The sequence below is a fragment of the Mesoplodon mirus genome (assembly GCF_964341445.2).
Source record: "Mesoplodon mirus genome assembly, chromosome: 12".
Classification (NCBI taxonomy): domain Eukaryota; kingdom Metazoa; phylum Chordata; class Mammalia; order Artiodactyla; family Ziphiidae; genus Mesoplodon; species Mesoplodon mirus.
The window spans coordinates 49,274,700-49,563,057 of record NC_138988.1 but is presented as its reverse complement, the minus strand read 5'-3'; the positions used below and the strand labels follow the sequence as shown (position 1 = coordinate 49,563,057).

The window sequence follows — 288,358 nt, the reverse complement described above, 5'->3', positions numbered from 1 at the left end:
GATTTTAAAAAATAAAATAAAATTTCTGTGAAAGAACGATAATCACAATGACAGGAAAAGGATGAACACGAAACATGATGTAAAAGAGGACATCAGAATCATAAAATGTGGGGGAGGAGGATAAGAAGATGTAGATTTTTTTCCCCTAGAATGTGTTTGAGCCTATATGACTACCAGTCTAAGAGAAGTAAATGTAGAAAGGGGTTAATATACTTGAAAAACAGGGTAAGCACAAATCAAAAACATACAATAGATTCACAAAAAACAAAAAGAAGAGAACATAAATAATACAAAAGAAAATCATCAAACCACAAAAGGAAAAACAAACAAACAAAAGGGACAGAAGAAATACAAAATCAGTGGGAAAACAAGGTTTTAAATGGCAGTAAATACATATAATCAATAATTACCTTAAAAGTCAGTGGACTAAATGCTCCAATCAAAAGACACAGAGTGGCAGATTGGATTAAAAAAAAACAAGAGCCTACAATATGTGGCCTACAAGAGACCTGCTTTAGGGCAAAGGGCACACATAGACTGAAAGTGAGGGGATGGAAAAAGATTTCATGAAACGGAAATGAAAAGAAAGCAGGGGTTGCAATACTCAGACAAAATAGACTTTAAAACTATGGCTATAAAGAAAGATAAAAAAGGATACTATATTTTATCCTCATAACATCCCCAAGAGGTAGATGTTATTAAAAGTCCCATTTTACAGATGAGAAAACTGATGCATGAGGCAGTTAAATTAACTTCTCTAAGATTAAGGGAGATTTGTTAAGGGAGATTTAAATTAAGGGAGACTTGTTAAGGGAGTATGTAAAGATTTAGACACAGGAATGTTCTTACAGCACTATTTTTAATAAGGGAAATGTTTGCATAGTAACACTGTAGACAGATTTAAATGTCGATCATTAAGGAATGGATTGGGACTTCCCTGATTATCCAGTGGTTGAGACTCCATGCTCCCAGTGCAGGAGGCCCGGGTTTGATCCCTGGTCAGAAAACTAGATCCCGCATGCCGCAGCTAAGAACCCACACGCTGTAACTAAAAATGCCGTAATGAAGATCTCACACGTGGCAATGAAGATCCCATGTGCCACAACTAAGACTCAGTGCAGCTACCTAGCTAGCTAAATAAATAAATAGATAAATAAATAAGGAATGGATTAAATAAATTGCAATATACCTATACTACATTAAAAATGATCCTCTAAGTGTGTGGTTTGGAAATGAAAATCTGTTTATTGTGTATTATTCATTGAAAAATCAGGGCACAAAATAAATTAAGGCACAATCCCATATTTTAGTAACTATAAATATATATGCATTTTTTTAAGTTTTGAAAGAATATGCATCCAGGTCTTATCAATGATCTGCAGATTGTAAGGTTGTGGATGCTTTTGGTCACTCCTTCATTTATGTAAATCTTCTAATAACAATACATTGCTTTTTTCATAAGAGAAGAGTTATATTAATTTTTTAAATAGTAAAGAAGAATGGAGGATTATCTGAACATCAAGGTCAGGTCTATGGAGGACACTTAATTCCATGTACATCGACTGCAAGGCCCCTGGCGCTAGTGGAATTAGTGTAATCCAGCATTTCCCAAAAGTGTGTTGCTTAAAAAAAAAAAAAAAAGAGCTTCATGGTAAAATGAATTAGAAAACTCCGTCTGCTTCTCTCAAAGATTCACAATGGGGCTTCCCTGGTGGCGCAGTGGTTGAGAGTCCGCCTGCCGATGCAGGGGACACGGGTTTGTGCCCTGGTCCGGGAAGATCCCACATGCCACGGAGCGGCTGGGCCCGTGAGCCATGGCCGCTGAGCCCGCGCATCCGGAGCCTGTGCTCCACAATGGGAGAGGGCACAACAGTGAGAGGCCCGCGTACCGCAAAAAAAAAAAAAAAGATTCACAATGCATAAATTCTGTTAACAAAGAAAAGAAAGAAAGGAAAACCTATTTTACTTCGTGTAACCCAGCATTTTCGTCTTACTTCATCACAGAGCTCTTTTACACATGATTCTTATTTTTGGCTCAGGAAATCCAAAAGAGAGGGGATATATGTATACATATAGCTGATTCACTTTGCTGCACAGCAGAAACTAACACAACATTGTAAAGCAACTATACTCCAATGAAAATTAATTAAAAAAAAAAAAGAAATGCTCTCACATCTTGGAGGTGGTGCTATTATTTCTCCCTCTGCCCAGTGCTAAATACTCTCCCATCTTTACAGATGTTGTACCCAAGAAAATCCCCCGGAAAACCTCCTACATTGAAATCACCACTTCAGAGTCTGTTCCAGACAATGACATTTGAAAGGATTAAATAAAAAGAAGAAAAGACAGGTATAGGTATAGGCAAGTTAGAAAAAATAAGAATCATGCTCATTTATTATTTTCATGTGCTTTAAAAGTCAAAATTTTTAGCGAGATAACTAACTTTTAAAATGCTATGAGGGGCTTCCCTGGTGGCGCAGTGGTTGAGAGTCCGCCTGCCAATGCAGGGGACACGGGTTCGTGCCCCGGTCTGGGAAGATCCCACATGCCGCGGAGCGGCTGGGCCCGTGAGCCATGGCGGCTGAGCCTGCGCGTTCGGAGTCTGTGCTCCGCAACGGGAGAGGCCACAACAGTGAGAGGCCCGCGTACTGCAAAAAAAAAAAAAAAAATGCTATGAGAATAAACAACATAGACTGATGACAAAAATAGATCAGGACTATTTTCTCAGTTTTCCCATAACTGAGGCTTTAGGTGATCTTACTGTGATTCATTGTATTTCCTATATTTATCTTATTTGTGGCTTTCCAGCATCTTTTGAACACCCTTCCTATACTTTGTTGATTTTCCACATTGTAAGACCCACTAATGCAAGATGGAAACCAGGGAACTTGCTTTCCTGGCCTTCCTTGCAGTTAGGACACAGGAAGTAAAACAGACAGCCCCGCAGATTTCCATGAAGAAAACAAGACATGGAAGGATGCAGCACAGAGTCCATTTTATTGGAAAGGGAGAGGGAGCTTGGGAGAGAAATATCAATCTTTCAGAATCTGTAACATCAGAGGATTTCTCAGCAGTGTCTCAGGTCACTGTCCTTTTTGTTTTTTTAAGGCTAATTTCAATTTTTAAAAAAAATTTTATTGAAGTATAGTTGATTTACAATGTTGGGTTAATTTCTGCTGTACAGCAAAGTGACTAAGTTATACATATATACATTCTTTTCCATTCTGGTTTATCACAGGATATTGAATATAGTTCCCTGTGCTATGCCATAGGACCTTCTTGTTTATCCTATATATAGTAGTTTGCATCTGCTAATCCCAAACTCCCGATTCTTAGGGAGTCTTCCTCACCCTCATCACCCTTGGCAACCACAAGTGTGTTCTCTTTGTCTTTGAGTCACTTTCTGTTTCATAGAGATGTTCATTTGCATCATATTTTAGATTTCACGTATAGGTGATATCATATGGTATTTGTCTTTCTCTTTCTGACTTACTTCACTTAGTATGATAATCTCTAGTTGCATCCATGTTGCTGCGAATGTCATCATTTTGTTCCTTTTTATGGCTGAGTAGTATTCCATTGTATATATGTTCCACATCTTCTTCATCCATTCATCTGTCGATGGACATTTAGGTTGCTTCCATGTCTTGGCTATTGTGAATAGTGCTGCTATGAACATAGGGGTGCATGTATCTTTTCGAATTATAGTTTTGTATGGGTATATGCCCAGGAGTGGGATTGCTGGATCATATGACAACTCTATCTTCAGTTTTTTAAGGAACCTCCATAGTATTTTCCATAGTGGCTGCACTAATTTACATTCCCACCAACAGGCAGGTCACTGTCCTTGATGAGAAGTGTGGGGTGAGTGTCTAGTCATCATGGGACTGTATGTGAGGAGTCCTAGAGAATATAAGTTTGGTTTTCTTCCTGACTTCAGAGCCTCCACGCCTGATTCCCTGAGTATTCAATAACTTCTTTTTCTATTTAAGCTAGCTAGAATGGGTGAGCAATGCATGGTTCCAGAACCAGATGTTCAGACACACTTTAAGTCTCTAAAACCGTTATGCTACCCATCCTCACAGGAGGAATGAAGGATGCTAGAGAGTAGGCAGGTTATTTTTTTCTGATATTCCAAATGTTAACTAGATGGTTGTTCACTTTATTCCATCCACTTCATGTTCAACTTTATATTTGGCTGACTGAAGTTTATTTTGACTAGCGAGTCTAGATTGTCTAAGTGGCTAATTTCATGCTACACCAAAACCAATGAATGGCCTTAAGCACTTTCCTTTCTTGGATTCTGTAACATATCATGTCCTAGTTTTCCTCCTACATAATCAGTTCCTTCTTTGCTTCTTTGTGACTCTTCCTCCTCTATCCAAAATCTAAATGTTGGCATTCCTCAGGACTGGGTCTTTTCTTCTCTCCTTTTAGCCTCATTTGATAAACTCGAGAGTCCTATAGTTTTAAATAAGACCCATACATAGGTGGCAACTACCTTTACCTCCACTGAGTTTTAAACCTAATATACCACCAGAGGATGATCTAGGAGATATCTCAGACTTCACCTGTCCAAAATGGAATATCCAAATGGCATGTCGTCTGCCTGGTTGCTCACACCAAACACCTGGGAGCCACCTTTTATTCACCTCCCCTGCCCGCTGCTTCGTACATGATTCAGCAAACATTGAAAGAAACTGCTATAAGATGCAAAAGAAATTTTTATAACGAATCTAATTTATGCTCTCACTAAAGTACAAGAACATATCAACTCTATTTTTTAAATGTACAGTAAACAAGAAAAACAACAGGCTAAATGTGGACTCAAGATAACAACTCACTGGAAAAAATGAAGAAGTCATTGAGAAATCACGGCAAGGAATTAAAAACACAGGAATCAGAATTGAATTCTGTTTTGATGCTCATAAAAAAAAAACAGAATCAAAGCTACAGATATGTAACATAAAGAAAAGTATTCAACAGTAATAATAGTCCAGATTTATAACCCCAAATTAGAGTATCAAAGATCAGGAAATGGTATGGTGAGGGGGGAAATATAATCAAAGCTTAATCCCAAGAATGACATAAGGACCTTTAGTCATTGAATTTAAAAATTGGAGAAAGAGATTAATGTTTCAGAAAAGTTGAACAATAAGAGCAAAACAAAGCTTGACATACACTTAGCAAGTGACTAAGAAAATAAAAAGGAAAGGAAATAGACAAGCAAGCAGAAAAGTTGTCAAAGGCTAAATATTTCTATTAGAAAACAAATGACCTGAGGTAAATTCCCCTATCAAAAGGGGAGAATTCTCAGATTTGGTCAAAATGTAAACCCAACTGCATCCTGCATAGACAGACTCCTAACTTAAAATGGTACAGAGATTTTAAAGGTGAAACTATGGACCAGAAACAAATATTTAATGAAGAAACAAAACCCATGACGGTAATATAAATATCAAATTAAACAGAATTAAAGGCATGAAAAGACTCCTTTTATAGAGTACAGTCTGTAATGAAATTTTTTAAAATTGCGAAACGTTATTTGTTAATAGCCTCAAGATTTACAAAACAAAAACTTGTTTTGTAAATTGCCATACCACTATTTTGGTGGTTTGGCAATCGGGGTGCTGTACCAGCCACCCACATAACTCTCACCTTCCTCAGGATCCTTCTTTGTACATCTGATTGCATCCTGCAACCCCAAGAAAACAATCCTGGAAGAATAGAGGGGCACCAATAATCTGTTAGTCCCCAAAAAGGAAATCCCTGCATGCTCTAACAGCAGTAGATAATGGGCACTAGAGATTGTCACGAACTCCATTTATTTAAGAAAGAAAAAGACAGTGGAGGGAATTCCGTTGTGGTCCAGTGGTTAGGTCTCTGCACTTCCACTGCCAAAACCATGGGTTCAGCCCCTGGTTGGGGAACTAAGATCCCACAAGCTGCGCTGCGTGGCCAAAAAAAAAAAAAAAAGGACAGTGGAGATTAAAAAAAAAAAAAAAATTCCATTTCCCCTGCCAAGAGACCGAGAATGAACTGGACTAGGAATTATTCACCTCCACCTCCAAAGGGAATTCAGGCAGAAACTGCATGGATTTAGAGCAGGACCCAGGGCATCAAGTCCCACCCCTGACTAGTGGTAAAGACCAAATCAGAGACCCCTCCGCCTTATTCCAACAGCAAAAGGAAAAGGGACAGTTTTTAAAAACTGGCATAAGTGAATGCTTACCAAAAACAAAAACAAAATCCCATGATGTCCCCTGAAAAGGAAAAAGAAAGAAAAGCGTGTGTCTCTGTGTGTGTTTGTTTATTTATCCTGAAAAAAATTAGGTCCCAACCTCATTCTGCTGACACTGAAGCTTATCATCTTGGTATTCTTAAGATTCTGTGGATGGAACTAAATTAAAAAGACAGCCCTGGGAACTGAAACTCAGCTGTCTTTACTCTGATGAGCAAAAGGCAGTGGGTCAGATGATTTAAACACCATGATACGATCCCTCCAATTTTCCCCTGGAGCGGGTGTCTCTTGGGAGCAGGACACAGGATAGGAAATGAGAGATGAAAGAGACAATAAATGAATTAATAAAAGAGAGACTGTGCAGGGAATCAAGATAATCACGTGCTATAAACTGAGGAGTAGGTTTGTTCAGTCCAAGTCTCTATACCGAGGAGGAAAAAAATGCTTCATGGAAAGCCAGGATAACATCTCTTGTCATCCTTACGACACCCGGAGATACACAGACATTATCCTTATTTTACAAGGGAGCAAGACAGGTAATCTTAAGCCAGGCACCCAGTAGAGCTCACGTTCACTCTGTGGACAAGAGGGATTGAAACCCACCCGTGTTTAACTCCACAGCCATATCTCAACCATGACACACTTTCTATCTCTGACGTTTATGCTGGGATGTGTTCTGTTGATATTTCCTTGCTTTAGTTGTGCTAGGCCATGGTTATGCTATAGTAAAGGGCTTTCTCACAGGCTGAATACATTCCTGTATCTTAGTTAAATTCCCTTCATTCTAGAAGCAGACTGCGTATATGTGTCTTTGGGAGCTAGAAGGTGCCTTCCTGGTTGAGACGTTTTTGGTGGAGTCTGTGTAAACCTGCAGAAAAAAATATAACTAAGACTCACATCTCTCAAAAAAAAAATCTAGATAATTTAAGGGACTGTGTTAAAACTTTTACATTCTGGGCTTCCCTGGTGGCGCAGTGGTTGAGAGGCCGCCTGCCGATGCAGGGGACACGGGTTTGTGCCCCAGTCCGGGAAGATCCCACATGCGGCGGAGCGGCCGGGCCCGTGAGCCATGGCCGCTGAGCCTGCGCGTCCGGAGCCTGTGCTCCGCAACAGGCGAGGCCACAATAGTGAGAGGCCCGCGTACCGCAAAACAAAACAAAACAAAACAAAAGGAAAAAAAAAGTTTTACATTCTACTTCATCTTGGTGTATAGAAAGAGCTGCAAAAACCCTACATACAAAGGCTTTGCCAAAAATCTTTACTATGTCTTCTTTCAACTCACCGTGATTCTTCCAAGACATTTGAAAAGTCTTTGGGAGAGCCACAATGAGCAAACCCCACCTCTCTCATAAATCACGCTGTTGTTTAGTGATGCACCATGAAGACGGGCCCCATTTATCTCTCCAAAGCAAGCCTGGCAAGAATATGTTCAGAAAATATTGGTCATGTTATCTTTCCAAAAGATTAAGAGAAGGATTTGCTTACCTATAATGATTTATGGAACTGACAAGCAGGTGCACAAGTGTGGCCAGGAAATGCAAAAGAATAGACAGAACGGCTTAGAACAAAATTATGGTGTCAGGGCAGGAAGCTGATAGCTCCATTCTCTAATGGGACAAAAGAACTGGGATTCATAAATCACATTTGTCAAGAATAAATAAGAAGAGAACCAGACGAGGCCAGTGCCCCCTTGCTGTTTCTATCTTCACCATAATTTGTTGGCCTGCCCCGCCCTACCTCTGTCAGAGATAAGGGCTTCTATTGCTTTCTTGCTATCTCCAGATTAGGTCTAAACACCAATAAATAAGACACACTGGCTTCTGTTAGTGTGTCCTGCCCCTATCTGACTTGCCTGGTGACTGTTAAATGATTTTCCATGGCTTGATGCTTTAAGCAGTAAACAAGAGTATCTGAGCAAGACCCCATGTCAACCCCATCCAGTGAACAAGCCTGAATTCCAGCTCCAACTCTGCCAGTACCTACCTGGGTGACTTTGGACAAGTTTTCTGTTTTCACTTCATTCATTTGCAACATAATTAAAAAATACATTACCCATTGGACTTCCCTGGTGGCGCAGTGGTTAAAAATCCACCTGCCAATGCAGGGGACATGGGTTCGAGCCCTGGTCCAGGAAGATCCCACATGCCGCAGAGCAAATAAGCCCGTGTGCCACAACTACTGAACCCGCATGCCACAACTACTGAAGCCCGCGCGCCTAGAGCCCATGCTCCGCAACAAGAGAAGCCACCGCAGTAAGAAGCCCACGCACCACAACGAAGAGTAGCCCCACTCGCCGTAACTAGAGCAAGCCCGTGCGCAGCAATGAAGACCCAACGCAGCCAAAAAAAAAAAAAAAAGGATCACCCATCGGTTTGAAAAGCTGAGATAATAATCCAGTCGAACCAAAAGAAACCATATGATGTCGTCCCAGTGCCCCAGATCCCACGATTATTTCATTGCCAAGCACGTAGGGAGCTTGGGGGGCAGAAGGCAAATGTTTATAAAATTGATTGAAAGATGTCTCATATCTCTAAATGAAGAAATGCAGTAGAAGTCTACAGGATTTGTCAGTCTTCTTAATTCTCAAGTCATATCTTTGAACTTGTAAAAAAGAATAGCTAACCATCTGCTGATTTAATTGACATTTTAGCACCAACTGAACCGTTCTGGAATAAAAATACTTCTTAACTTGCTAGTTTTTGCAGAACATTCCCTCCTTGTGTTTTATTGTGGCCCTAACTATAATTCAAAGACAAACAAACTTCAATACAATACCCCTCCTACCCCCAGCAGTTCCTTGTGCTATTTCAAGCTCTAACTGCACCATGGGTAGCAGTTAGCATAAGCACCTCACCAGAAAACCTTTATTTTCATTCCCTAGAGAAGACAACTAACCTCCAGGTGTTCTGTTCAATGGATAATGGGCATGCTGGGATTCGTATGCACTTGTTTTTATCCATTTTGAAGCCTGAGCTTGGAACAACTACATTCTTAGACTGTTTGCAAGATTAAAATATGGAAGGTATAACTAGACCAGGTTCTTATCCCCGGCTTCCTCTCCCCAGCTCTCCTCCATTCATCGCCCACACCTCAACAAGGAGGCAGTACTGGGTGCCCCACTCCTCACCCTCAAACTTCACTTGGGTCCCTGCCCCCAGCTCCACCCCTGCTCTGACCTGTCCTGGCTCCTGAATCACTGGCTTCCTCTCTCGTGTCCAGATCTGTGCTCACCTCCTAGGCATTTGCCATCTGAAATTAGATTGACAGCACTATTCACAGGAAATAAGGTATATCTAAGTGATTTCTGTATTTTGTCTTAATAAGACTCACAGACTCATAGTAGAAAAACCAATCCCCCAGAAGTATGTTGACAGAAATGGAAGAAGAGAGTTTAAAGCAGTTTCCGCAAGCTCAGGATACTCATCTCCAATATTTCATGTGGCCCTACCGGGCATGACAACTTTGTGGCTCACACCACATGCAACTCATCATGAAGTTCACCACCAGACTGGTCTACATTCCATTCAAAGACAAAGCCACTGGTCAGCACTTAGACGCAGCAGCAATGCCAAACTGCTGTCAAAACTCTAAACGTGTGCTAACCATTTCCATACTCAGTGTCCTCATGGGCCAGGCACAAATAGTTGTCTGACTGGCACAGTCCTCAGACCATGTGTTGAGCAGCATTGGCCTGCAGGACTGGAAACCCTGCCTGTTGGTACTCCATTCTGCAAAAACTCAAAGTAAACCTTTTTTAAACATCAGAGTTTCACTCCAAGGCCTGCGGAACGTTGATATGTTGGGGGCAATTCGTTTAACCGCCTAATGCCTCCAAAACCATGCAGATGGCAAAAACACTGACAGATGTCTGTGTCTTCAGTTTTAAAATTATGCCATTTCCATACAACATTAACTTTACATTCATTTATAAGGAGTATGTTTTTGTTTGAAATTCTTGTAAATAATAATTGTCATTTTACATTCATAATGACAGCAGAAAGCAGCTTCAGTCAGACGAATCCAATTAACATGAACACACTGTGCTTTCACCAACAAAGAAAAGAGAGAGAAACCACAAGGACAAACTCCTGTGGCTCAGAGGAGGAACATGCCCCAGAGGAGGAACAGAGTGAATTCTAAAGACTTGTCTCAATTCACGCCCGAACTCCTGAAGCCAGATCCACGGCTGGAAAGCTCCAGCATTGTTGTGAGGACCCAGCTGATCCGTGGGTGTGTGGACTCAGTCCACACATGCAACACTAAGGCATCAGAGAAGCAAGAAGTGGAGGCCTTAACTTGGCCTGGGAATTGTTTGCAACCACTGACTCCTGTGAAAAAGGCTTTCATGGAAATATTTCACTCTTGCACCTCACTGAATGGTGCCCCACGTGTCTCTGTCTAGTTCGACTCCCACGTTAGGTCTCTGCACATCTCTCTCCCCCCACATCTGTCTATGTGTCTATGCCCAAGGCTCTCAACCCCAGCGCCCCAGAAAATAGTTGCTGCACAAATAGACCCCCAACTGTTGGTCGTGCTTAAGATCTACTCTTCCTTCAACAGGGGTACATTCCAAGCCAGTGTCAGCTGACGCTCTGCACTGCAGAGCAAGGCAGAGGGGAGCGCAACTTGCTGGGAATAAGGTGAGGGCTCAGCAAGAAGTCAAACAGGACCCCAAGGAAGAATGCGACAATTCTGCCCCCCAGGTACGTTGAGGAGTGCGGTCAGAGCAGTAACTGTTCTGCTCAAACAGAAGCATCATTCTGAGGGGCAGACCAGATGCCACTGAGGTGATGGACACTTTTTTTTTTTTTTTTTTTTGCAGTATGTGGGCCTCTCACTGTCGTGGCCTCTCCCGTTGCGGAGCACAGGCTCCGGACGCGCAGGCTCAACAGCCATGGCTCACGGGCCCAGCCGCTCCGCGGCATGTGGGATCTTCCCGGACTGAGGCACGAACCCGTGTCCCCTGCATTGGCAGGTGGACTCTCAACCACTGCGCCAGCAGGGAAGCCCAGGTGATGGACACTTTTGAAGGCAGCATGAGACATTGTTATACAGTCATGGGATCATGCTGGAGAGGCTGCTGGCTTGCTAACGGCAGGTCAATTCCTATGATCCCTCACACAGTGCTGCTCCAGGTTCAAAGGGGTGCTTCACACACAAAAAGCTGAGACCCCTGCTCGCTACATTTCTCTTCCCACCTCCCAGACAGTGTTTCTGAGGGTGGGAACCAGAGGTGATGGGAGGTCATGGAGAGGCTTTAAAATGCAAATTCTCAACTCTCACCCCAATCCAAAAGGTCAGAGTCTCCAAGAGTGACTCCCCCTCAAAAATGGATGGTCTGGCTGGAATATGGAGGAAATCTCAGGCCCGAGTGAGGCAGGCCACCCCTGCTGGCCTGGATCCTGAAGCCTAGCCTTGTAGAGCTGCTCCGCTGAGCCCCACCCCCAGCAACACAGGGAATGCATTACAATAAAACACAGAGCTGTTATAAGGGATCAGGACCACAGCTCATCCTCCCAGCAGCTCTGTAATGGTGGTTTATTATCACCTGCCTTGTCAGTTGGAAGACACAGAGAGTCTGAAAGGTTAAGTGACTTGTCCAAGGTCATGCAGCTAGACCAAGGGCAGTGCAGATACAAACCCACGTCTATCCAATCGCAGTCCCTGAGCTAGTCCCCCTACACCACTCTAGCCTTCCCCTAATTGTCACCCATGGCATGATCTGCACATCGCTGGCTGTTCTGGCTCATTTTAACACTTAGTTACTTTGTTGTTTTGCCATAATATAGAAATTACTGAGTGCATTCGTAACTGCTCCCACCAGCTTCCCCTCCCATGCCCCCGAGGAGCTCAGGCCAAGTTATAGACAGGGGAGCCTCACCCACATTAGAGGGAAAGCATGCAAATTAGCATCACTCAGAAGAAAAAAAAGAAAAAGAAATTATTTATACCTTTTGCACAAGAAATTGTCAATCATTACTTGGCAAATGAATGAACTCTGTGTAGACTTTTAAACCCAAAACAAAATCACATATTTCAAACTGCCATGCAAGAAATCTGCACACACAAAAAATTATTTAAACTCTGAAATTTGACCCTTTTTATTGTTACAAATCAGGGAGTTGGCAAACTGTGGAATGTGAGTCAAATCTAGCCCACAGCCTGTTTTTGTACAGCCGGCAAGCTAGGAATCATTTTTATATTTTTAAAGAGTCGTTCAGAAAGAAAGAATATGTGAGAGACCAGAGACTGTATATGGCCTGCAAAGCCTGAAATATGTACTATCTAGCTCTTCATAGGAAAAAATTGCTGAGCCCCACTCTAGATGATATAAATCATTATGCTAAGACCATGCATTCTCAACACAAGTGATATCACAATAAATTTGATTTTTAGGGGGGTGAAAAAACATTTACTCATTTATGTGTAAACAAAGATACACAAATAGTACATAAACAGAGACACAGTGTATCTGTGGTTCAAAATTTCATGGAGTAGAAGCAGTTAGGAAGAGATGCCTAAACAGGTTCCTTAAGGGACAATGATGAAGAGGAGTCTGGGAAACATTGGGCTAAATAATAGCTAAGAGTATAGAGGGCATGGCTTCATGTGTGAGATGCACAGTGTTCTCAGCCTTCATCCTCATGGCCCAGTGGAGAGGCTTTCCTCCAAGATCAGACACAACTATTAGCACATGTACCTATTCAGAACTCCAACATCACTGCCCCAACCCTGCCAGGGAAGCCCATGTGTCTCACACATGGGCCATTTCTATTATTAAAAATAAAGTCAAGGGGACTTCCCTGGTGGCGCAGTAGTTAAGAATCGACCTGCCAATGCAGGGGACACGGGTTCGAGCCCTGCTCCGGGAAGATCCCACATGCCATGGAGCAACTAAGCCCGTGTGCCACAACTACTGAGCCTGCAAGCCACAACTACTGAGCCCTCATGCCTCAGCTACTGAAGCCCACATGCCTAGAGCCTGTGCTCCGCAACAAGAGAAGCCACTGCACTGAGAAGCCCCTGCGTGCACCGCAACGAAGAGCAGCCCCCACTCGCTGCAACTAGAGAAAGCCCACGTGCAGCAATGAAGACCCAACACAGCCAAAAATAAATAGATTTTTAAAAAATAAAGTCAAGAAATTCATTTTTTGAACTGAGAAGCTCACATGCATCATCCCCCCCTCTGCCGCCACCACTTATAGGGTTAGAAGCATCTCACACCAAAGGCAAGCATCCTCAGGTCCTGTTATAACAAGTCCAAGGAGATCTAATGCCAAGCCAGAGAAGTAACTAGCAGCCAGGGAAGTAAAGCCTCTGAGTCCCTGTGTAGGAGACATTCACAAAAGGTGTTTTTGTTTTCTTTCACCTCACTCCAATCCACGCCCCTCCCAGAAAGCCGCTCTTGCTGTGGCCTTGGGAGAGCTCTATGCTGACAAATCTGGTGGATTTTTTCTTCTCGTATTAATCACTCTGTATCTTGTAATCCTTTGAAATAGCCTCGCATTCTCATTTAACTCCTCTCTTCTTTCAGCAACTCCAAATTTGTTGATTTTCCTCTTACCTCTCTGGACGAGTCTTTCATATTTTCTTCCTTTTATTTATGTATTTTATTTTATTGTTTATTTTTTTACTTTTTCGCCACATAGCATGTGGGATCTTAGTTCCACAATCAGGGATCGAACCCGTGTCCCCTGCATTGGAAGCATGGAGTCTAACCACTGGACTGCCAGGGAAGTCCCAAGTCTTTCATATTTTCTTTCACAGATTCCTCCTCTTCCATTTGAATTTTGAGTGTCAAAATTCCCCAGGGCAGTCCTAGACCCTTCCTCTTCTTTCTTGTGTTTTCTCCCTCAGTTACATAATCCAGCCCTAGTTTTAACTGTCATCTATATGCTGAAGAGCCTCAAATTGGCATCTCTTCACCTCTCCCCTGAATTCTGGGTTCATGTCCAATCTCCTTCTTAACATACCCACTTTTATGGGTGTGTGGAAGTTAGCTGCATTACATTTCTATAGTGTCAAGCTATAAACTTGAACATATGGTTTGGCGTTTTTTTTTTTTGCTATAGTATATTTCTAACTGATCTAGTCAGTAAGTGGTAAAACAGGAAATGAATCTGTTTGTCTGGTTGCAAGACTCATGTTGGCCCTTGTATGTCCTGATTTTCCTGGACAATTCTGAGTAGAACTGCTCAATATTATAATATGGCATATAATATGCTCAATATTATAATTCTTCCATCAAGCAGTCACTCCTTGACATCTCCACTTTGATATCTAAAAGACTCCTCAAATTTCAGGAAACTTTATTTTCCCCTCTCCTTCCAACCAGTGCTGTTCTAACCCAGGTGTATTAGTTAGAGTTCAATCAGGAAAACAGAGTCTCTCTAGTTCTTTCCAACAAAGAGGATTTAATACCAGGAGTTGACAACACAAGTGATGGAGACAGGAGATGGTGGAGCAGCCATAGATTAGCCACAGCAGGAAATCACCATCATCTGATGAAGGGCTGGAAGGAAGGAGAGGTGGAGGTGTCATCAGAATCCGGAAGCCAGTGCTGTCCAGGGAGAGATGGGACCATGAAGACTGAGAGAAGCTGGAGCCACAGAAGAGACAAAACCTCGGCTAGAGATACCTGATGCAGACAGAGAGGGAATACACCTGGCTTCTCCCTTCCTCTTGCTAATCAGTCTTCTGCCATTGCCTCCATTGGCCAAACCAAAATCCATCTGACAATGAAGCCTGGGCAATAAGGAGTCTTACGGCATAGAGCATAGCATGGGTATGATGGGGAAAGGATGTGAGGACAAACAGGAAGTGACCAATCTCTCCCTTCTCGGTTAATGGCACAATCTCCACTGAGTTACTAAAGTCAAATTATAGAAGCAAACTACCCGATAAAGAGTTCAAGGTAATGATCATAAAGATGCTCAATGTACTTGGAAGAAGAATGGATGAACACAGTGAGAATTTGAAGAATTGGGTTAGAAAATAGAGCTGAAGGCACTTCCCTGCTGGTCCAGTGGTTAAAAATTCGCCTTCCAATGCAGGTGACGTGGGTTTGATCCCTGATCAGGGAACTAAGATCCCACATGCTGCAGGGCAACTAAACCCACGTGCCACAACTACTGAGCCCACGTGCCCTAGAGCCCACGTGCCCTAGAGCCCACGCACTACAACTAAAGAGAAGTCCGCATGCCTCAGCAAAGATCCCACATGCCACAACTAAGACCCAACACAGCCAAATTAATTAATTAATTAATTTAAAAACGAAGCAAATAGAGCTGAAGAATACAATAACTGAAATAAAAAACACACTAAAACAAATCAACAAGAGATCAACATATGTTATCAAATTAAAACACCTATTGTGATCAAGATGTCAGTCCTCCCCAAATTATATATAAACTTAATACAATCAAATTAAAATTGCAACAAAATATTTTGGAAAAATTAACCAAATAATTCCCAGTTAGTCTGGAGAATATTCAAGAACTTTTAAAAAAGTAGAATAATGAGGGATGTTAAAATATCTATAAAACTACAAGAGTAGATAGACATAAATCACAACTCACATTTAAATACAGTTTGACAGTTTTCCAAATGCATTTACATTTATTATCTCATTTGATCCATGTAATATACTTTATAAACAAACAGGGATTATATAAAGGAAGAAACTGAAGCTCAAAAAGATTAACTTGTGCAAAGTTAATCAGCTCAAACTCACTCCTGGTGTAGTGCTCTAGTCCATCTCATCTTTAGAGATGGCTATAATCATTAATCAGCTATACTTTTGGAATCAGGTCACAATTTTATATATAACAGAGCAGGTAAAATGGAGGTTGAAATGTGAGAAATGTCCTTGTTTATTAAAAGATTGCTTTTCTTTGAATATAGAAATAGCCAGATGTTGACGTAATGACAGTACAAGCAACAGTCTCACATAGAGTTCTTCCTTGGGTTTCTAAAATCGAATATTAATCAACTACTTAGCACAAGCTTTAAGAGTTGGTTTTTTCCCTATAATGCTGTATCTTTCCTACTTGTCTTAGAATCCCTGATTTTTGGTACATCTGTTGCTACTATGATTTTTGTTTGTTTGTTTATAGTGTCAGCATATGTTTAGAAGGCATTTGAGCCAGCTCAAGGCTTGTACATTTTACCAGTCATGTTCTGCTTGGTGTACTTGCAGACTTGCCTGACTTTCATCTTCCCTGCAGTGATGGCAGCTACTTAAAGCTGACTCGGCGGCTGTCCAATACCTAACACAGTACTACATCCATATATAAACATATAAGAATGAATATATTTATATTCATGAATCTGTCAAGTCTTTAAAATTATGATGATTGATGATGATGATGATGCTGATGAAGCCTCTATCCACAGCATCAGAGTATAGCAAATTATTTTACCAGCTTCCTATAGAAAGCAAACATGGGAAACTCTACAATATGGACTTTCCTGGACAGTTCAGGAAGTATGCTTCCTATTCTCCAAGCTTAAGCCATCCCTGAAGAGCTGAGATGAGATGTCTGTATAGCCAGTAGACATCTCTTGCAGAGGCTAGAGGGCTAGCTCTGCTTCAGGACCATCAAATGTTTCCACTCAGTAGGTCCTATAAAGGTTCCAGTGTTCATCCTGGAATTAGTTGTTAGATTTCCAATGACTGGAAAATGAGAATTAAGAAGAGAATTATTCATTTAGACATTCTCAGTGAGCATTAAGAAACCTAGTTACATACAAATATATTTCTCATGCTTGTCTCAAAAATATCCCATTTTTAACTAAATGAATCCTTTAAAAGATGTCTAGGTGAGGAATATAGTCCTTTTATATAGTATTATACATAATTCTTGAATATGTATTTTATACCCCCTAAAAGTTACTCGTATGGTCAGTTTTATTATGTAAAATGGACAGATGCAGTTATGTGACTTCAGAGGAGTTTCATAAAGTCATAAATTCCTCAGCCTATGCCCACCTATCTCATGCAACCCATTTTAGTTGTCTAACTATGTTTCATTTTTATTTTATTTTATTTTTTTTAAAGAACATTTATTTATTTTCTGGCTGTGTTGGGTCTTCGCTCTGGTGTGCGGGCTTTCTCTAGTTGCAGTGAGTGGGAGCTACTCTTCGTTGCGGTGCGTGGGATTCTCATTGTGGTGGCTTCTCTTGTTGCAGATCACGGGCTCTAGGCATGCGGGCTTCAGTAGTTGTGGCACATGGGCTCAGTAGTTGTGGCTCACGGGCTCTAGAGCACAGGCTCAGTAGTTGTGGCGCACAGGCTTTGTTGCTCCGCGGCATGTGGGATCTTCCCGGGCCAGGGATCGAACCCTTGTCCCCTGCATTGGCAGGCGGGTTCTTAACCACTGCACCACCAGGGAAGTCCCTATGTTTCATTTTTAAAAATAATGACAATGAGTGAAGGGAACCAGGCCTCCTGTACAAAAACAAATCCATATTTCTCTTCTTATAAAAAAAAAATGAGGAATTGTCTATCTCCTTGGGAGACCAAGACATTGTAGTGAATTATGAAGCTCTAAAAAAAAATCCTGGACCTCCTTTCAACCTCAAGCTGATCATCTGTGTGTGACTCATTCACAGTAAATCTATGCCTGAACATTTTTAGCCTTAACCAAATGTTGTCTCATTATCCCCAAGCTGAAACTACACTGAAAGCTCAGCCAACCTCTCGCTTTCCTTTGACAATTCACACTGCCAGGAATATAGTCAATTCTGAGTAATCCTTTTTTTACTCCTTGGCTAGTGATTACGCTCAGACCCCTCTGCCTTTGAGATTGTGTTCTTTTTAAAATATCTGTTCTCCTGTGCTCTTCTCCCCTTCTGCTGGCCCTCACTGGCCCTTGCACCCAGCAGCAGTCCATGGTCTTAGTCCTAGTGTCATCCTTCATGCCTCCTCCTAAAACCAGACAGGTCCAGGGGCTGCCAATGGAGGTGGGAGACCATCTTTTCCAGTCTTCATTGTAAAGCAGGAAGCCCCTGATTTTAGGCAGAGCTGAATGGAATCCCGTCTCCCCTCAAAAGCCAGCCTACTCATCTGTCCCCCTCCCTCCCCCACAAGGGTCTCTAAGTGCCTGTGTTTTTTTTATCTTATGTAAGTGTCAGAAACCAAGAGAGAAATTCTGCCCTGGCCCCAAGTGCCTGACAGACTGAGCCCTGCTTTCCCACCTCCTCTAAGACAGCCCAGTATCTAGACTGGGTCCTACTCCTCCTCATTCCAGCTGTGACTACAGCCAGAACAGTGAACTGATCCTCACATTTTATCTGTGGTACACCTGCCTCGTTGCCCGGAATCAGAGCCTCTTCCTATGTGCATGCCTGGCTATAAGGAGAGTGACCGTGTTCCTGCTGAGACAAAGCTGCATAGGCTGATCCTCTCCAGGACCAAGGTCATCTTCATGTCCAGGTTGTCGCCGTGCTTCTCCTGAGGGCTCCCCACCCCCTGCCCTCTTCATCTGCTCTTGGGTTCTCCCCTTTGCCCCTGATATGCTCCATAGCCAGAGTTACTACCTCACTAAGAGTTACAACTGGCCCAGGGGCCATCAGAGCAGATATTTCTGAGATAGAGTGTCAGGGACTATTTCTAATAAAGGCAACATTATACTCAGCTTCAGGCTTGAAACTGGGGTAACTGACCCTTGGCTTCTCAGAGCCCAGGATAAACATGGCACAGCTTCTTGGGGCATCAATTTTATTTAATAGCAATAGTGTCCAACTTCCTAACTATTAATATAAAGTATGGGTTATTGTAGAATAAAAAACAGAATGCATGTTAACTTTTAAAGATGAAACCCAAGACTTCTAGGGCAATTTGAAATTCAGGTGGAAATATCAGCATGATTCCCAACCCCTCACACCACCCCATCGCCCCCCAGGTGTGGCTGTTCCCTCTTGTCACTGGTTACCGAGAACATTGGAGAGACAGGGCTGTGTGATCGTTTCCCATTGTCTAAAGTGTTTCTGACAGGAGTAAATTTTTTTAATTTATTTTTTATTGAAGTGTAGTTGAAAAGCTCTTTTTCTTTTTTTTTTTTGGCCTCACCACGCAGCTTGCGGGATCTTAATTCCCTGACCAGGGATCGAACCCAGGTCCTCAGCAGTGAAAGTACAGAGTCCTAAGCACTGGACCACCAGGGAATTCCCAGGAGTAAATTTTATGTTTTATAAATATGGCCCTTTCCCCTCTGGCCCTGCCACTGACCATTTTCCTGAGGCATTTCTAGATGTGCTTGAGAAGAGTTTAAAGGACTGAAGTGGCTTTAGAGGGCTTTCTTCTCGACTGACATTTGAAGTGGAATTATTTTTTGTGAAGGTTACAAAACTAATGTCTCAATAATTATGGATAATTAAAAATTTCTTTTTTTTCTGCTGTTATAAACAGCTGCAATGAACATTCTTATCGACATATTTCTGCACATATCATAAATTATTTTTCTGAAGATAGTCAGAGAGGTGGCTCTTTCTAAAAATACCCAGGACTAGGTCGTGAATATGAAACAATTCTCTTGTTCGAAAAGGAGGTGTATCTGTGAATACTGAGGTCATACTAAGGTTTGTAAAGTGTTATCTTCAGGTCACCTGGCCACATCTGACCACAGCCTAAATCACTCAAGCATCCCAAATATATGAGAAAAAAAATGTGGATACGAGACAGACGTAGTGGAAATCTAGAACTGCGTTCCAGTGCCGAGCCACTCCCCCTGTGGATTCTGGCTACTCACAGAAAGCATTTTTAGCACATATATCTTAGTTCTAATACTAAAGTCAAGCAGAATTGTATAGATAAAATGTGACTGCAGAGAGCAATGCACTTGAGAGCCTTAAGAGTAGCTGAAATTTAACAGGCAAAATTGTACCTTCCTTCTTCAAAATGTGGGGTTTTTTTAAACATCTTTATTGGAGTATAATTGATTTACAATGTTGTGTGCAAAATGTGGGTTTTAAAGCATATGGAATAGCAAGGAAAAAAATGTGTATATAACCCCTGCAACAATGACGTGCAGCCAATACTTAGGTTCTCTTGATGTTCACCTACAAGCTGACACTCATGGTTTGATCAGCTCTGGGCATCACGCCACCCCCATTAAAGCTAAGAGAGCATGTATTTACACCCCAGCACTCTTCCCCTGCCCTGGGAGAACCCTGCTGAATATTTAATACTACTGGGAGCAAGGCACTCACACTGACGTTGAGCATCATTGTGCTGGTGCTTCATACCTGGGACCATTTCATCCTCGTGACCTGCGTAAACGTTGCTAGTGCTATCATCACCTTCCAGATGAAGACACCAAAGGTCATGGTAGGCCTGGACTTGCTGAATGTATATTACATTTGACCTGCAGTCCCAAACCCAACACAGATACACGATTGAGGAGGTTGACCTATGGGGCCTTTCTAAGGTGGTCATAAAGGAATAAATAGCTGTGAGCACAGTTAATGACCCGTTGAAATATTGATCAGTGCAGCCAGAGTTCAGAGAGGGGTTGCATTGCTATGGAAAATGATGAGAAACCCAAAGTCCACAGAAATCTCACAGATGCTCTGTCTGCAGCCTTATTTAGGGCCAAATTATGGCTCTCGATTTATCTGATGAACTCAAGTAATTGTTCAAGGTCAATAACCAGCAGCACACTCAATGTCACAGCTCTGTTGTCCCTTGAATTGCAACAGAAGAGAATTGCACCACATCCATAGCATCTTTGGAAAATAAAAAAATTATGATCAGCAAAACTGAGAAGAATGTTACCCCCTCTGCTCCCCAAATCCCTCAGAAAATGCTAAGGATCAGAGGAACACAGCACTGCACAGAACAGTAAAATAACTCAAAAGCATGATTTTTATATTCAGGTTGATTAAAGACGTCACCTTTCTTCAACAAGCTTCAAGAAGTTCCCAGATGGATCCTTTTTTTTTCTCATGACTCATAAATTACACAGTTTGCTGAATCCATAATTCACAGAAACATATCGTGGTGTCGGCCTTGTAAATGCCAATGCCAAGCCACCAGCCCCTTTCATTATATGCCATGATTATGGATTAAATGATTTCATAAGCATATTGGTTGTTTCATATTTGGCATGAGGCTATCTTAGAGCTCCTACAATCTGTCATCACTGTTAATGAGATATTGACCTCCTTGTAACCCAAACAAAGAAAAGTTCCCCTTTGAATGTCAGCCAAGAAGAAAATCCACTAGAACTTCTGCAAACTCTACAAACCCCTCTCAAACACCATATCTGGGATGGCCTCAGGGGCAGGGCCAGCAGCGTGACCAGATGACAAGGGCCACATCTGTACAATGTGAAGCATAGGCATTAATGATGTCTGGGGTCCTTTCTCTCCCATGGCAGCAAGGACTGCCAGAAACAGGGGAAGCCCTAGAGCAGGTTTCTCAGACATTCACTGAACACTCCCTAATAGCAGAAAATGCTGAAGTCAACACCCAGTGGGTCTGGAGGCACAACTGCTGGCTCCTACCACAATTTCAAACCTTCCTGGAAGTCTTGTGTGATAGCTTTAAACTTTTATTGTATATCTTGCATCCTATTTCACAGTAGGTTCAGGCTTCGTTTATTTATTTTTTTTTGAATTTTATTTGATTTATTTTTTTATACAGCAGGTTCTTATTAGTTATCCATTTTATACATATTAGTATATACATGTCAATCCATTTTTTAAGTGAAACTGATATTTCAGGAAATGGAGCCATGTCTCTCCTGGGCATTGAGTAGGCTGTGACCTTCACCCACACAAAAGCCCCAAGGATTCACATGCCCCACTTAATCCTCAGTCTTAGGGAGCTGTCTTTTTTTTTTAAATTAATTAATTAATTATTATTTATTTTTTTTAATTTTTTTTTTGTGTGTGGTATGCAGGCCTTTCACTGTTGTGGCCTCTCCCATTGCGGAGCACAGGCTCCGGACGCTCAGTGGCCATGGCTCACGGTCCCAGCCGCTCTGCGGCATGTGGGATCTTCCCGGACTGGGGCACGAACCCATGTCCCCTGCATCGGCAAGCGGACTCCCAACCACTGCGCCACCAGGGAAGCCCTAATTAATTAATTTTTAATTTTTGGCTGCCTTGGGTCTTCGTTGCTGCGTGTGGGCTTTCTCTAGTTGCAGCGAGCAGGGGCTACTCTTCGTTACAGTGCACGGGCTTCTCATTGCGGTGGCTTTTCTTTTTGTGGAGCATGGGCTCTAGGTGTGCGGGCTTCAGTAGTTGTGGCACGTGGGCTCAGTAGTTGTGGCGCACGGGAGCAGTAGTTGTTGCTCCACAGCATGTGGGATCTTTCCACACCAGGGCTCAAACCCGTGTCCCCTGCATTGGCAGGCAGATTCTTAACCACTGCGCCACCAGGGAAGTCTCGGTCTTAGGGATTTTTCTAAATGAGCTAGTCTCAGTTGAATATGGGGAAATTGATAAGATGGAACATAGTTTGCAGTTACAGAATATTCTAAGTGTTTCCTTTCTTAGGTGAATCAAGCCCATTCCCTTCTATTCGTGCCAGATTTCATAAGAAATGTTGCCTTTGTGTTACTGTTAGTAGATCATGAGGCAAAGATATAGATAATTGGAATATACATATACAAGTTGAGTGGGACATCATGAAACAAGCCCAGAAAGCAGATCAGATGCACTGACCCTCACATGTAGAACAATGCTTGGACTTCCGACTTCAGGGTCTTTAAGGGTCTTTGTACTAAAGGGTCTTTAAGATATACTCCTGTTCTATGTATCCACGGTACAGTCTTCAACCTTCTTATTCACATATACCCTAAGAGAAATTTGGAAAACAATGTACATAATCACACACTTTTCTTCATAAATTTAAAGAATTGCAAAGGATATAGTATTCAGCATGTAATAAGTATTGATATTTTTGAAATCAGACCATTATATCACTCACTTAAATAGTTCTAGACCTAGAGGCAGGATGGGAATAAAGACGCAGACCTACTAGAGAATGGACTTGAGGACACGGGGAGGGGGAAGGGTAAGCTGGGACGAAGTGAGAGAGTGGCATGGACATATATACACTACCAAACGTAAAATAGATAGCTAGTGGGAAGCAGCTGCATAGCAAAGGGAGATCAGCTCGATGCTTTGTGACCACCTTAGAGGGGTGGGATAGGGAGGGTGGGAGGGAGGGAGATGCAAGAGGGAGGGGATATGGGGATATATGTATACGTACAGCTGATTCACTTCGTTATAAAGCAGAAACTAACACACCATTGTAAAGCAATTATATTCCAATAAAGATGTTAAAAATTTTTTTATTTTTTATTTATTTATTTTTTTTTGCGGTACGCGGGCCTCTCACTGCTGTGGCCTCTCCCGTTGCGGAGCATAGGCTCCGGACGTGCAGGCTCAGCAGCCATGGCTCACAGGCCTAGCTGCTCCGCGGCATGTGGGATCTTCCCGGACCGGGGCACGAACCCGTGTATTGGCAGGCAGACTCAACCACTGCGCCACCAGGAAAGCCCTAAAAAATTTTTTTTAATAAAAAAAATTAAATAAATAATAAATAGTTCTAGAGGAAATTATGTATCACGTGATTTGATAGCAACTATCATCTCATTTTTTAAAAAAATACATGAACAAGCTCTTCTTGTATTTTGATGCCTTCTTTTTTTTTTTTTTTTTTGCGGTATGCGGGCCTCTCACTGCTGTGGCCTCTCCCGTTGAGGAGCACAGGCTCCGGACGCGCAGGCCCAGCGGCCATGGCTCACGGGCCTAGCTGCTCCGCGGCATATGGGATCCTCTCGGACCGGGGCACGAACCCGTATCCCCTGCATCGGCAGGCGGACTCTCAACCACTGCGCCACCAGGGAGGCCCGATGCCTTCTTTTTTATATAAATTTTTTAATCGAAGTATAGTTGATTTACAGTGTTGTGTTAGTTTCAGGTGTACAGCAAAGTGATTCAATTATACATACACATATATATCTATTCTTTTTCAGATTCTTTTCCCTTATAGGTTATTATAAAATGTTGAGTATAGTTTGCTGTGCTATAAAGTTGGCCTGTGTTGGTTATCTAATTTATATATAGTATTGTGTATAGGTTAATCCCATACTCCTAATTTATCCCTCCCCCTTTGCCCTTTGGTAACCATAGGTTTGTTTTCTATGTCTGTGGATTGATTTCTGTTTTGTAAATATGTTCATTTGTATCATTTTTTTAGATTCCACATCTGAGAAATATCATATATTTGTCTTTCTCTGTCTGGCTTACTTCATTTAGTATGATAATCTCTAGGTCCATCCATGTTGCTGCAAATAGCATTATTTCATTCTTTTTTATGGCTGAGTAATATTTCATTGTATATATATATATATGTATATATATACACACACACACATATATATGCCACTTCTGCTTTATCCATTCCTCTGTGGATGGACACTTAGGTTGCTTCCATGTCTTGGCTACTGTAAATAGTACTGCTATGAACATTGAGGTTCATGTATCTTTTTGAATTAGAGCTTTCTCTGGATATATGCCCAGGAGTAGGATTGCAGGATCATATGGCAACTCTATTTTTAATTTTTTGAGGAACTTCCATACTGTTCTCCATAGTAGCTGCACCAATTTACATTCCACCAACAATGTAGGAGGGTTCCCTTTTCTCCACACCCTCTCCAGCATTTGTTATTTGTAGACTTTTTAGCAATGAGCATTCTGACTGGTGTGAGGTAGTACCTCATTATAGTTTTGATTTGCAGTTCTCTAATAACTAGCGATGTTGAGCATCTTTTCCTGTGCCTGTTGGCCATCTGTATGTCTTCTTTGGAGAAATGACTATTTAGGTCTTCTGCCCATTTTTCGATTGGGCTGTTTGTTTTTTGTTATTGAGTTGCATGAGCTGTTTGTATATTTTAGAAATTAAGGCACAAGGGGACATGAATCAGAAATACTTAGAAAAGTTTAGCTCTATTCATTCAACGTGTCTTGGTATGTTTTTGCTCTTTATATGAACCAAATTCAAACATGAAACATTGTGGTACACAGACACAGATCTCTGCTGGTAGTTTATAACTGGGTAGTTCTAGTAGAAGAAAGTTAAGACCAATGAAGATTAGAATGAAGATTTTGGAAGATTCTTCAATTTCACTGATAAATATCCTCTCCTCCACCTCTTAGGCACAGCTGTGTTTGCCTACATTGCGAGCCAGCAAACTCCATATTGTTCTGTCATTTCTGGATCTGGGAAGCTGGCACAGGGCTCCTTCTTTTTTTTTAAATTTATTTTATTGAAGTATGGTTGATTTACAGTGTTGTGTTCATTTCTGGTGTACAGCAAAGTGATTCCGTTATACATATATATACATTCTTTTTCATATACTTGTCCATTACGGTTTATCACAGGATATTGAATACAGTTTCCTATACTATACAGTAGAACCATGTTGTTTATCCATCCTATATGTAGTAGTTTGCATCTACTAACCCCATTACAAGTAAGTACAGTAGTAAATGTAAGACAGAGAAATTTAATTGGATTAGACATTTAACACAGATTTTAATAATGTGACATTGCTAACCTTATCTTCAAGGGAACAGAGACGCTTACTACATCTTAACAGACACTCATTTAAACTGCCTTTTGAGAACTGCTTACTGGCAGAGTTTTGGCATGACGTCTGATTTCGTAAAGTAGCAAAAAAAACACATACCTCTTAAACTATCCCATTTGTCCTAGACACGTCCTTAGGAGAATAGTCATTCTTTGCATTAGAATTGTGGCAAGATGACATACACATATGTTAACTTGTGTTTGCTTTAGCTACTGTTGGACACCTGACACATCCAGAATGGGGGGGATCAGGAAGCTGGAATACCACAAAGGAAGTGGCTACAAATGCATCACTGACTAAACTGTGCTGGAAAGTGTGAGGTCATCCCTCCCCCTCCCCCTCACTCCAGACAAGAAAGAGTCCCATGTCCATTGGCTTCAGCTACTAATTTTAGCTTTTAGAATCGATCAATAATGTGCCTTTGCTCTCATCATTCAAAATCAGTAAGAAACTTACTGATGACATCACTTCAAATTATGACTGCTTTTAAGGAAATGTGTCCTGTTTAAATGAGTCACGTTAATGCAAACACCATGTAGAAGGGGTCAACATACAATAATAACTCTTACTAACCAAGTTCATTTGAATGTTAACCCATTTGAGTTTTAGCCTCTCTCTTTTCACCTCCCAGTCCCCTGAAGGAGGTGATAATTAAAAGTAAAATGGTATCAAACTGCATGGATAATCAAAAAACTAAATCATCACTTTCCAGTAAAAATATTTTTTGTGAATATATTTTGTATCTATTTCCAATAAATACAAAGATTTGGATATAAGAAATATGGTCGTCTGCTACAATCTTGGGTTCTGACACAGTGAGAGGTGAGATGGGCAGCCCTATATTTCCTTGTAAATAAAAGGAAGTATTGGACTGGTGGTCTCTCTCCTGAGGAACCATGCAGATATAAAGTAAATGTGTCTATCTTATAACAAGTATGGGGAGGAGAGGGACATAACCGCAGATCAGGAGAGAGAGAAAAAAATGGGAAGGACTGTCACGATGGTGAGCCCTGCTCTAGCTGCCTCCAGTACCGTGCACTCAATACATGAGACTCCAAGGGGACATTTGCTGTCAGTGCTCCACCCATATGCCCTGGTTGGTTACGCAGGCCCTGCTCCAGCCTCTGCACCCTCACTCCTAGTGGTTTACACGTGCAGATCTCTTCAGAGAGCTTCTCTTAGGCTACTGGAGCTGCACTGCCACACATAAGTAGACAACCAGAGGCTCCCAGGAGTTTACATCCCCCATGTGGCCCATGGCCATCACTGACAGGTGTAGGCGTGTAAGAGCCTAGTTCCCTGCCCTGGAGGCTGGACAAGCTCTGCCATGGGGTTAACACTCCAGAGCCCCCCTCACAATTAAGCTTAGGCAACGACTTGCCCTGAACTCACACCTTTGCTTGGCTTCCCACACTCCCTCTCCAGCTTCTCCTCGGAGAGGTTCCCTCATAAATCACTTGCACATGAACTCTTGTCTTGAAGTGTCTGTTTCTGGACATCCAAGACTCCATTCTAAACTTTTTTGGAGAAGGAAATCTAAAGTTAAATGTTGTAAACCTCAGTGGCATTTCTGATGAAAAGCTGAACTGATTGAATTTTGTGTGCAAAATTTGGGGCCTGAGAACACAGACATAGCCAATAAGCCAGTGTAAATTGTTGAGGGTACATTTACACTATGTTTTTTTAAAACCACGGTAAAAAAATTATTATTTCAGTGGAAATAGGCATCCAGTGGTGAAGAGGCAGAGCTTCAAGAATTTTAGATTCATGAATTATTTTTCTGTAGATATTTTACATGAGTTTTTCTTTATAGTTGCCATTGACTTTTTTTAAATTGAAGTATAGTTGATTTACAGTGTTGTGTTAATTTCTGCTGTACAGCAAAGTGACTCAGTTATACACATATATACATTCTCTTTTTATATTCTTTTCCATTATGGTTTATCCCAGGACATTGAATATAGTTCCCTGGGCTATACAGTAGGACCTTGTTGTTTATCCCTTCTATATATAATTGCATCTGCTAATCCCAAACTCCCCGTCTATCCCCCCTACATCTCCTCCCCCTTAGTAACCACAGGTCTGTTCTCTATGTGTGTGTCTGTTTCTGTTTTGTAAATAGGTTTGTGTCGTATTTTAGATTCCACATAGAAGTGATATTGTATGGTATTTGTCTTTCTCTTTCTGAGTATGATAATCTCTAGTTGCATCCATGTTGCTGCAAATGGCATTATTTCGTTCTTTTTTATGGCTAACTAGAATTCCACTGTATATATGTACCACATCTTCTTTATCCATTCATCTGTCAATGGACATTTAGGTGATTTCCGTGTCTTAGCTATTGTAAATAGTGTTGCTGTGAACACAGGGGTGCGTGTATCTTTTTGAATTAGAGTTTTGTCCGGATATATGCCCAGGAGTGGGATTGCTGGATCATATGGCAATTCTATTTTCAGTTTTCTGAGGAACCTCCATACTGTTTTAGTGGCCTTTCACTCTTGAACAACACTGGTTTGAACTGCATGGGTCCACTTGTACGCGGATTCTTTTCAATGAAAATGTACTACAGTACTACACTATCCATGGCCGATTGAGGTGGCAGGTGCAGGAACTGCAGAAACGGGGGGCTGACTGGAAAATTACCCTTGGATTTCTGACTGCATGTGTGTTGCAGTCTACCTCCCACTTTGCTCTCTACCCAGTAGTTGCAAAATCAGACATCATTGAGCGCATGTAGGATTTTATTTCATGTGCAACTAATGCCAGTGTTTCCCTTTCACCAGCAGCACCTTCGTTAGCCCTGATATCCTCACACATTCTTATCACCTTTATCCTGCTTATAACCCGAGTGTGCTGGGTACTCCCCACCTTCTGCTCCCCTGCTCATATCCATACTCCCCCACCCTGCCCAGGACCCCAGAAGGCTGACCTTGGTGGAATGCATCATCTGGGCTCTTTTGCCTTCTAGCTTCTGGTTGGATTTGGCAAGTGGAGGTACCATCGTGCAAGGGGAGGGGAGAGAAGTTAGGTGTCCCGGGTTCCCTCCCTGCTAGATGGCACGTTGACAGGGTCTGCATTATTCCACCTAAGGTCACAGCTCCTTTCAGACAGTCCCTCTCTGACACCTGTAGCTGCTACCAAGTCCCCACCTCTTGCCCATCGAGGGAGGCGATGGCTTCTCACTGCTTCTGATCCTGCGGTGCCTTCCCATTCCTTCTTGGCGCTCTTCACCCTATCCACGCCTTTGCAAACACCTCACTAAACTCTCCTAAGCTGCCTTTGCATGTGCCACCGGTTTCCTGCACGACCCTGATCAATTCACTACCGATAAGCTCAACCAAGCACAGAGTCATTCCAGCAACGTTTTGAGTCATGAGCGACAAATTTTTCCTATGTGCGTGGAGCAAGCACCACGTCAGAATCAATATCTGTCTCCTCACTGTAAGTCAAGCTTCCTAATTAAACTATGTCATTTCCAACCCGCATTATGAAAGTCTGTGCTAAACAGAAATGTCTGTGTTGTGAAATCCTGCCACAGAGGGCTGAATCTTCATCAAGGAAGAAGTATCCCCACGTCAGAGGAGAACTGGGGGGCAGGGGTCGGGGGCCTTGCTGGAGGGAGCCAGCCTTCAGCACCTGGTGTCAGGGTGGATCAGAACCAATCGCGAAGGGTCAGTTCGGGTTGTTCTGAACGGCCGTCCCAAGAAGACAGTTCAGGACAGGTGATGCCACAAGCAGTGGAGCCACAGAGGATCCTCATGGTGATTAATGAAAGTCTTGGCCTCTGACTTCCTTAAACTCACAGAGAAAAGGAAATTTCCCACTAGATCTCTTCCCCACCTGGGGCCAGAGAAGCCTGATGTTCATCCCCTCAGGATGCAGGAAGGGAAAAGAGTTATCTCAAGGAAATACAATTACCTGGATTTCCAGGGCGGCCTCACGCTTCTCTCCAACTGCCAAGGCTCAGCTAACCCACACCAGGGGCAAAGGGGGAGGGGGCCAACCTATGTGCGGCCCCAGCGATGTTCTGGGCACCCTGCACCCTCTGCCTCACATACAGTGACTCTCCATATAACCCTGCAGGATGACTGTAGAAGAGGAGCCCTCTGGCCTTCCTGATGACACAGAACTCAAGAGGCAAAGCCACTCTAATATTCCAGGGTCATGGAATAGTATCTTGCCTTTCCTAATCCATTTATCCAAACAGAACAAGGGGGTTTGGGGGAGAGAGTGGGAGGCATAAACAGGTGAAGCAAAGGAGATGTTTAGGCTGGTGAAATCTTTCTGTATGAAACTGTGATGGTAAATGTCTTTATGCATTTGTCACACCCCATAGAACTGTATAGCACAAAGAGGGAACCTTATTGTAAACTACAGTTGTAGAGTAAAGGCATTCCAGGGGAGGGAGCAACAGGGAAAAAGTCCTCCTGAGATGAGACCCACAGGATGGAACGACACTATGAGAAGACGGTTTTTCAGCTCATAACGTACATTTCACTACCCATCACCTAATCAGCCCTGAGTGAACCAACAGAGGGAGCTCAGTGAGGCTGAGACTCAGGCATTGAATCAGAAGATGGATGGATCTGAGGCACCCAGGGTGGTGCGAGGACTTGAAATGAGCCAGTGACTTGCCCTGTCTCAGCCTCATCCTAACTGCAGTGTGAGAACCGAGGGGACAGGGAGCCCTGATGGCTGCCTGAGGTGGAAGCCCTGGCCTGCCCCCACCCCCTAGCGTTTGGAAGACTGACTGACTTTTCTTTGCTTTTCCATTCCCAGCTCCTGGCCAAAAACAATATAATATATTTACTGAGCACACCTACTGCATGCTGGGCACCATGCAGGCTGGATGATGGAGCTTCAGAGGTGCAGTAGATCTGTGCAACCCTCCAAGATCTCCAAACCCAGATCAGCAGCCAAGAAAGGTGAGTGATAATATAAGTTCGGAGAGGCAGTGTGCCAGGGGTGGAGCTGCTTGGAAGAGGCAGACCCTGAATTCCACTGTGAAACTGGGTAGGGCTTAGAGGCAAACAAAAACTAGAGAGGGTTCCCCAGGCAAAACAGTGGACATGTTTTTTTGTTTGTTTGTTTGTTTTAAATTTTATTTATTTATTTATTTTTGGCTGCGTTGGGTCTTCGTTGCTGCGTGCGGGCTTTCTCCAGTTGTGGCGAGCAGGGGCTACTCTTCATTGCAGTGCGCGGGCTTCTCATTGCAGTGGCTTCTCATTGTGGAGCACGGACTCTGGGCACGCGGGCTTCAGTAGTTGTGGCACACGGGCTTAGTTGGTCCGCGGCATGTGGGATCTTCCCGGAGCAGGGCTTGAACCCTGCATTGGCAGCTGGAATCTTAACCACTCTGCCACCAGGGAAGTCCCTGTGGACATGTTTAAGATGTGTTATCTGGAGGCAGTAGGGGAGGGCTGTAAGAAGTTAGAGAGGATGGTTGAAGGAAAGCATCCCTTTAGACTTGAGTGCCAGGCTAAAGGTAACACAGAGCATCCATGTTTTCTGAGCATTTCAGAGAAGTGTTTCATACATTGTGGTAGATTACATCAGGGCGCCAACTTTTTACCCCTCACTATATCCATTTCCCTTCCCAAGTGACTTTGCAGGTCAACCATGTAAGCATGAATGAGAGTACTTCCCCTGTCCCTTGACTTCAGGATCATCTATAAAACTTGCTTTGGCCAACAGGATCTTAGCAGATGTGACACAAAGTTGGCGTTTGCAGTGGGACCTTCCCTCTTGTACTTCTGCCACTGCCATAATAAAGAGACACCCTGGGTGGGTCGCTGGATGAGACACACTGCCCAAGAGATGCTCAGCCTTGCAGGGAGAAGTGGAGCTTCCCCAAACACTGCAGTCAAAGCAGAAGGGCTCAGCCACACCCCACTTCGATCAGTCAACCCCCAGCCAACTCGGGATGCATGAACTAGTCCAGCTGAGATCGAGAGGCATATAGCTGACCTGCACATGCAGGAACTAAATAACTGCTTTTTGTTGTATGCCATGGAGATTTTTTTGTGTGCTTGCTTGTTACACAGTAACAGCTGACTGATACACTCAGCACATTTCTCTTCCCCCAAAAAAATTCAGGGAATTTCGTCAAGGAGACTGGTCAATTCGTGGACAGTCGTGGACACTGATGAAACTAAAGTTGGGGAATATTTCTCTCTTCTCATGGAAGGAAAGGCAGGACAGTGCTGGGAACAACTGTGGAAAAGGCAGAGCTCTGGGTAAGATAATATGCACACATTCCTCCTATGTATTTGACCTGGCCTAACTCTCCCTAACCTTCTAGAAGAAACAATACATTTTCCTGGAAGTTAGCAGCATTCTAGAGGTTCTAAGAGGCTTTCAGCTAATCCTGGCAAGCAAACTCCTCTAGAAAAGTACACACTGAATGAAGTCCCAAAAATTTAGACTCTCTTATACAAACACACACACACACACACACACACACACACACACACACACACACACACACACACACACACACACACACACACACACACACACACCTTCCAAACCTAAAGACTTCTCAGGCTTTGCAATATGCAGGGATTAAAAACACATTTTCATTATATAAAGAGAATTTCTTTTATAACAAATTGACCTTCTTCAACATATGAAAACTCAAATTTATGAAACTATAACCAACAGTGTGTCTTGGGCACATTTAACACAATTTAACTCTTTGATTTTAAAATGTTGGCTGACCTTAACTATTTTAGTAGGGTAAAATGGTGTAGGCCTCACAACTGTCAGCAACTCTTATTAGAAAAAAAAGTACGATTTGAACATTTCAGTCTGAGACCTTATCTCCTCTTCATGACAGCTGGTTCAGGGCAAGCTTGGGCAAAGCAGCTAGAAGCATTTATTGCTTCTCTAAGTCAGGAATTTGGTCTGTTAGCTGTTGAGAAAGAGAGTCAGTTGTCCCCAGGACTGACATTCAAACCCTAACAAACTTTCTTTTTCTCACAGACTGAGATTTGGGCAGAAATGAACCCAGACTGCTTTGTACCCTCAAGTGTGCCCACAGGCCCCCAGCTGGCTCCAGGCCCCACTCACCATCCGTCAGAGATTCAATTCCTGCAGATGCCACTCAGCTCGCATCCTGGTTCATCCTGGGGGAGATGTTCCCATAGGCAGAAGCCGCCCATCGGAGGAATCAGGACGTCTCAAAGCAGCAATCTGACAAGGTTCTTCTAATCTTTAGGACATTTGTATCCAGTCTTTTATGGCATCTATAGCACCATGCACCTGTCAAAGTGTCAAAGCACCTTTTCTCAATTTGCAAAGTGTGCGCATAAGCCCCTCCCACAGCCTCGCCCCATCCTTCAACCCTGTCCTCTGACCGCCCAACAGCCTCAGCTCATCCCTCTCCTCAGCCCCTGTCTAAGCTCCAGCCCATCCCTGGGCCTGGTCCATCCACACTCCCTCCACCCTGACCTCTGGGATGGGACGAAGCTGAGTCAAGGAAACTAGATGAGGATCAGGGGCAGGGCTGCACACTTTAGAGCTTATCCGTGAAGCGCTTCATTGCCATGAGCAAGAACATCTTGTTACAGTGACATAATTTTTATCTTGTCTGACAGAAATATCCCATTTTGAGAGACTAAACCTAGCAGGGCAGAAAATGAGAAAGATACCAAACCCAGATTGTGGAGGAAAGCATTTATCGGAAGTCAGTACAACTCTAATCCCTCGGGTACGGGGTCAGGAAGCAGGCGCCAGGCCCAGGCATTGCTGCATCTTGTGAAACTCAGGTCACTCCCTGATCAGAGCCAAGCTGGCTCCCCGGACCGCAGTGCCCTGGAGACAAGAACCGATTTCCCAGTAATCCTGCCTCACCGGGAGAGTCTCAAACGTGAGGTTGCTGGCAGCGCCACCTGGTGGCTCCTTGGTGATGTGCCAGCCTGTGGAGCCTGAAGACACAAGCAAAATCTCACCCGGAAAGGTTCAAAAGAGTCAAAGCTTCGCTCGGCCTTTAATTCTTTCTCCCATCTGCTCACTCTTGTTTAGCTGTTAAGACTCTTCTCTTCCTGGTAATGAGCATGATGAGGAAAAACTCCACCAAACCTCAGTTCAATTTGAAGCAGAGCAATTTACTCCTTTCCTTGCCGGCATGCATAGGACATCAAACCAGCCAGAACCAGTGCCGGAATGGGCCAGCTCATCATGGAAGGCAGCACTGTATGTGATCGCCCCCATCTTTCCTCCCTCCGATGACTTTGCAAGGCCAGGAAATGAGGACGGGGAATGAGAGCCTTACCTGGATGCCCCTGGGACTACAACATTGCCTCACCCTTCGAATGTGAACTCTCAGGGCTGTCCTCAGCCCAGAACAAATATCTATAACTGCCAGATTATTCCAGAGGCTGCTTCTTGCCTTTTCCAATCCTCTTTCCAGTACATCAGAGCAAACCTCTCCGTATAATTAATGCTCATCTCAGTGTTTAAACACCATAGGGAGGCCTTCCCTAGTGGCGCAGTGGTTAAGAATCCACCTGCCAATGCAGGGGACACAGGTTCGAGCCCTGGTCCGGGAAGATCCCACATGCCGCGGAGCAAGTAAGCGCATGCGCCACAACTACTGAGCCTGTGCTCTAGAGCCCACGAGCCACAACTACTGAGCCCGCGTGCCACAACTACTGAAGCCTGCACACCTAGAGCCCCTGCTTCGCAACAAGAGAAGCCACCGCAATGAGAAGCCCACGCACTGTAACGAAGAGTAGCCCCCACTCGCCGCAACTAGAGAAAGCCCGTGCGCAGCAACAAAGACCCACCACAGCCAAAAATAAATTAATTAAATAAATTCATTTTAAAAAAAAAGAAAAAACGTAGGGAGACAATATTCCAGCTCTCCCCAAAAATCTTACTGCAAGCATGAGAATAAGGGTGGGTAACTAAGCAACAATGCCTAGGACAGCTGCCCCAGATACGATAGATGGTGTTGTGAGGATGTGGTCTTCTGCTCAAACTAGTCCAGGAAGTGACTATTTCCAGGTAAAAATACTAACGAAGTCCCCGCTATGATCATCTTGATCATGCCAGAGAAATCACAGCATACAAGAGGGACACAGAATGTTCTGGAAAGTGAGTGACAGAGAACTCTGAAATACCATAAGCCAAACAGGCCATTAGGGTATTGTAAACATTGGGCAGAATACTTTTTTTTTTTTTTTGGAGATATTAACCCACGTTTTACTAGGTGCTCTTTGTATTCATCTTGGATTTCATGCAAGTAGCCTTTGTAATTCTTTGCCTCAGGTTATTTTTTTTGCAGAGTGGGATGCAGAAGCGACTTGAGGTCTGAAGCTTGGCCTTCTCTTGTTCCATGCGATGGCTCCCTGTTGAGGAAATAGTAGGTGTCCCAGAGGCGGAGTCGAGAGAGGAGCGGCTGTGCTGGCAAGGACAGAGTGCAGGACAGAGTTGGGAAGATCGGTGAGTCCATGAGTCTTGGGGACAGCTCTCCAGGGGGTCACAAGACCTCAAGGGGACACTATGGTTGGGGGGCTAGACAAATGACCCAAAGCCCCCGGCCTCACCAAAGATTTTGGTGCTCCAAGCTGAACTTTAATAGGCCTGATGGGCTGGGACAGTGGGTGGTCTCAGCATCAACCAATGTACAATAGACCCATGGCTCATGACTGGAGAGGCCTCCCCTTTGCTTTATCTCTATAAATGACCCCAGGACCTTTGCACGACCCCAGGGTAGAAAGATGCCCACAGTAACACCCAAGGTAAAATTTCCTGTCAACCCAGCAGAGTGGGACTCCAGCATCAGATAGTAAAGAAAGGTGATCCTCCCTGCTCACCCTCAGTGACAGATTCAGATTCACACCACCCTAAACATATTGGCAGAAACAGACTTTGCAGAAACCTGCCACTAGAATAAGCGGGACCCAGGAGGAAACATAAAATGGAGACTGAAGACAAAGACTCAGAAATAAGGAACTAAAATTCAAGCATTTAAAGCCCGGAGCCACACAGAGTCCCCACAGTGGACCTAGACAGGCCTGGTGTTTGCTATGTTAGTGAAAGGTGACTCCCAGATCCTTAGTGAGGGCCCTGGGAGTATAAATCAGAGCCTGTGATTCACACACAGCAACAGCTCTTGAGTGTGGTCACCTTGTCTTTTGAGATCTCAGTAAAATTGGCTTACGCATCTCCCACAAGCTGTGGGAGGTCCAGGAGAATTCCCAGGGAGGTACAGTCAGGGGTCCTGCCTCTCAAGAAGCCCAGGAGAACTGACAGGGGCTCTGGGATGTCAGTGTTTCTCCCTTCCCAGACAGGCCTGAAGAGAACAATTTTCTCTCCTTCAGATACAAATTGTGCTACTCAACCCCCCTTTAGACTTCATTTGTGTTCTCAGAAAGCAATTACTCGATTGTCAAAACTCATCACACTAAACAGTTAAGATCAGTGCGTTTTATTGTATGTTAAATAGCCCTTGACATTAAAAAAAAAAAAAAAAGCAATACTTGCTATGAGTGTCCCTAAAATCTGGAAGCATAGATAAATATATATGTCATCAAAGACATCTGCAAATTATAAAATGTAATATCCTATTGGCTATACTTCCACACTTTAGGACACCCCAGATTTGGGTTAGGTTAATGAAGACTGAATATATATAATTTTCTCTTTCTAGAGTGTGGTCTCAGTTGTTCTCAACACTAGAAATTACCTGAGCAGGACAGACCCAGGTGAGAAGCCCCGACACAGTGCTGGCCCAGCAGCGTGCATAGAGTTGGAGCGGCAATGGGGGAAAATATCCATTACGGATTTTTTTTTTCTCTGTTCCACTCCCTTTATTTTTGTTATCAATTTTGTGTGTGTGTGTGAACATAACGTTTATTTATTTATTTATTTACATCTTTATTGGAGTATAATTGCTTTACAATGGTGTGTTAGTTTCTGCTTTATAACAAAGTGAATCAGTTATACACATACATATGTTCCCATATCTCTTCCCTCTTGCATCTCCCTCCCTCCCACCCTCCCTATCCCACCCCTCTAGGTGGTCACAAAGCACCGAGCTGATCATTACGGATTTTTTTAAACACTGCATTGGGAGAGAAAAGACCTGAGCTCTCTCCCTACCCATTGTGCTCCCTTGAGCAATTTTCTTTCTCCTCCCTGGGCATTAAACGTTCAGCTGAACAAGGTGGTGGCTTAAATTTTACGACTGATTCTGTATTTTATCTATCCTGAAGAACTCAGGGTGATTTTCCTTATATAAGTGAGGCATCCTGTAAGTGGCCATTCTTTACGAATATGCTGCTATTCCAAGTTTCCGAACAGAAAACCAAGGCTTAGAGTGGTTGAGGCCACAAACAAGTTGAAGATAAAATATCTTATGATCTCCACACGATTGAAGGTAATGCATGTTGCTAAGGGTAAAATTGCCACAGATGCCCTTTTAGAGGCCCCTTAGACTGATGGAAGAGCAGAGCAGAAAGGACTCACACCCCTGCAGATGCAGGGCTCTGGAGGAGACCAGCTTGGAGAAGCCGCCTGCCTGTGTCTAAGGAGGGTAGGAACTTTCCCAGCAAGCCCACATTGCTAGGAAAAAAAAGAGAACGTAGCCCAAGGACCAAACAGCAGCCCAGTCACCAGCCTGTGCTGCATTGGGCTAAATTTGGCTGACTCATCCCAGATAAGGTCGTGCAGAGGGGGTGTTTTAAAAAGATTTTAAAACAACAAGCTCACTGCAATGCAACACCAGCAAATTGTATCCGAAACAGACCACAGACCGATGCACGCAGTACTGAGGCCCACCGTGTGGTTCTAAATGTCATGAGCGCCACCTGCTGCCCAGACTGTGAAAAGTCTGGTTTGTCTCTTTCTTTCTCTTGAGCAACATCAACAGAAAGCTTTAATGCAGTGGGTCCCAAACTGGATGAGTAGGCTGAGGATCTGACATTCTCGTCAGGATTTCTGAACTCTTTGCACGTGTTTTTGTTTCTATGATAGCCTTAAAAAGTTAATACATACATATGCCGGATCATCAGCCTGATAAAGGAAGGGAAAATCATCAAACCAAATTCCAGGCCTTTGTTTTACATTTGTTAGGATATTGCTTGGTTGTGTCCAGGACTACGGTTTTAATTGTTGCCTGTTAGTGAAACAGAACAGAGGTGGACTGACTTCTTAAGGAAGCACTTATACTAAGAAGTAAAAGCCAAAGGACTCAGCTGCGAGCTCTGTAGCGATTGTAGAGAGGGCTGTGGGAATTCCAGCATGGCAAGGCTCTGACACACCTGACCCAGAAGAATCTGAGACAGAACAGCAAGGAGCATAGGTGCAGTGCAAAGACAATTGAGTGGAAACATCGTCCCTCCCACTGAGTTGATGAAGGTTATTGATGTAGCTTTATTTGAAGTTAACTTGTCATTTTGTTTTGCTTTTATGGTTGTGTATGAATTATAAGAATAAGAAATGTATGCCTAGTATTGTTTGAAATATTTAAGTTTCGTTATATAAAATGATTTACTTCTTCTAACTGGTCTTCCTGTTTCTATCCCTCCCCCCAGTACACACATATATACAATATTATTTGTTGAAGGACTTATGTAAAGCATACAGAGGGTATGCTAGAAATTTCTTTCTCTAAAACAGATCCATATATGACTCAGTATTAGTCGGGTTTTGGCTGCAATAGTACTGTGCTGTGTACCAAACAATCCCCAGTTTCCCATGGCTTACAATAATCATTTGTTTTTCTCATCCACTGGTCTGCAGGTCAGTTGGAGCCACTCTGCTGTGGACTGCAGGCCAGGTTCCAGTCTGCTCCTGGTGTCTCTCATCTTTGAGCCAGCTCATGCTCTTTTTGTGGCAGATGGCAGAAGCACAAGAGGCCAAGCTAAACAGGTAAGCACATTTAAAGCCTCTGCTCACATCATATTTGCTCACATCCTATTGGCCAAAGCAAGTCACATGGCCAATGTCAACAGGGCAGGGATATATATACCTCCCATGGAGGGTGAGGGAAGCCAGGACAAGGGAGGGAAAGTAGAGTTGTGGACAAATCATACAACCCCTCACAGACCCACATTTTAGAAATACTGCCTTTAAGGAAAGGGATTATTTATATTCCCATTTCCCTTTTAAAAAGTATAGAATCTCCCATCCACGGGGTAATTAAGTCTATGCATTTAATTCTCTTCTCCCATTTCTGAAGTCTCCATCAAAGTAACTAAATGAACTTAGGGTCAAAAATTCTAAATTGCAACAGGAAACCAGAAGGGGAGCAAACACATGCCTAAAACTTAAAAACTGGAAAATTACAGACAAAGGGGACCCTAGAAGTAGTGTCAGCCTTTTCACTGTCTGCTAAACAGGCTTCTAAGAAGGGTCCAACTGGAAGTTAAGTAACGTGATCCCAGGAACCTGGCTTTCACCCAGCTTTTCACCCAGCTTTTCACCAGTCTTTCAACTCTGAGCCAGCGTGGCTAGAGATGGGAAAGGGGTACAGTCCTAGCAGAAGCAAGTCCTAGAAGAATGGCCCCTTACCCTGCTGCCAGGGCGTGATGGAATGTGGTCCTTGGCAGGGTGACCTCACTCTCCCACAGCTCACCCGTGCACTGAACCTGTGGGGAGCCAAGCTCAGGTGCTCGGGCCCTGCTGAGAATGGCTCCCGCATGGGCAGCTGGGCTGGTTGATGAGGGGACCCTGAGCCTGGCAGCTCTGGTCAGCTGAAGTGCATGGAGGGGAAACGCCCAACACAAAGCAGGCACTCCCGTGGCAAAGGGCCTCCCTCCATGGAGAGGGGAACCTGCCCCAGGGTCCAGTCTCCTGTATGAGGATGAGCAGTCAGAATAACTGTGGGATGTACAAAACAACTCCACGGTGTAGAAGAAACAGCCTATAGTCATTAAAACATGGTGGGGCTTCCCTGGTGGTGCAGTGGTTGGGAGTCCGCCTGCCGATGCAGGGGACACGGGTTCGTGCCCCGGTCTGGGAGGATCCCACATGCCGCGGAGCGGCTGGGCCCGTGAGCCATGGCCGCTGAGCCTGCGCGTCCGGAGCCTGTGCTCCACAACGGGAGAGGCCACAACAGTGAGAGGCCCGCATACTGCAAAACAAACAAACAAACAAACAAAAAACATGGTGACTCTAGCACATGGGTTAACAGGTTAATGAAACACAATACAGGTGGTCCCTGGCTTACAATGCTTCATCATGATTTTTCGACTTTATGGTGGGGCATAGAGATATGCATTCAGTAGAAACTTATTTTTTTACTTCACATTTTGAATTGTGACCTTTTTCCAGGCTAGTGATGTGTGTGATGTGTGATAGATCCTCTCTCGTGATGCTGAGCAGAGGTAGCTCCCAGTCACCCACCTGATCATGAAGGTAGATACACTTATAGCCATTCTGTACCCAGACAAGCATCCCACGTTTCACTTTCAGTACAGGACACTTTCCATAAATTCCATGAGATATTTGACGCCTTATCATAAAATGGGCTTTGTGTTAGGTGAGTTTGCCCAACTGTAGGCTAATATAAGTGTTCTGAGCACAAGTAAGCTAGGCTTGGTTAAGCTATGATGTTCAGTAGGGTAGGGATATTAAATGCATTTTCGACTTAAGATATTTTCAACTTATATTGGGTTTATTGGGACACAACCCCATCATAAGTTGAAGAAGATCTGTGTACTCTAGTTACAGACTTAAAGCATAAGGAAATTTAGTATGTAACTAATGAGATACTCTTTAAAAGGAAAAAAATGGGTAAGTCAAAAAAGCGTGTCAGGACAGCTGGCTAGCCACCTGGGTGGGGGGAATAAATCTGAATTTTCTACCTAAATCCTTGCATGAAAATTAATTCTGGATTGATGAAATATTTACTGATTAAGTGTTTAATAAAGGTACACATAGGAAAAATTTTTAATATTTAGCCGTGGTGTGGGAAAGGTCTCTTTAAGCAATACATCAGCCTCAGAACCCAAAACAGAGAAGACCAGGGAGGTAGACCATCAGAAGAGGATCATTTTTCCTTGAAAGGGGAGCTTACCTGAGCCATGGACAGAAAGCAGGAAGCGGCATTTAGGGGTGGCGGCAGAGAGACCCAGTATTTCCTGCCCAGCCCATACCCTCCTCTTCTTAGGAAATCCCACTGTCCTCCCAAAGGGGCAGCCCTGTACCCTGTGACCTTCCACCACCGTCAGACACAGTGGCGGGGGCTGGATGTGAACCCCTGACCCATGCTGGGCCGATCCAAGGCCTTTCCCAGGAGTTTGGAAATGGACCCCTGAGAGACTGGCCCTGCTGGCTCTGAGGAGACAAGCTATAGGGTAACGGAGACCCGGGAGCCAGAGTGGGTGCCTTGACACCCACAGATGCCATGCAGGGAGCCCCAGGAAGCTGGGGTGAAGCTAGCTGTATGCAGGAGCCTGGGGGGTGACACCCGGTTCAAGGCTGCTGGGCCTCAGAGAGACAGCGAAGCTGGAGACTCCATGCCATGACCCCGGGTTTTCTCAGGAAAACCTCTTCTGTGAGCGCCCCCCATGACCTGGCAACACACCCCCTCTACCTGCTCACCTTGCTTGCAACTTCGTGACATTGGTCACAGATGCACCTTCTACAGATACTTGGATACTTGAGTTAAGAAAAGTACCTTGGGCTTTCCTGGTGGTGCAGTAGTTAAGAATACACCTGCCAATGCAGGGGACACGGGTTCGAGCCCCGGTCCAGGAAGATCCCACATGCCGCGGAGCAACTAAGCCTGTGTACCACAACTACTGAGCCTGCGCTCTAGAGCCCGCGAGCCACAACTACTGAAGCCTGTGCACCTAGAGCCCGTGCTCCACAACAAGAGAAGCCACCGCAATGAGAAGCCCACGCACCGCAATGAGGAGTAGCTAGCCCCCGCTCGCCGCAACTAGAGAAAGTCCGCGTGCAGCAACGAAGACCCAACGCAGCCAAAATACAAAAGAAATAAATTAATTAAAAAAAATAGAATCGAACTTCGCTGATGACATCTTGGGGAACGGAGACTCTTCAGGAAAAAGCAGTTTTGTTTTTGTTTGTTTGTTTGTTTGTTTTGCCGTACGCGGGCCTCTCACTGTTGTGGTCTCTCCCGTTGCGGAGCACAGCCTCCGGACGCGCAGGCTCAGCGGCCATGGCTCACGGGCCCAGTCGCTCCGCGGCATGTGGGATCCTCCCGGACCGGGGCACGAACCCATGTCCCCTGCATCGGCAGGCGGACTCTCAACCACTGCGCCACCAGGGAAGCCCTGTTTTTGTTTTTTAATGAGTGCAAAAGTGCAGAGCAGCCCAGGGCCACAACCGGATAGTCAACAGATGAGCCTCAGAGAAAAGAGGAAAAGGAAACTAAGAGGCATCCAGCAGATCAGAGACCACGGACATCTCTGCTGGGATGTTTCTAGCCAGCGAGCCTTTGTTGATTGGTGAAGAATCTGAGCTGAAAAGCAGTTTTAATTGCTGCTGATGACTGAGGTGGGTGAGGGAACAGGTATCTCCCTTTCTGTACATCTGTCTATGAATCACCAACTGCCATCTCATCCTCTCCTCAGTATTAGAGGCACCAGGCATGAGAGCTGGAAGGAGCCTCTGAGACAGAGCCCAGCCCTCTGCTTCTGTGTGGCCAGGTAGTCTCCTGAGATGCTAATTTATGATTCATCCTCCCTGCAGGTCCCCTCCCTCTTTCCCTCCATTCAAACTGGTTTCAGGGTACACAGCAAGACAAAAAGAAATGCAAGCCATAGGATCTTCTTCTGCTTTTGTTTCCAAAATCCGTGGCCAGGATTAGGGTGAGGCAGTCTCTTCAGCCGCAAAATTTAAGGAGCCACCACAAAACTTAATAATCAAGATAATATTTTAATGCAATAGTTTTAAAAAATCAAAATAGATACCCCCTAAAATCACAATTTGTAAGGTTGTACTCTTAAATTTAATGGCTGAGGAGAATACCTCATTCCCCTCACCTTAATCCCAGCCCTGCCTGAGGGAGAATTTGGAGGACCTACGGAGGTTATAGGGAGGGAGAAAGGAGTTTTCAGAGAAGGAAGGAGGAAGGAAGGGCTCCTTCAAGCCATACAAAGAGATTCTTCCTGGCTTGTAGAAACAGAATTCTATAGGCCCTGGGAGCCCCAGGCTTCCAAGTAGAGACATGGTAAAAGGTCAGGACTCCAAAGAAGAATAATCAGTTGACCATGGAGATAAGAATATGGACAGCTGTACAAAGGACTCCAAGGCCCTAGAGTGGCAAGGGGGCAGCAGCGAAGTGGGCTGGGATGGTGGATGTGTCAGCAGTGACCCCATGGGACCTGGTCACTAAAGGACACTCCCCGGGACTTCACAAGACCCTAGAACGGTGGTCCAGTGTGGAGCAGATGGCTGAGGTCACTGCCCACCAACCAGTAGGATGGGGGTACACACTCAAAACATAATTCAACTGACAGAAAATAAAAGTATGCAATAATTGTTGCACAACTGTGGTTTCAGACAAACGTTATTAATACCTGCCAGATCCAGACTGGGAATCCAAAGTCCAAAGGTTAATTAAGCAACTTGCATCAAGATTGGATTTTTTTTTTAAAAGACCAGATGAATCTACATTTGTTGGAGAAACATCAATTTCAACATGTCAATTTAAAATGACATCCTTAGTTTTAGGAAGGATGTTTATTAAAATCATATTTTCTGTTTTCAGTTACCTCTGTGATGCTCCTGCATAAATCTTCTCTCTCTGTCAAATGCCTGACAGCCTTTGGTGACAGGTGATGAGAAATCAGAGCAATCTGAGAACCATCTGTCTTCCCCTCCCCCCACCTCCCACCAAAAGTTCTTTTGGGAAGTTGGAACTGAGAGTTTATACAGCATGCTTCCTTCTATCAGATCAGGAGAGAGCCCAAGATCTCGCAACTGAAATTTACTTTCAGATCATGATGAAGTTATTGGCTTCCTGTTGACATAAATTACATGGGTACCACAATACACGAAGCATCATTTTCTCTGTGCTGCACGGTTTTTATAATAGCAGCTGGATTTCTCAATGTAATATTTCTTAAGGTCAAATTTTCTCCTCCAAGTATATTCAGTGATATGAAACTTGTCAGAACAAATCTAGATATATTTTTATGTTCTTGTGTTATTCAATTCCCAGATCCTATCAGGAAGATAGACAAGGAGAAAAACAATATACCATTAACAACAAAATAAATATCTGATGCTGCTCTGTACAGTATCTGTGTAAAACAGAAAGAATACAGCCCAAGGGAAAGAGAGAAATTTCCACTATTTATTCCAAGTACCACTGCTTTCTGGAAACCAATACAGAGTTTACACTGCAATTTACTTCCAAATTCTAGGACACCATTACTGCAGGATACACCCTAGGTTTAATAAGAGCTTTCAAGAGGGAAAGGAAACTATGTTAAGTACTCATTAATTGTAAAATGCATTACAAGAAGCAAGAAGAACTACAGTCCTGCAGCCTGTGGAACAAAAACCACATTCACAGAAAGATAGACAAGATGAAAAGGCAGAGGGCTATGTACCAGATGAAGGAACAAGATAAAACCCCAGAAAAACAGCCAAACAAAGTGGAGATAGGCAACCTTCCAGAAAAAGAATTCAGAATAATGATAGTGAAGATGATCCAGGACCTCGGAAAAAGAATGGAGGCAAAGATCAAGAAGATGCAAGAAATGTTTAACAAAGACCTAGAAGAATTAAAGAACAAACAGAGATGAACAATACAGTAACTAAAATGAAAAATACACTAGAAGGAATCAATAGCAGAATAACTGAGGCAGAAGAACGGATAAGTGACTTGGAAGACAGAATGGTGGAATTCACTGCTGTGGAACAGAATAAAGAAAAAAGAATGAAAAGAAACGAAGACAACCTAAGAGACCTCTGGGACAACATTAAATACAACAACATTCTCATTATAGGGGTCCCAGAAGGAGAAGAGAGAGAGAAAGGACCCGAGAAAATATTTGAAGAGATTATAGTCGAAAACTTCCCCAACATGGGAAAGGAAATAGCCACCCAAGTCCAGGAAGTGCAGAGTCCCATACAGGATAAACCCAAGGAGAAACACGCTGAGACACATAGTAATCAAATTGGCAAAAATTAAAGACAAAGAAAAATTATTGAAAGCAGCAAGGGAAAAATGACAGATAACATACAAGGGAACTCCCATATGATTAACAGCTGATTTCTCAGCAGAAACTCTACAAGCCAGAAGGGGATGGCATGATGTACTTAAAGTGATGAAAGGGAAGAACCTACAACCAAGATTACTCTACCCAGCAAGGATCTCATTCAGATTTGCTGGAGAAATCAAAAGCTTTACAGATAAGCAAAAGCTAAGAGAATTCAGCACCACCAAACCAGCTCTACAACAAATGCTAAAGGAACTTCTCTAAGTGGGAAACACAAGAGAAGAAAAAGACCTACAAATACAAACCCAAAACAATTAAGAAAATGGTCATAGGAACATACATATCAATAATTACCTTAAACGTGAATGGATTAAGTGCTCCAATCAAAAGACACAGGCTTGCTGAATGGATACAAAAACAAGACCCATATATATGCTGTCTACAAGAGACCCACTTCAGACCTAGGGACACATACAGACTGGAAGTGAGGGGATGGAAAAAGATATTCCATGCAAATGGAAATCAAAAGAAAGCAGGAGTAGCAATACTCATATCAGTTAAAATAGACTTTAAAATAAAGAATGTTACAAGAGACAAGGAAGGACACTACATAATGATCAAGGGATCAATCCAAGAAGAAGATATAGCAATTATAAATATATATGCACCCAACATAGGGGTACCTCAGTACATAAGGCAACTGCTAACAGCTGTAAAAGAGGAAATCGACAGTAACACAATAATAGTGGGGGAGTTTAACACCTCACTTACACCAATGGACAGATCATCCAAACAGAAAACTAATAAGGAAACACAAGCTTTAAATGACACAATAGAGCAGATAGATTTAATTGATATTTATAGGACATTCCACCCAAAAACAGCAGATTACACTTTCTTCTCAAGTGCGCACAGAACATTCTCCAGGATAGATCACATCTTGGGTCACGAATCGAGCCTCAATAAATTTAAGAAAAATTTTTTTAAAAGCATTACAAGTGGAGAAATGCTAAAATGTGAAAAAGTAGCCATCTTAGAATGAAGAAAAACAGCTAAGGAGATTCTATCTCATTGCAACTCAACCATTAGTACTTGCCCTAGAGGGTTGGCTGTGGTGATCCCACATGGGAACCAAAGGCAAGGTCATAAAACTTGGGATCAAGATACAGAAAAGGGGAGGGATGTGCTTTTCCAGGTTCCCTAGGCAAAGTGACATGGAGGGAGGAGCCATGCCTTTGGTAATTATGGGGTCAGATCCCAGCTCTGGCATTCACTACCGGTGTAATATGGGTCCTTGGTCTCCTGGTCAGGGGAAATCAGGGACTTCTTCATTCATGCAACAAAAATTTATTATGAGCTTAAAATGTTCCAGGCACTGTTCTAGACACTGATGATACCTAAAGGAACAAGACAGAGAAGGTCCCTGCCCTCTTGGAGCTTAGATTCTAGCAGTGGAAGTGGAGGGGGCAGGGCACACAGAGAAGTAGACAAATGAAATAAGATCACTCCACACAGTGAGACATGCACAGAAAGAGATTAAACGGGGATGGGACAGCATCTCTGAGAGGCAGCTTCTCTGAGGAGGGATGCTGGAGGGAAGTCATTCCAGAGAAAGGAAACAGCCAGTAAAGGCCCCAGAGATGCTTGGCATCACTAATTATTAGAGACATGCAAATCAAAACCACACCTCTCAGAATGGCTATCATGAAAAAGACCACAAGTTAAAAATGTTGGTGAAAATGTGGAGAAAAGGGAACCCTCTTACACTGCTGGTGGGAATGTTAACTTGGTATAGCCACTATGGAAAACAGTATGGAGGTTCCTCAAAAAACTAAAAATAGAACTACCATAGGATCCAGCAATCCCACTCCTAGGCGTACATTCGGAAAAGACAAAAACTCTAATTTGGGGCTTCCCTGGTGGCGCAGTGGTTGAGAGTCCGCCTGCCGATGCAGGGGACACGGGTTCGTGCCCCGGTCTGGGAGGATCCCACATGCCGTGGAGCGGCTGGGCCCATGAGCCATGGCCGCTGAGCCTGCGCGTCCGGAGCCTGTGCTCCGCAACGGGAGAGGCCACAACAGTGAGAGGCCCGCGTACCGCAAAAAAACAAAACAAAACAAAAAAAACCTCTAATTTGAGAAGATACATGCACCCCAATGATCATAGCAGCACTATTCACAGTAGCCAAGACACAGAGGCAACCTAGTGTCCATTGACAGATGAATAGATAACGATGTGATACACATAGACAATGGAATATTCGTCATAAAAAAGAAGAATATTGCCATTTGCAGCAACATGGATGGACCTAGAGAGAGAGTATCATACTAAGTGAAGTAAATCAGACAGAGAAAGACAAATATGTGATATCATTTATATGTGGAATCTAAAAAATAATACAAATGAACTTATTTACAAAACAGAAACAGACTCACAGACAGAAAACAAAGTTATGGTTACCAAAAGGGAAAGGGGTGGGGGGATAAATTAGAAGTTGGGGATTAACAGATACATATCACTATATATATAAAATAAACAATAAGGTCGTACTGTATAGCACAGGGAACTATATTCAATATCTTGTAATAATCTATAGTGGAAAAGAATCTGATATATATATATATCTGAATCACTTTGCTGTATGCCTGAAACTAACACTATATTTAAATCAACCATAGTTCAATTAAAAAAAATTGTCTGTCTTGTTGTGGCTTCTAGGAAAACAGACTCTGGTTTATCTCCTAACTCTCCATCCATTCTTCTGCTGGTTTCTTGTCCTCTCCCTGACCCACTGATATTAATGGGCCCAGATCCTTCTGCCCTTTCTCCTTGCAATCTACTCCTAATACAGCAGCCAGAGTTAGTCTTAAAGTATGAGTCAGATCATGTTACGCCTTTGCTTGGGACCCTCCCATGGCTTACTGTTTCACTCAGAGTAAGAGTTCTTACAGTCACCCTTGAGGCCCTTTGTGACCTGCCTCCCCTAATCTCTCTGACCCCAGCTGACTCTGCTGCAGCCACTGTCCTCTTTGCTATTCCTCCCACACATTCAGAACGCTTCTGCCTCAGGGCCTTTGCACTGCCTCTTCTGTCTGCCTGGAATCCTCTTTGTCCAGACATCTCGGGGGTCAGTCTCTGAACTTCAAGTCTTTGCTCAAATGTCACCTTTCAGAGAGACCTTCCCTGACCACTCTTTTTTTTTTACTTTTTTTTCCACTTTTTTTCCCCAAAAGTTTTATTGGGGGAAAACTACAAAACATTTACAGTACAATGTTTACAGTCACAATTTATACTGAACTGATTTCCCAAATATATTAGAACTCAAGTTCACTTAGCCTTGTTACATTTAAATACTTACTCCTCTCAAAGTAGTCCAGAATACATACATACATAGTGCTCCAACTGTACCCACATACAAACAAACTAAAGCTACTGCTCATTCATCTGCTGTCCAGGAAAGCATTCCTGCCTTTCCACACGGAAAAAAAAAATAGTACAAGTTTTAGAATTTTCTGTAATTAAACAAGGCATATTCATGTACTACATACCATTTTAGTACCATTCATGTACTACATAGCTCTTCACTTTATTTCTATATAAAAAACGTCGTAAAACTCTTTTCCTTTTGTGCAGTTGAACCCATCCTACATTCAAATTCTCACAAGCACTAATAGACAAAATATTTATTTGGTTGAGAAAGATTTAAGGCAAGTTCTGGCCCTTCCAAAGACGCTGCGAGATTACCCTCTGCCCCCCATTATTGCTACATGTCTTTATATGCAGAGTATGTCACAGTAGAACTGGTGGAATAAGCAAACAAAAAAACATTTTTTGCTAATTTATAAAGATGGAATGAGAAAAGCATGCCACATGTAAGCCTGATTGCAAAGTATGGCTGACCACTCCATTTTAAATTGCAGCACTTCCTCCCATCCTGTTACCTTTTTTTGTTCTTTCTTTTTAGTAGCCCTTACTACCTCTTAATAATACTATATCATCTACTTATTTGTTACATTTATGCTTTACTGTCTCTTTCTCCCACCAGAACATAAATTCCACAGAGATGGGGTTCTTTCTGCTTTGTTCACTGATATAATCACTGATATAATCTTTGGATGATTCTAGATACATTCTGGGGTTTTCCCTAAGGGCTCCCCTCTACCTGAAGGGGACTGTTCCCCAGACCCTGGGTGCAGAAGGTCCCTCAGAGTCTACATACCCTGGAGATGATAAGGCTATCTAGGATATAACCTTGGATTTGAAGCAGACAAGGTAGATGTGGGGCTGAGTGGCCACTTCCCAGCTCTGTGATCTGGAGCAAGTCACTTCACCTCACTAAGATTCAGTTTCTTCATCTGTACAATGAGGTTAATACTTATCCCTCCTGCCATGCAGGAGTGTGGTGGGAAGTGTGGCTTTATACCTTAAATGCTTATGCCTCAGTGACCCAGGGAAATGGCCCACACGTTATCAGGTGATGACCAAAGGTCTATGTCCATGTGTGCCAATTGATCTTTGGGGGAAAATATCGGTTCTGGGGGAGGACACATTGTGTTTAAAACGCAGAGATCCTGGGCTTCCCTGGTGGCACAATGGTTAAGAATCTGCCTGCCAATGCAGGGGACACGGGTTTGAGCCCTGGTCTGGGAAGATCCCACATGCTGCAGAGCAACTAAGCCCGTGTGCCACAAGTGCTGAGCCTGTGCTCTAGAGCCCGTGAGCCACAACTACTGAAGCCTATGCGCCTAGAGCCCATGCTCCGCAACAAGAGAAGCCACTGCAACGAAGAGTAGCCCTCGCTCACCACAACTAGAGAAAGCCCGCGTGCAGCAACAAAGACCCAACACATCCAAAAATAAATAAATTAAAAAAAAAAAGACAACTCAGAGATCCTGAGAGCATCTGGATGAGGTGGAGGAGGAGTGAGATTAGGGTGTTCCAGACAGAGCAGGCCATATTCACAAGGGTGGAGGAAGGCCATGCCTGCCACAGTCATGGGACACTAACATGGGAAAGCCAGGCTTTGAGAGAGTGAATCCCTTCCCAGAAGTCCTCATAGACCTTCTGGTGACTCCAGGACTTCTAACTCCCAGACCAGCACTTTCTCCATCACTCCATCTTCTTAAAGAGTGATATATGCAATTATTTTAGTAATACAGTTTACCTTTTCAGGTCCAGTTCCTTGGGCTCACAGGATACATCACAGATCGTTGTGCTCTTGTTCAGCAGCATGGGCTGTGTCCGTATCTAGTTTCCAAGAATCTTACCAGAACAGGAAGTAATCCCAGGTTATTGTCCTAACTTTGCCACTCACCTGGGTCCCTGTCCATCCCATAGATCTGTGTCTCAGACCACATTTCCCTTTTAACATAGTGGTACAAGTTTATGCCCATTGGATCTTTTATTTTATGATATCGTATTGGCTTTGTCTCAGGTTTATTAGTCTGTAATTTCAGGCTGGGCCCCAGGGGTATTTCTGAAATATAATTGTGTGTTTTGTATGTGGGTGGGTGTGCAGGCATGGTCTGTGGCTTTGAATCTGAAGTTTAATTGGTAATAATTGATAATTAACAATTTGGATTAATAGAATAACATTTTAGTGATAAAAATAATAACACTAGTCATCCTTTATTAAGTGCTTGGTTTTTGCCAGCCACTAAATTAAATTGAGGTAGGGAGTATTTAGGGGTGAAAAAATTGATCACACAATGTCAGTGATGGAGCCAGGATTCAAATGCAGGCAGACTGACTCAGGAGTCCATTCTATTCTTTACAAGCAATCACTGCATTCTCATATTGTCCCCTCCTCCATTGCTCTTAATCTCTTCAATAATGGTTCCCAGAACTTCCCTGGTGGCACAGTGGTTAAGACTCCACGCTCCCAATGCAGGGGGCCCAGGTTTGATCCCTGGTGCAGGAACTAGGTCCCACATGCATGCAGCAACTAAGAGTTCACATGCCACAACTAAGGAGCTGGCGAGTGGCAACTAAAGAGCTGGCGAGCCACAACTAAGGAGCCCTCGAGCCACAACTAAGGAACCCTTGAGCCGCAACTAAGGAGCCCGCCTGCCACAACTAAGGAGCCCACCTGCTGCAACTAAGAAGCTGGTGAGCTGCAACTAAGGAGCCCATGAGCCACAACTAAGGAACCCTCCTTCCACAGCTAAGACCCGACGCAACCAAATATATACATAAATATTTTTTAAAAAGATAAAAATAATGGTCCCCAACTCTTTGCTGCCCCAACTCACCTGGTGGATGAGGCTTCCTACAGAACTCACTTCCTTGGTGAATCTCCAATTCCTATTGCATCCTGCCCAGTTCTCTGCTGCTCACTGATTACGCCTCAGGAGTGACTGCAACAACATCATGGGGACCTCTGCTCTGGGAGAAAGGCCATACTCTGCAGACAAGCAAGAAAGGATTCTCCCACTCTAGCCCCTTCCCCATATCTCCCCACACCCCGATTTCTCACACTTCCTCCCTTGAAGTTTCCCCTTGAGTGAGGCCGAGAAGAGTTCATGAGAGGCTCTGCTGAGAATGTGCTCCTCACCTGGAAGAAGCTATTCTTGCTGGCTCACATCCCACATCCTCCAGGAACCCTCTTGTACAAGGCAGGGTTCTCAGGCTGCCAGCAACAGAAACTGACCCTTAAACGACCTTATTGGAATCATATGGGGAAGCTCAGAGAATTTACAGAATCTGACATGATAGGCCCCAGAAAGAAGACGAATTAGGGTACCTAAGGAGTCCAGGTAGCAGGAGTTAGTGGGCAGTTCTTTAAGGATCCTCCATCAGGGTAGGTTTTCTACCCTTATCTTCCTGTGCTCAAGGTCCAAATTCCTTGAAGAAAGAGTATGAATGGCCTGGTTTGGGTCATTTGGTCACACATACCCCTTGGCCATGGCACTTTAAACTCCAAGATTCTATGCAATGCATTGGGGCAGTTTCCCAAGGATAATCAAGGTGCTCCAACCAGAAGGAGAAGGAAGGGATGCTGAGCAGATGATAGACCCTAGACCACAGCCTCCCCTCCTTTCTCTCTAACTTAGATCCACATTTCTGTCTTCCCTCACGATGGCCACTCACCCATCAGTCTTGCTTAGGGTTGTTATTTAAACTGCGTGCAATGAAATCATGGTCATAGCCATCACTGGGCCTTACGTTGTGGCTTTCTCTCTTCTGAGAGGGAAATTTCTTCTCTTAATCTTCCTGTTTCTTTCTCAGAGAGCAGAATGTTTGCTTCTAGGGTACCAAACCTAATCTTCCTTAATGGTTTTGGGGGGTCACAGATTCAAGTGTACACAGAAAGAAGCCAAGCAGGAAATGTCAATTGTGGCAGACAATAGGGAGTGTTGGGGACAGTGATAAACTGGAGAGCCGAGCCCTGTGTGGCCCAAATCAGACTTTTAAAAAGTACCATGTGGGCCAAACACACCTCATCTGTGAGAGCTCTAAGACCAGTGGACCATCAGTTTATGGCCTCTACCAATATTTAGGAACAAGCCAGAAAGACGTGTCAAATTTTCACCCTTCACCCTGCAGCATGGCTCCCCTGAGACCACATGATGGTCTGCTTAAGTGGAGGAAGGGGAGAGGAGGAGATGCCCACTGGAAAACAGAATGTAGGTTAATATATCTTCAAATACTATCCACCAAAAAAATTATCCAGCTATATCCCCATTTGGCTCAGGTAGAAACTTGTCTTGGGCTAGACTACATAAAATTGCTATAGAGGCACAATTACTGGCTCAAACAAAAGCTGCCTTTGACCATTGAGAGAGGAGAGTCTGGGTCAGAAGGATCAATTTTCTGATGAATCAGTGAACAATTCTGAGTGGAACTAATCAGGTTGGTGTTGTGTCGCCCTTTCTTTATAACCCCTGGTTGAGTGATTTGAAATCTAACCACCCTCCTGCGATTTCCCCACCTCCTCTTTTTGCTTTCCTAACATGTATGCAAACACACTGCATATGTATGCACACAGAGAGAGAATAAGAGGATGTAGAAAAGTACATTTTAGGGATAAGAAGGCTCAGAGAAATGCTAGAGGCTTCCTGCACAGGACTGGAAACAGAGAGAGATGCAAGAGAATGACGACCAGTGGAAAGAATTTAGCTCTCTGCCTCCAGGGAATCAAGAAGGTCTAGGGGAAACATAGCCCTGGGTAACAAATTAACTCCTCAGCAAGGCAAATTCCTGGAGGATTAAAAGATGGGGAGCATTCCTAGCAAAACTTACAGTTACTGAAGCCAAGGGAATAGGAAGGGTAATCAATTAATTTTTCCCTCAGGATTCCAACTGATGTTCTTCCACAGAGGACTGAGTCCTATCTCCAAAGCCATGTTAGGTCAGGCCTGGATTACCCATCATACTAGTTAAGGTTATATTGGTTTCAGGGAAGAGAAATGGACTTTGGCTGACTTGAACAGAAAGGGGGATTATCGGAAAGCTCCCGGGGTCTTTTAGAAACCAAAGGGAAGCTGAACAACCACAGCTCAGTGAGGGGAGGACAGTGAGCTCCAGGAGTGCATGGCTGTGTTGACATTGATGGGGCCGTCTCAGTGTGCCTAGGCTCTCAGCTCTTTGGGGAAAGAGGATCTTATGGGCCCTATGACTTACCTCGGTTTCCCTAGAAGCGGAGGGATGCTGGTGCAAGCGATTTATTGGGGGAGCGCTCTCAGGAGAAACCTGATAGGCAGTGAGGGAAGCAGGATGGAGCAGGAGACAGAGCTGCACGTCTGGCCTCAGGCTGATCCCACCCTGGAATCTGGAGAGTGTATAGCACTGCAGTTACCCCATCTCGGAGCATGGAGCCTGCTTTTGTACCCCCAGACCCATCAGTTATTGGCTGTGGGCTGCCTCTGGTGGGGGAGGGCATAGTTTCTCAAGCATTTCTGGGCAAGGCGATTCAAGAGAAAGGGCAGCTGTGAGCTGCTAGCAGCCAACATTCACAGCAGCCGGGGGATGGTGCACTGCCCAGGCAAGGGGATCAGGGCAGAGCCTCGAGTGCATCCACGGCGCCTGGTATGGGTAAGGTGCCCACCCACAAGCAGTCAGCCGTTGAGAGAGAGGGAGAGGTGGAACCTTGAGGCCTAGACGTGGTCAGGGGCTGTTTGAATTTGTGACCCCAGGTCTTAACCCCTTAGGAAAATTTATATTAGGTGTCTAGGTATGTACCTAGGTATGTACCCAGAAGTGGAATCTGTAGGTTATTGGGTATGAATGTGTTCAGCTTTAGTAGACATTGCCAAAGAGCTTCCCAGAATGATTGTACATTTGATACTGCTTTTAACAACGTGTGAAATGTCTATGTGCCCCACATCCTTACCAGAACTTGGTATTGTCTGTCTCTTTCTGCTTTTTTTAATTTTTTTTTAAAATTTTTTGGCTGCACCATGTGGCTTGCGGGATCTTAGTTCCCCGACCAGGGATTGAACAGGGGCCCTCAACAGTGAGAGCGTGGAGTCTAACCACTGCACTGCCAGGGAATTCCGTCTTTCATTTTAGCTCTTCTGGTGGACATGTAGTATTCTCTCATAGTGGTTTTAATTTGCATCTCTCTGATGACTAAGGAAGTCAGGCACCATTTCATATGACTTTTTCTTATTGACTTATGGGAACTCTTTATATATTCTGTATATGTGTCCTTTGTCAGATATATACCTAACAAATGGTATATGTGTATATATATATATATAAATATATAAACAGATAAGATAGGTATAGATATAAATATAGATTTATAGATATACACACATATACACACACATACAAACACATACACATATATAGAGTTGGAGGAGATACATGTGATTTATATACAAAAATATATATTATTATAATTTTATATTTAATATACACATCAACATATTTATATTAAATATATTTATTTAAATAAATATTAAATAAAATACTTAATATGAATATATTTTTGTATTTATATAATTATATATTACGTAAGTTTGATGTATTATATATATAAATCACATATATCTTCTCCCACTCTGTGGCTTGCTTGCATTTTATTTTCATAAAGATATTTTTTAATGAATATGAACACTTAAATTTAATCTAGTTCAATTTATCAATTTTTTTCCTTTGTATTTAGCATTTTCTGTGTCTTACTTAGGAAATCTTTATCCATATCATGGTCGAATAGATATTCTCCTATTTTTTTCCTAAAAGCTTTATTATTTTATCTTTTAAATTTAGAAACATAATTCATCTGGAATTTATTTTTTATGTTATGAGTTAGAAATTGAGGTGTCTTTTCCCCCTATGGATAGCCAATTATTCATCACCATTTACGGAAAAGGCCATCCTTTCCCAAATGGACTACTGTTGGGCCATCTGTCAAAAGCTGATGATAAAATATGTATGAATCTATTTCTGGTCTCTCTGTTCTTTTCATTGGTTTATATGTTTATACTTGAGCCAATATCACACCATGTTAATAACTATAGCTCTATACTAAGTCCTAGGGTGACTGACGTGTCTTGGTTTTCCCAGTACATTTTGGTCCCCACCCAACATTTTTATTGAGATATAACTGACATATAACATTGCATTAGTTTAAGATGTACCACATAGTGATTTTTTTTTTTTTTTTTTTTTTGGCGGTACGCGGGCCTCTCACTGTTGTGGCCTCTCCCGTTGCAGAGCACAGGCTCCGGACGCGCAGGCTCAGCGGCCACGGCTCACGGGCCCAGCCGCTCCGCGGCATGTGGGATCCTCCCGGACCGGGGCACGAACCCGTGTCCCCTGCATCGGCAGGCAGACTCTCAACCACTGCGCCACCAGGGAAGCCCCACATAGTGATTTGATATATTTAACTTTCTAGGTTTTAAAACTGAGAGTATTGCATCTCAGAAAACTCCTCAGTCCCTGGCAAAGTAGGACAGTTGGCCATCCTAGTAGATGTGATATCTGGTGACCTAGATCCTCCAGTTTTGTTTTTCTTCTTCAAAATTGCCTCAACTATTCCTCACCTTTTGCATTTCTTAATAAATTTTAGAGTCAGCTTATCAATTTCCACCAAAATAAAAAGTCTTCTGGGATTTTCGTTGGGATTGCGTTAACCTATAGACAATTTGAGGAAATTGGCTCACATCTTTTGTTATATTTAGTCCTACATATTTAATGTTTTTTGATGCTATTGTAAATAGTACCATTTTTTTAATTTCATTTTATTTTTGTTGTTATTGTGTTGCTGATACAGAAATAAGATGAAATTTATATTGACCCTCATCCAGTGACATTGCGGAATTCACTATTAATTGTAATATTTAATAGATTTTTTGAATAGTATATGTATATAATCACACCTGTAAAAAAAATGGTAACTTTTTTCTTTACAACCTTTATGCCTATTATTTCACTTTCTTATCTTACTGTGCTGGCTGAAGAGTTTAGTGCAATGTTGAATAGAAGTGGTGATAGTGGTTACACAATTATATTTTAATTTGATCCTCTAAAAGTTATTGTTCTTTAACTTAAAAAAATTTGTCCTGAGGGTGAGAATTTTATGTACTGTGGCCGAGGAATAGTTTCATGGCAGGTGGGTCTAATTATGCCCCTCCTTTTATACTAACATGAAATGGAAATACCCCTAACTGACCCCCAATGAGATGACTTATTCACATTTACCCATTTGGTGCTGAAGTTGGGATTAAAGCCTGTGTTTCCTGAGAAGCTCCCTGTGAGCACATCTGCTGGTTTTTGTTTGCCTCACATCCCTTCTTTCTTTTTTTTTTTCCTTATTTATTTATTTATTTATTTATATTAGTTTCTGCTTTATAACAAAGTGAATCAGTCATACATATACATCTGTTCCCACATCCCTTCCCTCCTGCGTCTCCCTCCCTCCCACCCTCCCCATCCCACCCCTCCAGGCAGTCACAAAGCACCCAGCTGATCTCCCTGTGCTACGTGGCTGCTTCCCACTAGCTATCTACCTTACGTTTGGTACTGTATATGTGTCTATGCCTCTCTTTCGCTTTGTCACAGCTTACCCTTCCCCCTCCCCATATCCTCAAGTCCATTCTCAAGTAGGTCTGTGTCTTTATTCCTGTTTTACCCCTAGGTTCTCCATGACATTTTTTTTTCTTAAATTCCATATATATGTGTTAGCATACGGTATTTGTCCTTCTCTTTCTGACTTACTTCACTCTGTATGACAGACTGTAGGTCTGTCCACCTCATTACAAATAAATGAAGAAAGAAGAAAGAAGGGATGTTACTCAGCCATAAAAAGAAACATCCCTTCTTTCTTACCTCCTCTTTCTTCTTTCTTCATTCCAACCATGGAATTCCAGTGAGTTCCCACGCACATCGCTCCATTCCCTGGGCTCCAGGGCCATAAACTGGGCCCATCAATTTATTTCTCCCAAAAATTCAAATAGAAGCCTCCTGAAGTCTTGTGGAAATGCCCCGAGATCAGATCCAGGGTGTCTTGCTGCTGGTGACCTGGAGCTTACCAGTCTGCTGTCCTTCCAAAGGTCATGATCTCTAGCTCTTCCCTCAATTCTGGAACTGCTCAAGAATCCTCTTTCCAATGAACTTCCTCTTTCCCTTACTAAAGTCGGTTTCTATTGTATGTTAGAGAATAAATATCCTACTTCCAATTCTCTTTACTTTGCTACCAACATTGAGCAAAATGAGAACATATTTTAAGGATTTAATTGCATTCCATTTATTTATATTTTACTTATTATATAACTTTTTCTTAATTGACTCAAAACCAGTCATTGTATATTAAAACCATAACTGTGGATTTCTTTTGTTGCATATACATAATTTGAGTCCATATATCCCAGGTTTATTTATCCTGAGATAAAAAAATAACAAAATTTTAAAATTTCTGTCCCTTTGAACCCTCTATTCTGGCAATAGGCAAACTTTTCTGTAAAGAGCCAGATAGTAAATATTTTAGGCTTTGTGGACCATGTATGTGGTCCCTCTCACAGCTCCTCAACTGCCATTGTAGCCCCAGACAGTACGTAAATGAATGGGTGTAGCTGTGTTCCAATAAATAAACGGACACTGAAATTTGAATTCCATGTAATTTTCATGTGTCATAAAATATTCTCGTTTTGAATTTTTTTTTTTAATTTCAAAATGTCAAAACAGTTCATAGTTTGCAGGCCGTACAAAAATAGGTGGTGGCCAGATTTATGCCATGGGCCATAGTTTGCCAACCCTGTTCTTGTTCCCCAGTTGATTATATATTATTGAATAGAAGAAATATTGATTTATGAAATTGGGATTATAAAACAATAAGCATGATTTATGGAATATGTAGCAACTTATTTGTCTCCTAAATTGATGGGCATGTATTCAAGGATATAACTATAAAATATTAACTGGGCAAGATTTTCTTATTTCCAGGAATTCCTACATAACATAGGAGAATGCAGAAAGATCATACTATACACTAAATTTCTCTGTAGTTGTTTCTTGACTATCTAGTTTTATAATGTACTAATTAAATATTTATTACTAGCATAGAATCAAAGAAATAAGAGGCTTTAAGATATAAATCAGCTAGGGGCGTCCCTGGTGGCGCGGTGGTTGAGAGTCCGCCTGCCGATGCAGGGGACATGGGTTCATGCCCCGGTTCGGGAGGATCCCACATGCCGTGGAGCGGCTGGGCCCGTGAGCCATGGCCACTGAGCCTGCGCGTCCAGGGCCTGTGCTCCACAACGGAAGAGGCCACAACAGTGAGAGGCCCGCGTACCGCAAAAAAAAAAAAAAAAAAAAAAAAGATATAAATCAGCTAGTCATTTTAGGTCAGAATGATATTTGACCTTTATATCAAATTACATATTTGAATAGCATTTTATAGTTCACAAAAATTATAGTTCCATATATTATCTCTTAAGATCCTCATAACAGCCCTGAAGTAGAAAGGCAAGGTATTATTATCCTAATTTAAAGAAGGGCGACCTGCCCAAGATTATGCAAGAGACAAGGAAGTGGGAGGAGCACTCTGGTCACGCCACCAAATCATGGTCAGAGTCATTTCCATGTAATACAATGATAGAATCATGCAATTCGAGAACTGGGTAATGAGTAAATCCTGCCTCACCAGCTGACAAATGCACAGTGTCTCACCATAGGGATGTCTCTGGTTTGTCAATGCAAGCCCCACACGTCTAGATCAGTTGGGAAACCCAGACCCCCCCTTCTCTCCTTCTCGCTCCACTCCTTCCCCTGTGTCTAGGAATCACAGCCATCACAACCAAGGCTGATTGCTCTGGAAGTTGTTACCCTAGTGCTGTAGCAGCTGGGAGCCTGGCGTCACTGCTGACTCTGGAACATTCCATAGCTATGCCCTTGGAAAGCAATGATCTTGTCAACATCCACTGCTGCCCACAGGATTTGAGCACACTGTCCTTATACCTCTTATGTATGCCCCAGTCTAAGATAATTACACCACAACTCAGACCCCAGCCCCAGGTGTCAAGGAGGGCTTCAGCTACCACTCCTTTGATCACCTGTGGATACACAGGCCGTCCAAAAGAAATGATTTGGATTGAGCTTCTTGTCCTCACTGTGGCCGTTACTGGTGCATTTCCCCTCAGGGGTTCCACAAAAAGGAAGATGCTCCTTTCCTCAGGATTACACATTTAGACAAGTGCACCCATACTAACTGGCTCAGGTATCCCAATATTATAGTTTTTGGATTCATTCACTCAGTCTCTTCCCCAGATAACAAGTCAGGTGCAGAAGTAAGCTGCCCTAAAGCCTTCATATATGTATGTATGTATGTACTGATTTAAATTTTGACTTCCTATTATGGCAAATTTAAAACACACACATAAAATAGAGAATATAGTATTATATCCCATCTCCAGCATGTACCCATCACTCAGCTTTAACACCTATCAACCCTTGCCTAATCTTGTTTCATCTGTCCTGCCATTTCCCCCCTTCCCTCTAGAGTATCTTTTTTTTTTTTCGAAGAAGATGTTGGGGGTAGGAGTTTATTCATTAATTTATTTATTTTGCTATGTTGGGTCTTCGTTTCTGTGCGAGGGCTTTCTCTAGTTGTGGCAAGCAGGGGCCACTCTTCATCGCGGTGCGCGGGCCTCTCACTATCGCGGCCTCTCTTGTTGCGAGCACAGGCTCCAGATGCGCAGGCTCAGTAGTCGTGGCTCATGGGCCCAGTCATTACGTGGCATGTGGGATCCTCCCAGACCGGGACTCGTACCCGTGTCCCCTGCATCAGCAGGCAGACTCTCAACCACTGCACCACCAGGGAAGCCCCCTCTAGAGTATCTTAATGGCAGTCCTGGAGATCATAGAATTTCACCCTTAAATTATTCATTATATGTCTATAATAGACAAAAGACTGTTTTCAAAAACATAACCACTGTATGCTGTGACACAATATCATTATAACACTGACAAAATTTTTAACCTTTAAATTAATAATAATTCCTTAATATCATCTAATATCCGGTCTTTGGTCAAATTTCCCCATTGTCTCAAAAACGTCTGTTTATAATTGATTGGTCAAATCAGGGTCCACATACTGTATTTGGTTGTTAGGTGTCTTAAATCTCTTTTAATTTATTAAGGTAATTTCTTTGTTGAAGAAATCCTCTCATTTGTCCGGTAGAACTTTACACATTCTGGGGTTAACTGATTGCATCTTCTTGGTGTTGTTTGACACTTTCCTATATTGTTCATTCTCCCTTCTCTCCATAAATTGATAGTTACATTTACAGGCTTGATTGGATTCAAACTCAAAATATTTTGGGGAGTGGCAAAAATACCTCATAGGTGATGCAGTATATTTTCGATTGCACCACCTTAGGACATGTAGATGTATGGTTATTCAACTCTTAGTGATGTTACAATTGATCAGTGGGTCCAGGTGTCATAAGCCCAATCCATCCATATAACTCTATCCATCAATCTTTCACTTAATGGTTTTAGCAGCTATCGATGATTGTCATTTAAATCTGATATTTTTTTTGAGTCTCCGAAATGATGATTTTTAAAATCATTCCTTTTACATTTATTGGTTGGAAATATTTCATACAAAAGGACTTTTCCTTAACAACTCTTCGGCTATCCTAAAATACAATTTGTACAAGAAAGGCAGAATAAATGTTTTATTTACCGATTACCATTAATGTATAATTTAGCAACTTACTGTAACAACTTATAGGTAACTTGTAAGTTCTTTCTTTTCTTAATATCACTATAAACTTGTGGATGTTAACATCACTGATGTGATAAATGATTTAGAAAAGTTCTGTAGGCAGTGGTGAACCACCAAAGGCAGTTCCCAACTTTCAAATGTAAAGCACACCTGCAAATGTATCTAACAATCAAACAATAAACTTCCTTGGTTTAGGAGGAATCCTTTCCTACAGAGCTAAAAAGTAAGATTGAAATCTCTAAACATAGCTAAACTTTTAGCTATGACATTGAACAATGAATATTTCCAAGATTCTGCTTGGTCTCTGATTTTCTTCTTTCCTTCACTCTGTCTACTGGCCTTCATTTCATGAATGTCTCATCGTCTGGTTGAGGCTAGACGTCACTGCCTCTGTCACACTTAAGGATTTCATCTTTACATCATTCACACTACACTTATAAGATCTACATTTCCTATAACTAGTATTTGTACTTTCATTTTTATAAAATAAGAGCAAGTAAATACTCGAATAATTTTTTCTTCTTTTTTAAATTGAAGTATAGTTGATTTACTATGTTGTATTAGTTTCAGCACAGTGATTCAGTTATATATGTATATTCTTTTTCAGATTCTTTTCCCTTATAGGTTAATACAAAATTTTTTTTTTTTTTTTTTTTTTTGCGGTACGCGGGCCTCTCATTATCGTGGCCTCTCCCATTGTGGGGCACAGGCTCTGGACGCACAGGCTCAGCAGCCATGGCTCACAGGCCCAGCTGCTCCGCGGCATGTGGGATCTTCCCGGACTGGGACACGAACCCGTATCCCCTACATCAGCAGGCAGACTCTCAACCACTGCGCCACCAAGGAAGCCCTAGGTTAATACAAAATATTGAGTATAGTTCCCTGTGCTGTACACTAGGTCCTTGTTGGTTATCTGTTTTATACATAGTAATGTGTATATGTTAATCCCAGCCTCCTAATTTATCCCTCCTTTCCCTTTGGTAACCACAAGTTTGTTATCTATGTGTGTGAATACTCAAATAATTGAACGCTGCTCTAATAATTGAAAACTAGCGTGTGGACAGCATTGGGGATGAGGCTCAGACTGAAGCATGGACCAGCAGTGAGTGGCACCATGGGAGAGTTCAACATGCTTGTCAGCTGATGTGCCAAGGCCAGAATTTATTCTGTAAAAGGAGGGTTGGGTATTTTGGTGGGGAGTGCATGAAACTGCTATTGAATGTGACACACTGGGTTTGCTGTCAGCTTACTCATTATATCTCCACTAGACAGTTAGTTAGTTAGTTAGTTAGTTAGTTAGTTAGTTAGTTCTAGGAGGGCATGAGCCGCACTTGTATTGTTCATTTACTCCCAAGCATCCAGGACATGCTTTTTTGTTTTAAATGAAAGAATAAATGATGTATGCCAAGCAAGAGAAAAATCTACAATGGTTTTGAGCAGTGAGAATCATAATTAGATCTATTTTTCAGTTGTATCTGTTGCATCTTTTTGACTCTGGGGTATTGGTATTATAAACTATCTTTTCTTTAAAAATTAATTTATCTGGGACTTCCCTGGCAGTCCAGTAGTTAAGACTTTACCTTCCAATGCAGGGGTTGGGGGTTTGATCCCTGGTCAGGGAGCTAAGATCCCACGTGCCTCTGGGCCAAAAAAACAAAAAAAACATAAAACAGAAGCAATATTGTAACAAACTCAATAAAGACTTTAAAAATGGTCCACATCAAGAAAAAAATCTTTAAAAATTAATTTATCTGAGACAGATGTAGTACATTTCATCTAGGAATATTTTGAAAAGTAAACAATAAAGTCAAATCACTGATAATTCCATTTCTTAAGGTTAACATTTGGGTATCTCATCCTGTAATTCTCTATGTATAATATTAAGACTACTGGAATCATCCAGAACATATTGTTCAGTAACCTACTTTTAACATTTAAATACATGGTTAACACTATCCCATGTTACCTTTTCCTGCAATAGAAAATTTAAAAGTAACCAGACCTGGGCTTCCCTGGTGGCACAGTGGCTAAGAATCGCCTGCCAATGCAGGGGATTGGCAGGGACATGGGTTCGAGCCCTGGTCTGGGAAGATCCTACATGCTGCGGAGCAACTAAGCCCGTGCGCCACAACTACTGAGCCTGCACTCTAGAGCCCGCAAGCCACAACTACTGAGCCCATGTGCTACAACTACTGAAGCCCGTGCGCCTAGAGCCCGTGCTCCGCAACAAGAGAAGTCACTGCAATGAGAAGCCCGCGCACCGCAACGAAGAGTAGTCCCCGCTCACCACAACCAGAGAAAGCCCACGCACAGAACAAAGACCCAGCTCAGTCAAAAGTAAATAGTGCTTCCCTGGTGGCGCAGTGGTTTGAGAGTCCGCCTGCCGATGCGGGGGACGCGGGTTCGTGCCCCGGTCTGGGAGGATCCCACGTGCCGCGGAGCGGCTGGGCCCGTGAGCCATGGCCGCTAAGCCTGCGCATCCAGAGCCTGTGCTCCGCAACGGGAGAGGCCACAACAGTGAGAGGCCCGCATACCGCAAAAAATAATAATAATAAATAAATAAATAAAATTTAAATTAACCAGACCCAAATCCAGTTTCTAAACATGAAATTCTGATGAACAGGACCACAGAGCAGTGATTCTGATCAGAATTGTGCTTGTTAATAAAAGCAGGCTATTCCGTGGCACACACAGCTCCAGGATGTGAGGTTAACTTCAACAACCATTCATTTAGATTTGGTTTGATTTTCGGTCAGTCTTATGACCAACTTGAAGCAGGTCCTAGGACAGAGAATGTTATGTTTGGCGTCCAGAGAAGCAGCAAAGTAGAGGAGCCACCCCAAATTCCAGGCGAATAGATAGAGTCAACATTCTCTTTATAGCAAAGTTATCCATTAACTGCAGCAAAATTTAAACTAAAATGTTAAAAATGCCACATAAATTAGGTCAAACATCTTGTGGGGAAAGTAACCTGTTAGTATAGAAAGGAATGGAAACGGTGAACCTGAAAAGAAGCTGAAAAGACATATCTGTAGATACATTTTGCTTTCAAGATTCTACACTATGTAAATGTCCTTCTAGAAGATGAATATAGTTTGATTCATTGTCACTTGCTTCTACAGTGGTTTTCCAGGCACCTTAGCTAGCAGCCACCCTGCCTGCAGGCTGTTGAGGGCAAATAAATATGTTTCAGAGAGACTGACAATAGGAAATAATTGTAGGACAAGAAACTACCTGCAATACCTAGGTGGGAGTATCCTGGAAAGTGTTGTGCTGAAATATTGACCCTTCCAGCTGGTTAACTTTGAGGTCCACGCATTTACTTTTGGTGAGGTCCACTCAGCAATAACAAGTGAATATATGACAGCCTAATGATTCATGGAGAAATAAATTATTGCATACAGAATTGGAAAAGATTCAACATGAGTGCATGGCATCACTAACTTCTTTTAAAAGCTTAAGGAAGGAACAATGTTTAGGCCTTTTGAGTTACCAGGTGTAGAATGCATTGTTTTTTGACATCACTATCCAGTTCCTTATTCTGGTGACAGTGACCCATTTTTTTCCCCAGGGAACCACTCATCTTCTATAGTCCATGCTCTTTGGGTGAACCAGAGGTGAAGCATATGACTCATATTTGGCCAATCACAGCACAGAATTTTCCTAGCTCAGTAATTTGTTAAGGGATGGGCAGTTAACCAGGTTGGTTCAATTAGTGAATCCAGGACTACTGGGAAGGATCTCTTTCTTGCCGGACTTGGACTGGGGTGGAGGTACACTTGAAGTTGTTGGGAACTGTCTTGCTATCACATGAAGTTTGAGTATAAAGCTAATATGGAGGAGAGCTGAGCCTTTTTTTTTCCCCCCAAGAAGGCTCTCTCTTATTCATCCAAAGTGATATGGGCATGAGGGGCAAAAGATTGAAAATTCTAAGTCTACTCTTATTTTCGTAAGTGTAAACTTACGAAGCTACAAGTGTCCAAATTAAATATTTGTAAGAAAATTGATGCTTTATGATAACAAACTCTACATTCCAATAATTTATTATATGAGCATTGTAAAATGTCTTTGTGATATGGCATTGTGGAGTGTGTAAAAGAAAATAGATCTTTTCTCAAGAAATGTATAATCTGTTTAGATAAGACCAACATTAAAACACAAAACCCTTTAGAATGCAAGTGAATAGCAGATAGTGATGCATATAAATACTCTGAATGGTAATATAAAGTAACCGGTAACTACAAACAAAACTAGCCTAGAACAAAAAGCACGACAGGCTTTAGGCTAAACTGAGTATTTCCATTTAATTCTCAAGGCACTGATCTTTATATCTTAGTTTTTAGGTGGATTCATACATTTGTATTTCCTACCTGGATGTTTCCTGTGAATTACTGATTTGTATATTCAATTGCCTATTTGATGTCTCCACTTAGATGGCATCTAAGACAGGCATCACAAACTCACCTTGTCCAAAAAGTCTTTTCCTCCAAACCTGTTTGAATAGACTGCCTTTCAGATTTCAGTAGATTACAACCCCATCCTTCCAGTGGCTCAGGTCTAAACCTTAAGTGTTATCTTTTTTCTCACATCTGGCAGCCATTCTATAAGCAAAGCTTACTGGCTCTATCTTCAAAATATATTTGGAGGGCCTCCCTGGTGGCGCAGTGGTTGAGAGTCCGCCTGCCGATGCAGGGGATACGGGTTCGTGCCCCGGTCTGGGAGGATCCCATATGCCGCGGAGCGGCTGGGCCCGTGAGCCATGGCCGCTGAGCCTGCGCATCCGGAGCCTGTGCTCCGCAACGGGAGAGGCCACAACAGTGAGAGGCCCGCGTACGAGAAAAAAAAAAAAAAAAAAAATATATATATATATATATATATATATATTTGGAATCTAACCACTTCTTACTCTCTTCACTACTATCTGAATTATTGCAATACTGGTCTTCCTGATCTCATCCTTCCCCCCCTAAAGTCTATTTACAATCCAGCAGCGGAAAGTCTTCTCATTTTATTAGGAAAAATTTAAAAGATACAGCAAAGTTGAAAGACTTTACAGTGATCCCTCTGTATACCAGTAACAGAGCAGTCCTTTTCAAGATGACAGATTTTGTAGCTCCTCTACTGAAAACTCCTCAACAGCTTACGTCATTCAAAGAGGAAAAGCCAATTTCTTACTGTGGTCTACAAGACCCAGCACGCTCTGGTCCCTACTACCATTCCTCTTCAGCCACACTGGCCTCCTCTTTGCTCCTCAAACACGGTAAGTACATTCTTGCTTTAGGGCCTTTGCGCTTGCTTTCCCTTAGCTTGGGATGCTCTCCCCACCACAGATGTGCACAGCTTGCCTCTTTCTTTGCATCACCTCATTAGGTCTTCTCTGACTCTTCCAAATATTATGTTGAACAGTATAACACTAATGTCATCCTACCAGGCTGTACCACATAAACTTACTATCATCCTGAGGTTAAAAAGAAAAAAGATGTAAAAAGATCAGTACTTTCATATAGTTCAAACTAATAAAATAGCAACAGCACCCTACCCTCTTATTCTTACCTGGGTTCCAATATTCTTGATAGCACTTCTCACCATCTTATGCACTATTATGTATTTTCTGTAAGATCCTCAAAGACAGGGAGTCTGTGCATTTTGTCCACCACTGTGTACTCAGTGTGCAGACCGGTACTTGACCTATAGTGCACACCCAGGTCATATTTATTTAAAGAATGGATTCTTTACACTGAAGCTAGAGTGATCATTTAAAACCACAAAGTCTGATCATGTCATTCCTACTAAAACCTCTTCAACTCATTTGCATTGCTTTTAAAACAAAGATAAGAATCCTTAGGAAGCCTGTAAGGCCCTGCATGGTGGGTCTTTGGTTCTCTAGACTCATCTCACATTATCTCCCTCATTTCTTCATAGTCCCTGAGACTCTGCTTGTCCCACCATGAGGTCTTTATGTTCTTCCTTTCTTTTCCCCAACTTCTGCACTGAGTTCACTCTGAAGCAGTTTTAAATCTTGGCTCAGACCATCTCTTGCTAGGAGAAGTCATTTCTGATACTTCAAATTAGGTTGAGTTCCACTTTGATGCCTTTGATTCCTGTGGTCAAAAGCTGGAAGAAGGACCTTTGTGTTTTCTTTGAAGAAATAATTCAGCAAAGAGACCAAGATTGTGAAAAAGATAAAAACATTTATTAGAAACAAAGTACGTGTGGAAGGAACAAAGTGTGTGTGAAAAAAAAATGTGTGGAACACACAGTGAGCTCAGAGTGAGTTGCCCCCAATAGGGGCAGCTTAGATTGCTTATTAGGGGCAGTTTTCCAGATTGTCTCTGGCCAGTCATCTCCATATCTTGTCCTGGTGTGGGCACGCATCTCTCAGCCAAGATGGACTCCAGCTGGCATCTTCTCCCTCCTTTTGTCCTTCCCCTAGCCTGAGGGCCTCTTCTGCACATGTGCTGGGCCAGGAAATCCACAAGAATGCACCCAATCAGGGCCCAATGCTCCTGCTGGTTTCCCATCTCAAAGCATCAGCAGACCAGTTACAGCTGCTCAGTCTGGGGCCTGTCTCTCCTACCTCACCCTCATGCACCACATACCTACCCTTAGTAATACCTATTAGGATTATAAAGTTAATTTTGTGTGATCATTTGTCTCCCTTACCAGACAGTAAGTTTCCTGAGAGAAGGAAACACAGCTTTCTTTTTAACTTCTCCTTGAATCCCTAGAATCTAGGAAGTATCTTGGCACATAGTAAGAGCATAATACTCACTTAAAAAATAGATCCTGGGCTTCCCTTGTGGCGCAGTGGTTGAGAGTCTGCCTGCCGATGCAGGGGACACGGGTTCGTGCCCCGGTCCAGGAAGATCCCACATGCCGCGGAGCGGCTGGGCCTGTGAGCCATGGCCGCTGGGCCTGCGCGTCCGGAGGCTGTGCTCCACAACGGGAGAGGCCACAACAGTGAGAGGCCCGCGTACCGGGGAAAAAAAAAAAAAAAAAAGATCCTGTTGTGTTCCTATGTTACTAGCGCCTAACTGGGGGCCTGGTATACAATAGATGAGTAAGTTTGCTAAATGAGCTGTAATATGAAGAATGTTTGATTTCTCATTTACAATGTATATACAATGCAGAAGAGCCATCACTTGATTATCTGTGATTAGGCATTTATACATAAGTGATACCTACACGAATTTCCAAATTCTCCCTTCTCATCAAACTTTCCTCATCACTAAGTCTGAAGAAAGTAACTTACACTTCTTCTCTTTCCTTTGTTTGCTCTCTGGTGGAGTAAAGGATGAGCTGCTCTGGCTAGGAGAATCCATATGGAGCTAGAATTAGCCGTAAGTGAGATCTGGCTTCCAAACCAACAGACCACAGCATTCTCATTCGGATAGTTAGATGTTTACAAACTTTTTTCTTTTCCCAATCAAATGAGGACCTTTGCATTCTTTTACTTTAATAGCAATCTCTTTGAAAACATTTCAGTGGTCAGAGGATGTATTAAAACACACACATACGCAGGTTGTATAAATTTATAGGTTTATTAGGGCAGGAAGACATGGAACAATATAAGCAGAAAAAACAAAAATCTTACAAATAAATCACTTTTAAGTGTGTTGACCCACAGAATTTTTTAGTAAACTTGTAATTCCAGATGAGTATTGTGGCAAGCTTATTGATATTGTCATCTGCTAATTAAGGAAAGGGAGAAGAGCCAGATACAACAGAAATGAATTGTTGCAAAGTGGTAATTTTCTGATATGATGAAACACAAAAAGAAACTAAAAATCTAAAGATAGCAAGATGTCAATTTCTTAGTTTTAATAATGTATTATAGGTTATGTAAGATGCTGCCAATGGGGGAAACTGGGTAAAGAGTACACAGGACTTGTCTGTACTATTTTTGTAACATCTTGTGAGTCTATAGTTATTCCCCTCCCCCAACCCCAAAAATAGGAAAGCAAGAAAAAATAGGAAATCTAGATAAGAAATAATGTTTGGAAAGAGAACTTAAAGCAAATATACATAGTCAGCAGTCACAGACTGTTGCTTTGCTAGGTTTTCATAGGTTTGTAAGGAGTTAACCAAAATTTTAAAAATTCTTCCAAAGTGTGCTACATATACACTTTACTAATAAAAATACTGGGCTCTGAAAAGTAGCATCCTATTTTTAATGTTTGAACTAATGTTTTCCAGAGATGTGTGTAGAGTGAAACATAGTATTGTGTTTGCAAAAGTCAATTTTGTGAAAGCCACAAAAATGAGTGTTTGCTCTTGAGAAAGGAAAATTTGTATTTCTTGACATCATCAAAGAAAAATGTGAAGGATCTGATATGAAATGAACAAAAATGTACAAATCCTACTACCTCATTGCTCAAAACCGTATAAACACTTTCAAATTTTTCCTTCATCTATTAATATGTCCCTAGAGCAGACAGCCCACACAGACCTGGGGGCATTCACATGTCAGAATTATTCCATAAAGATTTGGGAACACATATTTTTGGCAGAAAGAATGTGCAGGGAAAGACTGTTGGGAAACAGTTCAGAGTGATGCATTTAGTCAGGATCCCCTTGTAATGACAAAACGTTAGTGTCATACTTTATAACATTCTTGGGAGCCTTCAAAAGACACATGCCATCATGAACTTTTTTTTTTTTCGGTACACGGGCCTCTCATGTTGTGGCCTCTCCCATTGTGGAGCACAAGCTCCAGACGCGCAGGCTCAGCGGCCATGGCTCACGGGCCTAGCCGCTCCGCGGCATGTGGGATCTTCCCGGACCGGGGCACGAACCCGTGTCCCCTGCATCGGCAGGCGGACTCTCAACCACTATGCCAACAGGAAAGCCCATGAACTTTTTTTTAATATTTATTTATTTGGATGCGCCAGGTCTTAGTTGCGGCATGCAGGATCTTTAGTTGCTGCATGTGGGATCTAGTTCCCTGACCAGGGATCGAACCCAGGCCCCCTGGATTGGGAATGCGGAGTCTTAGCCACTGGACCACCAGTGAAGTCCCCATTGTGGCCTTTAAAACAAGTGGAATAGTTTTTTTGGCAACAGATGGCAAATATCCTATAGTGGGAGAAGTAAAAATACAGAGAAGTTCCAAAATTGCCTCATACCACTCTACCTTAAAGTATACTCTCATAATAAAATTATAAGAGCAATATAGAAATTTGCTTGGCCGTACACTTCATTTATATTTCCTTTTTAAATACTAAAGTACAGCAATATAGCATAAAGTAAAAGGGGAATTAGGGCCAGAAAGACTAGAGTTTCAAATTCTGACTCTCAGCTACTAGTTTTGTTACCTTAGGCAAGTCATAATTGCTCTGAATCTCAATGTCTTTGTTACTAAAATGGGTATAATAATCCCCATATCTCAAGGTTGGTCCTAGTACTGAAAGGGATAATATACTTAATAGCTTAGTACAATGCTGTGCAAATAGTAGGTAGTCAGTAAGCGTGAGCTTCCAGTTTTCCCAGAAGATATGGCAAAACCTTTCTTTCTCTGTTAGTTTGCTATGAGCCAAAACAAGTGGCTAAGGAGTAAAATTTTAAAAAGCAAGAGCATCTAATCCTAATATTACCCAATCTTTCCATTAATTATGCAGTTAAATAAACTTAAACTAATATTTAATAAACATTATTGGATTTATTGGTATTATTCAGGTACCTGAATAGGTTCTCTCTTGAAAGTCTGCTTTTTATTTTATCTTTAACTGATTTAGCAAAAATATGTCATTAATCCTTTTATTCAGATCATAACATAGTATGATCTTCTTGGAATATTAAGCCCCTCTTGATCCCAGGTGAAAACCATAGTTTCAGTGTTTGCTCACAGGTCTGAGAAAAATAGTGACATGGAAAGAGAAAGTGCGAGGTTAGAGATTTTGTCTTTCAAGGCTGATGGTATGATGATTCTCCTGTGGTGAAGCCACCTGTTGATGTCTCACTGCCTAGAGACCAAAGTTCCCTAATCCATGTCTCCCTCGCAGTGCCATACTCCAGCCCTCATGAACTCGAAAGGGAGAGCAAGCCTTCTGAAATCGCAGGGGTGGGCAGCAGAGAAACAGCCCTTGGAAGGCATTAGAGCCAGGTTCTTAACATGGAATTGTGGGCTTATTCAGGGGGTTCTGGAACCTACAGTCCCTGGATGTAAAGTGGTGTCGAAGTGTATTTCGTGCCTTCTTCCCAGGAGGCTGCTCAACTACCACTTCCCTCTAGAGGTCTTCTCCAACCATCCCATCCTGCCAGAGGTCTCGCCCACAAAATCTCTCATCACCTTTGTGTATTTCCTGCGGAGCCGCATCGCAATCTGTCATTGCCTTGTTTGCTTAAATCCGTCTACTCTACTAGAAGATGAGCTTCCCAAAGCGCAGGACCCTGGTCTTTCTCCAGGGCCTTGAACCTGGTGGATCTCGAGAGATACTTCCGGAATGAAGGACAGGTCCGTGTCCATCAGATATTTAACGGACTCTGTATTCTTCCCCCCCTCGCCCCCAGCATTCTTCTACGGAAATCATTTCAAAATCATTCATTTTGGAAATAAGGCTTTCAGCATTTCGACCACACCCACCCACCTTCGTTCCTACCGTTAGAACTGCCACCCGGGCCCACACATCCAAGCCCACTAGGCCGGACAGTTTGGAGGTGACCAGGGCAGGGGCTGCCTCGAACGGGCACGCGCATCAATTTACATTCCCGGACCCGGTCCTGGGGGCAGAGGGGTTGGGTGGGCCCCCCGCGGGCCCGGAGGAGCCACCTCGGTAGGCCGCCCGGGACTCCACCTTACCCGCGGTCCCAAACCTCTTCCCCACAGGAGGTGCGCAGCCGGCCGCTGGGGGACAAGCCCATCCCGCAGCGCGCGCCACCGCGACCACAACTGCTTCCGGGTGAGCGGGTCGTAGACACTGGCCCCGCCCCGCCTCCGCCTCCGCCGCCCGCCGCTCGGGCTGCGGCTCCTCCTGGGGGCCGGTTCCCGCTGTCTCAGCCGCGGCGCCGAGGGACATCGGCGTGACTGACCGACCGGCTGCCGGCGCCGGGAGCCGCCGCATCCATCCCGGCCCGCTTGGCCGGGGACCCAGGACCGAGTCTCCCCCCGCGCCCCTCGCCCTTCGCCCCTCGCCCCGGCGGGCTCCCGGCCGGCGAGCTGCGCCCGGCCCTTCCCGGGCGGCGTCGCAGCCATAGCCTGCGCCCGGAGACAGGTAAGGGCCGCTCCTCCCGCCGGCCTGGAGGGGAGCGGAGAGCGGGGCCGCCTTCCCGGCCTCTGCAGCCCGGCGCGGTCCGCGCCGCCGCGGACTCCTGCTGGGGGCCGGGCCCCCAGGCGGGCCCCGGGGTCGAGGTTGCCCCCTGCCTGCGGCGTTCTCGGGTTTCGCGCCGGGTCTCGAACGCGCAGCCTCGGTCCGCGAGCGGGGACGGTGTTACTCCCATTGTGGGAGAAATGAATTCGGGCCGCTGTCTCTCCGCTTCGAGTGCTCGGGGCTCCTTCTCCTGCTCCCCGGACGCGGCACTCCCTCGGTTCTGTACCCGTCCGGCCACCCCGGGGAAGGGTGTCAGGCCGGTGGAGGGCGTAGCGCTTTTGTGGGATTTTTTTTTCTTCCTCCTTGACCCGAACTGAAGCGCGGGCGTAACAGGCGCTTGTTAGGAGTGTCAGGGTTAATGCTTGACTAATGCGAGGTGTTATTCACACCCAGATTGTTAAGCTATATAGCTCCAGCCAGGCCTGCTTCTCGTGCCCGTGGATATCCTGCAGGAAGCCGGAGGACCTAAGGAAACCCGTGTCTTTTTCTTTCTTCGAGGGGACGGAAAAGTGCAAGTGTTTGCTCTACTTTTTCCACCGTGGGAGATACAAATATAAGGCTGCGGAGACCTGGCCAGGGAAATATTGCATCCTAAACTGTAACTCTTTGTAGCGTATTTTCTTTGAGTTTCCATTTAATGACTCAGCATTTCTGCCCTAAAAAGAAAAGCTGCAGCGTAGGTTCATTGATTAAAAGAAAATATGTAAGGATAACAGTGCCCGTTACTTTTTTATGGCATCACAATGGGAAGAGAATGTGGATACAGTAATGGAACCACAGAGATGGAGAGCAGGGTGTGGATGGATCAGTTCTTAATCAGTGTTTAAAATAACATTGTTTCAAGGTAAAATGTTTTATTTGCGGGATGCTTCTGTATGAAGAGGTGCAATTGTTGGAAAAGGCAAAGTGTTGCAGGTAAGGGTTAGTTGGCAGGGACTTGACGTTTGCTGTGGTTTGAAGGTCTTGCAGAATTAACCCTGTTTAACAAACATCATGCTCTGTTTAACACATGTAGAGATGATGACCCGGTATTATACTCATGTAGAATAAGAATTTCGGAAAGTGTGATTCATTTAGGAAGTTAGGTCACTCGCTTTGTGAATCATTGATATGGATCTTAAACTTGGAATAGAGGAAAGCTAGAGGTTTGTTACTGCCTGTTTAATTAGATGCCTTTGCTCATAGGAGGTGTTGTATTGATGCTTTGTTAGGTTTGTTGCTGCATATTTATTGTCATGAAGTATGGTAAGGAAATAAAAAGTGAACTTTTGCAGAAGCTTTGGATTTAGAATAGTTTGTTAGTTCCTAAGTGGATTGTTGTGATTTTACCCACTTTCTTTTTTTTTTTTTGCCAAATGTGGGAAGATAAATAAAGGAAGGTAAGTGTCTAGAAACAAAGTAAGTATCGGTGAAAAGGAGAGCTGCATCTTTAAGGCAGGAAAAACTTCACTGAAAGAATCTGCGGTACACAGAAGAGTCTTGAGTGAAAGGCCTTACCTAATTGGGGGAATCTGCCCTTAAAAAAATGTGCAATGAGACTATACTGAGCTCATATTTAAGTTCTGATAGAGAAGAAAGTGTGTATTGAAGTGGTGATTCATTATTGGAATGAATTCATTTTAAACTAGAAATAACTTTTTATTTGCAGAAGTGTAATTTGATCATTTGGCTTTTAAAGTGTTGCTAAGCAAAATGACTGAATCACAGCGTTCTTGATACTCTTAGCCTTCTTTTCTTTTTCTTCTTTTTGGAAGTCAGCTTATTTTACCTTGATTTTGATTTATAAGGAACTTTAGTTATCAGTTGTAACGTAATGGTAAGTTTACCCTGTTGGTCTTGCTTACTAAATTCCTTTAATTCTTTGACTAAATTTCCGCCTCTTATTTCCTTGGATATCCATTCTTACATTCAGAGTGTTCCCTAATGTTGCTTTTGATTTGTGTCCAGCTAATAGTGACTTAAGAGTTTCAGTTTCCAGTGAACAGCTATTCCCTTTTGGAAAATCCCTTGTGGAAACCGCCTGAACTGACAGTCCTGATACGTAGATATGCAAGAGAAGCCTTCTTAGGTCAGGATTTAAGCATCTCCACAATGAAGGAAAAAAGTGATATGGGGAATATATTTGGCAAAGTAGAGTCTTTTTCTCTCAAAACAAAACCAAAAACTGATCTTTACTAGAAATGAGAGAGAGGGAGCAGTTTCTGGCAAAGCTGTTTGTGAATTGTTTACCCTGCTCCTAGTTTGAAGAGGAACAGAATTGATGATAATATATATATATATATATAAAAACTCCCTATAGTGTGTTGGGAATGTCGCTGAGGATCATTTTAGAGGAAATACAGTTCTTCTGTCCTCAGCATAGAAGCACTTTCCATTGCACCTACAAAGTAGAGACCATTTCTTAGCCTTTTCCTTTTAGGTGGTTGCTTTCTCTCTGGAGAATCTGAACGGAGAGATGGTCCTTTAACAGGAAAAATGTACCACCTTATCCAGTTTGCAAATAAAGACTTTATGACCATCATTCAAAACTCAACTTTTAAAACTTCAGAAGGAAGGAATTGAGCAAAATTTACCCTGTGAGTAAAATAACTTTGGCTTTTTCTCCATTCTTTCCTTTAAGGTAATAGATAGGATACCGTTAGAAATGATTTTCTGTGTGTTGCACATTGTGCTTTCACTTTAAAAACTTTTTGGCCTACAATAAATTAAGCCACGCTTAAAAGGAATCAAACACTGGGCTAAAAACTGGGTTTATTGTATGCTAATACTTTTTCACTTATCCTATTATATCTTTCTTTATTTTGGTTGGGGAATGGAGAGAGAATTCCATTTCTTGTAGAAGCTCTAAGATTTGCTCCATATGTATGCTTCTGTTTTGGTCTAGTGGTGGGGAGAGCAGTAGATAAGAGTACAGGTGGTTAAGAAGAGGGAAGGACTTCCTTGGTGGTGCAGTGCTTAAGAATCTGCCTGCCAATGCAGGGAACATGGGTTCAATCCCTGATCTGGGAAGATCCCACATGCCGCAGAGCAACTAAGCCCATGCGCAAACCCAATGCAGCCATAAATAAATAAATAAATAAATTTAAAAAAAAAAAAGAAGAGGGAAGAAATGGCATCCGTAGAAGGGGAGTGCTCACTTCATGGGTTCAGTAGATGTTTGTGGGACTTTTTAAAATTGCTAAACATTTAAAAAGAAAATGTTATATGGTGAAAAGGAAGTTTTCTTTCCACAATAAACTTCTAACCTTCTTCCCCCACCCCCTACGCCGACTACATAATCCAAGCAACCACTCTTAATGGTTTCCTGTGTATCTCTCTCCAAATTTTCTCTTGCACATATAATCACCTATGTTTAGGAGAAATGTCCTATACCTTTCATTCTTACCCTTGATATGTCTTAGAGATCATTGTATATTAGCACATATGTCCATCTAATTTTTAAAAAGAGTGGATGTCCTGCCTAGTGTAGATGAACCATAGCTTGTTCATTTTCCATAATTTATTTTAACATTCCCTATTGACAGACATTTAGGTTGTTTTTAGCTTTCCACTAACACTGCTGTAAGGAGCAACTCGTATGTAAGTCTTTGCTCTAGTGCATAAGTGTGTATATGGAATTTATTTCTGAAAGTGTGAGTGTAAGTTTGGGAATTAAATTGTGAAATTTAAAAAATTTATTTCAAGCTTATATCGGGATTTATTTTATAATAGAAGTTACCTTTTTTCTTAACCTTGTAGGAGAAAAGAGTGCTTAATTGCTTTGTATTCTTTATCCTCACAATTTAAACATATACTGTAAATATATTTTATAAGGTAATTTTCAACATTTTAGAGGGACAGCTGGGTAATTTTATTTATACCGGTAAAGGTAAAAGTACTGTACCTTGAAGACTGTGCTATTACAGATGAACTACTTCATTTATATTTGGTAATACTAGTTAAATGAGCGCCTTTTGTAGTAGCTTGATTGTTTTAGGATTTGAGGACCAATATCGATTAAAAACATTGTATATAGTTTTACTTCTTGCCCTGCAGAAGTCTGCTGCCATATTATTAGTCACATGGGAAATAAATGGCCTACCTTCTCTCTTTATCTTCCATAGCCTAGTCTATTCCTAATAAAATAAACCTCTGTGGGGTTTGAGATCCAAAAATCCTTTTGCAAACCAAAGTGCTATTGATGGATTAATTTATCAAGGCAAAAGGTAGGTACAGATTTAGTCTTTATTCTTCAAAGTGTTTGTGAGCAGAATAAGGGAGGTTTACATTTTTAATTTCAATGTTATACAGCTCACTCACGACCGGGAGGAGGTTCAGGAATCTTTGCCCTTTTAAAATGAGAGAGACTAGTGGGAAAAAAAAGTGCTGAGGGACTAACATATGAGGATGAAGTTGGAACTTGTGAGTGGCAGTTTCCCTGGCTGGTGCCCAGGGTCTATTCTGAGGCCTTGTCAAAGCTCGTCTGACAGAACCCACCACATAACCACAATCTATCCTGGCCCCACTGCAAGTCAGGAAGGCCTGCGGTTTAGGAAAAGTGGCAACAACAGAAGAGGGAGCTTATAAAGGACATTTGCCTTCAGAAGATTAAGGCTAAGTTTTGAGGTGAAAATGTGCTTAGCATGCGTATCCTAGGATCCAGGTTTTTTTTGGTCTTCCCTTTTTAGGGAATGAGCATGATTAAGGAAAACTAACGAGGCCAGCATTTTAGAAAACTGTGCACAAAGAGGAGCACAGGATTGTACCAGTATTGATGTCATGTCTGGTTCTGAGAGTGTTGGGTGGGGATCAGTCAAATGTTTCACAACAGGGGAAAGACATTACTGTTACCCACGCAGGGAGGTCATGCCCTGAGTTGAAATAGTAGTCCAATTCAGAGACCTTCACACTTGTCCCTGGGATCATAAGGACACTGGGAATGATGGGCTGTTTTACAGGATTATTTTGAGTTTATACAGAGGAATCAGCTTCTTCCCAAGTTCTCATTCTCTTCTTCCCATAGAACTGTACAGTAGCATGTGTAATATCAGGAAGTTATCTCTTTAAACTCTTGCTTATTACCAGATGCTGTGTCCCAGCATAGCTGCCTTTCTGTACCAGGTGCTTTCTCATGAAAACCTTGGTCTTTCTGCACTTAGTGAATAAAGTACTTGGGTTTGAAGTTCTTTAACTGATCTCACTTCTTAGGCTAGAAAGCTGTTAAAGAGCTTAGTGTGCCAGTCTTTTTTTTTTTTTTGCAGTATGCGGGCCTCTCACTGTTGTGGCCTCCCCCGTTGCGGAGCACAGGCTCCGGATGCGCAGGCCCAGCGGCCATGGCTCACGGGCCCAGCCGCTCCGCGGCATATGGGATCCTCCCAGACCAGGGCACGAACCCGTATCCCCTGCATCGGCAGGCGGACTCTCAACCACTGCGCCACCAGGGAGGCCCTGCCAGTCTTTTGATCAAGGTTCATGTCACCATATTTATCCGCAGCCTTGGATTAGAGTGGAGGTTGTTTGAAGAATTTGGCATACAGGCTTAATTTATAGATGCAAGGCCTGCAGATAGTTTCCTTTCTTTTGCCTTAGGTTAGGTTGGCACTCCAGGAAATTGAGTTTTTCTTGCCCTCAGAAATTTGGATTGTTAGCAGTTGATGATGATGATGTATTTAGTATTCAGTGTGAGGAGAAAAAATAATCGGAATATTTTTCTCTCTTCTCTATTCCTATTATCGGGCTTATTCCTATTATCTTATTATATCCCTTCCCTGTTTCGGCCTTCCCCTCCTCCTCCTAAAAGAGTGGGATTAGAACAGAGCAGAGGGGAGAGAGTAGAAAAGAGGTTGGGAAAACCTTGGAGTGCAACGGCTTATCAGGGTGTTTTTATTTTCTCAGAAGTAGATTATTACTTTAAAATCATAGTCATCTTTTTCCAGTGCTTTCAATTTGAACCCTCTATATCTTAGTTTTCTTTCATTATGAACACCAACATTTTAACTACTTTTGATACAAAATGTCTTTATTGCTTTAGGAAACAAATTTAACTTTTAAGTTACTTGTTCTGATGACTTTGTTATTCTTTCTACCTCTCCCACTTTCCTCAATAGAAACATTTTACCAGCTAGGAGCAGTTTTTTGGCTGTCTGATTTCTGCCTTAAGTAGAGTATGCTGTGTGCAGAGGATTAGGATGTTAAAATGTTTATTTCTCTGTTAAATGGTTTGATCATTTATGATAACAAACAATAGAATTATTCTATTTATTGTAATATTTATTGTATAATTACAATATAATTAGTAAGCATACATGTTGTTTCTATTAAAAAAGAAAAAGAGAAGTATTCCAGTTAAGTGATGCATAGATTATAGGACTAAAAATAGGGGAAAAAAATTCATTGTAGGTTTAGATTAGATGTTTTTCCCCCTATCATGGTTATCACTATGTTTAAGTAGATAGTCAAGGAAATGAGAGGGTCGCTGTCCTCCTGTCTTACTACAGTCATCTTTTGCTCTCTATCCAAAGTGGTTTTTTAGTTGTGGTAAAATACATGTAACATAAAATTTACCATTTTCAGCATTTTAAAGTATACAATTCAGTGGCATAAAGTACATTCACATTGTTGTGCAGCCATCACCACCATGCATCCCCAGAACTTTTTCATCCTCCCAAATGAAAACTCTGTGCCCATTAAACAATAATCCTCATTCCCCCCAGCCTCTGTTAACCACTATTCTACCTTCTGTCCCTATGAATTTGACTACTGTAGGTACCTTATATAAGTGGACTCATGTGGTATTTGTCTTTTAAAAGCTAGTTTATTTCCCTTAGCGTAATGTCCTCAAGCTTCATCCATGTTGTAGCATGTATGAAAATTTCACTCCTTTTTGAGGCTGAATAATATTTCATCATATAGATATAGATATACAGCATATTTTGTTTATCCATTCACCTGTTAATGGACATTTGGGTTGCTTCCACCTTTTGGCTATTGTGAATAATGCTGCTACGAACACAAGTGTATATCTGTTTGAGTCCCTCCTTTCATTTCTTTTGGGTATATATCCATAAGTGGAATTGCTGGATCATATAGTAATTCTATGTTTAATTTTTTGAAGAATTGCCATACCATTTTCCACAGCAGCTGCGCCATTTTACAGTGTACAGGGTTGTAATATCTCTGCATCCTTGACACACTTAATTATTCTCTTTCTTTCTTTCTATCTTTTTTTCTTTTTAAAACTAATAGCCATTCTAATGGGTGTGAGGTGTTATCTCATTGCGTTTGTTTGTTTGTTGTTGTTGTTGTTTTTTGCGGTATGCGGGCCTCTCACTGTTGTGGCCTCTCCCGTTGCGGAGCACAGGCTCCGGACGCACAGGCTCAGCGTCCATGGCTCACGGGCCCAGCCGCTCCGCGGCATGTGGGATCTTCCCAGACCGGGGCACGAACCCGTATCCCCTGCATCGGCAGGCGGACTCTCAACCACTGCGCCACCAGGGAAGCCCTCTCGTTGTGTTTTGACTTGGATTTCCCTAATGATTAGTGATGTTGAGCATCTTTTCACATGCTTTTTGGCCATTTGTATATCTTCTTTGGAGAAATATCTATTGAAGTCCTTTGCCCATCTTTGAATGGGTTTTTTTTTTTGTTGTTGTTGTTGAGTTTTAGGGGTTCTTTATATATTCTGGTTATTAATCTCTTATCAGATATATGATTTGCAAATATTTTCTCCCATTCCATGGGTTGATTTTTTTTTACTCTGTTGATAGTGTACTTCGATGCACAAAAGTTTTAATTTTGAAATCCACTTCATCTAACTTTTCTTTTGTTGACTGTGCTTTTGGTGTCCTATCTAAGAAATTATTGCTATATCTGATGTCAGGAAGCTTTTTGTGTATGGACAGTTTAAACTCTTACATTTATTTCTTTGATCTACTAAGGGTTAATTTTTGTATATGGCATACACTAAGGGTCCAACTTTATTCTTCTGCATATGGATATCCAGTTTTACCAGCACCATTTGTTGAAAAGACTGTCCATTCCCCATTGACTGATCTTGACACCCTTGTTGAAAATCATTCGCCCACATGTGCCGGGTTTATTTTAGTGCTATCTATTATATTCTGTTGGTCTATATGTCTCTCTTTATGCCAATACCACACTGTTTTGGTTACTGTAGCTTTCTAGTAAGTTTTGAAATCAGGAAGTGTGATACCTTCAACTTTGTTCTTCTTTTTCAAGATTGTTTTGGCTATTCGGGGTCCCTTTAGATTCCATAGGAGTTTTAATGTTGGGATGGGTTTTTCTGTTTTTGCAAAAACTGTCATTGGGATTTGATAGAGATTGCATTGAATCTGTAGATTTCTTTGGGTATTTGACATTTTAACAATTTTAAGTTTTCCAATCCATGAACCTGAGGTGGCTTTCCATTTATTTATGTGTCCTTTAATTTCTTTCAGCAATGTTTTGTAGTTTTCAGTGAACAGATCTTTTGCCTTCTTGGTTAGGTTTATTCCTAGTATTTTGTTCTTTTTTCTTATTGTAAATGGTATTGTTTTCTTAATTTCCTTTTTGGTTTGTTCATTGTTAGTGTATAGAAATGCAACTGATTTTTTTATGTTGATTTTGTATCCCTACAACTTTGCTGAATTCATTCATCCACAGTTTTAAAAGCAGTTGTATTTGTTTTCTATGTTGTATAACAAAGTATACAAATTTAGCAACTTAAAACAACACACATTTATTCTCCTACAGTTTCTCTGGGGCAGGAGCCTGAGCGGGGTTGAACTGGGTCCTCTGCTTAGGGTCTCATGAGGCTGCAATCAGATGTTGGCTGGGCTGAATTCTCACCTGAAGACTCAACTGGGGGAAAATTTGCTTCTAAGCTCACTTAGATTTTTGGCAGAATTAATTTTCTTGTGGTTTTATGACTGAGGCTTCTTGCTTACTAGAAGTTACTTCGTCATCTAGAGACTATCTTCAAGCTCTTAAAGGCTTCTCTCAGCTTAAAAAAATTTTTTTTTCTGGGGAGGGGACTGCGTTGGGTCTTCATTGCTGCACGTGGGCTTTCTCTAGTTGCGGTGAGTGGGGGCTACTCTTTGTTGTGGTGCGCAGGCTTCTCATCACAGTGGCTTCTCTTGTTGCGAAGCATGGGCTCTAGGTGCACGGGCGTCAGTAGTTGCAGCACATGGGCTCAATAGTTGTGGCATGCAGGCCCTAGAGCACACAGGCTTCTGTAGTTGTGGCGTGCAGGCTCAGTAGTGGTGTGCGGGCTCTAGAACGCAGGCTTAGTAGTTGTGGCGCACAGGCTTAGTTGCTCCATGGCATGTGGGATCTTCCCAGACCAGGGATCGAACCCGTGTCCCCTGCATTGGTAGGCAGATTCTTAACCACTGTGCCACCAGGAAAGTCCCAGCTGCTCTCAGCTTATAGGGGCAACCTGAAGTTCTTGACCCTCTGGTGTTTCCCAGTCTCACCATTTCATCAGACCATCAGGGAGAGCCCAGAGCAAGTCTGCAGACTAGACAGCCTTATGTAATGTGACATAATCATGGGAATGACATCACATAACCTTTGTCATATTCTGTTGGTAGAAGCAAGTCATAAGTTCTGCCCACATTCTTGGGGAGGTGTTTACACAAAGATGTGAACAGCAAGAGTTGGGGGTCATGGTGGGGTGGCCACCTTAGTGTCTGTCTGCCGTAGCTGGTTACAAAATAGCACATATTTTATAAACCCATTTTGTGTAAAAAACATATATATGCACTTAAAATATCTTCAAATGGTGGAAAACTGTTGTTTTTTATCATTATTTTGTGGTATTTCTTCATTGTTTCCTCCTACTTCCTCTCCCTGCAACATTCCAGTTTTGGTATTTTAAATCTGTGTTTTCATTATAACTAAATATGTATTATTTACTACTTAAGCCAAGAATTATATCGTAATTGTTTCCTTTCTTGTTTAACTTTCTTTTTTTCCCTGGGGGTTAAGGCCTTTTTTTTTTTTTTTTTTTTTTTTTTAGCTTAGTTTTCTATTCACCTTATTTTTCCCAAATGCTCCAACAGATTTTTCAAGTGTCTACTCTTTCTAATTTATTTTGAGCAAAATAATTAGTGGTTTATTTGTGAAATATCTGTAGAGAAATAGAAAGCAAAAATACAGCTTCAGGAAGAATAATAAAATGAGCAGCTGCAGTCTTACTACCTAGGCCAAGAAATTGAACATTACAGTATCCTAGAAGTTTCCTGTAAATATCCTTAAATGGCACCTTTTCCCCCTCCAGGTAATCATAATCCCATTTTACACGTTAATCACTCTTTTGGGACCATTCCCTGGCTAGCCCTGCAGTCCCATCCCTCCCTCCAAATATGTATTCCTAATCAATACATGGTTTAATTTTGAGAAACTGAATAGTTTGACCACCTTTTTGTGTCTCTTAGTCAAGTTAGGCTAACCTACTGTAACAAACAAACCCCCAAGTTTCAGTGGTTTAACACGTTAAAGCTTATTTCTCACTCACATCTCTGCTGTGCGTTGGGAAGCACTGGCAAAGGAGTAGTTGGTTCCACAGAGTCACCCAGGGACTCAAGCCCCTTTCATCTAGTGACTCTGCCATTCCCTGGGGCTCAAAGACTTTCACAGTTTCACTGAGCTGTCTGCGTCTGGCTGGCAGATTCTAGGGCAGAGAGGGAGTGTGGTAGATTCCATGGGAAGTTTGATGGGCCTGGACTAATACATACGTCACCTTTGTCCACATTCCATTGGCCAGAATTCAGTCAAATGGCTGTACTTAATGCAAGGAAGGTTGCAAAATGTAGCATAGCTGTGGGCAGAAAAGGGAAATGACCTTGGTGAACAATAGGCCAGTTTCTACCATAGTATGTATCCCTAAGCAGTATCTTTTTTTGGACAGTTTTGAAAACCTGAATGGCAAATATAAACCTAGCTATGGACAGAAAGGTCCATATTGCCACTACTAAATGAAGGCTCACAGGAGAAGATAAGCTGAACAGAGTCTTCCTTGAGTCCTTTCTGTTAAGTCCTTGGGAAAGTTTGCTTATGAGTCCTGGGAAACCATAAGACTCATCACAATCAGGGCACCTGGCAGAGCTGAAGTTTTTACAAGGTACTAAATATCTAGAAGAAATATGGTTGGGGACGTACACTGCTCTTTCTAAGCAGTTCCTGCTCTAGCCGATAGGAATAGGTAAAAGCAAAATGTGTCCGTGGTGTGAAATAAGGCCTCAGCCAATCTAGGCACCTGGGGGTAGGACAGCGGGAACTTCATCAACATGGGGTCAAGACAAAGTAAATTCAGATAAAAACCTGGGCCAGATCAGCTCATATTAAAAAGAAGTCTTAAAGGCTGTGGGAATTTGGGTGATGACAGCCCTCTACTATGTCTCTTGAATCTCATTGCTTCCATCTGTAGCTTTCTTCCTGGGATGTCTCACCCTCTCTGGGTATCAATTCCCTTTGCCTTTTCTGTGTTGGATTTATTTCCTGTATGCTAAATTTCCTCCCTTTTGATTTTCTCTTTTATTAGAGATGTATCTTCTAGTAACTTATTAACAAAGGGTGTAAAAGAGGTAAATTTTTGAGAACTTGTGTGTCTGAAGTGTTTTTAATAATCAAGTATGAGAATAGAACAGTGTGGCTGGGAATAGGTTGTCTCTAATTTTCTTTCAGGAATTTGAAGGCATCACTCTATTGTCTTCTTGTTGCCAGAATTACTTTTGTTTCCAGAAGTCTGAAAATTCTAATTGTTAATCCTTTATATGTGACCTGGTTTTTCCACCCCTGGAAGCTTGTAAAATCATCCTTGTTCCCATGTTTGAAATTAACTATAATAATTCACTATGAAATACCTGTGGACTCAGGACTTGTGTTACACATTCTGTAGGCCCTTTGAATCTGGTGACTCATGTCCTGAATTTCTGAGAAGTTATTTTATTAATGATTTCTTTCTCTTTGTTTCTGTGTATGTGTGTGTGTGTGTGTGTGTGTGTGTGTGTGTGTGTGTGTGTTGGGGGGATGGGGGTGGTGGGTGAACAGGTATGGGAGGGTCAGTTTCTCTTTATTTTCATAAAAAAGGGCCACCAACTGTTGGTATTGAGTCTTTTTTGAGCAGAAGTGGTGTGTCTAGAGTGGACCTCATTGCCTGTGTCTTTCGATGGGAGTAGCACTTGGATTAGCTCCTGTCCCAGCTGCGCTGTCAGCTCTGCTCTCTAATCATTCCCTCATGAACATTGTACTTATATCGCATCGTATCTTGTTGACTTCTTCCTTTTATGAGCCTAATCGGTATCTTGCCTACAATTTCAGGGCATTATTTTGTCTTTCTATGTAAGACAGGTTTAAGCTACACAAACCTGACCAACACAGCTCAAGAGAAGGAAAATGCTGGCATCTTCCTTTCTGCTATAAAAGTACCTCATGTCACCACTATTTTTTTTCCCTAGTGGGTGAACTACATGGTGGAAGGAATCATACAGGTCTTAGGGAAACACAAAAATTTTCGAGAATTTTTCTCTGATAATAAAAACTTGTAGACTTGAACATTGATGTTTTCCCCAAGACTTTAGAGGACATTAATGGTTGCTTCTTTGTTCTAACTTTGACCTGTTGATTTGAGTCAAGAGTTTTAATTTTATTACATTTTTAAGGTTAATATGATGGTGTTCATTCTTTTTAAAATTAGCAATGTGTTTTTCATTTACTTTATGTCCATAAGTGTATTGGTTGATGTGAAATCTGTTAGAAAATTATGGTTTTACCAGAGATGACCAACGTAAATTTTTTTTTTTTTTTGGCGGTACGCAGGCCTCTCACTGTTGTGGCCTCTCCCGTTGCGGAGCACAGGCTCCAGACGCGCAGGCCCAGCAGCCACGGCCCACAGGCCCAGCCGCTCCGCGGCATGCAGGACCCTCCCGGACCGGGGCACGAACCCGCGTCCCCTGCATCGGCAGGCGGACTCTCAACCACTGCACCACCAGGGAAGCCCCAACATAAATTTTTATAGTCATACTTTGTAGTTGGTCTGACAGGCTAAATGAGTCTTTCCCCCTTAAAAGCTTATTAATATAGTGTCAAAGTTGGTTATCCTTACAAGTTTTCATACTATGAAATAGCCACAGAATTGTAGCTTTTAGCTTAAATCAGTTTTTTGGTAAGGTGATTATCAACAGTATATAAAGCTTAAGAAAAAAGAAAATTCTTTTTTTTTTCTGTTTTACATGATTGCCTTTGCCATTTATTATTCATATGTACAAAATTTTACATATTTTCAGTCATACTTTACATGCCATTTTGTCATCTTTTTGTACCTTATAGGCATGATATCAAACTTGTCCCTGTCTTTGCTTGCTTCCCATGAGTTTTCTAATGCCACAGTTTATTGCATCATGTTGACTGGCCTTGACTTAAAGCTGTTGTCAGTTTGGGTCATTTTCAGCTTAGTGTTTTGTTTTACCGTAGATTAAAAAGAAATTAAAATGATTGTCTTCATTCATGTAATTTTTTTCTTTTGTTGTATTATGTTCTAAATTTTATTTTTGTTACTATTAGAATAGAGTTATGAGTATCGTCAGTAGAATTCATTCCCAATCAGAAGGAGAACCTAAGTTCTTCTTCCCCCTTTGGGATTTAATTCTGGTCCCTTCTATTTTATTATTAGTGGCAGAGGTTAGTTACATGCTTCTATCATTTTGATTTTCATTTCTTTTCATGGAAGAAGTATTTCAGTAATAATTCCACATACCTCAGAAAGAAAACACACCCTTGTACAGTTCAGTAAGAGATGTTGCTACGTATCTAGTTAATTGGAAATAGTGAAAAGTGCCTTCCCACAAAGTACGTAGGTCTGGTGTTGGATTAGATTTGTGTTTGAAAATGTCAGTTTCCCACCCACCTACCCACCCACCTGTGGCTCAACTAAAATTAACTTTAGCCAGGGGATTTACTTCTGAGTTTTGCTTTGCCACCTCTTTTGCTATTTTGATTTCAGATCTTTTGTGGGTTTTTTTTTTTTTTTTGGTGTCAGTTACACCTTATATTTCTGAAGCATTTTACAGTTTATAGAAATGTTTATATCCATTTGATCTTTAAAACGACCCTTGTGATGTGAGAAGAAATTTAATATGAGAAGTTCAAGACTTGTTCATTGAAAATCATAAAACATTGTAGAAAGAAATTAAAGAAGATCTAAATAAATGGCAAGATACCCCATGTTCTGGCTTGGAATCTTAATGTTGTTAAGATGGCAGTACTCCCCAAGTTGATCTATGATTCAATATAATCCCTATCAAAATCCCTGCTGCCCCACCCACTTTTTTTTTCCCTGCACCAGTTTTTGGTGCAGAAATAGTCATGCCCATCTTAAAATCTGTATGGAAAGATAAGGGACCCAGAATAGGCAATACAATCTTAAAGAAGAAGAACAAAGTTGGAGGGCTCATTCTTCCTAATTTTAAAACTTACTGTAAAGCTACAGTAATCCTGACAGTGTAATGCTGGCATAAAGATATACATATCAATCAATGGAATGGAATTGAGGGTCTAGAAATAAACCCTTACTTTTATGGTCAGTTGATTTTTAACAAGGGTGCCAAGACAATTCAATGAGAGAAAAAATTGTCTTTTTAACAAATGGTACTTGGAAAAGTAGATATCCACATGCAAAAGAATGAAGTTGGATCCCTGCATCACACCATATAAAAAGCTAACTCAGAATGGATCATATGAAACCTAAAACTGTAAAACTCCTAGAAGAAAACATAGGAGTAAATCTTTGTCACCTTGGGATAGGCAGTGCTTTCTTAGCTATGCACCACCAAGGCCTTACAACAAAAGAAAAAAAAATTAGGTGAATTGACTTCCTCAAAGTAAAAACTTTTGTGCTTCAGAGAACACTATTAAGAAAGGACATGCAGGGCCTCCCTGGTGGCGCAGTGGTTGAGAGTCCGCCTGCCGATGCAGGGGATACGGGTTCGTGCCCCGGTCTGGGAGGATCCCATGTGCCGCGGAGCGGCTGGGCCCGTGAGCCATGGCCGCTGGGCCTGCGCATCCGGAGCCTGTGCTCCGCAACGGGAGAGGCCACAACAGTGAGAGGCCCGCATACCGCAAAAAAAAAAAAAAAAAAAAAAAAAAAAAAAAAGAAAGGACATGCAGAAATAGTATAAGTACATTCTCTCTGACCTCTTCACCATTTTAATTTTCCCATTGTAGTCTTTTGCCTACTTATAAGGTAGTGATTAGTATGTACATAGTACCTTGCAAATTCTCAGTAGATATTTGTTGAAAAGGGAAAAAGTAAAGGTATATGATTTATTTTATTAAAATTTCCTAATTTTACAATCTCCATTTAATTACATTAAAAAATCATATCCTTATTGCATGCTTTCATATTTCTCCCTCGTTTTTGGTTTTATCTTTGTTTTTGTAATCTGAGCTTCTGTTAACCCTGGTACTTCTGCTGTTTTCTTGTTTTCTGCTTTATTTCACACTTTTAAGTGTGACCTATCTTCAACAATATGTAATTTTCTCTCTCCCTTCCTTTCATTCTCTGAACATACAACCGTGTATTTCTGAGATACTTTAAAAGGCGTAGGGAAAGGAGGCCATTTCAGTGGTACTAGAATATGGTTTACTTCGTAGGGCAAACTGAGAATGCAATTGTTGGTAAGAGTACATCTTCCTAATTTAGGTTCTGCACAGTTGATGAAGTAGTATTATAAATCATGTTGAACATGCAGCCCATTAGAGTTCATTTATTGAATAACATTGTTGGCAAGGAAGGAAGTGCATCACTGGCATGTCATCTTATGAGAAGAAGAAATGGAAAGATTATCAGTTGTGTTGTGTATATAAGAATACTATGTATTCAAAATATGAAACTTTAAAAAACATTTTTGGTAATTCTTAGGACTTCTGAATGTGGAAGTAGGAGATGTGATTATATGAGTTCGCTTCGACCCTTTACAGGCATTATATTTTATAAAAGATGAGTTTAAATTAACCATTACAGGTTCTGATACTTTCCTGAGATTTAGTTTGTGCTTAGCATCTACCTTTCCTTGTTCTGCCAGGCCATCCAGTGTTGACTCATGTGTTTTTTGCCTCATATATCTATATTTTTTATTTTTTACTTTGCCTCAAGTTCTAGACGCTTTTTTGGGGGTCGGTTTTGTAGGTTCTGGTAATGATTTATTCATTTTGTGTAATGGTCTCATCTACATATTTGCAGAATTGATGTTTTTAACTGTAATCCCTACCTCCCTTTTCCTCCCTCCCTTCCTTCCTTTCTTTTTCCTTTCTCTCCACCCAACCCTTTGCCCTTCCCCCTTCTCCATTATCTTCTTTCAGTCCAGGAATTCCTGTTCTCTCCTTTTCCTAATCTTTCTAAGGTATACATAACTATTCGTATTCTTCTGTCCTCTGGTTACCTCTGCCTTCCATTTTGTTTCAAATCAAGATTTTTTTAATTGCAATTCCCAGTTCCCAGGCCTATTGTTCATTTAGTCATCTACCTTTCTCACCGGTTACTTTTTTAAATATAAATTTATTTATTTATTTGTTTTTATTTTTGGCTGTGTTGGGCCCTCGTTGCTGTGCGTGGGCTTTCTCCAGTTGTGGTGAGCAGGGGCTACTCTTCATTGCGGTGCGCAGACGTCTCGTTACAGTGGCTTCTCTTGTTGTGGAGCACGGGCTTCAGTAGTTGAGGCATGCAGGCTCAGTTGTTGTGGCTCGCGGGCTCTCTAGAGTGCAGGATCAGTAGTTGTGGCACACGGGCTCAGTTGCTCTGTGGCATGTGGGATCTTCCCGGACCTGGGCTTGATTCCGTGTCCCCTGCATTGGCAGGCAGATTCATAACCACTGCACCACCAGGGAAGCTCTCACTAGTTACTTTTTTCCTAATACTTTATTATAAAAAATTTCAAACATACAAAGAAGTTAAGGGCACTCCCTTGTCGTCCAGTGGGTTAGGAATCTGCACTTTTACTGCAGGGGCCCAGGTTCGATCCTGGTCTGGGAACTAAGATCTTGCAAGCCTCACAGCATGGCCAAAAAAAAAAAAGGTTGACAGAGGTCTGTGAACACTCATGTACCTACCACCTAGATTCTACTATTAATATTTTATTATGCTTTGTCACCTATATATTCCTTTATCCATTCTTTTATCTATCCATTATTCTATCTTTTTTGTTTCTGAATGTATTTCAAAATAAGTAGCAGTTATAAGTACACTTCAACCCTACATATTTCAACATGTGCATCATTGACTAGAGTTCAGTATTTGTTTAGAGGACTTTTTCTTTTGAGGTGGAATTTATATAGAATGATAATGCACAGATCTTAAGTGTACCATTTAATGACCTCTGTCTTTCCTTCTAAGTCAATTGTGTTCTAATAAGAGGACTAACACTAACTAAGAGCATTATAAGGCCATACTACCAAAACTTGTGTATTCATTTGGATTTTCCAAAAAAGACTTTGAATACCACAAAGTACCTTAAAACTTTCTTCTTATTTTTGTTTTTATTATGTAAATGTGCTACAGTATAATGATTATCGTTAAAAGTGTTTTTATTTTTTCCATATTGTTCCATGCTTCACCAAACATTCTTAGTATGGCCAATGATATCACATGACGCATGCTGGAATAAATAACTTGAGGATACTTTTTTTTTTTTTTTTTTTTTTGTGGTACGCGGGCCTCTCACTGTTGTGGCCTCTCCCATTGTGGAGCACAGGCTCCGGACGTGCAGGCTCAGCGGCCGTGGCTCACGGGCCTAGCCGCTCCGCGGCACGTGGGATCCTCCCGGCACGGGGCACGAACCCGTGTCCCCTGCATTGGCAGGCAGACTCTCAACCACTGCGCCACCAGGGAAGCCCGAGGATACTTTTATTTAGTTAAAAATATGAAATTTTAAAGAAAGGCTAGGATGGCCCTTTTGTCAGCTTCATAAGCTAAATATGTAAAAGAGCTAGTTAATTCAAGACACTTTGAACATTCCTGGAGTGCTTTGTGGTCTTTTAAGTGCTTGCATTTATCTTAACTCATTTGAGCCTCACATTAGCCGTGTTAGGTAGTTGGGACAGTTGTTATTTCTGCTCTATGGATGAAGAAAGCAAGGCATAGGCGGTGGGAAGGACAAAGCAGCAGTTGGTCGTACAACCAATTGAACTCGGATCCTCTCACTTTAAATCTTGTCCAGCGGCAACAACTACAATCACACTAATTCTTTAGTTCAGGTGCTATTCTGGATCCTTGGATTTGCTTATAAATAACTAACAAATGTCTTATTGTACAGACTAGGGTCAACTGTAATGCCAATGCTGACACGAAGACTTATGCCAATATTTTGAATTCTCTATGATGAAATATTTAGATATAAGGCAACCGCAACCATCAGGATCCAGACAGAATTATCTAAGTGTGCTATATTTAGAGTATGGCACACTGATATTCTGTTCTCACAAGAGTGAACAATATCATGATTGAAATGCCACTTAATGTGGCAAAACGCCTATTTTTCAGAAATGTATTACATGAGAAGCTTATTGGAGAAGAGAAAGCCTAATTGATATACCTATTTTGGAAGGTTTATATTCCACAACATCCTTTCTTTCCTTTAGGTAGACAAATACTTAATGACAAAACCATCTGGAGAAAATCAGCTTGACTTTGGGTAAAGGACTTAACAAAAACCAGTCAGTTTTGTTCTTGTCAGTGGATGTAAAGGTTTAGCTCTTGGTTTAGTTGATAGCACTAAGGAAAAGCTGGAAGAAATTAACATGGCTCCCCATGAAAAGTGTTCTTGAGAAAACCTCCTTGGAATAGAAACTTACTGAAAGTCCTTTAGAATCAGAAACCAAAACTAATTTATTCGAGGTCACCTTTGAGTCTGTACCTTTAATTTTGTTATTTTGTTGAAAAGTAGTTTTCTATCGACTGTGCCAGAAATCTTATTTCTTTTAAGGTTTCCCCCATCATTGGTGTAGAATGTTCTGGAGTTGTTAGAAGATAGTTGCGTAGGAGCTGAAAACTAGATTTTTCTGATATTAGTAAGTGTGTCTGCTTACAGAATACAAATAATATAATTTTTTTCAAAAGTACTAGATTGTTTTTTGAAATAGGTAATGGTCGATCTGCCTCACGTGCAAATGAAAAAGGTGACAGGACCCGGCCAGTCATGCACGTAAACACCTGGGTACCCTTGTAGCTAGGACATGGAGGATAAGGAAGACAGATGGGAAGTTCCCATTTCCTGCTCATTAGCCTGTGCCTCTGTCCCTTTCACTGTCATCTTTCTCTCAGGGTGGGTTAGCCTGGAGCTTGTTGAAACAGTTTTGTTTTTAGGCGTTTTTAAGAAAAGATAATTCTTTATATAAATCTGCGTGCTAGGAATATCCTGGCAGCTCTAATGTCTAAGACAGTGTTAGTTGAGAAAGATGGAAATTGGATTACGGGGAAGGAGGAGAAAGAAATCCTACGTTCAAAAGAGCACCACCAGCAGTGGCTTCAGAGTGCATGTCTCAGCTGTGTAGCACGTTGAGCCTAATTTGGGTGTGACCCACTTTGGGGCCAGTGTATTCTTTGATATGAATGTTTTTATTTTTAAATGCATCTCTTTTTCCCTTTTTCTTTAAAATGCTGTTGAAATTTTAAAGAATCAAGAAGAAAATAATGCGTCCATAATCTCGTCCTCATAACAAAACTACTGTTAAGCTTTTGCTACACTTCCAGCCAAATCTTTCTTCTGTAATTATTTTTGTGTGTCTGGAATTAGAAAATGGCTGTTTTTGTGAAATGCCTGCTTCTGTGAAATGTCTTTTAGTGAGTCCTTGGAAAGTTGGCTGAAGGACAAATACTAGATGATACCACAGTGCATCAGCTAAATTGTCACCCCAGTCTGAAAAGGAACTTTGTGTTGCATGCTGCTTTTTTCTCAGTGGGTGACTAATATTTGTAGAGCATTACTATTAAATAAGTGAATGATTTTTAAAATGATGCTGAAGATGAGGATGATGGGAGACTTCTGAAAAAACTCCTCTGTGCTTTCCAGAAATTGTCTTGATTTGTGGCTAGAAGTTACCCACTGCTGCTTTCACATATACATTCTTTTTTTTCTTCCATTTCCATTTAAATGAATCCTTTTCTTGTATCAGATATATTTTCTATGGCGGAATAATGAACTGTCTTCAGTCTTCATTCTGATTGACAAATGTACAAGTCAGCTATGTGGGAATAAAAATGGTGTCAGCTAAGATGGGAATGGCCTGAATTTTCATTGGAGAGAACTTTTTTGGAAGAATGGATTGATGAAGTGGTTCTGTTTTATTTTGCTTGAATCAAGTAAATTCCAATACATTAAAGTCACTTGTACTTTTCATATAGGTCATACTATTAGGATAAACTTACTTGAGATTTTCTTTGTGACTCACTGTGTAATGAAATTTCACCAGTCTATTTTGATAAAGCTAGGGAAAAAAATTAAGTTAATGGATATTTCACTAAATGAGCAGTACTTCTCAAGAATGTGTATAGGAGAGAAGGAGGTCATATAAATTGGGATGCATTCTCAGGAGTATTTTCTTTTTTTTTTTTTTTTTGCGGTGCGCGGGCCTCTCCCGTTGCAGAGCACAGGCTCCGGACGCGCAGGCTCAGCAGCCATGGCTCACAGGCCTAGCTGCTCCGCGGCATGTGGGATCTTCCCAGACCGGGGCACGAACCCGTGTCCCTTGCATCGGCAGGCAGATTCTCAACCACTGCGCCACCAGGGAAGCCCCTCTCAGGAGTATTTTTAATTTCATATACCATGTGTTAGAAAGCTTAGATGGTCTTTATCATCCTTGTTATTTAATCCTGGCAGATGAATTTTTCTTCTCTCTTTTGTAAAAATACATCCATCTTATAATAATAACAATAAAAATAGACCCATAGATATATTCTTAGTTGTTGGCCTGTGTCATCGCTGTTTTGTTCATCAGAGTATCTTTGGCACCTCCCATAGTACCTACCTGGCAATAGCAGGCACTCAGAATTTGTTGCATAGAGGGTGTTGGTTATTGCTAATTGCAGAATAATAAACCTTCATTTGTTTTTTGTTTTTTGTGGTTTTTTTTGATGTGGTAATGGTTTAAGTGGAATTGTTTCTTGAATTACACTAAAAGCCAACTTACCCTTGTAGCTTTAAGGCTCTGTATTAAGATTTCTTGAATATGTGCTCTCAAAGTTTTAGGTTGAATGACTTTTCTGAAATGTTTTTGACTTTCGAATGGAAATAGATTTTAGAAATAGCTGTGGTAACTTTAACCTGTTAAGTAGAATTACTGCTCTTTGCAGTTTTCTGAGGCTAATATGGTAATGCATTCTGTGTTTAGCATGGTAAAAAGAGTTAGGAGGTTTAGTAATTAGTATAAATTTAAATATTCTAAAATTTATTGAAATAAATTGATAGTGGAGGACAAAGTGTTTGGTGACTAATTATTTAATTTATACATAAATATATAAATATAAATATTATTTCTCTTTGTTAAAAGTGTAAATGAGCATTAAAAATGGATAAAGAGAAGCATCCTAAATTATTGTTTCTTTTTATTTCAAGGCTGAAAACAGTGAAGTCACTTTTCACAGTTAAAAGACTATTAAGAAGACAAGATGGGGACTCCTGGTTCTGGAAGGAAAAGGACACCTGTGAAAGACCGATTTTCTGCAGAAGATGAAGCTTTGAGTAGCATTGCCAGAGAGGTATGTCTGGAAGACCCCTCTCAACACTGAGTTGTACAGATGAGAATGTTATAAAAATTCAGGGTGGGGGTTGGAGGTATATACAGACATTCATTCATTAAGCAAGTTTCAGAATGTTTACTATAAATAAGATGTTAAATATGCCCTCTAAAATACTGTATTAGAGTAAAACACAGTTACTGTCTCTTTACTTGGATATTTATTCAACTCCTTTTAAATTAATTTTTCATTTTATTTTTGTGGATTAGTTGACTTCCAGGTATTTGTCCTGGTGTTTTGAAATTTATAATTAATCTTCATTATTGAAACTTAAGGTAATTAGAATGTTGAAGATATGATAACTATATTAAAAAAATGATCATTGGGCTCTACAGTTAATATATTCCAGGAAGCACTGTATAAATGTTAACAGAAATCATCCTTATTTGGTGTCTGCTCAGATGCAGTGTCTTAGCTGTTTTTTGGATAATTGCAGTGGAATTTTTATGTCTAACCTTTAGCTAGTAATAGAGCTTCTGGAGCATTTTTGTTTTGGTTTGTTGACAACTGAGAAAAAAGGAAAGGGGTGTCACCTATCGAATCTCTAGCAGCATTTCCTGTCGCATATTGAAAATTTAAGATAACTCCCAGCTGTGATTTCTTAGTGAGGAGCCAACTTTGTTTCAGCCTCTTATCTGCAGCTGCAGACCTGACCATATACTAACTGGTACAAGAATTGTTTAGAGCATTTTAAAATTGTATTCTTTGGGTGAGAATTATTCCCTCATCACTTCCTCTTTGTTATTCTTAGTAAATAACTCATTTAGGACTAGTGCTGTTTCCTTTTGACATATTACACAGCCTTTTTTTGGATCCAGCTCACTGTTACCTTTTTCCTTTTATAAAGCTACTCAGCTTTTGAATTAGAAGTCAAATTTTGTAGGAGGATATTTGAAGCAGAGGAAAGTTATCTAAAAAGTGATGACAAAACTGTGATAATACTTTAACAAAATTACTTTTAAAAAATCAGTGAGATATTTTTAGATAAAAAGGTAAAAGATATTTTAAAATGAAGTAGTGGATGACACTTTACAATGGTCTTAAATATTTACTCGAATGAAGTATTTTGGAAGCCACGTAGTTTTAGTTGAAAATTGAAACTACTCAAAATGTTTGCTTCCAAAATTGGAGGGATTTACATACCCAGATTTCTATAAGGGGAGAAAATGCCAGTATGTTTTAGGCTCTTTTTGTACTGTCACTGGGTACTTGAACTCTTTTTTTGTATGTGATGCTTCATTTACAAAATTGGGTAGCATTCTAGCATCCAACACTTGAGTGCTTACTATGTGACAAATACTATTCTAAGCATTTTAAATGAATTAGTTTATTTACTCTCCACAAAATTCTGAAATGGGTTCTATTATATTCTCCATTTTACAGATGAAGAAATCATTGCATAGAAAAGATAAGTAACTTCCCTAAGGTCACATAGCTAAGAAATAGCTGAGCTTGGATTCAAACACATAGTCTCACTGTGCTGGGCTGTTTTCAGTCTTCTCCATCTCCTCCATTAATATTTTGTTTTTCTGTAGCTTTTCATGATTTTAAAAGCACTTTCACATCTTGATTCTCACAATAACCTTATGGGTTAGGTAGGATAGGCATTGTTATTAGCCTTATTTACAGATGAGGAAACAGATGAAGCTGAGAGATTAGTGTCTGGAAGGTATCAGAACTGGGACTCAAATTCAGCTTTTAAAGCCATTGTTTATTTTTCTGTATCATACTACTTCCAGAAGAGCTGGACTTTTGGAGAGTTATAAGCATGGCTTTGAATTCTGGCTGTACTAGTTGCTGGTTGAGTAATCTTGTTAAGTAACTACTCTGGACTTCAGTTTCCTCATCTGTAAAATGGGAATACTATGGGCCTCCTGTATTATAGGGCTGCTGTGACAATTAAAGTAAATAGTGCATGTAAACTTTACCATAGTGTTAGGCTTCCAGTAGGCTATTTTGTTGCTTATGAATAAGTTGAAATAGAAAGTAAGAATAGAAGTAAAATATTCTTCTTTTATAAAAAATATATTTATTAAGATAGGTGTTCTAAAACGTGGTTGATCATCTGAATCTCCCAGGTTGCTTTTTCAATGTACAGATTCCCAGGTGTTACCCCATACTTGCTAAATCTGAATCTATGAGGTTGAGCTTATAAATCTGTATTTGAATACACACACACACATACATACATACATACATACTCCTTCCTAGGGGATTTTGATGGCCAATCATGGGAACCGTGAACCAAAGTACTCAGAAGATCCCATCCTGGATGGTCAGGTTTTTTTTTTACTTACAGGTTATTTTTCTCCCTGTACATTATTATTTTGCTATGAAATAACTAAGTTTAATCCATTTATTATAATATTTAAAGTTAAAATAATTATTTTTATTATTAGAAAAGGTTTTAAGAGGCCAGTATTTCTAGTTTTTATTTCTGTCTTCAGAACTCTGAATATGAATATTCCAACTTTAATAACCTGGTCAGAAGGCTTAGCTTAACCTGAAACATGAAAGGGCTAGTTTTTACTTTTAAGATTCAAGACTTTATTTGATAGATAGCTAGTGGGAAGCAGCCGCACAGCAGCACAGGGAGATCAGCTCGGTGCTTTGTGACCACCTAGAGGGGTGGGATAGGGAGGGTGGGAGGGAGACGCAAGAGGGAGGAGATATGGGGATATATGTATATGTATAGCTGATTCACTTTGTTATAAAGCAGAAACTAACACACCATTGTAAAGCAATTATACTCCAATAAAGATGTTAAAAAAAAAAGACTTTATTTGCAGGATGAGTGCCTAATTTGTGGTGCAGTAAAACTTTAGAGGAAATAGGTTTAGCAATCTTAATAATTCTTTCATATATTCCTTGTGATTTTTTTCTCTTTCAAGTTTTCATAGCCAGTTCTTAATTGTGCATTCATTCATTAGATGGTTGGCATTCACAGATAGTCCCTAATCGTTATTTTCTCTGATAGGATCATCCCTTTCTCTCTCTCACACACACACACACACACATAATTACCTTAAGTTAGGAATAAAAACTAACAGAACCCCCATAACAATTAAAAAGGACAAATAGCTTAATCTTTCTTTTTTTTAAGTTAAATCTAACAGTTTAATTAAATTAATTAATTAATTTAATTTAATTAACAGAAGTCTTTTCCTCACTTCAAATTGTTTTTTGAGGTAGACAGGGTATACCATAAATAAAGAAAAATAGCCTCTTTTTCCTCCTGCTTACTGTCTGCTGAAGTATCCATGCTTCTCAGTTGGCCCCAAATCAGGCAACTAGAGGGAATGAAGAGCAAAAGAAACAAAAGGCATGAATATGTTCTGCAAACTGGATAATTTGCATGCTAAAATGTGGAACCGAGTGCGCTTTAAAATTTGTTGTAAAATACTCATAAAATTTACCACTTTAGCCATTTTTTTTTTTTCTCTTTTTTTTTTTTTTTTGCGGTATGCGGGCCTCTCACTGCTGTGGCCTCCCCCGTCGCGGAGCACAGGCTCCGGACGCGCAGGCCCAGCGGCCATGGCTCACGGGCCCAGCCGCTCCGCGGCATATGGGATCCTCCCAGACCGGGGCACGAACCCGTATCCCCTGCATCGGCAGGCGGACTCCCAACCACTGCGCCACCAGGGAGGCCCAGCCATTTTTAAGTGTACAGTTCTGTGGACTTAAGTACAGTCACATTGTTGTGCAACCATCATCACCATCCATCTCCAGAATTCTTCTTATCTTGTAAAACCTGTTTGCATTTTTAAAAGATGTTGAAATGTTTGAAGATTGCTCCATGAAGGCAGGAATGTGGATGGATCTAGAAGTCCCGCCGTGTCTGTGATAGGCATAGGCATGTTGCTGCTTTGCTGGGTGAGCATGTGTGTCACAGCTCTCTGAAGACCTCATAAGAGCAGGTGTTGGAGGAGGTCAGCAGCAGGTTCTCTAGGGTATCAGAAGGCCAATCTGGATGCTTACCTTTCTCGCTTGTTTGACTTTGATTGTCCCACAGGTTTGGGGGAAATGCAGTTGGAGAGTTGACTTTAGGTGAAAATTACCCGAAAGCACAGAGTGTATCAAATGGAGACCCTTAGGCAGCTAGCCTCGCAAAAGGAGAAAGATAGGGATGGATGAAAGCCAGTTATGCCGCCTTACCACGGCCAGTTTGGTGAGTGTTATGAAGAGTGTTCCTATGAGAAGTAGAAGCCTCTTGGAGGGTTTGCAAGCAGTCTTACTATGGCCTCACTGAAGCCTGGAATATTCCTCCTTTCCTTATTGTAGAGCTGAAATTATGAAGAAAACATGTTTTCTGCACATCTCATCAAATGGAAGTCATCAGAATGTTGCTTATTTTTGAACCTGATGATCTGAAAGCCCTTCCAGTTCTAAAATTCTGTGATCTTTTTGGAGATTTAGGACCCAAAGAAAATTCATACTCATAATGCACAACTCTCTTGAATCTAAAGAATCAATGACAGGCATAGAAACCAATCATCTTTTATAGGAGTTAGAGTCTAGTAAGTGGAATGTTTGGAGACTTTTACGTTGAGCAGAATTTACGTGTATACATATTTGGTGGGCAAACCTACTTGTAATAATAAGGAAGAAAAGAAACTATGGCTGTTTAACATTTGTAGCTGCTAGAACTTGGATTTCATTTTTTAAATAACTTTACTGAGATATAATTCACATAACATATAGTTCACTCATTTGAAGCATACCATTCAATGGTTTTTACATGATTCACTTTTAATTTGTGGTTAAAATATATATAAGAAAATTTGCCATTTTTAAGTCTACAACTCATTGGCATTAATTACATTAACAATGTTTTATAACCAGCACCACTGTCTATTTCAAAAATCTTTCATCACCCCAGACAGAAATTCTGTAACCATTAAGTAGTAACTCCATTGCCCCCTCTTTTAGCCCCTGGTAACCTCTATTCTACTTTATGTCCCTATGAATTTGTCTAATTCTAGATACTTCATATAACTGGAATTATACAATATTTGTCCTTTTTGTGTCTGGCCTTTTTCACTTAGCATAATGTCTTCAAGATTCATCCGTGTTGTAGCATGTGTCAGATCTTCATTCCTCTTTTTTTTTCCTTGTAAATAACTTAATTCCTTCTTTTATAGCTGAATGATGTACCATTGTATGCATATATTATATTTTGTTTATCCATTTATCTATTGATGGACCCTTGGTTGGATTTTATTATTTTGCTGCTTAAAGAGGTAGATTCCGGGCATCTGGAATGATGAGTAGTGAGAACCAGAAGTTTGTGGTTTTGATTATAGATTAGCAGCCTGAGAAGGATACAAAGGGAAGAACTGTGCTTAGTTTAAAAGATACTGTCCAGTGTTATTGTTTTATGGAATAATAATCATAATAACTTGATAGAGCTAATGATTTTCTCATAGTTATTTAGCTATTTTATTTGAGTAATTTATTCATTTTTAGGCCATGTCGAACTAAGGATAAAAAACTTTTGGCAAGGATAGCAGTTTTTTAAAATGCAAAGAATTACCATAATCAATAATAATTATGGGTAATACCATCTTTCATTTAAGAATAGAGTAGTTTTGGGGGCTTCCCCGGTGGTCCAGTGGTAAGGAATCCACCTTCCAATGCAGGGGTCGTGGGTTTGATCCCTGGTGGAGGAACTAAGATCCCACATGCCGTGGTGCAACTAAGCCCACACGCCTCAACTAGAGAGCCTGCATGCCACAAACTACAGAGCCCACGCGCCCTGGAGCCTGTGTGCCACAGCTAGAGAGAGGAAACCTGAACGCCACAACTAGAGAGAAGCCCGCGCACCACAGGGAAAAGATCCCGCATAACTCTATGAAGATACCGCGTGCCGCAACTAAGACCCAACGCAGCCAAAAAAATAAAGAAAAAAATCAAACACTTAAAGAAAATGATTTTAAAAAAAGAATAAGAGGGCTTCCCTGGTGGCACAGTGGTTGAGAGTCCACCTGCTGATGCAGGGGACACGGGTTCGTGCCCCGGTCTGGGAGAATCCCACATGCCGCGGAGCGGCTAGGCCCGTGGGCCATGGCCGCTGAGCCTGCGCATCCGGAGCCTGTGCTCCGCAACGGGAAAGGCCACAATAGTGAGAGGCCCGCGTATCGCAAAAAAAAAAAAAAAAAAAAAAAAAAAAAAAAGAGTAAGAATAAAGTGCGTTTCTTTTTTAACCGTGAATTTTGAATGTCATTCACTTAGTAAGTGTTTCTTGAGCATTTGCTCTCTGTAGGTGCTGTGTTAGGTAAGGAGGACAGGGAGTGGACAGGTCTAACACGGTCATTTCCCTTTTTGGAGCTTAGGTCCTAGAGGGGAAAATTGACCCTAAAAAGTCATTACATAATGGACCTGTTCTTTGATTTGCAGCTTCTTTTTTTTCTTCAAATTTAGTCTCTACATTTAATATTGTAGTTTCTGTCTTGAAAGCTGTGATTGTCAGTGTATATCACAACCAGTGGCATTCTTAGAATTGAGGAAATATAATAATATATTTATTTACAACTGTACTAAGTGCTTTGAGTGAACAGTAAATGATTTCATTAAAGAGTGTGTGACGGGGGACTTGACATTTTGGGGGCTTTGGGAAGGCTTCCCTGAGGAAGTGCCCTTCAGTTGAGTTTTGAAGGAGGAATGCAGTGATTTAGGGGAAGCAGTTGTCAGATGCGGGGAGGAGCTTTACAGTCAGAGGGAAGAATGTGTGACAAGCTTTGAGGCTGAAAGAGTGTGGAGAATTCAGGGAGTAACAACAGCAACAGGTAACATTTGCTGAGCTCTTATTATGTACCAGGCACTATTCTAAGTTCTTTAAACAGATTTTAATCCTCTTGTTAACACTGTGGGGTGGTCTACTATTCTCATTTTATCCGTGATGAATCCAAGGCATGGAGAAGTGAGGTAACTTGCACAAGGCCACATAGCTAGAAAAGGGTTGGGCTGAAATGTGCACTTCGGCTCCTACACTCTTAATATTGTGCCTCCCGTGATATCACTGTTAACTCTGACACGTACAGCAAGGAGGAGAGTAGCCAGAGAGGTAGGCAGGAGCCAGGTCACACAGGCCGGTGGTTCTCAACTGAGAGTGATTTTGTTCAGCTGGGGGCAGTTGGCAGTGTATGAAGATATTTTTGCCTGTCACAACAGGGGGAGGGGTGTGCTAGTGGCGTGTGTCGGGAGAGGCCAGGGATGTTGCTAAAAATGCTACAGTGCACAGGACAGTCCCCACAGCAAATGTCAGTAGGGCTGAGGGTGAGAACCCAGATACAAGATTTTGGTCTGTGTCCTAAGAGCAAAGGAGAAAACATTGAAGGGTTTTGTGTACGGGTATGACGTGATCAGATTTGTGCCTTCAGAGGATTACTTTCCTGTGGATTGGAGACGATATCACAAGGAGACGTTAGTGGATGTGGAGAGATGAGTCATGAGACTTGCAGAGGCATTGGTGGCCTGGCCTAGAGTGATGACAGTAGGGATGGGGAGAGGCGGTTGGAGTGCAGAGGTGGGAGGAGGTGCTCAGTGAGTGGCAGTGCTTGGGTAGCAGAGAGGGGAGGTTTGGGGTTGTGCATCCTGGGGGTGGTAGGCAACGTTAGTGCGGGGAGGAGGTTTGGAGAGGGAAGACCATGAATTTATGTTAGGACGTGTAGTATTTAACGTGTCTGTGAGGCATCTAAGTGGAGATTTTGAAGAAGCAGTTTGGGGATTTGGATCAAGATGTCAAAGGAGAATTCTGGGCTATACATACATATTTGAGACTTGTGCGCATGTAGAAAGTAATTGAAATCATGAGTTGTGGATGAGATTGTCTAGGGAGAAAGTGTAGAGTTGAGGATAATCACTCCTCAGGCTGAGCCCTAAAGAACTCTGATTTCAAGGTCATGTCTTAAGTCTTTCTTAATTTTGGCACTTTTTTGATCACCCTTTTGTGTTTGGTTCCGGTTGTTCTTTGCAAATTGGATTTGTCTGAAAAATTAACTCCCCAGGAGGCAGAATTACTCTTATTTAATTAAAATGCCTTTCAAATGCCTTTAATGCACTCAATGGTGGTACACAAAAATTTATAAAAGATTATGAAATGTGAGTTAATTTTTCAGGGTTATGAAAAATGAATGTTTTTCTTTCCATTTCTATCCAGTTAAAAGTTTTCTTTAAAAATTATCCCCCTGGGCTTCCCTGGTGGCGCAGTGGTTGAGAGTCCGCCTGCCGATGCAGGGGACGCGGGTTCGTGCCCCGCTCCGGGAGGATCCCACATGCCGTGGAGCGGCTGGGCCCGTGAGCCATGGCCGCTGAGCCTGCACGTCTGGAGCCTGTGCTCTGCAACGGGAGAGGCCACAGCAGTGAGAGGCCCGCGTGTCGCAAAAAAAAAAAAAAATTCTCCCCCTTTGTACTTACTGTTTTTAGTAGACAAATTCTTTGAAAGAGCAGATCTAAGTTGTCGTTTTTAGTCATTTAGCAATCTTTCCAGTGGCATTAGTACATGAATGCAGCCAATTCCTGTCAAGTGCAGACCTCTCTGTTTTTTCCCCATTTACCCATTGGAACTAAGGCAAAGGAGGGTAGGCAATGTGGTTGGACACTCCCTCCCGCACCCCCCCCCCAAATCCAGGGCTCTGTGATGGCCAGCGTTACTCTCGGTATCTCACTGTTCCTTGATTTATCCCTCTAACCAGAATTAAGGGAGGATTATTGAGCCCTATGACTTAGTTTTGTGTCAGCGTGACTAAAAAATATTTGGTATAAAGTTCATTGTCACAGTCTTCACCATTCCCGTGACTTACAGGTATTTGGATAAAAAATTCAGATAGCACAGTACCCTTACCCTAAATGTAAGGACGCTACTAGCAGCCCCACCGCCACACCCAGCACACACACGGAGTATCTCTACCACAACTGTGGGTCACAGTTCCCCTTCGGGTAGATGCATCATTGCTGAGCCAGAGTTTCAGTCTTCCTGTGCTATTTACTAGATTGTATTCAAACCTCAGTAATAAAGTCTATAATCTTAAATTCCTTCTCTCATTCCAAAAGAATATTTTGCTGTCAGAAGTTTTCTAAATAAAAGGAAGATATAGTTGTTTGACATCAGAAGAAAATGAGTTAAAATCCCTAGATTTTATCTAATACATATTGGTGTTTATGCTCAGAAAAATTTATATAGTTGGCTTTCAACTACCAAAAGCTTTAAAAAAAATGGTTAAACACAATTATATTGTAAGATCTAATTAAAAGGACTTCCCTGGTGGTGCAGTGGTTAAGAATCCACCTGCCAGTGCAGGGGACACGGGTTCGAGCTCTGGTCCGGGAAGATCCCACATGCTGCAGAGCAACTAAGCCCATGCGCCACAACTACTGAGCCTGCGCTCTAGAGCCCACAAGCCACAACTACTGAGCCCATGTGCCACAACTACTGAAGCCCGTGCACCTAGAGCCTGTGCTCCGCAACAAGAGAAGCCACTGCAGTGAGAAGCCCGTGCACCACAACAAAGAGTAGCCCCTGCTCGCCACAACTAGAGAAAGCTCACATGTAGCAACAATGATCCAACACAGCCAGAAAAGAAATAAATTAAAAAATAAAGGGCTTCCCTGGTGGCGCAGTGGTTGAGAGTCCGCCTGCCGATGCAGGGGACACGGGTTCGTGCCCCAGTCCGGGAAGATCCCACATGCCACGGAGCAGCTAGGCCCGTGAGCCGTGGCTGCTGAGCCTGCGCATCCGGATCCTGTGCTCCGCAACGGGAGAGGCCACAACAGTGAGAGGCCCGCGTACCACAAAAAATAATAATAATAAATTAATTAATTAATTAACTAATTAAAAAGAAATGCACCTCTTTCAAAAAAAAAGAATAATCGTAAAAAAGTATATCTAATTAAGAAAAATGGTACCTAAGATTTTCTACTGAAGGGAAGTTGCTAGGAAATTGAGTAATGATTTTTATTTGTTAATTTGGAAACCATAGCAACACAATAAATATTATGTCTCTTAATTTGTCTTCCAGTGTTCTTTTGGCATGAGTGTCACGGAAGAATAAACAAAATTAAACACAGTAAAGTCTTGAGTCTTTAGCTACCTGAATTAGTCATTTGCCTTGAATGTTTCACTTTCTAGAATTTTGTATTTCAAATTTCTTGATATTAAAGTGTAGTCTGTAAAGGTCCAAATTATACCTTATTTTTCTTTCTTATGCCAGTTGCATGGATTTTATATTATGGATGTACACGCAGGCTGCAGTTCCATGTTTGGCTCAGTTCAGTGCATTTCTGTCAAATGAAATTTTAATTTGCCTCCCTTTAAAACTGTCACATGATCACAGCAGGACAAAAGTTTAAAAGCTAGAGGTTTCCCTTCTTTTAAAGGCATTTGAGTGTGTGTTATGTTCTATTCTTTTTGAAAAATGTTAAATGAAGAAATGTTTTGATAATAATGTCAGTACCCATGAGTCTGCATTAAATGATGCTAACATTTTGGGACAGTTATTGCAGACCATTTCTTATAAACATCAGAAGGAAGGGAGAAGACATTATAAACCAAGTTTAGGGCCCTTTATTTTACCCCCAGGCCTATTTCCCCTTCCCCCACCCCAACAGGGAACCACTATAATAAAATCATGAAGTATCCTTCCTGTTCCTGTTCTAAAGGTTCTAATACATATCACTATAAACAGTATTGTTTTGTGGGTTTGTGTGTGTCACTTTCTAAGTGTTCTCAGGCACAGGGGTGTGAAACAACTAGAACGTGTGGGAAGCTGCCAGAATAACAGCTCAGTTTGGCTGGAGAGAGGGTGGGGGGAATGGGAGATGATGCTGGAGAGACCAGAGGGGCCGATCAGGAAGGGATTTGTGTGCTAAGGAGTTCATGTGTGATTTCGGCAGCTGTGGGGGAGCCCTTGAAGGGCGAAACCTTCTTCAGATTTAGCCACCATGTAAAGAGTGACTGGTAAGGAGAAAACTAGGAAGCTTTGTTGTCATCTTGGTGACAGTTGATGAGAGCCTGAATTAAGGCAGTGATAGTGGGAATGGAGAGGGAAGTTTGGACTGAAAAAATAGTAGAGAGAGAGAGTCTTGATGGGAACTATAGCTGAGATTTAGTGACTGGGTATGGACGGGGGATATAAACGAGGGAGGAAGGAGCCTTACGGGGATCCTTCATTTCAGTTCTGGGTAATGGGACAGCTGATGGGGACATAAAGAGGAAGAGGAACTTTAAGGGAAAGATACATTCCATTTGTGATATAGCAAATCCGAGGTTCCGGTGGGACAGCCCCAGTGTTTAATAGCCAGTTGGATCAGGACTGTAAGAGAAAAGTCTGGGTTGGACATAAAGCTTTTGCAGACTCTCAGTATCACCCAGGGAGGGAACATAGAGTGAAGAGAGTGAGATGAAACCTGGAGGCTTTGGCTATATTAGAGTTTAAGGAGCTAGCAGAGAAAAATGAGCCCATGAAGGATTCTGAGGAAGAGAGGTCAGACAGTCAAGAGGAAATCCAGGAGAGACTAGTATTGCAGAAAGCCAAGAGAGGAGAGTTTTCAGAAGAAGTTACATGGCAGTGATATGGGAAGCCAGAAAGGACAAGTGAGATAAGAAGAGAAAAATTCTATTGGGTTTGGTAGTCAGAGGTCATAAGTGACTTTGGCATGAGCAATTTCACTGAAATGATTTGGGCAGAAGCCAGAAAGCAGTCATTTGAAGGGAGTGGGGAGTGAGGAGGGAGGTGCTAGAAAAGTTGGCTGTAAAGAGAAGACGAGGCAGAACTGAACCAGGATGGGACTGTTTGTTTGTTTGTTTATTTGTTTAAAGATAAGAGAGACTTTGAACCTACTTATGATGAGAAGAACAAACCAGTAGAGGAAGAGAGTGCAGACAGAGGAGAGAGATCAGATAGTTGAGGCAAGGTGTCCCTAGGGAGGGTGGAGTTCACATCATAGCACAGAGGGTGTGTGTCTCTTTATATATAGACACATCCATGTATGTTTTATATGTATATTATTATATAACTTTACATTTGTGTTTTATGTGTATATACATATATTTTATATTTATATTGCTATGTAACTTTATAATGAACTCTCTTGCCTTTGACTCTTAGGATGATGGATTCAAACTATTTTTTTAAGTGGATATAACTTTGTTTCCCCCCAGAATATTCAGCACCCCCAGAATAGTTCCAAATGAAATTTGACATGTGGGTGTTATTCCAAGGAAACAAAGGGCACTGTCCAGTGGATAGGATAGATCCTGCTTTACTTGTAGACCCACAGGACAGATAGTTAAAATAGGATTGGCCTTAGCTGAGTTTCTGATTTGGAAACTGATTTGGGCTGATTTGGTTTATTTTAGCCTGTTCTGTGTTTATTTGACCTAAGCAGTAACAGAATCCAAATTTAAAATTCTGAAAGTGTAAGGATGCTTTGGGGTATTGGGCATCATAAAGTATATTATGGCTAGTCAACCACTTGTTCCTTGGTGCAGATTAATTTAACAGCGTGTAATGTGGAAATAACACGGATAGGAGGAGAGTTGGGATGGAGAAAGTGAAGTTAGAATTAGGAAATAAAGTATCCTAGGTGAAAGTGTAAGGGCCTGCTTGGAAGAGGGGGAGTCTGTAGGAATGGATATTAAAGGTTTCATTTAAGGGATATTGTAAAGAAGGTTTAGTTAGGAAGCAGGAGTCCCTGAGACTGAGTTTTCAACAAGGGTTCCATTTCTGGAGATTGAAAAATAGGGAAGCAAAAGCGTATTCACTGAGGGAAGATGAGGTTGCTTTTATTCACTCTTAGTGTATGACAAGAGATCCACTAGACAGTTAGAAATGTAGGCTTTGATTCTGGTCAGAGCTTGAGATGCTGGATTTGAATCATTCTCGTTGGCTGATAGTTGAAAATGTGGAGTAAACAGATGAGAGGAAAGGCTGTGTGGAGCAAAAGGAGAAGATTAACTACATTTGGGGTAAAGTCCTGGTCAAAGAAAAAAGGGAACCAGAATGGTACAGTTTCACAGAAAAGAGAGAATCTATGCTAAATTGAAAAATCACAGGTTAATTCGTCCAAAGTAAACTTTTATTATTTGCCTAAGGATATGTTCTTACACTTGGGGTATAAAGATATAAGTTGTGGCAACATAGTTTAAGAGCATTAACTGGAGTCAGATTCTAAGGATGTGGATCTCAGTTCCAATACTTGCTGGCCAGGAGATATTAGGCAAATTACTTAATCCTTCTGTACCTCAAGGGGTTACTTTGTGGATTAAAGGAAAATAAGCACCTAGCTTTGCTAAGTGTTCAAATGATGTTTAATTTTATAAATACTGGGTAAGGTTCCCCCCCCCCAACAGAATTAGTACAGTTTGAATTGGGTCCTGATACATTGCCAGAGCTTAATCATTATTTCCCAAATGTGTTCCTTGGAGCATGACCCTTGAAGAATTACTTAGGGCTTATTTAGTAATGTGGTTAGTTAAGTCTGAGAATTGCTTTTTTATTTTACCTTTTTCTTGGTAATTCATAATGTGTATTATTAAAGATTTTAAAAAATTTAACCTGGCATTTTCCAGACTTACTGGATCATAAGATTCCCTTTCTCCCATTTTATATACTGAGTTTTATGTGTTGGAGTTTTACATATTTTACTGTTTATTTTTTTATTTTTTATTTTTTTGCGGTACGCGGGCCTCTCACTGCTGTGGCCTCTCCCGTTGCGGAGCACAGGCTCCGGACGCGCAGGTTCAGTGGCCATGGCTCACGGGCCCAGCTGCTCCGCGGCATGTGGGATCTTCCTGGACCGGGGCACGAACCCGTGTCCCCTGCATTGGCAGGCGGACTCTCAACCACTGCACCACCAGGGAAGCCCTTTACTGTTTATTTAATTTAGCGTTATATTTTTTATTCACTGTGTCATTTATTTAAAATTTTTTAATTGCGATATAATTCACATACCGTAAAATTCACCATTTTAAAGTATACAGTTTTTAGTGGTGTTTAGTGTATTCAGAAGGATGCACAACAACTGCCACTTCCTAATTACAAATTAGAGACATCTCATCAGCACAGAAAGAACCCCCATACCAATTAGCAGTCACTCTCCATCTCCCCCTTACTCCAGCCCCTGGCAATCAGGAATCTACATTCTGTCTTTGGATTTTCCTATTCTGGACATTTCATGTAAGTGGAATTAGACAATATGTGAACTTTTGTGTCTGGCTTCTTTCACTTAGCATAATGTTCTTAGGGTTCATCCATGTTGTAACCTATATCAGTACTTCCTTTTTATGGCTGAATAATATTCCATTCTATGGATGATACCACATTTTGTTTATCCATTCATCTGTTGATGAACATTTGGGTTGTTTCCATTTGGGGGGGCTATTATGAATAATACTGCTATGAATACTTAATGTACAAGTTTTTGTGTGAACACATGTGTTTGTTTCCCTTAGGTACATATCTAGAGGTGGATGCCAGGTCTTATGGTCTGTGTTTAATATTTTGAGGAACTGCTAAACCATTTTCAGTAGCAGCTACACCGTTTAACATCTCCACCAGCAATGTGTTCTGACCTCCACATCCTTGCCAACGCTAGTTATTTTCCATTAAAAATTTTTTTTGTTATAGCCATCCTCGTGGGTGTGAAATGGTATCTCAGTGTGGTTTTGATTTGCATTTCCCTAATGACCAATGATGTTGAGCATCTTTTTGTGCGCTAATTGGCTACTTGTATATCTTCTTTAGAGAAATGTCTATTCAGATCCTTTGCCCATTCTAAAATGCAGTTACAGTTGACCCTTGAACAATGAGGAGGTTAGGGGTGCTGACCCTCCCTGCAGTCAAAAATCCCCCTGTAACTTACAGTTGGCCCTTCGTATCTGGGGTTCCTCCAATCTGTGGATAATGTAGTTCTGTAGTATTTACTATTGAAAAAAATCCGTGTATAAGTGGACCCATACAATTCAAACCCATGTTGTTCAAGGGTCAGCCGTATTTGTCTTTTTATTGCATCTCATGTATTTTTCTTTTTTTACATCCCCAAACAACATAATACAAAATTCTGATGGTAGAGGAAAAGTCCCTAATGTAGAAGCACTCAAACCATAGTACATGTTTAGTCCTCATCTTTTCCATTGTATGGTTCCTAGTTATTAGTTGAGTGATAAAGTGAACATTCAACAAATTTAGAAGGTTTATGATTTAACACAATCTAAAGCGTTTATTCCAGGGGTGATCAAGGCCCATGGTTTTTGCTGTCATTTTGTTTTTCCACTTGCCCCAAGCATTTAGTGAGAAATATATTTAATTCTATCCAAACATATCTTTATTTTTTGTGTTTTCATTTTCACTGCTCTAGGAAGAATAAATTCCTATACCTATCCAATTACATATTTCCTTTAATCAGCTTTTATGTGCCTAATATTTGAAAGCATAATGATCAGAATAATGTTTAGAAACCTGGTCCAGTGCTTACTAGATTTCACAGGTAACTTCTGAACCTGAATTTCCAGTTCCTGAATTTTCCTATTAACTTTATTTAAAAGTTTGTGTCATGTCAGCCTAAAGACCATACAAATACTTAAATGATTTAGGCTCCTGAATATTTCTGATTTCATTCATGTCTTATGCTAACTTTTAAGTTAACTAACCTTTTTTTTTGAGGTAAAATAAACATAACATAAAATTTATCATTTTTTTAAATTTATCTTTTTTTTTTTTTTTTTTTTTTTCCCGTACGCGGGCCTCTCACTGTTGTGGCCTCTCCCGTTGCGGAGCACAGGCTCCGGACGCGCAGGCCCGGCGGCCACGGCCCATGGGCCCAGCCGCTCCGCGGCATATGGGATCCTCCCAGACCGGGGCACGAACCCGTATCCCCTGCATCGGCAGGCGGACTCTCAACCACTGCGCCACCAGGGAGGCCCCTTAATTTATCATTTTAATCATCTTTAAGTATACAGTTCAGTGGCACTAAGTACATTTAGATTGCTGTGCAGTCATCACAACTATCCATCTTCAGAACTTTTTCATCATCCTTACTGAAACTCTGTACCCATTAAATAATAACTCCCCATTTCCTTGTCCCCCCCAGCCCCTGGAAACCACTGTTCTACTTTCTATCTCCATGGTATTTGACTATTTTAGATCCTTGAGATAAGCAGAATCATTTAATATTTGTCCTTTTGTGTCTGGCTTATTTCACTTAATAATGTCTTCAACAACATTGTAAAACAACTATACCCCAATAAAACTTTTTTTTTAAGACTCAACTTCCTCATATATTTTATTTGTTTGTTTGTTTGTTTGTTTGTTTATGGCTGCATTGGGTCTTCGTTGCTGTGCGCGGGCTTTCTCTAGTTGTGGTGAGCGGGGGCTGCTCTTCATTGTGGTGCACGGGCTTCTCATTGCGGTGGGCTTCTCTTGTGGCTGAGCACGGGCCCTAGGCGTGCGGGCTTCAGTAGTTGTGGCATGCAGGCTCAGTAGTTGTGGCTCGCAAGCTCTAGAGCCCAGGCTTAGTAGTTGTGGTGCACGAGCTTAGTTGCTCCGTGGCATGTGGGATCTTCCTGGACCAGGGCTCGAATCTGTGTCCCCTGTATTGGCAGACAGACTCTTAACCACTGCGCCACCAGGGAAGTCCTCCAATAAAATTTAATTTTAAAAAAACGTCTTCAGAATTCATCCATGTTGTAGCATGTGTCAAAATTTGCTATTAAATTATTATTATTATGTAGCCTTTTAAAGGCTATATAATATTCCAGTGTGTGTACACAACACATTTTGTTTATCCATTCATCTGCTGATGGACATTTGGATTGTTTTCACCTTTTGGCTATTATGGATAATGCTGCTGTGACCATTGGTGTACAAATACCTGTTTGGGTCTCTTCTTTCAATTCTTTGTTGTATGTACCCAGAAGTGGAATTATTGGATCCAGTGGTGATTCTATGTTCATTTTTTTTTAACCAACTTTGTTTTGAACTCGTTAAATCCTCGTGGTCCTTTAATTTTTTATCTTTTTTATTTTATATCTGTCAGGGCGGGTTAAAACGAATTTGCAGCAGCTCTTTTACGCAATAGTATTCTGAGGGGAAAGTGCTAGTGTTGGTACTTAGAAGTATGCTTTGTGTACCTATAACTTGACTATTTCAAAATATGTCAGTATAAGAATAGAGTACACGTCTTGTCTTACCAGGTTGGAATCACCGTTAGCTCCTTGCTACTCCTCCTGTCAGGCATGTGGAAGCAATGTACAGAAAAAAAACAGATAAAGTAATTTTAAATCCTCTTTACCTTTTTAAAGCTTGCCTTATTTAATACCAACTCCAAGGGAGGTAATATCTGAGTTTTGCAGAAAGTTGGCTAAGTAACAAAGAGAAGGATGTTTTTCTGGCTCTGAAGCCCATGTTCTTTCCGTTATACAGCAGTTAGGTCCCTTCTTTTTTTTTTTTAATTTTTAAATTTAATTTTTTATTTTGGAGTATAGTTGATTTACAGTGTTGTGTTAGTTTCAAGTGTACAGCTAAGTGATTCAGTTATACATATATTATACATATATCCATTCTTTTTCAGATTCTTTTCCCATATAGGTTATTACAGAGTATTGAGTAGAGTTCCTTGTGCTATACAGTAGGTCCTTTTGTTGTGCAAGAAGTTGTATTAGAGAATAGATTTCAATTACCTATAATTTAGGTTTGGTGAGAGAAGTCCCATTTTAGAATAGATTGTGCAGAATTGGCCACAGATCTCAGGAGGATGAAATTGGCATTCTCAATAAATTTCTAAGGGAAGCTACAAGTGCAAAGCTAATATGAATGTAAATGAAAATTCCTACACATTGCTGTGGCTTTCTTAAATTAAAAAAAGAGAGAGATTTGAAAAATTTTCCCAGAAAAATGATACTTTGTAATTTTAAAATGTATTTGTTATCTGCTGAAGCATAACTTAGCCTTGAAGTCTTTTTCTATAAAATACAAACTCTGGTAAGAAAATGGTGACCATTCATAGAGGGGTAAAGAAGGTGGGGAATGTAGGTTTTTTAATGATAGAGGCCAATGTAAAATTCATGTGAGAACACTAATTGCTCTGGTGATGACAGTGTGAGAGCTTGCGGTTGGCAGATTGCAGTTCACTTTGCAGCGCTTTTGCTACTTAAAGGTCAGTTAAACAGAGTAGGAAATCGCCAAAATTGGGGTAGTTGAATAAGTAGTAACCATTAAACTGTCTCCTCTTCTTAGAAGCCTGCTGTGACCTTGCCAGGCAAAACTAACTGCTCGTCCCTGCATGCTTCCTTCCCTTTAAACATTGTGTTTGTCTCCCTTGGCTAGTTTGTGAACATCTTCAGGGCAGAGGTGGCATGTCTTAACTCTGTATTTTCAGTGTTCAGTATAATTGCTTACACACAGTAGACCACTTTAAACATTGGCTGAGTCTCTTCCTAGTGTGAGACTTAGGCACAAATATAATAGCATGAGAAGAAGCAGCTACTGTCATTATCAGAAGAGAGGGGATCTGAATCAGAGTTGGGATGTGGCCAAGAACCGAGGAAACCACCGTAAGAGAAACCAGAGAGAAGATTTTTTTGTTTCATGTGGTACATCAAGCTGTTTCGTTGTCTCATTTCCTCGATACTTTTTGGCCCATGACCTGAAAATCTCTTGTTTATTTAGGAGGCACTGAGGCATGAAATTTGTGGGGTGACAGAAGTATGTAATTTTAATACCATATAATACCATGTAGTACATTTAATACAGTGTAATAAGCCACAGTAGGCACATGTCCATAGGGTATTACTCTGTGAAAGAGGGACTGGGGGAACCCTTCACAGAAGGTAGCACGGTAGCTGAAGAAGAGAGAAGGGAGAATACCTCCTGCCAGCAGTCTGTGAAGAGAGGCTTAACCTCCCAGCACAGTAGATAGAGTCCAGGAGTGGAGAGGGGTGGATGCGGCTGGCGCAGGTGGGGCACGTAATGGGAAATAAGGTGGAGAGATGACTGGGAGAAACCTTAATCTCTGATTTTGCTTTTCGTCTCCTGTCTTCTCTTTGTGCTAGTCTATGGAATTTTTGCTTTAACCATGAGTAATGGGGAGCCACTGGAGTATTTTACACAACAGAATGATTGACATCAGAAACAAAGGCAGACTGGCAAGCATGTAACCACATAGAGGATGAATTGAAGGGCAGAATCTGGAGTTGGGTAGATGGATTTGGAGACGGTTGCAATATCCAAGCAAGAGATAAAGAGTTCCTATTGCATGATTTCATTTATATGCTACGTCCAGAAGAGGCAGATTCATAGAGACAGAAAGTAGATTAGTGGTTGCTAGGGTCTGGGGTTGGGTAATGGGGAGTGACGACTGATGGGTACAGGTTTTCCTTTTGGGGTGATGAAAGTATACTGGAATTAGATAGTAGTGATAATTGTGCAACTTTGTGAATGTACTTGAAAACCCACTGAATTGTATGTTTTTAAGTTGTGGATTTGATGGTGTGTGAATTATATCTCAATGGAAAGAGAGAGAGAGAGGAAGAGTTCCTGAAACGAGCAGGAACAGTGAGCATAAAGAAACCTGAGATAGGTTGGAGGGAAACTCAGTGGTCGAGAATTGACAGGACTTAGAGAGGGAATACTGGCAAGGTCCAAAGTGAAATAGAGGCTGGCCCTGCAGTTTCTAATCTGTATGATTGAATTGATGGGGAAGAAAATTCTGGAAAAAGCAAGTGTGTAGAAACATATAATGAATTGTGTGAAATGTTTTGAGTGTGTAATCAAGGCAAGCAGTTGACGGTAAAGGCCCAGATTTCAGGAGAGACTCTGGGACTAGAAAAAGAAGTGAGTACGGACGGGATGTTGATGGAAGAAGTCAGTCAGGCTGCTGGTGGACAACATCTTGCCCCCCGCCCTCTTTGGGAAGTAATGTCCCATTGGCTCCTTGTCCTCCAAGCTGATTTACAGGTGTGGTACTGGTGGTGGTAGTTTTTAAATAAAGTGGAATCTTTTTATTACTTTTCAGGCAGAGGCAAGACTGGCAGCAAAACGGGCTGCCCGAGCAGAAGCAAGAGATATCCGCATGAGAGAACTGGAACGGCAACAAAAAGAGGTAATTTGGGTGTATAACCCTGATTTAGTGTTGGTCTCAAAAATATCAATACTTGGCTAGTTTCCATCTGAAGTAAATCTGGTTTCTTCTGAAACACTGGGAATAGAATAACCTGATGTATATATTTTAACAAGCCATTTATGTCAGCAAGTTAAATGCAATATTTGTTTTAAATCATAACAGCAAACACATACATAGCTCTTACTCATTATAAGTTATTGTGTAATAACTGCTTGTAACAGCTAAAGTAGGCTTAGCGATGACAAAGTTATTTCCTATGGTTCTAAATGTCCTAGAATTTTGATTAATTATGTTATGATATCTACATAGTAAAACTGTGAAATCATACAACCTTACAGTTTGTAAGCATATTTAATAATAGAAGAAAATATTCATCTAAGAAAATGAAAAAAATAAAAGCACAACTGTAAGACAGGTGGCACTCCAGTTTTGTGTTACAAAAACTAGTATCTGTATATAGGTCAAAAACTACTGGAAAGAAGTGATTACTACCAGTACTTTGGTTTATCTATGGTGGAATTATGATTGGTTTTATGTTCTTATGCTTTTCTATAGTTAATACATTTCAATATGTTTTAATTATCGGAAAGAAAAGCAAAAATATTTTTTTTCTAAGTAGGCATACAGAAATTGGGTTGCTTTAAAATGAAGCAAATACTCTTTTTTACTCTTTCCTTCTGACATTGACCTAGCTCCGAAAATTCCCGTAAAAAATATTTCTGATGTTGTATTAGTACGAAGGGGAGTGGAAAACCTGCAGGGCAGTATTAAACACTTTATTTTGAGGTTGGTGGTGGATCTTCTGTTAATGTGTTAAAGAGATCTGCATAGAGTCCATATTGTCACAGCTCAAAAACAAAACCAAAAGCAGTTAATATATTGCTAAATTTTTTAACCTCATAGCTTCAAATATGAATGCAATTCTTGGCTTGAAATGAAAATGTGACAATGTATTGTCTTTTATACTCCTAAAATTATAAGGATACAGTTATTAAGTATAAGTTTTATTTATAGTTCTCTAAACTACAGAGGACCATATATCTCTGTTATTGAGCATATTTAGCTTAGTATGTTCTGTATTTTGAATGTGTAACAACTTTGAATTAACAATCATTGCTTTTCAGGGCAAATGTGATTAATTTGTGATTATTGTGTGTATGTGATTAATTTAAGACTTTTCATAGAATGCAGTATGTTGGATGCTTTAGTTTATGAAACTTTTGCATTTGTAGCACTCTTATCATTCCTTTGATCGGAAATGGGGACAGATTCAGAAGTGGCTGGTAGGCCAGGATTGCCTGCCCTGCATGTTGTGATCAGTTGCTGAAATATGCAGCCTCAAAGTAAAACACTGACTAATCGTTTGCCAAGCAGGAGTGTTTGTCTTGTTTGAACCTAAAGGTCAGAGAGTGTCTCTTCTGCCTGTAGTGGACCAAGTATGGGCTTGGAGTCCAGCCATTTGTGTTGTAGTTACAGCCTCACACTCATCTCATGAATGCTCCTGACCAGGAAAGCCTGAGTAGATGAATGTGTTTTCTTCCAGTGGGTTTGTTCTTCTGTCCCTCAGATTTGTCCCTCTACCCCTCTCATTCCTTCCACCGCCCTCCGCCCCGCCTCTCCTTCCCTGTTCCCTTCTTCCTTTCTCTCTTTTTTTAAAAAAACTAAGTCAGCAGGGTTTTCATTGAGGGATGACCCAAGTCATTCTTTCATCTCCTCTGAAAATTACTTTTTTTGTTTTACCATCACTCCCAAATTTGTTAGCTACAAGAGCAAATTGCAACCAGTAGAGTATTAGTTACTGTGAATCATTCCTAAATTTGAACTTTTTTCAATGTTGATAAGTCTCCCAGCTGCCTCCTATTGCAGGGGTTCTTAGCTTGGTATGTGAATAGGCGTGGGGGATGGGGCGTGAAGCCTTAAAATCTCAGGCAAGGATTTGAGTATATGTATGAAATGTGAAATGCCCACAGGCATTTTTATCATCAGATTCTCAAAGGAGTCTGTGATCCTAAGAGGTTAAGAACCGCTATGTAATTGTTGCTGAACAAGCAATTTTCATAAACAAATCCCTTCTAGAATAGCATTCTAAGGTATAACCAGAATGAAAATATTTATGACTGTATTGACCTACACATTTAAAACTTTATCATGCTTCTCATTGTGGTATTTTAGAAAAGAGAGAAAAAAGATGTTTGGTTGCTTCAAATTAAGCGAATCCTCATGTATGTGTTTGTTATTTTGGAGTGGAACCTGTCCTTTCTTGTTACTAAAGCTAGCTTACTTATTTTTATTTAAAGTGTCTTCTGCATGTAACTGGCTTAATATTACTGATGATGTCTTAAAAATGTTTGGTGTGAATATAAGAAATCGGTTTTACTTACAAAAATGGAAATATTAATTTCTTCTTTTAATTATGTATAATAGTTCTCAAATTAAATTGCCTAAGATTTTAATGTCTTAGGGCAGGCAGACCAAAACATTAAATAAGAAGAAAAGCCTAAGTTAGAAGTTTAATATTTGATTCCTATGTTTAAAGGCCATGAAGATAAACATATTTTTTATCTTTGTGAAAGGTGTGCAGGTCAGGCAGTGAACGTGCTAGATTTTTATGGAAGGGGGTTAAAGGCTTAAAATGCAGGTGGCAACTAACCCAAGTCTTCAGTAATAGGTAGGATTTGGACATGCAGGGAAGGTGGGGTTTAGTTTCGGATGGGAATAATTAACACTCTAACCCCTTCTGACACTTGCTTTTACTGCTTTAAAACTGATTTTTCCTCTCACTTCTTATCTTATCTTTGTCTTTCTGGCTGCTTTCTGTCTATGAGCTTATAGTAGAAGTTGGCATGTGATAGTCACAATATAAAATATAAATTACTTATAAATTTATAATGAAATAAATAATGTATATACAAACAATTGGATTGTCAGTTATTAGAAGGAAGAATCTTCCTATATTAAAAATTTCTCCTAGTTTTATTACTTTTTCATCTGGGGGTAGGCTGTTGGGATGTGAATAGGGAACCCAAGGGCGTGAGGCTCAGGAATGAAGCTATCTTTGAGTGCCTATCTGTGTGCCAACACTGTGCTCATGCTTTTTATATATGTGTTCCTTCCCCATTATAAGATAGGTACACTATCTCCATTTTATAGATAGATGATAAAGGATTGGTGAAGTAAACAACTTGCTTCGTTGTGACAGACCCAGAATTCTAAGGGATGAGAGGGTGCCCCGTGTGCTAATAATGGAGTGGGAGGTAGAAGGACCGAGAAGAAAAGGGCCTGTGTCTCTCCGGGCTTCCTGTTGGTCTTAGGTTAGCCAGTGCTTCTCTTTATAAACTGGATGTCTGAAGCAGTGGCATGTTGGTGACCTGAAAGAGTAAATGCAGTTTCTGAAGTTTCCTAATTTAAAACTGAGGGAATGGCTGCAGCCTTGAATTAAGTATTTGTTGTCAGAGAAGATGGCCAGGTGTATTCACAGGGCTGTGGGCTTTTTTTTTTTTTTTTTTTTTTTAATAAAACCATCCTCACTCCAAGTGAACTTTTAAAAACAGAATATGTTTTATTTCCATTCATTTAACTTAAATGTATCAAAACATAATTTTCCAGAAAGCTTTAACAGATAAATATCCATCTTTAAAGGCATTGTCCTGTTCATTCAGCTTTGGGTCCTTTAAACTAATAAGGAGACTCCCAGGACAATGAAAATGTTTTGTTTTCCTGACGTGGAAGAGAGGGATACTCTGCCTTGTAATTGGTACCTAAGAACACAGGTTGCTGAAATTTTTTCTGTTGGCTTTCTGATGCTAGTAATTCAAGAAAAGCCAATTGGCAGTTTCAATACTACTCCAGAAATACCTGGGAAAGGAAGCTTTTTTTTTTTTTTTTTTCTTTTTTTGTATTCCAGAGGAGGAGAACGCTCTGAGTAAAAACCGGGACACCTTGCCATTTTCTTCATGTTCTTTCTATGTAATCAGTCTGGATTTAGCCGGTATAGGTTCAGTGGTCTGGTGAGTCAGCAGGTATGAATGCTGATCCCAGCTTTCTGACTTTGTTGATTGCTAATCTTTTTGTGCTGCAGGGTTTTTTGTACTGTAAAATGAAGGGATCAGACTAGATGATCTTTAAGAATCCTCTAGCTGTTAAAAATAATTCTAGAGTTGGTGCTAGGGTCTTTTCTTTTATACAAGGGTTTCCTTCTGTTTCTTCCTATTTGCCACTGTGCAGAAGTATTCCAGGTAGAGGGAGTGATTTAAAACTACCTGAATACCTGCCTTTCTGTAGAAGAGTAGCACTCCATGGCAGACTCTTAGTAAAATATGTGCTTTGAGTCTTTTTTGGTGTAATAAAAATTTGCTTTGAGCTTCCCTTACTGTTTGTATGGTTGCCACTAGCCGTATGTGGATAATTAGGTTTGGATTTAAATTGATTAAAATAAAAACTTTTGTTCCTCAGTTGTACTTCTAGCAGTTCAAGTGCTCAGTAGCCACATGTGGCTAGTGGCTACCATACTAGACAGCACAAACATAGAACATTTCCATTGTCACAGAAAGTTCTGTTGGATAGTGGTTGTTTAAGGGGTCGTTTATGACTATGGAATAAACTGTATTCTCTCAGTTTAAATTCCAGCCTGTATGGGTTTACATTTTATTCTGTAGTTCTTCTGAACTCTTTTTAGGCCATTTTTTTCAAATGGGGCTAAAAAGAAAGCTGTGTAAATCTAGGGGTATATCAATACTTAATAAGATATTGTTATTTAGGATTATTTTTATAATAGGTATAATTAAGAATAAATATGAATTCATCTGTTTGCTGCATCTTTAATGGGCTGTGCTCTTTAGAGGCAGGTTTTTAATTTCTTTTTAATTAACTAATTATTTTTTTATTGGAGTAAAATTGCTTTACAATGTTGTGTTAGTCTCTGCTGTACAATGAAGTGAATCAGTTATATGTATACCTATAGCCCCTCCCTCTTGGACCTCCCTCTCCCCCTTCCCCCACCCATCCCACCCATCTAGGTCGTCGCAGAGCACCAAGCTGAGCTCCCTGAGGTATACAGCAGGTTCCCACTAGCTATCTATTTTACACATGGTAGTGTATTTATGTCAAACCTAATCTCCCAATTCGTCCCACCCTCCCCTGCCCCCACTGTGTCCACAAGTCCGTTCTCTACGTCTGCATCTCTATTCCTGCCCTGCAAATAGGTTCATCTGTATGATTTTTCTAGATTCCATATATATGCATTAATGTACGATATTTCTTTTTCTCTTTCTGGCTTACGTCACTCGGCATGACAGACTCTAGGTCCATCCACATCTCTACAAATGACCCAGTTTCTTTCCTTTTTATGGCTGAGTAATATTCCATTGTATATATGTGCCACATCTTCTTTATCCATTCATCTGTCGATGGACACTTAGGTTGCTTCCATGTCCTGGCTATTGTAAATAGAGCTGCAGTGAACACTGTGGTACATGACTCTTTTTGAATTATGGTTTTCTCAGGGTATATGCCCAGTAGTGGGATTGCTGGGTCATATGCTGGTTCTATTTTTAGTTTTTTAAGGAACCTCCATACTGTTCTCCATAGTGGCTGCACCAATTTACATTTCCATCAGCAGTGTAGGAGGGTTCCCTTTTCTCCGCACCCTCTCCAGCATTTATTGTTTGTAGATTTTTTGACGATGGCCATTCTGACTGATGTGAGGTGATACCTCATTGTAGTTTTGATTTGCATTTCTCTAATAATTAATGATGTTGAGTAACTTTTCATGTGTAGAGGCGGGTTTTTTAAAAGTGCTCTTGTGTAGTAGGTGGAATGAAAAGAAAGGATAGAATAAAGATTGAGCATTAAACCATGTATGTCACCCTAGTACCCCAAATAATACTGGGAGGGGGCATGTAGAATTAACTTGCCTGCATAGCACAAGGCTCTTTATACTAACCAAGCTAACTAGCCTAGAACTGGTTACCACTTAATAAGCTGTACCTACTCTGCTGGGCTAACACACATGCTCCCTAAACTTTTGTGGTATATCACCTGATAATCAAAGAAAGGGAAGAAACTTTCTTGGCTCCTTACAGATTACATGTGTCTATTACATAACAAAAATGTGAATCGGTGATGAATTCCTAAAGATCAGAACACCATATTGGATATTGAATCATTGAATCATACTGGTGCTTATAAACAGACTTCTGAACAGATTTGATCAAGTGCATCAATGTACACAGCACATGACAATCAAGAGTGTTTTGGACTTGTATTCAAAGATCATGACCAAAATAAAACATTAAATTGTGGTGTTTCAGTTGAATTACTGTTTCTGGATTTGAGATGCATGGTCGGGCATAGCTGTCTGCTCTGCCTGCATGATGATAGTGCTGTATCGTCATGGGGTGTTGACGGATTGATGCATTTTGGCAAAAGCAGTGTTGATTAGCTATGAACTCAGCTGGACAGTTTTGTGTCGATTCTTAGTCAATGCAAATTACTTTAACACTTGGGACTTTGAAATTCTCATCAGAAGTTTCTTACACTTGATTAGGTTCTAGTGACTGTCATTTAATTTCACGACTCTGTACTTAAAGCTCCAGTGCTAATAGCTGAATATGGAAAACTTTAGAATTACATTTAATTAGTCAACTGGAGGTTTTCTTTTTTTTTTGGTCAATTTTTTTTTAACAATCTTCATAAGGCATAACTTTGAGGTAACTTTATCAATTCTGAAATATTTATTCGATTTCTTCTAATTTTAAGTAGTTTTTCATATTAACAACACAGTCAGGGGCTATTTCATTTAGTTCTCTTCTTTTCCAGTTAGAGTGGTAAAAGAAAAAGAAAAAAATTTTTTTGCAATGAGCACAAAATTATAACCCAAATCTTTTTAAAGCAACACATTGTCACCTTAAACCACATCTGTGATAAAATAAACATTTCTTCCTGCCTTGGGTAAACATCATAATGAAAAAATAGATCAAAGTCTGCTTTTAATGCTGACCTCCATTTCTGTTTAAGTATACTTGCTTATTTTTATCTTGGAATATTGAACTCCCTTGGTCATATATAGAGTACCTTCTGCAAGTGGTCAGATCTATCTATCTATCTATCTATCCATAAATAGATAGATAGATACATGATAGATACACACACACGTGTTCATATAAAAACATTGCCAAGATTATTTCTACTTTCTTTCCAACTGAGGGACATGGCTGCCCCAAACGCAGCTTTTGAGGCTGAGCTGTCCCTACCGCCTGCTGTGGGGAAGGTGCTGCTGTGCTCAACTGTTCTGACCGACAGCCCTCCTCTGAGTGATTAACTCTCCATGTACTTTCTCCTTTCCCAGGATGAGTTGGAAAGGGCCAGGTATTCCCACCGGTCCAGTCATCATCGTTCTTCTCTGGTTTGTAATAACCTACAAACTTGCCTCTAATACTTTTCCTCATCAACTTGCCATAGTCACTCACACACCTTTACTCTGTTTGTTTTTATTTTTATCAGGGAGTTGAGGATGCGTTGTCCATTCGAAGTCTTGGCAGTCACAGGGTTGGTATTTTAAGTTGTTTATACCCCCATAGCAAAGCTATCCCTTTGCCTTTTTTTTTTTTTCTTTTTTTTGCGGTACGCAGGCCTCTCACTGTTGTGGCCTCTCCCATTGCGGAGCACAGGCTCCGGACGCACAGGCTCAGCAGCCATGGCTCACGGGCTCAGCTGCTCCGCGGCATATGGGATCCTCCCGGACCGGGGCACGAACCCGTGTCCCCTGCATTGGCAGGCGGACTCTCAACCACTGCGCCACCAGGGAAGCCCCTGCCTTTTTTTAAAACACAGAAATATTGGCAAAGCTATTTCATCGGAAAATGATGCTTTCAGATTATTGCTGTAAGTAAATCAGTTCTAAAATCATGAATATTTTCATCTATTAACATATATATTCACTTTTTCTATAAAAGGACCTTTGATTTTGGAAAACCATCACAAAATAATAAGGTTAATTTTATAGAATAACATCAGCATGGTTCTAACTTTCAGATTTTTCCTACTTTCATATTTTTTTAAATGACAATTTATTAAATAAAATTTATTATTTTGGGGCTTGGGTGATTAATTATAGTTTTATTCAGTGGGAAAATTGAGCTTCTGATTTTAAAAATGCCTGTCTTTTCACACTTATAGAAATTATCATGCTTCAACATTTTGATTAACATTTTGTAGTTTGTCTCAAGTTTTTAGCATACATCATTGTAAATCAAGATAAATGAGAAATCGCTCATCAAAGGCTTGCATATTGTGCCAGGAAACTGACTCTCTTCTTAAAAAAGAATTGTGCTTTAAACCTTAGAGCAATGCTTTTTTAATTTACACATTGATAATATTGTATATGTACTTACATCTAGATTTTTCATCAGTAAAATTACCTTTCTTGCTAAGGTCTATATTTGTTAATTCTCCCCAAGTCTAGTTTTCTTCCTATCTTGTATAATGTATAAAAATACACTATATTAAACTGAGTGTGTCCTGGTATACTAATTATTGATGTGTTTGTATTCTTAAATAGTCTTTTACTCTGGTTATATTTCTTACTGGTAAATGTAATCTACTGTCTTTTTAGAATAAGTTAGTAAACTAATTCTTGAATCATAAGTATTTTGGTTAATTATAAAAATTTAGATTTATAAGAATATTAAAAAACCTTTATAGAAATCTAATCAGTAGCGTAAGAATGACTTTGCAGGGGAAATACTTTTTTTGTTTGTTTTTGTTTTGTTTTGTTTTGTTAACATCTTTATTGGAGTATAATTGCTTTACAATGGTGTGTTAGTTTCTGCTTTATAACAAAGTGAATCAGCTATACATATACATATATCCCCTTATCTCCTCCCTCTTGCATCTCCCTCCCACCTCCCTATCCCACCCCTCTAGGTGGTTACAAAGCACCAAGCTGATCTTGCCGAGAAATACTTTAAGAAAAACTTTTCATGCTTCTCCCTGGAGATATTAGTTTTTTTCTCACAGGGAGTTAGTCAACAGAAGCTTAAAAGTTGAGCCTTGGGCTTCCCTGGTGGCGCAGTGGTTGAGAGTCAGCCTGCCGATGCAGGGGACACGGGTTCGTGCCCCGGCCCGGGGAGATCCCACATGCCGCGGAGCGGCTGGGTCCGTGAGCCATGGCCGCTGAGCCTGCGCGTCTGGAGCCTGTGCTCCACGACAGGAGAGGCCACAACAGTGAGAGGCCAGCGTACCGCAAAAAAAAAAAAAAAAAAAAAGAGTTGAGCCTTAAGGGCTTTGAAAATAATCCCATCTTTCCTCTCTTTAAAAAAACGTATGAGTTTTCCCTTTACTTTTTGTTGTAATGTTCATAGTGTGAAGTTTCACACAGTTTTTATCAAGCAGGTTATTTGTAAATTTGTATGGAAAACTTGATTATATATTAGTTTAACCTGATGGTAAAACCATCCAAGTTCAACCTAATTTAGGGGCCTTTAAAACATCTGCAAACAAACAAAAAAGAAATCTGCAATTAAATGAATAAGGAATTGTTTATCCAGGGTGTCTATAAAGTAATGAGGTTGATTTTCATTTCATGGAAATTATATCATTAAATTTAAGATATAACTAGAACTCTCACAGTATTTTATTTCATTATGGTAATTATGAAAATTTGCTGTTATGGGAAAAAGAGTAAAGCTCCTAATTAAAAAAATCAGTATGCGAACTTAAAGATTAATAAAAAAATTTTACCCTGTAGAGGAGACTTTGGAACTTTACTGTGTGTGAGTGTACAGTTAGCACATTTAAAATATTTAGACTTCCCTGGAAATGTCTGATTTGAAATGAAAGCTCACTAGTAACATAGTTTAAAAGAAATGTAATTGAGATAAGATTTTTTTTTCTTTTTTCTCTTAACTAGATAATATTGGGAGTTCTAAGTTTTCATCAGATTATTTGCTTTTTAAAGTAACTTTACCGTCTACATTAAACTGAATAAATATGTAGACAACTTTTGTTCTCTGTAAAAATAATTGTGATGGTTTAAAACACTGACCTAGGGCTTCCCTGGTGGCGCAGTGGTTGAGAGTCCGCCTGCCGAAGCAGGGGACACGGGTTTGTGTCCCGTTCCGGGAAGATCCCACATGCCGCGGAGCGGCTAGGCCCGTGAGCCATGGCCACTGAGCCTGCGCGTCTGGAGCCTGTGCTCCACAACGGGAGAGGCCACAACAGTGAGAGGCCTGCATACCGCAAAAACAAAAAACAAAACAAAAAAAAAACACTGACCTAAATTTTATCGGGATTTGCTATATTATTTGGGGGGTTTTGGTATTTCTCTGCCAGTTTTTTTTTAAACTTATGAGCTGTATACTAAAATGTCTAAGACTTTTGGACCTTGTATTTGACATATGAACATTAGATATATGTACCTGGATATGAGGCAGATGTATTTATGGTTTTATGCCACATTCTTAGGACTTTGATCTTTCCTTTTGTCCAGTTAACTTTCAGGTACTGCTTTCTTGAAAGGTGTCCTGCCAGAAGCTATTTGGGCTGGAGATGGTAACAGTGTTATAGACATTCTCCATAAAAATAGAAAGAGCAAAGATAGTTCAAGACTGAATGGTAGGTTTGGGGAAGGAAGATTAAATCAAAGCCCTGAGTCTAGAATTGAAACAATCTGTTTCTTTAAAAAACATCTACCTTAAAAAAAAAAAATCTTACAAAGTGCTTGGTCACTGCTTTATACAGTGAAATACAAGAAGACTATAAGGAAGAGATCCAAAATTAGAAAATGAGGTGATCTTGAATCAGAGTGGTAGAGATACACTGCAGTTTTAATTGGTGGAGATTTTTACTGTTGTTTTTATCAGTTCCCATTTATATATCAATTGCCTTAGTATAATTTTAATGAAGTTAATTTTAATATGCTTGCAATTTGTGTTTTGTCATTTACTCCTACACTGTTTAATTCCATGGAAGAACCCATCGAAGGACGTAATGGGGACACATTGGAGCAGAGCCAGTACACCCAAAAGGAAAGGCGTCATGGTGTGTAGCCCAGAGAAATGTGCCGTGTTAGTGTTGTGCGTTCACTGTTGACTCACAGAGTCCTGGGGGCTTGAGTAATAGGTCCATTCTAACAGAAATGAACACCTGCTGAACTTTGTTTCTACAACCTTTTTCTGTACTTTTAAAAAATTTAATTTCCAAGTGAAAACTTTGAGGTAACTTTCTGAGTGTTAAAAAAAACATTTTTGGATAGATTATAATAGCAAGTTTGGAAACACTTTTATTTAGCTAGAACCCTTAATATTTTCAGTTCTCCCTCCTTTGATGAATCATTTGTTTTTAAATAACATAAATACCAACTGGCACATATTGGAGGATTCTTTTTGTTTACTCAGTTGTTCTAGTAGCAAGTGGGGTGTCCAACTTATGGGTTTTTTCTACCAGATTCAGCAATTTTTAAAACTACCTGAGGGAACTCCCTGGCGGTCCAGTGGTTAGGACTCTGCTTTTCCAATGCCAGGACCTGGGTTCAATCCCTGGTTGGGGAACTAAGATCCCGCAAGCGGTGCACCATGGCCAAATAAATAAATTAATTAAATTGAACTATATGAGCTCTGCATTGTATTTTGGAAAAGGAAAATCAAAATAGGTCAATTTCAGTTCAACTTGTTAAATCTTAAGCTTTTGCAAAAGGCCGTTGGTGTTACAGAGAGGATGAGAAGAACTAAGACATGACTGATCCCTTCAGTGAACTTATCTGGTTGGGAGAATGGAATAGTTTATATGCAAGAATGTGTGACTTGAGTAATACATGTTTTGGTCATGGGTTTTTTTTTAAACAAAAAAGATATTTTGTTAACTGAGAAAAGACGTTAAGTGAAACTTCCATAGAGAAGGAACTTTATTTTCAGTGAAATGTTATTCACCATAGTGACATTTTACCATTACACATCATTTACCACCAAATGCACACCCTTAGGCATTTTAGAAAATTCTGGATAAACAAGATTTTTTTTTACACATGTAATAACACTCTTTATATTCTGTTTTCAAGATAATATAAGAAAAGCATGCAAATACAGATATTTTTCTCCAGCACTTTTTAGTATTTATTGCAATATCATTTTCACTGAATTTACACTGGTGGTAAAATTATGCCACTTAGCCTTATACTTATGAGGTATATTTTGGGGGGGTTCTGCAATATCTTTTGTAAATGACCATCTCATTGGGCATGAAGGGAGGGCCTTTGTTCTATCTGAACTATTATTTTAATGCTTTATTAGAACTACACTATATAATTTGATCTTCTAGTGTATTTTAAGCTTTTTAAAATTGCAACCTCTATAAAAGGGATGCATTTTGCACCATAATCCAGTATACATATGCAGACATATGCCTGTGTGTTTGTATGTATATAAGTATATAAAATATATTATAGAAACAGAAGTTTCACAAAATAATATTTACTCTTACTGTACATGATAAACTCTAGTATTTTCTATTTTTATTTTTTTTAATGTTGGTTGAACCCATAAATTGATTTTATGAACTACTAATGAGTTGCAGTCCACACTTAGGAAAACATTACTTTAGATCAGGTTTTTGAATAGTGTTCCCTAGAATCCTAAATGGGTATAAAGTTGCAAAAGAAAGATATTTTTACCAAACTACCTGAGGAACTTGTTTATTGCTTTTGTTTTATGTATTGTTTTATTGTTTTATACATTGCTCTTCTGGGTCAAATTGCTTTAAAAAATCTGAGCTAGAATGCTTAAAAAATAAAGTTAGGGGTTTCCCTGGTGGCGCAGTGGTTGAGAGTCCGCCTGCCGATGCAGGGGACACGGGTTTGTGCCCCGGTCCGGGAGGATCCCACATGCCACGGAGCGGCTGGGCCCGTGAGCCATGGCCACTGAGCCTGCGCATCCGGAGCCTGTGCTCCGCAACGGGAGAGGCCACAACAGTGAGAGGCCCGCGTACCGCAAAAATAAATAAGTAAATAAATAAATAAAGTTAGGAAACCACAAATCTGAGCAGTTAGTTACTATTTAATTCAGTTTCTTGGATTTGAAATGTGGTGTTACACATATTATCTTTGTAAAGACCCTACGTGAAATGTGGTTTTTCTGGTCTTGTCATGAATGTATGTAATCCACACTTTACTCCGGCCAAGTTTCTAGTTTTGTTCACTGTTTTTCATAAGGAAAGTTCTTGAGGAAGGAAGTTTTTCAGGTGTGTGCACAAGCAGATACAAGGGAACTCTCCCCACCCCTTTTTTTAAAAATCAAGTCCTTGAGGTTGCTACCAAGGACTCAACTTTTTTTTTTTTTTTTTCTTGCGGTACGCGGGCCTCTCACTGCCGTGGCCCCTCCCACTGCGGAGCACAGGCTCCGGACGCGCAGGGTCAGCGGCCATGGCTCACGGGCCCAGCCGCTCCGTGGCATGTGGGATCCTCCTGGACCGGGGCACGAACCCGCGTCCCCTGCATCGGCAGGTGGACTCTCAACCACTGCGCCACCAGGGAAACCCGGAACTCTCACCCTTTTGATGCTGCAATTGTTTTCTTGTTTGTTTGCTTTTTGTTTTTGTTTTTTTTGTAAGCTTTATTATACTAGTTATGTGATCCTGCTTCATTGCCTCTCCATGCCTTGCTTTTGCCATGTTTCAAATAATGGAAAACGGTGGTGACAGACACAAAAAGAAAAAGTAAAACATCTTTTGACTTCAGAATGCTTAATTCCTGTGTTTAAAGGCTTCCTTGGGTGTTTTGTGCTATAGTGTACTGGGATGAATCATCTCACCATTACTGATTATAAATTCTGTTTTTGAAAGAGAACATGCAGTTTTTGCTGTATGTATAGTTTAGCAATAACCTATACTAGGAAAGAATGAGAGGGAAGAATATTCTTTAATTCAAATGTCACAGCCTTTGTGTTTAATAATTTTGGGCTTTTAAAATAGTGCTGGATTTTTAATAACTTTATGAATGTTACTTTTTCCCCTCTTTATATTTCTGATTTTGGAAATACAACCAACTTACACCTTTTCCTGAAATCCAGTATGATGTTTTCAAGGATACATCGTCAAGACTTTCATCATTAGTATGTAGTGCATAACTTCATGTTAAATGTGGAGTTTTACTTTATAAACATCTGATGATGCTAATCATAGATTATGACTTTTTCATAGGTTTGTTATAATGTTTGGGGGAAATGTATGACTAACAAAGCAAAATCTAGTGTTGTGTAATTGTGGCATAATTTAGCACTTGAATAACTTTGTCTTTTAGAATATCAGGATCAGATAAAAATTATTTGCTTCCCTATTCAGGACTAAGATTGGTAGTAGTATCTTTTCTTAAAATAATGAGCCACCCAGCTGACACATACTCATTGCCCTGGAAGACATGTTTCCAGCAGTGTTTTGATACGTACTGAACTATGGCGGCACAGGCCCTACTGTGTTTCATGTTCTGTGTCACAAGCCAGCAGGTGTGAAAGCATCCAGCAGTGACAGATGACACCTGAAGCATCAGTTATGTCCACTCATTTTTTGCTTGATTTGGTTTTTTTATGGTATGTCATTTTGGCCAAGGAGGTTATCGCATGTTTTTCTTGGGTTAATATGTCAATAGATTGCCTGAGTTGCTAGACTATATCAGCAGCTCTTAAATGTTCAGGGTAATGTATAAAAGGAAAGCTATGCATATTCTGAAAAGAAAAATGAGTGTATAATTACTGATTCAGGATCTAGCTGTGCATGTTTCAGATGATTTGCGTAGAGCAGACTGTTAATAGCTAGGACCCTTCTAGCTGCACCTCCTCATTACAGGCCAACGGTGCATACCTAGACTGGACTTCTTGTCTACCAATTGACCTGTTTAGTAGTATTGCTGTCCTCTATCCCCTCACATACACTTGGCTCTGTACTCCTAGGAGAAGTTATGTGTTGAGACGGTGCTATCTCCAAAGGACTCAGATGTCAGATTATTGTCTAATGATGCTGCTGCTACTCGAGACAATCCATACCACGTTGGCTGCTTTCCTCTGAGCAGCACATGCGGTGGGACCACTAACTTGGGTTAAGAGGACTGTCTTGGGCAGTACAATGTTATGTTTTCTGTTCTCAATCTTGTTTTGATTGATGCACAGGATTGCTTTTTGGCCTTTAGGTAAGGAGGACTGTGGAAGGAAGTAGACTCTCTTGTCACTCATACCTTTTTTAAAAAGATAGTCCCATGGGCAGGGGCTCAAATGAGGCCTGGGGTGAGGGTCCCCACAAATATCCTGCCTGGCTCTGAGTCCTAATTAAGTTTTTAGTTGACTAGACACTGAGCTGGATGGCACAGGGGAGGTGAGGGGGAATGCAGGTGTGTAGAGAGGCTGTGTGTCTTAGCCAGTCAAGGGCAGTGAATCATTTACTAACAGGTGGGAAATAGAGTGCATGTAGACTACTCTGTCTCAGGTGGATCTTTCTGTGTATGATTTTAAGATGAATTTTATTAAATTATTTTTAAACTTCACTATATGATCCTTGTATTCAATATTTACTTCCAGAATCATTCTTACAGTCACTCTGATGGAATGAAGAAGAGATCTTCTGGTTCTCATAAAGACCCACTGGTTAGTTCTGTTGTGTCTCATACCACAGTATTTTGTGTGGCTGTAAAATTCACTGATTACTTTTACGGAACTTAAGAATTAAGACTGCATTGGTGTGCTCTTAAGGCATTATTGAAACTTGATAATATACTGAAACATGACTTATCAGAACTTATTTAAAAATAATTTTGTTTTCATTTACAAGATTTAATATCAATTTAATATATCTAACCCTAGCGGCTAGCGTTAGGAAAGTGTCCTACGATGTTCATTAACAATGTATTTTCATTTATGAACTGTCCTTTGGAGGACTATACCTTAAGAATAGGCTTAGTGAGATTCTTATACCCATTTTAGAAATTTGAATTGATTTAGTTGTGGTATTATAAGTAGTACCAAAGTCACATATAGGTTTCTTTCTGAATGATTGTCTTTATAGATTTTATAATTTTGGGAACTTGAAATTAATTTTCTGGTAGAAACAATAAAGTACGTAATGGCAGAGTTCCCATGCTGTCTTGCAGAAGACTCTTCAACCAATAATGTAATCAAACTATGGAACTAATAGTGCTCTCCATTCCAGCCGACCTTGCTAAACATTTCTGTGGAGGAAAAAGTGTCTAGAATGCCCATTTGGGGTGCTAGGAACACCTCTTTCCTGTCAGGTTGCTACAGCACTGGCAGAGGAAGTACAGTCCTAAGCTCTCTGCTAACTCAAGGTTCCCATGGGCAGGGTTCTGACCATTGGTGGGGTGGAGAGAGGGTTGGGAGGCTTTGGCTGGTAGCAATGAGGAAAGGGGAGAGAATGAAATGGAGAGGACATTAGTGAGATGCCCTGGTGGGGGCAGTGTTGGGAGCTCTGGGGAGAGGTGAGTCCTGGTGCCTCGGGCAGGGCCAGGAGTTTTGAAAAAAATAACTTTAATGATTTCTGTGGCATTGCCAAATAGATTACAAAAGTGGTAATTATTCACTCATCCTGGGTTTTTTAAGGACATTCCTAAGTATGACATGAGAATAAATCATTTATTATTTCCATTCCATTTTGTCTGAGGATTTATACTCTTGTTTTTAAAGTAAAAAAAGAAAAAAGATAGCAATGACTTGGTTTGAAAATAGTTAATATTAATATTTTTTAATATTAATCTTTAATATTAATCTTTTTTGAGAGACCTGAAATAGTTGTTATTTTCACTTTCACCTAATATGATTCAATGCTTTAAAATCATTGTTTTGGAGGAGAAGGGGTTTGGCAATATCCGACTTTGCCTCTGTTTTTAGGTTAACAGCATTTAACCTAAGAAAAATGTGTTTAATTTTGCTTTTTGCAGAGTGGCCTCTACTTTGACCAGAGAAACTATAGCAGTCTTAGACATAGCAAACCCACCTCTGCCTGCTATACTCGGGTTTGTCACAAGTTTTTTGGCTTCGTGTGTTTTATCCAACTTTAACACATTTCTAATCCCCTGATGCATTTTGACTAGTTAGAACTAATCTGTGAATGGCTGTGTATATACTAGTTTGTGGTAACTGAATTCACATAGTCTGTGTGAGTGTATCTTTAAATAACGGGAACTATTGAATCACCATATTTAAAATGAGTACCATTTTTTTCCAGTTTTTTTAATGAAAAATATTTAACATACAAAAAAAGTTCAAAGGATTGTATAGTAACCACCTGCGTACCTACCACTCAGATTCTACAATTGATATTTTACTATATTTCCTTTATCATGTAATTATCTGTCCAACTGTCCCTCTATCCATCCATCAGTCCATCTTTTTGGGGGGATGGATGCATTTCAAAATAAGTTGTGGGAAGCAGTACATATCACAGTGTATGCCCTTTTATTAAAAACATACATGTGAAAATTTAAACTGTACGTGGGATGAGAAGAATGTAATTATATTTAATGTTAGAATCTCTTGTTTTTTCAAGGCATTTGGCACATCATACATTTAAAACACATTTAAATATATGGAGCATAGTACATTTGAAATAATTCAGTTGTCAAAGCATAACTTAGATATTTATGTATCTTATTTTCCATGTCTGATTGGGCTTGGTGAAAAAAAACTGAAAATTGTGTCCTGAGATGACATCAGGAAAAAGATTTAATTCCTTTTTTAAAAATGCTGTGCCTTGTTAGTGTGTGGATTCATTGTGACCAGTACAATTTATCTAATTAAACTAAGGCACTTGGTCCATGGCTTGTTGTGAAATACACGTTTTCTAATCTATTTGGGAGAGTGTTTATAGCAATAACTCAGAGTTGATTTACCTGGTTCCCCAATAATCAGGATAAGCCCATTAGATGTCGCAGGAGCTGCTGGGGACTGGGATGTGGACACTGTGCCATACTCCCTGTGCCATGGCACTCTTTTCCTGAGTGTTTTCTTAGGTGCCCATCCCATCTCCTAACACTAATGTTCAAAGACCAATAGGACTTACCCATTTATAGGAAACTATTCCAAGTGTTTTTCTTTCTTATCCCTTAAAATTGGTATTCAAAGAGATTTCTAATGATTAAGTTTTTCTCAAATTGTGTGTCAGTGAACTGCCTTAAGCACTCAAGAATTACTAATGAATTATGGAGTCTAAAATAAATATGTCTTCTACTTGCATGATGGTGAGGCTGATTCTCCTTTTCTTTTTCCCTTTTTCCCTTTTTTTTTTTGCTTGTTTTGTTTTGTTTTGTTTCTTAGCAGTCTTCTTCCCTATACAGTGACCCCCTGGCAACATCTAAGAGCTACAGGGTTAGTACTTCCTGAGGAGTATGGTGCCTTCATAGCTCTCAGTTGCTTTTCTCTGGGTTAAATCATGTGCTTTCTCCATAGGCCTCCCCTACTGCAAATTCTGGTCTTCTGAGAAGTGCCAGTCTGGTGTGTATTTTCCTCTTCCAACGTGTGTGCCCCTGGTGGGGCCCTTGTCACGGTGCTGACTCTGGCTTGCCATCTTTCCTCCAGAATAGTCAAGGACACGTGGCTTTAATGCTATGTGCCCTGCAGACTGTGCTGCCTGTGCTTAAAACACAAAACTTTGGGGGAGCAAAAATGAGCATGTCATAGCGGTAGATACTGCTGGCTGTCGGTAGGCCCTTGCTTAGAATGGGCTTCCTGTAGAGGAGGTAGACTTGCATGGGTTGCACTACACTTGCATACTCTTGTGAGATGGCTGCCCATGCATGGGGTGTCATATTCTGGGGGGGAACAGCTGTGGCCTTGGCCATGTTAATACTAGGCTCTAATGGAGCCAGCTGACTAGAAAGACAAAACAGTAGCTCTGTGTAATGTGCGAGTTGGAATTGGTTGATTTCCAACTGTTGTTTGTTGTCTTGTGGACTGGGAACCTGAGGCTTTGTACTTCATGTTACCGTAACAGTGGGCAGAATGCTTTCTGTACCTCACTTTCTTTTCTGTTCTACTTCCTCTCGAGAGAATAAAGTCGTGAATGTTCTCCTAGTTTCATAACATGATGATGAAAGGCAGTGCTGTCACCAGTGGTGCTTTTTAAATGAAGTGTGAGTTTGAAGTTCTAGTGAGGCTGACACAGGAATTTATGCGTACAGAAATGAGTGTTACCACCTTGGGAGGCTGTACACGTTAACACCATTCTTCAAAACTGTTTTGGAACTAGGTACTGCAAAGAATTTATGTCATTTTCAAAATAACTTTGATGCTGAATAGATAAATGGCATTTCCTTTGTTCTTTAGGCGGCATTGTATGATGGCGGATTATATAACCCTTATGGTTCTCGAACTGTAAGTCTAGGCGGGCAGAGGTGGTGAGGAGGGTGGTGTGTAGGTGCACACAGTTTACTTACAGAGTCATTTAATCTGACCTGTAATTACAAGCTGTGATCCATCAGCTTGCCAATGGTGGCTCCCACCCAAGCTGTGAGAAGGCACCTGCTGGAAACTGTGGCTTAAAGTACGAAGGCAATACAAGTAGAGAAACCTCTTTTCTGGCTCATTAGTTCCTCAGGAAGAGGCTGGGAAGAGCCCTTCTCAGGGCCTTTCTTCTCCCTCCTGCTGTGGGCTGCTGGATGGTGAGGGTGGGAGTGAAGTAGAGTTCAGGCCGGGGAGGAACAGTTATCTCCACCTGAGAGCCAGGGGCGAGTTAGGTCCAGGGGCACTGATGTATTCCCAGCAGGAAAAGGAGCTAATCGTTATTGTAAAACTTTTCTTCTTGGAAACTTTATAGCCATCTGAATACAGTTTTCACTCATCAAGAACAAGTTCAGCCCGAAGCAGTCCTGTGGTGAGCTGTCTAGTCTCTTTGCATGCTTTATAGACACTTTTGAGTGTTTCATTAATCTGTACTCACCATTCAGAATATTGAGGATGTGGTGTGTTTCACTCTATTGTGCATGGATTATCATTTTCCTTCAGTACACAAACTCGAGAACTAATTTGTCCTAACCAGTGGTTTCTGTATGAATGTGACTTAAGCACGTAATTTCTTAAATGAGTCTGGAACCAGTGCCATTAGAATTTTTTTATTTTTTTATTTTATTTATTTATTTATTTATTTTTTTGCAGTACGTGGGCCTCTCACTGTTGTGGCCTCTCCCATTGCGGAGCACAGGCTCCGGACGCGCAGGCTCAGCAGTCATGGCTCACAGGCCCAGCCGCTCCGCGGCATGTGGGATCTTCCTGGACCGGGGCACGAACCCGTGTCCCCCGCATCGGCAGGCGGACTCTCAACCACTGCGCCACCAGGGAAGCCCGCCATTAGAATTTTTTAAAAATTTATATGTAACTGTAATTTGTGTGGAAATTCTTGTCTTCTCAGTGGTGATAATTTAGACTATGAGTTGGTTGCCTGATCCTTTTCCTTTCTCCTTTTCATCTCTACTTCCTACATTGAACCATTTCACTTGCTTACCAGCCTGTCAATCAGTGGAGTGGGAGGAGAAGAAATCAAATAAGTCAGCTTTTAAAAATTGCTACAGGGCTTCCCTGGTGGCACAGTGGTTGGGAGTCCGCCTGCCGATGCAGGGGACGCAGGTTCGTGCCCCGGTCCGGGAAGATCCCACATGCCATGGAGCGGCTGGGCCCATGGGCCATGGCCGCTGAGCCTGCGCATCCGGAGCCTGTGCTCCGCGATGGGGGAGGCTGCAGCGGTGGGAGGCCCGCGTACCGCAAAAAAAAGAAAAAAAAATTGCTACAGAAAACTGGGACAATTCTAATCACCCAGTCTTTCTGGAGTATTAAAACATTTTTTTTAATTTATAAATGTAATATTAGCTTAAGGAAAGTACAAAATAAAAGTTCTCTGACCCTTTCCTCCTATATCCATTCCCCAAATGCAACCTCTGTTCTTGTATATCCTTTCAGAGATATTTCATGTATATATGAGTGTCCTTTATTTGAACAATATGTAAATGACTTGTATACATACTGCTCTTCAGCTTGTTTTCTTTACTCAAAGTATCTTTTCAAATCAGTATATAAAGATCTATTTCATTTTTTTTGTCAGTCTTTTTTTTTCCATTCTTTTTTTGACATTTAAAAGATTTTAAAAAGTAAACCATGTCCATTACTGTTTCCACTGAGTGCCTCTTGGAGATAGTTTTATGTCAGCACATTTTTTTTAATGGCAGTGGATCATTCCATTAGTGCCTGAGCTGTAAATTTGAAAAATTGCTCCCGTTTTGATGGACATTTAGGTTGTCAGAGTTTTGCTACTACAGACACTTGTAAAATGAACATGCTTATGCAAGTATATTTTTGTGAAATTGTATGAGTAGATCTGCATGGTAAATTGCTAATCATGAAATGATGGGAATCAGAGTATTTACATTTAAATTATGCTATATATTGCCATATTACCCACCCAAAAACTCTAGTAATTAGCATTTTCAATAACAAATGATGACTTTAGGAACTACCTTGTTATTCTTGACAGTGTCAAAATTGGAGAAATTATTAAAACAGTTTCTTAATGGTCAACATAGGGTACTTTGTGGAATGGAATAGGTGAGATATATGGACTTTCTTCTACATATATATTTGGCTCATTTCTTCTGCCATTTCCAAGTGGCACTTATCAAGAATTCTACTCTAATAGCTAACAAAAAGTTATTACAGGGATGTTTAAGGAGATAAAAGTTATTACAGGGATGTTTTCACATAAGGGGGAAGTTTACTTTTAACCCACCAGGTAATAAAATTCCACTTGGCAATTCTTGGGCCTGGTAGCATTTTTAGTGTCCCAGCTGTGACGGTCCCTTGCAAACAAAATTATGGTAATATTTTCAGTCAAGTGTAGAATCTTGTCCGTGTGTGCTGGCTAAATGCTCTTTCATTTGCAAGTTGGGCTCAGAGGTATTATCCCAGTGATGCCAGAATGGTTTCTTAGTGATGTCAGAATGGAGGCAACCTACATATATTGAAGATGAGTCTTCCACTGCTGGTGAAAGAGGAAGAAAACTGTGTGGTGATATTAGAAATATCTCCACCTGCTGCATAGGAATGAATAAAAGACAGTAAGAATCATCATTTCAGTGTCCTTGCTGGTAGGAAGTTCTGTCTTTGACTTATATTATTTCAGTTAAGAAGATTCTTTTATTTTCTCTCCCAAACTAAAACATTAAGTGTATTTATTGACCCCTGATAGGACCCCAAAGGGCCTAGAGGTTTAAAAATCATAAAGTCCCTGGCTGGTTTTGGCCAGTAGAGTCATGCCCCCCACCCCTTTTCTTTCATTTAACTTAAATAAAAGATGAAGTACTATTTTATTCTTTGTGCTTTTTGGAAATATCTTTTGGTTTTTAATGATCGTTCATTATGCCTTGAAACAGCTTTTTGGTTTAATGGTGCACAATAGATGTTGCGAATTATTATGCTCATGGAGAGTGTTTGTGTGCTTCCCAAAGCCTTACCTCATGTGCCTTCAGTCAGGGAAGACCTGTAGTGAAACTGCATCTTTTTCATTATCTGCTTTTAATATCTATAGTTTATCGACGATGACACTGCAAGCATTGCTTCTTCTGGTCGTGCCAGCCGTGGGCGAAGGGAGAGTGTGGTGAGCGTGATTTGCATGCAAACACATACGATGAGTTTTAAAATTGCAACACTGTGTGATCACGTGAAATCTGTTGGAAAATGAAATTTGCACTTGACAAAATGAGCGTTTTCTTCAAATTTAGTTTATATGAATAACTTGCCTTCAGAAATGTATTCCTGAGAATACATTTTCTTAGTGGGCTATGTAAGCTTTCCTAGTGACACCTCTTATGTGCTAGTCATTGTGTACTTGACAGATTTTCACTTTTAATTTTTTGTTGCTATTTTATGCACGTGCATGTATGTGACCAAAACCAAATTCACCAAAACCAAAAAATTTCTCAAGCAAAATTAATGCCTCCACATTGTTTAAAACTCATTACTATGGATTAGAAGTCATGCTGCCATTAATTAGTTGTTTCCTTCGCTGTGTATTTAAATTTAACCATAGTTTATACATCTTTTAAGGCCCATGAATACTTTGAGTTGCTGATGGCAAAATTTAAAAATTTTGGTCTTAGAATTCAATTAGAGTTACAATTATAGAGGTAACAAATAGCTATGTTAGAATACAAATTATATAATTTCAGGTTATTCTTTTGATGAAGCAAGAAATTTTACAGAGGGCTGATGACATTTTTGCTATACTTAAAAATTGATTCGAAAATTACATTGGTGAGGATGGTATGTCAGCTTAGAGCTAAAACAAAAGAGCCCAATAAGTAAGAGGCTATAATTCCTTTAAGAAAATAGAAGGTCATTTAATACAAGTCATGTTTTGTGAAAGATTGTAGACACAAAGTTTTCATAGAAAAGGGGAACAGCAAGAGTTTGTGAACTTTGTTGCCAGAAATCCAGTGATCTAATTAAGACAGTTGTGGTCCATTGGCAAGCCAGTTAATGCTCATACTCAGAGCTGCAGGAGAAAGAACAGTCCGTGACACCTGAAAGCACCCCAGAAAGTGATGGAGTGGAAAGGGCAGGGGCTCTGAAATAATGATGCCTGGGCTTGAACCATTTCTCCAACCTGTTAGTTGTGTTAATAGCGATTTCTTTATTTGTACAATGGGCATGTAATGACTATCTTTGTAGGTAGGCTTAATATATGGATTAAGTGAATTACTATATAGAAAATAACTATCAAAATTCTGAGATAGTGGGTACCGTTATATTATTATATGTAAATCTAAGTTGTATTACTGTGAACGAGAATACTATTGCTTGATTGTCTCAGCTCTTAGCAAAACTTCATATTTGTAAGCCTTAAGGAAGGCATCTCTGTGGATGGGCTTCCAGATTCCTTTCTGGAAGAGAAGAGATTTTGATCAAGGTAATCAAACAGAGCTGAGGTAAAGAACAGCTGATGAGTGAGGTAAAAAATATTCATTATTTATTAATTCAACAAATGTGTATGGAGGGAGTACCTGTTATATGTGAGGGACCATGTTAAGTGCTGGGAATAATGTGGTAAGCCACATAGACCAGATTTCTGATTTCATGGAGCTTATATCCTTGTGAAAGAAATAGAAAATAAACTGATAAAGATAGGAACAAAAAAGAGAAAGTAAACCCGGTGACTGTGAAGAGAAAAAGCAGGTGATATTATAGAAGATATTGAGTGTGTGTGTGTGTGTGTGTGTGTGTGTGTGTGTGTGTGTGAGAGAGAGAGAGAGAGAGAGAGAGAGAGATCCCTTGGATGGGGTGATCAGAGAAGGCTTCTCCAAGGGAGTTGACCTTTGAGCTGAGAGTTGAACTGCTTGAAGAGCTGCTTGAAGAGCTGGGAGGAGATCCTCCTAGGCCAGTGCCAACGGCGAAGGTGGGAAGAGACTGGGTATGTCTGGGGAACCAGAAAGAGGCCAGTGTAGTTCTTTCATTATTTTGTTCTACAGTTCTCAATCCTGAGGAATATGAAAAAGAGGGAACTGTGGAAATTGGTAAAAGGCACAGTAAATACTCTGCAGATAGTTCTGCATTCAGGATATATGTGCTAAACAGAGCTGATAGCTATAATGCATTATACATTTGTGAAATATAGTAGAGGCTTTAGGTAAATGCTATCCTAGAATCCCTCATGGTGAGGGTGATGCTGGTTCTCAGGCAGTACATGGATGATCTCTATAGCATAGAACTCTAGCTAAGATGAATAATAAGAGCTTATTTTAGGGAGCTGTGATGTCATTTAGGAACCCTTTACATTTCTTTCTCACCTTCTTGAGTAGGTAAATCACAGCAGTTTCCTCATTTCATTTCATGATACTTTATCACACACCAAAAAAAACTAAATCCCCCATATGCCAATGTTCTTATCTTTTTCTTCTCTCTCTTCTTAACTTTTAAAGCATCTCATTTTTTTCCTGACTGAAAGGTTTCTGCAGCTGATTATTTTAGTCGCTCCAACCGTAGGGGTAGCGTGGTCTCCGACATGGATGATGTCAGCATCCCAGATCTGACCAGCGTGAGTGCAGCGCGTGGGGATTCACTGTCTCAGGCTTGTGACTAACAGCTAACAAAATAGCTATTTTTAAATTAGGAACTTAATTTACTGCCTAGGAAATATTTATTTCAGCACACTAGCATAAAATACAGTTATTTGTTTTGTTTTGAAATGTATATATTGATATGTTCTGATTTTTTAAAACATTTTTCCTGTGGAAATTTTCCCCCATAGAACCCATCAGCAGCTCCAACAATTATCAATATTTTGTCAATTTTGTTTCATCTATTTCTTCCCCTTTCCCTCCTTTTTTTTCCTGAAGTACTTTAAAGCAAATCCCATACATCATGCCATTTCCCAATAAATACTTCAGTATGCGTCTCTAGTTGAGAACTTTTTTCTTTATTTACTGTGCCATTATCATACCTAATGAAATGAAAAATAACTCCTTAAAACCATCTAATACCTAGCCCATATTTAGATATTCCTTATCAGTCTTAAAATTATTCTTCCCTTTTCATTTTGGAGAATCTATAAATTTTTAGGTAAACTTTGAAGGTTGAACAATAAAATATCCTACTTAGCAAAGAGTGACTAATTTATAGTAACTGGGAAGAATCTGAATAGATTTTGAACATTTGGATTATGGCATTGTTTTGAAGAAATACCTATCTATTGCTTTCACATTCATTGGGAACTGAATTTAGGAAAGACTGTCCAGTAGAAATGCCTTGAGGCATTTACCTTAATGAAGGAACCTAGACCAGCAGATGTCTACCTGCCTGATGTATGTAACAGCCTGATTTTCTGTCTGTGATGTCTCTCCGTAACTGGCATTAGTGTTGTTTGCCCTTGGACCAACGCTGTCCTAATTATCAAGTGCTTTGAAGCAGATGAGGCAGAGTGCCTTAACAAAAAATTAGACAGTTTTTTAATGAAGAGAGAATTATTTATATTTAGCACATCACCGATTGTATTTAAATAGCTATTTCTGGATGACTAATCCTAGAAAACAATTTTGAGTGTTGTCCTTAAGTATTCCAGATTGTTGGCGCTCAAAGCTGGCTGGCTGAGCAACAGTCCCATCTTGACCTTGGTCACATCAGCAGTCTCTCTGCACACAAAGTTAGAAGACTGGCTCCCAAGTCCTTCCCTTGAAATATTGCCCATTTTATTAATTTGCTTAGTAACCTATTTTTCATAGATATAAACAATTTAATTTATTGTGTACACCTTTTCTCTTTAAAACTTTGAATTCTTTTAGCATCTAATGTGATGTCTCAATTACTGACTATGTCCTCCTTAACGTTTATTTCTTGGCAATTTATTTTAGTAACTACACAGGAGTGAAAAGGTTGACAGTTTTTTTTAGTCTTCCACTGCCTCTACTAATTAAATAAAACTCTTTTCTTTTGCCAGGTAGTTATTTTGATTTGTCTACATACTTTAATAAAAAGTATACATATTTAAGGTATACAGCATAATGATTTGATATATATGTATATAGGCTGTGTATATGTATATCGAATCATGTTGTATACCTTGTAACATAAGCACAAGCTTCTCTAGAGCAGTGGTTGGCAAATCTGGCCAGCCCCCTGTTATTTTATAGCCTACCAGCCAAAGTTTTCTTTGTTTTTTGTTTTTTAATGGTTTTCTAAGTACCTATATAATATCCTTAATTTTACCTCTTGGCAAAGCCTAAAATATATGTTGGGCCCCTCTCTAGAGCAAAAAAATTTGGAATAAAATACATCTTTATTTCTAAACAACTCTTTCAAATGATGGTATTAAAATGTGTTCACGGGGCTTCCCTGGTGGCGCAGTGGTTAAGAGTCTGCCTGCCAATGCAGGGGACACGGGTTTGAGCCCTGGTCCGGGAAGATCCCACATGCCACGGAGCAACTAAGCCCGTGCGCCACAACTACTGAGCCTGCTCTCTAGAGCCCGTGAGCCACTGCTACTGAAGCCCGCGCACCTAGAGCCCATGCTCTGCATCAAGAGAAGCCACTTCAATGAGAAGCCCGCACACCGCAACAAAGAGTAGCCCCTGCTCACCACAACTAGGGAAAGCCCATGCGTAGCAACGAACACCCAACGCAGCCAAAAAAAAAAAAAATGTGTTCACAACTAAAATTCTGTTTCCACTCAAAAAGGTTCAAATTGTATTTTACCATTTTAGTAGGATAAAATTATCTGTCAAAGTAGCCATTTGCTGAAACGAAGGTCAAAGGGCCTCTTAATCAGAGAATAAGAAATATCTTTCTTTTAAGAAACCAAGGGTTTCAAAGATTTGATAAGATATGTATTCTAAGAAATATTTCTCATGTACTAATTTCAACAAATAATCAAAGAGTGTAGATTTAAAGAGAAACAATCTATACTCTGATGTCAAGAGCAAAGCATTTTCAGATTTCCCAGACATAAATAAGGCAAAGGCATTTATCACTGAAATGTGGAAAAGATGATACTTAAGACTTTGTTTACGAGTTGATAATTTGAAATTCTTAAAAGAAGCAATAAAGTTTGCCATCATGTGCTCTTCTTTGTGCATTAATACGAATATGAAATATTACTGATATAAGCCTGTCAGCTATCTTTCCATTTCCAGCTATCAAGGGAACCCTTTTCTTTTTTCTTTTTTTTTTTTTTTTGCGGTATGCAGGCCTCTCACTGCTGTGGCCTCTCCCGTTGCGGAGCACAGGCTCCGGACGCGCAGGCTCAGCGGCCATGGCTCACGGGCCCAGCCGCTCTGCGGCATGTGGAATCTTCCCGGACCGGAGCACGAACCCGCGTCCCCTGCATCGGCAGACGGACTCTCAACCACTGCGCCACCAGGGAAGCCTGGAACCCTTTTCTTGATTGGAAAATTACCTATTTAATTATTTAGGAGTGTAATGGCATAATATTTACTTGAAAGTTTTTGAGAATAGTAGGCTGTAGGCAGTATTCATGAGCAAGTCCTGAGGGCTTTACTAAGGAAAAAAGCCTTGCTTTCTGTTTTGTTGTTGTTTTATATTTTAGTCTACCATTTTGTTTAGCCACTTTTTTTAAAGCAATTTGATGACTTATTTTCCGTATTTTTCTCTATCTCAGTTTAATTTGCTTGTTTTACAAAAGTGTGACTATATAGTACATATAACCTTTGTTTTCTGATTTTTCATATTATTGCATATTTATTTTTTCCATGTTATTCATATATAACAATTTTTAAAAATCAGCTGTAGTCACCATGTTTTACATTAGATCCTCAGACCTTATTGATCTTCTAGCTGAAAGTTTGTACCCTTTTACCAACATTTCCCTCTTTTATACCTTAGTATATTAAACATGATTATATCTTATTCCACTTAAGAGCCTTTTGAGGATCTGGCAGACTCTTTTGGTCATCATTTTGAACACTAGCTTGTCGTTGCAATGCAGCTATGTAGACCTCCCGGGGCTTTTAGAATACCAGGTTTCAACTAGCTCTTCGTCTAAACGGAAGGCTGCACATAACACAGCACGAGCCTGAAAAGTGAGCACTGAAGAGTCTCTGGCCAAGTCCCTGCAGCGGGGCTGATCTAGGCATTTTTGCTACCTCCACAATCCCTGAAGTCTGGCACATGATCAGCTTGGGCAGGTGCGGCAGTTGGGATCTGTCAGGAGATAGTGAAAGCAACAGAATCAATCCTGCAGTGGACTGGGTCAGTGGTGCAGCCTCTGAAATGTAAGATTATTCTCAGGTGACTGTCTATTAAAAAATGGGTGGGTTTGGGGGTCATTTGTGTGAGAGTGGGATAAGAGACAGGATTTCAAATGGACCTGGAAGAATGTTTCTGAATGCTGCTTGTTTTTCTCTTTAACTCATTAGTAGAAGAGAGTTGGAAGGTACTCTAAGGAAAATAAGTCAGTTTATTTGGATATGGTATTTCCTTCACCCTGAGGAATAAAACATTAAATATTAGGCAATATATTTTACTAGTATAGATGTGAGGAAGATAATTCCTTTTTATGGCAATAACTGCCAATATTAAAAACTATTGTCATCGCCTGTTTTAAAACATTTCATATGTGGTTTAAAGAAGTCAAAATGAACTAAAAATCAGTTCCTTTTTTTAAGAGTATTACAGTAAGAAGTAGCAAAAAGAATTTGAAGTCTGAGATAGTATTTATATTCTGATTTGGTACTTATAATAAAAGGTGTTTACTGAGACAGAAAATGAACACAAATAAATGTGGGTGATAAAAAAAAGCAGAAAAAACTGTCAAATATGAGGAAGTTAGAGTGAAGTGATATGAACTGAGCCAGAAATAATGACATTTTGTGTTTTAATAATTAACTAAGGAAGGTTTTCAAATCTCTTCTCGAGATTGGGCTAGGAGGGTTGGTCTAGGAGTTGGAATCTGGGTATATTTTCATTTAGTTAAATTTTTCTGTGACTTTTTTCCCCCAGTGGTAATTGGGACAGTATATACAGGTAAATAATAAGAAAAATTCACAAAACTGAGGTCTGGATTCAGCTCTGACGTTTAGTAGTTACGCATGCTTCAGCAAGATCTTTCACCTCTGAATTTCTCTTTCCTCAGCTATAAAATCAGGGTTTTAGACTAAACCTTTAAGGTACTTCCCTTCTTGAAACACCAACTAAAACAACCGTAAGGCCTATCTGCAGAAGATAGGATAACTTAATTATGGTATGTCCAGATAATAGGGTACTATGCAGTTGTTAAAATAAATGAGGTAAGTCTATAAGTACATATGGGATATAATTCATTTATTCATTCATCCAGCAAATTTTGAGTCCTGTATGCCAGGTGCTATTCTTTTTTTATTTTTAATTTTAATTAATTTATTTTTGGCTGTGTTGGGTCTTTATTGCTGCGTGCGGGCTTTCTTTATTTGCGGTGAGCAGGGGCTACTCTTCGTTGCGGTGCACGTGCTTCTCATTGCGGTGGCTTCTCTTGTTGCGGAGCACAGGCTCTAGGCACACAGCCTTCAGTAGTTTTGGCTCGCAGACTCAGTAGTTGTGGCACACGGGCTTAATTGCTCCGCGGCATGTGGGATCTTCCCGGACCAGGGTTCGAACCCCTGTCCTCTGCATTGGCAGGTGGATTCTTAACCACTGCACCACCAGGGAAGCCCCAGGTGCTATTCTTGGTGTTAGGAATACAGAAAAGAACATACAGACATAGATCTTACATTAAAGAGAGAGAGATCAGGCAATTAATAAATAAGTTTATTTATTAATAAATAAGTTAATAAATATCATGGGGTCAGGGAGTGATAAATGCCATGAAGAAAAATAAAGTACTTTCTCTGATCTCTGAAACATGGTAAGGGGAAAATCAAGATATGGAATGTATTTGGGACACTACTGTTAGAATTTTTTAAAGACTGGGTGTAGGTTGCCCTTGAAGATCTGGGTATGGTGTACCTCTAGAGAGAGGCTTACTTTGCATACCCTTTGTGCTGTTTTTTTCTTTTTTTTGGATATGTGAGCGTGTATTACTTAAAAAGCAAAAACGAAAACCAGGCAACCAATTCCTTAGTGCTGTGGGGAAATTTTTCTGATGATATATTTCACATGCTGTAGTCCAATCTGAACTTTTTTGGCTAAGTGTGCTAGTCTTAATCTGTGTGTCCTGTGTCAGTAATGCTAAGATAATAACGTTTTTTGGCTTTTGGTTTTATCAGAATTTTCTTTTTGATGTATACACTTTTGTGTGTGTGTGTGTGTGTTAACTTTTACAATGATAAAATTTAAGTTTATATATAGTTTTCTTTAATATGTTTCAAATACCATGAAAAGAAAATCTGTGTAGAAGTTCTAAATTTTTCATAAGGACAGCTTCCTTACACCATATCTTCCTTAGATAAGAATTAAAGTTCTTAACATCTTGTTTTATGTGTCCCAACTTTTATTTCAGTTTTAGTATGTTTGCTTTTAGGTTCCAAATATCGATTGAACTTGGAGAACTCAAATGAGGTCACTTCTTTTTTTTCCCCATAAAAAAATCAAAATGCTAAGCATCTTTTCTGATTTTTATCTCTGTTCTTTTCTAGTTGGATGAAAAATCTGACAAACAATATGCTGAAAATTACACAAGGGTGAGTATCTAAATTCCTAAGGAAATTAAGTTCTCAAGGTCAATAACTTACTATCTACTACTATTTTATTCTTGATTTTACAACAGTTTAACTGATGGAGCTACTCTTCCTCTCTTCATCTACTTCCTGTCCTTGACCCCCAGATTCCTCTGTGGTTGAATCATGTGAAGCACTGGGAAGAGAAAAGACACTGCATTTTATTTCCTTGAATGTCACCTCTTAAACTTTTGGCTGCTCTTTTGATTTTCATTCCTCTAGAATTTAATCCTTAGAAGAAGCCATTAAACACTGAAAATGAAGAAGTGTCTTTAGGAATGGTGGTGACAAACTCTGAGGGTTTTGTTTTTTTTCCTATTATAGATAAATTATTCTTTGAAGTACAATAAAATAACTCCTTTCTAGGAGTTGCTTTGTGTTTAAAAAATCTCTAATTTTCTTCTAGAAATATTTTTAGAAAGTCATCTTAGGGAAATTATCAGGATTAATTTTGTGCTATGCCCCCAAAAGGTGTACCAGTTCTATCCAGCAGAAATACAGTGCTAGCCACAAATGTAAACAACATATGTAAGTTTAAATTTTCTAGCAGCCACACTAAAATAGTAAAAAGAAACAGATAAAATTAATACAAATAATATATTTTATTTAACCCAAATGTCCAAAATATTTAAACATAATCAATATGAAAAGTTATTAATGAAATATTTTACATTCTTTTTTCCACACTAAGTCTTCGAAATCTGGTGTGTATTTTACACCTAAAAAAAAAAATTCTCAATTTGGACTAACCACATTCCAAGTGCTCAATCACTGCATGTGGCTAGTTGGCTGCCGTATTGAATAGCACAAATCCCTGCCATTTATTAATTCAGTAGCATGATGTCGCATTTAAACTCATTGTGGGAAGAGCAGTCTAAATTCATAGTGATACACGGTATTGTTGCTGTCAGCTGCAAATAGTATCTCCAACTTTATCAGCAAAGTATTAGGAAAAGAAAAGATTCTAAAGAAGCAGCTTCAGGAACTAAATAGGAGGACTGCTAATTAGCATACCAACTATAACATTCTAAAACTGTTTAAAATCAAGCTGATGTACTCACCCCAGTGCTGTTTACAATACAGCAAAGATAAACTTAGAAAACAGACAACTCTCACACAAACCATTTCCTTCTTAGTTATTATGAATTCTAGATTCCAGTAAAGCGAGCAAACACAGTTGTGCTTAGTATGCCTGGGCCCATCTCTGGGTACCCTCTCCCCAGAGCCAATCTAAATTGCCTGTGGATTGCATTCGGTAACTTCTTGTCCACACTGTGTTAGATCTCTCCCCACCACCCTGGCCCACTTTTAGTTTCCACAGCAAATATATTTTTAAAGAAACAAGACTTAAAAGTGCCATATTTCTTTTTCTCTAGCCTTCATCTCGAAATTCTGCCTCAGCAACAACCCCTCTAAGTGGAAACTCATCCAGACGAGGAAGTGGGGACACCAGCAGCTTAATAGATCCAGACACCTCATTAAGTGAATTGCGGGTAAACCGCGATTTTTGGTTTGCTTTTTATAAACAATTTTTTGGCTTCTTTGTAGTCTACTGGAACTATTTAACATTTAATGTGTCTTGGTAGGAAGAAAAAAGTATGGTATGAGTTCTTTAAAAAAAATTGTTAGTGCAGTTCAAGAATGTGACTAGGGTCTGGAGGGAAGGAGATTAGTTAATTCTTCCATTCTCTTTCCTGAACATTTGATGATATTGGAATGAGTTCTGCTAATTTACAAATGCCAAAAAAACTTTCTAATGTATATAAAAGTAATTCTCTCAAATAATTGGCCATATTTTAAATGGAAAATATGTGGATGTACAAGGAACCAGATTTGGGGAATTATTAGTCTTTTGAGCCGTTATGGTGTTACTTGGCTGCCTGAATACAGTTATCTCTCAGTGTTTCATGATAAGATAAGTATAATAATATTTGGGATGACAGAAATACCTGAGTAATGTAAGCTCATTTAACCCACCAGTTGAGTCTCCATTCTTATAAATAACCCTTTCAAAATGTATTTGAATGTCTGTTTGCTGAACGTGCTCTTTTTGAGGAACGAGGGAAGGGCAGTAATAAAAATTGCATTCATTCATTCGTTCAGCATTGTTGAGCACTTGGCCCCACAGAGTCAGGCAGTAAAGCACACTTTGGACTTAAGGAGTTCGCTGTTTCATAGGGAAGACAAACGGGTATAAACCAGTAAAACCAGGTGGTGTGATGCCATGGTAGCAGCAAGAATAGGGCTGTTAAGGGAATTCAGAGAAGCATCATCTAAATTAGACTAGAAGAAGAGATTTTAAAAAAGGCTTTTCGGAGGAGACAAGGGGTGAAGGAAGAATAAAAATTAACCAGGCAAAGAAGCTGAAGGGTGAAGGCTTTCTCAGATAGTTAAATTCAGAGACCCACAAGATTATCTGTATAGCAAAGTTGCCAGAGGGTAGGATGAGAAGTGAGGATTCGTAGTGGGTAAGAGAGAAGGCTGGAGGAGTAGTGATGTCAGCTTTACCCTGACAACTATGGGATATTAAATAACGGAGCAGTACTATCTGATTTGCATTGCTAAAGATTGACCACAGACTGGAAGAAGCATTGGAGGCAAGGAGAAGAGTTACCCTGTGGTTGAACAATGGGGATGAGATGAGCAAGTCAAAACTGTGGTGGGAGAAAATGTAGGCAACTTGCTCTGAAGAGAGTATTGGAGAATGGAAGTTGTTTGGTCAGTAGAGAGAGAAAGTTAAGAGGTTTTTATGTTCTTTTAAAGGCAGCATTAGTTGTTGTTTTCATTGGTTGGATTGAGCCAGTAGAGAGAGGCTATGAAGGTTAAGGAAGGAGAAGGGGTAGCTGACTGAGAAAGTGCCTGAGTGGGTGAGAGGAACGTCCAGGGATCAGATGGATGGAAGGTGGCCGCCCCTTCCCACTGACCCAGTAGAGGAGGAGGGAGGGACGGGTGGGGACTGAGTGAGATTGTGGGCGGGGTAGGAGCAGGAGTCTGGCTTGTGAAATGGGCATCTCGTAAAAGTGGGCTGAGGGTTAGGAGAGGGTGAGGATTGGAACAGCGGCAGCAGCACTGCAGAAGGAGGCCCAGGTCAGCCTGGCTCTGACTTTGAAGGGGTCAGTGTTATTGAACTCTTCCTAAGTACCAGGCATAAGCACAAGGGTGCAAGGTTGAATAAGCTTAACTCTTGCCTTTAGGTGCTATTTTCTAGTGGGACAAAAGGATGGGGCATTCCAGCCTCAGACTGAGCTTGTACTCGCTGTTTACTTGTATTTCTTCTTTGGGAGAACAGCCTCCCTGAAGGAAATGAGATTTTTGTATCCTAGCATTTGGCTCCTAATAGGCACTTGATAAATCTCTATCAAATGAACCAATGAATAAAAGACAAACCTACCAAGGAAGGAATGAAGGGGGCAGGGGAAATATATAGAAACTCTGTGTAATGGGCCTTTGACAGTTGATCCTGCCTGTTAATTGTACAGTTATGTTCAGGGCCCTGTAGCAATTATTTCCCCCCTAAATCAACCATCCAGAATAGACCTCATGTAGCAAGGTCAGGTACAAGGGAAACAATATTTTCCATTTAAAATTTGACCTGCTTCACTTTTCTTATAAGGATTATGGTAACATTTGGAGCAAAGGCTTTTCTCATCATTTAAATGATGTCCTCAGGATAGACTCTCTCATTTGACATTGTGTTTAAAATATTTGTTTAATACCCCTCCCTTTACTTATCTTTCTCCGAAATTAATTGTGGTCAGTAACCAAGTCATTGAAAGACAACTTTGTTCATACCTAGTTTTACGTTTTTAAAAACTTCGCATGACTCAGTAGAATCTTCAGCTTATAATTAATTTGCTACATATTTTACTAGTTATCGGTGGAGTGTTATGCTAAAAATTATTTGAATGATTGATACAGTTTTTTAAATTGTATGTTAAAAAATGTTATATAGCTTTTGTCCACAGCCCCAGCCCCATTTGCTAATGTTTTTTCCACAGGAGTTAATGTCAAGGAAGTATTTGATATGTTAGATTGATTATTCCAGGCCTTCCCCAGCCCCACCATCACCTGCCTGTTTGCCCCTTTTAGCAGTTTGCAGTGGCAGTTACGTTTGTGTACCTCAGTTTCTCTGCTTTTAGTCTAGAATATGCAAAAGTAATTCACATTTCATCTGAATCCTTTGAGACTTTGTGTGTGGTTTTATGCAATGGTTCATTCCTATGTCCTGCAGGATATCTATGACCTTAAGGACCAGATACAGGATGTAGAAGGGAGATACATGCAGGGGCTTAAGGAACTAAAGGTATCAGGGCCCATTTTGCAGCCCAAGCATGTTCTCTGTACGCAGAAGTGTTGGTAATGGTGGTTTCACAAATTCTATTAACCCCACTGCACATAGCTTTACTAACAGTGTTTGTCTTTCAAGCATGTGCTTAACCTGCAATGCATAGGAAAGGTGAACTTCCGATCTCTGCTTATGTTTAAATGTGTACTGTAGTTTTTGGAATATTCAGGAAAAGATATTATGCCTTACAGTTTTTAAACCTTATAAAATACTTACGTATCCCTTGTGTCTTAGCCTTACAAAATTGAGTTGGGCAAAAACCTATAAAGTGTTCTAAGAATATTTTTTATTGAGAATTAGACCTTAAAATTCTTCCAAGATAAATGAAAGAGCATTGCCTGTTTCTGTCACCAAATTCAGTCAGTATTAGGAGTAGAAGGAAGAAGCATCTAAGAGAAAGAGCATTATTATAAATATTCCTTCTGGAGGAAGGACCCTGAAGCATGAGGACTGTGTTTTCTTTTTGTTTTGATTGTTTTTCACATAGATCAAAAAGGGTTACACAGATTTGGTGCCTTAAAGAATTTGGAGGTAAATTTAAATGGGCCTTATTTTTTCCAATCAAGGATGGCTACCAGTTTTCAGTAGAAGTGTCCATGTGAGGCAGACATTTTAGTTGTAAATGGCACTTGATTATCATGCTCTTTCCTATGTTTTCTTATGAAGTTCAAACCTAATATTATGAATTACTGTAAGTTTCTCTGAATACATGTAGGTCCCTATTTGAAATAGAAATAAACACCAGGCCTCTAAAAATGCATCAGCAAGGCATTCGGAAAGGTGACTCAGGATATGCTCAAAGGACAGAGTGTAGACCTAATGGTCAAGGCTTTGCTCAGCCGCCCAGCATGATTGGACTAGCCTAGCTACCAGCCACAAACTTCATGCAGGTGATTATGGTCCAGAAAGGGTGGAAGGCCTATGGAGAGCGCCCCCAGAAAGCCTGGACGCTGCTGACAGCAGTGTGTGGTTGTTGGTAAACATCAGGAGGATCCCAGAGTTAGTGAGCTGATGTGCTCAGTTAGTTTTACTGCTCTCATCTTCAGGATTTAATCCCCCTTTTAAGGTTTTAGAGATATGAGTTGGAAATATCTTAGATCAATGGAACAAATCCAGTACATTCAATAAATACATTCATTTTAAAGTCTCGTACGTAACATAATGTATCAGGAAAGCAAGTGATTCAAAGGCATTCTTACTCGTTTTTTATTTTATCTTAAGTATTTTCTCCTTACCTTTTAGATCTACCATTTATTTCATTTTTTGAAGGATACAAAAAACAGATTAACCTTATTTGAGACTCTGAACAGATAAGTCCCCTTTTCTTAATTCATGGTTAGTGTATAATTGAACTTGACTTCAAATTATGTTTATCCTTGAAATGACTCTTTTAAATGGAAAAAAAATCTTTAAAAAAATTATCTGGTTGGTGGTCAAGGCATGGTGGTGTGATGTATCTATATTCTATTAAAAAAGGATGCTCGGTCTTGCTTATGACATTATTCTTAAGTATGTCTGCCTTTGAGGTGCTTTTTCCCCCCTCTACCCTCCCTCCACAGTCACCTGGGTCTTGTTAACACAGATCGCTGGACTCTACTCCCAGGTTTTCTCATTCAGTAAAGGCCTAGGATGGGGTGGTTGAAAATTTGCATTTTTAGCCAGGTCCCAGATAATGCTGTTGCTTCTAGTCCAGCACCTACACGGAACATCACTGCCTTAGACACATTTAAGTAAAATTCATTCCTTATGGATATCACTGTGTGAGCTAGATTAAAATCATTAAAACTACCTTGAGGGAATTCACTGGTGGTCCAGTGGTAGGACTGCGAGCTTTCACTGCTGAGGGTTCAGTCCCTGGTTGGGGAGCTAAGACCCTGCAAGCCGTGTGGCCAAAACAACAACAACAAACTACCTTGACACTTAAGTTTAAAATAGTCTTCTGTGGTCTTTTGTTTAAAGGAAAAAGTACACTCCATACATTTTATGTCAACTTTATTATGTTATATATTGTGTCCTTGCAGCTGCTGCTTGAACTGTCTTAGATTCTGGTGTTCATGCAGTCATGCCCCATTTTGTATGGGACTGAGTTGTGAGGAGGACTTTTTTTTTGCTATTAGTCTCTGAGATGGATCAGAATCATTCTAAATTCTGCATTGTGTTAAGACACCTACTATATTTGAACCATTATACAGTTAACTGGGCTTATATTCTTTATTTTGGGTGTATTTATTCTCAATCATAATATAAATCTTACCTGTTAATACAGTCCTGGGTTGTGAAGAATTATTAAGTGTATGCATATGTGTTTGTGTGCATCTTTATTGAGATATAAATCACATACCATAAAACTTACTCATTTAAAGTGTACAATTCAGTGGGGTTTTTTTGCATAGTCACAGAATTGTGCAACCATCACCAATTTTAGAACATTTTCACTACCCCCGAAAGAAACCCCATACTAATCAGCAGATGTTCCCCACTCCTCCACTCCCACTCCTGCACCTAGCCCTGGGTAACCACTAGTCTATGTTGTCTTTCGTGATTGGCTTTTTTTTTTTTGCGGTATGCAGGCCTCTCACTGTTGCGGCCTCTCCCGTTGCGGAGCACAGGCTCCGGATGCGCAGGCTCAGCGGCCATGGCTCACAGACCCAGCCGCTCCGCGGCATGTGGGATCTTCCCAGACCGGGGCACGAACCCGTGTCCCCTGCATCGGCAGGCGGACTCTCAACCACTGTGCCACCAGGGAAGCCCGTGATTGGCTTTTTACTTAACATAATGTTTTCAAGATTCATCCGTGTTATAAAACACATCAGTGTGTGTGTATATATACATATACACATATATGTATACATATGTGTGTATACATACATGTACATATATATACACACACACACACGTGGCTGAGTAGTATTCCACTATATGGATTTACTACATTTTGTTTATCCATTTGTGAGTTTGATAGGCATTTGGATTGTTTCCAGTTTGGGGCTATTATGAATAATGCTGCTGTAAACATTTGTGTACAGCTTTTTGTATAGACATATCTTTTCATTTCTCTTGGGTAGATTACCTAGCAATAGAATTGTTGAGTCATATGGTAATTCGATGTTTAACATTTTGAAGTACTGCCAACCTGTTTTCCAAAGTAGCTGCAGTATTTTACCTTCTTCCCAGCAATGTATGAGGAGTCTAGTTTTTTCATATCCTCACCAACACTTATCTTGTTTCTCGCTTTTTGATTATAGATAATAGCCATCCTAGTAGATCTGAAGTAGTATCTCATTATGGTTTTGATGTGCATTTCCCTAATCACTAATTATATTAAGAAAGTTTTTGTATTCTTATTGTCCATTTATACACCATCTTTGGAGGAATATCTGGTCATATCCTTGCCCATTTTAAAACCGAATGATGTGTCTTTTAATTACTGATTTCTAAGTGTTCTTTATATATTCTGGATACAAGCTCCTTATCAGATATAAGATTTACAAATATTTTCTCCCATTTTATGGGTCATCTTTTTACTTTCTTGGTGGTATTGTTTGTAGCATAAAAGTTTTTGATTTTGATAAAGTCTACTTTTTCTTTCATTGATTGTTTGGTATCGTATCTGAGAAACCATTGCCCACTCCAAAGTCATGAAGATTTACTCCTGTGTTTTCTGGGAAGGGTTTTATAGTTTTAGCTTTTAATTTAGGTCTCTGATCCATTTTGAGTTAATTTTTGTGTTTGGTGTGAAGTAGGAGTCCAACTTTATTCGCTTGCATGTGGATCTCAATTGTCCCAACACCATTTATTGAAAAAACTACTCTTTTCCCACTGAGTTGTCTGGGCACCCTTGTCAAATATCAATTGATCATAAATGTAAGGATTCTGGACTCTCAGTTCTATATCACTGATCTTTTGTTTGTTAAACATTTGCATTAATATTTTAAAATTTTATTTCCAGGGATTTCCCTGGCGGTCCAGTGGTTAAGACTCTGCACTTCCACTGCAGGGGTGTGGGTTCAATTCCTGGTTGGGGAACTGAAATCCCACATGCTGCATGGCCAAAATGTTTTTTTAAATAAAATAAAAATTTACTTCCAGAAGTGATGACTTTTTCTATGTGAAATGTTTTTCTTTTTAGTTTTAAAAATACTGCTAGATGTAGTTATTAAGAAACAGGCTGTAAGCTATTTTAGGCAGAAAACTTTGAAGTATATAAAAATTTAGGCATTGAGTGGTAGCTCTTTTATCTTAAATAATAGTTTTTATATTGCTTACTTATTTAAAAATGGCTAATATTTGAAGTTGCTAGACAAAATGTTTATACATTTACATTAATGTTATGCAGACCAAGAAAGTACTGAAAACGCAGGTCCAGGAAGTGGTGCAATTCAAATAAGTATGAAATTTACTTGAGTAAAGGGAGGCTGTCTTCTGTTGTATCTGTATTCTGTTGCGAATAGCTGTTGTTAAAAACTACAGAAGTAACACTTCTGAAACCATTAATGATTCTGTATTTTATGATTTTTACACTATGACTCTTATATGTTGTCTGCACACCTTTTCATCTTTCAGAGGCTACACTGCTGCTTGAATTTGTTTTCTTGGATAGCAGAGAGCCCATAAAGTGCTTATAATGATGCGTTCTTGGCTTATTGTCATCCTCCTGTTTTATGTGCATGTTACTAAACAAAGAGTTCCCCAAACTGCTTTTATTTTGCAAAAATGCATCTTTATGTGTTTGTGCCAGTGCTATAGTTTCCTGTTACATGACATATAGGCAATGAACATATTTTAGATATTAGGCTGATGACTTTGACTTTCATTTAGGAGTCTTTGTCTGAAGTGGAAGAAAAATACAAGAAAGCCATGGTTTCCAATGCACAGTTAGACAATGAGAAGAACAATTTGATATACCAAGTAGATACCCTCAAGGATGTTATTGAAGAGCAGGAGGAACAGATGGCAGAATTTTATAGAGAAAATGAAGAAAAATCAAAGGTAATTGCTCATCTTACATCATGCCTTTCTCTGGGGTCAGAAAATTAAAACCTGCCATTTAAGAAGTACTGGGTTTGATGGAAGAGCACAGCATCCCCGGGAATGATATTTCCATCACAACTGATTGGTGCAAGGAAATTGACAGAACGTAAGATTGCAGGTCCTGAAATATTTTCCTTTCTTAATTTTTATTAGATTTAACTTGTTTTCATAAGGGGAAGCTTATGACCTCCTTTAGTTTCTGAAAATAGAATACAGCTCAAATTTTATCTTTATTTTCTATCTCTTAATTGGGACAATTACAGTGAATTACTTCTTCCTGCTATAACTGGCTGGAACTCCATAAAACTCCAAAGGCTTTCAGAGAGGTGGTTCATTTTATTCTCTTTTCTTTTCTTTTCTTCTCTTTTCTTCTCTTCTCTTTTCTTTTCTTCTCTCATTTTTCAAGAGAACCTGTTTTCTAAATGGTTGGAGAGACGTCTTTAACCAGTTAATTAAAAACTGCACTGTGGAGACGTGGGTCAAAAATCAACAGATGTTTTCTTTAGAGGTTTGTAAGCTATATTGTTAAAATGTGCAGATGGAAAATAAAAGCCACTGCCCAAGGCCTGGATTTGCCTTTTGACAACTGCAGAAAACAAGTTGGGTTCTCTTAAAAGCTTACTGGATTTTTAAAAGCATTTTAGTCAGTCCAAGCAGAGGACAAGTGGATATTACTGTCAAGAAATGAGTTGCCAGTACATTGCAAAAGTTTTAAAAATAATAATAATAATTTAGGAAATGAGCTTTGATGAATTGTTAGAAACAACAGCAATCTGTATTTGTACATAATAAAGGGAGAAAAGCTGTTAATATAACCTCTAAGGGACCAGCATTATTACTGTAGACTCTGTAGGGATTTCTTTTCTTGAGGACCAAAAATGGTCATTCCAGCCTGTTTTGGTCACTTTTAAAAAGTGTTAGGAAGTATTTGTAGTGGGTTTGGGGAAAGGAGGGATGAAGAGGCAGAGTGCAGGAGATTTTTAGGGCAGCAGTACTATTCTGTATCATAGTATAATGGTAGATACATTATACATTTATCAAAACTCATAGAATGTACAGCACTGAGAGTGAACCCTAATGTAAACTATGGGCTTTAGGTGACAATGATATGTCAATGTAGGTTCATTGATTGTAACAAATGTACCACTCTGGTTTGGGATGTTAATAGTGGGGGAAGGCTGTTCCTGAGGGGTGGGGAGAGGAGTGGGAGTATATGGAAACACTGTACTTTCTGCTCCATTTTGCCGTAAATCTAAAACTCCTCGAAAAAAAATAGTGTCTATTAACAAAAATGTTAAAGTAAGAAAACTTGTGTCTAGATAAAGTGACAAAGAGGCCTCTGGGTATTTTCATATTGATGACAGTGGCTCATTGAAGATTTGGTGACAATAGATGTTTCCTCTTTGATTCTTCCTGTATCTCATAGGCCAATTGTGGAGTGTCTGAGCTGTCATACTTTTCTTAGTCCTTGGACTTCTTTTTTGCCTTCCCACACATTCTTCATAGCTATTTCTGGCTCTTTGCTTCTAACAGATTAGAAGAAAATCTCATGCTAAGTATTTAATGATCAGTCCTAAAACAAGTTCTTATCGTTCCATCTTCTCAAACGTCCTTGAGCATTTTTAAAATAAAAAAAAGTCCCTATGATAAGCTATTTTAACCAACTTCATTTTTCCCTCCTATAATTTTCTAAGATGCAGAGATGTCTTAGTATACAGAGAGTTGTGGCTTTTCAGTTTGTTTTTGTTTTTAAATCTTGTGCTTTTTGAATTTGAAAAATCTGTATGCTTTTTTTAATACCCTGGGGATCTGCGTCAGGTACTGCGATGCAGAAGACTTTGTGGTCGTGTCTCTCTCTGCTGTACCTTTACCCTGAGTTCTCTTCTCCTAAACAGATATTGCCTCGTGCAGTAGATGTTCCTGTTCAGAGACATACAGAGAGGTCAGGCACTCTGGTATGTTTCATTATAGCAGCAGATGGTGAGGGTAGAGAATGATATTCATACCATTTTTCAAAATGTCTTTAGTGTTTTCTGCCGGAATTATGGTAACGGCATCTTAAATACTGTCTCTATACCTACTTCAGGGACAGAATGCCTGATTAGGAATGTCTCAGGTGTATTATTCTTTTCTTAATAGCTATTCATTATAGGAGGGAATGTTTTTCCTCTTTTTTTTTTTTTTAAGCTTATCTGAGATTTAATAAAATCTTTTTTGGCAGATTTTAAACATACAAAAAAAAAAAAAAAAGAAGAAGAAGAAGAGTATAATAAACTCTCCTGAACCCATTTACCTACCCCTAACAAACCATCAATGTATGGCCAATTTTGCCCTGTCTACTTCCCCCACTCACATTATTTGAAGCAAGTCCTAAGTACCCCATATTTTAATATGAGTTTAATATGAATTTAAATGATATGGACTCTCTTTTTTAAAAATATAACCACAAGACCATTTCACATCTGAAAAATTAATAATAATTCTTTCTTGCTACATATCCTGTCATGTTAAAATTTCAGTTGTCTCAATGTCATAAATGATTTTTCTTTTTCGCATTTAAAAAAACAATCAGGATCTAGATAAGTTCCACACATTGGAATTAGTTGTCATGTCTTGTAAGTCTGTTTTTATTTATAGGTTTCCTATCATCTCTTTTTTTCCCTTGCAATTTATGTGTTGAAGAAACTGGATTGCTTTTCTTTTAACAGTTTCTGACAGTCTTGGGGATTTTGCTGTTTCATTACTGTCGTTCTTTACCATGCTCCTTTTTCCTCTGTATTTCCTGTAAATAGTTAGGTTTAGAGGTTTAATCAAATACAGGTTTAGTCTACTTCATAGAGAAGTAGACTGAACCCTTCAGGAGGCCCAGATGTATGGCACCTCTCTCTGTGATGCTGTAACTGGATACTTATATCCATTAGTTGATTAGGGGTTGCAAAATGAGATATTCTAATTTTATCATTACTGTTTTCTTTCATTTTCTTTTATTGTTTTAAAACAGCTTTATTGAGATATAATTCACATACCATACACTTCATCCATCTTAAGTGTACAATTCAGTGGTTTTTTGGTATCTTCACAGACAAATTCAACCATCACCATAATTTTAGAGTATTTCATCACGTCAGAAAGCAATCCTGTACCCTTTAGCTGTCTCTCACTCCCCTCAGCCCTGAGTAACCACTATTCTACTTTCTGTCTCTATAGGTTTCCCTTTTCTAGACTTTCATATTAATGGAATTATATAATTTGTAGTCTTTTCTAATTGGCTTCTTTCACTTTGGTTAATATTTTCAAGTTCACCTGTGTGGTGCATGCATCAGTACTTCATTGCTATTTATGACCTAATAATAGTCCATTGTATAGGTATACCACATTTTGTTTATCCATTCATGTGTTGATGGACATCTGGTGTTTTTTCACTTTTTGTCTATGATGAATAATGCTGCTATAAACATTTGTGTACAAGTTCTTGTGTGGACATAAGTCTTTCTTTCTTTTAAATATATACCTAGGAGTGGAATTGCTGGGTCATATGGCAACTCCATGTTTAACCAGTTGAGGAATAACCAGACCCTTTTCCAAAGCAGCTGCACCATTCCCTCCAGCAAGTGTATGCAAGTGTAAGCAGGTTCTGATTTCTCCACATCCTCACCAACACTTGTTTTTATCTGAGTTTTTTCCTAGCCATTCTAGCAGGTGCAGTTTTGCTTTGCATCTCCCTGATGACTAATGATTTCAAGTATATTTTGATATGCTTACTGACTCTTTGTACATCTTCTTTGGAGAAATGTCTGTTCAGATCCTTTGCACATTTTTAAATTGGATTATCTTTGTGTTACTGCATTGTTAGAGTTTGTATATTCTAGATACAAGTTCCTTATCAGATACACGGTTGGCAAATATTTTCTGCCATTCCATGGGTTGTCTTTTCACTTTCCTCTGCTTTATTTATTAGTGTAAGTCCATCTCTAAAGAGAAATTTCCCCTCATCTCTTATTACTCAATGAAACAGCTTACATAGGAAAGGCAAGATAAAAACTTGATTCTTTTCCTTTGTTTACAAGTTTTCAAAATAAGGAATTGGTTGTTTGGCATCTTCTCATAGTGCCCAATTATTTTTGAAAAAATCATTATGAAGGCAAGAATGCAAGCATTTGATGATTTCAATCCATTGTAGCTTATATTCTTATTGATTTTCAGCTTGTCCCACCTTTAACTAATGTGAACATCTTCAGGTTGATTCCCAAGTAATTTTGATCTGAGTCTAATTGGTTGTGATAGCTTCTTTGCTGTCTAGCACAAGAAAGTGGTCTGGACTCGTCTGGTACAGTTCCTGCTCCAGACCTGAAAGCAGCTGTTAGTACAAGGAGCCCTGGTTCTCTTTTAGTGGAGCATGGGTGCTAGGGGTGCACTTGCCACCAAGATGGTAACTGTTTATAGACCTTTTTAGTGGTTCTATCAGGGAAATATGTATGTGGGGTGTTTTCTGTTTGTTTTTAAAGCCAAAATATGTTATGCTTATAGTTCTAGTTTATATTCAGGACGTAGGGCTTTTACTTGACCTCCTTTGTCTTATACACGTGTATCTCCTTCTTCCCACACGACCACTCCCAGGTCTCAGAGTCCCTAGGGATGCTAGTAATTATGTTATAGTCTATTTTCATTCCTTTCTCCCACAATACCTAGAATAGCAATACCAACATTACCAACAGTATAATTACTGAAAATAGTTAAAAGTTTTTTGTTTCTTTTTTTCTGTTTGGTTGTTATTTTGCTTCTAGGTTATGTATAGTACAACCATTGTTTTTAAAAGTTACTTGAAATAGTTCCTCTGTGCTTTTACTACTAACTGGACGTACATAGCTAGGTTCACTACATTTTATCTTCAATACTTAGGAACTGCTTTTTAAATTTTTATTATGAAATTACTTTTAATTCTGGTAAAAGCATATAACAAAATCTACCACCTTAACCATTTTAAAGTGCACATTTCAGTAATGTTTATTCACATCGTTGTCTAACAGATCTCCAGAGCTTTTCACCTTGCAAAACTGAAACTGTCCCCATTACACACCTCCCCATTCCTCCTCCTCCAGCTCCTCACAACCACCATTCTACTCTCTGGCTCTGTGAGTTTGACTCCTCTAGGTACCTAATATAAGCAGAATCATATAATATTTGTCTTCTTGTTACTGGTTTATATAACTTACCATAATGTCCTCAGCGTTCATTCATGTCATAGCATGGGTCAGAATTTCCTTCCTGAATACTATTCCACTGTATTTATGTGCCACATTTTGCTTATCCATTCATCTGTTGATGGAAACTTGGGTTGCTTCCACAATGAATTGCTTTTAAATTTACTTTTGTTTTACAATTTTGTGAATTATTTACACAGATCTCAATCAAATCAATAAAGAAAATGTATTCAAAGAAGTCAGTCTTTTGTCTCTTTCTCTTCATCCCGATTTCTTCCTTCCTTAAGGAAAATTTTTTAACATATTAATTGGAGTATAATTGCTTTACAATGGTGTGTTAGTTTCTGCTTTATAACAAAGTGAATCGGCTATATGCATACATATATCCCCATATCTCCTCCCTCTTGCGTCTCCCTCCCACCCTCCCTATCCCACCCCTCTAGGTGGTCTCAAAGCACCGAGCTGATCTCCCTGTGCTATGCGGCTGCTTCCCACTAGCTATCTATTTTACATTTGGTAGTGTATATGTGTCCGTGCCACTCTCTCACTTCGTCCCAGCTTACCCTTCCCCCTCCCCGTGTCCTCAAGTCCATGCTCTATGTCTGCATCTTTATTCCTGTCTTGCTCCTAGGTTCTTCAGAACCGATTTTTTTTTTTTTTAGCTTCCATATATATGTGTTAGCATACAGCACTTGTTTTTCTCTTTCTGACTTACTTCACTCTGTATGAAAGTCTCTAGGTCTATGCACCTCACTACATATAACTCAATTTCGTTTCCTTTTGTGGCTGAGTAATATTCCATTGTATATATGTGCCACATCTTTATCCATTCGTCTGTCGATGGACACTTAGGTTGCTTCCATGTCCTGGCTATTGTAAATAGAGCTGCAGTGAACACTGTGGTACATGACTCTTTTTGAATTATGTTTTTCTCAGGGTATATGCCCAGTAGTGGGATTGCTGGGTCATATAGTAGTTCTAGTTTTAGTTTTTCAACTGTTCTCCATAGTGGCTGTATCAACTTACATTCCCACCAACAGTACAAGAGGGTTCCCTTTTCTCCACACCCTCTCCAGCATTTATTGTTTGTAGATTTTTTAATGATGGCCATTCTGACCTGTGTGAGGTGATACCTCATTGTAGTTTTTTTTTAATTTTTGAATTCTATTATATATTTTTTTATACAGCAGGTTCTTACTAGTCATCAGTTTTATACACATCAGTGTATACATGTCAATCCAATCTCCCAACTCATCACACCACAACCACCACCACCCCGCTTTCCCCCCTTGGTATCCATATGTTTGTTCTCTTCATCTGTGTCTCAATTTCTGCCCTGCAAAACGGTTCATCTGTACCATTTTTCTAGGTTCCACATACATGTGTTAATATATGATATTTGTTTTTCTCTTTCTGACTTACTTCACTCTGCATGACAGTCTCTAGATCCATCCATGTCTCTACAAATGACCCAATTTCATTCCTTTTTATGGCTGAGTAATATTCCATTGTATATATGTACCACATCTTCTTTATCCATTTGTCTGTCGATGGGCATTTACGTTGCTTCCATGACCTGGCTATTGTAAATAATGCTGCAATGAACATTGGGGTGCATGTATCTTTTTAAATTATGGTTTTCTCTGGGTATATGCCCAGTAGTGGGATTGTTGGGTCATATGGTAATTCTAGTTTTAGTTTTTTAAGGAACCTTCATACTGTTCTCCATAGTGGCTGTATCAGTTTACATTCCCACCAACAGTGCAAGAGGGTTCCCTTTTCTCCACACCCTCTCCAGGATTTGTTGTTTGTAGATTTTCTGATGATGCCCATTCTAACTGGTGTGAGGTGATACCTCACTGTAGTTTTGATTTGCATTTCTCTAATAATTAATGATGTTGAGCAGCTTTTCATGTGCTTCTTAGCCATCTGTATGTCTTCTTTGGAGAAATGTCTATTTAGGTTGTCTGCCCAATTTGGGATTGCGTTTCTTTTTTTAATATTGAGCTGCATGAGCTGTTTATATATTTTGGAGATTAATCCTTCGTCCGTTGATTCATTTGCAAATATTTTCTACCATACTGAGGGTTGTCTTTTTGTCTTGTTTATGGTTTCCTTTGCTGTGCAAACGCTTTGAAGTTTCATTAGGTCCCATTTGTTTATTTTTGTTTTTATTTCCATTACTCTAGGAGGTGGATCAAAAAAGATTTTGCTGTGATTTATGTCAAAGAGCGTTCTTCCAATGTTTTCCTCTAAGAGTTTTATAGTGTCTGGTCTTACATTTAGGTCTCTAAAACATTTTCAGTTTATTTTTGTGTATGGTATTAGGGAGTGTTCTAATTTCATTCTTTTACATGTAGCTGTCCAGTTTCCCCAGCACCACTTATTGAAGAGGCTGTCTTTTCTCCACTCTATATCCTTGCCTCCTTTGTCATAGATTAGTTGACCATAGGTGCGTGGGTTTATCTCTGGGCTTTCTATCTTGTTCCATTGATCTATGTTTCTGTTTTTGTGCCAGTACCATACTGTCTTGATTACTGTAGCTTTATAGTATAGTCTGAAGTCAGGGAGTCTGATTGCTCCAGCTCCTTTTTTTTCCCTCCAGACTGCTTTGGCTATTCGGGGTCTTTTGTGTCTCCATACAAATTTTAAGATTTTTTGTTCTAGTTCCGTAAAAAATGCCATTGGTAATTTGATAGGGATTGCATTGCATCTCTAGATTGCTTTGGGTAGTAGAGTCATTTTCACAGTATTGATTCTTCCAATCCAAGAACATGGTATATCTCTCCATCTGTTTGTATCATCTTTAATTTCTTTCATCAGTGTCTTATAGTTTTCTGCATACAGGTCTTTTGTCTCCCTAGGTAGGTTTATTCCTAGGTATTTTATTTTTTTTGTTGCAGTGGTAAATGGGAGTGTTTCCTTAATTTCTCTTTCAGATTTTCCATCATTAGTGTATAGGAATGCAAGAGATTTCTGTGCATTAATTTTGTATCCTGCAACTTTACCAAATTCATTGATTAACTCTAGTAGTTTTCTGGTGGCATCTTTAGGATTCTCTATGTATAGTATCATGTCATCTGCAAACAGTGACAGTTTTACTTCTTTTCCAATTTGTATTCCTTTTATTTCTTTATCTTCTCTGATTGCCATGGCTAGGACTTCCAAAACTATGTTGAATAATGGTGGCGAGGGTGGACATCTTTGTCTTTTTCCTGATCTTAGAGGAAATGCTTTCAGTTTTTCACCATTGAAAATGATGTTTGCTGAGGGTTTGTCATATATGGCCTTTATCATGTTGAGGTAGCTTCCCTCTATGCCCACTTTCTGGAGAGTTTTTATCATAAATGGGTGTTGAATTTTGTCAGAAGCTTTTTCTGCAGCTACTGAGATGATCATATGCTTTTTCTTCTTCAATTTCTTAATATGGTGTATCACATTGATTGATTTGCGTATATTGAAGAATCCTTGCATCCCTGATATAAATCCCACTTGATCATGGTGTATGATCCTTTTAATGTGTTGTTGGATTCTGTTTGCGAGTATTTTGTTGAGGATTTTTGCATCTATGTTCATCAGTGATATTGGTCTGTAATTTTCTTTTTTTGTAGTATCTTTGTCTGGTTTTGGTATCAGAGTGATGGTGGCCTCATAGAATGAGTTTGGTAGTGTTCCTTCGTCTGCAATTTTTTGGAAGAGTTTGAGAAGGATGGGTGTTAGCTCTTCTCTAAATGTTTGATAGAATTCACCTGTGAAGCCATCTGGTCCTGGACTTTTGTTTGTTGGAAGATTTTTAATCACAGTTTCAATTTCATTACTTGTGATTGGTCTGTTCATATTTTCTTTTTCTTCCTGGTTCAGTCTTGGAAGGTTATACTTTCTAAGAATTTGTCCATTTCTTCCAGGTTGTCCATTTTATTGGCATAGAGTTGCTTGTAGTAGTCTCTTAGGATGCTTTGTATTTCTGCAGTGTCATAACTTCTCCTTTTTCATTTCTAATTTTATGGATTTGAGTCCTCTCCCTCTTTTTCTTGATGAGTCTGGCTAATGGTTTATCAATTTTGTTTATCTTCTCAAAGAACCAGCTTTTAGTTTTATTGATCTTTGCTATTGTTTTCTTTGTTTCTATTTCATTTATTTCTGCTCTGATCTTTATGATTTCTTTCCTTCTGCTAACTTTGGGTTTTGTTTGTTCTTCCTTCTCTAATTGCTTTAGGTGTAAGGTTAGGTCGTTTATTTGAGATGTTTCTTGTTTCTTGAGGTAGGATTCTATAGCTATAAACTTCCCTCTTAGAACTGGTTTTGCTGCATCCCATAGGTTTTGGGTCATCGTGTTTTCATTGTCATTTGTTTCTAGGTATTTTTTGATTTCCTTTTTGATTTCTTCAGTGTCTCTTGGTTATTTAGTAGTTTATTGTTTAACCTCCATGTGTTTGTATTTTTTACAGATTTTCTCCTGTAGCTGATATCTAGTCTCATAGCGTTTTGGTCGGAAAAGATGCTTGATATGATTTCAATTTTCTTAAATTTACCAAGGCTTGATTTATGACCCAAGATAATGATCTATCCTGGAGAATGTTCCATGAGCACTTGAGAAGAAAATGTATTCTGTTGTTTTTGGATGGAATTTCTATAAATATCAATTAAGTCCATCTTGTTTAATGTATCATTTAAAGCTTCTGTTTCCTTATTTATTTTCATTTTGGATGATCTGTCCAATGGTGAAAGTGGGGTGTTAAAGTCCCCTACTATGATGTGTTAGTCTCGATTTCCCCTTTTATGGCTGTTAGCATTTGCCTTATGTATTGACGTGCTCCTATGTTGGGTGCATAAATATTTACAATTATTGTATCTTCTTCTTGGATTGATCCGTTGATCATTATGTAGTATCCTTCTTTGTCTCTTGTAATAGTCTATTTTAAAGTCTATTTTGTCTGATATGAGAATTGCTACTCCAGCTTTCTGTTGGTTTCCTTTTGCATGGAATATCTTTTTCCATCCCCTCACTTTCAGTCTGTATGTGTCCCTGGGTCTGAAGTGGGTCTCTTGTAGACAGCGTATATACGGGTCTTGTTTTTGCATCTATTCAGCCAGTCTCTGTCTTTTGGTTGGGACATTTAATCCATTTACATTTAAGGTAGTTATTGATATGTATGTTCCTATTACCATTTTCTTAATTGTTTTGGGTTTGTTTTTGTAGGTCTTTTCCTCCTCTTGTGTTTCCTGCCTAGAGAATTTCCTTTAGCATTTGTCATAAGCTTGTTTGGTGGTGCTGAATTCTCTTAGCTTTTGCTTGTCTGTAAAGGTTTTCATTTTCTGTCAAATCTGAATCAGATTCTTGCTGGGTAGAGTAATCTTGGTTGTAGGTTTTTCCCTTTCAACACTTTAAATATGTCCTGCCACTCCCTTCTGGCTTGCAGAGTTTCTGCTGAAAGATCAGCTGTTAACCTTATGGGGATTCCCTTGTATGTTATTGTTGCTTTTCCCTTACTGCTTTTAATATTTTTTCTTTGTATTTAATTTTTGATAGTTTGATTAATATGTGTCTTGGCATGTTTCTCCTTGGATTTGTCATGTATGGACTCTCTGTGCTTCCTGGACTTGACTATTTCCTTTCCCATATTAGGGAAGTTTTCAACTGTAATCTCTTCAAATATTTTCTCAGTCCCTTTCTTTTTCGCTTCTTCTTCTGGGACCCCTATAACTCAGATGTCAGTGCATTTACTGTTGTCCCAGCGGTCTCTGAGACTGTCCCAATTCTTTTTTCTTTATTCTGCTCTGCGGTAGTTATTTCCACTGGTTTATCTTCCAGGTCACTTATCTGTTCTTCTGCCTCAGTTATTCTGCTATTGATTCCTTCTAGAGAATTTTTAATATCATTTATTGTGTTGTTCATCATTGTTTGTTTGCTCTTTAGTTCTTCTAGGTCCTTGTGAAACGTTTCTTGTATTTTCTCCATTCTGTTTCCAAGATTTTGGATCATCATTACTCTGAATACTTTTTCAGGTAGACTGCCTAAGGAAATTTTTTAAATTAAATTGTTTATCCTTCCATTTTTTTTAATCTTAAGAAGACATTGTTTTACCATTCAAAAATATGTATGTGTGTGTGTATATATATATATATACACACACACACACACACACACACACATATTTGTATCCCTCCATTCTTAGAAAATGGGAGCATACTCTATTGTTCTGCATCTGGATTTCATCACCTGATGATTGTAGTATAGAGAGCTCTTCCTCGTTCTTTTCTTATCACTGTACACTTATTCCATTGTACTATAGTTTATTCCACCAGTTCCCTTTTAATGGACGTTTGAGTTGTTTGCAGTCTCTTGCTGTTAAAAATAGTCCTACAAAGATGAATGTACTGCATAGGTCTTTCTGTATTTTTGCTGGTATCTATGGGAGTCAGAAAAGTGAGTTTGCTGTGTCAAAAGGTGTGGTAATCCTGCTAGATATAACAAATTCTCCTTTGTAGGGGTTATACAATTTTGCATTCCCACAAATGAGAGGGTCTATTTCCTTCTCCACACTACTTTTCCCTGAGTATATTGTCAAGTTTTTGGACTCTTACTGGTGTTTCAGTGAGAAATACAGTTTTAATTTACATTTCCCTTAGTATGGGCATCTTTTCATATTCAGAGCAATTTGTTTCTCTGTGAACTGTCCATTTTTTTAGCCTATTATTCTACATAATAGTGGGTTTTTTCCTCTTTATTTCTAATTTTAGAGGCTCTCTATATGGAAAGATAGTAAATATAAATTGTAAAAATTTTTTATAGTCATTTGTCTTTTTGCTTTGCTTATAGTGTTTTTTGCCATTCAAAAGTCTTCATTTCTAGGTAGTCTTATTTGTTACCCCTTTCCCCTTCTTGCTTGTGGATTTTGAGTCATTTTTTGGTAATTTTTACCCATTCCTTGGTTATAGCAGTTCACTCATCTTTTCTCTAGTAACTGTATGTTCTTACTTCCTTTCTTCTTTCTCTGTCTCTCTCTCTGCCTGTCTTTCTCTCTCTCTTTTCTTTCTGTGCATTTGTTCTGGTGTATGGTACAAAGTTTGGTTCCAGTTTTCTTTTTCCATGTGTATATCCAGTTATGCCAACATTACTCATTTAAAAGTCTATCTTTTCTCATTGATTTGAGCTGCTCTTTTTGTTTTGTTGTTGTTTAATGTACTTGTATATGTAATTGGGTCTATTTCTGGATTTTCTATTCTACTCCATTGGTCTGTATTCATGAGCCATTACAACATTGTTTTAATTGTATAAGCCTTATGTTTTAATATCTAGTAAGGTTAGCTTTCTTTGTTTTCATTTTGTGTTTTTCTAGCTTTTTTTTTCTTGTTTTTCTTCCAAATAAACTTTATAATCAACTTGTCTTACTCTGATGAGAAAAAAAACCTGATGGTATTTTTATTTGGACTGTATTAAATGTATAGATTAATTTAGGGTGTAACAGGTATTTTTGTGATGCTGAGTCTTTTCATCCAAGAAGATGCCTTTCCATTTGTTCAGTCCTACTTCTCTGTCTTCCAGGAATGTTTTATTTATTTATTTATTTATTTATTTTTTTTTTTGCTGTACGCGGGCCTCTCACTGCTGTGGCCTCTCCCGTTGCGGAGCACAGGCTCCGGACACACAGGCTCCGCGGCCATGGCTCGCGGGCCCAGCCGCTCCGCGGCATGTGGGATCTTCCGGGATCGGGGCACGAACCCGTGTCCCCTGCATCGGCAGGCGGACTCTCAACCACTGCGCCACCAGGGAAGCCCCAGGAATGTTTTATATAGTTTTCCTCATATCGATTTTGGGTATATCTTGTAATTTTACATGTATGTATTTATTTTATTTTTTGATATTATGTTTATTATATCTTCTCTCTACGTTTTATTTTGATCTGTGATGATTATTGAATTTTGTATGTTAATTTTATAACCTGTTACTTTACCAGGTCATTTCATTGTTCATAGTAATTTTGCCATTGATTAGTTTGGGTTGTCTAGATGTATAATCATATGAGATGAAAATTGAGAATTTTCTGAGCCTTTCCAAAGAATACAGAATTTTTCTAAGTTAACAATACATGGGCAGTGCAGGTGTGTTTCTGGAGATCACACTTAGCTGCTTAATGGTATGTTGTAGATGTTCCAGTCTGTCATGTGCCATGATCTGTGTTAACTGTATCATTTGTTTAATAACAGGAGTTAGAAAGGCAGAAACATATGTGTAGTGTGCTACAGCATAAGATGGATGAACTTAAAGAAGGCCTCCGACAAAGAGATGAGCTTATTGAGGTATGTACATGAACTGTGGAAATACTTAATTTTGGAAAAAAATGCACCGAATTGGATGAGGGCATGTGTGTTGGGAGGGAAGGGAAGGGAGTTAAAATTCCACAAACAAACTTGTCTCTTCACATTTGGCTGTACCCTAAAATCTTACAAACGTGAAACATGAAGGCAGGCTTAAAAAATTAATACTGTGAACCCTATAAATATTTCACCTTTTAATAGCAGAAGCTTTTATAATTGTCTTTTATTCCTAAGCACATTGTTTCCTAAAGATATCTTAGGAAATGGGCAAAAGGAAACATTACAGAGTACCATGATTCTTTGGAATGTAGTGAATGCTATATTTGGGGACATGATTCTTGGGGAATAAGAAGTTTGATCGTCGCTCAGGTAGGTGCATTTCTGAGATGGCTAAATGAAAAGAAGAAATTGTGTCAAGACTCCTGGTAGTAGACAAAAGGTGAAGGTTGCCCGGGGCTGTGACTCAGGTTCCTGGGGTGGAGGAGTTCTGAGGGCCACAGCAACATTCTAGGAGGCAAGGAGGAGTGTGGGCCTCCGAGAAATCTTTGAAAGCACGTATCATCCTTTTATGCCTGCCAGCTTGCATGCATCTCTGTTTTTCTCTAAATGTGGTTTTCCTCTTGAGGTTGTCATTTTTTATAAATATGGGGTGAGGTTTGTTGGGAAGGGGTCATGCTCACTTTCTTGGTGAGGTTATCAAGCATGTCTAATGTTAACTTAGTGTTGATGCCATGGTGATATCAGGAAGGCAACTTTTTTTTTTTAATAATCTATTTCTGTTTCATTTTTTAAATTATTTTTTATTTTTTGGCTGCGTCAGGTCTTCACTGCGGCACACAGGCTCTTCTTTGTGGCGCGTGGGCTTCTCTCTAGTTGTGGCACGCGGGTTTTCTCTCTCTAGTTGTGGCACGCGGGCTCCAGGGTGCATGGGCTCAGTAGCTGTGGCACGTGGGCTTAGTTGCCCCGGGCATGTGGGATCTTAGTATCCCGACCAGGGATCGAACCCGTGTCCCCTGCATTGGAAGGCGGATTCTTTACCACTGGACCACCAGGGAAGTCCCAGGAAGGCCAGCTCTTGACAACCCTGGAGATGCCACATGCATCACGCTCAACTCAGCCCTGTCCCTCGTCCTTTAGAACCACCCCCCTCCCCTCCCTCTTCTTCTCTTCCCCCCCGGGCCTGCCTCACTTAATCTCTCCTCCTATAAATGACTTTAAAGACCATTTAATAGAAGAAAAGAAGTGACTCTTCTTGTGGATTTGTGTTACTTTTTTCGTCATTCTTGAGAATAATTGAATTGAACATAGCCTGCTGAAAGCAGATAGAATTTGTGAATTCTAAATGCAAACACAGATAACCCTTTGAAAATATCAGATTACATGTGAAGTTAGTTGTCTTAGTTTTTCCATATATGGCAAGAAGCATATTATCCAAACTCTGTATCCTGCTGGCAGTTAAAAATCACGTGAATTCTCCCTTTTTGTCCTCTTTTTTGTGTGTGTCAATATGCCAGCCACTTGTTATTTCTTTTTCTAATTAAAATATGTACTTTTCCCCATATGATTTCCAAAGAATAATAAAACTACTTTGGGAGCTGCTTCTCAAATTCAGTAACTTATGTTAGAATTGGTTAAGTGTTCTAGTTTTTAGTTTGATGATTGCATTTAAGAGCTATTTTAATGCTTGATTTTTACAATTTGTCAGTATGGTTTCCAATTTAAAAGTCCAGGGTGCTGGGTATACAAACTTTAAAAACCTTAGTTTTAAGTATTTTTTATGTTTAGAATTAACATCCTTCAGATGTTAATATGCACATTTACTTATAACTGAAGAATCCTGACTCTGCCAAAATAATGTTTTTTGGTCTTTAGAATGGAGAACCACGTGGTAAAGTAGATGAGAAATGTATGAGTAGGGAAAGTGGAAGATGATAATTTACCAGTAATGCATAAAAGAACCTGCTAAATATAAGAGAGTATAAATTGAGCATCAGTGCCTAGTCAGAAGAGTTAAGAATTGCTAAATGCTAAAAATCTAGTTTTTCTAAAAACTGATGTGAAATGTGGAATTTATGATGTTCTTGCTATCATAGATTCTGCTAACAGGAATTCAGAATGATTGAGCTATGTCCCTCTTGTAGTTTTTTAGTTTTTCTTTAAAAAATAGGGTTCAAAACTACTGCTTGTTGTCTGTGATAAGGATCATTTGTTCATAAGAAAATCTGAATTTCCCTCTCTAAAAGTGTAAGTTGTCCCGTGTTTGGGGGAAAGGCACTTATGAGAGGAAGAGTACATGTGTGGAGCTGGGTGTACACAGAAGCCCCAGCTGGCTTGCTGCCTCATAGCTGTGGTTGGAGCAGCTGCCCCCAGTCCCCTCGCTTGCCGTCATACCGACACGGCGCCAAGACGCTGGATGCCATCTTTCCTGTTGATCACAGACTTTCTGCTTTTGTTAAGTTTCTTTATCAGCTTTATTTTTGTTCTGTTTTCCTCCCTCTAACCCCGTCCTCTTTTTCTTTCTGCTTTTTTATTACTTCTCTTCCCCTCTTCCTCTGCAGGAGAATCAGCGTATGCAGGAGAGAATAGACACCATGACAAAAGAGGTGTTTGAACTCCAGGAGACACTGCTTTGGAAAGATAAAAACATTAGGGTATGAGATCAAATTGGGCTTTGGCCCAAAGCTCATTGATGAGGAATAGACCAATGTAAATTTAACGTAGAGATTCCTAAAATTCTGTCCTTTGACTATTTTTAGAGCATTTATACTGAGTGAAATATGAATAAGCAGAAGACAGAAACTTCCATGGGAAAACCTGATCCTATGCCTGGAAAGAACTCTTCTCTCCAGCTGACTCTGGGCTTGTAAAACCTACAAGTAGGAACTTTCTAAGGAAGTTGTTCTTTATTTCCCCAGGATTTTTTATGCAGAAATAGCCACAGGCATTTAATTCAAACTCTCTGGGTAATTTGATATCCTTACATTGTAAGAATTTGGATAAGAAGCAAGAGGATAGGGGGTGGGGGAAAGTTACTAGCATCCCATAAATCTTTGGTGAATAAAATAGGAAGAGATTAAAATCATTTTAATTACGGAAGTGGATAGGAATGTAAGATTTGCTGGAGCTGCCAAACTATGATGTCACCTCTAATCATATCCTTGCAACTCCCCAAAGCAGGGGCCCAGATAAGGAAAAAGTCTTCAGTGCCTTTTTGCTAAGCCCTTCAGGTAGATTCCAAGGACACTGGAGCTGAAAAAATCCCTGCCAGTTCATCCCATGTGGCCTTTTGACTGGCAGCCACCTACAATACACCTCATGGCATATGAGCTCTCTGTTCCACAGAGGCTTAACTTGTCAGGGAAGGGCAGCGTGGAGGGAAAAGAGAGAAGGAAACCCTTGGCCTGAAGACATAGTTAGGAAGCCTCCGTTCTACCTGAGGTTAGGTGGGGTAGGGAAAAGCTGGCCAAAATCCCTGAGAGCACCTATGGTGGACAGGCGTGGATGTGAAGCCCTCCGGATCACACCCTCCATAGTTAGGGGCATTCTGGTATCCAGGTCGTTTCACACTTCCAAGGACCCTATCCTCTCAATAGACACTTGGGAAACAAAATTACTTGTTAAAGTGTGGTAGACCAAGCAGTTTTAAAGAAACAAAGCTACCATTTATTGTTTGTAGATTTTTTGATTATGGCCCTTCTGACCAGTGTGAGGTGATACCTCATTGTAGTTGTTTTTTTTTTAATTTTTGAATTTTATTTTATTTATTTTTTTATACAGCAGGTTCTTACTAGTCATCAGTTTTATACACATCAGTGTATACATGTCAATCCAATCTCCCAATTCATCACACCACCCCCACCCCCGCTTTCCCCCCTTGGTATCCATACGTTTGTTCTCTACATCTGTGTCTCAATTTCTGCCCTGCAAAACGGTTCATCTGTACCATTTTTCTAGGTTCCACATATATGCGTTAATATATGATATTTGTTTTTCCCTTTCTGACTTACTTCACTCTGTATGACAGTCTCTAGATCCATCCACGTCTCAACAAATGACCCAATTTCGTTCCTTTTTATGTATGAGTAATATTCCATTGTATATATGTACCACATCTTCTTTATCCATTCATCTGTCGATGGGCATTTACGTTGCTTCCATGACCTGGCTATTGTAAATAGTGCTGCAATGAACATTGGGGTGCATGTATCTTTTTAAATTATGGTTTTCTCTGGGTATATGCCCAGTAGTGGGATTGTTGGGTCATATGGTAATTCTAGTTTTAGTTTTTTAAGGAACCTTCATACTGTTCTCCATAGTGGCTGTATCAGTTTACATTCCCACCAACAGTGTAAGAGGCTTCCCTTTTCTCCACACCCTCTCCAGCATTTATTGTTTGTAGATATTCTGATTATGCCCATTCTAACTGGTGTGAGGTGGCACCTCATTGTACTTTTGATTTGCATTTCTCTAATAATTAGTGATGTTGAGCTGCTTTTCATGTGCTTCTTGGCCATCTGTATGTTTTCTTTGGAGAAATATCTATTTAGGTCTTCTGCCCATTTTTGGATTGGGTTGTTTGTTTCTTTAATATTGAGCTGCATGAGCTGTTTATATATTTTGGAGATTAATCCTTTGTCCATTGATTCATTTCCAAATATTTTCTCCCATTCTGAGGGTTGTCTTTTCATCTTGTTTATGGTTTCCTTTGCTGTGCAAACGCTTTGAAGTTTCATTAGGTCCCATTTGTTTATTTTTGTTTTTATTTCCATTACTCTAGGAGGTGGATCAAAAAAGATTTTGCTGTGATTTATGTCAAAGAGTGTGTTCTTCCAATGTTTTCCTCTAAGAGTTTTATAGTGTCTGGTCTTACATTTAGGTCTCTAAATCTATTCTGAGTTTATTTTTGTGTATGGTGTTAGGGAGTGTCCTAATTTCATTCTTTTATATGTAGCTGTCCAGTTTCCCCAGCACCACTTATTGAAGAGGCTGTCTTTTCTCCACTCTATATCCTTGCCTCCTTTGTCATAGATTAGTTGACCATAGGTGCGTGGGTTTATCTCTGGGCTTTCTATCTTGTTCCATTGATCTATGTTTCTGTTTTTGTGCCAGTACCATACTGTCTTGATTACTGTAGCTTTATAGTATAGTCTGAAGTCAGGGAGTCTGATTGCTCCAGCTCCTTTTTTTTCCCTCCAGACTGCTTTGGCTATTCGGGGTCTTTTGTGTCTCCATACAAATTTTAAGATTTTTTGTTCTAGTTCCGTAAAAAATGCCATTGGTAATTTGATAGGGATTGCATTGCATCTCTAGATTGCTTTGGGTAGTAGAGTCATTTTCACAGTATTGATTCTTCCAATCCAAGAACATGGTATATCTCTCCATCTGTTTGTATCATCTTTAATTTCTTTCATCAGTGTCTTATAGTTTTCTGCATACAGGTCTTTTGTCTCCCTAGGTAGGTTTATTCCTAGGTATTTTATTTTTTTTGTTGCAGTGGTAAATGGGAGTGTTTCCTTAATTTCTCTTTCAGATTTTTCATCATTAGTGTATAGGAATGCAAGAGATTTCTGTGCATTAATTTTGTATCCTGCAACTTTACCAAATTCATTGATTAGCTCTAGTAGTTTTCTGGTGGCATCTTTAGGATTCTCTATGTATAGTATCATGTCATCTGCAAACAGTGACAGTTTTACTTCTTTTCCAATTTGTGTTCCTTTTATTTCTTTATCTTCTCTGATTGCCATGGCTAGGACTTCCAAAACTATGTTGAATAATGGTGGCGAGGGTGGACATCTTTGTCTTTTTCCTGATCTTAGAGGAAATGCTTTCAGTTTTTCACCATTGAGAATGATGTTTGCTGTGGGTTTGTCATATATTGCCTTTATTATGTTGAGGTAGCTTCCCTCTATGCCCACTTTCTGGAGAGTTTTTATCATAAATGGGTGTTGAATTTTGTCAAAAACTTTTTCTGCATTTATTGAGATGATCATATGCTTTTTCTTCCTCAATTTCTTAATATGATTTTTTTCTGTATATTGAAGAATCCTTGCATCCCTGGGATAAATCCCACTTGATCATGGTGTATGATCCTTTTAATGTGTTGTTGGATTCTGTTTGCTAGTTTTTGTTGAGGATTTTTGCATCTATATTCATCAGTGATATTGGTCTGTAATTTTCTTTTTTTGTAGTATCTTTGTCTGGTTTTGGTATCAGGGTGATGGTGGCCTCATAGAATGAGTTAGGGAGTGTTCCTTCCTCCATGATTTTTTGGAAGAGTTTGAGAAGGATGGGTGTTAGCTCTTCTCTAAATGTTTGATAGAATTCACCTGTGAAGCCATCTGGTCCTGGACTTTTGTTTGTTGGAAGATTTTTAATCACAGTTTCAATTTCATTACTTGTGATTGGTCTGTTCATATTTTCTTTTTCTTCCTGGTTCAGTCTTGGAAGGTTATACTTTCTAAGAATTTGTCCATTTCTTCCAGGTTGTCCATTTTATTGGCATAGAGTTGCTTGTAGTAGTCTCTTAGGATGCTTTGTATTTCTGCAGTGTCATAACTTCTCCTTTTTCATTTCTAATTTTATGGATTTGAGTCCTCTCCCTCTTTTTCTTGATGAGTCTGGCTAATGGTTTATCAATTTTGTTTATCTTCTCAAAGAACCAGCTTTTAGTTTTATTGATCTTTGCTATTGTTTTCTTTGTTTCTATTTCATTTATTTCTGCTCTGATCTTTATGATTTCTTTCCTTCTGCTAACTTTGGGTTTTGTTTGTTCTTCCTTCTCTAATTGCTTTAGGTGTAAGGTTAGGTCGTTTATTTGAGATGTTTCTTGTTTCTTGAGGTAGGATTCTATAGCTATAAACTTCCCTCTTAGAACTGGTTTTGCTGCATCCCATAGGTTTTGGGTCATCGTGTTTTCATTGTCATTTGTTTCTAGGTATTTTTTGATTTCCTTTTTGATTTCTTCAGTGTCTCTTGGTTATTTAGTAGTTTATTGTTTAACCTCCATGTGTTTGTATTTTTTACAGATTTTCTCCTGTAGCTGATATCTAGTCTCATAGCGTTTTGGTCGGAAAAGATGCTTGATATGATTTCAATTTTCTTAAATTTACTGAGGCTTGATTTGTGACCCAAGATGTGATCTATCCTGGAGAATGTTCCGTGCGCACTTGAGAAGAAAGTGTAATCTGCTGTTTTTGGATGAAATTCTTATAAATATTAATCAAATCTATCTGGTCTATTGTGTCATTTAAAGCTTGTATGTCCTTATTTATTTTCATTTTGGATGATCTGTCCATTGGTGTAAGTGAGGTGTTAAACTCCCCCACTATTATTGTGCTACTGTCGATTTCCTCTTTTATAGCTGTTAGCAGTTGCCTTGTGTATTGAGGTGCTCCTATGTTGGGTGCATATATATTTATGATTGTTATATCTTCTTCTTGGATTGATACCTTCATCATTAGGTAGTGTCCTTCCTTGTTTCTTGTAACATTCTTTATTTTAAAGTCTATTTTAACTGATATGTATATTGCTACTCTAGCTTTCTTTTGATTTCCATTTGCATGGAGTATCTTTTTCCATCCCCTCACTTTCAGTCTTATGTGTCCCTAGATCTGAAGTGGGTCTCTTGTAGACAGCATATATATGGGTCTTGTTTTTGTATCCATTCAGCAAGCCTGTGTCTTTTGGTTGGAGCATTTAATCCATTCACATTTAAGGTTGTTATCAATATGTATGTTCCTATGACGATTTTCTTAATTGTTTTGGGTTTGTTTTTGTAGGTCTTTTTCTTCTCTTGTGTTTCCCACTTAGAAATTCCTTTAGCATTTGTTGTAGAGCTGGTTTGGTGGTGCTGAATTCTCTTAGCTTTTGCTTGTCTGTAAAGCTTTTGATTTCTCCATCGAATCTGAATGAGATCCTTGCCGGGTAGAGTAATCTTGGTTGTAGGTTCTTCCCTTTCATCACTTTAAGTATATCATGCCACTCCCTTCTGGCTTGTAGAGTTTCTGCTGAGAAATCAGCTCTTAACCTTATGGGAGTTCCCTTGTATGTTATTTGTCATTTTTCCCTTGCTGCTTTCAATAATTTTTCTTTGTCTTTAATTCTTACCAATTTGATTACTATGTCTCTCGGCGTGTTTCTCCTTGGGTTTATCCTGTATGGGACTCTCTGTGCTTCCTGGACTTGGGTGGCTATTTCCTTTCCCATGTTAGGGAAGTTTTCGACTATAATCTCTTCAAATATTTCCTCGGGTCCTTTCTCTCTCTCTTCTCCTTCTGGGACCCCTATAATGCGAATGTTGCTGCATTTAATGTTGTCCCAGAGGTCTCTTTAGGCTGTCTTCATTTCTTTTCATTCTTTTTTCTTTATTCTGTTCTGCAGCAGTGAATTCAGCCATTCTGTCTTCCAGGTCACTTATCCGTTCTTCTGCCTCAGTTATTCTGCTATTGATTCCTTCTAGTGTAGTTTTCATTTCAGTTATTGTATTGCTCATCTCTGTTTGTTTGTTCTTTAATTCTTCTAGGTCTTAGTTAAACGTTTTTGCATCTTCTCGATCTTTGCCTCCACCCTTTTTCCGAGGTCCTGGATTATCTTCACTATCATTATTCTGAATTCTTTTTCTGAAAGGTTTCCGATCTCCACTTCATTTAATTGTTTTTCTGGGGTTTTGTCTTGTTCCTTCATCTGGTACATGGCCCTCTGCCTTTTCATCTTGTCTCTCCTTCTGTGAATGTGGTTTTTGTTCCACAGGCTGCAGTATTGTAGTTCTTCTCTCTTCTGCTGTGTGCCCTCTGGTGTATGAGGCTATCTACTTGACTTTTTTTTTTTTAATTAAACTTTTTAAAAATGTTTGAGGTCATTGTAGATTCACATGCAATTGTAAGAAATAATACAGAGATCTTGTATGCCCTTTTTCCAGTTTTCCCAAAATGTAACATCTTGTAAAGCTATAGTACAACAAGTGTATTGACCTTGATATAATCAAGATGCAGAACCTTTTCATCACCATACGGGTTCCCTCCTGTTGCCCTTTTATAGCCATATCTACTGCCTCCCCTTCACCATCCCAGGTGCTGGCAACTGCTAATCTGTTCTCCATTGCTATAATTTTGTCATCTTAAGAATGTTATATAGATGGGATCGTACAGTATGCAGCCCTTTGGAGTTACATGTTTTCACTCAGAATAATTCCCCTTAAGATTCATCCAGGTTGTTTCATGCATCAGTAGTTTGTCCCTCCTTTGACTTAAAAGAAATTTTTTAAATTGTGGTAAAGTATAAAAAAATAACAGAAAATTGACCATTTAAATTTAAGTGTAGAGTTTGGTGGTATTAAGTCCATTGACATCGTTGTGCTACGTCACCATCATCCATCCATAGAAACCTTTGCATCTTGCAGAACTGAAACTGCCCTTTAAATAGCAACTCCCCAATTCCTCCTCCTACAGCCCCTGGCAGCCAGCCTTCCACTTTCATTTCTATGAATTTGACTACTCTTGGTACCTCACAAAGTGGAATCATACAGTATTTGTCTTTTTGTGACTAGCTTATTTCACTTAGCATATATCCTCATGGTTCAGACATGTTGTAGCATGTGTCAGAAGTCCTTCCTTTTTAAGAATGAATAATATTCCAATGTATGCTTGTACCACATTTTGTTTATCCATTCATCTGGACACTTGGTTGCTTCCACCTTTTTGCTATTGTGAGTAATGCTGCCGTGAACATGGGTTTGCAAAACTCTCTTGGTGATTTCTTTTGGGTATGTACCCAGGAGGGGAATTGCTACATTATATGGTAATTCTATGTTTAATTTTTTTTTAACTGAGTATATGATAGAATAATGATGGCAGCTGACATTTATGGATTCTGTCCTAAGCTGGGGGTTGCCAGGAACAGAGTCAAATTTGAGGACACTTCAAGGAGTGGGAGTGTGTGACCAGGTTGCTGGGGAGGGGCAGTTATGCAGCAACAAGCAACACCCCCAGCATGGGCTAAGACACAAGAGTGCTTTGTTCTGTGTCTGACCACCATATTCCCAGCTTTCAGCTAAATCGCCTCATCTTGGGTTTTCTGAAGGCAGGCACAGCTGCAAGACACAGAACAGGGGCTTGGAAAGAGGAAGCCCTGGAATCTCTCTTCTGATCAGGGACTCACATTTTCCTTGCAGCACCACACTCTTGAACTTGATGGGGGAGGGGGACTTGGCCAATCAGGGCACTGCATTCCTGACTGTGTCATTGGTTCAGGGGTAGGCACGTGACCCAGTCTGGACCAGTGAAAATCCTCTGGAGTTGCTAAGCTGATGGGAAGAGGTCTGGAACTAGGAGGCCATCTCGCCACTCAGGGCGACCTTCCTTAGAGGGAGGTCCTCTTGTTGAGGGGGCCCTGTGTTTAATTTTTTGAAGAACAGCCATACCGTGTTCCATAGCAGCTGCACCATTTTATCTTTCCACCAGCATTGTACAAGGGTTCAAGTTTCTCTACATCCTTGACAACACTTGTTTCCTCTTTTTTTCTTTCTTTCTTTTTTTTTTTGATAGTAGCCATCCTAATGTGTGTGAGGTGGTCCTCCCTTGACTTTTAAAGGACACATTTTTAAATATGACCTGTGACTACCTAATATATCACTTGTCTCTAGCTTCATTATCAAGATTTAAATTTAGTAACTCCATGAAGAAACATGGCCATTATTCTCATATTAAAGTTCAGTTTTCTTTGGTTCTTTCATTGATCCTAGTGGTCGTACCTCTAGCACCAGAGAGTTCTGAGCACCCAGTGGTCATGCGTATAATCAGTACATATGAAGGGCTTGTACATCCCTATGGCCCAGCACAAGGCTCACTCCCATTCTGACTAAAGATATTTGTGCCTGTATGTAATTGTAACCTGTTGTCCAAAAGTTCAGCCTTTAGGCTTCTTGACACTAGAATTTGAGGTTAGGTCAGGGGTAAAGAATTATTTAGATCTCCACAAGCATGTACTTTTTACCCTAAAAAAAAAAATCTGTAGGAACAGTTATGGAATACAAACACAAGGGTAGTGATTATATGGTCAGGTAATACAGAGGATTTCAGATCCAGTGTGAATACATTTGGTCCAATTATAAGGTACTTCAGTAGTCTTCAAACTTTGTGGTGAAATGGAAGGATTTGCAGGATGTATTTTATTTTCCCATCCATAATTATGGGAAGATGAAATTTAAAAGTCCAAAAGTAAAGATAAAATCTGCTATGAGATTGGGAAGAGGAACAAATGGCATGTACTAGCATTTGCTAGAATTCTGAGTTTCAAATTGGTCTGTTCCTAACGGGTCTTTTATCTCCAGGGGTGTTTCTACAGAGCATGTTGTGACAGTGGTTGCTGACCCAGTTACGTGTGGTGACGCATGGCACGACTATGCACACAGATACCATAACCCAAAATAGCCAACGCAGCAGCGATGAGAGTGGCTGTCAGTAGATGGGAGAATATTGCTTGGGCTTTGTTGTCCTAACGTTACACTTGCTAGTAATGTAATGGAGTGTTAATATTAGCTTGGAGTGGTAGAGTTAATGCCTTATGGTGCTAGAAACGCAGATTGTTAAATTACACACAGACTCTAGACACATCTTATGAATGTAAATTGTTGAAAGGAAGTTAGATGTTCATGTTGCAGTTTGGGCAGGTAAGGAATAGGACTTGCCCTATGAACTACTTTTCCAGTACTATCTGGGATGACAATAAGGGAACATAATTGTGGCCTTCATGGGGTGACGATAGATAAAGAGGATGCAAGGGCTTTGGAACCAAAAAGAACTGGATTCATTTTCTGGCTTTACCAGTTACTGTGACTTTGGGTAAAAATGTAGCCTCTCTGGACCTCAGTTTTCTGATCTGTGAAATGGGCATAAGGAAAGTACAGGGTATATAAGGGAGAAATTAAATTAAAAGTATATGAGAAATTATATGTATATTTAACACCTGGAGCTACACAAATGGCAGTTGCTATCATCCATTATTTACTTATTGGTTGGAAAATAGGATTATAATGATTTAAAAAGTTGTCCAGCTATATAGCAGTCAGTAACTAAGCAGTTAGCCCACTTCTAAACTCTGTAAACCAAGAGGAAAGTTACCCATTGTAGTTTAACTTCTTGGATTAATGGGAATGCTGGAAGAAAACATTAAATATAGGAACAAATGTGCAGAGAAAGGCTTTTTCACATAGCCCAGCTGTCAGATACCTGCACAGACTGCTTATCCTGGGTGGGTGCTGAAGTATGGGGTATTTTATTACATAGAGTAACAATATGTCATTGTTGACCAAACGTGTGTTCCTGCTTCTGCACTGCTGTCCTGAGCTCTGACAGTGTGAGATTTAGGCAATGGTGGGAAAAATGGAACCCAGTCTGGCTTTTCCTGAGCCTTGCTTGCATCTTACACACTGCAGGCAGGGTGCTTGACACTGAGTACTCCTTTCAGCCTGTGCCCATAGGATGCTGCTGTTATTATCCCCTTTTCCAGTCAGGAAACTGAGGCATAGGTCAGTTAATAGGTTCCAGGACTCAACGTCCTGTTTCCAAACCCATATTCTGCTACCTGCCATAGGTAGGCTGTATTTATTTTGTCCGTATTTTATTTTCATTTTTCACATTTTGAAGGTATATCAGAAAACCAAATAACCCTTAGTTATTATTTTGTTAATTAACAAAAACAGATCCTTGAGAATTTTGGGGGGGAGATTAGCTATTTTTAATTAAGCGGTATCTGAGGAATATTTTACCATACTACTTGGAGAACAATTACTACGGCCAGTATTTAATTAAAATACCTTGTATATATACTGTTGTTTTCCTCCAGAACTAATTTTTTTTTTAAATCAAGTATATTCTCGAATGTACTTTAGTTTAACATGAAACATGGGTTTTTTGGTCTACCAAACGAACGTACTTAGGAGGTTTGTAAGGAAGACTTTATTTTAGTATTGCTACTGTCTTCACTTCCTTTTCTTGACTGAAAAAGAAAGATTTGTTTTCTTGCCTGATGTGATAAGCACGTTTTGCCAAATTTATGCACGATTAACCACTTACTATTAAAACTTTCTTCTGGAGATACCCGTATAACTGTGTATTTCCTCCCATACCTAACTGCTTGTTTCCAAAGCTTTTAATGCCTCCTTGTCTCCTATGCCTTTATCTTTTTTGAATTTGAATTAGGTACTTCTCTGCTACCTTTCACTTGCTCTTTTTCTGTGCCATTCTTTCTCTTGCTACCCTGTCTAAACCAGGCCCTAGAGAAACAGAAAGAATACATTGGCTGCCTTAGGAGTGAGCGGGACTCGCTCAGAGAGGAGCTGGCCGAGCTGAAGGCAGCAGTGGAGACGGGAGAGGTACGTGAGCTCCCCCGCGCGCCAGGCCCTCACTGCTTTGTTCCTCCTTCCTTCCGTCCTGTCCTCTTTCCAGCCTGAATACAAAGCACAGTGTTCACTCCTCAGCCCAGATTTGGTAGGTGTGAGTCCTGTCTCTGCAGAGCTAGATTCCGTGTAGCTAGTGCTGACCAGGTGTTCCCGTGACAGGCATGTGTTGTCGCAGGGTCAGTTGCCTCACTACCGTGTCCTCCTTCGTTGGGGGCCGTTCTTTGTCATGGTGGGTTTCTTCCTCTCCGCAGAAACATGGCTTAGTCATCATCCCCGACGGCACTCCCAACGGTGACGTCCACCAGGAGCCAGTAGTCGGAGCCATCACTGTTGTGTCTCAGGAAGCTGCTCAGGTCTTGGAGTCGGCGGGAGAAGGGCCACTGGGTAAGACACTGGCCACTGTATTGACTTGGATTAATGCTGTCCTCTTGGACTTCCAGCTTGTTCACATCCTCTCTTGGAAAAGAAAAACACATCAGGGCTGTCTGAGCCTTATCTAGATCCCTAACGGGAAGAAATCTGGGCATACTGTCTTCAGACATCCTTGACCTTGGGAAACCAGCATTGGGGTCATTGACAGGCAGTAAGTGTAACTGTAAGGCCCCTGGTTGGAAGCACTGTGGGTGTATACATGTTGCTTTTTCACTTAAATACAACCTTCTGCAAAGAGATAATCCAGCACATCCATCCGGGGGAACCAGTGGGCTGGTCAGCAGCTTCCAGAGTACATGTAAGTTTCTTCTTCCTGGAGCATCTGGTTTTCTGTTCTGCTACTCATGCCAGGATTCTGTAGCTCTTTGCCACTACATTTCTTAAGGCAACAAACAGACAACCAAGAAGATATCAGAGGAGTGTTATTCCAGAGCAGGGCTTCTGAGCCTCTTAAGGGCTAAGCCTCTTAAATTTGACCCCTTGAGAACCTAATGACACCTGTCTCAGGAAACCACTCAGATGCCCATCTATTGCCTCCACTAAGATTCCTATTCTAGAGAAGAAGAATGGCACAAGTAGATACTATATCATCAGCTCACTTTTATATTAAAAAAATGATCTTTTTTCCTTCTTTGTCTTATTTTCATATATATGTAGGTTTCCTAGAAGAATAGATATACTATAATATAAAGGGGGGAGGGCAGCCAAAAAAACGTTTTAAGGGCACATTCTCTAACGTACAGAATTCTGGAAGTGTAACTGTCGAGCACTTTGATAAAGCAGAGGATGCTGGCAAGGTGAGTGAGAGCTGCCATGGGGAATAGACTGCCACGGGCAGCTCACATGGTTTTCTCTGCCTGATGGGAGGTGCCGAAACATTTGGCCATGACCTTGGTGGATTGTGGGGAGTGCTGGGTGGGTGTCAGGTGCTTTTGTAAAAAACTCATCTGTAGGTGTCCAAGGGGCCTATTTTAATGCATGTTGGGAAGAAGCAGCCCTCCCCTCAGGCCAGGAGCGAGCCCTAGCAATCCTACTACCAAGCCTCAGATGGCTTTTTTTTTTTTTTTTAAGATGTTGGGGGTAGGAGTTTATTAATTAATTTATTTATTTTTGCTGTGTCAGGTCTTCGTTTCTGTGTGAGGGCTTTCTCTAGTTGCGGCAAGCGGGGGCCACTCCTCATTGCAGTGCGCGGGCCTCTCACTATCGCGGCCTCTCCCGCTGCGGAGCACAGGCTCCAGACGCGCAGGCTCAGCAGTTGGTGGCTCACGGGCCTAGTTGCTCCGCAGCATGTGGGATCCTCCCAGACCAGGGCTCGAACCCGTGTCCCCCGCATTAGCAGGCAGACTCTGAACCACTGCGCCACCAGGGAAGCCCCTCAGATGGCTCTTGACGGCCCACACCTTACAGTTGGTCCCCTTCCCTCCCCTGACGAGCTCTGTGGGCCTCTCCTCCTTCCATCATTGTGCTCCTGTTTTCTTTGCTCCAGCACCCCTCTCAGGCCCATTCTTAGCCCCTGCCTGCTCTCCCATAGTTTGTTTTCTCCTGCTAAGGGCTTAAGAGCCTGTGGGAGTACCCTTGGCTTCGAGTTGTCTATCTACTGGTAAAACTTGCAAATTTTTGAGACAAGGAAATGATCTTTGTACTTCATTTTGTCTTCAGATGGAAAATCACTGCTCTTGGGAGCAAATGTTTTATTTAGTGCCCTGATAAATATCAGTTGTGTGGAAATATGTGTTGAGTAATTAAGTACTTTTCCTTTCACCATTAAAGCCTTCATGTCTTGATATTCAGAGCTATGAACTATTTATCAGATAATGTTTGCTGTTTGTGAATTTGAAGAATTATTTTAAATTGTTTATATACTACAACATTACAAATTTTTCATTTGTTTTAGATGTAAGGCTACGAAAACTTGCTGGAGAAAAGGAAGAGCTACTATCACAGGTAAAGAAAGGTGTTCTTCTCATTGGAAGGGGATGTTAATTGTAACTGACTAAATCATATGGTAAAATGTTAGCAAACTAAAATGTACACTAGAAAGAAATGTGCTTGTTTCAAACATCACTACTCAAGTAAGGGTTGAAGGATAAAAAGATAATTCATCTTTGTTGTCTCCTGTTCTTTAAAAATAAAATTACAGGACACGAAGTTTAAGGAGTCAAATAGTTCTAAAAGCCTGTTCTGAAGACAGAAGTGCCCTGCCCTGCCCTCTCCCCGCCTCCAGCCCCGACCATCCCGTTTGGTTCCTTTAGCTGATTCTTGTGTGTACCGCCCTTGTATGCTTCTATATAACATGCTTATGTTGCTTCTTGATTGTTTTGTTTAAGGCTGCTCTGTTGACATCCCTCTATGGGACGTAAGGATTTATCTTTCCTTCATCCCCTCTCCCTACCACACGCATGTATACTTTCCATCCCCACATCCTCCTAATAAAGGAGCAGTGAGATTCCAGTCTGTTTACGTTATCAGGACTCTGTAAACACTGCTCACAGTGGAGCCATGGAGCATTCTAGGATTCATCTCCTTCACAACTCCTTAGTTCGCCTGAAGTTAGTATTGTGGTTTTTCTTGTCATTTGCTTGGTTTCCTATGTATTTGTTACTAATCTAGCTGCGGACTCTCCAATAGTCGTTTCAGTCCACTCTTGGTGTTTTCAGATGCATCAAGTATTCCCTCAGTTCCATCTCTTTTGGTTCTTGGTGCATCTGACTCACCCCTTGTGAACTTAGAGGCTCGCTCCCCCGGGACAGAGACGTGACCACCTTTCACCATCATCTAGAGTTTCCTTTGCCTGTGCTCCAGGCTCGAGCAGCATCTTATGCCTCCCTCCTTCTGTGTCCATTCTCTTATTCTGGTACATCCCCCAGTAGCTTCCTGAGGAAAGAGTTTTGGGGCTATAAATTTTTCTTAACTTTGCAGGACTGAAATGTCTTCATTTTGTCCTCTTACTTGATTAACAGTTTGATGGGGGTATAGAATTCCTCATAGTAATCATTTTCATTCTTTTTTTTTTAACTTCTTTATTGGAGTATAACTGCTTTACAATGGTGTGTTAGTTTCTGCTTTATAACAAAGTGAATCAGCTATACATATACATATATCCCCATATCTCCTCCCTCTTGTGTCTCCCTCCCACCCTCCCTATCCCACCCCTCTAGGTGGTCACAAAGCACCGAGCTGATCTCCCTGTGCTATGCGGCTGCTTCCCACTAGCTATCTATTTTACATTTGGTAGTGTATATATGTCCATGCCACTCTCTCACTTCATCCCAGCTTACCCTTCCCCCTCCCAGTGTCCTCAGATCCATTCTCTACATCTGCATCTTTATTCCTGTCCTGCCCCTAGGTTCTTCAGAACTTTTTTTTTTTTTAAATAAATTGCTTCATTGTCTTCTGGCCTCCTGCACGGCTATTGAGAATTTCAAGGACATTTTGATTTTTGATCTTTTGTCTATGACCCGTTTTTCCCTCTCTGGCAGCTTGTACCATACTCTCCTTTCTCCCTAGGGTTCTGAGATTTCAGTGATGTGGTTTGGAGTTTTGCATGAATGCATTTATTGTGTGTGCTTCTCCAGGCACATGTAGCTGCATAGGTATAGGCATGGAGTGGGTAGAGAGATTTTACCAGGTGAGCATAATAGGGCAGAGGAAGTGAGGGCTTGTGCGAGAGAGTGATGATGATGGACATGGAGATTAAACTGGGTAAGGAGGTTTGAGGGAAATCCAGGAAGACATCAAGGCACAGCAGAGAGAAGATGGAAAACAGTGGACTATAGGTGCCAGTGGGGTTGAAGGATTTTTGGAGTTGGGTCCAGAGAGAATGAGCTGGAAAGATCAAGAGTAGTGGTTAGAGAAGATACATGGAACTGAATTCAGTAGGGACTGCTGTTGTCTAGTGGTGAGATCTAGTATATGACGGTGGGAGCGAGAGGCTGAGGGCAAGGTGGGATAGGTGGCAAGATCCTTGCTCCAGAAACTAGAGATCCGTTGTAGGAGAGATCCTACTTAGATGTATTTTGAATTTGCCAACAGTTAAGGCAGGAGTAGCATGGAGAGCATGTGAGTTAGGAGCTAAAATGGTGACGAAAGAGTGGGGAGATGGCAATGATGAGGGGGGGTTAGTACTTATAATCTGAAGCGATGCGATTAGGAACTGCATTAGGAATTCAGGGAGGCTAAAGGGAGAAGAGTTTGTAACAGCAAGGAATGCAAGAAGAAACCTGATCCATTCTCAGGCTCAGGGAGAGGAGGGCTGAAAGGACAGCCAGGCTGCAGAGGAAGCAGGCCCCTCAGGGGAGGGCAGGTCTCTATTAGAGCACGGATGGGGTAATGGGGATGCACAGAGAGGGTGGAGGATAGTCCAGAGGGTGCAGTGCAAGAGTATCAGGCTTTGGGAAAGGTGAGGAGATGAAGACAGAGTAGGGCTTGTACCGGGCCTTTTGGGAAGGAGTGCAGGAAAAGGGAGGACAAGCCTTTTCGAGGTGGACATTGAACAGGAATGATGGGGATGATGAGATTAGTCCCGGTTGACCCGAGGCAGATAGTGATGTCGTGGTTGAAAGGGCAGAGTTGTCTGGGAAGCACAGATTTAGTCCCAGTGCCCAGCTCACCCTTTCTCCATCAGGGGAGGGGCAGACCTGGTCCGAGTGCTGAGCTTTCCCTTTGACCCCTGTGGATGGAGCCGAGGACAGCTGGGGAAGCCACCTGGAACTCTGAGCACGCAGACTCACCTTTGACCCCTGATGATGAAGGACGCAGGAGGCGCAGGGATGCTTGGTCTTGGTCCAGAGGTGGCCCCCTGTAGGAGTGGGCAGACTTACTCTGATTTGTGCTCCTTCCTGGATCTCTGATGATAAGAGTTGTAGGCATTTGGAGAAACACTTTGATTTCTGATTTGGGGGTGGTGAGGGGGATTAGACCTCGGGACAGATATTCTTATTGTTTCTCTCATGTTTTTCCATCCCTTTTTGTCTCATTTGTTCTGCTTTCTAAAAGATATTCTCAACTATATCTTCTCATTTTTATTGAGTTTCTATTTCTGCAGTCATTTCAAGGATGCAGATATTTTCACTTATCTCAGAGGGTATTGATAGGCTGGTTGGTTTGCTTCCTGATTCTTTTTTTCTATCTGCATAGTTTGTTTCCTTCCAGATGTTCTTTTATGTATATTTAGTTGGTCTTCAGTTTAAAAGTAGAGGACTAAAATGCTGGTGGGCAGCTCTAAGCTTGTGGGTAGGGCTCGTCCAAGTTTCTGTGAAGCTTGATGTGGCTGGGTGTCTTATTGGGAACCTTAGATGTGGTTATGTTGGTCTTTTATTTTAGGCTAGTCAGAGAGTTCTAAAGAGAGAGATCCCATCCTGTAAAGAGAGAGATCCCGTCCTGTAAAGAGAGAGATCCCGTCCTGTGCCTGAGCTACAGTCCTAGCTGGGTGTGCAGTTTGGGAACTGAGGGTGGACCAGAGGCCTCAGCATGTAGTTCATTTCTGTCCGTCTAATCTTATTTTCCATATGTGAGACCCTTGTCTCCAACTGGGCCTTCTTTTTTCCCAACCCAAAGTCCCTCCTAATTTTATTTTTTAGTTTATTTTGTAAATTAAAAAAAAAAACCTTTATTAGGTTATAACTGGCATAAAGTAAGCTGCACATACTTAAAGTGTACAGATGTACATACCTAATATTAGTTTCCAAGGGCCGCCATAACAAAGCACCACAAACCGGGTGGCGTAGAACAGAATGTCCTCTCACCTCACAGTCTGGAGGTGAGAAGCCCTGTGTCAGCAGTGTGGGTTCCTTCTGAGGCCTGTGACGGGAAGTCAGTTCCAGGCCTCTCTTCTAGCTTCTGGCATTTTGCTGGCCATCTTTGGGGTCCCTTGGCTTGTAGATGACATTCTCTGTGTTAGCACATCTTCCCTCTGTGTCTGTCTGTCTCTTCATGTGGCATTCTTCTTATAAAGACACCAGTCATACTGGACTAGGGGCCCACCCTATTCCAGTGTAACTTCATCTCAACTAAGTGCCTCTACAGTGACTGTTTCCAAATAAGGTCAAATTCTGAGGTACTGGGGCTTAGGACTGCAAAATAAAAATTTGGGGGGGACAGTTTAACTCACAGCAATACCTGTGAAACCATCACCACAATCAAGATGGTGAAAATATCCATAACTTCGCCAAAGTTCCTGTGTCCCTTTGTAAACCTTCCTTCCCCTCCCAGCTCCCTCCCTCTGTCCAGGCAACTGCTGATCTGCTTTTTGTCCCTTCAGTTTGCATTTTCTGGAGTTTTTCACACAGCATATACTCAGTTTGAGATTTACCTTGTTGCTGCACGTATTAGTAGTAGGTTCCCTTCTTTGGCTAAGTAGTAATTCCATTGTATAAATCGACCGCAATTTACTTATCCTTCTCTTGATGGACATTTCAGTTATTTCTTGTTTTGGGCTATTAATGAATAAGCTGCTATGAATGGCCTTTACTTTGGGTAAAATAAGGTAGATTATGTAGCCGAACTCAAAAATATATTTCCAATTATTTCTGTATACATTTTTTCTAAATAAGAATATTTAACCTAACTCCAAATAAGAAACTTCTAACTGCCCATGAATTTTCCATTTTTAATAATAACAAAAAGAAACCCCTAAGATGTACTTTTCCACAGACCTACACAAATAATAAAATACGGCTGTTTTAACTGGGACACCTGGTCCTGGGGCTTGCTCCTTTTGATAATTAGTTCGTACCTCATCTCCAGCACCTGACCACAGCGTACCCCATGGCAGGCACTCCAGGAAACAGTTTCTGAATGATTTGTGGCCTTATTCTAAGATATGGCCACCAGGCCAAGCACCTGTTTCATATGAGACTGGATCTCACGGATAAGCCTTTACTTCCTCTTCAGATTAGAAAACTGAAGCTGCAGTTGGAGGAGGAACGGCAGAAGTGCTCCAGGAGCGATGGCACAGCAGGTGACCTGGCGGGCCTGCAGAACGGCTCGGACCTGCAGCTCATCGAAATGCAGAGTAAGGCTGGGCCCCGGGCTGCCACTGACCTGCGTGGGGGTGTCCGGGGCGTGGTTGTGAGCAGGCTGTTAGAGCCTGTGGTTCTGAAGACTGGTTAGTTCTCAGCTGGACTAGAAAAGCCATTCTGGGCAGTCATGGAACTGAAGAGGTTTCTACGAGGCTGTGTGCTTCCTGGGGTGACAAGGCCTGAGAGGTAATGCTCCCCCCGCTCCTTGGCAAAGTGATTTCTAGAACATTTTGCAAATAGTGACATTATGACACTATCCTTTTCCACATCCCTGGGTCATCTGTAAGCACCCTTCCTAATGACATGTTTTTCTATGGAATTTATCTTAGATAACTGGAGGGATATATTTGGAACTAACTCACACTACCCTGGAGTAGTTTCAGAATTTTCCCAGAAGTAGTCTTGTTAACCCAAATTAATCTTTATTAGATGGAATTTAAACCAAGGCCACAAAGTAAGCCTCCTCAGTTTACCCAAATTATTTCAGTTTTTCTGCCTTTCTACTTTTGACCCCATATTATTTTAAAGTGCCTACGGTTTTCACAGTAATCCCCACAGCGGGGAGATTTTAGCAGCCATTCATATACAGTTAGATAATGTATAATCACACAGGGGAGACTCTAGTTTTCCAATTTGAATAAGGCTTTTCTGATAACTTATTTTAAAATATTGGTTATTCCATGTCCCTTTCATCTAAGTATTCTGAGTTAGGCCAAACAGACAAGCCTTTTTGGACCAGGCTTATTAAAACTAACTTATTACTACTAACTTTTGAGGTTAGTATAATTTCCTCTATTGGATATCAATTGGAACCCTTGTGATATAGTTCCTGATAAATATTTTGTTCTAGAAATACCAATTTGGCGTGGAGGGTAGATGAAAAGAGGGGCATAACAAAAGGTAGGCTGACTAGTCAGGACGTTGTGATAGTGACCAAAACAGTCCAGTGGCCGCCAACAGTCTTAGAGAGAGGGCAGTGCGCAGATTTGGAAGAGTTTGGCCTGAAACAGCAAATTCAAAAGGAATCATCATATTGAGGAGGAATGGGTGTGCACTGATGTGTGACATCTTCCCAGAGCAGGCACCATGACGGAGCTGGTGTCTGTGGCAGGCAGGGCAAGTGACCGGGGTGGGGCTGTGACCCAGGTGAGCAGAGCAGGGCCGGGCTGGGCTGGGCTGGGCCTGGCATGTAGCGACAGAAGCAGGCAGCTCCCCTGCGCCGGAGGCCGGGACAGGAACCTGGTGACTCTCAGTTCTGGACAGCTGTCTTGGCTGTAAGCATAGTGTTTAGGGATGGAATTTCAGAACATGCATGAAATAAATGGCTGAGACCAGGGATTTATACTTTTGAAAACAGGAAGGAATGAGTGGTTTGGTGAGAAGGAAGCAGCACATTTTGATAATACAATATCCTAAAGCTTCAGTTTTAGGCCCAGAAATGGGAGTAAGTTCTCTTTCACTACCAGAAATGGCTTTTGGGGAGAGGCTTTTATAACCACATTACTTTTAGGGTGACAGTAATTACCCAATTAGAAAAACCTTTTGCATTAAAGATTATGTAGGTGGTTTTAACCTTAATTTTATGGAAAAGTAGAAAAGTTCTTAAGTAGGGTAGATTTGGTTTATCTCCTGCAAGCCTTATGATATGATTCCTATTACAATGTAATTAGTTCAAAGTGATTTTTGTTAAATTTGGATTGCTGGAATTTTTCTCCCCCAGCATTTCTAAGCTTCTCATTTTAAATGGTTTGCTTCTTAGGTCAGATATACAGCTAATGATTTATAGCTCTATCCTTAGCACATTATCACAACATATTACTGAAAAGCATTTATTTCAGTAAATATTAAGTGTACATTACGTGCAAAGCACTTGGCTAGAAACAGAGGTAGCTTCAAGAAGCCAAAACAGGGCCCCTGTCCTTACATACCTATATAATGTTAGGAAAGCATGATGTCATAAAAGAGAGTCCAAAAAAATGCAACAAAGGAAGGAGAAGCTAGAGTTACTAAGGAGAGTCATGAAGGAGGTGAAAATTTAGCAGGACCTTGAGCAGGACCTTAAAGGTTGGTTAGACTTAGGTCAGAGGTGGGGAGAAAAGGGCACTTGGGCCGTGGGGGGAGCAGGATACCTGGGGAGATGGGAAGGTGCAGGGCTGGGGGCAGGGAAACCAGAGTGGGGGGGCCGGTCCCGTGGGCACAGAGGCTCCCTGGGCCATGGGGCTGCAGGTAAGGTTGGCAGGGGCCCTGCTGCGCTGACAGGGCTCCTTGCTTAAACCTCTGCCTGCACACATCATGGCGTGAAAAGAGAATTTTCTTCTAAAATGCTGTTGCAGCGTGCTAGAGCTTCTTATAGCATAGATGCGCCAGAAACTGCGCTGCAGGAGATACCGCAGTTGCCTGTGTGCATTTGTGCTTTGTCTTCTTCCTCTGCACGGTCCTCTCCTGTGCTGCAGGGGGCCTCACTGCCTCACGTTCACACCTTCACCTCTGTGAGATAGCTTATTATTCTCTTCTGTTCTAGGAGATGCCAACAGACAAATTAGTGAATACAAGTTTAAGCTTTCAAAAGCAGAACAGGATATAACCACCTTGGAGCAAAGTGTAAGTCCTTCTTGTGTATGGTACCAAGTGATTTATGTCCCTTTTACAACACATCTGCTTCCTGCATCTCAGTGGTTAACCCCATGAATGCCTAGGTTTTTTGAGCTGCCTTTGCAGTTGAATCTCTATAAAAGCCCTAAAGTGGAAAAGCCAGCAGAGAACACCTGACAGGGCATTTCAGCCTTTTTTATGAATGAATGAGACTGAAGCTATAATTCTGTTTCTTGTAGCTATTTCAAGAGCCTTCAAGACAATTGTAATTTATAACATAATCCCTTACTGTACACTTCAGAAAGTCTATCGGGGAGTCTCCCTCCTGCGATGTTACTATGGCTTTTAAACAATATGGTTGTCATAAAACTTAACATGGGAAATTGGCCCTATGATGACTCTACAGCTGTCATCCTCTCTAGGGACAGTTCTAGATGTATAAATAGCAGTTGAGTTCTGAGAGGACTTCTGACTTACCCTGAGGGTATTTGTTAGTGTTAGATTACTTGGAATCTGTCATGACACTGTATTTCCATCTTAGCTGCAAAAAAGTGGTGGTTCCTAGTGCCTATGTTCTCATATTTACAGATCAGCCGCCTGGAGGGGCAGGTGCTGAGATATAAAACCGCTGCTGAGAATGCGGAGAAAGTCGAGGATGAACTGAAAGCAGAAAAGAGGAAGCTACAACGAGAGGTACTTGCTTTTATTATGCTTCTTGGAATACTTGCCTAAAAAGAAAAAATCCTTTGGAGATAAAATTCTTTGCTGCATAAGGAATTTAATCCCGGCTCCAGTCTTAGTGAAACAGCAATGGAGTCACTGTTCTGTGTTGGTTTCTGATCTACACGGTGACTGCCATTTACTTTTATGTTTCGGTCAGATACTTTTATTATTTGGTTAAATAATAAGAAAAAGGAGAGTTTTTGTTTTAGATGAGGTCTGTTTCTCCAGCTTCTCTATGTCCTCTCTGTGATTAATGTTCAGCACCGTTGGTTAACACCTCTGGCTGCCTGAAAAACAATGCAACTGCAGGATCACGTGCAGTGCTTCCACTTCCCAGAAACTGGAGAGGAAAGTAGCGCTGGGTTTCGTTTTTGACCATGTGAAGTGACCGAGCTCTTCCTGTCTCCAGTTACGAACAGCACTGGACAAGATCGAGGAGATGGAGATGACCAACAGCCACTTGGCCAAGCGGCTGGAGAAGATGAAGGCCAACAGGACAGCACTGCTGGCCCAGCAATAGGGAGGCTGCCCTGCCGCCCGGGCCCCGCCCGGAAGGACTGATCTTTCGTCCACTCAAACCCCTTTCAGGACTGTTTGAGCTTTGTCATTAAAATAGCCACCTTTGTATTTTATAATTTATGAGAGAATGAAACAGGTTTGAATCTTCATGAACACTTTGGATTTGTTGGTAGTTTGATTCTAGACTAAGAACTGGTCCGTGCCGTTATTATTTTTTATTTCCATAATTTTAGAATCAAGTTTACTCACCATTTTTCCCCAGCTGCCTCAGTGACTGGGCACTCGGAGGCTTTGGCACGGGTTCTGGAGGACAGCGATTCAGCGCTCACCGAGGTACTTCCTGGAGACCTCAGAAAACACAAGTGCCTTCTCCACAGTGCAATTCAGACTTCAGTGATCTCCAGTGGTCAAAAGACATTTACCCTTAATATCAGGTAGCATTTATATTTTAGTGAAGAAACAAGTTCACAGGTGGGGAATATATGTTTCACTCAAATTTATATGTTTGGAGGAAAAAGCCTTTTTTTGTAAGATATTTAAATTTATATAAGAAAATGTTAGAAAAAGATATGGGGAGTGTATATAAAACTGGCTTTATTGCATGGGGCAGGGGAAGTCCAAGGCCTGTACTCTTAAAGTAAGAGTAGGGTCCTTAGTCTTCACATCAACTGTGCTGTATCTTGAAAAGTATTTCATCTGCTGCTCATCTGTGGAATGAAACCTCAGACCAGCCCAATGAGGGAGGGAGGGAGGGAGGGCAGGGCAGGCCAGGCAGGTGGGAAGTCGGCCTGAAGATTCTATTAAATACACCCTTTTGCTGACTACAGTTGGCTACTGACACATTCATTTTCTTAGAGGAGCCTTTAAAACTAGTCATTGGCAATCATGCCCGCCTAGCTCGCCCCTCTTTTCTCTCCTTAAAATAATCTCCTTAAGGAAAAATAATCTGGAATATAGAATTTCTTTTAAGAACTTTAGTTTCATCTTTAAAGGCACCCAGTTTAAGAGGATTTTATCATCGAGTCGTAGCCATGTTACAGTATTTGTGATTCTCTTTTGCTCTCAGAATTGAGGTGGTTTTATGGAAATGATTATTGTATCTTCAATGTGTTTACACGGAAAAAGTATGGGGGAAAGTCTAATGAATTAAGGCCACATAAGATAAAATTAGACTTGAAACTAGGTAATAAAGTTAACTTAAATATGAATAAAATCTCTAATAATTATTCCCTTCTTTAGAATAATTAGCTCTTTGTGTTTAAAACATGGAAACCAGGGGCTTCCCTGGTGGCACAGTGGTTAAGAATCCACCTGCCAATGCAGGGGACACGGGTTCGAGCCCTGGTCTGGGAAGATCCCACATACTGCGGAGCACCTAAGCCCATGCGCCAGAACTACTGAGCCTGCGCTCTAGAGCCCGCATGCCACAACTACTGAAGCCCACGCACTGCAACGAAGAGTAGCCCCCGCTCGCTGCAACTAGCGAAAGCCCGGAAGCAGCAACGAAGCAGCCAAAAATAAATAAATAAAATAAACAAGTTCATTTTAAAAAATAATTCAGGAAATTGGTTTCCATATTTTGAGATGATTTCCTATAAGTTTTCTTTCAGTTGACGTGTGGGAGTGGGCAGTGAGGAGGCATGTTCTGAAATGCAGATTTATCCTGGAATCCCATACATACCTGGAACTGAAACATCGTGTAGTCCATCTCTTGAGGCCTTGGAAGTCCCTCATCCTCTCCACCCACGGTCAGTCAGCCTGTGCTCCTCCTGGAGCTGTCTGTTTTGTTGTCCCAGTCTTTTCCAAATGGAATGGTTCCACTTCTCGTAAAATAGACTCGACTCTTCTTTTCCACAGAACTTTCTTCACTGAGCCTTGTAATCTGGACTTTACCTCAAAACTATAGGCATTCTTCCTCCCTGTGCTGACTGCACATTTCTATTAACGCAGGCTAATATTAAGGTAGCTCATTTTAATGGTACTTACAGTTTCAGTTTGTATTTTTACAACACCCTTCAAACAAGAATACCTAGAAATTCCTTTATCTTAAGCTGGTAGTATTGATAGCCATTAACAAAGTGAGCTAACTTAAAAACTCATGCCTGTTTTGGACTGGATAAGGACTATTTTCTTCAAGTTTTTAAATTAAGAATAAATTAATTAGCTTTGGTTACTGAAGGTACTAATAGAGTGACTACGTAGAAAGCTGAATTGACAATATCATCAGCACCTCTTATAGGTTCAGGACCTCTTTTTTAAAAAGGCACCTGAACCAACATAATATTTATCACCTGATATTAGAAATCCACCAGAACACAGAAAGAATCGAATCAACGCATGATCTATAGAAGTCTTTAAGGCCCTTTTAGAATTCTTATCAGACATCCAGGAGGCTTTCAAACTACTTTTGGGATTCTTCAACACAATCAGTATACACTAGGTGAAAATGGATCTAGGAAAATTTCAAGTGTAATGAAATTAAATAAAAAACCATGTTAGGACAAATTTGACTATTTATTTATAGTCAATCCACCATGCATGAAGGAGTGCTACTAGTTAGAATGCAAGTGTGAGTTCAACCTACCAATGTCGGGATACAGAGGAAGAACGACCCATCCCAGAGGCCATAGACGACCATAGTTAACACCTCTCAAAGACTTTATATAGATCGGGCAGATTAGCAAGCTGCAGGATGTTTCCATCTTCTGTGAAATGTTTCGGAGGCAGAAGGTGTGAGCGGAAGGCTTTATAGACGACATGCTCCACAGTCCACTTCCAGGGGTTTGGAGTAGAGGTGGGCACTTCACTCTGAAAGAGACGTGTTAGATGTTCACATCCCAGTCTACACTGGTCTCCTGGCTGATGTGCACTGGGCCTGGAGAGTCTTGGTGGCTTATAATGGGCTGTGTGACCTAATGCTTGTGAAGTATCTTTTCTAGGCCAGCATCTCAGGGATCCTACAGGCCTGAGCAGAGAGATGAGATGGAAGAAAAGAATCAGTCGTGGCTCTCGTGATGCTTCCTCCCGTGGAAGCTGTTTCCATTCAGGAAGAGCCTGTTTACTGCAGCAGGTCTAACAGAATGTGTGGATGGCAGTAGTAGGACGTACGTTCCGTAATTACCACGAAATTCGGAGCCTCAATGTAGTTCTAGTTCCTAAAGAGCTCCACAGGTAAGAAATGAAAAAATAAATGAGGATGATTTTACTCCACCCTTCCCCTCCTACATCTAAGCCTTAGGCTGCCTCATGTAAAAGAAAATGTTCTTTCCCATCCATCCTTCCTCACCTTGAAGTCAGTGTTTCCAATCAAACGGGATACTCTCAGCACAGTTTGGTAAGTGTGCTATCTTGCCGCCTCCATTGGAATGAGATGGTTCCAGGGGCTCTGGCCAACACGACCTGGGACTGGATCTCCGCTCCACCGCCCACAGGCTCTGGGAACCCTTGAGCACCCGCTGAAACTGTCCCTTAGCTTCCTCACCCATGAAGCTGGAGCAACAGCATGTCATCTCAGAGGAGGACCAGGAGCAATCACCGAGCCAATTATGTGTATAAAGTGCCAACCCTTCCATTCTTACACTACAGGCAGGCCTCAGTTTACTGCACTTTGCAGACTGTTGCGGGTTTTTTTTTTTTCTTTTCTTTTTAAACACAAACTGAACGTTTGTGGCAACCCTGCATTGAGCAAGCCTACTGGCTCCATTTTTCTAACAGCATTTTTTAATTTAGCTATATACACTGGCTTTTTAGAGACGGTGCTATACTGTACACTCAACAGCCTACAGTATATAGTATAAACATAACTTTTATATGCACTGGGAAACAAAAAAATTTGTGCACCTAGCTTTACTGCAGTGGTCTGAAACGGAACCAATAAAATCTCTGAGGTACTCCTGTATTTCAGTCCCCTCTCCCCAACCCAGCCAAACCCTCCGAAATAGTTGTGGATTGAAAGAGCTCTGTCATCTGACACAGAAACATGAGGAACCCAGGCTGACCTTCTGTAAGAAGAGCTGGGGCCCTGACCCAAGTACAGCCGTATCCTCCTGGCACAGCAGTGGTCAGAGGCAGAGTGAGGCACAAGCCGAAAGAGACTGGGGAGACTGACCCAGACCTGAAGGCTGGGGCTGCACACTTCCGGGCTCACAATGGGAGATACAGTCCACCCACTAGCCCTGAAACTTCCCATTTCTCACTGCGATGGCTTGTGTTTGTACATCTGACAGTGAGATCACTCTGGAGGTACCTTCTATATTTCAGAAGGAAATAAAACTCGTAAGAGCTGACCATCGTGTTTGAAGCTTATATGCAGCGGATCCTAGGAATTTAGAGAGGGCAAGATTGTGCCCCCAGTCCCGGGCACCAGTGCGCTCCCTCATACCTGCTGGCCTGAGAGGGTCGACTCCTCAGACACATACTGCTTCCGGATGGAGTAAAACATCGCACATTCTTTACCGAGGCTTTCAAAACATTCCTTTTCGTCATCCCAGTTCACCTGCTCCAAAGAGAGAATTCAATACCTCAACATAGGTATGTGCTTTAAACACATTTCATTTCTAAAGGGAGATAACAGACGACTTAAAAACTAAACGTGACTTTTTAGGCATTAAAGCTAGCTGTAAGTTGGAACTACTGAGTATTGCTGGGGTGGGCAGGGATGAGAGGGGCCTTAGCCATGCTACCCTTTTCCTCTTCATCATTACAGACGACGGCAGGGCCATGTGCCCTCCCCGCCCCCCGTACACACACTCACACACCCAACAGGACTGTCATCAAGACTGGCTCCATCACTTGCCTCAGTGGCCAGTCGGAGAATGAAGATAGGCAGACCCTCCAAGGGGGGCACGTAGTTGTCAATCAGAAGGGGTAATCCAACCAGGTTCCCTTCCTGCTTGTGGAAAAAGTCCAGGACAGGGGACAAGAAATCATGCTGTTACAGTCTAGTTTAAACAAATTCTCCCTGGGGCTTCCTCCAGGTCTTGTCCTCAGACCTGCCGTTCTGGGCAACCAGGTGCTTGACCAGGCTAGGCACTGGGGGCAGCAGAACTAAGCACTTATAGCTTTCTGTCCTGACATGTAGCAGAGCCACCTTCTCTTTGGATCTGCTCACCAACCAAAGAACACATCAAGGAAGGCCCCAGAAATCAAGGGGTAAGAGGAAGAAACCTCTTAGGAGAGCAAGTGGCAAAGCATCATCTCCTTCACTGGGGCCTGCAGGGACCGTGGGATTCTGCTCTCCTCCTGCCTGGGTCCTGCACCCTGGGGACAGGAATGGGCACGAATGGATGATAAAAGTTGTGGAACCTAGGGCTTCCCTGGTGGCGCAGTGGTTGGGAGTCCACCTGCCGATGCAGGGGACGCGGGTTCGTGCTCCGGTCTGGGAGGATCCCACGTGCCGCGGAGCGGCTGGGCCCATGAGCCATGGCCGCTGGGCCTGCACGTCTGGAGCCTGTGCGCCGCGACAGGAGAGGCCGCAACAGTGGGAGGCCCGTGTGCCACCAAAAAAAAAAAAAAAAAAAAGTTGTGGAACCTAGAAATGCAAATAGGGAGTGAAGATGTCACAGAGGTCACAGGCTGCTTCTGAGAAGGGGCCCAGCCTTCTTGTCTCGATCCTGGACCAACTACAGAACTTGACTCTTATCTGAAGAATACAATGGAGGTATAAAAATAACCGTCACCCACCTCATCAATTTCCAAAGAGAAGTAGTCTGCAAGCATCTCAGCCTTCTTTTTCAGAAACTCAACAATGTATTCAGCAAGTCCTTCTTTGGGACCATCTTCCTCTGTCCAGCCACTCTCAGGACTATCTAAGGCAAGCATGGCGAGGTCAAAGAGTGGTGCTGGCTCCTAGGAAGGATCAAAAACATTAGGGGTGAGCATAACAGGGCATCCAAACGCAGCCTGAATTCCCACAAAACCATCTTCACAACAGTAGGTGAGGAGCGAACAATGTAACACTCAATCCGCAGTTCCCCCAAAGAAAACACCTGAAAATCCACAACAGAAGCTCATCCTCCTCCTCACCAATGGCCATTTCAACAGAGAAGGTGTGACCAACAAAAAGACCTGCTGAACAGGTGGGAAAGGCGAGGCCGTGAGGAGGCACTTTCCTTCTGTGTAGCTTTAAGGACCCCAATTTCGTATTTCTAGAAAATCACAAGGCAGACACTAAGCAGATCATTCATTTCTTCCTAGTGCCTTACCCATAACTAAAGCAAGGGGGAAGGAGAGTAAGTTAAATCGAATGACATTTCAGGTAAATCATCTGATTAGGAAGAAGACTGTATAATCTATTGTGAAAAATAAGATGCCTAAATTTTCTTCCATTTCTCTCCTTCAGACATGGTAACTGTTGTCATACATTTTACATATTATAAACCCACAATACACTGTTCTTACTTTTCATAACAACAGAGGAGTCAATTAACAAAAAGACCTAACAATCCTAAATGTTTATGCACTCAATAACAGAGCTTTAAAATATATGAAGGATAAAACAGAACTGTGAAGAGAAATAGACACAATTACATGGAGCCTTCAATATCCTTTCCCCAATAATTGACAGAACAAGTAGACAGAAAATCAGGATACAGAAGATTTGAGCATCACTATCAACTCGATACACCTGCCATTTATAGAATATTCTACTCAACAAGCCCATTTTCAAGTGCACATAAAGTATTTACCAACATAGACTATATTCTGGGCCATAAAACAAGTCTCAATAAGTGTAAAAGGATTCCAATATGTTCTCTGCAAAAATGGAATTAAGGGGTTCCCTGGTGGTGCAGTGGTTGAGCATCCGCCTACCAACGCAGGGGACATGGGTTTGAGTCCTGGTCCGGGAAGATCCCACATGCCAAGGAGCAACTAAGCCCGTGTGCCACAACTACTGAGCCTGTGCTCTAGAGCCCGCAAGCCACAACTACTGAAGCCCGCGCACCTAGAGCCTGTGCTCTGCAACAAGAAAAGCAACCACAATGAGAAGCCCACGCACCACAACGAAGAGCAGCCCCTGCTTGTGGCAACTACAGAAAGCCCACGTTCAGCAACGAAGACTCAATGCAGCCAAAAAATAAAATGAAATAAATAACTTTTATTAAATGGAATTAAATTAGAAATCAATACCAGATCTCTGGAAAATCCCCAAGTAATTAGAAACTAAGTAATATACTTCTAAATAATGTGAGGGTCAAAGAAAAAAAAGGGAATTTAGAAAGTATTCTGAACTGAATGAAAATGAAAACAACTTATCAAAATGTGTGGGAAGCTGCTAAAGCAGCACTTGGGAGAAATTTATAGTACTTAACACCTATACTAGAAAAGAAAGATCTCAAATCAGTGACCTCAGCTTCTGAAACAGAAAAACAAATTAAACTTAAAATAAGTAGAGGAAAGGAAATACAAAGATCAGAGCAGGTAGCAATGAAATAGAAATCAGAAAATTAACAGAAAAATCAATGAAACAAAAAATCAGTTGAGATCAAACCCTCGGCCAGACTGATCAAGTTAAAACGATATAAATTACCAATATTAGGAATGACAGAGTACAGTACATCAGTACAGATCTACAGACATTAAAAGAATAAAAAATATTCTGAACAACTTTATGGCAATAAATTTGAAAACTTAAACGGACAAATTCCTTGAAAGAAACCAAATACCAAGGCTCACTCAAGAAAAAGCTAACATGAATAGCTCTACATCTATGAAAGAAATTGAATTTTTAGTTAAAAATCTTCCTGTGAGGAAATCTCCAGGCCCAGATGGCTTCACTGATGAATTTTACCAAACATTTAAGGAATAAACAATTCTACACAAACTCTTTTGGAAGATGGAAAAGGAAAAAGTATTTCCCGACTCATTCTATGAGGCTAGCATTACCCCATACCAAAACCAGACAAAGACAATACAAGAAAACTACACACCAATATCATTCGTGAATGCAGATGTTAAGAGTTGTAAACAAGGGACTTCCCTGGTGGTCCAGTGGTTAGGACTCCGCGCTTTCACTGCCAGGGCCCGGGTTCAATCCCTGATCAGGGAACTAAGATCCCACAAGCCACGCAGCCCAGCCAAAAAAAAAAGTTGTAAGCGAAATTTTGACAAATCAATTCCAGTAATATATAAAAAGGATAATACATCATGTAGAAGCAGGGTTCACCCCAGGAATGCAAGACTGGTTTAAAATATGAAAATCAATCAATGTAATTCACTATATTAACAAACTAAAAAAAGGAAAACCACACAATTATCTGAACAGATACAGAGGAAGCATCTGAAAAAATTCAGCATCCATTCCTGAATAAAAACTCTAAGTAAACAAGGAATAGAAGGGAACTTCCTCAACCACCTAAGGGTCATCTACAAAAAACCTACCGACGGCAGAAAGCATACTTCATAGTCAAAAACTGAATGCTTCCCCCAAGATCAGGAATAAGAGAAGGATTTCCATTCTCACCACTACTGTTCAACCTTGTACTAAGCTTCTTGCCAGTGTAATCAAGCAAGAGAAAGTAAGAAAAGGCATCCAGATTGGAAAGGAAGGAATAAAACTGTCTTTACTCACAGATGCTATGATCATCTACACAGAAAATCTGCTGGAGTCAATAAAAAAGCTACTAGAACTACTGAGTGAGTTTAACTAGGTTGCAAGATATAAGATTACCAAAACACTTGTATTTCTAGATACTAGCAACAAACAACTGGCAATTTATAAAAATGTCACTTACAATAGTATCCAAAAAATATGAAATATTAAGGGATAAATTAACAAAAGATTTTCTCCCCAAATTGATCCATAGATTCAACACAATCCCAATAAAAATTCCAGAGGGCTTTTTTGTAGAGTATGTCAAATGTAAAAAGAAGACATGAAACTACATAGATAGTAATGATTTTTAACTCTAAATTAAAATTAGGCAATGACAAGGTCTTGAAAGAAATGGACTAAACTTGTTAGCTGGAGTTGTGTTTGGGTCATGGGCTTTAAAGAATGTTTACTTCTATTTTTATCTCTTTCCAAGTTTTCTTAAGTAGATATGTATTAATTTCTATAATAATAATAATAAACATTTAAGTTGGCTACCAAATGACTGTTCTGCTTTGTATAAAACTATATGAAGATACCTCCATATGCAAATCATACAATAAACTATTCTAAGCATATTTAGAAAAATTTAATATACTACAAATAAGATAATAAGGCAGAGCTATTTTCAGAAATGACCAGTTGTTGAAGTTTCAGAAATGAGAACCAGGAAATAAACTTACCGATAACCTCAGAACACCAAAATTGGCAAAATCATAAATGAGAATCTGGTAGAACAGTTCTTCACTGAAAATAAAAATGAAGTGACATTAAGGAAAAGCTAAATCCATGCTTCAGAGCCAAGCAGTAGGGACAAAATGGGAGAGATAACCCGAGACAGGTAGGACAGAATTATGCTGCCTCGCAGTGGCCTAACAGTCCTGGGATCTCCTGCTCCACTAGGGCTTTGGCGGCCGGCCTGTGCACACAGGTCAGACCACTAAGACCATCTGCCTTGTCATCACCCGTGCTCTGTCCCCACCCCTCTGGTTCTGTAAAAGGTTCTAACACTCAGTAGTGATAAAGTTAAGAAGGAGTTTTTGTTTGCTCACCTTTTCCCCACTTGCAAAGAATCCTATAAATCACTTCTTTTACAACTCAACATTTAAAAAATATGGGCCGTATAGGGAGAGCAGGGGCGTAACCCCGGTTTTAAATCCAATCAGTTGGATTTAAAGGGTTGAGAGTGGGCGATGCAGCAGACGTCCGCCAGAGCACCTCCCACAGCACCCTACCGTACACGGCACACGCTGCAGTGCTCCACCGGCACCAAGCCCTTTAGGGCGTCACTGAGCACCGGGCATCCACCAAACCCCGGCGTCTCGTGTAATTGTACCTTCACAAAACCCTGCAAGTTAAGTAGTAGTAACCCAAATTTCTCATCTTACAGATGAGAAATCCGAGCCGCAGATTAGGAAAGTGACTTGTCCATGGTCACATAAATGGTAAATGGTGGCGCCCAGGTGTGAAACGACATGTGACTCTAAAGCCAGGGCCCTTTCCAACTATGTCATCCTGCTCTCCCCCAGCTTTTCCTGCCTCTGCCTCCAGGACTACTCTTCTAGCAGCTCTGCCGTTTTCACATTCGCACCGATTTACCTAAGTTTGGTGGTGTTGAGAAGGTATAACTTGGTCTGATGCTGTGCCAAGGCCCATTGAGGATTCACACAGCCCACAAACGAGTGGTTACGCAGCACCTCCCGGAGAGCTGGAAAACAAGACACAGGTCAGTAACTGCACCCCACCAACACCTCTCTGCAGCCCAAAGCACCAGAACTAGAGACAAAAAACAGGTACCTGAACGGAACCTCTTGCTGAAAGTATACACAAAGAAGGAATAAGATAGAACTAATCTTTCAAAATGCAACAAGGAATTGCCAAAAGACTTAGGAATGCTCAAAGATCACAATCCAAGACAAAGCAGGAAGCCAGAGAAGTAACAAGAGCTCTGAAACCAGCTTTATCCAAAGACACTGGAGGAACTGCAGGTATCAAGAACTTCAGTTTTTGCAGGCTCTGAGGTGTAGAGAAAGAAAAACAGAAGCCTAGGAATGGTGCGAAATGTGGACTGTAACAGGAGGCCACTTCCCCTCTTTCACAGCCAGGATTCACACTAAGCAAGTTGCTTGACAACTTAAAGTGGAGATTTTAGTTTAAACTGATTCCAGGGCTGACTGTTCCTCCAGGTTCCTGATAGAATCAAATGCAAATTCTCTCTGCAGAAATTCATCTTCAACCCAGACTTCAAATAATTCCTCACAGATAAAGTACCAGGACTTAGTGGTCAAAAAGTTACAAAATACACAAAGAAACTAGGCACCAAGAATTAGAATCCAGAAGAAATCACAGAATCACATCTGCCAAGTTTTAGAGACTGGAAATACTGGCAAAGATGATAAAATAATAAGCATGTTCAGTATGCTTAAGAGATATTAAAACATTGAATAAGTGGCAGGAGACTATCAAAACTGTTCAAGGAAAGACAAATACATGATATCACTTACATGTGGAATCTAAAAAATAATACAAATAAACTTATTTACAAAACAGAAACAGACTCACAGACATAGAAAACAAATTTATGGTTATGAAAGAGGAAAGCAGGTGGGGATTAATTAGGATTATGGGATTAACAGATATACACTATATATAAAACAACAAGGACCTACTGCATACCACAGCAAACTATATTCAACATCTTGTAATAACCTGTAATGGAAAAGAATCTGAAAAAGAATATATGTATGTGTGTGTGTGTGTGTAACTGAATGACTCTGCTGTACACCTGAAACTAACAATATTGTAAATCAACTATAGTGCAATTTAAAAAATAGAAAAAGGAAACAGAAATAACACCAATCTTACATAAACTCTTTCAAAAAATAAAGGAAGAATAATTCCTACCTCACAAGGTTAGCATAACCCTAATACAAAACCTGAGAAGACACTGAAAAAAGGAAAATTTTAGACCAATATCCTTTACAGTCATAGATGCAAAAATCCTGAACAAAACATCAGCAATTTAAATCCAACAATATATTAAAAAAAAAAAAAAAGAATAATACAATCAAGAAGAGATTAGCCCAGGAAAGCAAGGTGATTTAGCGTTTGGAAAATCTCACCATATTAACAGAATAAATGAGAAATACATGATCATTTTAGATATAGAAAGAGTATTAGACAACAACAATTTATAATTAAAAACTCTCAGCAAACTAGGAAGAGAAAATAACTACCTTAATCTGAAAAGGGCATCTATGAAAAACCTCCAGCTAACATCATGTTTAACAGTGAAATACTGAAAGTGTTCTTTCCACAATGGAGAACAAGATAATTAACACCCATGCTCACTCATCCTATTTGACATTGTACTGGGGGTCCTAACCATTGTAGTGAGGCAAGGAAACAGTATAAAAATATGAAAGGAAAAAAGTAGAATTGTCTCTATCTGCACCTTTGGCAAGGTCACGTGATACAACATCTTTTGTATTTTAATATGCTAACAGGTGGGGGTCAAAATACCATGGTAAACAATGGGGAAAATGATTTTATTCTGACTCAATCTTAAAAATTTAAACCAAAGTTAATAAAAATAAGTTTAGGGCTTCCCTGGTGGCGCAGTGGTTGAGAGTCCGCCTGCCGATGCAGGGGACATGGGTTCGTGCCCCGGTCCGGGAAGATCCCACATGCCGCAGAGCGGCTGGGCCCGTGAGCCATAGCCACTGAGCCTGGTGTCCAGAGCCTGTGCTCCGCAATGGGAGAGGCCACAACAGTGAGCAGGCCCGCGTACAGCAAAAAATAAAAATAAAAAAAAAATAAAAAAAAAAATAAAAATAAGTTTATATTAAAAATGATCAAGGAGATTTCAAAAAAACCAAATAAAATTTCTAAAAATAAAAAATATAATAACAAATTAAAAATCAAGATAGACTGAACAGAGTGGACAAAGTTGGCAAGGTAATTAATGGTAAGGTAGATCTAAAAAAATTATCTGAAGTGCAGCACAGAGAGACAAAGAAATGGAAAATATGAAAGATAACTTATGCAATATGGAGAAGAATAAATATGTAAGTAAGTCCCAGAAGGGGCAGGGGACAGGGAGAGACAGTAACTGGAGACTCTCAAGACAAAAGATCAGAGAATATCCCAGAAGTGATGAAAGACACCAAACCTCAGCTCCAGGAAGCCCAACAAAATCCACACCTGAGATAAGCAGGACACTAAAGAGATCTTAAAAGCTCTCAGAGAGAAAAGAGAGATGACCCACAAAGTATTAAAATATAAGACTGACAGCTGAATTTTCAACAGCAACAATAGAAGCCAACGACTGATAAAATAACACCTTCAATGCACTGAGAAAAAAATAATTGCCAATCTGGAATTTTAAACCCAGCAAAGAAACTTATCAAAATAAAGATGGATTAGACAAAGCAAAACTCAGCTTGCCATCTCAGGCCCCACAGAAGGAGGTGCTTAGGGCAGACCATGAAAGGTCTGAGGAAAAGAATTATGAGCAGAAAATACTGGCTAAACCCAAACAAACTGACAGTAACAACATAATATGGAACAATGAGATATTCACATGGAAACTGTGACTGTAACACCATATACCAAAAATTAATTCCAGGTGGACTAGAGATTTAAGTATAAGCATTTTAGGAGATAATATAAGAATACAGATTTAATTATCCCAGAGATAGAAAGAATTTCCTAAATAAGATTAAAAGGCCAATGTGTGGTAGAAGAGTGATCAAGATGGCAGAGTACTAGGACGTGAAGCTCACCTCCTCCCACGAGTACATCAAAAATACATCTACATGTGAACAATTCTCCCAGGATATCTACTGAACACTGACAGAAGACCTTAGACCTCTGAAAGGGCAAGAAAATCTCCACATAACCAAGTGGGGCAAAAAAGAAAGGAAAGAAAGAAGGAAGGGAAGGGAGGGGAGGGGAGGGGAGGGGATGGAAGGGAAGGGAAGAAAGAAAGCGAGAAAGGAATCGGGACAGGACCTGCATCCCTGGGATGAAGCTGTAAAAGAGGAAAGGTTCCTGTACCCTGGGAAGTCCTGTCACCAGCGGGGAGATCAACCAGGACAGAGGGGGAGCTTCAGAACCTCAAAGAAGAACACAGCAACCAGTTTGCAGCAGTTAGAATAGAGAAAGACACGCACAGACAGTCAGTACCACAGCTCTGCACTTCCAAGCCTGAGACACCTGTCTGCCGATACAGGCAGGGGCTGGGTGCGGAAGCTTGAGCTTCAGAGATCAGACCCAGAGAGAGGACTGGGATGGACTGCACGGAAGCAGCCTGAAGGGGCTGGAGCCTGGTGCAACCACACCTGATGGTGTATGCAGAGGAAGCCTGGGCTGCCTTAGAGGCCAGGTGCCATTGTGTCAGTAGTGCGTGAGGGGAGGGGCGGGAACCACCATTACAGCCTTTCTACCCGCGCGAGCTCTAAGGCAACAAGACACTGCCTACACGAGCTCCAGGAGCAGTCACGAGTCGCTGCTGCCCCCTGGACTTCAGGAGCAGTCTCGAGCTGCCCACCTTGCCCTCCCAGACTCCAGGAGCAGTCCCGAGCCACCTCCATTCTAATCATGTGCTCTGGGGGCAACACGTGAGCTGCCACTGCCACTGAGAACTCCACGACGAGGCACCAGCCACAGCATCTGCACATCCACTATCAAGAGGTAACAGCCAGCACACACTAAGGAAAGAGGTGGCAGGCATCCAGACTAAAAACAGCCCTCACACCAAAAAATCTTAAACCCACACAAGCTACACAGGGACGCTTCCACATATAAATAGCCCTCCAAGACCACAGCAGATAATTGTTTCTCCTAAACTCATAGAGCAAGAGAACTATAAGTAAAATGAAGAAGCAGAGGAACCACTCCCAATTAAAAGACCAAGAGAATTCCCCTGAAATAACAAGCAATGAAGCAGACCTCTTCAGTCTAACAGACACCGATTTCAAAAAAGAGGCAATGGAAATACTGAAGGAATTTAGAAAGGCTATTGACAGAAATGCAGAGTACTGTAAAAAGGAACTAGAAGCTATAAAGAGGGACCAAGAAAAATTAGAAAACTCATTTGCTGAGAAGAAAACTGAACCAAAGACAATGAATAGCAGAATAAATAATGCAGAAGAATGAAGAAGTAACCAGGAAGATAGAATAATGGAAATGACCCAATCAGAACAGCAGACAGAAAGCCAAATGGAAAAAAAAAAAAAAAAAAAAGCAAGCAACATAAGAGACCTATGGGATAATATAAATTGTGCCAATGTATGCATAATAAGGATTCCAGAAGGGGAAGAAAGAGAAAAGGGGATCAAAAATGTATTTGAAGAAATTATGGCTGAAAACTTCCCAAACCTAAAGAAGGAACAGATATCCAGGTACAGGAAGCACAGAGGATCTCAAACAAGGTAAACCCAAACAGACCTACACCAAGACGTATTATAATAAAAATGGAAAAAGTTAAAGAGAGGATTCTAAAGGCAGCAAGAGAAAAACAAAGGAGGCAAGGGAACCCCCATAAGGCTATCAGCTGATTTCTCTACAGAAACACTGCAGCACAGAAGGGAGTGGCAAGATACATCCAAAGTCCTAAAAGGGAAACATCTGCAACCTAGGATACTCTACCCAGCAAGATTATCATTTAGAATAGGAGGGACAAAGAATTTCTCAGACAAGCAAAAACTAAAAGAATACAGCAATACTAAACCTATCCTAAAGGAAATATTGAAAGGTTTTCTCTAAATAGAAAAGAATCCATAGGAAAGAGAAAATCACAATCAGAAAGCAAATCAACTAAATAAGCCAGTACACAGATTAAAAAAAAAAAAATTCTGTGAAACTAATAATAACCACAATGAAACAGCAAAAGGATGAACATGAAGATGTAAATAAGGACATCAAAATCATAAAATGGGGGGGAGAAAAGTAAGAAAATGTAGATTTTTTTTCATTCCCTAGAATGTGTTTGAGCCTAAATGACTACCAGTCTAAGACAAGTAGATATAGGAAGGGGTTAATATACTTGAAAAACGGTAACCACAAATAAAAAACATACAATAGATTCACAAAAACCAAAAAGAAGAGAACATAAGCGTAGTACAAAAGAAAATCATCAAACCACAAAAGGAAAAACAAAAAAGGGACAAAGAAGAAATATAAAATCAAAGGGAAAGCAAAGTTTATAATGGCGATAACTATATATCTATCAATAATTACCTTAAATGTCAATGGACTAAACACTCCAATCAAAAGACGAGTGGCAGATTGGATAAAAAAGCAAGAGCCTACAATATGCTGCCTACAAAAGACCCACCTTAGAGGAAAGGACACACAGAGATTGAAAGTGAGGAGATGGAAATAGGTATTTCATGCAAACAGAAATGAAAAGAAAGCAGGGGTTGTAATATTCGTATCAGACAAGATAGACTTTAAAACAAAAGCCATGAAGAAAGATAAAGAAGGACACTGTAATAATAAAAGAATTAATGCAAGAAGAGGATTATTGGGCCTCCCTGGTGGCGCAGTGGTTGAGAGTCCGCCTGCCGATGCAGGGGATACGGGTTCGTGCCCCGGTCTGGGAGGATCCCATATGCCGCGGAGCGGCTGGGCCCGTGAGCCATGGCCGCTGGGCCTGCGCATCCGGAGCCTGTGCTCCGCAACGGGAGAGGCCACAACAGTGAGAGGCCCGCATACCGCAAAAAGAAAAAAAAAAAAAAAAAAAAAAAGAAGAGGATTATTACATTCATATATGCACCTAATACAGGTCAACATATATGCAACTAATACAGGAGTACCCAAATACATAAGACAAATACTAAAAGACATAAAGGGAGAAACTGACAAGAATACAATAACAGTAGGAAGCTTTAACATCCCACTCACATCAATGGACAGATATTCTGGACAGAAAATCAGTGAGGCAACAGAGATCCTAAATAATACAATAGAGGGAGCGGGCACCGGTGCCCGAAGCCGCGACAGTCATGGGGACGGCAGGCCGGTCCTAAGTGCAAATATTAAAGTGATTTCCGAGAGGAGGGGAAGATAGCGGAAGAGTAAGACGCAGAGATCACCTTCCTCCCCACACATACACCAGAAATACATCTACACGTAGAACAACTCCTACAGAACACCTACTGAACGCTGGCAGAAGACCTCAGACCTCCCAAAAGGCAAGAAAGTTTCCATGTACCTGGGTAGGGCAAAAGAAAAAAGAATAAACAGAGACAAAAGGATACGGACGGGACCTGCACCAGTGGGAGGGAGCTGTGAAGGAGGAAAGGTTTCCACACACTAGGAAGCCCCTTCGCGGGCGGAGACTGCAGGTGGAGGGGGGAGAGCTTCGGAGCCGCGGAGGAGAGCGCAGCCACAGGGGTGTGGAGGGCAAAGCGGAGAGATTCCCGCACAGAGGATCGGTGCCGACCGGCACTCACTAGCCTGAGAGGCTTGTCTGCTCACCCGCTGGGGCGGGCGGGGCTGGGAGCTGAGGCTCAGGCTTCGGTGGTCGGAGCGCAGGGAGAGGACTAGGGTTGGCGGCGTGAAAACAGCCTGAAGGGGTTAGTGCACCACGGCTAGCCGGGAGGGAGTCCGGGAAAAGTCTGGACCTACCGAAGAGGCAAGAGACTTTCTCTTCCCTTTTTGTTTCCTGGTGCGAGAGGAGAGGGGATTAAGAGCGTTGCTTAAAGGAGCTCCAGAGACGGGCGCGAGCCGCGGCTAAAAGCGCGGACCCCAGAGATGGGCATAAGACGCTAAGGCCGCTGCTGCCGCCACCAAGAAGCCTGTGTGCGAGCACAGGTCACTATCCACACCCCCCTTCCGGGGAGCCTGTGCAGCCCGCCACTGCCAGGGTCCCGGGATCCAGGGACAACTTCCCCGGGAGAACGCACGGCGCGCCTCAGGCTGGTGCAACGTCACGCCGGCCTCTGCTGCCACAGGCTCGCCCCGCACTCCGTGCCCCGCCCTCCACCCCGGCCTGAGTGAGCCAGAGTCCCCGAAGCAGCTGCTCCTTTAACCCCGTCCTGTCTGAGCGAAGAACAGACGCCCTCCAGCGACCTACACGCAGAGGCGGGGCCAAATCCAAAGCTGAGCCCCGGGAGCTGTGAGAACAAAGAAGAGAAAGGGAAATCTCTCCCAGCAGCCTCACAAGCAGCGGATTAAAGCTCCACAATCAACGTAATGTACCCTGCATCTGTGGAATACATGAATAGACAACGAATCATCCCAAATTGAGGAGGTGGACTTTGAGAGCAAGATTTATGATTTTTTCCCCTTTTCCACTTTTTGTGAGTGTGTATGTGTTTGCTTCTGTGTGAGATTTTGTCTGTATAGCTTTGCTTCCACCATTTGTCCTAGGGTTCTATCCGTCCGTTTTTTTTGTTTGTTTTTGTTTTTAATTTCTTTTTCTTAATAATTATTTTTTATTTTAATAACTATTTTATCTTCTTTCTTTCTTCCTTCCTTCCCTACTCCCTCCCTCCTTTCTCTTTTTCTTTCTTTCTTCCTTCCTTCCTTCCTTTCTTTCTTCTAATTCTTTCTTTCTACTTTCTCTCCCTTTTATTCTGAGCCGTGTGGATGAAAGGCTCTTGGTGCTACAGCCAGAAGTCAGTGCTGTCCCTCTGAGGTGGGAGAGCCAACTTCAGGACACTGGTCCACAAGAGACCTCCCAGCTCCACGTAATATCAAAAGGCGAAAATCTCCCAGAGACCTCATTCTCAACACCAGCACCCAGCTTCTCTCAACGACCAGCAAGCTACAGTGCTGGACACCCTATGCCAAACAACTAGCAAGACAGGAACACAACACCACCCATTAGCAGAGAGGCTGCCTAAAATCATAAGTCCACAGACACCCCAAAACACACCACCAGACGTGGACCTGCCCACCAGAAAGACAAGATCCAGCCTCATCCACCAGAACACAGGCACTAGTCCCCTCCACCAGGAAGCCTACACTACCCACTGAACCAACCTTAGCCACTGGGGACAGACAACAAAAACAACAGGAACTACGAACCTGCAGCCTGCAAAAAGAGACCCCAAACACAGTAAGATAAGCAAAATGAGAAGACAGAAAAACACACAGCAGGTGAAGGAGCAAGATAAAAACCCACCAAACCTAAAAAATGAAGAGGAAATAGGCAGTCTACCTGAAAAAGAATTAGGAATAATGATAGTTAAGATGATCCAAAATATTGGAAATAGAATAGACAAAATGCAAGAAACAGTTAACAAGGACCTAGAAGAACTAAAGATAAAACAAACAACGATGAACAACACAATAAATGAAATTAAAGATACTCTAGATGGGATCAATAGCAGAATAACTGAGGCAGAAGAATGGATAAGTAACCCTGGAAGATAAAATAGTGGAAATAACTACTGCAGAGCAGAATAAGGGAAAAAAAAGGAAAATAAATGAGGACCGTCTCAGAGACCACTGGGACAACATTAAATGCACCAACATTTGAATTATAGGGGTTCCAGAAGAAGAAGAGAAAAAGAAAGGGACTAAGAAAATATTTGAAGAGATTATAGTTGAAAATTTCCCTAATATGGGAAAGGAAATAGTTAATCAAGTCCAGGAAGCACAGAGAGTCCCATACAGGATAAATCCAAGGAGAAATATGCCAAGACACATATTAATCAAACTGTCAAAAATTAAATACAAAGAAAACATATAAAAGCAGCAAGGGGAAAACAACAAATAACACACAAGGGAATCCCCATAAGGTTAACAGCTGATCTTTCAGCAGAAAGATCTGCAAGCCAGAAGGGACTGGCAGGACGGACTGGCAGGACATATTTAAAGTGATGAAGGAGAAAAACCTGCAACCAAGATTACTCTACCCAGCAAGGATCTCATTCAGATTTGATGAAGAAATTAAAACCTTTACAGACAAGCAAAAGCTGAGAGAGTTCAGCACCACCAAACCAGCTTTACAACAAATGCTAAAGGAACTTCTCTAGGCAAGAAACACAACAGAAGGAAAAGACATATACTAACTAACCCAAAACAATTAAGAAAATGGGAATAGGAACATACATATCAATAATTACCTTAAATGTAAATGGATTAAATGCTCCCACCAAAAGACACAGATTGGCTGAATGGATACAAAACCAAGACCCATATATATGTTGTCTACAAGAGATCCACTTCAGACCTAGAGACACGTACAGACTGAAAGTAAGGGGATGGAAAAAGATATTCCATGCAAAGAGAAACCAAAAGAAAGCTGGAATAGCAATTCTCATATCAGACAAAATAGACTTTAAAATAAAGACTATTAGAAGAGACAAAGAAGGACACTACATAATGATCCAGGGATCGATCCAAGAAGAAGATATAACAATTGTAAATATTTATGCACCCAACATAGGAGCACCTCAATACATAAGGCAAATACTAACAGTCATAAAAGGGGAAATGGACAGTAACACATTCAGAGTAAGGATATTTAACACCCCACTTTCATCAATGGACAGATCATCCAAATTGAATATAAATAATGAAACACAAGCTTTAAATGATACATTAAACAAGATGGACTTAACTGATATTTATAGGACATTCCATCCAAAAACAACAGAATACACATTTTTCTCAAGTACTCATGGAACATTCTCCAAGAAAGATCATATCTTGAATCACAAATCAAGCCTCGGTAAATTTAAGAAAATTGAAATTGTATCAAGTATCTCTTCCGACCACAATGCTATGAGACTAGATATCAATTATAGGAAAAGATCTGTAAAAAATGCAAACACATGGAGGCTAAACAATACACTACTTAATAACAAAGTGATCCCTGAAGAATTCAAAGAGGAAATTAAAAAATACCTAGAAACAAATGACAATGGTGACACGACGACCCAAAAACTATGGGATGCAGCAAAAGCAGTTCTAAGAGGGAAGTTTATAGCAATACAATCCAACCTTAAGAAACAGGAAACATCTCGAATGAACAACCTAACCTTGCACCTAAAGCAATTAGAGAAAGAAGAACAAAAAAACCCCAAAGTTAGCAGAAGGAAAAAAATCATAAAAATCAGATCAGAAATAAATGAAAAAGAAATGAAGGAAACGATAGCAAAAATCAATAAAACTAAAAGCTGGTTCTTTGAGAAGATAAACAAAATTGATAAACCATTAGCCAGACTCATCAAGAAAAAAAAAGGGAGAAGACTCAAATCAATAGAATTAGAAATGAAAAAGGAGAAGTAACAACTGACACTGCACAAATACATAAGATCATGAGAGATTACTACAAGCAACTCTATGCCAATAAAATGGAAAACCTGGAAGAAACTGACAAATTCTTAGAAATGCACAACCTGCCAAGACTGAATCAGGAAGAAACAGAAAATATGAACAGACCAATCACAAGCACTGAAATTGAATACTGTGATTAAAAATCTTCCAACAAACAAAAGCCCAGGACCAGATGGCTTAACAGGTGAATTCTATCAAACATTTAGAGAAGAGCTAACACCCATCCTTCTCAAACTCTTCCAAAATATAGCAGAGGGAGGAACACTCCCAAACTCATTCTACGAGGCCACCATCAGCTTGATACCAAAACCAGACAAGGATGTCACAAAAAAAGAAAACTACAGGCCAATATCACTGATGAACATAGATGCAAAAATCCTCAACAGAATACTAGCAAACAGAATCCAACAGCACATTAAAAGGATCATACACCATGATCAAGTGGGGTTTATCCCAGGAATGCAAGGATTCTTCAATATACACAAATCCATCAATGTGATACACCATATTAACAAATTGAAGGAGAAAAACCATATGATCATCTCAATAGATGTAGAGAAAGCTTTCAACAAAATTCAACACCCATTTATGAAAAAAACCCTGCAGAAAGTAGGCATAGAGGGAACTTTCCTCAACATAATAAAGGCCATATATGACAAACCCACAGCCAACATCATCCTCCATGGTGAAAAACTGAAACCACTTCCACTAAGATCAGGAACAAGACAAGGTTGCCCACTCTCACCACTCTTATTCAACATAGTTTTGGAAGTTTTAGCCACAGCAATCAGAGAAGAAAAGGAAATAAAAGGAATCCAAATCAGAAAAGAAGAAGTAAAGCTGTCACTGTTTGCAGATGACATGATACTATACATAGAGAATCCTAAAGGTGCTACCAGAAAACTACTAGAGCTAATCAATGAATTTGGTAAAGTAGCAGGATACAAAATTAATGCACAGAAATCTCTGGCATTCCTATATACTAATGATGAAAAATCTGAAAGTGAAATCAAGGAAACACTCCCGTTTACCACTGCAAGAAAAAGAATAAAATATCTAGGAATAAACCTAAGGAGACAAAAAACCTGTATGCAGAAAATTATAAGACACTGATGACAGAAATTAAAGATGATACAAACAGATGGAGAGATATACCATGTTCTTGGATTGGAAGAATCAACATTGTGAAAATGACTCTACCACCCAATGCAATCTACAGATTTCATGCAATCCCTATCAAACTACCATTGGCATTTTCCACAGAACTAGAACAGAAAATTTCACAATTTGTATGGAAACACAAAAGACCCCGAATAGCCAAAGCAATCTTGAGAATGAAAAACGGAGCTGGAGGAATTAGGCTCCCTGACTTCAGACTATACTACAAAGCTACAGTAATCAAGACAGTATGGTACTGGCACAAAAACAGAAAGATAGATCAATGGAACAGGATAGAAAGCCCAGAGATAAACCCACGCACATATGGTCACCTTATCTTTGATAAAGGAGGCAGGAATGTACAGTGGAGAAAGGACAGCCACTTCAATAAGTGGTGCTAGGAAAACTGGACAGGTACATGTAAAAGTATGAGATTAGATCACTCCCTAACACCATACACAAAAATAAGCTCAAAATGGATTAAAGACCTAAATGTAAGGCCAGAAACAGACTCTTAGAGGAAAACATAAGCAGAACACTTTATGACATAAATCACAGCAAGATCCTTTTTGACCTACCTCCTAGAGAAATGGAAATAAAAACAAAAATAAAGAAATGGGACCTAATGAAACTTAAAAGCTTTTGCACAGCAAAGGAGACCATAAACAAGATGAAAAGACAACCCTCAGAATGGGAGAAAATATTTGCAAATGAAGCAACTGACAAAGGATTAATCTCCAAAATTTACAAGCAGCTCATTCAGCTCAATAACAAAAAAACAAAGAACCCAATCCAAAAAATGGGCAGAAGACCTAAACAGACATTTCTCCAAAGAAGATATACAGACTGCCAACAAACGCATGAAAGAATTCTCAACATCATTAATCATTAGAGAAACGCAAATCAAAACTACAATGAGATATCATCTCACACCAGTCAGAATGGCCATCATCAAAAAAAAATCTAGAAACAATAAATGCTGGAGAGGGTGTGGAGAAAAGGGAACACTCTTGCACTGCTGGTGGGAATGTGAATTGGCACAGCCACTATGCAGAACAGTATGGGGGTTTCTTAAAAAACTACCAATAGAACTACCATATGACCCAGCAATCCCACTACTGGGCATATACCCTGAGAAAACCATAATTCAAATAGAGTCATGTACCAAAATGTTCATTTCAGCTCTATTTACAATAGCCCAGAGATGGAAACAACCTATGTGTCCATCATCGGATGAATGGGTAAAGAAGATGTGGCACATATATACAATGGAATATTACTCAGCCATAAAAAGAAACGAAATTGAGCTATTTGTAATGAGGTGGATGGACCTAGAGTCTGTCATACAGAGTGAAGTAAGTCAGAAAGAGAAAGACAAATACCGTATGCTAACACATATATATGGAATTTAAGAAAAAAAATGTCATGAAGAACCTAGGGGTAAGACAGGAATAAAGACACAGACCTACTAGAGAATGGACTTGAGGATATGAGGAGGGGGAAGGGTAAGCTGTGACAAAGCGAGAGAGAGGCAAGGACATATATACACTACCAAACGTAAAACAGATAGCTAGTGGGAAGCAGCCGCATAGCACAGGGAGATCAGCTCAGTGCTCTGTGACCACCTAGAGGGGTGGGACAGGGAGGGTGGGAGGGAGGGAGACGCAAGAGGGAAGAGATATGGGAACATATGTATATGTATAACTGATGCACTTTGTTATAAAGCAGAAACTAACACACCATTGTAAAGCAATTATACTCCAGTAAAGATGTTAAAAAAAAAAAAAAAAGTTTATAGAACTCTTCTCCGTACTCTGTAATGACGTATATGGGAATAGAATCTACAAATGAGTGGATATATGTATAACTGATTCACTTTGCTGTACAACTGAAACTAACACAACATTGTATATCAACTACACTCCAATAAAAATCAATTAAAAAAATAATAATAATACAATAGAACAGTTAATTAGACTTGATATTTTCAGGATATTACATCCAAAAAAAAAGAAATTCTTTCCAAGTGCATATGGAACATTCTCTAGGATTGACCACACACTGGGCCACAAAACAAGCCTCAACAAACTTAAGGATTTAGAAATTGTCTCGAGCATCTTTTCTGACCACAACAGCATGAAACTAGAAATCAACCACAGAAATATGTGAAAAAAAAACGATTACATGGAGACTAAACAACATGCTACTAAAAAAACCCCACCAGGTCAATAATGAAATCAAAGAAAATTTTAAAATACCTTGTGACAAATGACAATAAAAACACAACCATATGGGCCTCCCTGGTGGCGCAGTGGTTGAGAGTCCGCCTGCCGATGCAGGGGATACGGGTTCGTGCCCCGGTCTGGGAGGATCCCATATGCCGCGGAGCGGCTGGGCCCGTGAGCCATGGCCGCTGGGCCTGCGCATCCGGAGCCTGTGCTCCGCAACGGGAGAGGCCACAACAGTGAGAGGCCCGCATACCGCAAAAAGAAAAAAAAAACAAAAAAAAAACACAACCATACAAAATCTATGGGATGCAGCAAAACCATTTCTTAGAGGGAAGTTCACAGCCATATAGACCTTCCTCAAAAAACAAGAAAAATCTCAAACAACATAATATACCACTTAAAAGAATTAGAAAAAGAAGAACAAAACCTAGTCAGCAGAAGGAAGGAAATACTCAAGATCAGAGAGGAAATAAATAAAATAGAGATTAAAAAAACAATAGAAAAACTCAATAAACCAAGAGCCGGTTCTTTAAAAGGTTAAACAATATCGACCAACCTCTGGCCAGGCTCACCAAGAAGAAAAGAGAGAGAACCCAAATAAACAAGATAAGAAATGAAAAAGGAGACATAACAACCAACACCACAGAAGTACAAAAAACCATAAGGGAATACTATGAACATGCCAACAAATTCAACAACCTAGAAGAAACAGACAAGTTTCTAGAAACATACAGCCCACCAAAACTGAATCAAGAAGAAACAGATAATGTGAACAGACCAATCACTACTAATGAAAGTCTATGACCAGATGGCTTCACAGGCAAATTCTACCAAACCTACAAAGAACTTATACTGATCCTTCTCAAACTCTTCCAAAAAAACTGATGAGAAGAGAACACTCCCAAAGACATTCTATGAAGCCACCATCACCCATGATACTAAAACCAAAGACACCACCAAAAAAGAAAATTAGAGGCCAATATCTTTGATGAATATAGATGTAAAAATTCTCAACAAAATATTAGCAAACCAAATCCAACAACACATAAAAAAGATCATACACCACAGTCAAGTGGGATTCATCCCAAGTTCACAAGAATGGTTCAACATTCGCAAATCAATCAATGTGATACACCACAGAAAAGACAACAACCACATGATCACCTCAATAGATGCAGAGAAAGCATTTGACAAAATTCTACATCCATTCATGATTTAAAAACTCTTATGAAAGTGGGTATAGAGGAAACATATCTCAACATAATAAAAGCTATTTATGACAAATCCACAGCCCATATAATACTAAACAGTGAAAAGCTGAAAGCCTTCCCGCTAAAATCTGGAAAAAGACAAGGATGCTCACTCTCGTCTCTTCTATTCAACATACTATTGCAAGACCTAGTCACTGCAATCAGATAGAAAAAGAAATAAAAGATATCCAACTTGGAAGGGAAGAGGTAAAATTGTCATTATATGCAGATAACATGATTCTATATACAGAAAACCCTAAAGACTCCACACAAAAACTACTAAAACTGATAAATGAGTTCAACAAGGTAGCAGGATACAAGATTAACACATAGAAATTAGTTGCATTTCTTTAGACTAACAATGAAATATCAGAAAGAGAATGTAAAAAAACAATACCTTTCAAAATCACACCCCCAAAAATAAAATATTTAGGAATAAACCTGACCAAGGAGGTGAAAAACCTATACACTGAGAACTATAAAACAATAAAGGAAACTGAAGAAGATTCAAAGAAGTGGAAACATATCCCATGTTCTTGGATTGGAAGAATTAATATTGTTAAAATAGCCATACTTCCCACAACAATCTACATATTTAATGCAATCCCTATCAAATTACCCATGATATTTTTCACAGAACTAAAAAAATAATCATAAAATTCATATGGAACCATAAAAGACCCAGAATTGCCAAAGCAATCCTGAAGAAAAAGAACAAAGCAGGAGGTATAACCCTCCCAGACTTCAGACATACTACAAAATGACAGTAATCAAAACAGCGTGGTATGGGACTTCCCTGGTGGTCCAGTGGTTAAGACTCTGCACTTCCAATGCAGGGGGTTTGATCCCTTGTCAGGAATTAGATCCTGCATGCCGCAACCAAGAGCCCACATGCCACAACTAAAGATCCCACGTGTCGCAATGAAGATCCCACGTGCTGCAACGAACACCCAGTGCAGCCAAATAAATAAATAAATAAAAACAGAACAACAACAACAACAAAAAAACAGCGTGGTATTGGGACAAAAACAGACATATGGATCAATGGATCAGAATAGAGTGCCCAGAAATAAACCCATACACCTATGGTCAATTAATCTTTGACAAAAAAAGCAAGCATATACTATGGGGAAAAGACAGTCTCTTCAGCAAGTGGTGCTGGGAAAATTAGACAGCTGCATGTAAATCGATGAAGTTAGAACACTCCCTCTCACCATACACAAAAATAAACTCAAAATGGCTTAAAGGCTTAAACATTAAGACATGACACCATAAAACTCCTAGAAAAGCTCAAAGGCAAAACACTCTTGACATAAGTCGTACCAATGTTTTCTTAGGTCAGTGTCCCAAGGCAATAGAGATAAAAACAAAAATAAACAAATGAGACCTAATCAAACTTAGAAGTTTTTGCACAGCAAAGGAAACCATAAACAGAAGAAAGATAAGCTACAAACAGGGAGAAAATATTTGCAAACAATGCAACCAATAGGCCTAGTATCCAAAATATACAAACAGCTTATACAGTTCAACAACAAAAAAACTAAACAACCCAATCAAAAAATGGGCAGAAGGGCTTCCCTGGTGGCGCAGTGGTTGAGAGTCCGCCTGCCGATGCAGGGGACGCGGGTTCGTGCCCCGGTCCGGGAAGATCCCACATGCCACGGAGCATCTGGGCCCATGAGCCATGGCCGCTGAGCCTGCGCATCCGGAGCCTGTGCTCCTCAATGGGAGAGGCCACAACAGTGAGAGGCCCTCATACCGAAAAAAAAAAAAAAAAAAAAAAAAACCTATAATGAGATATCACCTCACACCAATCAGAATAGCCATCATCAAAAAGTCTACAAATACCAAATGGTGGAGAGGACGTGGAGAAAAGGAAACCCTCCTAGACTGCTGGTGGGATTGTAAATTGGTAGAGCCACTATGGAGAACAGTATAGAGATTCGTTAAGAAACCAAAAATAGAGCTACCATATGATCTAGCAATCCCACTCCTGGGCATATATCTGGAGAAAAACATGGTTCAAAAGGATACATGCGCCCCAATGTTTATAGCATCACTATTCACAATAGCCAAAACATGGAAGCAACCTAAATGTCCATCGAGAGATGAATGCATAAAGAAGATGTGGCACATACATACAGTGGAATATTACTCAGCCATTAAAAAGAATGAAACAATGCCATTTGCAGCAACATGGATGCAACTAGAGATTATCATACTAAGTGAAGGAAGTTAGACAGAGAAAGACAAATATCATATCACTTACATACAGAATCTAAACAAAAATGATACAAATGAACTTATTTACAAAATAGAAACAGACTCACAGACTTAGAGAACAAACTTGGCAGGGAGGGATAGACTGGGAGTTTGGGATTGACATGCCCACAGTGCTATATTTAAAATAAATAACTAATAAGGACTTATTGTATAGCACAGGGAACTCTGCTCAATACTCTGTAATAACCTAAATGGGAAAATAATTTGAAAAAGACTAGATAAATATATCTACTCTTTAGATAGATATATATAACTGAATCACTTTGCTGTACACCTGAAACTAACATAACATTGTTAATCAACTATACTCCAGTATAAAATAAAATGTTAAAAAATAATAATAAAATTAAAAAGTTTAAAAAAAATATATATGGGGGGAAACATTCATAAAAAAATACCACATGAGCCCCAAACTGAGGGAAGATATTTTCACGTAACTGATTACTGTCTAGAATAAACATATAAAGAACTTCTAAAATCAGTTAGAAAAGACCAAGCACCCAACAGAAACATGAGCAGAAAGCTAGAACGGCACTTAAGAGAAGAGGAAATACACCTACTCAGCTTTATCAGTGATCAGGGAAACATGAATGAAAACCACCATTAGACACCATTTCACAAACACCGAACTGGTGAAAAGTCTGACAATATCAAACACCGGAGAAACAGTGGAGCAAAGCAACTCTCCACACTGCTGGTGGGACCACACACTTAGTGACCTGTTTGGAAAACAAGCTGTCACTTTACAAGCCAGCAGTAACTCTAAGTGTGTGTCTACCCTGCACAGAGCTTCCCGGCCAGTGTGCCAAGCTCCTGATCTGCTCAGGTCCAGGAAAGGCTGGGGGCTGAGAGGCAGGGGTGATGCCCCTGGAGTCCTCCACATGTCCTTCCATAGCAGAATGAATGACTAAACATGTGGCAAAGTCAGGAAGTGGAATCTATTACAAGCAGCAAAAGTAAACCGGAACGTAGCAAGATGGATGAATTTTAGGAATATGTGTATACTTATATACACTGAAGAAAAACATAATTCCCTTTATACAAAGTTTAAAATTTGTACAAGTAAACAATAAATTTTGTAGGGCTACAAATATGGGTGGTAAAACTATAATAAAAGAAAGGAAATAATAATCACAAAATGTAGGGTCACAGTTACCCTAAGGGAGGAGGGAAGGGGCTGGACAGGGAAAGAGCACACAGGGCTGCACAGGTGATGGCAACGAGCTGTTCCTTTAAGTTAGCGTTCATTTATTTTCTCCTGTAGATCCTACTTATGTTTCATAAGCATGATTTTGCATCTACTAATTTATCTGAATGTGTGTGTGTATGTGTACATACACATATATTTAATGGAAGAAGTAAACATACCACCACAAAGGGGGACAGGGGAGAGCGGGTGGAGAGAGCAGGGCAAGGGTCTGGGGACAGCCATAAGCCTGTACATCACATTTTTACTGTACTTTTTTTTAAAGCTTGGACACCACACGAGTTCTCACATTGTTACATAAGTTCTGCAACACTCTCTGTTCCCCCCGCAGAAAGAGGCTTATTTTCCTCATTTTTAGAATAAGTGTTCCCCTCTGTTCCCACTGGAAACTCAATGTCTCTACAGGATGTTCTGCGTAGGTGGAAAATGATTATTTTAAAAGCTGGAGAACATCAAATAATCCTGAATAATGAGGCACTGGAGGAAAGAGAAGCAGTGTAATTTACTAAAAAAGGGTCAGAGATTTTTCCATACAGATTTTTCATCAAAGCTCTGACGCATCCACAGGCCACCAAGACCCAGCCTGGCCAGGGGGCCGCGAGGGGGGCGTTGGCTCCCTGCAGGGGGCTCCATCCAGGCAGGAAGTCGACAAGGAGGACAGGCAGGGCTTCTCCTCCCTGGGCTCCGTGAGGCTGCTTGCACCCACTCCAGCCTCGTATCAGGACCTCTAGAACCTGTACTTCATTCCTCTCCTAGTTATGCCCACAGCACTGGAGGTCTGTGGGCGTTTCCCTGCCATTCTGCCAGCAGCAAAAAAGGACCAAATCCTCTGTGCTTCAAAGCCAAACCACACATCCAAACCACACAACAGCAGCCTAGGGTCTCAGCACGTTCTCTGAGAAGCAGCAAGTAAAGCCACCTGAAGGAAGGGTGAGCTGTCCTCTGGTTCCTAAGGGCCACGTGTGGAGCTTGCTTCCTGACAGCCCCCGGACGCCAGGGCCTCTGGCTGCTGCCTGAGCTGATCAAGCAGCCCTTCCAGGCAGATGTTACCCTGTCACCCTGGTGACGCGGCCTCTGTCTCTGTTCCAGAACGTCCCTCATTCTACCTTATGTCACAGCCGGCGATTTACCAAACAACCCCCCCAACAGCGTGGACTCCTTTAAGACAGGGGTTTGAGTGCATTCAATGCATTTTCTGCCTCAGGGCTCGGCGCGGTGCAATGTCTGCTGAACTGACTTCTGGGTGTTTTTTTTAAAGATTTTTTTATATTTATTTTTATTAATTATCATTTATTTTTGGCTGCATTGGGTCTTCGTTGCTGCGCATGGGCTTTCTCTAGTTGCGGCGAGTGGGGGCTACTCTTTGTTGCGGTGCGTGGGCTTCTCATTGCGGTGGCTTCTCTTGTTGCAGAGTACAGGCTCTAGGCGTGCGGGCTTCAGTAGTTGTGGCACGGGGGCTTCAGTAGTTGCGGCGTGCAGGCTCTAGAGCACAGGCTCAGTAGTTGTGGTGCACGGGCTTAGTTGCTCCGCGGCATGTGGGATCTTCCTGGACCAGTGACCCCTGCATTGGCAGGCGGATTCTGAACCAATGCACCACCAGGGAAGCCCCCTAAACTGACTTCTTGAACCAAAAGAAGCTGTTACGTGGTGACAAACCATGGAAGAGTGTGTACACTTAAACCCAGGACTGTTCACCAAACATCAAGAAAATAAAGTTGTGGATGAAATGCTAAGCACATTTTCAGATTCAAGCGATAGCAAATAACTTATGACATTCCTCATCCTCCTTAACAGATCAAAATTATGTGACTGGCAATAAGTAATTTAGTCATTATTAATCCAGGATAAGCCTAATTCCACGGAAGGTGATGGGATACCGGGCCAGAAATTAACCTCGTTGGTTGCTCGAAACTGTCCCCAGGAGGACTGGGTAAATCCACAGACTCGAGAGTTGTCTGAGGGAGCATTCAACTCTGATGTCCCTCAAAAATAGTTTCCAGGGCTTCCCCTCCGAGGCGGCTCCTCCCAATACCTCCTTCAGCAAAGATCTCCTGAGTTCCCGAGCCAGGCACTCTGCCAGGTACCACGATGAAATAATCACACAAATAAGTGCAACTAAGAACGCTGTTAAAGGAAAGCATCTTACTTCCCTCCTGGGCCAGGGTCACAGCTCTGTGGGGGAACAGGCTCTGGCCTGCCTCCCCAGATCTGAGCTTCAGAGAAATCCCCGTAGGCATTCAACTCAGAGACAAGCAGCACCCCCGCTTGGGGCCGCATCAACAGATGCAGTGGGCAGGGCCCGAGGCAGCGCGCCCCACCCCCACCTTGGCACATGGCGTCTCAGGTGTTCACCACAACAGCCCGGTAAGGCCTGTAGCAGGAGCACCATTTCACAGAGCAGGGAAAGGCCCCACAAAGGTGAACAGACTTCTGAGTGGCTACGGAATGGTGTAGCTGGCAGGGGCTTCAGCAGAGTCCTCCTGGCTCCACAGTGCTCACCCCACTCCCCACACCAGGACTGGGACTCCCTCTGTAAGACCCTACCCTGCATGTCTGAAAACAGCCTCAAGTCTGAGGGATCAGGGATCACATGCTGTGCTCATCCCAACACGTGATCTAGAGCAGCTGATCTAGTTTTGCACCTAAATACTGGGCTAGTGTCTCTGATGCAGGCCACACCAGTAACAACCCACCCTCCACAGGGCAGGCACCCAGGCCAGTTTTGCCTTGTAGGGATGTTCCAACTAGTCTGTCCTCTCCATCTTCCATTTCCTTCTCTTTAAAGCAGAGGTAACAGCATCTGCTCTGCCTCCCTCACAAGACGATTCTAGAATTAAATGAGGCAGCCCTCATGAACGAACAATGTCAGATTTATGTGAAAATGAATTTAGATTCATCAACACTTCATCAATGAACTCCAAACCTGACCAAACTTGGTGCAGGTTAGCTTGGTACTGCACTGAAAAGAGTTTGCAACTATTCAGAAATTTATTGAAATTATAACTTTAAATAGCCTGCTTTGCATAAGGAATACAAATCCTTAAAGAAAACTCAGTAAATTCCAAATCTGAGGGAGTCTGTCAATTAAGCAACTGTGAGGAAGGCTACTAAATAAATCAAGTCATGGCCCACCCTCCTCTTAATTATTTTAAATGGTTTTAAAAGCTCCCAGCTTGAAGGCCAATAACAGAGGGAAAGAGCAACGGGAGCAAATCTTAACGGAAACAAATCAGAAGCCAACTGGAAATAAAATAAAAATAAAAAATAAAAAATAAAAAAAATTAAAAAAAATTTAAAAAAAAAGAAGCCAACTGGCAGTGCGGTCTGCAAGTTGCAAGGCCTTAGTCACAGGAAGCATGTAGCCTTCCAAGGGAACAGGCCCCCTATGCCTTTCCCCACATGCAGACAAAGGCCCAGAGTGCGAAGAAAAGAAAGAACGGGCAAGGAAAAGCAAATTGAGGCCTTCCTGCATTCATTCAAACAAGCAGTGACTGAGAGAGATGTAAGGGGCCTCTGAGTCACAGCAGCTGTTTAGGAGGCTAAGAGTCAGTGGGAAAGGCACTAAATTGCTCCCTGGCTACGCCGCACAGCTTGTGGGATCTCAGGTCTCTGACCAGGGATCAAACCTGGGCCCTCAGCAGTGAAAGTGCAGAGTCCTAACCACTGGACTGACAGAGGATTCCCCACTCATTTTTTTTTTTTTTTTGCGGTACGCTGGCCTCTCACTGTTGTGGCCTCTCCCGTTGCAGAGCACAGGCTCCGGACGCGCAGGCTCAGCGGCCATGGCTCACGGACCCAGCCGCTCCGCGGCATGTGGGATCCTCCCGGACCGGGGCACGAACCCGTGTCCCCTGCATCGGCAGGCGGACTCCCAACCACTGCGCCACCAGGGAAGCCCCCACTCATTTATTTTAGAAATCCAGATTGTCATATTTTAAGATAAATTTCAACACTGCTATAAAATGTTAACTTGTTTAATCAAGAAATGTGTAGTAGGGCTTCCCTGGTAGCGCAGTGGTTGAGAGTCCGCCTGCCGATGCAGCGGACACGGGTTCGTGCCCCGGTCCGGGAGGATCCCACATGCCGCGGAGCGGCTGGGCCCGTGAGCCATGGCCGCTGAGCCTGCGTGTCCAGAGCCTGTGCTCCGCAACGGGAGAGGCCACAACAGTGAGAGGCCCGTGTACCGCAAAAAAAAAAAAAAAAAAAAAAGAAATGTGTAGTAGATGAAAAATGGCAAGGCCAGGGCTAGACTGTGTAGACTCAAGTGCAGGGCCGCCCAGTGGAGCCCAGCAATGACGGCTCCACCTGGAGCACAACTGTGACTCATCAAGTGGGGTCAGGACTGCTATTAGGGCCAAGTCACTATCACACACCTCAGTCCCTGTGTCAGTTCATCCCTGGGAGGTGATGAGCCCCCTTTCATTACTAAAACCATAAAGTTAGTTTTGGAGTAATGGGGACTCAAATGGAGTTCTATACTCAGGTGTTCTGAAAGCTATTTCTGAGGAAGATAATGATTTTTCACTTTATCTTTAGGATATAAAAATATCTACTGACTCCTTACTCTGTACCAAGTGTTTTACTTACATTTTCTCTCTAATCAGCACAATAATCTTCAAGCGCGAAATTAATCTCATTTTACAGATGAGGAAAAACTGACTCACGGAAAAGTTAGGTCATGAGTCTAAGGTCACACAACAGAAGCAGTAGTGCCCAGATACAAACTAGGGCCCCCCAGAGCCTGTGCACTTTCAGCAACAGCACACCCAGGGTAGGCTGTGCTGCTTTTAGCTAAGACAGAAATCAAACTGAAGATTATTTAAATGACCACTTTACTCTGACTCCTCTGGTTTAACGAGAGTACCAATTAATTCTTACTAAAACCAGAGACTACTTTTTCCCTTCTCTCCCAGTTGAAAATTATTTTTCAGCTGCTGCTGCTGTGGGTTACTAAAGGAAGCGAGGTTTGCTCAGCACACTACAGAGGCTGTCTCAACACAAACGCTTCCTGCACTTCCCAAACCTTCACATTAGCAGTTCTGGCCCTGGGAGTTGCAGGCAGCCCTCAGCACTTACGTACTCTCATGTCCCCGCTCACTGATTTCTTCCTGGAGACTCAGAATGCTGGTGAGGTTAATGATCCTTCTCCGGGGGGTACAAGCTGCTGTCATTTCTTTTCGGGATGCATCCTCCACCATTTCCAAATCAGAGCCTTCCCGATGTCTCTTTCTGCAAAGTAAATGAGGAACTGGCAGCTCATAACTATCTTAAAAAAACTGTTTCAAACTCAGTCAAGTTTTGTGCCTTGCATTTTGGAGAAGGGAGCATTTTGGAGAAGGGAGCAGCTTCTCTGTGCCGGCTCTCCACATCTGGGGAGGGCTCCCTGTGCTGGTAGCGGCCAGCCAGATCAGGATGTCCTCCCAGATACTGCTTCTCTGACATCCCTCAGGCCTTAGCAGTGGCCACTGCAGGCAGCAGGGCTTTGGAGTCTGGCTCAGCCCGGAGACCTGCAGGGCCTCAATCAAGTGCGCTGACCTCACCACATCTCATTCATTCAGCCCTCCATCCATCCGTCCATCAGCCACTGTTATAATACCAACCTCACACAGCCATGACAAAGTGCCTGCCCTCACCATGCTAGCTTTCTAGCAGGAGAGTCAAACAGTAACCGAAGAAAGATAATTTTAAGTAGCAACAAATACTGTGACAAAAATAAAACAAGGTAACAGAATGAAGGGGAAACGAGAGAACTTTAGATTAAATGGACAAAGAAGGTCTCTGGTAAGAGGCGACATCCGAGTTGAGACCTGGGTGACAAGAAGCCAGAGAGTTCCTGCGCCGAGGGACCAGCAAGAGAGAAGGGGTGAGAGCTCAGGGAGGTCGGGTCAGCAATGGAGCAAGCGTGGCCAAAGCGCCACGAAGGGGAGGAGAGTGATGAGCTGGGGGTGGGCAGGCTGGTTTCACCCCAAGTGCCGTGGGAAGCACTGGTTTTCAGCAAGGAGTGAGACACCCTGGTTCCTGGTTCAGAAAGATTCCTCGGCTGTGTGGTAAATGGCTCACAGCATTAAGTCCCCAAGTGATAAACAGAAATGTCACCCTTCCCAGCAGGGCTGTTAAGAGCATTAACTGAGATAATGCATATTAAGTATCTGGCACACAGTGGATGCTCAGTGAACATTAGCATCCTTTATTATTCTCTGAAAACAAATCCTTAGAAGCCATCTCCCTAGACTGACTTGGAAATGAGCAAACTGGAGTTTAAAAACCCACCCAAGTTCCACTGGGCAATCAGAGCCAGGGTTTCAGTGGTCAGCCACCAGGGGGACGTGCGGCCTCGGGCAAAGGACTTCACCCTGAGCTCCGGGGTCAGTACCCGCACACACTGAATAAGGAACATCCACGCTACAGATGTCAGTGAGATGTCCTTGAAGCACCCACAGAGTGTACACTGAAGAGGCTCAAAATTAACTGACGGTCATTAGTACGGCTGTTCCTGCCCCCTCTCTCTAGCTCTCGTTCACCACTAGCTCATGCACTTCAGGGAGTTTCATAATTTGAACTGAGAAACTGTTCTTCTTCTGAGAGGAGTGAAAGTAGCTTGGAGTAGGATGGAAGAATCCTCCAGATATTTTAGGTTCCCCTTTCCAGACACCTCTGCTGTTGAGGCTTTATCAAAATTCAATACTAAAATTAAAGGATAAATCTTCTGATTTTTTTTCTGATGTGTTTTTAAATAATGTTTGGAATCACGGCCATTTAAGATATTGCAAAGGCCACTGTGATGGGTGACTCTAAAGCCATGGTCAAAGGCCGACAGTAGACCAGGCCAAAGCACCAACCCATTGGCGGGAGAGGGAGAATCAGGGAGAGAAGATGCAAGGGGTTTGTGACAGTCCAAGTTAGAAGGTAGTTTCATTAAAGAACGAAGGAGGACTTCCCTGGTGGCCCAGTGGTTAAGAATCCGCCTGCCAACGCAGGGGACACAGGTTCAAGCCCTGGTCCGGGAAGATCCCACATGCCGCGGAGCAACTAAGCCGGTGCACCTCAACTACTGAGCCTGTGCTCTAGAGCCTGCGAGCCACAATTACTGAGCCCGTGTGCCGCAACTACTGAAGCCTGCATGCCTAGAGCCCATGCTCCACAACAAGAGAAGCCACCGCAATAAGAAGCCCGTGCACCGCAACAAAGAGTAGCCCCTGGGGCCTCCCTGGTGGCGCAGTGGTTGAGAGTCCGCCTGCCGATGCAGGGGATACGGGTTCGTGCCCCGGTCTGGGAGGATCCCATGTGCCGCGGAGCGGCTGGGCCCGTGAGCCATGGCCGCTGAGCCTGTGCGTCCGGAGCCTGTGCTCCGCAACGGGAGAGGCCACAACAGTGAGAGGCCCGCGTACAGCAAAAAAAAAAAAAAAAAAAAAGAGTAGCCCCTGCTCACAGTAACTAAAGAAAGCCTGCAGGCAGCAGTGAAGACCCAATGCAGCCAAAAATAAAATAAATTTAAAAAAATAGTTAAAAAAAAAAAAAACGAAGGAGGCAAGCTGTGCTTTCCCACAAGGCCATACCTGGGGTTCTCGGGGCTGGAAGAGGGCCCTCTTTTCTCTGACGAGTCTGCAGTCCTCTTTGTTGCATCCTCCTCCAAGCCCTGATTCTTGGCAGCCACTTCAGCAGGAGCTGAGAGTTCAAGCATTTCCTCATCCTGCTGCCTGGCCCCGCTACTAGAAGCAGCTGTCCCGTCCTCTAGGACAACAGCCTGGGGCTGACTAGATAGGGCCTTGCTCACAGGCTGCAGGAAGACATCGAGTTTCTGTTCCCGGCAATCTGTGCGGACCATCTGGTGGGCATACACCTTGTCGCCACTTCCAGCAGTAGATGAGAGGGTCACACCTGTTGTGGATTTAACCACTTCCCCAGAGGGGCCAGTAAGACCTGGTAGTAAAGTCTGTGTCAAAAAAGAAGACAGGGGGAAGAGTCAGTGTATGAAGGAGAGAAGCACAGGTCCCAAAATGGAGTAAAAGCTAGAACCAGGTATATCATTACAGAATTATTATAGAAGCAATTCTGACCAAAATTTGAAGTATGAAATTAAAAATACACAAATATAAAATTCAGCTAAATCCTTATAATTTAAAAACTGGTTTGAGGGCTTTCCTGGTGACGCAGTGGTTAAGAATCCGCCTGCCAATGCAGGGGACATGGGTTTGAGTCCTGGTCCGGGAAGATCCCACATGCAACGGAGCAACTAAGCCCGTGCACCGCAACTACTGAGCCTGTGCTCTAGAGCCCATTAGCCACAACTACTGAGCCCACGTGCCACAACTACTGAAGCCCGCGTGCCTAGAGCCCATGCTCCACAACAAGAGAAGCCACCACAATGAGAAGCCTGCACACCGCAACAAAGAATAGCCCCCGCTCGCCGCAACTAGAGAAAGCCCGCATGCAGCAATGAAGACCCAACGCAGCCAAAAATAAAATAAATAAAATAAATTTATCAAAAAAAACCCTTAAAAAAATAAAATAAAAACTCGTTTGATATAAAAATACTAGTGTAAAACTCTCATATTTTTGTCTACTTTTTATTTTTTTGCTGCCATAAGATATTTTATTTTTTTATTGTGGTAAAGTATACATAACATAAAATTTATCATTTAACCATTTTCAAGTATACAGTCCTGTGGCATTAAGTACATTCACACTGTTGTGCAACCATCACCAACATCCATCCTCCCAAACGGAAACTCTCTACCCATTAAACAGTAACTCCCCATTCTCCCCTCCCCTCTAGCTCTGGCAACTACCTTCCTACTGACTATGTATGTATTTAAACATACATATTTCGTAGGTCTGTCCACTGGAAAGGCCTGAAAGCCATGACCCACCCAGTAGCAATGAGGTCCCCCGATCCCAGATTATAGTGTCTAAATGCCATTCCCCACTAAAATAAACCAGAGTTCCTTGGAAAAGTGGCCAATTCCAGGGCTTGGGCTGGGTAAGTACAGAGTGAGCCTACAAACATCCTGTCTCACCAGACACAAGGATTGGGTCAAAAGGACAACAGCCCCAGCCTGAAGGGGCTTCTGCTGGCCAAAGATGGAATAATTTGACTACAACTGATTGAGTTATGATGCTTGTTAACAACTATGACAAAATACTAAAAGAGAGAAAAATGGAGAAGAAGCAAAAGAGGGAGGGAGAGAGGGAGAGACAGAAAAAAGTCATTAAATGTTACTGGACATTGCTAGGACACCAACCCATTTCCCTGCAAATTGATCATCAAAGGCATAGAACTCAGCATTTATCCTTACTTTCTGGTATGAACTGTATTTCAGGATAACCTGATAGCTCTAACAAATGAGTGAAAATTTTTCTGTACAGAAAATTATAGCTTATTAATAAAGAAGAAATAATAAAATCAGAAAATCATAATCTTGCAATCCTAATGAAATAACTGATGCAGGCAATGGTCATCAATGAATGGTGAAACCTTTAAGCTAATCACTAATAGTGAACTTCATGGTGAAGGAATCAGGCTGTCACCAGCTAAGCCTGCTGAGAAATCTTAACACCAGGATGATAGAACAAGCCATCACGCGCCTCCTGCTGGGATTTGATAGAAAGTACATGGCAGGGGCTTCCCTGCTGGCACAGTGGTTAAGAATCCGCCTGCCAATGCAGGGGACACGGGTTCGAGCCCTGGTCCGGTAAGATCCCACATGCCGCGGAGCAACTAAGCCCGTGCACCACAATGACTGAGCCTGCGCTCTAGAGCCTGCAAGCCACAACTACTGAGCCTGCGCACCTAGAGGCCGTGCTCCGCAACGAGAAGCCACCACAATGAGAAGTCTGCGCGCTGCAACAGAGTAGCCCCCGCTTGCTGCAACTAGAGAAAGCCCACGTGCAGCAAAGACCCAATGCAGCCATAAATTTTTTTTAAAAAAAGTACATGGCATCATCTATCACAAATTCTTGCAAACATTTTTTTTAATCTGAATATAATCATACCTCTAGATCTAATTTTCAGTTTATAGGAAATATGGAGGATTGAAACAAGTTAAAGGACACTAAGAAGAAGCAATCGGCTAACCCAAAATGTGCATTTTTCTACAGGACACCTTCAAAATAAGCTAATAAGGACTATAAGCAAAAAAGGTAGGGTGATCTTCCTAGTTTCAAAGAGACATAACCAAATACATGAGTGGAACTTGACTGGATACAGATTTGAACAAAGCTACTTTTTTTTTTTTTTGGCCGTGCCACACGGCTTGCAGGATCTTAGTTCTGCGACCAGGGATTGAACCTGGGCCCATGGCAGTGAAAGCACTGAGTCCTACCCACTGGAGTGCCAGGGAATTCCGGAACAAAGCTACTTTTATAAAAAGATATTTTTTTGAACAATTGGGGTATCTGAATACGGACTGGATGTGAAATGGTATTATTACTATTAATTGTATTAGGTGTAAAAGGACATTGTGATTGTATAAGGAAAAAAAATGTTTTTAGATGCATAATGCAGTACTAGGGGAAAAATAAGTGCCTGGAATCTGCTTTAAAATACTCCTCCCCAGGGACTTCCCCAGTGGTCTGGTGGTAAAGAATCCGCCTTCCAATGCAGGGGACTTGGGTTCGATCCCCAGTTGGGGAACTAAGATCCCACATGCCATGGGCAACTAAGCCCGTGTGCCACAACTACTGAGCCCGTGCACCTCAACTAGAGAGAGAAAACCCACATGCCACAACTAGAGAGAAGCCCGAGTACTGCAATGAAGATCCCGGGTGTCGCAACTAAGACCCAACGCAGCCAAATAAATAAATAAATAAATAATAAAAATTAAGAATTAATTAAAAAATACTCCTCCCCATCCCCCACCCTCAAGTGGGAGAGGGAGAGAGAAAACAAAGATGGCCAAGTGTTGATGGTTTGTTGAAACTGGGTGATAGGTACATGGAGATTTGCTGTACTACCTGCTTTTCTGTGTGTTTAGAAAGATTCAGTAATAAAGAGTTAAATAATAATTAGAAGTTACAGTAGCAACTCTGCTCAAAAAGGAAAAAGTCTCCTGGGACAGTTTAAAAAGCCCTTGCGATGCACTTACTTCATTTGCCTGTGCAACTTCCACACGTGGATTTTGGGAGGCAGAAAGTAACACAACTACTTTGCAGACAGTAATTTTAAAGTCCTGAAAAGTGAAATACCTTGTCCAATACGACAGAGTTGGAACAAACTGCAAGAGCCGCCAGGGTTCCCGATTTCCATACCAAATGGCCTCACAGCAAACCAGGGCTCTTGCTGTACTAGCCCCTGGAGTGGAGTGCAAGGCACAAGCTGGGGAGCAGGACGAAGGTGACCCACAGCCAGAAGGTCAGGAGCCAGGGCAACCTGCTGTTGGCAGGGCAAGGTGTTCTGCTGACCCCACAGGAGCAGGGACAACCTGAGTTTGGAGCCCTCCACGCAGAGCAATGCACTAACAGAGGGAGGCCCTCTGATCCAGAAACCCACCTTCCTTCTAAAGACACACTGGTCAGGACGATGCAGAGTTCTTTCGGGAAATAAAACATAATCTAACTAAATGAATCTGCCTCACGCGAGATCAGACAAAGAGGAAAATTGAGAGGTTCTTTTCCCAGTGGAGCGACAGATTCCTCCTGGATCTCTGGTGAACCCCTTCCTCTGGGCCTCTCCCCCAACTCCCCACCAGCCAACCCATGTCCAGGTGCTGGCAATTCCAGATTTTTAACTATTAGTGAATGGAGCCACGTCCTCTGCTCAGACCCCCTCCCCACTTGTCCCAAGTCGCTGTGGGTTTCCATCCACTCTCCAGGCCACAGCCAGAGAGCTCTTCATAAAATGCAAACCAAGGCTTCCCTGGTGGCACAGTGGTTGAGAGTCTGCCTGCCGATGCAGGGGACACGGGTTCGTGCCCCGGTCTGGGAAGGTCCCACATGCCGCGGAGCGGCTGGGCCCGTGAGCCATGGCCGCTGAGCCTGCGTGTCTGGAGCCTGTGCTCCGCAACGGGAGAGGCCACAACAGTGAGAGGCCCGCGTACCACAAAATAAATAAATAAATAAATAAATAAATAAAATGCAAACCAGATCCCATCAATTCCCATCAAGTCAAGGTCTAAACTCCTTACTCCTTAACTTACTGATAAAAACCTCTCGATCTGGCCTGAATTCTGCAGTGAGCGTAGGCCTTCAACACGCAGGCTCCGCGTTGCTTAACCCCGGCTGCACATGCCAGCACCCGGCAAAGCTTTTAAAAACTACTGATGCCCAGTCCCCACCCCCTGAGATTGATTTATTGGTTTGGGGAGGGCCCAGGTATTATCTAAACGATTCCCAGGTGATTCTAATGGCAGCCGGCATAGAAAACACTGACTCAGCATGCTGAGCATTCAGATCCTCAACACCTGTTCTCTTGCACCCGCCCCGCCCCCCCCACCTCTCCGAGGCCTGTATCCTCGTCCTTTCCTCCGCCAGAAACGCCCTGTGCACTCCTTGTCCCCTTCTGCCCACCTAATTCCTTCTCAGCCTTGGGGGCCCAGGCGCCACATCCCTTCTTTCACATCTCTAAGGCCCAAGCCCAGGACAGGAGCCCCTCCTCCCTCCTCCTAAGTCTCTGTTTTTCTCTCTCATGGGATGGAGACCGTACCCAGCAGCACCTTGCCCATGGGGGAGCCTCAGCACATATTTGGGGAGGGAGCAGTAAAGGGTGCTGAGCAACAACGGATAAAAACCACCTGCCAGTTATGGAGCACACCCTGTGCAGCTCCTGCTCCAATGGCTCACACACACCCTATCCTCAGCCCCAGCAACCTCCAGGCGTGTGGACCCCAGGGCTGCCCCAAGTGCGTTCATTTCGCTGCTGGTCTCCCACCTAGGTTCTTTCCAGGTGGTAACCGTGAATACTCTTATGGGAAGCACTCATCTGCTTGGTCACTCGGAAAGTTTTCTGAGAAGCAGGGCTCACAGAAACCCACTCTCTGCTTGCAGGACCCAGTGTAATTTAACAGGGAAAATGTTTCCATTTCTGTAGTTTTGGTGTCTGCTGTGCTTCTGATGAACCCATCCTCACTATGAATACAGTACAGGACTGCCCAGAAATGTTGTCATCTCAGAACTGGGACAGGAGATCATATTATCAACCCACTATTCTACAGATGGGAAAACTAAGGCCCCAGAGAGGGGGAGCAGTTTATAATCAAAGCACTTAGAACCTGGATAATTGTAATAAGATGAACAGTGCCAGGTCCTGGACCACTTTCCATCTGCTGTTCACCAACCACTTGTAACCGTCCTTGGATGTGGGGGTGACCACTTCCACCTTTACTGAGGGGGACACGGAGGCCAGGGAAGGTTAGTCACATGGCAGTAACCAAGGTCTGACACGAGAGGCCCCGCCCTCCCCCCTGCCTCTCCAGAGCCTGGCCCCTGCACTCTGCCCTAGGTATGCGGAATCAGCCTCCTCTGAACGTCTCCGGTGGAGAACACAGGGGAGCGGCGCCCTACTCTGTTTCAGACAGCTCATTTTCCTAGGAAGGGAGTCTAAGGTCAGAAGGAGGCAGAGAGAAGAACTCAGGGCTTATGACTCCAGGCCCAGGAATAACTCCACAAAACCTTCACAGTTGGGTTCAAAGAAGGAAATGCTGCTGAAAGAAAATCCTAAAGCAACCGTCAAAAACCTGGGCTCTCATGTGACAGGGCACATTTAAGGTGGCAAAGGCACCAGAGAAAGAGCTGGGTGAAGTGCCCCCACCTGGGTGAAATAGGTCCTGGAGGCGTTGGAGCCCAGGAGCCTACTCTCAACGTGCTGCTGCACCCGCTCCAGGATGCTGTCCTCGTGCAGGAAGTGAACTTCGTGCTTCGTGGGGTGCACGTTGACATCCACATTCTGGGGGCTGATTTCTAAACTGGCAGGAAAAAAGAGAAGAGTTACCTCACATGGTGAAGAATGGGGGCGGGCAGTTCACTCACGGTATATGTGGTGGGTGGAAGACTTGAGGCCGAATAACACAGCGGTTAAGACTTCAAGGTCAAGTCTGAGTGACCTGCGTTCAAATGCTGACTCTGCTACTTGAGAGCTGAGTGGCTGTGGGTAAGTTACAGCATCTTTCTATGCCTCGGTTTCCTCACTTGTGAACTGGACATAATACATGGTGGGGATTAAACTCGTGTAAAGCACTTCGCACATACCCAGCATGTTTATCAGACGTCAGCTGTTATTATCACCTCTCCGGAACTAGTGGAATTTCTCATTACATAACCCAGGGCCAAGGCACTTAACTTCTCTGGACTGGTGCTCCCATCTGTAACCATGAACCTGTCCCTATTTACTGCTCAGTATTACATGGAGATCAAAACAGTATATGTGAGAGAACTTTCTAACATTAAAATGTAATACAAAAGTCAGTTTAGAGGCTGTGCCAGCTATCAACTTATTGCCTCAGGCCAAATCCACCATTCACTGCTGGCTCTGATAATGGAGCGTTGTAGTGTGGATCTTTGTAGGTAGAGGGCACTGGACAGACCCTGGAGAAGGAAGGGTTTCTCTGCCAGGTTCGGGCAGGTTCCTCCTGGTGCAGGGGCAAGACCTTATTCACCTTTGTTTCACTAACACACTGCCTGGCACAAGGGAGCCTCTCAATGGGATTGTGCAGGAGTGAATAAATAAAGGAAAATTGTACCCTTTACCTGTGAAAAGGGAAAGAACAACCTGTGCCAGTGGGGTATGGGATTCACTCTGACCAGGCTAATTAGCAAGTCCATCTCTTTCAAAGAGGACCGCTGGACAGAATTACTCTTCCTTGTGAGTCTTGGGTAAGGATTTCAGAGCTGCATTACCTGAGGTACAGGAACGGGTGTGTGTTTTTGGGCAAATATGCTGCATACACCGTTTCTATGGCTTTTCTTAAGGAAGCTGACTCTACCAGACGATCTAGAAAATAAAAGTAATTAGCTCAAATCTGTCCCAAGGGGTGAGGTGACAGGTGCACACCTATACTATGCCATGACATCAGCTCAGGCAGAACACCTCTGGGGTGACATCCACATCAGCCCCCTTTACCATTACGACTCCTCAGCATCTCACTGTGGGATTGGGGCTCTCCTCTTACCCGAGTAGCAGGAATACGACAGGGCAGTCAATTCTGCCTCCCCAATCCCTTCCCCCTGCCAGTCCAGGTGGACCACGTGCCCTTGCTCAGAATTTCATTCTGCAAATACATCATGGGGACCTACCACACGTGCCACAAGCTGGGAGACAAACTCTGGTAAATAAACCTAATTCCAACTCCCAGCGGTAAGGACCACAGGGGAGGGAGCAGCTACCTCTGCTCAGGGACCTCCAACAGTAGGGGAGCCAAAAGGAGTACTTAAGGTTAAGAGTGCGTTTTCCAGGCATTTCAGGTGGTAGAAATATCTGAATGCACGTTGAAGGTAATTTAGGAAATGAGGCAGGCTTGAGGGGGTGGAAAACAATAAAAGCTGGGAGAGATAAGACTAAAATCAGGGCTTCCCTGGTGGTGCAGTGGTTAAGAATCCACCTGCCAATGCAGGGGACACGCGTTTGAGCCCTGGTCCAGGAAGATCCCACATGCCATGGAGCAACTAAGCTGGTGCTCCAAAACTACTGAGCCTGCGCTCTAGAGCCTGTGTGCCACAAATACTGAGCCCATGTGCCACAACAACTGAAGCCCATGCACCTAGAGTCCGTGCTCCACATGAGAAGCCACCACAATGAGAAGCCCGCATGCCACAACTAGAGAAAGCCCATGTGCCACAACTACTGAAGCCCATGCGCCTAGAGTCCGTGCTCCACAACAAGAGAAGCCACCACAATGAGAAGCCCACATGACACAACTAGAGAAAGCCCGTGTGCAACAACAAAGGCCCAATGCAGCCAAAAATAAAATAATTTTTTTTAAAAAAGGAGCTGCTTTCAAAAAAAAACGACTAAAATTAGAGGAAGATCTTCATACAACACAGCTCTCTTTTCTCCTCAGACCAATGACCTGCTGATGACCTGCTGTCCTGCGTTGATGGAGCCAAGGATATGCCACATCTTTTTATTTCCAATGAGAAGACCGGCCGTGATCTTAGCAATGAGGAGACTATTATTCTGAGTGCTCACTACATCACCCACAGCTGCCTCAATAATACACAGCTGCTGTACTGTGTAATCTGACAAAAGGACAGCTGGAGCCCCTCAGCTGAGATTTCTGAACTTGAGATATGCCTAAGGAGTGTTCTTTGTCCCTGCCACCTGAGTGAGCCTGCCCAGTGTGTAGATAAGTGAATGACACACATAAGAGTCTGACCTAACCTCTAAAAAGTCTACAAATAACAAATGCTGGAGAGGGTGTGGCGAAAAGGGAACCCTCCTACACTGTTGGTGAGAATGTAAATTGATACAGCCACTATGGAGAACAGTATGGAGGTTCCTTAAAAAACTAAAAATAGAACTACCATATGAACCAGCAATCCCACTCCTGTGCATATATCCAGAAAAGAAGAAAACTCTAACTCAAAAAGGCACCCCAACATTCACAGCAGCACTATTTATAACAGCAAAGACATGGAAGCAACCTGAATGTCCATCAACAGATGAGTGGATTAAGAAGATGTGGTTTAGGGACTTCCCTAGTGGTCCAGTGGCTAAGACTCTGCACTCCCAATGCAGGGGGCCCAGGTTCAATCCCTGGACAGGGAACTAGATCCCACATGCTGCAACTAAGACCTGACGCAGCCAAATAAATAATTTTTTTTAATAAGAAAATGTGGTGTATATATGTATATACACAATATTACTCAATCATAAAAAAGAATGAAATACTGCCATTTGTAGCAACACAGATGGACCTAGAGATTACCATACTAAGTGAAGTCAGAGAAAGACAAATATTATATGATATCACTTACATGTGGAATCTGAAAAATAATACAAATGAACTTATTTACAAAACAGAAAGACTCACAGACAGAAAACAAACTTATGGTTACCAATGGGGAAAGTGGGGAGAAGAATAGGAGCATGGGATTAACCAATACACACCACTATATATAAAACAAACAACAAGGATTTACTGTATAGCACGGGGAACTATATTCAGTATCTTGTAATAACCTATAATGAAAAAGAATCTGAAAATATATATATAGATGTGTAACTGACTCACTTTGCTGTATACCTAAAACTAATACAATACTGTAAACCAACTATACTACTTCTTTTTTTTTTTGGCCGCTACGTGCAGCTCATGGGATCTTAGTTCCCCAACCAGGGATTGAACCCAGGCCATGGCAGTGAAAGCACTGAGTCCTAACCACTAGACCGCCAGGGAACTCCCAATTAACTATACTTCAATTAAAAAAAACAAATACTGCCTGCACCTGAGATACCCCCTCCCTGTATCCTGCTGTGCAATTTCTGATGGTGGGCCTTGATATAAGGAGAGAACAAAGATCTGCCCAGGGCCTGCTGGTAAAGGCTCTGAGGCCAGCAGGCGAGCAGGCTGAACTGGCTCCCAGGGACCTGGGATACCGTCTCCTGGGCACCCTCTCACAGGCAAGAACCAGACTCTCCAACTGTCAGCCAACAATGAGCACATGTGAGAGGGCTGAGCAGACTAAGGGAAGAAATTAAACCACATTTCGGCATGAGGTTTCCACGGGTGTAATCAAACCTGTCCATGAGGAATTTTTCCATGGCCCCCTAAAGTTCCCTGTGGATAGATTTCCCCACGTGGCTCTTTCTCACTTACGATTGATGAAGAGTAAGAAGATGCACTTCTTCACCGAGTAGTTTGCATTGGATATGTAGCCATTCATTTTGAAGGCGAGGGTTTTATCCTCACACCCAACTTCTATCAATTCTCTGATTGGAAAAGAGAAATTTTGAGGCTTTGGGAAAAAAATGGAAAATTCACACTTTCTAAAGAATCAGAGTTGGAAAAATCAGGGCTCCTTCCCATAAACTGACTGCCAAATGTGGACCCCTGCGACTTGGTTCACTGAGATCCCCGGGGCCCTCCCATCCATCCGTCTGTCCATCCATCCACCCACCTACCCACCTAGCTAGTGTTTTCAAGCACTTATAATATGTTACATGCCAAGCGTCACCGTCACTGCTAGGACACAGCAAGTCCAGGCTCTGAGACCTTATTTTGCCGAAACTTTTATGTATCTTAGTAACTAAGTCCCAAAGATGAGATTCCAAAGAACTCATCTCTGCTGAATTCCTCACTCTGCTGATGGGCACCACGACGGGGCTCCTGTGTGGTGCTCCCCAGAGTGTGTTTATGGGGAGGGGAGGCTAACAGGTGAAAGGAGGTTCTCCCACAAGCCACATGCATTTCTGCCAGAGGGCCTCACAAGTGCTGGTCCCTCTGCCTGGAAAGCTCCCACTGCTAGCTAATTAATTCCTCTTTATCCCCCGTAACTTGGGGACCACTTCCTCAAAGAGCCTTCTATGACAATCCCTCTCCCCAACCACAGGAGATCCCCCCACCTTATACTTTTCCTTTAAGGCATATAGCACAGTCACTAATGAATGGAATAATTATTTCCTGTGTCTTTCCAACTAGAATATGAGTCCTCTGATGGCAAGAATCCTTTCTGCTTTATTCCCTACTGAATATCTCTACCACACAGCACAGCACCCAGCAAGGAGCACTTGCTCATTAAGCACTTGCTGGATGGATGGAGGATGCTTTGCAGGCAGTGGTGTGTGCTCCCAATCTGAGTAGAGGGCACAGCTCGCCTTTCTTCCACCACACGGTGAACCAGCAAACCCTCTCTTCCCCAAAAAAGAGGCTGGTGTTCTGGAAACATATTTTGGGAACTGCTGCTCTCTTACAGTCCCTAGGAATTTCATAACAACTAATTCTGAGTCTTAAAATTTGGTCAATGAGCTCCTAAAAGTTTCACTGTACAACAGAGCTCCCTTTTTGCTCTGGGAGCACAGCTGAAAAAACAATTCCTTAATACTTAATTAGTAAGAAAAGGGTAATTAAAAGCAAATTGACTGTTCCATAGCTAGGAACATGGTTTTATTCCAAGAGTGAGTAATTTGTCCTTCAAAGTAGAAAACTGAGTTCTAGGACTATTGCTCCTGCTTTTAAGGTTATTGGAAAAAGTGAAGTCAGGGGCTATCTAGTTCATCTGTGTACCCCACCCCCCCCAGCATCTGGTGCACACCTGGCATATAGAAGGCTCTTAGTATTTTTCCCCTCAGATTATGACACAGGAACTTTGGGCTTTGCAAAGTCCTGAGATTTAGCTATGGATCTGTGATAGAAACAGTGGTTTTCACCCACAGAAGGGAGTGCCGTGAAAAATCTATAATAATACAAGCAATTTTCCCGCTTAGGCTTTCCTTGACAATGAAGGTTTGGTGACACAAAACTGCTTGCCACCAGACAGGCAAATGTTTAAGGGCAGAAACATTTTATTTGTCTTTATAACCTTAACTTCTGACACAAAGACTGGAATATAGGAGGCAATTAATAAATGTTGAATGATAATAAATGCAATCCTAAAGTGATGATAATGAAAATACAAGGACAAGAGGGAGCACTGGAAGAATTCTCCTATACTGGAGATATTTTGAAGGCAGAGATCTAGAGAGAACACACTGATTCATAGCCAGAGCATCTAGGAGATGACATGCACCCAAGAAGGGTTGATTCCATGAAATAATCTGAAACATGACACTAAGCCTGAAGCATGAAAACAAGCCTGCATATTTGGTTAAAGCAAACTCTTAAGGCAGGTGTTAACAGATTCCAAAATAATGTGACGGAACGCAGAGTTTTAAAAATATAAATTATCGACATACCGGCTAACAGCATTTCCAAAAATGGAGCGAATGTTGTCCACGGTTGTGGCATTGGGCAGTGTCCTGACGTCGGCTACCGTCTCACCTTGCTGATAAACAGAACAGAAGATCCAACTTACTGTCTCACAGGGCTGACTGAAACACCGTAACCTCATCTCCACGGGCAACTATAAAAAAATCCTTTCTTCTTTTACAATACATAACCATCCCCTATAAATCAAGAACTTACTTTTTTAACCAAGAAACTAATGCCTGAATTGTGTACTGAATACCTGGCAGAGAAAAAAACAAAACAGTAAAAAAAGAGTGGCCAAATGCAGAGTACATGCCCCATTTCAGTTAAACAAACTGGTTAAGTAATCTAAACAAATATATATACAAACAAAAGTATCTTTAAATGTCATATTTTACCCACAGGAAAATAAGCCAACAGAGACGACATGAAGATATCAATGCTAAATGTGGCAGAATCGAATAAAAAACAAAAAACTTTGCTTCTATACGTTGCTGACTAGACTCAAGGATATTTCAATACAATCTCCTCGTTGCCTACAGTTTTATTTTCACAAACTCAAAAGATCTGGGTTGCCTCAAAGACATCTTGAGAATGTAGCCTGAACACCCCCTGCACTCTGTTGTTCTGTCTCAGAGTCCCCAACACACGCCCTCCCCACCCGCTTCTTCTCCCCCGAGGTCCTGTCCTAGTATCTCCCAGCCTTTTCTTGGTTGGCTATCATTTACTACTCCTCCCTCCATGGGCCTCAGGACCTGGAGGATTGTGTCTAACCAAACGCACTTATTCAGTAACAATTAGTTCACTTATCACACCTAGAACTAAAAACAGCCAACCAGAACTCCTCTATTTCCAGGAGCTAATTAATATTGTGATACTGATTCATACGATTCCAGGGGAAAAAAAGCAAAAAAACTTGATGTGTCTGTTCCACTTTAATAGAGGTAAATGTTTTACTGATTTTAATTTTTGTAGCAATACTGAGAAATAGTTAACACACCTCTGTTACAATTCAAGGACACGCAGGCTCAGAGAGCCATGCTGGGGCCACTGTACTAGCAGGTTAAGTCAATCCTGGACATAATGTTGTTTTCACCTGCCCTGAGTCCCTTCTCAATCTGTTAACAGCCCCTAGTCTTCCTTTGGGACACTACCTCTTCCCCATTTCACTTGATATATCCTTAGACTGCCAGTCAAGAAATCTTCTCCCCACAAATGTGGGCACACGATGGGGGGACCCAGGCTATGCCAATAAGATGCACTCTCCCAGGAGACAGGCTCTTGAGCAGAGTCAGGAAAGGAATGAAAACAGTTGGAGCAGGGCCACTGTATTAAATCCCTGAAGCCACCCTGCTTCTTGTTCTCCCCAAGGAGCAGCCGTCCACACACTTCTTTCCACTTGCTGAGTCACTCCTCGCCTTTCAATAAACGTCTTTTGGGCTCAAGTTAGTACAGTCAGTTTGTTTTGCCTGCCACCAAAGGACCCTCACTGATACAGAGACCAACTCCTGCTCTCTCCTGGGGACATGAAAGACAACCCAGAACTGGTGACTAAACCTTGACCAGAAACAATCTGTAGGCTAGTACTGCTGCTTACCATCTAGCTCAGCAACTGTTCTCAATTTCTGAGCAGCGGAACACATTCCTTTGGTGAGAGAGTGATTCAGAGACCCCCGCCCAGATTTTGGACTGTACCTGCCGACAACTTCCAGAATTTTCCCATACTCTTCACTTGGATTTTTTAAAGCTTTCCTCCTTGTGGATATGTTGTAAAAAAGGTCCTCTACCTGAATAGAAGATTAATTTTTCTTGTAAACTCACAGAAATAGATGGAAATAAAGCTGGGTCTTAAGGCAGAGAATCCAACTACATTTACCACCAGCACAGTTCTAAGCATTAGGGGAGGGGCAAGAGATGGGGCAGCCTTAACAAAAGAAAGAAGGGATATTTCACCTGCCTCCCGCTTCACTCACTGATTTCTCAGATAGGTACTGGGGGCTACCTCTGTGTCAAGGCTCTTTGCCTTATGCTGGGAATAAGAAGACAAATGAAGCACAGTACTGCCCAGAATAGCACAAGATTTAGTGGGGCAAACATAAACTTATAAACAATTACAATACCATATGACATTCAAACCTATTTTGCAAACTAAGAATAATTATCAGATCTTTTAGGGGTTCTTGGAAATTACACTGTGGTCCCAGGTACAGGATTCCCCCTTAACGTGCACTGCGAAGTACACGTTCATTTCGGCCCCCACCACCCCCTCCACCTGCCTCATCAAGCCCAGGGCTTGGAACCTTCGAGGAGATGTGCTCTGGCTGGGGCTGAGGGTGGTAGGGTGGGATGTGTACATGACAGTGGGGTGCTTTATGGGATTTCGGAACGGGAAGAGACTAAATGTGGCACCACAGAAGTAAGGCAGTGTAACAGACTTTCTCCTAATTAATGATACAATCTGTTACTCAGAGCCCTGTGAGTGGCAGATATTCTTCATTACATCCTTCCTTGATAGATGAGCAAAGTGAGGTTAAGCGACATTAAATGACTTGCCTCTGGACACACAACCACTGAGTGGCAAGGCTAAGACTCTGACTTCTCAACTGGAGCCAAGCTTAAGGTTCTTTCAATGCCAGCTACCCTGCCACAGACTTCTGTGGTCTCAAGAGAAGAAACTCCCAGCCTCTTAAAAAAAAAAGGAGGCGGTGGGCAGGCTGCCATGCCACAAAAGTCAATAATCATTTCTCTTTCTTACAGGGTGATATCTTGGGGCTCCCATTAACTAGTAAATATTCATTTTTTTAATCCTTTGAGAACTCAAAGACAATTTTGTTTTTTACTTCAATATTTATACAAAGCTCTCTTTCAAAAATTTCCCCTCCCGTGTACCACTCTTACTGTGATCTGGGTCCCTTGATTGCCTGCACATGGTTTAGGTGGAGCTTTCAGCTTTCCATCTGAGTAATGTGCTCTATCAGAAAACATAAGAGATTACTGAGAGCTAACAAAAAAAAGAACAGAAACTTACCCGAAGAGTAAAAAAGTAAATTACACCAACAATAGATTAAAATATAGCCATGTTATAAATTGTCTTAGTTACCGGTTTCCTCTATTTTTCCACTTCCATAACCATTCTAACCGGATACCAAAGGAGGGGGGAAAATCCATTTTTTGTTTTTTGGGGTTTTTTTGGCAAATATTGCTTTTTAGTTCATGAGTTCTGGGCTACAAACAATAGTTTTGTCATTGCCTAAGATGACTGTAAAATTTTTTTCAATCATTCTGCAATCATTTATTGAGGGGCTACCATGTTATCAGGCCTGTAAATGCCCTGTAATAAAGGCAGGCCTTGGGAGGTTCTTGATTTAGTGAGGGGATAGACTTTTCCCTTAAGTGTAGAACAAGGTGCTACATGATCCAGAGTAGGAAAACATTTAGCCTGGGGTGGGGGTGGGGGTGGGGGAAGTGTCACAGAAGAGATGACAATTCACCTGGGCTCTGAAGCAGTATAATCTCAGGTGGAGAGAACAGGGAAGACCATCCAGGAGGGGAAAAACATAAACAAAAGCAAAGAAGCTTTAGAATATGCAGCAGCTGAGGATGTGTGGAGGGGAGAGGCTGGGAAGATGGACTGAGTGCATTGGGAGGGTGCTAGTTGCTATGACAATGACTCGATTTCATCCTGCCACAGAAGGAGAGCTACTAGAGGTCCCAAGCAGGGGCATAACACCCCAAAGGCAAAGAAATGGAACCTGTGTCCCAGACTATTTCGGAAGACATTCCCTCACAAGCAGCCCCCCAGTCTGTCAGAAGGGACACTAATCATATCAGCCCAGCTAGGTCCTAGGGCCATTACAATTTGCATCGAGTAAACCCGCCCTAGCACCAGTGCTGCAGACTCTGAAATGCTCCATCTTCCATTACTGCACACACTCAACTGTTAAAGAGGGCTGAGAAACAGGCAGAACTGCCCTTTGTTGAAGCTGTTTTCTATATAAACTAACAATCTGTAGGATAAAAAAAAAATTCTGTTTTTTGGCGTGAATTAGACACTCAGTACCCATCTTTCACTAGGGAATGGCCAGTGCTTATGAAAACAAAGGTGTGATTTTGATTCCCTGAATCCCCTCTTTGTTCTGTTCCAAGGTCATTCAACAGCCTCTGAAAACTGTGCCAACATAAGAGACAGCCAGTGGCCACCTGTGGGAAGGTGCGGCGGGGGGGCTCAGAGCAGCTAAGGAACCAGGATCCTTCAGCACCCCAGCCACAGCCCCATAATCAGGCCAAGGCGACATCCTGACAAAGGGCAAAGGGGCAGAATGACATCACAGCTCCCACGGACTCAGAATTCCTCTGTGTAACAGACACCTTGCTAGGCACTTGTAATCTGTTACATCGTACCTTTCACGAGTCCATAAAGTAAGATTATTACCTATGATGATCCCTGTGGATTATCAACTAATCCAAAGGCAGGAAAGAAAAGTTACCCAAGATCTAGGCCAAAAAAGATAACATTGGTGTTCAGATAGGATTACTTTGAGATACAGGCAAAAAGCACATTTCAGGACGAATTTATACACATAGCAGAGGACAGCACTATACCTGTATGCACACTTCCCGTCAGCTGTTTTGGATGTAATGCTGACGTGAGCCACATGGCTTATGCTGGCCAAAGCCTAAGGAAAAAAAAGGAAATGGAATGAAAGAAAAACCCACTGCTGGGTCACCCCATCTCATCATTAATGGAGAAGTTATCTCAATTGCCTCTTCTGTTTTGTATTAACAAATGGCAACAATGAGCACTCGCTTTGATGACTTTTTTTTTTTTAAAAAAAAAAAGGAAGCTATTGAGTTGATTCTGTAGCATAATTACTCGAACAAGGGAAAAAATATATATATAAAAGTCCAAAAGGAAACATACCCAAGCATTTGTGTTTTGGTTTTTTTTTTGGCTACACCGCACAGCTAGTAGGATCTTAGTTCCCCAACCAGGGATTGAACCTGGGCCCTCGGCAGTGAGAGCACCGAGTCCTAACCACTGGACTACCAGGGAATTCCTCACCCCCAAGCATTAACGTTAACCTTAATAGCAACTGTGTTCAGGTGTAGAGTTATAGGTGTATTTAATAGTCTAAATGATTTGTCTTCTAACAAGTTTAAAGCCTGCCTTCAGAAATGGATAATGGAAACACTGCAAATAGATAGTGCTGTATACTATTATTCAAAACTGTTTTCTGTAAGCAATTTTATGTTTAGAAATATAAATTTAGGGACTTCCCTGGTGGCATGATGGTTAAGAATCCCCCTGCCAGTGCAGGGGACATGGTTTCGAGCCCTGGTCTGGGAAGATCCCACATGCCGCCGAGCAACTAAACCCGTGTGCCACAACTACTGAGCCCTCGTACCACAATACTGAAGCCCGCGCACCTGGACCCCGTGCTCCGCAACAAGACAAGCCGCCGCAATGGGAAGCCCAAGCACCTCAACGAAGAGCAGCCTCCGCTTGCCGCAACTAGAGAAAGCCTGCGTGCAGCAACAAGGACCTAACATAGCCAAAAATAAATAAAGTTTAAAATATATATATATAAATTTAAAATTATGCAGGGACTTCCCTGGTGGTCCAGTGGTTAAGACTCCGTGCTCCCAATGCTAGGGGCCCGGGTTCGACCTCTGGTCAGGGAACTAGATTCCACATGCCGCAACTAAGATCCCACACCGGGCAACGAAGATCCCGCATGCCGCAACTAATACCCAGCCCAGCCAAATAAATAAATAAATATTTTTTAATTATGCAATTAAGACTAAACAAATTAAAAGAAAAAAAAAGACCATTTTTTTCCCCTTAAAATCAGGATTGGTTTGCTAGCCCTTTGGAATCTGTATCACCTTTCCCAAGGACACCATAGCATAAAAAAAATGCGACCCAGGCACTGTGATGGGGTGTGTGTGACAGCATCTCAGGAGACAGTGAATACAGCTGCGGTAGACTCAGTTCATTAACAAGGACCATGGCGCAGGCTCAGAGATCAGGTCCTAGCTGGATGTCCCTGGTGTATGTAATTGAGCGAATTTTCATCATTAAAAATGTAAATGAGACTTCCCTGGTGGCGCAGTGGTTAAGAATCCGCCTGCCAATGCAGGGGATACAGGTTTGAGCCCTGGTCCAGGAAGATCCCACATGCCGCGGAGCAATGAAGCCCGTGTGCCACAACTACTGAGCCTGTGCTCTAGAGCCCACGAGCCACAACTACTGAGCCCACGTGCCACAACTACTGAAGCCCACGTGCCTAGAGCCTGCGCACCGCAACGAAGAGTAGTCCCTGCTCGCTGCAACTAGAGAAAGCCCACACGCAGCAATGAAGACCCAATGTAGCCAAAATAAATAAACTAATTAAATAAATTTATTTTTTTAAAAATGTAAATGATTTTGCGACCTGTGGTAAGGAAGGACTTTAAATACATCCAAAACTACAATGCTACCCAACGCCAGGAAAAGAAAGGGCCACTGGCAGATGGTCCTGATGCTTCAGGGGCCTTTGTACCGGCACTGGAGCAAGAGGACAGGAACACAGACTCTGGAGTCAAACTGCCAGGGCTCAATTCCCCATTCTGACACTTCCTAGCTGTGTGCCCTGGTCATGTTTCTTAAAGTCTGTCAGTTCCCTCATATGTACAACATGGTAATAATAATAATAGAACCTACTCTACGGAGTTGTTAAGAGTGAAAGGGTTAATACACACAAAGGGCTGAGAACCATGGATGGCACACAGCAATCCCTCAATAAATCTTCCCTATTTAATTACAAACCCAAAGATACCCTACAGCTGGGCTATGCCTCCAGGAGGCCATGCGCTTAGGAACTGACTCAGAAAGTTGCAAAGCCAGAATGAAACTGCTTTGCTAGGGCTGACCTGAGGCCTACTTAAAGTCAGGGGGGCCTCAGGGTACACAGTCTGATGTTGCCCCTACCTGGAACAACCTGGGGCTCACTGTGAGCCAGAGGGTGCTTGAGACTACCCGGATTTGATCGAAATTGCAGTGACTGGGTCACAGCTGCCTTTTAATTTAAAAAAATCAAACAGGGAATTCCCTGGTGGTCCAGTGGTTAGGACTCAGACGCTTTCACTGCCAGGGCCCAGGTTTGATGCCGGTTGGGGAACTAAGATCCCGCAAGGCGCTCAGAGAGGCCAAAAAATAAAATAGAATAAAATAAATAGATAAGTCAAATAAAAATAAACTACATTCACATGATAAAAAATCCAAAAACTACAGAAAGGCCTAAAATGAAAAGTAATTGGCCCCATTCCCCTCCCCCACCCTGGCTCTCTTGTCCCCCAAATAACTACTCCAAACAGTTTCTCTGGTACCTCAGAAACTGAGGAAAGGAATACAGCCCTGCCAACACCTGGATTTTAGCACAGTGAGACCCAGTGACACCCATTTCCCCTAACCTCCAGAACTGTAAGATAACAAATCTGTGTTGCTTTAAACCACGAAGGTTGTGGTCATTTTGGGGGCAGCAATAAGAAACTAATACAAACTACTTGAAAAGGATACATATCTTTACTCACGAATGTTATTTCTATAAATTTATCCTAAGGAAATAACTGAACAAAACACATTGTATGTACATAAATATTCACCAGAGCATTAAACACGAAAAAAATGGCAAAGAGCATAAATGTTCAACAGGAAATTATATAAATAGACTGCAGTATGTACAAGTAATAGAACAGGGACTTCCCTGGTGGCGCAGCGGTTAAGAATCTGCCTGCCAATGCCGGGGACACGGGTTTGATCCCTGGTCCGGGAAGATCCCACATGCCGTGGAGCAACTAAGCCCGTGCACCACAACTACTGAGCCTGTGCTCTAGAGCCTGTGAGCCACAATTACTGAGCCCGTGTGCCACAACTACTGAAGCCCATGCGTCTACAGCCCATGCTCCACACGAGAAGCCACTGCAATGAGAAGCCCGCGCACCGCAACGAAGAGTAGCCCCTGCTCGCCGCAACTATAGAAAGCCCACGCGCAGCAACAAAGACCCAATGCAGCCAAAAATAAATAAGTTTATAAAAAAAAAGAACAGTATGTAGCCATTACAATTTATGTTGCCCTACATATATTGAATGATATCTTTATATCCACAGAGTATTGTCATAAAAATGTAAGATACTATTTTTATCCATTTTCTATTTAATATATCCCTATGATACATATAATTTCATTCACAGATATTTCAGAATATAACTTAAAAGGTCTCAAAAAAAAAAAACCGATGAAACTATTTTTATACCAAGAAATTTAACAGTACTTTCTCCTTAATACCATCAAATAACCAATCTGTGTTCAAATATCTGTCTCAAAAAAGTTTTAGTTTGTGCAAATCAGGATCCAAGTAAGATCAATACATTGGAGCTGGTTCACATGCCTCTTAAATCCCTTCTAATCTATGCTTCTTCCTCCTTTATCTTTTCTCCCCCATGCAGTTTACTTTACAGGAAACAAGTCTTTTATCATGTGATTTCCAGTCTCAGTACCATTTACCATGCTCCCTTGCTCCTTGTATTTTTCTGTATATGGGTACTTGGATCTAAGTATTGGTAAGATTCACATTTGATTTTGGACAAGAAAACTTGGTAGATGGTGCTATCTTCTTCCATCAAGAGACCTGGGGGGTCTCTGTAGATACAGTTTATGGTGTATTAAGTATTTATGGATAGGGAGGGTGGGAGGGAGGGAGACGCAAGAGGGACGAGATATGGGGATAAATGTATATGTATAGCTGATTCACTTTGTTATAAAGCAGAAACTAACACACCATTGTAAGGCAATTATACTCTAATAAAGATGTTAAAAAAGTAAATAAAATAAAATAAAATAAAATAAAATAATTAATTAATTTTAAAAAGTATTTATGAACAATTCTCAGTTTTGGAAAATTGAATCTAAGTTTGTTTAAATTTGCATATATTTAACAAGTAAAAAGTATCATGTCTTATTGACCTGCTGAGAAACATATGCTGACAAGTGGCAGAAATGTCATCACAGGAGGATGTTTTACACATTTCTTCAATCCTCAGCTTACCTCACCCCGAAAGCCATAGGTAGAAATATGAGCTAAATCCTCAAAGGACTGCAGTTTACTTGTGGTGAACCTCTCACACACAATCTCCAGATCTTCTTTCTAGAAGGTGCAAAAAAATCAGTGAATAATTATGTCACTCATTTTTCCAAATCTTTTTAAATTTCCCTTTTCTTGATTGAATCCAGGAAGACATTCCTCTTGGGAGAAGAGTTCTAAGTCAGCAGGAGCCTCCTCTCTGGACATCCAGAACTCCTCTCGGCCCTGCTGCTCCTTCTTCCTCTCTCGCCTCATTCCTCAGCCTCGTTTGCTGCTTCTGTCTCATCTCCCCTGAGAGTGGATAATTCACAGTTCCATCCCTGGACCTCTGCTCTGTCTACACTCACTGTCTTGATGATCCCACCCAGGCTCACAGATTTTACAAAAATCATTACTGTATTAGAAAACTTCTTTATTAAAAATCTATAGGTACAGGCTTCCCTGGTGGCGCGGTGGTTGAGAGTCCGCCTGCCGAGGCAGGGGACACGGGTTCGTGCCCTGGTCCGGGAAGATACCACATGCCGCGGAGCGGCTGGGCCCGTGGGCCCTGATCGCTGAGCCTGCGCGTCCGGAGCCTGTGCTCCACAACGGGAAAGGCCACAACGGTGAGAGGCCCGCGTACCGCAAAAACAAACAAACAAACAAACAAACAAACAAACAAAACCTCTAGAGTATCCCACCTCATCCAGAGTAAAAGCCAAATATTTTACAACATCCTACAAGGTCCTACATGCTCAGCCTGGTTATCCTTCAGACCTCATTTCCTTTTAGGCTTCCACTCCCTCCACCACGCATTCTAGACACACCAACCCCCTTGCTAGTCCTTAAGTGTGTCATGCAAGCTTCCATTTCGTGGTTTTTGTGTGTATTGTTCTCTTTGCTCAGGACACTCAACCTTTAAAGTTTCATGACTTGCTCCTTGACCTCCTTATTCTCCTGAACAGTACCCAGCAAGGAATAGGTACTCAATAAATATTTATTTTTCAAACAATTCCATCCATAAAAGCCTAAAGTTTCCAGAATAGGGAGAAGTCCTGCCACTTCCTGCAGATGTAGCACACGAAGCACACAAACATCCTGCTGCTCTGAGGTTTTCCTTACCCTGATCCCGGTGCCATTGTCTTGGATCTGAATCAACTTCAGGCCTCCCTCTTTAATAACCACTTGAATACTTGTGGATTTTGCATCTAAACTGGCAAATCAAACAAAAAATAATAATTTATTAGTCTGCAACTCCTTTAATGCACATATTTTAATACGAGTCAAGGGATAAGAACAAATTCCAGACAAATATAAGACTCAGTGTGTCTTCCTTTGTCTCGCAGGCTCTGTGACTACATTGTTATCAGTTTACATGCTGTGTGAGAGAGGGAAGGAAGAGAGGGACGGAGGGGGGAACCATCATTTCCAATAGGACATTCAGCAACATTTCTGTTCCTCTAGGAAAAAAAGAAAGGGAAGTTAGAAGTGGGACCTTTTAGCACATGCCTCTTTCTTACCTACTTTTTAACTAATTCTACCATCTGTTACTCAAACTTTATTCAGCCTCACGTTCCTAAATGACCCTTATAAAATGTCATTAAAAAAAATTCTATACGTTTTTCTCTATTATTTTCTTTACGCAAATATATTTATGTTGGGGGAAAGAAAAAATGGCAGTGCAGAAAATTCTTTAAGAAGTCAATACATCTTTTTATTCCTCTAAAGAGTAACCTACAAGCATAGAGCACCTACAGAGCTAGAGAAAATAAATCCAGACTGAGGCTGCATGAGAAAGAGAAGTTTCCTCCTCCTCACACAGAAAATTCTTTATTCAGAAATAAGATAGTAAGTTACTTAAATATTAAAGATCTTTCCCAGAAGCCCCTGAATTGAAGTTGTGCTTAGCCGTCTTGACTTACGTATTAAAAAGAGCATAACTGGACTCCATACAAAATCTCTGCTTAGAGAATTATAATCCACTGATCTAATATGTGTAGTGTTGTAGTCTTCTGGCACAGTACAGTAACAGGCCCAAATCGTTCTGTCAGTTAATTCTAACACTGTAGAAACAAAAGCCAGCCTTTGTGAATTTAAAGTCAAAAGGAGAAACAGTCCCCAGTCTCCCTGTTCCTTCTTTTGTCTACCTTCTAATTCTCTTCCTTTCTCTCAATGGTCCTTTCAGACCCACTGTTCTTTCAGTCCCATTACCCACGATGGTTGTTTGTGTTTTCACAACAATCCCTTTACAAATCTACCAATCTTCGCTGGGACATTTTTTTCCTTTTAACGTATAGATTTTATTAACATCAATGCATTTTAACACAAAGGATCTGACATAACGTTTAGGTACATTATGAGCCTCCTTTTGAAAGTTTACACCCAACTTTCTTTCCACGTTTTTAATCTCTTCCTTCCGCAAGGTTTGTGTGACAGTTCTAAACTTCAGAATCCATAAAATCAGATATCTTTAAAGTGACCCCGCAAAAAGTAAAGGGCAGGAAAATCCTAAGTGGGGTCAATCACTTGGCAATAGGGAATCACAAGTTAAACCCCAAGTCCACCGTCCTCTCCTAAAATCCCAGCAATTTATTTAGAATAAAATTCAAAATGGGGGGCTTCCCCGGTGGCGCAGTGGTTGAGAGTCCGCCTGCCGATGCAGGGGACGCAGGTTCGTGCCCCGGTCTGGGAAGATCCCACATGCCACGGAGCGTCTGGGCCCGTGAGCCATGGCCGCTGAGCCTGCGCGTCCGGAGCCTGTGCTCCGCAACGGGAGAGGCCACAACAGTGAGAGGCCCGCGTACCGCAAAAAAAAAAAAAAAAAAAAAACCTCAAAATGAATTGTACTTCTGAATGTAGATGGATGACTTCTGGAATAAGCAAGAAACTGATAACACATAGTATCCTCTGAAGGATGAAGGAAGTATTTTTCCCTTTTTAAATTATAAAATTTTTATACATTTAAAAATTTGCACCTTCCGCATATATAATTTTTAAAGGACTTCTCTTAACGGCAACATGAAAATATTGTGTAACCCTCTCCTTGCCTCGCAACAATCCTAAAGTCTTGCGAGGACGCTCGAGGTCCCGTGAGGGGCGAAGGCAAGACCCCCGGCCTCCGCCGCCGCGGCCCTGCGCCGCACACGCCTTGGCTCCGGGCAGGGAGGCGTGTCCGCCCTATCCTGAGCATCGGCCCGTTAAGTCGTAGCCTCTAAGGAAGCCTTGACTCCCTTCGTACCAGTTCTCTATCATCTCCTTGATGGCATTAGCCGGGCGCTGGATAACTTCCCCTGCCGCGATGCGGTTCACCACTGTCTCGTCCAGCCGCCGGATAACCCCCGCTACCAGCGACATTTTGGCGCCAGAGGAGCCCGAGTCACGGCGAGAAGCTAACTGGAAGTGCCTTCAGCCAATCCCCTTAGAGCTTCGTGCCCACATCTCTCCATCAACTCTGCTGACGCCATCCTGCCCCACCCTCTAGCGGCAGCGCCACTTCCGGGACAGTGAGCTACTGATTGGGCAGCTTGAATGCCAGTCAAGTCCGTAAGTTCCGGTTCACTTAGTCCCGCCCTAAAGCGGCTTCAGTTCACTTTGCGCTAGAAGGATGTGCGCCTGCGCACTAAAAATCGCTGTCCACTCTTCCTATTGGCTCATGTCTGGGGCTGAGGAATACGAAATCTCCAGCCAATAGGAACAGAAGTGTCGGAGCCGCAGGTTGGTGTCCCCAGCTGGGGTGATCTGGCGCAGACTGGAGGAGGCGATTGCGGCTCGCTCCTGCTCCTCCCCTCTCCTTGCGGCCTCCCGGAGGTCTGCCCAGCTCCTGTGCTCTCCCGTGAAATGTGGATGACGCCCAAGAGGAGCAAAATGGAAATCGACGAGTCTCGGGGGTTCCGGGCCGAGTGGACCCAGCGGTACCTAGTGGTGGAGGCTCCGGAGGGCGAGGGCGCCCTGTGCCTGGTGTGTCGCCGCCTGGTCGTAGCCACCGGCGAACCCGACGTCAGGCACCACTACGAGGCCGAGCACGACTATTACGAGCGGTATGTGGCGGAGGGCGAGCGCGCGGCCCTGGTGGAGCGTCTGCGTCAGGGCGACTTGCCCGAGGCCGCCCCGCTCACTCCGGAGGAGAGAGCTGCTCGTGCAGGTCTCGGGCTCGCCCGCCTCTTGGCCTTGAAGGGTTGCGGCTGGGGCGAGGGGGACTTTGTGCACCGGTGCATGGAGGTGATGCTGAGAGATGTGCTGCCCGATCACGTAAGCGTTCTGGATGGCATTGATTTATCTCCGGAGATCACGCGGCAGAGGGTCCTGGACATTAACCAAAATCTACGCAGTCAGCTTTTTAACCGAGCCAAGGACTTTAAAGCCTATTCCCTTGCCTTGGACGACCAGGCTTTTGTGGCCTATGAAAACTACCTCCTGGTCTTTGTCCGCGGCGTAGGCCACGATTTGGAGGTGCAAGAAGAGCTTCTGACCATAATCAACCTGACTCATCATTTCAGTGTTGGTGCCCTCATGGCGGCAATCCTTGAGGCCCTGCAGACGGCAGGGCTTAGCCTGCAGCGGATGGTTGGACTGACCACGACCCACACTCTGAGGATGATTGGTGAGAACTCAGGACTGGTGTCATACATGAGAGAAAAGGCTGTAAGCCCCAACTGTTGGAATGTGATCCATTATTCAGGATTTCTTCACTTGGAACTGTTGAGCTCCTACGATGTAGATGTTAATCAGATCGTAAATGCCATATCTGAATGGATAGTTTTGATTAAGACCAGAGGCGTTAGGCGGCCGGAATTTCAGGCTTTACTAACTGAATCTGAATCAGAGCACGGTGAAAGGGTTAATGGACGCTGTCTGAACAATTGGCTTAGAAAAGGGAAGACTTTAAAACTAATATTTTCCTTAAGAAAAGAGATAAGAACATTCTTGGTTTCGATAGGGGCAACAACGGTCCATTTCACAGACAAGGAATGGCTTTGTGACTTTGGCTTCTTGGTGGATATTATGGACCACCTTCGAGAACTCAGCGAACTATTGAGAGTGAGTAAAGTCTTTGCTGCTGCTGCCTTTGACCATATTTGTACCTTTGAAGTGAAGCTGAATTTACTTCAGAGACATATCGAGGAAAAAAATCTAACACACTTTGCCGCCTTGAGCCAAGTTGTTGATGAGCTTAAAGGGCATATTCAAGACGACGAAAAAATACTCGATCCTGATAGGTATCGAGTGGTGATCTGTCGCCTACAAAAAGAGTTTGAGAGACATTTCAAGGACCTCAAGTTCATTAAAAAGGACTTAGAACTTTTTGCAAATCCATTTAGCTTTAAACCTGAATATGCACCTATATCAGTAAGGGTGGAGCTAACAAAACTTCAGGCAAATAGTAACCTTTGGAACGAATACAGAACCAAAGACTTAGGGCAGTTCTATGCCGGATTGTCTGCTGAATCTTACCCGATTATCAAAGGGGTTGCCTGTAAGGTGGCATCCTTGTTTGATAGTAGCAAAATCTGTGAAAAGGCTTTTTCATATTTGACTCGAAACCAACACACTTTGAGCCAGCCATTGACAGACGAACACCTCCATGCCCTGTTTCGGATTGCCACCACTGAAATAGAACCGCATTGGGATGATCTTGTGAGAGGAAGAAATGAATCAAATCCATAAACTTTTGTAGTACAACATTGAAACACTCAACAAGAATCCAATTCTAAAAGCAAACATCTGTTTGATTTTCAAGTTTACTAATTTTGGATTGTGGGAAAGCACCACATTCATCCAAATTGATCACAATTCAAATTCTTCAGACATTTTTTTTTTCCATCTCAAGAGGCAGTATGGGACTGAAACATGCATACACCTTTTTTTTAAACTTAATTTGATGGCAAAGTCATTATCTTTTGCTTTTATGATATAACTGTTTTTAAAGACATTTAGTACTAATAATGTGAGTTGAATTAGAAGTCTGTTTTTAAGGTGTTTCAAAGAAACTTTAGCTCTTATTTTAACAAAGTTAAAATTCTGATGCATATAGTCTGAAATTATCAACTGCTTAAATATATGTTTGAGCCAATTTGCAGAAACTCACATAGCAAGTGCAGAAGTTTCTGAAAAGGAGGAACGTACATACAGTGGAGGTATTTTGTCGAACTATCAGAATGTTTGAGACTATTTTTTTTAGACATATTTCTGAGTCTGAAGTAAATATTGACATATTTCCTCCCTCTCACGTCCCTCCCACCTGCCCTAGTGATAATGATTTTACTAATACAGAAAATAAGCACGTAAAATTTTAGTCAGAGGAGCAAGAATGTTTTTTTAATTGCTAGTTTAGGAGGCTTCCTGCAGTCTGGAGGTCAGACTAACCAATTTTGGGAGGTTTCCCCTGAATTTTTCACAATTGGGTGCTGTTTTATGAGCTTGCCTACTAAAGGACTACGGTAAGTATAGACTCTTAGGGGTTGCCCACTAGTAATTCTTTTTTCTACTCTAGACAGTTTGGCCCTGTCAAAAAAGGATGAGGAAAAAAAGATGTTTGCATCCCAGGATCAGGAGGTGTGAGATATTTTAGCTAATTTGTCCTATCTGCATGAGTGTTGCAGCTTTATAAAGAAATCCTGCTTAAAGGAAACCCTTTATTTTAAAGTGATATAATATCAAATGTTGTTTGTTGCCAGAAATGGATTTATTATAAATTTGACACTATCCCACACATTTTGTATTTAAGACAGTGCACAAGTGGAAATATTTAACTCTCAAGAAGCAGCTGTATTTACAGATTGTAGCACTTCCGTATTTCTAAGTGAGACATCTGCTTTGTGCTAAAACAGTAATTTTCAAACTTATGTTAACCATGAAAAGGAAATCTTACAGTAAAGCCAAATATGTGAAATGATTTAAGAAGAGGACCCAACTTAGAGATCCTCTCAAGTACAATTTGAAAACTTGGGTTCAAGTCCTGTCTTAACTATTGTAATGCATTTTTCTGTGGCCACTAATTCAGCAAATTCAAGGAACCAGAATACAAACAAGAATTTAGAAGGAACTGAAGCCTGAGCTGTCAAAATAGATGCCATAAAGAGCCCAAGAACCAAAATTCTGCCAGTGGTTCTCAACCAGAGACAGTATGCCCTCTTTCCAGAGGATGTCGGGAGACATAAAGGGGACTGTTTTAATTGTCACACTTATTGAGGGAAGTTCTGCTGGCATGTCAGCGTGAACGACACCCCATCCCCCGCAGTGCATAGGACAGCACAGCACAATAAAGACTTATTCCTCCCAAAGTGCCAGTAGACCCCCTGTGTAGATCCTCTTATATTTCGAGGGACAGGGCAAATTACCGGTAGAAGCAGAATTAGAAGGGCAAGTTGGGAAGACTGATAATACTTGATAAGGGAAACTAATTCCAACATTCCAAGTTTGGCTGGTAAGATGCAATCAAGGCCTTGCTAGGTTCTGGTAGCTCACAATAGCATTTATAAATCAGTAATTGGTATTGAACCAGATTAAAAGGCTCTGTTCTATTATACATAATTGGTTTAGGGCAGAAAAGAACGTAATACTAAGATACTTAGCAAGAAGGGTCAAGATTTGGGTTTACAGGAAGTAAACAAATATCTGGAAAAACAACATAGTGAAAAACGAAACAACAACAACAAAAATCTACCGGTAATTTCCCAATAGTTTGGAGTATTCTCTTTCGTGGCAGGTACTTTATTGAAAGGATAATTGGAAGACCTGAAAGCTGCGTCTGCTTTCTAACCCCAGTTCCTTAAATATTGAACTCTTGTACATTTTGTGAAGTTCCACTATATATTTTGCTTAAGGTAATAATAAGATTAGATATATAGTCAGTGAATGTGGGGGAGGCATAAGCTAAGAATTTTAAATTCACCCTGAACAATAGAGAATTGCCATAAACTAGTCTTTGTAAAAAAGAAAAAAGTGTGTATTTTACTGTTTTCTGTACTAAGTAATTCTGTAACTGCATGGCAGTCTTTAAAAATTTCTTTTTATAAAATAGTTGTTACTAGTCCTGTTGTATCAGTGAATGTAGTTAAAATAAGTACTATTTTTAAAAAACTCTATGTCCTCATATCTCCCATTCCTACTAGTATTCTTAAAAGATTTGTCTGTTTCCACTCTTCCCATATTGCTGCTGATACTGCTCTACCAAGCTTACTAAGTCCTTGTCACTATTCCTACCCTCTTTACACCACTGGCCACCCTTCGTTAAATACTTGTTTAGTTTGGCTTCAGGGAGATACCATCTCCAAGTATGCTTTCTCAGTCTTCTTTGCAGGCACCTCTTTCCCTTAAACATCTGTGTCCTTGGGATTTTTTAAATTTGGTTTTACACTGTCTTATTCTACATCATCTCCGTAGCTGATCTCTTTTTTCTTTCATGGCTTCACTTACCAACTTTATGCAAATGACTCCCAAATTCATATCTCCTTTCTAGACCTTTCCTGATTCCTATATCTAATTGCTAACTTAAGTCCACTTGGCTGTCTCATAGGCACCACAACATGTCCTTGACCTTGCCCCCCAAACCTGCTCCTCCTTTCCTGGTCCCTCTCTCAGTAAATGGCACCACCACTGCCAACCATTCAGTTGCCCTGACCCAAGCCCCAAACCCAGTTAGCCATGACTCCCTCTTCATCCATCGCATCCACTCACACATACCTTTCTGTTAAGCCTGTTGCCTAAACTTTTCTTGATTCTACAATGCTACTATCCTGATCAAGGCCATCAACCTACCTATATTATAGCACTGGCCTTCTCAGGCTCCATTTCTCTGGTTGTGATCCCTTTCACAGTGCAGCCAGATTTTTCCAAAAGACATATCTGGTCACATCACTCCTCTGCTTTCACCACTGCTCTTAGGATACGGCTGTTCAAGTTTCAGTTTATATGCCACTTCCTCTAGGAAGCCTTCATCAATACCCTCTAGACTAGGTGCCCCTACTGTGCACTCCCTAAATACCCTGTTCTTCCCCAGCCATATACTTAGCACACTTTGTTGTTCCTTCTTATTGATCAGTGCTAGACTGTGAGCTTCACAAGGGCTGGGACCATATATATGCCTGCGCACTGCTATATCTAGTGCTTAGCACAATGCCTGACATTTCAATAAATGTTTGGATGAATAAATACTTGTATAGTGTTTTACGATCTTTACAGCCCTTTCATAGTCTCCTTTGACCTTCACAGTGGTCCTGCCTTACCTGCTTGCTGGGTAATTGTTATCCACATATTACAAATCAAGAAATGAAACTAAGTTCTTTGTGACTAGGGAATTATATTCCTAGAATTTAGTTCAGTGCTTGGCATGTGGCTCAAATATTTACTATGTGAATGTTGTTGAGGAAACAAGCTTAGACTGCAGTTTGCCCTAGTAAATGTAAGTAGTAAAGCTGAGTATACTCACATAAATCCACCATGTAATATTGTCTTTACCTCCTTGATGTAGAAGTCTTAATTTTTTTTTTTTTTTAATTTCTAAAGGGAGGCTTGCAAAGGAACCTGGATGAGAAAGATTGGACAACTATTTAGTGGACTAAAACAATACCTCAGTAATTACAAAGTTGCATTCAGTATTGGAAAACGATAATGCTGCTTAAGAGTTAATATCCATTTTCCTTCTGTAAGCATCAACCCTAGGAGAAAATGGCATCTTATTTACTTGCTCTTTTCCTTTACAGATAATTTCTGGCTCTTCTGGGATTTTAAAGTAAGTAAATTTAACAAAATGTTAGAAGAATGACTCAGTCAGCCCTTCTGGTCACTAGATATTCAGTTCACTTGCTTTCCTACCTGCAGAATGTCCTCATCACCTCCCCAAGGAAGGTAACCAGAAAGTGACATCTGGTCAATATGTACTTCTTAGATTTGCTGTGTTTCTTTGCTTTCTTGTTCGCATGCCTCTCTGAACTTACTTTCTGGGTAACGGGCTTTCAGGCTTTGTGGGAGAGCCATACCCTTAGCCTCTTTTTCCCTGAGCCATTTTTTTCCAGTTTAAGGGATTAACCAGTGTTACACTCTTAGTTGGACTTTTAATCTGAGGCCCATTAACTAATTCAGAGGTTTTAACAGTAGGTGTGATAGTCATCCAGTGATTTGATCCTTGCTGCAAAAGTGGGTTTTAGTCAACCTTTGGCATATAGGATTTCTCGCTTTTATCTCTTTGTAATTGAGAAGTAGCTTTTTCCTACCCAGTAAGTACTTGAGTTTGTGAACTCTCTTTATTCCCTTGCTTTTTTGCTTGCAAACTGATTCTTTTCTGAGTTCATCTCTTTCCTGTCTATTTTGTCAAATGGGGCCAACAGCAACCATAACATATTTTGTTTTCTTGTCTTTTTTTTTTTTTTTTTTTTTTTCTTGAGTAAAGTATAGATTCTCTGCCTTCCAGGTTCTCTCTGGACAGTTTCATCACTCCATTAACATGCATCACCCCTGCATAAGTTATTTCTTCCATCTTCCACTAGCAATTTCCTGAATGCCTGCCAACTAAGCCAACGTTCAGTATGCTAGGTTTTTCGAAAACAGAACCAATTTCTGTATCACAATGGGCTAGGTTGCTTTGCGGTAACAACCCCAAAATCCCAGCTTTTCTCTTGTAGGTTGGCTAGGGGCTTTGCTCTAAGTCAGGGATTGAAGAACTATGGCCATGGGCAAAATCTGTCCTGCTGCCTGTTTCTGTAAATAAAGTTTTATTGGAAAATAGCCTTGCCCATTTGTTTATGTATTGTCTGGCTGCTTTTGCTCTACAGTGGCAGAGTCGCGTAGTCGTGGAAGAAAGTATCTGGCCCACAAGTCTAAAATACTTACTGTGTGACCCTTTACAGAAAATGTTCACTGATCCCTGCTCTAAGTGGTCCTCATTCTAGGACTCAGGCTGACCAAGCAGATATCATGTATGGTGTGGCTGCTCATTTTGGAAAATGAAAAAGTCTGACAAATCACTTATAGGCCGGCCCTTAGAGCACTTTCACTGGCCAAAGGAAATCACATGGCCACACCAAAGTTCAAGGAGGAGTGTAATCCTTCCTCGTGCCTTGGAAGAGAACCTGAAATATTTGGAAGACAAAACTACCAACTACACATATAGTTATATCTCCCTATTTATAAAATTTCTTTGAAAATATTTTTTCTTTTTAATTGAGGTGAAATTACATTCAGTAAAATGCAAATATTTAATGTACACCTCAGTGGATTTTTTTTTTTTTCTGCGGTACGCGGGCCTCTCACTGTTGCGGCCTCTCCCATTGCAGAGCACAGGCTCCGGACACGCAGGCTCAGCGGCCATGGCTCACAGGCCTAGCCGCTCCGCGGCATGTGGGATCTTCCCAGACAGGGGCACGAACCCGTGTCCCCTGCATCGGCAGGCGGACTCTCAACCACTGCTCCACCAGGGAAGCCCCTCAGTGGATTTTTATATACGCCCTTGAACCCATCACCCAAATCAAGATATTGAACATTTCTAGTACCCCAGTCAGTGCCCCATGCCCCCCCACACACAAATAACCGCTATTCTGACCTTTATCACCATGGATTACTTTTGTCTGTTTTAAAGCTTCATGTAAATGTAATAATTATATGTACTCTTTTGTTCAACATTGTGTCTGTGAGTCATCCATGTTGCTTGTAGCAGCAATTCGTTTTTTACTTCTGTGTAGTATACCATTGTATGACTTATACCACAATTTATGGATCCATTCTACTGTTGATGGAAATTTTGGTTGTTTCCAGTTTGTGGTTATTATGAATAAAGTTGCTATGAACATTTTTGTGTCTGTCAGTGAACGTGAGCACCCATTTTTCTTGGTATTCTCCTTGGTATATACCCTGCTTCCGTACTTCCCTCATAATTATTTGCACAGCAACTAAACTGATCCTTAATTTTAAAATATAAATCAGCATGCCAGTCCTCTGTTCAGAATCCTCCAGTGGCTTACTACCACAATTAGAATAAGATCCAAGGTCTATCATGGTCTGCAAGATCTGTACCCACACACACCCTTTTTCTTCCTACCCCATCTTATATCATAACCATTATCCCTTCCCTTCCCCCAACTTGCTCAGCTGTGTACTAGACACTACTGGTAAATTGGGGATTGAAGATAAATGGTTTAACCCCGTCCTTAAAGTGGTTGTAGTCTACATAGATAATTTTAACAAGCCATGACACTGATTTATGTTAAGTCAATTACTAGTTCTGTAGGGAATAAGAGGCAAATACGCCCTATGATTAAAATAATTAGTATAACATAATTTACAATAATATTTAACTCCTGGAAGGGATTTAGAGAAGTAAGATTAAAATGTACAACCCTGTTGATAAATTCAAGAAATGTGTAAGTTCTCGCATTTTAGTTCCACTGATTATGAATTAGAGTTCACCAACTTGGTTACATTATTACAATTTACTATTACATGTTCACTTCCATGAGGGGTAGGTGGGGGCTGAGAGGGGTGAACAGGGGTGAGAAGGCATTGGAATAAATAAATGCTGATATTAAGCACAGTCCAAAATAGCAGTCATAACAAAGACCTCCTTAAATTATTGGTACATTATTGGTTATTATAAAATAACTGAAAGAATTCGACTTAAGCACTTACCACATTTTTTATAACTTTGATGTATTGATACAATGAAGTAACAAACTGCACATATTTAAAGTATAAAATTTGATTTGTTTTGACATAAATGCATGAAACTCACCACAATCAAAACATTTCCTCACCTGCAAAAATTTGCCATTTGGTTTTGACTAATGGGAAGAAAATTTCACTCCAATTTAAGGGGGAGGATGTCTCTCAGAACCACCACTGTCAACTTCCTTCCATTTGCCAGCCAGCCTCGTACACCTCCATGGCTCTCCATCAATACCCCACCCCAGGGCCATTGACCAACTAACCCAGTCTCATATGCCAGTTCCACATTTCCGGGCAGGAACTTGTGGCAGTCCAGTCTTTGATGTCTTCCCTGAGGCCAGAGTGATGATTGTGAAGGGAAGGGTCCCATAATGTATTTGACAGGGATTTCTGGTTGTGAGACCCAACAAGCACTAGCTTAAAGGGAAAGAAGGGAATGCTTAGAGAAATACATAAGTATTTTACAGAAGCCATGTGGGGGAATTGAATTCAGTGGTCATTCAGCAATTATTTAATGAAGGCCCGCTAGAGCCAGGCACTGGTCTGGACACTGGAGATTCAGATTTTGAAGCCAAATAAATTTCCTGCCCTCATGGATCTTGTGTGTTCCCTCTGCACGTCTGCTTCATTCTTCTCTCTGAACACCAGCCTCCACTGCTCATATATATATTTTTAATGGGAGAACACTGTTGTGACTGGAAAGATATTTTTCTTAAAAGGGGTCCATAACATACACTCCAGGCCCCCAGTCCTGCGGTTGGTGTGGGTTGAAGAGGAAGACTCTACAGAAGAGTTTGGGATGGGCAGACACACCAAAAGTTGTCTATCACATCTCTGGTGGTTAAGCAACCACTGATATTCAAAACCATTCCGATGGATTTATTGTCTCGTGTTATCAGAGTTCTCATTGATCCTTCTGAGTCAGAATTTATAGAACTGAATATTAAAGAATCCATAGAAAGCTCATTTATCCCAACTCCTTTACAGGTAAAGAAATTGGGTCCCAGATTGGGGGCTAAGGTTATTCTGAATTACGCAGCAGAACCAGTTCCCCCTCAAGGGATACACATAACAATATCTTTGAGCTGTTTAGCAGATACTGAAACGCCCACCAGGTGGGAGAAGTTAAGGACGGTATGCCACCCACAAGCATGTAGACCCCAGGCTAGTTGGAACCAGAAGGTTGATGATGCCGACTCCCACTTACCTCACCACCAACCAATCAGAATAATGTCCACAAGCTGATCATCCCCTCTTTGAACTATTACTATAAAACTTCTCACTACCCCTCTAGGTTGGGATACAGAGTTTTGAGGACATTAGCCCTCTGTGGCACCCTTTGCCTGGCAAAGCAATAAAGCTATTCTTTTCTACTTCACCCAAAACTCTGTCTCTGAGATTTAATTCAGTGTCGGGGGCCAGAGGCCGAATTCAGCTTCATTCTGAAACAGTTTAAATACTGTACATATTACCGGTTTCCGGAGGGCATGGGTGGGGAGCAGGGCACAGCCTTTAAAAGAATGACAGAGCCGTTGAGGATACAACAAAACTGGTTAAAACCAACTAGGTCCAAGATGGTCAAAAATTCAACTTCCAGTAGACCTTGAGCCTCATTATGGGCTCACGGTAGCATATTAGCATATGCTGAATAACATACCACAGGCACCATGACAGTTCGAGCCTCCCATAAAAGGCTCAAAAGTGGATGGTGGGGCTTCCCTGGTGGCGCAGTGGTTGTGGGTCCGCCTGCCGATGCAGGGGACACAGGTTCGTGCCCCGGTCCGGGAAGATCCCACATGCCGCGGAGCGGCTGGTCCCGTGAGCCATGGCCGCTGAGCCTGCGCGTCCGGAGCCTGTGCTCCGCAACGGGAGAGGCCACAACAGTGAGAGACCCGCGTACCGCACACACAAAAAAAAGAAGGTATGTCCTTCTCTACCTGCTATCCAATATGAATAATTGTGGGTACCTGGAGGTCCTTCATCTTTTGTGTATGCTTGAAAATTCCATAAGAAAAAAGTTTTTTAAAAAATGAAACAAGTTTACATCCATTAGGATGGTTACTAAAACAATAACAACAAAAACAGAAAATAAGTGTTGGCAAGGATGTGGAGAAATTGGAACCCTTGCATACTTTTGGTGGGAATGTAAAATGGTGCAGTCACTATGAAAAACAGTATGGCAGTTCCTCAAAAAAATAGAACTACCATATGATCCAGTAATTCCACTTCTGGATATATATCCCAAAGAAGTAAAAACAGAGACTTGAAGAGATTTGTACACTCAAGTTTGTAGCAGCATTATTCACAACAGCCAAAAGGTGGAAGCAATGAATGAATGGATAAACAAAACGTGGTGTATACATACAGTGGAACATTATTCAGCTTTAAAAAGGAAGATAATTCTGAAATATGCTCTAACATGGATGAATCTTGAGGACATTGTGCTAAGTGAAATAAGCCAATCACAATAAGACAAATACTGTTTGTTTGATTCCAAATTTGACACCTAGCAAATGAAATTCATAGAGACAGAAAGTAGAAAGGTGGTTGCCAGAGGCTGAGGGAAGGGAGAGATGGGGGTTATTATTTAATGGATACAGAGTTTCAGGTTTGCAACATGAAAAGTGTTCTGGAGATGGATGGTGGTGATGATTGCACAACAATGTGAATGTACTTAATACCACTGGACTGTACCCTTAAATATGGTTAATTTTATACTGTGTGTATTTTACCACAATTTAAAAAGAGAATCTAATTTGACTACCCTATAAAGTTAAACATAACCCCTCCCCATAACTCAGAAATTTCACTCCCAGCTATTTACTCAAGAGATATGAAAATATATGTGATAAAAATTTTCATTGTTAAAGAATGTTCATAGAAGCTTTATTCATAATAACAAAAAACTAGCAACAAACCAAATGTCCATCAATAGTAAATGGATAAACAGTACGTGTTCTGTTCATACAATGGGATACTATTCTGGAACAAACTACTGATACACATAACAATATGCATGAATGTGAAAAACATTATCCTGAGCAGCAGAAACCAGACAACCAGACATAAAAGGGAACATACTATTTATATGAAGATCAAGAACAGAAGAATCCAAACTATGGTGTGTTTGTGTGTGTGTGTGTGTGTGTGTGTGTGTGTGTTATTGACTAAAAAGGTCCAAGAAGGAACTTTCTGGGTTGATGGAAATATCTTATATATTGTCTGGGGTGTTAGTTCTATAGGTGTAAATATTAATCACAACACTTAAAACTGTATACTTAAGATCTGTGCATTACTATATGTTATTTATACCTCAACATAATTTGTATTTTTTTAAGAAGTCCTCTCTCTGCTCTCCCCCTGGGGTCAATGAAACAAGTATGGAAAAAGTAATGTGATTTTTAGCCTATTCTCTGTGCTTTGATGAATATCATTTAAACAAAAGTGCTACTAATTTCTCATGAGCAGATTTGCTTGTACCAACATAGGGCGGCAGGTCATGCTGACTGGCATTGGCCCCCTTAGCCAGGGTCCCAGGCCACAGAGAGGGAAGTGAGAGATGGCAGGTGTGAGCTTCCTGCAGCTGGGCAGCTCACACAGGGGCAAGAGGTAGTTCAGAAAGGTGGCATGGCTCAACAGCTGGGTGAACAGTTTTTCCTCTGGTATCAGTGAAAAGCTGGTTTCCCTGGCAACCGGGGCCTACTTATTGAACGGTGTTGGGCTCAGACACATCCACAGCACGTGTACACAGAGAAAAAACACCTCTTCACCAAATACTCCCTTTCAGTCTGCATACTCAGGTCTATGGAATTTTTGGTAGGGGGGGCACAACACACAGTTTGTGGGATCTTCGTTCCCCTATCAGGGATGAAACCCAGGCCCCAGCAGTGAAAGCGCCAAGTCCTAACTGCTGGACTGCCAGGGAATTCCCTATGGATGATTTTTAAAAATCAGAAAATGCCAAAAGACATGATAGAAAGCTTTGGTGCCCTCACTCTGACCTCTCTCATAGCTAAACTGTGCTAATAACCACTTGTAATTTTTTCCTATATTAGTTCTTTGGGTTTCAGATGTATCTCTATATATCACTAACTCAATGTATTAACTTTAGACATTGTTTCTTTATTTCCCACTATGATAAGTAAGGACTTAACAAATTCATAGCAATTCATACCACCCCATTTCTCCTTTCCTTCTCCTTGCCTCACTTTTCATAGTTGTGCCATTGGTTTTTGTTCTATTCGTTACTTTTGCAGATTTAGATTTTATTCTTAAACTATGCGTTTGTCCTCTGTCAACATTCACCGTGTCTCTAGGCTCTGCTGCTGCCCTTGACTCCATCTCTTCTCACACATCTACTTCCTAGTACCTCTGGCCATCCAGTCTCAGGTTAGAATTGAGGGGACTCCACTCTCACATTTACATTGCCAAGGTTGAAAAATTTTACATTCTGTTCAGAAATAATAACTATTCCCCACCTTTGGTCTCTAGGTTGATGATACAAGTTGAAAATTAATAAATAGTAAGTGGTTATGACATATTATTACATTTTCTCCTATACTTACAATGTCACGACTCTTGACCCCTCAAAGGACAGTGTTCCTAGAAAATCGTCAGATGGCTTTTCTTTTAACTTATTTATTTTTAATTTTTATTTATTTAATTTATCATGGTTGCACCAGGTCTTAGGTGTGGCATGTGTGTTCCTTAGTTGCAGCATGCATGTGGGATGTAGTTCCCTGACCAGGGATCGAACATGGGTCCCCTGCATTGGAGGGCAGATTCTTAACCACTGTACCACCAGGGAAGTCCTGGCTTCTCTTTTTTTTTTTGCGGTATGAGGGTCTCTCACTGTTGTGGCCTCTCCCATTGCAGAGCACAGGTTCCGGACGTGCAGGCTCAGCGGCCATGGCTCACGGGCCCAGCCACTCTGCGGCATGTGGGATCTTCCCATACCGGGGCACGAACCTGTGTCCCCTGCATCGACAGGCGGACCCACAACCACTGTGCCACCAGGGAAGCCCCCGGCTTCTCTTTTCTGAAACTACCACAGTTGCTCAAATTCTTACCACACATTAGTTTACTTCAAATTTGGATCATAACTTTCTTGTCTTCTTGGAATTTTTTTTTATTGTCCTCCCTCACCCCCAAATGGGAGAAGTAAAAGCCTTTTCATTATGGCACTGACAGTTTCTTTTCTAGTATAAAATAGCTCAGGGTCTATTCTAGAGCTCTTCATAATGACATCTTTTTGAAGCCCATTGACCTACTGTTTTAATTTGGACAGATTTCTTTCAAAACCTGCTGCAAACTATCATCCTTGGATTTCTTTTCATTAGATTAACAAGGTTAGTTCTATCATTCCTCATTTTCTACATACTCCTCACACTTGGTTTCCTGGCCAACATTTTCAGTTATCTCCTTCAAAAAGGATAAACAGTAGATAAACTCTCTGAATCTTTTTTTTTTTCTTTTTTTTTTTTTTTTGGCGGTACGCAGGCCTCTCACTGTTGTGGCCTCTCCTGTTGCGGAGCACAGGCTCCGGACGCGCAGGCTCAGCGGCCATGGCTCACGGGCCCAGCCGCTCCACGACATGTGGGATCCTCCCGGACCGGGGCACGAACCCATGTCCCCTGCATCGGCAGGCGGACTCTCAACCACTGCGCCTCCAGGGAAGCCCCTCTCTGAATCTTTGTAGGTGTAAAAATGGCTTTAGTCTGTCCTCAATCTTGACTGCTAGCTTGGCTAGGCATAGACTTCTAGGTTCAAATTTGTTTTCCCACAGAACTTGGAAGGTGTGCTCCACTAATTCATTAAAGACTTTGAAATTGTGAAATAGAATACATAGACAGAAAGGTGCCTAAACACATATGTATATCTTTTTGTTTGTTTGTTTGTTTATAGTGCAGGTTCTTATTAGTCATCAGTTTTATACACGTCAGTGTATACATGTCAATCCCAATACCCCAATTCAGCACACCACCATCCTCACCCCACCACGGTTTTCCCCCCTTGGAGTCCATACATTTGTTCTCTACATCTGTGTCTCAACTTCTGCCCTGCAAACCGGTTCATCTGTACCATTTTTCTAGGTTCCACATATATACGTTAATATACGATATTTGTTTTTCTCTTTCTGACTTACTTCACTCTGTGCGACAGTCTCTAGATCCATCCACGTCTCAACAAATGACTCAATTTCATTCCTTTTTATGGCTGAGTAATATTCCATTGTATATATGTACCACATCTTCTTTATCCATTTGTCTGTTGATGGGCATTTACGTTGCTTCCATGACCTGGCTATTGTAAATAGTGCTGCAATGAATATTGGGGCGCATGTATCTTTTTGAATTATGGTTTTCTCTGGGTATATGCCCAGTAGTGGGATTGCTGGATCATATGGTAATTTCTATTTTTAGTTTTTTAAGGAACCTCCATACTGTTCTCCATAGTGGCTGTATCAATTTACATTCCCACCAACAGTGCAAAAGGGTTCCCTTTTCTCCACACCCTCCAGCATTTGTTGTTTGTAGATTTTCTGATGATGCCCATTCTAACTGGTGTGAAGTGATACCTCATACCTATACTCTATGTATAGTAGTTTTGATTTGCATTTCTCTAATGATTTGTGATGTTGTCCAGCTCTTCATGTGCTTCTTGGCCATCTGTATGTCTTCTTTGGAGAAATGTCTATTTAGGTCTTCTGCCCATTTTTGGATTGGGTTGTTTGTTTCTTTAATATTGAACTGCATGAGCTGTTTATATATTTTGGAGATTAATCCTTTGTACGTTGATTTGTTTGCAAATATTTTCTCCCATTCTGAGGGTTGTCTTTTTGTCTTCTTTATGGTTTCCTTTGCTGTGCAAAAGCTTTGAAGTTTCATTAGGTCCCATTTGTTTATTTTTGTTTTTATTTCCATTACTCTAGGAGGTGGATCAAAAAAGATCTTGCTGTGATTTATGTCAAAGAGTGTTCTTCCAATGTTTTCCTCTAAGAGTTTTATAGTGTCCGGTCTTACATTTAGGTCTCGAATCCATTTTGAGTTTATTTTTGTGTATGGTGTTAGGGAGTGTCCTAATTTCATTCTTTTACATGTAGCTGTCCACTTTTCCCAGCACCACTTATTGAAGAGACAGTTTTTTCTCCATTGTATATCTTTGCCTCCTTTGTCATAGATTAGTTGACCATAGGTGTGTGGGTTTATCTCTGGGCTTTCTATTTGTTCCATTGATCTATGTTTCTGTTTTTGTGCCAGTACCATATTGTCTTGATTACTGTAGCTTTGTAGTATAGTCTGAAGTCAGGGAGTCTGACTGCTCCAGCTCCGTTTTTTTCCTTCAAGACTGCTTTGGCTATTCGGGGTCTTTTGTGTCTCCATACAAATTTTAAGATTTTTTGTTCTAGTTTCGTAAAAAATGCCACTGGTAATTTGATAGGGATTGCATTGAATCGGTAGATTGCTTTGGGTAGTAGAGTCATTTTCACAATATTGATTCTTCTAATCCAAGAACATGGTATATCTCTCCATCTGTTGGTATCATCTTTAATTTCTTTCATCAGTGTTTTATAGTTTTCTGCATACGGGTCTTTTGTCTCCCTACGTAGGTTTATTCCTAGGTACTTTATTCTTTTTGTTGCAATGGTAAATGGGAGTCTTTCCATAATTTCTCTTTCAGATTTTTCATCATTAGTGTATAGGAATGCAAGAGATCTCTGTGTATTAATTTTGTATCCTGCAACTTTACCAAATTCATTGATTAGCTCTAGTAGTTTTCTGGTAGCATCTTTAGGATTCTCTATAGTATCATGTCATCTGCAAACAGTGACAGTTTTACTTCTTATTTTCCAATTTGTATTCCTGTTATTTCTTTATCTTCTCTGATTGCCATGGCTAGGACTTCCAAAACTATGTTGAATAATGGTGGCGAGAGTGGACATCCTTGTCTTGTTCCTGATCTTAGAGGAAATGCTTTCAGTTTTTCACCATTGAGAATGATGACTGCTGTGGGTTTGTTGTATATGGCCTTTATCATCTTGAGGTAGGTTCCCTCTATGCCCACTTTCTGGAGAGTTTTTGTCATAAATGGGCATTGAATTTTGTCAAAAGCTTTTCCTGCATCTATTGAGATGATCATATGGTTTTTCTTCTTCAATTTGTTAATATGGTGTATCACATTGATTGATTTGCATATATTGAAGAATCCTTGCAACCCTGGGATAGAGCCCACTTGATCATGGTGTATGATCCTTTTAATGTGTTGTTGGATTCTGTTTGCTAGTATTTTGTTGAGGATTTTTGCATCTATATTCATCAGTGATATTGGTCTGTAATTTTCTTTTTTAGTAGTATCTTTGTCTGGTTTTGGTATCAGGGTGATGGTGGCCTCATAGAATGAGTTTAGGAGTGTTCCTTCCGCTGCAATTTTTTGGAAGAGTTTGAGAAAGATGGGTGTTAGCTCTTCTCTAAATGTTTGATAGAATTCACGTGTGAAGTCATCTGGTCCTGGACTTTTGTTTGTTGGAAGATTTTTTTTTTTTTTTTTTTTTTTGTGCTGTACGTGGGCCTTTCACTGTTGTGGCCTCTCCCATTGTGGAGCACAGGCTCCGGACATGCAGGATCAGCAGTCACGGCTCACGGGCCTAGCCTCTCCGTGACATGTGGGATCTTCCCAGACCAGGGCACAAACCCGTGTCCCCTGCATTGGCAGGTGTACTCTCAACCACTGCGCCACCAGGGGAGCCCTGTTGGAAGATTTTTAATCACAGTTTCAATTTCATTACTTGTGATTGGTCTGTTCATATTTTCTGTTTCTTCCTGGTTCAGTGTTCGAAGGTTATACCTTTCTACGAATTTGTCCATTTCTTCCAGGTTGTCCATTTTATTGGCATAGATTTGCTTGTAGTAGTCTCTTAGGATGCTTTGTATTTCTGCGGTGTCTGTTGTAACTTCTCCTTTTTCATTTCTAATTTTATGGATTTGAGTCCTCTCCCTCATTTTCTTGATGAGTCTGGCTAATGGTTTATCAATTTTGTTTATCTTCTCAAAGAACCAGCTTTTACTTTTATTGATCTTTGCTATTATTTTCTTTGTTGCTATTTCATTTATTTCTGCTCTGATCTTTATGATTTCTTTCCTTCTGCTAACTTTGGGTTTTATTTGTTCTTCTTTCTCTAATTCCTTTAGGTGTAAGGTTAGATTGTTTACTTGAGATTTTTCTTGTTTCTTGAGGTAGGCTTGTATAGCTATAAACTTCCCTCTTAGAACTACTTTTGCTGCATCCCATAGGTTTGGGATCGTCGTGTTTTCATTGTCATTTGTCTTTAGGTATTTTTTGATTTCCTGTTTGATTTCTTCAGTGATCTCTTGGTTATTTAGTAACGTATTGTTTAGCCTCCATGTGTTTGTGTTTTTTACTTGTTTTTTCCCTGTAATTGATTTCTGATCTCATAGCATTGTGGTCAGAAAAGATGCTTGATATGATTTCAGTTTTCTTAAATTTACTGAGGCTTGATTTGTGACCCAAGATATTATCTATCCTGGAGAATGTTCCGTGTGCACTTGAGCAGAAAGTGAATCTGCTGTTTTGGGATGGAATGTCCTATAAATATCAATTAAATCTATCTGGTCTATTGTGTCATTTAAAGCTTGTGTTTCCTTATTAATTTTGTTTGGATGATCTGTCCATTGGTGTAAGTGAGGTGTTAAAGTCCCCCAGTATTATTGTGTTACTGTCGATTTCCTCTTTTATAGCTGTTAGCAGTTGCCTTATGTACTGAGGTGCTCTTATGTTGGGTGCATATATATTTATAATTGTTATATCTTCTTTGATTGATCCCTTGATCATTATGTAGTGTCCTTCCTTGTCTCTTATAACATTCTTTATTTTAAAGTCTATTTTATCTGATATCAGTATAGCTACTCCAGCTTTCATTTGATTTCCATTTGCATGGGATATCTTTTTCCATCCCCTCACTTCCAGTTTGTATGTGTCCCTAGATCTGAAGTGGGTCTCTTGTAGACAGCATATATATGGGTCTTGTTTTTGTATCCATTCAGCAAGCCTGTGTCTTTTGGTTGGAGCATTTAATCCATTCACGTTTAAGGTAATTATCCATATGTATGTTCCTGTGACCATTTTCTTAATTGTTTCTGGTTTGTTTTTGTAAGTCCTTTTCTCTTCTTGTGTTTCCCACTTAGAGAAGTTCCTTTAGCATTTGTTGTAGAGCTGGTTTGGTGGTGCTGAATTCTCTTAGCTTTTGCTTGTCTGTAAAGCTTTTGATTTCTCCACCAAACCTGAATGAGATCCTTGCCAGGTAGAGTAATCTTGGTTGTAGGTTCTTCCCTTTCATCACTTTAAGTATATCATGCCACTCCCTTCTGGCTTGTAGAGTTTCTGCTGAGAAATCAGCTGTTAACCTTATGGGAGTTCCCTTGTATTTGTCATTTTTCCCTTGCTGCTTTCAATAATTTTTCTTTGTCTTTAATTTTTGCCAGTTTGATTACTATGTGTCTCAGCGTGTTTCTCCTTGGGTTTATCCTGTATGGGACTCACTGCGCTTCCTGGACTTGGGTGGCTATTTCCTTTCCCATGTTAGGGAAGTTTTCAACTATAATCTCTTCAAATATTTCCTCGGGTCCTTTCTCTCTCTCTTCTCCTTCTGGGACCCCTATAATGTGAATGTTGTTGCGTTTAATGTTGCCCCTGAGGTCTCTTAGGCTGTCTTCATTTCTTTTCATTCTTTTTTCTTTATTCTGTTCCACAGCAGTGAATTCCACCATTCTGTCTTCCAGGTCACTTATCCGTTCTTCTGCCTCAGTTATTCTGCTATTGATTCCTTCTAGTGTAGTTTTCATTTCAGTTATTGTATTGTTCATCTCTGTTTGTTTGTTCTTTAATTCTTCTAGGTCTTTGTTAAACATTTCTTGCATCTTCTCGATCTTTGCCTCCATTCTTTTTCTGAGGCCCTGGATCATCTTCACTATCATTATTCTGAATTCTTTTTCTGGAATGTTGCCTATCTCCACTTCATTTAGTTGTTTTTCTGGGGTTTTACCTTGTTCCTTCATCTGGTACATAGCCCTCTGCCTTTACATCTTGTCTATCTTTCTGTGAATGTGGTTTTTTTCCCACAGGTTGCAGGATTGTAGTTCTTGCTTCTGCTGTCTGCCCTCTTGTGGATGAGGCTATCTAAGAGGCTTGATGGGAGCGACTGGTTGTGGGTAGAGCTGACTGTTTCTCTGACAAATGTATACCTTAATGAATTTTTTTATACATTTATTTATTTTATTTTTGCCTGCATCGGGTCTTCATTGCTGCGTGCAGGCTTTCTCTAGTTGTGGCAAGCGGGGGCTACTCTTTGTTGCGTTGTGTGGGCTTCTCATTAGGGTGGCTTCTCTTGTTGCGGAGCATGGGCTCTAGGTGCGCGGGCTTCAATACTTGTGGTGCATGGGCTCTAGAGCGCAGGCTCAGTAGTTGTAGCTCACAAGCTCAGTTGCTCTGTGGCATGTGGGATCTTCCTGGACCAGGGCTCAAACCCGTGTCCCCTGCATTGGCGGGAGGATTCTTAACCACTGCGCCACCAGGGAAGCCCCTATCTTAATGCATTGTTATAAAGTAAATACCCATATAACCACCATCCAGGCCATAAAATAAAATTTTGCCAAAACCCTAGAAGTCTACACCAACATTCTCACCCCCCAGCTTATACTCCCCTTCCTGATCACAATGCTGCCTTTCCCTCCTAGAGAGATCCATAATTCTTACTTCTGTGTACATAACTTGCTTTCTTTCAAAAAATAATGTTTCGGGAACTCCCTAGCAGTTCAGTGGTTAGGACCCAGCGCTTTCGCTGCCTTGGGCCCAGGTTCAATTCCTGGTCGGGGAACTAAGAGCCCACAAGATGTGTGGCAAAGAAAAAAAAAAGTGATCATTTAAGTATGCATCCCAAAACACAGTCTAGTTTTGCTTATTTTAAGCTTCATATAAATAGAAGAATATAGTATATATTATATCTGACCTCATTTGCTCAGTATTATATTTTGACATGCATGTTGTTGCATGAGGCTGCAGCTCATTCATTTTCATTGCTGTATTCCATCAGATGAATCTAATACAATGTATTTAGCCCTCTACTGCTGATGCATATTTACATTATTTCCAGTTTTTGTTACTGTGAATAATGCTGCTATAAAATATCCTTGTCTTGGAGATTTGTAGAAGAATTTTTTATGGGTTACTAGTATAGCATTGTTAAAATCTCCCACCAGCATTGCAAATTTCTCTTTGAAGAAAAAGTCTGACAACTTTTGCTTTACACATATGGAGGTAGTTATTTGGTACGTACACATTTAGAATTGTTCATTCATCCTGATGACTTGAACCTTTTGTCAGCATGAAGTGGTTGTCTCTAATGCTTTTTGACCTAAATTCTGTTCTTTTGTTTTTTGTTTTGGCTGCATTGGGTCTTCATTGCTCCACCCGGGTTTTCTCTAGTTGAGGCGAGTGGGGGCTACTCTTCGTTGCGGCGTGCGGGCTTCTCATTGCAGTGGCTTCTCTTGTTGTGGAGCACGGGTTCTAGGCGTGCAGGCTCAGTAGTTTTGGCTCGCGGGCTATAGAGTACAGGCTCAGTAGTTGTGGCACATGGGCTTAGTTGCTCCGCTGCATGTGGGATCTTCCCAGACCAGGGCTCGAACTCATGTCCCCTGCATTGGCAGGCAGAATCTCAACCACTGCGCCACTAGGGAAGCCCCTAAATTCTGTTTTGTATGATGTTACTAAAGCGAGACCAGCTTTCTTTCTTTCTTCCTTTCTTTTTTCTTTCGGCCATGCCGTGCAGCTTGTGGGATCCTACTTCTCCAACCAGGGATCAAATCCGGGCCCATTGCGGTGAAAGTACTGAGTCTCAACCACTGGACTGCCAGGGAATTCCATTCTTTCATTTTTTAAATTGTGGTAAAATACACATAATGTAAAATTTGCACTTTAGCCATTTTAAAAGGTACAACTCAGTGGCATAAAGTACATTCACAATCACCACTATCTCATTTCAGAACTTTTTCATCATTCCAAACAGAAACTCTATACCCATTAACAACAACTACCCCTCCCCCTTTCCCCTCAGCCGCTGGTAACCACTATTCTACCTTGTCTTTATGAATTTAAGTGTTCTAGGTACCTCACACAAGTGGAATCATACAACCTTTGTCCTTTGGTACCTGGCTTATTTCACTTGTTTTGGGAGCTTTAAACAAACTTGCTATAAGACATCATCTTCATATAAATGCACTAAGCAGAGATTAAAAAAAAAAACAAAAAAAAACACCCGCTGAGTGTAAGGTCCTGTGGTAAAGCAAAGATAAATAAAGCACTGTCCCTACAGCGAAGGGCATGATGGATTGTGAGATGAGTGGCGTGTGGTCTTCCTTTTGCTTGACCTCAGTTGCTGTAAAGAGGAGTCTGTGTATAACATTTAGATGCCACTGAAGTTGCATCCCTAAGCGTGCAGGGCCAGAGTTGTTTTCCCTTGATGGAGGTAAATCCTGAGTCCACTGCCCACGTGTAGCTGCTTGCTCCGGCCTCACGGTGGCGCATTTCCAAAGCAGCAAGGGTGCTCCTACCAAAGGAGGAAACAAACCCCCTCCCAAGTGCGGTGGCCGTCATCAGGGTGCTGCAAGAGCTTTCTTCCTCTCATGACGCCACCTCCGTCGTCCCTACACAACCCTCACCCCACAGTCCCCCTTTAAGAACCTTCCATTACAGTCACTGCCTTTCACCTGCGGTCTAAACATTCCCCCCTGCCATCCTCACCATCACAGCCCACCAGGGCTGTCCTTTGAGCCTTCAGTTTCATTTCTGGATTGTTCTTCTTTTGCTCCTCCCTCTGCCATAGGAGAATCGGTTTCCACATTGAATTGCAAATTTCTTGGCAAAATCCTGCTGAACTTTTTTTGTTTGCCCCACTCCTAAGCTCTTCAGATGAGACACTCATTGTCACAAATACCTACTTGGAACTATAGTCAGCAGCTTCGAGACGTGGGTCTCGTTACTGACATGTATTGTTTACTCATTCATTCCACAAGCATTGTGTCACTAAGTGCCAGGGAGCTAGCAGCACAGAACCAACAAGATAAAATCCTAGGGTTCAAGGTATGTGCTGACCAGGGATAAATAACAAGTAAACTGTTATAAAACAACGTGGTAAGGGCTGTAAGAAAGAATAAGCGGCAGTGAGCAGGAAGTGCTGAAGACGGGGAGGTGGGGCTGGTGGATGGTCAGCTTAGGCTTCCATGGGAAGTGAGGATGGAGATGAGTCATCCGGAGACTTTTGGAGTTTACCAGATGGAAGAGGGCAGCAAGGCCATATCAGGCTGCAAAAATAGCCCCTGAAAACAACATTATTTCCTCCTGCCTGTCTGGAGTTCAAGAGGTCAGGGCAAACCACGTGTGGGGAGCTCCCTGCTTGCCTCGGCTTGCCAACTGGATCTGGCAGGGGTGTTTAGTTTTATTAGTGATGATAAATGTGGCTGATCTATCTGGCCCATATTGCTGCTCTCTCTCAGTATTTTTCATCTCTTGCGCACTACCAGTTGCCCCGCCGTCCACTCTAGCCTCCAGTTTACATTGCTGAGAAATGGTCTGGTATGGAAATCGCTGTGGTCCCTGTCGGAACAGCTTTCTCACCAGTTGGGCTCAGTGGGAACTGGCCAGTCGACTATGGCTACCATTGGGATAGGTGTCTGCCCACCCTTGTCCAAGTAGCTGTGTCCAGGGTTGGGATCTTGTGGCACAAACCATGGCCAGTTGTCCCAGAGGAAGCAGCCCCAACTGGTTTATTAGCAAGTTGCTGGGGGCAGGACAGTTGTCCCCTGCTTCTTCAAAGGCAAGGTTTCCCAGTCTTGGCACTATTGACATTTTGGGCTATGTAATTCTTTGTCGTGGGGGACTGACCTATGCATTGTAGGATGTTTAGCAGCATCCCTTCCCTCTCTCACTGAGTTATGATAAGTAAAAATGTCTCCTGGGAGAAAACTCATCCCTGGTTGAGAACCACTGTTCTAAGGGGATAGGAGACTTCAGGATTGGTCCTTCCAGGTGGATGTAGTCAGTGGTCAGGACTGTGAGAATGAAGGCTACTGTGTATATACCTGCCCCTGCAGGGTTGGCTCAGAGGCTGAAAGGAGCAGCTCCTGCTGTGGGCAGAGGTTTGAATGGAGCATTGGTGGGTTCAGATGTGAACAGCTATGCTCAGAGTGGGGAAACCAAGACAGAGTATAGTGTGTGTGCGTGCATGTGTGTGTGTGTGTAGCTGCATGGATTTGAATGAGCATGTGCTTTGGTTTACTCTTTGTGTACCTATTTCTGAGAATGTGCAGTTCTCAGTGTGGGTGTACGTATATGCATGAGGACATAGATATCTGTGTGTTTCGAGGTTGGACTGTACATAGTCCACACTGCCCCTCCTCCTGTGTTATCAAGATAAATTAGTGTTATATATGACACTTAATTGGTACTCTCAGAATGCTAAGATTCAGCTCTACTGAAGTTGAAATGAAACGTGGTTCGGAGTGGTTTTTCCTATTGTGTAGACCTGTCTATCTCTAGACATATGTAATGTGTAATGAATTGGTGATAACCCCAACGGTTTCCAATGACATCATGCTTCAGCACCAGAATCCAGGGTGGACTGAACTCAGGGTCCAAGAAGCACAGCCAAGTCCATTCTGAGCTCATCTGTGTTCTAGAGACTAGAGTCTCAGCTCTTTGACCAACTGGTTGTACAACAAACCAGTTAACTTTTCATTTCTTTAATTTCCCTTCTTGTAAAGTGGAATTAATTAATATCCTTCTTAGGGGACTCTCTTGAGAACAACTTACATTATCATAAAGACTTAAAAAAATAGTGCTACATAAATGTTGAGTGAAAATAAATTGTTCTTCCTCATTATATAAGCTCCTCCCTTAAAAAGTCAGCTGACATTTATTTATGTACTCTGTGTTCCTGCTACTTTATCTAAATATTTGTCTTTCTTACTTGGTTAGCTATGTGGATTGGGTCTGTATCTTCATTTGGTATAGTGGCCATTGTGGCCACTAGTGACTCAATTGTCATTCATGTTCATGATGTTTTTGACAGTGATGATTCTGTCCTGCCTAATTCCCCAGATCATCAATCAATTTGAAATGAGTTCTTGGACACTTTCAAGAGAAAAGAGCTTGTATTCTTTCAACCAACCAACCAACCACATGTGAAAAGCAGAAAGATATGTGGGTCAAGACTCTGGCCCTGGCACTCGTTACTTCCGCTCTTCAAGATAGGAGTTGGGGCCTCTCCCATTTTTCTCAGTAGGCGGCGGCGGCGGTTTGAGATGTTCGGCCTCAAGAGAAACGCAGTAATCGGACTCAACCTCTACTGTGGGGGGGCCGGATTGGGACGGGTAGCGGCAGCGGCGCCTCCGCTCCGGGGAGGCGGCTTTTGGCTGCGGGAAAGGAGGCCACGGCCGGGCGAGAGGTAGGGGGAGGGGAAGCCGGCGAGGTGATTGGCGGAAGCGCCGGCCCGAGCCCCCCGGCCACTCTCGCGCCCGACGCCCGGAGGGTCGCGCGGCCCTCGCCCATTGGCGCCGAGGGCCCCGACGTCACCGCGACCCCCGCCAGGCTGCTGTTCTTCGCGCCCACCCGCCGCGCCTCGCCGCCCGAAGAGATGGAATCCTCGGCCTCCGACGCCATCATGTCGCTCGAAGAGGAGCTGGACGGGTGCGAGCCGGAGCCTCTAGGGAAGCGGCCGTCCGTCCTGCCTTTGCTGGAGTTGGTCGGCGAGGCCAGTAACAGCTCGGGCAAGGACGGCTCACTCCCCTCGACGCCGCCCCCATCAGAGGAGGAGGAGGAGGACGAGTTGTACCGGCAGTCCCTGGCGATTATCTCTCGATACCTCCGGGAGCAGGCAACCGGCACCAAGGACGCGAAGCCACTGGGCGGGTCTGGGGCCGCCAGCCGGAAGGCGTTAGAGACCCTGCGACGGGTCGGGGACGGTGTGCAACGGAACCACGAGACGGCCTTCCAAGGCATGCTTCGGAAACTGGACATCAAAAACGAAGACGATGTCAAATCTTTGTCTCGAGTGATGGTCCATGTTTTCAGTGACGGAGTAACAAACTGGGGCAGGATTGTGACTCTCATTTCTTTTGGTGCCTTTGTGGCCAAACACTTGAAGAGTATAAACCAAGAAAGCTGCATCGAACCATTAGCAGAAAGCATCACAGATGTTCTCGTAAGGACAAAACGAGACTGGCTAGTCAAACAAAGAGGCTGGGATGGGTTTGTGGACTTCTTCCATGTAGAGGACCTAGAAGGCGGCATCAGAAATGTGCTGCTGGCTTTTGCAGGTGTTGCCGGAGTAGGAGCTGTTTTGGCGTATCTAATAAGATAGCCTTTTAAGTGCAATAATTGACTCTTAACCAACTCCAGCCACCAAAACCACATACGCCTGCTGTGAAATCAGATGTATTTATGAAGTTGGACTTCAAGCTGTGCAGGCCATAACCTCCAGGAGTTCTACTCTAGCAACATAGAAAAGCAAGCGGCAGGGGGCTTATGGCTAACAGGAATAAATACATGGGAAAAGTAATCCCTCTTGAAGAGTCACTGTCTGAAAGAAGTGGAATTCAGTTTCAGCAACAGGCAAACTTTGGGAGGCCACGGAGGAGGACTTTTAGATTTAGTGAAGACGGTAGGGTGGAGAGACTTTAATTACCTTGCCTAGAACAGGAAAGTGGCCAGTAGCCAGGCTAGTCATAGAGTTCATTAAATATGCCCACTGAATCCATTAACTTCTATAGTGTTAAAATAGAAGCACTAACAATGCCAGCGTTATGTGTAAAATGGATTTTAAGCTACAAGTAATAGAACCTATGACTAGAAGCCTCAACAATACAACAGAATGTGAAGGGAAGCTTTATCCTCTATAATTAGCTTTCCTAGATGTGCTTCTTGAATAGAAAGTCCAATGCTCAGGATGTTTATACCTGTTCTCCTTTGGCTTGGTTTGAGTGATTCCTAGTTTATTAGCCTAGTGTCATGGCCAAGAATACTTGACTTAAGGCTCAATTACAAATCTGGAATATTCTGTTTTTAAGACAAAAACGTGTAATCGTCTGTAAAAAATGTATATATTTTTACAGAACATCTGTTTGAAATGTAAAGGGAGAAAAGTCTGAAATTACATTAGTTTTTTCATACCCTTTTGAAATTTACAACTTCTGTAGTTAGGAACCTGTTTCTTATAGCTTTTTCTATTCTAAATTTTGTGCTAGTCAGTTCTAGATTGTATACAGAACCAACTGATGTAATTGTATGCAACCTGGTTGTAGTACAACAATTCTGATTCATAACTATGCAGGCTTTAATTTTCCTATCTGATTTTGGTAAGTATTTCTTAAATACCTGTTTGTTTTTTGTTTTTTGTTTTTTTTTTAAACCTGGGGCTGAGAAATTGAGGAATGGAAATTAATCCTTTCACTTTGTTACATGTGGGTTTTCAATAATTGAGTCAAGGTTTTAAGGATTTATTGGGAGGGCGGGGCACATGGGCTGATGACTTAGAAATAATGGGCTCTGATTGGGCAACTACTCATTTGAGTTCCTTCCATTTGTCTTAATTTAACTGGTGAAATTTTAACTGAGTTCATGAGCTCATCTTCAAAGCTTTTGCTAAAAGATTTTCAGCTGTTCCAAATGGGACTTATTAGGAGTATGTACAAAAAGATCACATTGGGTGGATGAGAGACATTTGATCCCTTGTTTGCTTAATAAATTGTACAATGATGGCTTGGAAAAGCAGGCTATAGTCTAACCATGGTGCTATTACTAGGCTTGCTTGTTAAACACAGGTCTAAGCCTAGTGAGTTAATAAAACGAATACTTATTTCATTTCTATTAAAAAAAAAAAAAGACTCTGGCCCTGAAAACACGATAGTAAGGGACGAGGCACAGACTTGGAGGAGAGAGACCCATGGATGCTCTTGCCAGGTGACTTTCCTGCTCTTTTAAATTAATATTATTTTTTTCCCTCCCACTCTATTGAGGTACAATTGACAGATAAAATTGTTTATATTTAAAGTGTACATGATGATTTAATATATGCATACTTTGTGAAATGATTACCACAGTGAACACATCCATCACCTTATGTAGTCACCGTGTGTGTGTGTGTTTGTTTGTGTGTGGTGAAAATGTTTAAGATCTATTCTGTTAGCAAATTTCAAGTGGTCATTGTGGGTTTTCTTTCTCTTCTTTTCTTTTCTTTTTTGGCCACACTGCATGGCTTACGGAATCTTAGTTCCCCGAACAGGGATTGAACCCGCGCCCTTGGCGGTGAAAGCTCAGAGTCCTAACCACTGGACCACCAGGGAATTTCCTCAAGTGTTCAGTATAGTTAGTTATAGTCATCATGCTATACATTGTATCGCCAGAACTTATTCATCTTACTGAGGCTTGTATCCCTTGACCAGCATCTCACCATTTCCCCCATCTCTAGCCCCTGGTAACCACCATTCTACTCTCTGTTTCTATGGGATTGGCTTTTTTTACTTTTGATTCCACATATAACTAAGATCATACAGTATTTGTCTTTTTCTGTGAAGCTTATTTCACCTAGCATAATGTCCTCTAGGTTCATCTGTGTTTTTTGCAAATGGTAAGATTTCCTTCTTTCTCATGGCTGAATACTATTCCATTATACTCTATCCATGTATCTATCTATCTATCTATCTCATTTTCTATATCCATTCCCTATCTTGGCTATTGTGAATAATGCTGCTATGAAAATGAGAGTACAGATATCTCTATAACGTACTGATTTCATTCCCTTTGGATAAATATCCAGAAGTGAAATTGCTGGATCATACAGTTCTCTTTTTAAGTTTTTTGAGGAAACTGCATACTGTTTTCCATGGTGGCTGCACCACCTTACATTCCCACCAACATTGCACAAGGGTTCCCTTTTCTCCACATTCTTGCCAACACTTGTTATCTCTTGTCTTTCTGATGATAGCTATTCTAACAGGTGAGGGGTGATATCTTACTGTAACTTTGATTTGCATTTCCCTGATGATTATTGACATTGAGCACCTTTTCACGTACCCATTGGTCATTTGTTCGTGGCTTTTTTCCATAGTAAATACTACTACACTATCTGCAGTTGGTTGAATATGTGGAGGCAGAACCTCGGATATGGAGGAACCTCAGATATGCAGGAACCTCGGATATGAGGGCCAACTATAAGTTATATGTGGATTTTCAACTATGCGGAGGGTCAGTGCCCCTAACACCTGCATTGTTCAAGAGTCAACTGTAGTTATTTATTTATTTATTTATTTATTTAGGCCGTGCTGCGCAGCATGCAGGATCTTAGTTCCCCAACCAGGGATCGAACCTGTGCCCCCTGCAGTGGAAGTGTGGAGTCTTAACCACTGGACCACCAGGGAAGTCCCCTGTAGTTATTTTTATTTATTTATTTTTTTTTTTGCTGTACGCGGGCCTCTCACTGCTGTGGCCTCTCCCGTTGCGGAGCACAGGCTCCGGACACACAGGCTCCGCGGCCATGGCTCGCGGGCCCAGCCGCTCCGCGGCATGTGGGATCTTCCGGGATCGGGGCACGAACCCGTGTCCCCTGCATCGGCAGGCGGACTCTCAACCACTGCGCCACCAGGGAAGCCCCCCTGTAGTTACTTTTAATACTTTTGTTCTTTAACCTTTATACTAGAATTAAATGATTAACACACCACTACGTTACAGTATTAAAGTAGTCTGAATTTGATTATATAGTTACTTTTATTTTATATTTTCATATTCCTAAGTAGCATCCTTTCATTTCGGCTTTAGGAATACCTTTCAGCATTTCTTGTAGGGCAGGTCTATTGGCAATGAATGCCCTTGGCTTTTGTGTGCCTGGCAAAGGCTTTATCTTTCCTTTGCTGCTAAAGGATAGACAGCTTTGCTAGGTAAAGTGTTCTTGGTTGGGGTTTTCTCTTTCAGCACTTTTATGTATCATCCCACTCTCTCCTGGACTGCAAAACTTCTGCTGATAGCCTGTTGAGGGTTCCTTTGTATGTGAGATTTTTTTTTTTCTCTTGCTGCTTTAAAAATTCTCCCTTTGTCTTTGATTTTAGACAGTTATATTGCAATGTGTCTTGGAGAAGATCTCTTTGGGCTGAATCTGTTTGGGGACCTATGAGCTTCATAAACTTGGATGTCCAAATCTCTCCCTAGATTTGGGAAGTTCTCAGCCATTATTTATTTAAATAAGCTTTCTGCTCCTTTCTCCCTTTCTTCTCCTTTGAGGACTCCAATAACACGTTGTTTTGTCTGATGGTATCCTATAATTCACATAGACTTTCTTCATTTTCATTCCCTGTGATAGCTTCTTTGCTTTCTGGAACAACAAAGTATCCCAGGATCAACCTGTACATTTTTGCCCCCAACATGGAATTAATGATTTTCTTTAAAGAGTCCTGGCTCTTTGTATTGATAGAAAGGAATGGTGTTTAGGGATCACCTCCTGGGTGTCAGGGATGCATGCTGTTATTAAACCCAGCAATAATGCATCACATCAAGGATGAATAGAATGTACGGAGCCAGACAATAAACTGCAAGTTCATACTGATATTTCCAATTTAGTTTTCAGATTATAGAATTTTCCCTAACTTCTTTGATTATATATTTGTATTTCTTTTCTCTTACACTGAAAATCTTGATTCTGAATGAATTTACTATAATTGATTATTTGCTTCTTCTAACTTATACACATTACTGAGTAATAAAAATATTTCCAAGTAATATCTCTACATACATGTTTTTAAGAATGTTTGTAAAACATTCCAATATTACTTAGTAACAATAAGACTATGAAATTCAAGATTTCTCTGTTGATTCTTTCTTTCCCTTAGGGTATATCCCTTTGGTAAACAAAACTGTGTTTTAAAGTCACTTGAAATAATTTTTGTTTGGTTGTGCTACCCACTTGATATACAGTTAAGTTCATTTGTCTCAGTATGGTTTCAATTTTAGGAACTACTCTTCAGAAATTAAATTTAACTTTTCAATTATATTAAAGGTTCCCATGGTTTCAAAGTTAAAACTATAAAACAAGGTGTATTTAAAGAAGCCTAGCTTCCCTATCTTTCCCCTCTACTCTGTTCCTCCTTATAAGTAACTACTTGTCTTAGTTTTTGGTTTTCCTTCCATTGTTTCAGAAAATATAAGCAAATGCATAAAAATATCCACCTCTTGTTATTACTCTAAAGGTAGCATACTATAAACACTTTTTCCCACTTAACAGTATTTTCTGCCCAGTAGCCCATTGTGTTTTATCCTAGAGATCCTCCTCATGACTCAGTGCACAGTTCTCTATGGTGTGAATATATCATGGGGTTTATTCAATCATTCTCTATTAATGTACATCTGGTTCCCTCATTCTTAATCCTGAGTGGATAACCATCTGAGGAAAATCCATAACAAGGAAAACAAAACCAAAAACAGAAACAGAAAAAGGAACCTGGAGAACAGAGACTATGTAGAGAAAACAAAAACTACTATATCTGCAGGGAAATTAGAAAAGTTATGTAACCATGGAAAGGAGAACAGGGTACTCCAACGAAGGAATGCTTACAGAATAAGAAAGAGCTCTTGGAAAAATCAAAGTGTGGAATCGAAATTTAAAAAAATAAAAAACCAAAAACTTCATTAAGAAGGATCAGAAGATAAAGTTGAGGAAAGCTCTCAGAAATTAGAGCAAAAAAACAAAACCCCCGGGCTTCCCTGGTAGCACAGTGGTTGAGAGTCTGCCTGCCGATGCAGGGGACATGGGTTCGTGCCCCGGTCCGGGAAGATCCCAGATGCCGTGGGCGGCTGGGCCTGTGAGCCATGGCCACTGAGCCTGCACGTCCAGAGCCTGTGCTCCGCAATGGGAGAGGCCACAACAGTGAGAGGCCCGCATACCGCAAAAAAAAAAAAAAAGAAAGAAACAAAAAAACAAAACCCCATAAAGATGGAAAATAGAAGAGAAGTGATTTGAAAATCAGGGGACTACATCATAGAGATCAGTCCTGGAAGTCCAATATTTGAATAATAGGATTTCCTAAAAGAGAGAATAGGGAAAATGGAGGAGAAGAAATAACAAAATTATTTAAGATAATTTCCAAGAACCAAAGAGCTTGAGTTTCAAGACTGAAAGAACTCACTCAGTATACAGTGGATGGATGAATAGGCTTGCATCACAGAATATCATTGTACAACTTCAAAACATTGGGGAGAAAAAGAAGACTTTTTTAGACTTCTTAAAATTAAAAAAAAAAGAGGTCACATAAGATGAGTAATTGGATGTTTTCAGAATTTGCAAGAGCAGAAGTGGAAGCTAGTGGTCACTGAAGTAATAGCTTCAAAGTCCTGAAGGAAAATGATTTCCAACCTAGAATTTTATACCCAGCCAAACTATACTGAGGGTGAAGGTTTTCAGACAAGCACATTCTAAAAAAAAAAATTACCCGATGATGCATAAAACTGGAAAAAAAAACCCCAATAACAAGAAGTAGAGTGTTATTTAGAGACACAAACACAGCCATCAAAACGATCAGCTAATAGAGGTAAAAGTGGTTGCCCCTGGGAATAGATCATGTAGGAGGGGGGAATTCTCTTTTAACTGTGAGAATGAGTAATTTTGATAAAAATATAAAAATAGAAGGTAAAAAATATCAGGGAGAGAAGAAACAATTTTTTTTAAAAAAGATGACTTTTGAGAACTGTTTTAAGTTGATGTGACTGTTTGAAGACTATGATAAAAGATACAGAGGAAAAAGTATGACTCTGAGATGTTTATGGAAACTGGTTAAAGCATCAAAGTTTAGAGGCACCTTTTAAACCATCTGCACTCACCAATCTCCTGGCTTGCCCTCCTTTATGTAAGAACCTGACTAGGCCTTCTGGAAAAAGAGACTCCTTGCAGTTGGCAAAAAAAAGACAGAGAGAGAGAGAGAGAGAGAGAGAGAGAGAGAGAGAGAGAGAGACATGCTGGAAGAGGTGGCTTGGGCCTTTCCTAAATACAGAACTGGGAGATGTTGGGAAAAACACTGAAGAAAGGATATGTCAACTTTCTTAAAAGTGAAAGGACCAGTGATGCCAGGGAAATGCCAAATAGCTCCAATGATTTGGAGACTAACAGTGTTTCCCAAATTTATTTCATGTTATAATCACCAGGGGAGCCTTTAAAAATCCTGAGGCCCATATCATACCCCATACCAATTAAATCAGATTAAGTAGGAGTAGGGGCCAGACATCAGTATTTTTTTTTCTTTTTTTTCTTTTTTTGGCCATGCCGGGGGACTTGCAGGATCTTAGTTCCCCCACCTGGGCCCTCAGCAATGAAAGCATGGAGTCCTAATCTGGACCACTGGAGAATTCCCTGACATCAGTATTTTTTCAGAGACCCTTAGGTGATTCCTGTGTGCAGTCAAGTTTGGGAACCACTGGGGTAGAGTGTGTGTATGAGGAGGATAAGACTGGAAGGATAGGGTAAAATTGTGAAGGGCTCAAATGCCCAGCTACTAGAGGGCAATGGAGGTGCCACTGAAAGCTTTTGAACTGGAAGTGATGCAGTGTG

The 288,358-nt window shown here is 41.2% G+C and overlaps 3 protein-coding genes and 1 pseudogene across 6 annotated transcripts; 3 read left to right on the top strand and 1 right to left on the bottom strand.

Moving 5' to 3' along the window:
* Positions 1-72,115: 72,115 nt before the first annotated feature.
* LRRFIP2 (LRR binding FLII interacting protein 2) lies at positions 72,116-194,315 on the top strand. 2 transcript variants are annotated; one of them, XM_082637805.1, is made up of 27 exons: positions 72,116-72,380; positions 94,061-94,203; positions 114,250-114,336; positions 121,858-121,902; positions 125,326-125,394; positions 128,415-128,456; positions 129,912-129,977; positions 131,285-131,359; positions 132,660-132,710; positions 132,792-132,836; positions 133,668-133,715; positions 134,158-134,214; positions 136,915-136,983; positions 139,330-139,419; positions 145,445-145,489; positions 146,902-147,018; positions 149,757-149,828; positions 154,689-154,859; positions 168,311-168,403; positions 170,980-171,072; positions 181,689-181,790; positions 182,069-182,201; positions 184,144-184,193; positions 189,141-189,261; positions 191,790-191,869; positions 192,449-192,553; positions 192,993-194,315. In XM_082637805.1, the coding sequence occupies exons 2-27, from the start codon at positions 94,114-94,116 to the stop codon at positions 193,101-193,103; spliced, it is 2,127 nt and encodes a 708-aa protein (XP_082493931.1). In that variant the 5' UTR covers positions 72,116-72,380; positions 94,061-94,113; the 3' UTR covers positions 193,104-194,315. The 2 variants fall into 2 exon arrangements, with proteins under 2 accessions (XP_082493931.1, XP_082493930.1); XM_082637804.1 differs by lacking the exons at positions 121,858-121,902; positions 125,326-125,394; positions 128,415-128,456; ... (8 more) ...; positions 170,980-171,072; positions 181,689-181,790.
* A 1,282-nt stretch (positions 194,316-195,597) lies between these two features.
* Positions 195,598-254,497, bottom strand: MLH1 (mutL homolog 1). Its single transcript, XM_082637803.1, has 19 exons — positions 254,291-254,497; positions 252,175-252,265; positions 251,038-251,136; positions 246,553-246,626; positions 244,849-244,921; positions 243,646-243,737; positions 242,167-242,209; positions 241,938-242,026; positions 239,863-239,975; positions 236,945-237,038; positions 235,860-236,013; positions 229,672-230,048; positions 227,196-227,344; positions 203,292-203,400; positions 202,376-202,439; positions 198,785-198,949; positions 197,898-197,990; positions 197,484-197,597; positions 195,598-195,910 (listed from the first exon to the last, which is right to left on the bottom strand). Exons 1-19 carry the CDS (start codon positions 254,404-254,406, stop codon positions 195,743-195,745), a joined length of 2,277 nt encoding a protein of 758 aa, XP_082493929.1. The 5' UTR covers positions 254,407-254,497; the 3' UTR covers positions 195,598-195,742.
* Positions 254,498-254,788: 291 nt separating this feature from the next.
* On the top strand, positions 254,789-262,821 carry EPM2AIP1 (EPM2A interacting protein 1). 2 transcript variants are annotated; one of them, XM_082639460.1, is made up of 3 exons: positions 254,789-257,489; positions 260,754-260,782; positions 262,323-262,821. In XM_082639460.1, the coding sequence occupies exon 1, from the start codon at positions 254,890-254,892 to the stop codon at positions 256,714-256,716; it is 1,827 nt and encodes a 608-aa protein (XP_082495586.1). In that variant the 5' UTR covers positions 254,789-254,889; the 3' UTR covers positions 256,717-257,489; positions 260,754-260,782; positions 262,323-262,821. The 2 variants fall into 2 exon arrangements, with proteins under 2 accessions (XP_082495586.1, XP_082495585.1); XM_082639459.1 differs by lacking the exon at positions 262,323-262,821 and having other exon boundaries at positions 260,754-261,772.
* A 17,227-nt stretch (positions 262,822-280,048) lies between these two features.
* Positions 280,049-281,332, top strand: LOC309812852 (induced myeloid leukemia cell differentiation protein Mcl-1 homolog; annotated as a pseudogene). The gene has a single exon. The product of its transcript is annotated as an induced myeloid leukemia cell differentiation protein Mcl-1 homolog (transcript).
* The last annotated feature ends 7,026 nt before the right edge of the window (positions 281,333-288,358 follow it).

What these genes read in the sequence shown, in the direction of transcription:
- LRRFIP2 (XM_082637805.1), top strand. Translation starts at nt 94,114, where the DNA reads ATGGGGACTCCTGGTTCTGGAAGGAAAAGGACACCTGTGAAAGACCGA. An exon ending in CAACATCTAAGAGCTACAGG is followed by an intron (nt 132,711 to 132,791) that starts GTTAGTACTTCC and finishes CTTTCTCCATAG; the next exon opens with GCCTCCCCTACTGCAAATTC. An exon ending in CCTCATTAAGTGAATTGCGG is followed by an intron (nt 147,019 to 149,756) that starts GTAAACCGCGAT and finishes TATGTCCTGCAG; the next exon opens with GATATCTATGACCTTAAGGA.
- MLH1 (XM_082637803.1), bottom strand. Translation starts at nt 254,406, where the DNA reads ATGTCGCTGGTAGCGGGGGTTATCCGGCGGCTGGACGAGACAGTGGTG. An exon ending in TTCTCCGACTGGCCACTGAG is followed by an intron (nt 197,598 to 197,897) that starts GCAAGTGATGGA and finishes TCTTTGGAGCAG; the next exon opens with GTGAACTGGGATGACGAAAA. An exon ending in CGACCCTCTCAGGCCAGCAG is followed by an intron (nt 195,911 to 197,483) that starts GTATGAGGGAGC and finishes CGTCTCTTTCAG; the next exon opens with AGTGAAGTGCCCACCTCTAC.
- EPM2AIP1 (XM_082639460.1), top strand. Translation starts at nt 254,890, where the DNA reads ATGTGGATGACGCCCAAGAGGAGCAAAATGGAAATCGACGAGTCTCGG.